The sequence below is a fragment of the Pan troglodytes genome, chromosome 5, assembly GCF_028858775.2.
Source record: "Pan troglodytes isolate AG18354 chromosome 5, NHGRI_mPanTro3-v2.0_pri, whole genome shotgun sequence".
Classification (NCBI taxonomy): domain Eukaryota; kingdom Metazoa; phylum Chordata; class Mammalia; order Primates; family Hominidae; genus Pan; species Pan troglodytes.
Window position 1 is genome coordinate 163126637 of NC_072403.2, and position 233243 is coordinate 163359879.

At 43.6% G+C, this 233243-nt stretch overlaps 2 protein-coding genes, 1 long non-coding RNA gene, 1 other non-coding gene and 2 pseudogenes across 12 annotated transcripts; 2 read left to right on the top strand and 4 right to left on the bottom strand.

Moving 5' to 3' along the window:
- Positions 1-25747: 25747 nt before the first annotated feature.
- Positions 25748-57665, bottom strand: LOC104007042 (uncharacterized). 2 transcript variants are annotated; one of them, XR_001718847.4, is made up of 4 exons: positions 57588-57665; positions 53884-54011; positions 26558-26674; positions 25748-26444 (listed from the first exon to the last, which is right to left on the bottom strand). It is a non-coding gene; the product is annotated as an uncharacterized LOC104007042 (long non-coding RNA). The 2 variants fall into 2 exon arrangements; XR_008548847.2 differs by having other exon boundaries at positions 25748-25916; positions 57588-57663.
- Positions 30364-30466, top strand: LOC112209618 (U6 spliceosomal RNA). Its single transcript, XR_002944448.1, has one exon. It is a non-coding gene; the product is annotated as a U6 spliceosomal RNA (small nuclear RNA).
- On the bottom strand, positions 54740-55219 carry LOC472161 (small ribosomal subunit protein eS12-like; annotated as a pseudogene).
- Positions 57666-70635: 12970 nt separating the features above from the next.
- On the top strand, positions 70636-187235 carry AKAP12 (A-kinase anchoring protein 12). 6 transcript variants are annotated; one of them, XM_009452237.5, is made up of 4 exons: positions 70636-71150; positions 136200-136353; positions 179143-184178; positions 186187-187235. In XM_009452237.5, the coding sequence occupies exons 1-3, from the start codon at positions 70989-70991 to the stop codon at positions 184164-184166; spliced, it is 5340 nt and encodes a 1779-aa protein (XP_009450512.4). In that variant the 5' UTR covers positions 70636-70988; the 3' UTR covers positions 184167-184178; positions 186187-187235. The 6 variants fall into 6 exon arrangements, with proteins under 6 accessions (XP_009450512.4, XP_016811984.3, XP_016811986.3 ...); XM_063812682.1 differs by lacking the exons at positions 70636-71150; positions 136200-136353 and adding exons at positions 171995-172214; positions 174667-174719; XM_063812683.1 differs by lacking the exons at positions 70636-71150; positions 136200-136353 and adding exons at positions 171995-172114; positions 174667-174719.
- Positions 177443-177528, bottom strand: LOC112209703 (small nucleolar RNA U13; annotated as a pseudogene).
- A 7343-nt stretch (positions 187236-194578) lies between the features above and the next one.
- ZBTB2 (zinc finger and BTB domain containing 2) lies at positions 194579-222090 on the bottom strand. Of its 3 annotated transcripts, none has more exons than XM_527539.8 (3): positions 221837-222010; positions 203931-204115; positions 194579-197354 (listed from the first exon to the last, which is right to left on the bottom strand). In XM_527539.8, exons 2-3 carry the CDS (start codon positions 204101-204103, stop codon positions 195983-195985), a joined length of 1545 nt encoding a protein of 514 aa, XP_527539.3. In that variant the 5' UTR covers positions 204104-204115; positions 221837-222010; the 3' UTR covers positions 194579-195982. The 3 variants fall into 3 exon arrangements, with proteins under 3 accessions (XP_527539.3, XP_016811987.3, XP_009450514.3); XM_016956498.4 differs by lacking the exon at positions 221837-222010 and adding an exon at positions 221297-221463; XM_009452239.5 differs by lacking the exon at positions 203931-204115 and having other exon boundaries at positions 221837-222090.
- Between the last annotated feature and the right edge of the window lie 11153 nt (positions 222091-233243).

The following is a 233243-nucleotide window of genomic DNA, read 5'->3' on the forward strand; positions in this document are numbered from 1 at the left end:
TTTAACAGCTAAGATTTCCTGTAAACCGCTATAGTCACAGGATAGTCTCTCCCTTAAGATATAAAATTATCTTGTGATCCAAAAATAGCTGGTGTCAGCATTGTTTCAGCAAAGTTTCCCTTAAAATATAAGTTTGCTTTCCTTTTATGATGTTATGATCTGCACGATTCTGTAGAACTTCCTTGTCTTTACAAAGACATTCCTGGAATAAAAACCAATTTCGTGGCCCATGGGGGGAAAAAAAGGTAAGTTCTTAGTGGATATTTCTGGCTCCTTTCTGGATTGCAAGAAGCCAGTGAGTTGAGTACCCCAAAATAAATCCCGTTGGTGGGTGGGGCAAGGGTCAGAATTGGGGACTTGAATTACAGAATGACAGGATATCCAGGATCATAGCCTTTTTTTTTTTTTTTAGGCAGAGTCTCACTCTGCAACCTCTGCCTCCTGGGTTCGAGCAAACCGGGATCATAGCTCTTGCACTGCCATGCGTAGATAATTGCAGCACACTTGTCTGTGATGTATGTACAAGCCATTATTTTTTGGATGGTGGGGTGCATTTTTCTTATTTTCTCTATCTTTCCTCTTTCTTTCTTTCTTTTATTTCTCTCTTTTTCTTTCACTCTCTTTTCCTTCTCCCTTCCTTCTTTTCTTTTCTTTCTCTCCCTATGCTGCCCAGGCTAGTCTTGAGCTCCTGGGCTCAAGTGATCCTCCCTCCTCAGCCTCTGCCTCCCAAGTATCTGGGATTACAGGCACAAACGACCGCTCCTGGTTGTCTTTCTTTCTTTCTTTCTTTCTCTCTCTCTCTCTCTCTCCTTCCTTCCTTCCTCCCTTCCCTCCCTCCCTCCCTCCCCTTCCTTCGTTCCTTCCTTCCTTCCTTCCTTCCTACCTTCCTTTCTTTCTTTCTTTCTCTTTCCTTTTTTTTTTTTTCAAGGTGGAGTCTTGCTCTGTCGCCCAGGCTGGAGTGCAGTGGTGTGATCTCGGCTCACTGCAACCTCTGCCTCCCAGGTTCAAGCGATTCTCCTGTCTCAGCCTCCCGAGTAGCTTTTCAATTTGGTCTTATCAACTTTAAACTGATCTCAGATGTGTCTTACTTCCCTAATACAGTTTTCATATCTGTTCCTTAGTCTTTAATACCTAAGATATTTTTCCAGCGGGGTGCGGTGGCTCACGCCTGTAATCCCAGCACTTTGGGAGGTTGAGGTGGGTGGATCACCTGAGGTCAGGAGTTTGAGACCAGCCTGGCCAATAAGGTGAAACCCCATCTCTACTAAAAATACAAAAATTAGCTGGGCATGGTGGCGGGCGCCTGTAGTCCCAGCTACTCAGGAGGCTGAGGCAGGAGAATCACTTGAACCCAGGAAGCAGAGGTTGCCAGTCTTGGAGCCAGGATTGTGCCACTGCATTCTAGCCTAGGCAACAGAGCGAGATTCTGTCTCAAAAAAAAAAAAAAAAAAAAAAAAAAAAGATATTTTTCCTAGAGCTTTTTGTTTGTTTTGTGCTTTTTGGCTTGGCTTTTGGTGACTCTTGTTTGACTCTGTCTAGATCTTTTTCCACTTCAGAGTTTTGTTGTTGTTTTAAGATTTCCCAGTTCTCTTTCTGGAGTACATTATTGCAGCTATTTGCTTTTTTTTTTTTTTTTTCCCATTCCTTTTAGATACGTATCTTCATTTTAGCTTTCAGATTATATTTTCTTGAATTTACTTGAAAAAAGTACTTCTTCAATATATAGTTAAATAAAGAATAAATCAGTGTTTGGATGACTACTGACCTATTTCCATTTTTAATTTTCAATCCTCTAGAGAATCAGTAATAAAGATTGTATCTGTAGGGATAGCATTCGGAGATATACCTAATGCTAAATGACGAGTTAATGGGTGCAGCACACCAGCATGGCACATGTATACATACGTAACTAACCTGCGCATTGTGCACATGTACCCTAAAACTTAAAGTATAATAATTAAAAAAAAAAGATTGTATTTGTGAAATTCCTTGTGCCACACACTTGTTTGGATCCTTTTATGTGAAAAGATCCTTTTTCTATTCCATTTAGATTTCTTATATGGTATAAATCAAAATTATGAAAGCTTTTAAAAATGACGTTTATTTAATAGTTAATTCTGGCCCAGTGCAGTGGCTCACACCTGTAATCCCAGCACTTTGGGAGGCCAAGGTGGGAGGATCATTTGAGGCCAGGAGTTCCAGACTAGCTTGGGCAACACAGCAAGACACTGTTTCTATTTAAAAAAAATTGTTAACTCTAAAAATATGTTCTTTCCTATTTAAGTCAGGAATAAGAAGAGAATAGTCCCTGTCACATTACTCCTGAATATCCTTCTGGAATCTTGGCCAATAAAATCAGACTAGGAAAACAAAGACACACAAGTATTAGGAAGGAAGGAACAAAAAAGCAATTTAAAGATGGTATATTTGACTACCTAGAAAATCCAAGAGAAGCATTCTATTTTAAAAAGACATGCTTAAGGGGAAAACATCAAAAACACAGAACATCAATAAGAAAATAATGCGAATCATCCATAATCCCTCTAGCCAGAGGAAACCACTGTTAAAAATGAACAATTTGGAGCCAGTCACGGTAGCATGCACTTGTAATTCTAGCTACTCAGGAGGCTGAGACAGGAGGATCTCTTTAGGCCAGGAGTTCAAGACCAGCCTGGGCAACATAGTGAGACCCCCCCCCAACCCCCATCTCTTAAAAATTTTTAAAGTAAAAAAAATGACAATTTGATCTATATCTTTCCTTATGTTTTTGCACATATGTGTGTATGTTTATGTGTTTGTACACATAATATATTTATTCCAAACATCTTACATCTAATTATATGGCCATTGACTTTTATGTAAAGTGATCCTACAGAGGGACTTCCTGTATTACTGTGGCAGAAGTTTAGTCCCTGCTGTGAGAATGGTGATAGAGCATTTCACCTGGGTCAGAGGACAGAGACTCAAGCCTGACCATAAAAAGTTCCAAAACACAAAAATGTTTTAAAACTAATTTGGTAACAAACCTTAACCTAAAATGATATAAGGCTATTCAGCCTTTATTCACCCCAATTAGGATTAACATTCATATCATATGAAAATATGTTATTGCATTACATTACAGGGATCTTCCAGAGGACCCCTGGGTTTTGTTTTTTGGTTTTTTTTTGAGATGAAGTTTCATTCACTCTTGTCACCCAGGCTGGAGTGCAGTGGCACCATCTCAGCTCACTGCAACCTCCGCCTTCCAGGTTCAAGCAATTCTCCTGCCTCAGCCTCCCAAGTAGCTGGGATTACAGGCATGTGCCACCACACCTACCTAATTTTTGTATTTTTAGTAGAGACGGGGTTTCACCATGTTGGCCAGGATGGTCTCAAACTCCTGACCTCAGCTGATCCACCCACCTTGGTCTCCCAAAGTGCTGGGATTACAGGCGTGAGCTACCGCTCCCGGCCACTCCTGGTGGTTTTATGCTCTGAGTTACCTTTCAAAAATCCAAAATATTATGAATTCTGAAACAGTCCCCAAGGCTTTGGGTAAGAGATTATGTATCTGTAATATACTGAGCAGCAGCCAGGGATGCCAAAAATATAGAAATATGTGTGCTACAGTACAGGAACTCACAACCAAAGTTGAAATGGCAAGATATGTGCACAGGAAAAGCTTTAAACCTTTCAAATACACCATTAAGCCAATATGCATATAGTCCTAGTCTATATTGACGTGAATGGCTCTACAGCACTGCCTATGAATGTTTACTTAATATGCGAGTGCCCCAAATCGTACAGAATCACGTTTGATGGATAGCGTCCTGACCTAAAATACAGAAGAGATGTGCCTGACCAGAGGGGAGGAAAAGATTCTTTTTTTTTTTTTTTTTTTTTGAGACGGATGGAGTCTCGCCCTCTGGCCCAGGCTGGAGTGCAGTGGTGCAATCTCAGCTCAGCGCAACCTCTGCCTCCCGGGTTCAAGCGATTTTCCTCCCTCAGCCTCCCGAGTAGCTGGGATTACAGGTGGGTGCCACCACACCCAGCTAATTTTTGTAGTTTTAGTAGAGATGGGGTTTTGCCATGTTGGCCAGGATGATCGGGAGGAAAATATTCTTTATCATCCCTGTGTATTTGAGTCTTCTAGTGGCAGGCGTCAGAAACCTGACTTCAAATGAATGAAGCAAAAAAGGAAACTCTTGGCTCCTGCTTGGATGAAGCCCCTGTGTTGATCACCACCACCCCCTCAGTCCCACTTTCTTCTCTGTTGTTTCTTTCTCTGTCAGGCGCTTTCCACATCGTGGGAAAGATGGCCACTGCCGGTGCTCAGTCTCCAGTCCCTGCAGACTGCAATCGCAGGAGGGAAAAAAAAGAAAAGTCTCTTGCCCTGTATCCATCTCAGTCTCTCAGAATGACCTAGCCTGGCCTTGCCGGTGTCTTGGCTCCTAGCTGGTCTGATGACTGTACCTTGAGGGGATGGGGGACGCTGACCCACACGAGTCACATCTTGGTGGGAGGGAATGCAGGACTTTGTAATTGACAGCCATGCTCTAGTCACATGGAAAGGAGATGGGCGATTTCAAAACCAAAGGGTGCTGGGACAATTAAAAAAAAAAAAAAAAGAGGGGCCTCTTTGCAGAAGTGGTCACAGGGTGAGAGCAGAGGATGATGACAGTCGAAAGGACCCCAGTCGCTCTTTGGTCACAGTGCTGACGTTCCTGCATATGCAATAGGCACGGCATTCACAGGAGAGCAGTGGCATAAGAAAGCTTTGGAAGTGCCTTGTGCTAAATTAGATGAGTCTTAAGAAGATGCTTAAAGGAAAGACGGGAAGTGCGTTGGTGGGAGGAATGGAAGAGAGTATCATAGGTAGGAGTGCAGCATTTATCTGCTTAAATGATTTTGCTCCTGGCTGAGTCTAAATAGGAATATTCTTGTGAGTAGTTTTTTTTTCCTTCTATACATGAGAAATTTCTGACTCCCTTCTGCATTGAGACAAACTTGTGAGGACAGGCTCATGTTTGATGGATGGAGCCCTGACCTAAAATACAGAAGAGATGTGCTTGACAAGGGAAAAAAAGAGATCAGTTATAATCCCTATGCGTTAGATTTTTCCAGTTGCAAGCACTGGCAACCTGACTTAATATGAATTTAACAAAATTTATGCTGGGCGCAGTGGCTCATGCCTATAATCCCAGCACTTTGGGAGGCTGAGGCTGGTGGATCACCTGAGGTCAGGAGTTCGAGACCAACCTGACCGGCATGGTGAAACCCCATCTCTATGGAAAATACAAAAATTAGCCCAGTGTGGTAGTGCAGGCCTGTAATCCCTGCTACCCAGGAGACTGATGCAGAATCATCACTGGAACCCAGGAGGCAGAGGCTGAAGTGAACCAAGATCATGCCACTGCACTCCAGCCTGGGTGACAGAGCGAGACACTTTTGCAAATAATAATAATAATAATAATAAATCTGTTGGCTCTTTTGGAGAAATGTTAAGGAGCAGCAGACAACAATTTTATGACTGGGGCTGGTCCTATTATAATTCTGATATTATATATCAGAGTCTCCTACATTCAAGCTGCAATAACTTTCTAAACAGCTTGCTGAAAGTCACCCAGGGAATTATTTGTTGATGTTCCAGAAGAGGGAGATACAAAGGCAAAGGGATTGTTCCCGGAATTTTTCTGAGTAATTAAGTTACAGTTGCTATTTGCAAGTCACTGCAAAGGAAATCTTCCAGTAGATGCTACTTATTCAGCCATGTGTGCAAAACTAGATATTTCTTACATTAACATTGTAATTATATTTGGCATCATTTTTTGTTTTGCTTTAGATGGACAAAGATTAAGTCTTAAGTGTACAAGTCAGAGAAGGAGAAGACACATTTCTGATGCCTTTGAGTAATTCTGATCTGCTAAATTAGACACACAGCCTGGCATAGACCAACCCCAGTCCATTATCAGAGACTGAAGACCAAAGAAAGGAATAAATGAAACCCGTAATGTGCTGAGCATTTTACATAAATCATCTTTGGAATTCTCACAATGCAAGGAAGATACCATTATCCCTATCTTAGCAGATAAAGAAAGCAAATCTCAGAGAGCTTTTACTCACTTTTCCAGGACCAGTCAGCTCTTAAGATGTAAAGCCAGGATTCTAGAACTGAATCATCTGATTTCAAAGCCTGAGCAAGGGGGAAGTGGTGCATGCCTGTAGTCCCAGCTACTAAAGAGGCTGAGGTGGGAGGATCCCTTAATCCTAGGAGTTTGAGTCCAGCCTGGGCAACATAGCAAGAACCAATCTCAAGAAAAAAATTAACAATGCAAGACCATGAGCGCAGCTTCATACTGGTGGTATTTTTGGGGGATAATTAAGCTGTGTAACATGTAGCTTTTGATTTCCTTTTACAACTTCTCTCCTTAACACCTATAGATTTATTATCATCAAAATACAATGTAGTCTGGGCACAGTGGTTCACGCCTATAATCCCAGCACTCTGGGAGGCCGAGGCAGGAGGATCACCTGAGGTCAAGAGTTCGAGACCAGCCTGGCCAACATGGTGAAACCCTGTCTCTACCTGAAAATACAAAAATTAGTCAGACATGGTGGCAGGTGCCTGTAATCCCAGCTACTCAGTAGGCTGAGGCATGAGAATCACTTGAACCAGGGAGGTGGAGATTGCAGTGAGCCAAGATCATGCCATTGCACTCCAGCCTGGGCGACAGAGCAAGACTCAGTCTCAAAGAAAAGGAAAAACATACAATGTAAAAAGCACAATCCAAGGAGCTGAAAACGCAAGAGAGAACTGCCTACCACCTTTGCTTGCCAGGAATTCACAGACTATTGGGAGAGAGAACACAAATATGAAACAATAAACAACCTATGGGTGGAATTGGGCTGAGCAACCAGGACCAGAAGCTTCTAGTGATGCCCCAATGCCCATTTCCCTTCTTCAGTAAGACAACCCTCCTGCCTCCTGCCACTAGATAAGACTGTAGCCATGTGGAACAGAGACTATACTTATGGAATCCTTTATGGCAGTTTCATGTAAGTAAATTCTGTCTAGTGGGATGAAAGCAGAAAGGACAAGTGCAGTTTCTGACAGGGAGTCTTAAAGGAAAAGGACAATCCATTCCTCTTCCCTGCCTGTTAGAGCCTTGGCAGCCATCTTGAATCAGGAGGTGAGTTTGGAAGTGGAAGTCGCTCGTGGCAGAACTACCCATGGGAGAAGCCCGGGGATCTGACTCTGAGGGGTGCAGCTCCTACCCTGGACTGCCCACCTCCATTCTTTTATGTGAAAGAGAAGTAAACTTCAATCTAACTTAAGCCATTGTTATTTTGGGTTTTTGTCATTGTAAGCAAGTTTAATCCTAACTATTAAAAAGGTACAGTTCTATAAGCACTCGCCACCTCCCCCAAATCCTACCAGGTGACCTTCATTCAGCAAGTGACTTAACCTTCCCCAGGGTGGCTGTGAGAACCCAGTGAGATCAAACCATGAGAGACCAGGAAAAAGCTCACGGGGTTTTGAGTTGGCCTGTGTGATGCAGTGTGACTGGGGGAAACAAAGGAAGAAAACTAATACCCAGGACTCATCAATTCACAATTTCCTGAAGTGCTTCACGGTCAGCATGTGCAGAATAATTTCTAAAACTGTGTAGCCTGTAGTCCCAGGGAGGCTGAGCTGGGAGGATCACCTGAGCCCAGGAGGTCGAGGCTGCAGTGAGCCGTGATCATGCCACTGCACTCCAGCCTGGATGACAGGGTGAGACCCTGTCTCAAAAATTTATTTATTTGTTTATTTGTTTATTTATTTAATTAAATAAAACCATGTAGCACAGACATTAAGTTCTTTGTAGATTCAGAGCTGATAAGGTTCGTGTGCTGCAGTAAATGATTAAAGGTTTGATGAAGGAGATGAACTATGAGTGGGGTGTTAAGAAATGAATCCGATTTGGTATGCAAGTCATGACTCCTAACTACAAGTTATGGAAAATCAACCCTGTTTGGAAAAACAAAAAAAAAGTGGGTGGGGAGGAGGTTGGTGGCTGAATCATGTAATTAAAAAGGCAAGAAGTAAGCTCAGGGAAGGCTGGATGGAGACCAAATGATGTCATTAGGATGCGGTCTCAGCTCTGCTTTCCTGAGTTCATTGCATTTTCATAAGGCAAGGAGTGGTGTCTGGCAGCTGTGGATGTACATCCTATCAGCTCAGCAACCCAGGTAGAAAATACCTTCTTCCTTAGGGCTGCAGAGAAACCCTCAACCTACCTGACTCCCTGTGCCTCTGATTCTGCAGACCTGGGTCATGTTCCCACCCCTGGAGTGGAAGGGGGCAGAAGAATGTAGCCTCAGCCCCATCCAAACTGCAAGAATTAAGAGTTCCAAAAGGGTGGTTTTCCAAAAGGAAAAGTGAGGCGCTATTGGCAGGAGAAGGGGAGTTGATGCTGGGAGGAATGTTATTCGAGTGTTATGGCAGAGAAGAGAAAAAGCAAAGAAAGAAAGTCTAGAATGAGTGGAATAGCATGAGCTGAATGGAAGAGAAAACTCAAGTAGGCAAGACAAGTGCTGGCAAGGGACCACCTTCCTTTGTATTATTTCTCTCTCTCTCTCGTTTTTTTTTTTTTTTTGAGATGGAGTCTCACTCTGTCACCCAAGCTGGAGTGAAGTGGCGCAATCTCGGCTCACTTTAACCTCTGCCTCCCGGGTTCAAGCGATTCTCCTGCCTCAACCTCCCGAGTAGCTAGGATTACCACATGGTGGGAGTAGCCACCATGCCCGGCTAATTTTTGTATTTTTCATAGAGACGTGGTTTAATCATGTTGACCAGGCTGGTCTCAAACTCCTGACCTCAGGTGATCCACCCGCCTCGGCCTCCCAGAGTGCTGAGATGACAGGCATGAGCCCCGCCAGGGGATCCCCTTCTTCTTTGCTGCACTAGTTTGCTTGGACTCTCATAACAAAATAAGCGGCATCAACAACGGAAATGTATCCTGGAGACAGGAATTCTGGAGTTCCAAGTTTCCTCTGAGGCCGCTCTCCTTGGCTTGCAGATGGCCTCCCTCTTGCTGCCCTGCTCTGCTCATGTGTCCCCGGTATCACTTCCTCTTTTTTATAAGGACACCAGTCACATTGGATTAGGGCCCACCCATAGGACCGTATTTAATCTTGATTACCTCTACAAAGGCCCTATCTCTAACTATAGTAACAGTCTGAGGTACTGGGGATTAGGACTTCAACATGTGAATTAGGTGGGGGGACCCAGTTCAGCCCATGCCACTCACTGTTGTCCAAAGGGCAGTAATGAAATGCATGGATTGGGGATTTCTTATACATTTATAAAAAATGCAGTAGTTACAGCTGGATGGTGTGAGCAGCCAGTTCTCAGCAAATCTTCCTTATGATCCTTGTCAAAAGACACAATTACAACAAATTTAGTTTAAAGATCTCTAGTGGCTTTATTTGCGATTCGAGAATCGTGCAACACTTCATTCCATAAAATAGAATGAGTGTTCTGATGAGCTGAGCAGAGAAGGGTGGATTTATAGGCAGAAAAAGTGCTGAAGAAAGCAGAAACAAAGAACAAAAAGCAGATTGGTCATTTCAAAGTTATTTCCCTTGTAAGGTGGGGACAGAACAATAGAAAAATTACTGACTGGGTATGATCAGTTTACTTCAGATTAAGGGTTAAAAGAGGGGCATTCATTATCATGCCGATTGAAGACAGAAACTGGTCTGGTTGGGAGGGAGACTGCCAGTTATCTCTCTCTCCTGATTTCTCAGAAGATCAGCTTGACAGTTTTAGTTTGGTGCCTGGGAACCTCAGCATTAGTGACATCATTTTGATCTTTAGTCTGGTCTGGTGGGGGCTTTTGCAGGAGCTCAGTCCAAAACAATGGCCTCCGATAATTTTTTTTTTTTTTTTGAGACGGAGTCTTGCTCTCTCGCCCAGGCTGGAGTGCAATGGCAGGATCTGGACTCACTGTAACCTCCGCCTCCTGGGTTCAAGTGATTCTCCTGCCTCAGCTTCCCAAGTAGCTGGGATTACTGGCACCTGCCACCACACACAGCTAATTTCTATATTTTTAGTAGAGACGGGCTGGTCTCATGTTGGCCAGGCTCGTCTCAAACTCCCGACCTCAGGTGATCCACCTGCCTCGGCCTCCCAAAGTGCTGGGATTACAGGAGTGAGCCACCGCGCCCGGCCTGCTAATTTTTATATAACACTCTAAGTCAGTGAAACCTGCCATCATGAAAATTAAATCCATCTTCTAGAGAAACTAGGCTTCCAGAACGCTCAGCCCACTGGAATGGCAGTGCATAGCCAAAACCAAGCAAATAAACAAAAGGAAGAATTGCAACCAAGGAACCCACAAATCAAAGGTGCAGTTACACAAAGGCTCTGCAACTTGTCAGTTATCTATGGGAAGGCCAGTGACACTCCAAGTAGCCAGCCTTATTGGGCAAAGCTAAGACATGTAGGGTCAGGATGAATGGAAGGCACATTGCCTAATGCAGTGTTCTGTTCTGTTCATAGCAGACACACAGGAAACAGTGGCTAGATGAATTTATCAAAAATGAGCAGAAGGAAGAAGAAAGAATCTCTGTGGTATTGGTGAGTTGTTTGTTCTGACAATAGACATAGAGCAAAAAACTCCTGACTTCCAGGGCAGGGAGATGAGAGTGGAGAGGCAAAGGCCACCTGAGCTTTGATTCAGAAGCACTTGAAGCCCTAAGTATGAGATAAGTTACCTCCAGAATGTGTGTGTGGAAGGGAGGGGAGGTAAGAGGAGGGGCAAGCAACGTGTTACGTTCCTGGATCACCTAACCAAAAATAGAGACACTCCCCACCCCCAGCACTAGAGACACCCCCACCCCCAGCACTACAGACACCCCCACCCCCAGCACTAGAGACACCCCCCACCCCCAGCACTTTGGGAGGCCAAGACGGGAGGATTGTTTGAACCTAGGAGTTCAAGACCAGCCTGGGCAAGATGGTGAGATCCTGTCTCTACAAAAAAATTTTTTTTATTAGCCAGGCAGGGTGGCACGTGCCTGTAGTCCCAACTACTTGGGATGCTAAAGAGGACTGCTTGAGCCTCGGAATTCGAGGCAACATCGAGCTATGATGATGCCACTGCCCTCCAGCTTGGGCAGCAAAGTGAGACCCTGTCTCTAAGAAAAAGGAGAGATTCCCTCTAGCCCCCACCAGCCTCATCCTATGTCATCTACCATCTGTCCACTCTATTTCCTAGCACTTATCAATATATGAAATCATCTTATATAATTGTTTAATTACTTTAATATTCCATCCCCACCACCTCCAGATTATAAGTGCTATGAAGGGGCCTTCAGGTGGTTCCTCACCATGTCTCAGTAGCCAGAACAGGACCTACCTAGCATATACTCGGTGCCCAGAAACATTGTTTAATGAATAAAAGAGAGCAAAGGATATCAGAGATTTCTGTAATAAAATAAAGGTAACCATGTGTTGGGAACAGGCCCCCCAAAATCTGGCCATAAACTGGCCCCAAAACTGGCCATAACCAAAATATCTGCAGCACTGTGACATGTTCATGATGGCCATGACGCCTATGCTGGAAGGTTGTGGGTTTACTGGAATGACGGCAAGGAATACCTGGCCCACCCAGGGTGGAAAACTGCTTAAAGGCGTTCTTAAACCCCAAACAATAGCATGAGTGATCTGTGTCTTAAGGACGTGCTCCTGCTGCAGATAACTAGCCAGAGCCCATCCCTTTATTTCGGCCCATCCCTTTATTTCCCATAAGGAATTCTTTTAGTTAATCTATAATCTATAGAAACAATGCTTATCACTGGCTTGCTGTCAATAAATACATGGGTAAATCTCTGTTCGAGGCTCTCAGCTCTGAAGGCTGTGAGACCCCTGATTTTCCACTCTACACCTTTATACTTCTGTGTGTGTGTCTTTAATTCCTCTAGCACCACTGGGTTAGGGTCTCCCCGACCGAGCTGGTCTCGGCAACCATGTCCAAGTAATTAATCATTCTGTGGGGAGCTTGGGGATCCTGAATGCTTCATTCCCTGAAATTGATGCATAGTCAGTGTATACATTTTGGTTAGAAAATCTGTGATGACATCATGAAAAATCAGCATTGTTTTCCTGTTCCTTTTGCAATATTAATAGTAAAAACATGATCTCCTAGGAGCGTTATTGAACTTTTATGTACGTATGTATGTATATAGAGATGGGGTTCTTGCTATGTTGCCCAGGCTGGCCTCGAGCTCCTAGGCTCAAGGGATTCTGCCGCCTCAGCCTCCCAAGTAGCTGGGACTACAGGCACACACCACTGCCTCTGGCCTAAACTTTTAGTAAATTTATCTATTAACCATGTCTTCTTTTCTGTAATCTGATGCTTTGACATCTGGGGCCTTGCTGACCCTGGAAGGGTCAATTCCTAGAGATACTAAACAACTCAGTGGTAAGCATATTTCTCAAATGTAAACCAAAAACTCCAGAGCCCAAACCTAACCACCTCCTTTATGGAGCCCTCATACTCTAGGCCACCACCCACCTGCCCTCACCACCCCAGGGCTGGGTACCAGACAGCTAGGGACAGCCCATGTGCTCCATAGCTCACAGAGTTTACTCAAACTGGGCTGGGTGCGGTGGCTCACGCCTGTAATCCCAGCACTTTGGGAGACCAAGGCGGGCGGATCACGAGGTCAGGAGATCGAGACCATCCTGGCTAACAACATGAAACCCCGTCTCTACTAAAAGTACAAAAAATTAGCCGGGTGTGTTGGCGGGTGACTGTAGTCCCAGCTACTCGGGAGGCTGAGGCAGGAGAATGGCGTGAACCTGGGAGGCAGAGCTTGCAGTGAGCTGAGATCACGCTACTGTACTCCAGCCTGGCCAACAGAGCCAGACTCCGTCTCAAAAAACAAAAAAAAAAAAGAATTTACTTAAACTGGCCAATCCTAAATTGCCTGCTCTGCCTCATCTGTTTCTTCCTTTGGAAACCACAATAAAGGCTCTTGCTACCCACAGTTTCTATCATCACTCCCCCACTCCCCCAGCCCCCTACCTCTAGCCTTCTGACCAACCCTGGCATTTCCCTGTGTGGCCCCCAATGGCACGATGTGCCCCTTTCTCTTGGGAACTGTGAGTATCAAACTGTCTTTTCAATGGCAGTCATCTCCTGATCTGTTGGCCTTAGTATACCTAAGATTTTCTATTACTACATTATATTTTAATAACAATATACCAATTAAGGCCGGGCTCAGTGGCTCACACCTATAATCCCAGCACTTTGGGAGGCCAAGGTGGGCAGATCACCTGAGGTCAGGAGTTCAAGACCAGCCTGGTCAACATGGTGAAACCCATCTCTACTAAAAATACAAAAAATGAGCCAGGTGTGGTGGCCCACGCTTGTAGTCCCAGCTACTGTGGAGGCTGAGGTGGGAGAATTGCTTAAACCGGGAGGTGGAAGTTGCAGTGAGCAATCACGCCACTGCACTCCAGCCTGGGTGATGGAGCAAGATTGCATCCCAAAAACAAACAAAAAAACAAAACACAGACAATATGCCAAAACACAGACAATATACAGTGACATGTTCAACTGTAAATAACAGAAAACCCAATTCAAACTGCCTTAAGCCATAAAGGAGACAGGATGTGGATTGAGAGTTGGGGCAGCCTCCAGGGTTCATTTATTTCAGTCTCTGGTGATGTCTTCAAGGCCCTACTGTCCATCTGTCATCTGGGTTCTGGAACAGCAGATTGATCCTTTACTCCCAGGCCCACGTGCATCTCCTTCCAAGCCTAGGGAGAGAGACCAGGGCTCCTCTGGAAGCTGTCTGAGAAGAATGGGCAGCTTCATTCCCAAGAGCTCCTGCAAGTACCTTTGCAAAATTGGAGTATGTGCTCATCCCTGGCTAAGAAAAGAATTATGTTGATGAATTTGGGCCTGAGCCAAATGACTTCCCTGGAATCACAAGGGCAGTCAGTCAACTTTCCAAGAAGCTCGCGAGCTGAGAGGAGTCGTGGACACCAAGTCAAGAAAAGGGAAAACTCATGCTCAGTGACACCACGATGTCCAGTGCAATAATATAATAGCAGAGAGGGACAAAACATAAGAAACGGCACAAGACAATAATCTGTGTTGAGGAAGGTGGTGGTACCACATAGCTGCTCTAGGTACCATATTTGCAAGTAAAATTCTCTATCTTTATTGTTTATTTATTTATTTATTTTATTTTTTGAGATGGAGTCTCTCTCTGTTGCCCGGGCTGGAGTGCAGTGGCACCATCTCTGCTCACTGCAAGCTCTGCCTCCCAGGTTCATGCCATTCTCCTGCCTCAGCCTCCCGAGTAGCTGGGACTACAGGCGCCTGCCACCATGCCCGGCTAATTTTTTGTATTTTTAGCAGAGACAGGGTTTCTCCGTGTTAGCCAGGATGGTCTCGATCTCCTGACCTCATGATCCGCCTGCCTCGGTCTCCCAAAGTGCTGGGTTTACAGGCATGAGCCACTGCACCCAGCGAAATTCTCTATCTTTAGTGGCTTTTACTAGAATTACAAGGAGACAACTTCACTTCTTCTGAGATATGGTTCTAATTTTGAGATAGCCATGGGAAAAAAAAGTCATTAAATTTATATTTTATTTCTATCTTACATTTGCCTGCCTGATCTTTGAGGGTTGTAAACCTGATGGGAAAGAGGTCATATATTTTAATAGCATGTTGGCATTTAAAATGCCAAGAAGTGAAAAAAAAAATCAGGATTCCTTTTAGCCTGAGAATTTTAATGCATGTTTGTTGCTTTTCTTCAATAATTCCTCTCATTTCACACGTACACAAAGACATGACCTCCCCCCTCCGCCCCCGCCACCATCGGACACACATATTTAGTCCTGGGAGAGATGTGGCATCAAATCAGAAGCAGTTTTTCTCTAAAGAACCAGAGTAAAGAGGCTAATTTAATTAGCGTCCAGTCTGGAAGGAATGAAAACAGCATAGCATCTGTAATGCAGAAAGGTTATTTGCTATCTGCCTCTTGAAAAGATGTCTGCTTGATTTGTGTCATTCTGCTGCCCTCAACAATAGAGATTTGCTCTCCTCTCTGCAACAGACATATTTCCAATCACCAAGCTCTTGTGGATTTATGCTCTCTTCCTGATTTAAACAGCAACTCCCAGAAGGCAGTCTACATTTCAGCATCAGAGGATGGAGGGTTCCTTAGACATTCTGCAAGCATGTATTGCATTTATCACCAAATTAGAGGTAATTGTGAGCACAGAAGAAAAATGATCAAATTCACAAATTACACTGCTAATTTACCCAACTACAATTATGTTGAATATATGCATTTTGCCTTGATTTTTGCATTTGGTGAAAGTCATATCTGCTATGAAAACAAGACTAGCAAGCAATATTTCACGTGTTACTTCTAATAAAAACAGAATGAGAAAATGGATAGGAAAGCACTTTGTAAATCCTAAAGCAGTATATAGAAGTGAGTTACTCTCAGTGATTCCATTGTTTGCTAAGCTTTACTTAAAGAAAAAAAGGTTGCCTAGAGAACTGCATAAGTGAGCTCATTTTCTTCCTTTGCTGACATTCTAAACGCATTAGAATGATCTGTTTTTTCTACATATTTTAACATGTTCAGATGGAAAGTCTCACCCAGATAAATATTTTCACAGTCTAAAAAGCTGTCTGCTCCCAACTCAGTTTTTTTTAATGGGCAAAAGACTTGAACAAGGACTTCACAAAAGAGGTCATATAAATGACAAACAACATTTAAAAGTGCTCATGATTAATCACCAAGGAAATGCAAATTCAATCCACATTTATTGACCACTACATGCTCAACTGAATGGCTAACATTGATAAAAGCTGCCAATACTGGGGATCAGGCTGGGCGCGGTCGCTCACGTCTGTAATCCCAGCACTTTGAGAGGCTGAGGCAGGCAGACCACTTGAGGCAGAAGTTTGAGACCAGCCTGGGCAACATGGCAAAACCCCATCTCTACTGAAAATACAAAACTTAGCTGGGGGTGATAGTGTGTGCCTATAATCCCAGCTACTCGGGTGGGTTAGGCACAAGAATCAGTTGAACCCGGGAGGCAGAGGCTGCAGTGAGCCAAGATGGTGCCACTGTACTCCAGCAACAGAGCAAGACTGGGCAACAGAGCAAGACTCTGTCTCCAAAAAGAAAAGAAAAACAAACAATACTGGGAATTGGCAAGGGTGTGGATAAACTGGACTCTCCCGCAGTGCCAGTGAGAGTGTAAATTGGCCCACTGTAAAAACTGTTGGCAGTATTGATTATACTGCTTGAATTCATGCACGCCGTATGACCCAACCCTCCCAGGTATACACCTGTGGCAGGCACAATGCAGTGAGCCCTCTGTATTCATGGGTTCTGCATCCTCAGATTCAACCAAACTCCATCAAAAATACAGTCACAGCATCACTTAATGATGAGGATAATCGTTAGCCAATTTCATCATCCTGTGAGCACCGTAGAGTGTACTTACATAAACCTGGTTGGTACAGCCTACTATATACCTAGGCTATGCGGTATAGCCTATTGCCCATAGGCAACAAGTCTGCACAGCGTGTGACTGCACTGAATACAGTAGGCAATTGTAACACAATGGTATTTGTGTATCTAAAACTATCTAAACATAGAAAGGTACATTAAAAATACAGTTTATAATCTTATGGGATCACCATATATATGTAGCACATTGTTAACCAAAAAGATATGTTCATCACATGACTATACTGGAAAAAAAGAAACTAACAATAACAATACAACAATAAAAGTAATGCAAAATTTAAAATACAGTATAACAACTTTTTCTTTTTGAGACAGAGTCTCACTGTCACTCAGGCTGGAATGCAGAGGCACGATCTCAGCTCACTGCAACTTCCGTCTCCTGGGTTCAAGAGATTCTTCTGCCTCAGCCTCCCCAGTAGCAGGGATTACAGGTATGCACCACCACACCTGGCTAATTTTTTTGTATTATAAGTAGAGATGGGGTTTCACCATGTTGGCCAGGCTGGTCTCGAACGCCTTACCTCAAGTGATCCACCTGCCCTGGCCTCACAAAATGCTGGGATCACAGGAGTGAGTCACCATGCCTGGCCAAAATACAAAATAACTATTTACATAGCATTTACATTATATTAAGTATTATAAGTAATCTAGGAATGATCTAAAGTATATGGGAGGGCCAGACACAGTGGCTCATGCCTGTAATCCCAGCACTTTGAGAGGCTGAGGCAGGCAGATCATTTGAGGTCAGGAGTTCGTGACCAGCCTGGCCAACATGGCAAAGCCTTGTCTCTACTAAAAGTACAAAAATTAGCAACGGGTATTGTGGCAGGTACCTGTAATCCCAGCCACCTCCACCTCCCAGGCTCAAGTGATTCTCCTGCCTCAGACTCCCAAGTGTCTGGGATAACAGGCACATGCCACCATGCCCAGCTAATTTTTTTTGTATTTTTAGTAGAGACGGGGTTTCACCCTGTTGGCCAGACTGATCTCGAACACCCGACCTCAGGTGATCCACCCACCTCAGCCTCCTAAGGTGCTGGGATTACAGGCATGAGCCACCACACCCAGCCTCTATTTTTTTAAGTATAAAAATAATTTAAATTTTTTAAAAAGAAGCTCTCTGTTTTTATTATTAAACTTAAAAAAATTTAAACTAAAGCCACTTTATATTAATAACAGTGAATTTTGTTGTTGTTGTTGTTGTTGTTGTTGGAGTCTTGCTCTGTCACCCAGGCTGGAGTGAAGTGGCCCAACTTGGCACACTGCAACCTCTGCCTCCCGGGTTCCACTGCAATCTCTGCCTCCCAGATTCAAGCAATTCTTCTGCCTCAGCCTCCCAAGTAGCTGGTATTACAGGCGCCTACCATCATGCCTGGCTAATTTTTGTATTTTTAGTAGAGACGGGGTTTCACCCTGTTGGCCAGACTGATCTCGAACACCCGACCTCAGGTGATCCACCCACCTCAGCCTCCTAAGGTGCTGGGATTACAGGCATGAGCCACCACACCCAGCCTCTATTTTTTTAAGTATAAAAATAATTTAAATTTTTTAAAAAGAAGCTCTCTGTTTTTATTATTAAACTTTAAAAAATTTAAACTAAAGCCACTTTATATTAATAACAGTGAATTTTGTTGTTGTTGTTGTTGTTGTTGTTGGAGTCTTGCTCTGTCACCCAGGCTGGAGTGAAGTGGCCCAACTTGGCACACTGCAACCTCTGCCTCCCGGGTTCCACTGCAATCTCTGCCTCCCAGATTCAAGCAATTCTTCTGCCTCAGCCTCCCAAGTAGCTGGTATTACAGGCGCCTACCATCATGCCTGGCTAATTTTTGTATTTTTAGTAGAGACGGGGTTTCACCACGTTGGCCAGGCTGGTCTCAAACTCCTGACCTCAAGTGATCCGCCCGCCTTGGCCTCCCAAAGTGCTGGGATTATAGGCATGAACCACCTCACCCGGCCTAATAATAGTGATTTTTTTTTTCCTTTTACTGTTTAGCTACCCTTTGAATTTTCTTTTTTCTTTTTTCTTTTTTTTTTTGACAGGGTCTCACTTTGTCAACCAGACTGGAGTGCAGTGGTGCAATCTCAGCTCACTGCAGCCTTGACTTCCTGAGCTCAAGCGATTTTCCTGCCTCTGCCTCCCGAGTAGCTGGGGCTACAGGCACACATGCCACCATGCCCTGCTAATTTTTGTATTTTTTGTAGAGATGAGGTTTTGCCGTGTTGCCAAGACTGGTCTCGAGCTCCTGAGCTCAAGTGATCCACCTGCCTCTGCCTCCCAAAATGCTGGGATTACAGGTGTGAGCCACTGCACCCAACCCTGATTTTTCATCACAGACTGTTCCCCTTAGGCCAGAATAGAAACATCTAGTGAAAGACCACCAAACATCATGGTACATTTTAATAAATTTAAACATATACCCTTTCACAGACTCTACTTTTAAATTTTATGTATTATTATTTATTTTGAGACAGGGTTTCACTCTGTCGCCCAGGCTAGAGTACAGTGGCATGATCTTGGCTCCCTCTAGCCTTGACCTCCTGGACTCAGGTGATCCTTCCACCTCAGCCTCCCAAGTAGCTGGGACTACAGGTGCACACCACCACATCTGGCTAATTTTTTGAATTTTTTTATAAGAGATGGAGTTTCACCATATTGCCCCAGCTGGTCTTGAACGCTTGGGCTCAAGAGTTAAATTTTATTTATTATTTACTTATTTATTTAATGACTATCAGATTCTTCTCCCCAAAAGCAATTAATTGCATTTTCTTCTGTTTCCTTTCAGAGATTTTCTATAATTATAAATTATAGAAAATAAAGAATATATATATATATATACATATATATATATTTTAAAAAGGGCTGGGCACGGTGGCCCACGTCTGTAATCCCAGCACTTTGGGAGGCCAAAGCAGGCAGATCACTTGAGGTCAGGAGTTCAAGGTCAGCCTGGCCAACATGGTGAAATCTCTACTAAAAATACAGAAATTAGCCAGACGTGGTGGACCGTACCTGTACTCCCAGCTACTTGGGAGGCTGAGGCAGGAGAATCACTTGAACCCAGGAGGCAGAGGTTGCAGTGAGCCAATATTGCGCCACTGCACTTCAGCCTGGGTGACAGACTGAGACTCCGCCTCAAAAGGGCAATTGAGCCCGGGTGCGGTAGCTCACGCCTATAATCCTAGCAGTTTGGGAGGCCAAGGCGGGCGGATCACTTAAGGTCAGGAGTTCAAAACCACCCTGGCCAACATGGTGAAATGCCGTATCTACTAAAAATACAAAAATTAGTTGGGTGTGGTGGCATGCGCCTGTAATCCCAGCCACTTGGGAGGCTGAGGCAGGAGAATTGCTTGAACTGGGGAGGCAGAGGTTGTGTGAGCTGAGATCATGTCACTGCACTCCAGCCTGGGTGATAGAATGAGACTCCATCTCAAAAAAAAAAAAAAAAAAGCAATTGAGTGGATGTAAAACCATCCCTCATTTAATTAGTTCCTCTATTGACAGACATTTGGGTTGTTGCCAGTCCTTTGCTATTATAAACAATGCTGCAATAAATATCCTTAAATATCCATTATTTTGCACAATCACAAGTTACTTTTCAGTAAATTTACTTCAATAAATATTGATTTAAAGGTCAGTGGTAGATGCTAACATTTGTTTCCATTTTTAAGACAGACCATCTACTGAGAAGAATACACTTGTTAATGAATGTATTCCTCCGATAGCTACTTCAGTGCCTGACTCTGGTTAGACAAGGCTGAACATGGGGGAAAAAAATCTTACACCTGTAAATGATTTTTGAAATGATGTTTTAGTTTTTTTAGGGCTGCCGTAACAAAGTAGCACAAATGAGGTGGCTTAAAACAACAGAAATTTATGGTCTCAAAATTCTTGAAACTAGAGAGGAGAGGACAGGTGGCCAGGACAAAGGGGTGTCGCAGATGCTGGGATGGGTGGTGGAGGGAGTTTCAAGGAGGAGAATAATCACATATAATACAAAAGGTAAGTGGGATGCAAGCTTAGTAGGAGCCACTGGATTTGGTAATGAGAAGGTTTCTGTTGACCTTAGCAGTCAGATTGCAGTGGATGGAGGAAAGAATGGGAAGTTAGTAAGTAGGGTGATATTATCCGAAAGGAAAACAACTCCATCTTCTGACTTAATAATACGTTTGAGGTTGATAAATCACGGTGCTGACCTCTTTTCCCTCCTCCTGTTGGGGGATGTCTGGGACCTCATTTAGTGCTTCCTTCTGGAGGGAACTGGCCTTCCAGGTCTGTCTGACATGCGCAGCACTGATGCTGACATCAGCCCTTGTCCTTCAGGGGTTCAAATGCTACCCATGGCTCAGATTCTAGCTCAAAGGGCATCTCTTCTCGAAAGTCTTCCCCAGTCTCCCCAGCTCTAAGTCATCTTTTTGTCCTCTGAATCTCTACAATATTCATCTCTACATCTCTTAAAGTATACTTTACTTTAAACGTTTATTCCTTTTATTATAATTTTTAGTGCTTTTCATCTTTTCTTCTTAACTAGACTAAGAGTTCTAGACAAGATTCATGGATGATTCACCTTGATATTCCCAAAGATATCATATTTCTTCACATTTGCACCAGATATTAACATCAAATGCATGCTGGCTATTCCATAAATATTTATTAAGTAAATTAATAAAGGGAGATAACTGGACCCAACAAGATAACATAAAATAGAGTCCAACAGGCCGGGCACCGTGGCTAATGCCTGTAGTTCCAGCACTTTGGGAGGCTGAGACAGGTGGATCACTTTAGGTCAGGAGTTCAAGACCAGCCTGGCCAACATGGCGAAACCTGTCTCTACTAAAAATACACCAATTAGCTGGACATGGTGGCAGGCCCCTGCAATCACAGCTACTCGGGAGGCTGAGGCAAGAGAATCGCTTGACTCTGGGAGGCGGAGGTTGCAGTGAGCCTAGATTGCACCACTGCACTCCAGCCTGAGCAACAGAATGAGGCTCTGTCTCAAAAAAAAAAAAAAAAAAAACTAGAGTCCAACAACCTCACACAGCGTGTATATCTTTAGGTTAAATGCTCTTTGCAGTTAAAAACAGCAATTTTGAAGTCAGCAGAAGCAAACAATTAGATGCCAAACGTCTAACCCAATCTGAAGTATCCAAAATCCAGGAAGTAACACAGATGTCAACCAAGGGTGAAATTGCTATAGTAAACCACGGTAATAGGGAGCCAGGTTGCATGGGAGAGATGGGTTTGGAAGAGCACAGGCCAAAACGTAGCCTATAACTTTCTGTGATTTTGAGGAAGTACGCTTGCCTCTCAAGGCCAGTCGTCACATCACTACCCTGAAGACAGTAATTCCCCTATGATTGTTATGGGGTATATATATATATATATATGCTATATACAGGGTACCCGAAACAGAAGAAGCCCTCAATAAAAAATAACTTTTAACTGTTATAGCAATAAGATGAAATATTATGCAAACATTAAAATGATTACTCTGAAGACCATGTAGCAACACGTCTTGTTATATATCAGTAAATGTATTTTACTGATTCATTATTTTTAGTATATAATTTAAGATATTTGGCTGGGCGAGGTGGCTCACGCCTGTAATTCCAACACTTTGGGAGGCCAAGGTGTGCGGGTTGCTTTGAGCTCAGGAGTTCAAGACCAGCCTGGGCAACATGGTAAAACCCTGTCTCTACAAAAAATACAAAAACTTAGTCAAGCGTGGTGGTGCATGCCTGTAGTCCCAGCTACTCAGGAGGCTGAGGCAGGAGAACCACTTGAGCCCAGGAGGTCAAGGCTGCAGTGAGCTGAGATCACGCCACTGCACTACAGCCTGGGTGACAAAGTGAGACCCCGTCCCCCCAAAAAAGAAAAAAAATTAACATACCAAATATAATAAAATTATAAATGTATTACATATTAATAATACACCATTAAATTAGAGAAAGCAGAATAAAAATTGTATAAAACTGCTAGTTATACAACAATATAAGAAATTATGCATACTTGTTAACAAGATCAAAACGCAATCTGGCTGGGCGAGGTGGCTCAAGCCTGTAATCCCAGCACTTTAGGAGACTGACGCAGGTGGATCAGTTGAGCCCAGAAGTTCAAGACCAGTCTGACCAACACGGTGAAACCCTGTCTCTATTAAAAATACAAAAATTAGCCAGGCATGGTGGCATACGCCTGTAATCATAGCTACTCAGGAGGCTGAGGCATGAGAAACACTTGAACTCGGGAGGCAGAGGTTGCAGTAAGCTGTGATTATGCCACTGCACTTCAGTCTGGGCAGCAGAGCAAGACCCTACCTAAAAAAAAAAAAAAAGATTGAAGGCATTATAAAGATAAGAATATCATTATTCATTACTACAGATGCCTCAGAAAGAAAAAGGATTGATCACAAGTTATAATGAACTGGTATGAACAATTATATGCCAACAAATTTGATAATATAGAAGAAATTGATAAATTCCTAGAAGCATGTATACAACCTATCAAAACTGAATCAGGAAAAAGTAGCCTAAACCGACAATTCACAAATAAGACTAAATCAGTAATCAAAAACCTTCCAACAGGCTGGGTGCAGTGGCTCATGCCTGTATTCCCAGGCATGTATTCCTAGCACTCTGGGAGGTTGAGGCGGGCAGATTGCTTGAGTTCAGGAGTTCAAGACCAGCCTGAACAACGTAGCAAAACCCCATCCCTATTAAAAACACAAAAAAATTAGCTGGGCATGGTGTGCATCTGTAGTCCCAGCTACTCAGGAGGCTGAGGTAGGAGAATCACCTGAGCCTGGGAGGTTGATGCTACAATGAGCTGAGATCATGCCACTGCACTCCTGGGCATGATTAGGCGACAGAGTGAGACCCTGTCTGAAAAACAAAAAACCTTCCAACAAAGAAAAGCCTAGGACCAGATGGCTTCACAGGTGAATCCTAACAAACATTCAAAAAAAGAATTACTATCAATCCTTCTTAAACTCTTCCAAAAAATAAAAGAGAGACAAGCTCCAAGACCATTTTATGAGGTTCACATCACCTTAATATCAAAGACAAAGAATAATACTAAGAAGAAAACCACAGGCCAATATACCTGGTGAACAGAGATGCAAAACTCCTCAAAAAAATACTAGCAAACTGAATTCAACAGCACATTAAAAGGATCATACACTACAATCAAGTGGGATTTATCCCTAGGATGCAAGGATGGTTCAACATCTGCAAGTCAATGTGATATACCACATTAACAGATTGAAATACAAAAACTACATGATCTACTATAAAAACTACATGTTCTACTATAAAAACAGATTGAAATATAAAAACTACATGATCTACTACAAAAACTACTGCATCATTTCAATAGGTGCAGAAATAGCATTCGACAAAATTCAACATCCATTCATGATAAAAGCTCTTAACAAAATAAGTATAGAGGGGACATACTTCAACATAATAAAGATCACATATGTATTTCCATGAACAGTTCACAAAAGTAAAAAAAAAATATATGAAAGGCCATAGCTAACATTGTAATCAATACAGAGAAACTGAAAGGTTTTTCTCTAATATCTTATCTTAGCTACAAATGCCCACTAACACCACTTCTATTCAGCATAGTACTAGAAATCCTAACCAGAACAATTAGACAAGAAAAAGAAATAAAAGCCACTGAAATCAGAAAAGAAGAGGTATAATTACCTCTGTCTGCAGACCAGCCTGGGCAACATATCTCCCCCCATCTCTACAGTAAAAAAAATTTTTAGTTAGCTAAGCGTGGTGGTGTGTGCCTAAAGTCCTAGCTATTTGGGAGGCTGAAACAGGAGGATCACTTAAGCACAGGAGTTAGACGTTGCAGTGAGCTGTGGTCATGCCACTGCACTCTAGACTGGGCAACAGAGCAAGACCCTCAAGAAATAAAAAAGAAAATGAAGGGTGTGTGTGTATGTGCATATATATATATGTAATATTCAATGGACTATTATTTAGCCTTAAAAGAAAATGAGGGCTGTGTGTGCATATGTGCATATATATATATATACACATATATATACATATATATATACACATATATATACATATATATACATATATATACACATATATATACATATATATATACACATATATATACACGTAATATTCAGTGGACTATTATTTAGCCTTAAAAAAAGAAGGAAATTCTGCCACTTGCAATGTGGGTGAACCTGAAGGACATTATGCTAAGTAAAATAAGCCAGACATAGAAAGACAAATAGTGCATGATCTCACTTATGTAGATTTTAAAATAGTTGAACTCACAGAAGCACACAGTAGAGTGGTGGTTGTCAGGGGTTGGAGGATGGGGGAGGTGGGGAAATGTTGGTCAAAGGGTACAAAGTTTCCATTATGCAGGATGAATAAATTCTGTGAATCTAATGTACGGCATGGTGACTATAGTTAACACTGTATTATATACTTGAAATTTGCTGAGAGTAGATCTTGTCTTCTCACCACACACACACACACCTACACACACAGAGGTAACTACGTGAAGTGATGGATATGTTAACTAGCTTGATGTGATGATCATTTCACAATGTACACGCATATCAAACCATCAAGTTACACCTGTTAATTATATACAGTTTCTATTTGTCAATTATACTCCACTAAGCTTTTTTTTCTTTTTCCTTTAAAGTAGAGACAGGGGTTTCATTGTTTTGCCCAGGGTGGTTTCTAACTCCTAGATTCAAGGAATTCTCCCACTTTGGCCTCCCAAAGCGCTGGGATTACAAGTGTGAGCCACCGTGCCTGGCTTTTTTACAAAGCTTTATTGGGCAGGACGAGGTGGCTCATGCCTGTGATCCCAACTGCTCAGAAGGCTGAGATGGGAGGATTGCTTGAGGCCAGGAGTTTGAGACAAGCCTGAGCAACATCCCAAAACCTTGTCTCCAAAAAAATTTGTAAAAACATTTAGCTGGTTATGGTGCGTGCCTGTAGTCCCAACTACTGGGGAAACTAAGGAAGGAGGATCCCTTGCACCTGGAAGTTCCAGCTGCAGTAAACTGTGATACTGCCACCGTACTCCAGCCTGGGTAACAGAGCAAGACCCCATCTCTAAAACAAACAAACAAACAAGCTTTTAAAAAAAGAATACAGTTTAATGTTGAATCAGTTAGGACTCTTTGTTACTGTTATGGGGGAAAAGAATCTGAACTTGAACTAACTTGGGCCAAAAATGAAATTTATTTGCTCCCAGATCCCAGGAAACGATTGAGCAATACAGCTATAGAAGGGCAGGAATCCAGCTGGCCCACAGAACAGCTGGGACCAGGGGTTTCAACATCTTCAGGAGCTTCTTCCATCTCCAGATCTTGCCGTTGGCCTCATTCCTATTCACCACAATGAGATTAGTCTACAGGAAGAAAACAGGCCTCCCCAATGCACAGTTTCCAACTTCTGCCCCCAAAGAGGGAATCCCTATGTTCCTTCTTCTCAAACAAGGGTGCTCTTCAGCCTGCGTGCACTGCTGCACCCATATCAATTGTTTTTCAGCCAATGTCTGTCTTAATTGGTGGGTACCCGGATCTCCCTGATTGTTGCAGATATTGATAATCACCCCTGGAATCAGGTTCGAATATCCCAGAGAAGAGGATCATTGGTACTGTTTTTCTCTAATCAGCCCTAGGCAGGGCCAGGCCATGTCAGAGCACAGCTGCTCCCACAGGAATCATCAGGTTAAAGGAACAGAAAGAGCGATTCCCAGAATGAGGGTTGGTACTGGGCAGATCAAAAAAAGACATGCTGGCTGGTCACAGTGGCTCACAGCTGCCTTCTCAGCATTTTGGGAGGCTGAGATGGGAGGATCACCTGAAGCCAGGAGCTCGAGACCAGCTGGCAACAAAGTGAGGCCTCCATCCCTACAAAAAAAAAAAAAAAAAAAAAAAAATATATATATATATATATATATATATATATACACACACACACACACACACACACACACATATTGTCTGGGCACAGTGGTACATACCTATAGTGCCAGCTACTTGGGAGGCTGAGATGAGAGATTGTTTGAGCCCAGGAGGTCAAGGATGTAGCGGGCCCTGATACTGCCACTGCACTCCAGCTTAGGCCACAGAGTGGGACCCTGAAAAGAGAGAAAGAGAAAAAGAAAGAAAGAAAGGAAGAAAGGAAGGAAGGAAGAGAGAAGGAAAGAAAAGAAAGAAAGAAAGAGAAAAGAAAAGGAAAGAAAGAAGAAAGAAAAGAGAAAGAAAGAGGAAAGAAAAGAAAAAAAAGAAAGGAAGAAAGGAAGAAAAAGAAAAGAAGAGAGAAAGAAAGGAAGGGAGAGAGGGGAGGAAGGGAGGGAGGGAGGGAGGGAAGGAAGGAAGGCTACTATAAGTGTACTTGTAGTTTTTATTTTCCAAAATTTTAAATTTCCAAAGTTTAAAAATTACTATAACTTTTAAAAGGAAAAAAATAATTGTAGGTACCAGAAACCCCATCTTTCTTCGTTTTACTTCTACTCTGTCTTAGAATGCCATCACCAGCTCTGTCCCATCTACGAATAAACATGGTCACACCGTATTAGAAATTCCCTAAGAAACAGGGGGCTATTGATAGCCAGCTTAGTGTTACCTACCCTGGTTAAGCAAGAAAATAAGTCACTCATTTGATGTTAGAACAGGTTCCTGTTTGATGTATCCAGTTTCCTCTAAAAGTTTTAGCATTTGGGTTAAATTTTATTCAGTGATAGCCACACTTAATCTCCCCAAGGCACTAACCAGAAAAAAATCAGGCCCTGACTTTGCTATCCAGGCCCATCTAGACATCCTAATCTTTTCCCTCAGCATATGTAGAGAATTCAAAAATTAACTTGCATACAAATGCAGAGAATCTATTTCCAGGTTCTATCTAAAGCCTTTTAGTAAGATCTTCCAAATTCTTACTTTTGAATATCCCCTAGCAGTGAAAGATAACTTGACTGCTGAGATATCATTCACAGAAGAGATGAGAAAAATGATTAATTTCTGAGCATGTTCAATTTCATACACTCTTGAGCTCATAATTGAGTGGTTGAGTTCTAGTTCTTCCAGGTACAATCACACCATACAGACATGATTTTAAAGATGAAGTTTTAGTGAGGGACTAATAAATTTTTCAGGCCAGCTCTCAAGGCTTTCTCAATTTTCTACATACTATTAAAGAGCAATACATGCCCAGTGATTAGAATGCATGCTAGTGCCCCTGGGCATAGAAACATCTGGATAACAAAATGGAATCCACCTTAAGTGTCTAAACAGCAAGCTAACAAAAATGAAAACAGCAAGCAGGTGAACAGAACAATCCCGGGGCAGCAGCCTAATCCAGAGTAATCCATTGCCATGACAGCAAACATCACAGAAACTTCCAGAGGGTGTTCAGGGCACATGTTCCATGAGAAATCCTTGATCCCTTTGTGGTTTGCTTCTTTCCTTAGTGTTTGTAGTGGGACCGTATTCCCAGGTTATGGGCCTTTTCAAAAATGCACCAGAAAAGCTCTCTGCCAGGCCACATGCATAGCATGGTAGAGAAAACACCCTATTGCAGATTGCTAGTTTAAATGAAGGCTAACCAAATAAAGAATCAAACTAAGATGCAAAAGTTAGAAGTATGCCCAATCCAACCTGCTGGAGAAGTAGGATCATAAATGTTAATAAAGAATTGTAGACTGGGATCGTTTTATAAAAATTAATTTTAAAGGCCGGGTGCGGTGGCTCATGCCTGTAATCTCAGCACTTTGGGAGGCCGAGGTGGGTGGATCCCTTGAAGTCAGGAGTTCGAGACCACCTGGCCAACATGCTGAAACCCCTGCCTCTACTGAAAACACAAAACTAGCCAGATGTGGTGGTGCATGCCTGTAATTCCAGCTACTCAGAAGCTGAGGCAGGAGAATTGCCTGAACCCGGGAGGTGGAGGTTGCAGTGAGCCGAGATCATGCCACTGCACTCCACCCTGGGTGACAGAGTGAGACTCTGTCTCAAAACACACACACACACACACACACACATACAATTAATTTAAAATTTCATGCATAGGCCCAGACATGATGGCTCATGCCTATAATCCCAGCACTTTTGAGGCCAAGGCAGGAGGATCACTTGAGGCCAGAAGTTTGAGACCAGCCTAAACAACACAGCGAGATCCTATATCTCTACAAAAACATTTACAAAAATTAGCTGGTTATGATGGCACGCATCTTTAATCTTAGCTACTTGGGAGGCTGAGGCGGGATGATTGCTTGAGCCCAAGAGTTCTTGGTTGCAGTGAGCTATGATCATGCCACTGCACTCCAGCCTGTGTGACAGAGCAAGACCCTGTCTGAAAAAAAAGTTATGCATAATCAACTAATTCTAGAGTTCGTAACTTTCTTCAATACTGTTTTTTTTTTTTTAAATATTACAATGGCATCTGTCCAGTTCTCCACAGGGAAAAGTGTCATGGTCTTTCATCAGATGAAAGGTGCAGTCTGGATTTCAGTCAACGTGATAGAACATTGTACCCCTCCAGATTCACACCCTAAGTGTTTGGGAATTAAAGTCCCCCAATCTTTTTCTTCTTATTAAATCACAAGGGCCGTACTGGCATGGTGATTAGCAATTCTGGCCTGGAAAAAAAAATTCTAGCACAGCTGCAAGAAAACAGACAAAAAGAACAGCTGGGAAGACCTGGCCTATTTTTGCTTTGCATTTAGTTGGCAAAACAAAACTCCCTTCTGGAGGAATTCCCACTTTATTCCAACACATTTATCATCTCCTTTTTTCTATTTCTTTTTATTCATTTTTTCTTTCCTTAATATTGCTGTCTTTTTCTTCACAGAGTATTTCCTTATTTTTTCATTCATTTAACAAATATCCATTGCATGCCTAGTATAGGTGAGAAACTCTGCCAGGCACTGTAGGATGTAGAAAGATAAGTTAAACATGAGCACTGACATCCAAAACCTTATCATCCTAATAGACGGTGTGACTGGTATGTAAATAAGTCAAATCAAAAGTAAAAGGTGGCCAGGTGCCGTGGTTCACCCCTGTAATCCCAGCACTTTGGGAGGCTGAGGCAGGTGGATCACTTGAGGTCAGAAGTTCGAGACCAGCCTGGCCAACATGGTGAAACCCCATCTCTACTAAAAATACAAAAATCAGCCAGGCATGGTGGCAGGTGCCTGTAATCTCAGCTACTTGGGAGGCTGAAGCACGAGAATCGCTGGAACCCAGAAGGCGGAGGTTGAAGTGAGCTGAGATCGCGCCACTGCACTCCAGCCTGGGTAACAGAGCAAGGCTCCGTCTCAATAAAAATTAAAAAAAGTAAAAGGTAGGTGATAAGAGATAAAATAAATATAAAGTGACATAGAAACTCAGGAGAGCAATTCATTCCAGTTTGAGGGCTTAGTGAAAGCCTGTAGAGGAGGTGTCTGAATAAAGGGCATTCTGGGCAGAAAACAAAACAAACAAACCAAAAAAAGCCCAGCATGAGCAAAGGCAATAATCTCTAAAAAACATGGACCGATTGAATTTGACTAGAGCATCAGTGCTCAAGGTGTGGTCCTGGACCATCAGGACCAGCATCATTTGATATCTTGTTACACATGTAAATCCTTAAACCCCACCCCAGGTCTACTCAATCAAAGACTCTGTGGTAGGACCCAGCAATTTATGATGTAACAAGCCCTCCAAGAGATTCTGGTGCATATTCAAGTTTGGAAGTCACTGAATCAAGGTATAGGATACCTGGCGTCGGAAATCTGCTTGAAAAGTAAGATTGGAATAAATAAAAGAAAATCAACTTTAAAAGGATAGTTGGGTGCTAGCTTTGACAGCATATACACTAAATTAGAATGACACAGAGATTAGCATGCCCTCTGCAAAAGGATGAGATGCAATTTTGTGAAGCATTCTAATATTTTTTTAAAAGGAAGGTGGAAAAAATAGACAAATAGGACTACATAAAACTTAAAAACCTTTGTGTGTCAAAGAACATAATCAATGAAGTAAAAAGGGAACCTATAGAATGGGTTGAAATAGTAGCAAGTCATATCTGAAAAGGGGTTAATGTGCAGAATGTATAAAGAACTCCTAAAACTCAACAAAAAAATCCCGTTTTTAAAAGGGCAAACGACTTGAACAGACATCATAGACATCTCTAAAGATGCTATACAAGGCCGGCTGTGGTGGCTCACACCTGTAATCCCAGTACTTTTGGAGGCCAAATCAGGTGGATCACTTGAGATCAGGAGTTTGAAACCAGCCTGGCCAACATGGTGAAACCCTGCCTCTACTAAAAATACAAAAATTAGCCCGGCATGGTGGCACATGCCTGTGGTCCCAGCTACCTGGGAGGCTGAGGTAGAATCGCTTGAACTCAGGAGGTGGAGGCTGCAGTGGGCTGATATCACACCATTGCACTCCAGCCTAGGTGACAGAGTGAGACCGTGTCTCAAAAAAAACACACAAAAATGATACACAAATAGCCAACAAACATATGGAAAGATGCTCAATGTCACTAGTCACCAGGGAAATGCAAATCAAAACCTCAATGAGATATCACCTCACACTCATTAGGACAAGTACAATTAAAAACAAATTAAAAACCCAGAAAATAACAAGGCCAAGATGTGGAGAAATCAGCATCCTTGCACAGTGTTGGTGGGATTATAAAATGTTGCAACCTCTATGGAAAACAGTAGGCAGCTTCTCAAAAAATTAAAAATAGCACTATTATGATTCAGCAATTCCACTTCTGGGTATACATCCAAAACAATTGAAAGAGGAGTCTCAAAAAGATATTTGCATACCCATGTTCACAGCAGCATTTATTCATGGTACCCAAGAGGTGAAAGCAATCCAAGCGTCTACCAAAGGATGACTGGAGAAACAAAATGTGGTCTATGCATACAATGGAATATTATTCAGCCTTAGAAAGGAAGACAATCCAGCTGGGCACGGTAGGTAGCTCACACTGGTAATCCCAGCACTTTGAGAGGCCAAGGTGGGCGGATCACCTGAGGTCAGGAGTTCAACACCAGCCTGACCAACATGGAAAAACCCCATCTCTACTAAAAATACAAAATTAGCTGGGCGTGGTGGCACATGCCTGTAATCCCAACTAACTCGGGAGGCTGAGGCAGGAGAATCACTTGAACCCGGGAGGTGGAGGTTGCTGTGAGCCGAGATTGCGCCATCGCAGTCCAGCCTGGGAAAACAGTAGCGAAACTCCGTCTCAAAAACAAAAACAAAAACAAAACAAAACAAAACAAAAAAAAGGAAGAAAATCCTGTTACATGCTGCAACATGATGAACTTTGAGAATATTATGCTAAGTGAAATAAGCAAGTCACAAAAAGATGAATACTGTATGATTCCACTAATATGAAGTAGTCATCAAATTTATAGAAACAAAAAATAGAATGGTGGGTACCAAAGGATGAGGAGGAGGAAAGGGGAAGTTATTATTGAATGGGTATAAAGTTTTGAATTTGCAAGATGAAAAAGACTGGGAGATCTGTTTCACAACAATGTGAATATACTTAACAATATTAAACTGCACACTTAAAAATGGCTAAGATGGTATATTTTATGCTATGTGATTTTTTAGCATCAGTGTTTTTTTTTTAACAGGAAGGTGGGATAATTGAGGGCTTGAAATTCTAACACCTTTTCCTTCCATTGGTCAATTCCTTCCATTGGTCTATTAATCCTTTCTTTTCTTACATTTGATCTTGAGCTCTTATGTGTTGGAAGTATTTTTTTTTTATTTTTGCTTTTGTTTTTACTATTACTTCAATCTCTTTGTGATAGGTCTCTTCAGATTTCCATTTCTTCTTGGATCAGTTTACATAGTTTGTGTCTCTTTAGAAATTTGTCTATTTCATATCTGCTGTCTGATTTGTTTGCATACAATTGTTCAAAATATCCCCTCATAATTTTTTTTATTTCTGTAGAGTCGGAAGTAATCAAGTCTTCTTTTTTTCTTGATTAGTTTAGCTAATATTTTGTCAATTTTGTTGGTCTTTCCAAAGATTAACATTTTGTTTTGTTGATTTTCTCTCTTGTTTTTCTATTCTGTATTTCACTTATTTCCATTAGAGTCTTTATTCTATCCTTCCTTCTACTTGTTTTTGGGTTTAGTTTTCCCTTCCTTTTCCAGTGTCTTACGGTGAAAGTTTAGATTATTGATTTTAGATCTTTCTTCTTCATTAATATTGGCATTTACAGCTATAAATTTCCCTCTAAGCAGCGGGTTAGCTGCATCCCGTAAGTTTGGGTATACTGTGTTTTTATTTTCACTCATCTCAAACTATTTTCTAATTTCTCTAATTACTGAGATTCAGCCATTTTTCTTGAATGCATACTTCCTGAATTCCTGCCAGCATTTGATTAATTTCTAGAGCCCTAAAAGAGTTGATTCTTCCCTTTTTTGCCAGTTTTCTCGTTATTTTCATAGAGGAGAAATTTTTCAGAGGTCCTTTCTCTGACATTTTTGCTGACATCTTCCTTCCTTCCTTCCTTTCTCTCTTTCTCTCTTTTTCTGAGACAGAATCTCACTCTGTCACCCAGGTTGGAGTGCAGTGGCGTGATCTCAGCTCACTGCAACCTCTGCCTCCCAGGTTCAAGCGATTCTCCTGCCTCAGCCTCCGGAGTAGCTGGGATTACAGGCACCTGCCACCACGCCCGGCTAATTTTTGTATTTTTAGTAGAGACAGGGTTTCATCATGTTGGCCAGGCTGGTCTCAAACTCCTGACCTCAAGTGAGGAGTTCATTTGGCCTCCCGCCTTGTCCTCCCAAAGTGCAGGGATTACAGGTGTGAGCCACTGCGCCCTGCCAGACATCATTTTTTCTTGCATTTCAAACCTTGGTGGGAGCTTTCCTCCCTCAGCTCAGTGGTATCCTCATGGCCTGGGACAAGGCCTCTGGCATCTTTTCTCTGAACATCACTGTCCTAGTCTGCTGGGACTGCCGTAACAAAATACTATAGACTGGGTGGCTCATACAACAGACATTTAGTTCTCACAGTTCTGGCAGCTGGGAAGTTGCCCTCACTGAGGAATTAAATAGGCGGGCACCCTGATCTTGGACTTCTTACATCATTAATTCAAATGCAAAGGGATTTACTCTGAGGGAAACTGATGAAAGTTTTTCTTGGCTTTATGCTGGGGGCGGTATAGGAGACATCACCCCATGAGGTCACTCTCAGTTCCTCTCTCCTCCTTTCTCTTACCTTTCACCCAGTCCCTGAGATAGGGCAGGTTTGCAGCCCACTGAGATGATTTGATCATTCCCTGGGCTTAGTCTGAAGCAATTCAAGACCATGGTTCCTGCTGATCGAGTGGCAAGAGCATTGGCTTTAGAGTCCAATGTAAATTGGCCTAAACTCAGCTGTGCCACCCACTGCATAGGTCCCTGGCAAGTCCGTTACCATCCTTGAGCCTCAGTTTACTTTTCCGTAAAATGGGGGTAATACTATTCACTTTAGGGAGTTCCTAAAAAGATTAAATTAAGTAATGTATGCATTTGAAGTGCCCAAGAGACTGCCAAACTTCTAGATAGGGCTTGATAATAATTATGCCTCAGTATTATGCAGTAAGGGTGACTTACATAGCCTTGTCAATAATCTTTTCCTTTATTAAATAAATAGTTCTCTCTGAAAGTTATTTCTTATATTTAATCTCAATTCCAGATTGTATTTATTTATTTTTTATTTTATTTATTTATTTTTTTCTGAGATGGAGTCTTGCTCTGTCAACCAGGCTGGAGTGCAGTAGCATGATCTTGGCTCACTGCAATCTCCGCCTCTTGGGTTCAAGTGATTCTCCTGCCTCAGCCTCCCAAGAAGCTGGGATTACAGATGCATGCCACCATGCCTGGCTAATTTTTTTTGTATTTTTAGTTGAGACGAGGTTTCGTTGGCCAGGCTGGTATCAAACGCCTGACCTCAGGTGATCCGCCCACCTTGGCCTCCCAAAGTGCTGGGATTACAGGTGTGAGCCACTGCACCCCAGATTGTATTTAACGCCTTTCCTTCAGTCTTAGCTAGAAAAACAGAAAAGAAACAGGTAAAGAAATGGCTGCTAACACTGCCTCCAGAACCCTTCCCAGCCTGCATTAAAGCTGTCCCTTGGTCGCCTTATCATTAATCTAGATGTCTTTGCTCAGCCCACTCTGCTCTCCATCTCTTTACTCCTCCTTTGATAATCCTTTACCCACTTTTGTGTTGCTCTTTCTTGCATCTCTTCCTATGTGTATTAACTGATGTATTCTGCAGGTCAGTGGACTGCAAAGGTCAAAGTCTGTGTGTCTGAGACTTGGATTCAGCTGTCAGCCCCCAGCCTCTTAGACAATTCAAGACAGGGTTAAAGTTGCAATCAGAGACAATGAGGCTGCAAAAGAAACAAAGGCTGGATTTGATGGGCAACTGGGACAGCTGGAGATGACAAAATCTCTTTAGACTGATTTTTCCTGAGGTCAAAAGACTTGGGAGGGTGGGGTAGAGCAAGGAGTGTTCAAGAATAACTGTAAACATGAGCCTTGCACACACATAAAACACGGGTCAGAAAATGCTGGGCCTATTTCATTAATTTTCACAAAAGATTCCCTCAGACTTTTCAGTCTCTTTTTTAAGTAATCGATGCCTGCCCTAAATCCCATTCATTCATTCTTCCTTTATTTGTTTATTTTTCATTATCTCCCCACCCGATTTATTATGCACTTAATTGTCATATTCCCTTTTGTTACTGGTTTCTTTGCCATTTTTCTGACTGGTCACTCTTGTCCTCATTACAGATCTTTCAAGCCCATTTATTTGATATAATGAAAAGAATGAAGTTTGGAATCTGATGGTTCAGCCACTAGGAGTTGCACAACCTTCAACAAGTGACAATAGGCCTATTTCACAATGACCTCCCAGAACTGTTAGAGCTCTAAAGCACAACCAACCTTTACTTAGCAAAGCCTGCTCTTGGAGTTGGTGTTATGGTTTGAGTTCTGCCCTCCCCAAATTTATATTCCTAAAATTTCTAACCCCCAATGTGGAATGTGATGGCATTTGGAGATGGGCGTTTGTGAGGTGTTAATAATTAGGTTTAGATGCAGACGTGAAGGTGGGGTGCTCATGATGGGATTAGTGCCCTTATAAGAAGAGACACAAGACAGCTTGGTCTCTCTCTCCCTCTCTTCCTCTCCACGTGAGGAAACAAAGGGACGGGGCCATCTGCAAGCCAAAAGAGAACCTTCACCAGGAACCATATAGGCCAGCACCTTGGTCTTAGACTTCCCAGCCCCGAGAATTATGAGAAATAAATGACTGTAGTTTAAGCCACCCAGCCTGTGGTATTTTTTCATGGCAGCGCCAGCTGACTAAGAAAATGGATTTTCAGGAATAAAGATGAGCTTGATTTTCCTCATGACCAATGGCTGGCATTTGTGAGTAAGAGAACTTACACTCTATGTCTGTGGTGAAAATAGAGGTAGGTAGCACTGGGTGTGGTGGCTTACACCTCTAATTCCAGCTATTCTGGAGGCTGAATTCGGAGGATCGCTTGAGCCCAGGAGTTTGAGTCCAGCCTGGGCAACATACGAGACCTTGTTTCAAAAGAAGAAAAACAGAAGTAGATAAGTTTCACTGTCCCAGGATCTACCATCAAACCTCTAGACAATCTAGGGTCTTACCCTGATTTTATTCACATCAGAATCATCGGGGGAGTTGTTTTTTGTTTTTTGGCTTTTTTCTTTTTTTTTTTTTTGAGACGGAGTTTCATTCTTGTGGCCCAGGCTGGAGGGCAGTGGTGCGATCTCAGCTCATTGCAACCTCTGCCTCCCAGGTTCAAGCAATTCTCCTGCCTCAGCCGCCCAAGTAGCTGGGATTACAGGTGCCTGCCATCACGCCTGGCTAATTTTTTGTATTTTTTTAGTAGAGATGGGGTTTTGCCATGTTGGGCAGGCTGGTCTTGAACTCCTGACCTCAGATGATCTGCTCGCCTTGGTCTCTCAAAGTGTTGGGATTACAGGCGTGAGCCACCACGCCCTGATTTTTGGCTTTCATCATAGTACCTCACATCCAGAGCGTCTATGATTTCGGCCTGTGGTCTCTCCATGAAGGGGTCAGGAGTGAGAAGGGGGCCCTGAAATTGATTGACTGCATGCACTCTGCCAGGCACTGTCTGTGTCAGGCATTCTTCACACACATCATTCTGTCTGTTCATTCTCACAGTAATCCCATCAAGAAGATGTTAACAGCCCCATTTTAGAAAGGAAGAACCAGGTTTCAGCAGTCCTGCCCAAGCTTCCACAGTCATAAGGTAGAGCTAGGATTAGAACAGTAACAAAATAAATTAGCATACTCTTGAAGGAAAAGAAAAAAAAATGGCAACAGCTAATGTTTCTCTCCTGGGCTTAATGCCTTGCATCTTTTATCTCATGGAATCCTTTCAACAATCTTTTGTACATTGGCTTTTTTTTTTTTTTGAGATGGAGCCTCGCTCTGTCACCCAGGCTGGAGTGCAGTGGTGTGATCTCGGCTCCCTGCAACCTCCACCTCCCAGGTTCAAGCAATCCTCCTGCCTCAGCCTTTCAAGTAGCTGGAACCACAGGCGCCTGCCACCATGCCTGGCTAATTTTTTTGTATTTTTAGTAGAGACGGGGTTTTGTCATATTGGCCAGGCTGGTCTCGAACTCCTGAACTCCTGACCCATCTGCCTCAGACTTCCAAAGTGCTGGGATTACAGGCATGAGCCACCGCGCCCGGCCTAGATTGTCTTTTATATCCCCACTTCACACATGATAAAACAGAAATGAAAGCGTAGAGACATTAAGCAATCCATCCAAGGTCACACAGCAGTAGAGTCGGATCTGTCTGGCAGTAAAGGCTGTGATCTTGGCCACAGTATGACACACTCTCATCCTTCCCTTAACAAAGTCCACACCCATTGTATATGTGCCACCCCTGCGACTCAGGTGCTCCTGTCACTTGCAATTTCTCTCTTTACGTTTCAATTAATCTTTTTTTGTTTGTTTTTTGTTTTGAGACAAAGTCTTGCTCTGTCACCCAGACTGGAGTGCAGTGGCGTGATCCCGGCTCACTGCAACCTCCGCCTCTGGGTTCAAATCATTCTCCTGCCTCAGCCTTCCCAGTAGCTGGGACTATAGACGCATGTCACCATGCCCCGCTAATTTTTGTATTTTTTGTAGAGACAGGGTTTTGCCATGTTGTCTAGGCTGGTCTCAAACTCCTGACCTCAAGTGATCCACCCGCCTGGGCCTCCCAAAGTGCTGGGATTACAGGCATGGGCCACCATGCCCAGCCCTTTCAACTAATTTTATGAGACATACCCAACCTGACAAGGAAGATCCAGGCAAGCCTCACTGATGCGCATTGCTCATCTCTAACACAACCCAGCCAAAGTCACTGATGGAGAGAGAATCTCTTCCATAAATTAGAGCACAAAGTTGTTGAATCATAGTTAATTTATCCAAGAATAAACATTTCTGTTGGTTTCTGAACATTTGATTTAGAAATTACACAGACTTAAAGGAAGCATTTATAGTCACTGCAATGACACAGTGAATGTCAGATGCAGGTCCTAGTTATTAAGCACATTTGAAAGAAAGAAAGCTTTATCCGGTTTGAATTCAAGAGGCTTTACAAAAAAATGCATAGCTAAGATAATCAGTAAAAAGAGGAGTTAGGATTTTTGAATACAAGGCAAGCCAGTTTCAACCTCATTTTATCCTCTGCCTGTCCTCCCATTCATCTTGATAATGCTTTGTCAAGTCACTGCAAGCTTTTGCTTGAATTAACTAGCCATATTTTATTATGTCCAGAACACACACTAACAGAGACTGCAGAACAAAGGGTAAAAATCAAGGATAAAGGGAGGAAGGACAGCTCTGTATTACAGGTAGAAGAGTCTCTTCACTTCTACTGCAGATTGAGTCGGGAGAAACTGTGACTAAGAATAGCTACACGGCCGGGATTGGTCATACGAGCCCACAGGCACTGGCAGCTGAGGTGGCTGCTGTCTGTTTAAATTGCTTTCCGGTGGCGAACACTTAATTGTAATCGAGACAGAGTTCAGGTTTATTTTCTGCTCGTTCCCTGCATCCTGCTCTTGTTCTCGATAAGCTTTTCCCCTGCCCTGGCGCCCACTGCACCCTCCATTTCCCAAGGAGCCCAGCTAGCCCTGACAATGTGATTAAGTGTTCTCTGTAGACGTGAGTCCTTGCTTCTGCTGGGTGCCTCTCTGTGTCAGCAGCAAATCAGCCTGCAGACCAGGGGTAGTGTTTCTGGAGGATCAGGTGAGGATGCCTGGACTCTGCACAGTTGGAAGCTGTTCATGAGATAATGGTACCTCTTGTTTTCATGTGCAGCTTTATATCAACAGTCCCTTGGTTTCTCCCATTGGAAATCAGCTACAGATATGAGCCGTGTAAGAATATAAGTACTGTAGGCTGGGTGAGGTGGCTCACACCTGTAATCCTAGCACTTTGGGAGGCCAAGGCGGGCAGATCACTTGAGGTCAGGAGTTCGAGACCAGCTTGGCCAACATGATGAAAACCCATCTCTACTAAAAATACAAAAATTAGCTGGGCATGGTGGTGTACACCTGTAGTCCCAGCTACTTGGGAGGCTGAGGTAGGAGAATCACTTGAGCCGGGGAGGCAGAGGTTGCAGTGATCCAAGATCACGCCACTGCACTGCAGCCTGGGAGACAGAGGGAGACTCTGTCTCAAAAAAAAAAAAAAAAGAATGTAAGTATTGGATGTCCTGGCCAGAGCAATAAGGCAAGAGAAATAAATAAAAGGTGTCCAAATTAGAAAAGAGAAAGTCAAATTGTCCCTCTTTACTGTTAATATGATCTTATATCTAGAAAAACGCAGACTCCACCAAAAAACTCTTAAATCTAATAAATAAATTAAGTAACATTGTAGGATACAAAATTGATGTACAAAATCGGTAGCATTTCTTTTTTTTTTTGAGACGGAGTCTCGCTCTGTCGCCCAGGCTGGAGTGCAGTGGCGCGATCTCGGCTCACTGCAAGCTCCGCCTCCCGGGTTCACGCCATTCTCCTGCCTCAGCCTCCGGAGTAGCTGGGACTACAGGCGCCCGCTACCACGCCCGGCTAATTTTTTTGTATTTTTAGTAGAGACGGGGTTTCACCGTGTTAGCCAGGATGGTCTCGATCTCCTGACCTCGTGATCCGCCTGCCTCGGCCTCCCAAAGTGCTGGGATTACAGGCGTGAGCCACCGCGCCCGGCCCAAAATCGGTAGCATTTCTATACACCAATAATGAACTAGCTGAGAAAAAAATCAAGAAAGCAATCCTATTTATAGTAGCTATAAAAAAAGAATAAAACACTCAGGAATATACATTCAACAAAGGAGGTGAAAGAGCTCTACAAAGAGAACTACAAAACACTGATGACAGAAACTGAAGTGGACACATACAAATGGACTGACATCCCATGCTCATAAGCTGGAAGAAATAATATCATTAAAATTATCATATTGGCCAGGCATGGTGGCTCACGCACGCCTGTAATCCCAGCACTTTGGGAGGCCGAGGCAGGTGGATCACTTGAGGTCAGGAGTTTAAGACCAGCCTAGACAAACACAGTGAAACCCCATCTCCACTAAAAATACAAAAATTAGCTAAGCGTAGTGGCAGGCGCCTGTAATCCCAGCTACTTGGGAGGCTGAGGCATGAGAATCACTTGAACCCAAGAGGCGGAGGCTGCAGTGAGCTGAGATAGCACCACTGTACCCTAGCCTGGGAAAAAGTGAGACTGTCAAAAAAAAAAAAAAAAAAAAAAAGACCACATTGCCCATAGCAATCTACAGATTCAATGCAATCCCTATCAAAATACCAATATCATTTTTCACAGAATTAGAAAAAAAATCATAAAATTCTTATGGAACCAAAAAAGAGCCTGAATAGCCAATGCAATTCTGAGAAAAAAGAACAAAGCTGGAGGTATCACACTACCTGACTTCAAAATATGTTACAAAGCTATAGTAAACAAAACAGCATGGTATTAGTATAAAAGACACATACACTGATGGAACAGAATACAGAATACAGAAATAAATACATGTATTTATAGCCAACTGATTTTCAATAAAAGTGCCAAGAAGATACACTGAGGGAAGGACACTCTCTTCAATAAACGGTGCTGAGGAATGAAAGTGGACCCTATCTCTCACCATATACAAAAGTCAACTCAAGATGGATTGGAGACTTAAATATAAGACCCAGAACTAATAGAAGAAAACACAGGGAAAATACTTCAGGACATTAGTCTAGGCAGATTTTATGGCTAAGATCTCAAAACAACAAAAAACTAAAACAAAAATAGACAAATAGAACTATATTAAATGAAAAAGCTTCTGCACAGCAAAGGAAACAATAGAGTGAAGAGACAACCTGTCGAATGGGAGAAATTATTTGCAAACATTCATCCTACAAGGGATTAATATCCTGAATACACAAGGAACTCAAATGAGTCAACAATAAAATGTTTAAAATGAGCACGGTGGCTCATGCCTGTAATCCCAGCATTTTGGGAGGCCAAGGCAGGCAGATCATGAGGTCACGAGTTTGAGACCAGCCTGGCCAATGTGGTGAAACCCTGTCTCTACTAAAAATACAAAAATTAGCCAGGTGTGGTGGCAGGCGCCTGTAATCCCAGCTACTTGGGAGGCTGAGGCAGGAGAATCACTAGAACCCAAGGAGGCGGAGGTTGTAGTGAGCTGAGATTGTGCGATTGCACTCCAGCCTGGGCAACAAGAGCAAGACTCCAACTAAAAAAAAAAAAAAAAAAAAGGTCCCATTAAAAAGTGGGCAAATGGCCAGGCGTGAGGGCTCATGCCTGTAATCCTAGCACTTTGGGAGGCTGAGGTGAGTGGATTGCTTGAGTCTAGAAGTTCAAGACCAGCCTGGGCAACATGGTGAAACCCTGTGTCTACTAAAAATACAAAAAATTAGCCAGGTATGGTGGCACATGCCTGTAGTCCCAGCTACTCAGAGGGCCGAGGTGGGAGGATCACCTGAGCTCAGGAGATCAAGACTGTAGTGAGCCCTGATAGTACCACTGCACTCCAGCCTGGACAACAGAGTAAGACCTTGTTTAAAAAAAAAAAAAAAGTGGGCAAATGACAACATATTTCTCAAAAGAGGACATACAAATGGCCAATAGGTACATGAAGAAACTTCTAGACTCAAGCAATCCACTCACCTCAGCCTCCCAAAGTGCTAGGATTACAGGCATGAGCCCTCATGCTTGGCCATTTGCCCACTTTTTAATAGGACCTTTTTTTTTTTTTTTTTTTGAGATGGAGTCTTGCTCTTGTTGCCCAGGCTGGAGTGCAATGGCACAATCTCAGCTCACTGCAACCTCCACCTCCTGGGTTCAAGCGATTCTCTGCCTCAGCCTCCCGAGTCACTAGGATTACAGTCACTCATTATCACTAATCATCAGAGAAATGTAAATCAAAGACACAATGAGATAATCACATTACCCCAGTTAGAATGGCTATTACTGAGACCGCTTTTGCAAAGATTCTGACAGTGAGAGAATCTAGCATGGCTGACTCGACCTTCCTTCTAGCCTCGCAAGCTGGCTGTCTTTGCTCATTCCTGGTCATAGGCCAAGCTAACCATAGGAGGAATTTAGTTTACATTTAACTTGGAAGCAAAGATGGTAATAGTCCCTCCTTAAAACTGACACCCTCTTTGCTCAGGGGCCAAAACTCACCTTTGTAAAAGGTGATTAGGATTGGCTGGGCGCGGTGGCTCACGCCTGTAATCCCAGCACTTTGGGAGGCAGAGGTGGGCGGATCATGAGGTCAGGAGATCGAGACCATCCTGGCTAACACAGTGAAACCCCGCCTCTACTAAAAATACAAAAAAAAAAAAAAATTAGCCGGATGAGGTGGCGGGCACCTGTAGTCCCAGCTACTCGGTAGGCTGAGGCAGGAGAATGGCGTGAACCCGGTAGGCGGAGCTTGCAGTGAGCTGAGATTGTGCCACTGCACTCCAGCCTGGGCAACAGAGCGAGACTCCATCTCAAAAAAAAAAAAAGGTGATTAGGATTAAAGGAGGGGCCTGAATTCCGCTAAAATGTAGACATAGTTTCTACAATTGCTTACTGTGAGAAGCCATGTGGCCAGAGGTCACAAAATTTATGAACTTCCCCAATTGCTTCTATAGGTAACATAATTATTGTAGAACCTAAGATTGGTCTTTTAAGATGTTTTTCGGACTTTGGTGTTCTGGCAACCGACTGACCCAACCTGGACCTGTGACTCATGACTCAACCAGTCCTGTGGCCCCACCCAGAAGCAGACTCAGTACAGGACAATTTTCCACACCCCTCGGACTTCATCCTTAACCAATCAGCAGCACCCATTCCCTAGGTCTTTGCCCACCAAATTATTCATTAAAACTCTAGCCTCTGAGTTCTCAGGGAGATCAATGTGAGTGGTAACTAGTTCTTTCACGTGACTGGCCTTGCGTTAATTAAACTCTTACTTTACTGTAACACCACAGTCTCAGCGAATTGGTTTTGTCTGTGCAGCACACAGGAAGAATCTGTCAGGTAATCACATTATTAAAAAGACCAAAAATAACAGATGCTGGTGAGGATGCTGAGAAAAAGAAACTGTACACAGTTGGTGGGAATGTAAAGTTGTACAACCATTATGGAAAACAGTAACAGATTTCTCCAAAAACAAAAACAAAACCACTATTCAATCCAGCAATCCCATTACTGAATATTTTACCCAAAGGAAAATAAATCGGTATATCAAAGGGATACCTGTACTTGCATGTTTATTGCAGCACTATTCACAATAGCCAAGAGATGGAATCAACCTAAGTATCCATCAGTGGATGAACAAATAAAGGAAATGTGGTACATATACACAATGAAATACTATTGGTTCATGAAGAAGAATAAAATCATATCATTTGTGGCTGGGGTCAGTGGCTCACTCCTATAATCCCAGCACTTTGGGAGGCTGAGGAGGGCAGATCTTTTGAGGTCAGGAGTTCGAGACTAGCCTGCGCAACACGGCGAAACCCCGTCTCTACTAAAAATACAAAAAAATTAGCCAGGCATGGTGGTGCGCGCCTGTAATCCCAGCTACTCGCCCAGCTACTCAGGAGGCTGAGGCAGGGGAACTGCTTGAACCTGGGAGGTGGAGGTTGCAGTGAGTGGCGATCGTGCCACTACACTCCAGACTGGGCAACAGAGCGAGACTTTGTCTCAAAAAAAAAATATATATATATATATATATGTATATAAATCATATCATTTGCAGTAACATGGATGGAACTGGATGTCATTATGCTAAGTAATATAAGCCAGGCATAGAAAGACACAAATTGCATGTTCTCACTCATATGTTGGAGCTAAAAAACTTGATCTCATGGAAGAAGAGAGTAGAACGATAGATACCAGACGCTGGGAAGGGTATGCAGGTGGAAAAGGGTAGATGAAGAGAGGCTGGTTAATGGGTACAAACATACAGTTAGATAAAAGAAGTAAGTTATAATGGTCAATAGCAGATGATGGTAACTATAGTTAGCAACAATTTATTGTATATTTCAAAGTACCTAGAAGAGAGGACTTAAAGTATTACCAACACATAGAAATAATAAATACTCTTCAGTATCTACTTCCCAAAAAAAGAAAAAATAAATAATCATCATGGGGTGATGGATACCACAAATACCCTGACTTGATCATTACACATTCTATGTGTGTAACAAATACTCACATGTACCCCATAAGTATGTAAAATACTATAAAAGAAAAAAAGAATATAATTATTGACTTCAAGATCCCATTTTGGGGCCGAGCAATGTGGCTCATGCCTGTAATCCCAGCACTTTGGAGGCCGAGGCAGGAGGATCATTTGAGCCCAGGAGTTTGAGGCCAGACTGGGCAACATAGTGAAATCTCATCTCTACAAATAATTTAAAAATTAGCCAGGTGTGGTGGCACACACCTGTGGTCCCAGCTACTCAGGAGGCTGAGGTGAGAGGATCACTTGAGCCCAGGAGGCCAAGGTTGCAGTGAGGTGGGATGGTGCCAGTGCACTCCAGCCTGGGCAACAGAGAGAGACCCTGTTTCAAAAAAAAAAAGAAAATCCTATTTGGGTCTTTCTTGCTGTTATTAACTTAAAAACTTAAAAAGTGTGAGTATAGCTTACTCACACTTCCCATTTTACCTAAGCTCCTAAGGACAGCCTCAGGTTGGAGCATATGCAGGTGAAGAATCTAGGACAAAACACTTTTCTGTAACTTACCCAAGGAAATGCCATATTAATATTAGCTTTGAGTGTTTCAGTGTAACCTGTCCCTGGCAAATATTTCTTATGGTTTCTGCTGTTACATTGGGTACCCTTCCTTCTTGTCTTTTGAGGTTAGATATGTTCCTCCTGACGAAATTGTTAGCAATTTCTTTTAACGTTCTTTCTTTTTTTTTTGAGATAGGATCTTGCTCTGTCACCCAGGCTGGAGTGCAGTGGCACGATCTCAGCTCACTGCAACCTCTGCCTCCCGTGTTCAAGTGATTCTCCTGCCTCAGCCTCCCGAGTAGCTGGGATTACAGGTGTGCACCACCACATCTGGCTAATCTTTTTATTTTTAGCAGAGATGGAGTTTCACCATGTTTTCCCTCCTGGTCTTGAACTCCTGGCCTCAGGTGATCCACCTGCTTCGGCCTCTCAAAGTGCTGGGATTACAGGCATGAGCCACTGCCTGGCCTTTTACATTATTTCTTGATGATCAATTGAGTGGACTTGAAAGTCAAATTACCTAATTTGACTTTAAGATACCAGATTGCTAAACCAGTTCTTCCAAAAGCAGAGAGCTCAGGCTGCCCCAGGTGGCCAGCCCTGGGAAAGTGGGGAGCAGCCACAGCTCCCCCCGTAGCCCACCCCCAGCAGGTCTTCCAGGGTGGCTTGGGGCTGGCCTCACCACCAGGAAAGGGATAAGTCTGCAGACCTGTATCCTGGTCAAGACTCAATTGGCTACAAAAGAGCTTCCCAACCAGCTCCCAGAACCCAAGGACGGGAGGCTCAGATGCCTCCCAGAAGGAAAGAAACCCAGGAACTGGACCGGTTTATGAACAAAGGCAGCTGCCCCCTGGGTTTCTCTCTTCCCTCTTCTGAGAAGTCATCTGTTTCTCTCTACTGTGTCTACTTCACTCTTCTTTCCGTGCAGACTGGATTCTTTCATTGCTGCTGAAAGTGTGCTGAAAAAAACGGTAAAATTCCAGGCACAGATGATATCCTTCTAGGCAAGGACTTGGCATCCCTGAATTCAGCTGTGTTCCCTGAAACCAAAGAGTGTAGGGAGACGAAGAGCTCTGTAGGCAGAACAAATGGCATGCGCAGAGGTATGGAGGTGGGAGAGGTGTGGACAGATTCAAGGGCTTCCACACTGGAGTGAAGAAGGGAGAGGAAGGTAGGTGCAGATCCTGGAGGGCAGGAGTTGGGATTTTACTCTGAATGTAATGGGAGGGAGCGGAGGGGTCTACTGAAGAATTCGGAGTGAGAAATTGACATGACCTGATTTGCATTGTAGGGGGATGACAGGAGAAATTCAGCAGCCTCTCAGGATTAGAGGCAGCCAAGAGGTCCCCAGGGTTTTAAGCAGATACAAACGTCAGGAGCAAGCAGGCACAGAAACAGTCGTACATGCTGTTGTGTGAGCAAGACCGGTGAAATCCTAGCTCTCTAGCCTGTTGGAGCAGAGATAGCTCACACAAAAGACCCAACCCATGACAAATATGACAACGCTCTGAGGACAGGTTGTCAGCAAGCCTTCTCTAACAAAAATCCTTCATTAAATGTGACTGAGTGGGGGTGGGAATGGAGGGGACACACTACCGGATTTCTAGAATTTCTATACTAAGGAATCACTCTGAAGGTGTTGGGCTACTGCGTTCATCTGTGCACACATTTGTACAGGAGGGTAAGTGCTTATGTAGCTTTCTAGCAGGCACTGTCTTTATCACTTCGTTTGCCAATTGAAAATGATCTTTGCACTCCAGCCTGGGTGACAGAACGAGACCCCATCTCTTAAAAAATGGGGTCAGTGGTGGCAGTTCATGCCTGTAATCCTAGCAATTTGAGAGGCTGAGGCAGGGGAGGATCACTTGAAGCCAGGAGTTGAAGGCTAGCCTGGCAAGAAAGTGAGGCCCTATTTCTTCAGTCAATCAAATAAAAAGAAAATGATCTTTGGCAGCTGAACCCAACCTCTCTACCCCACTGCAAGGCCCCATTGCAGTGGTCCCTATACAAAAAATATTTACATATATATATATATATATATATATATATATATATATATGAAAATGATCTTTAACACCCTTCTGCTGATCAGTGAATCCTCTAGTACAGATTTTTTTTTTGAGATAGAGTCTTGCTCTGTCCCCCAGGCTGGACTATAGTGGCATGATCTTGGCTCACTGCAACCTCCACCTCCTGGGTTCAAGCAATTCTCCTGTCTCAGCCTCCCAAGTAGCTGGGACTACAGGCGCATGCCACCACGCCCAGCTAATTTTTGTATTTTTAGTAGAGACAAGGTTTCACCATATTGGTCAGACTGGTCTCGAACTCCTGACCTCAGGTGATCCACCCGCCTCAGCCTCCCAAAGTGCTGGAATTATAGGTGCAAGCCACTGTGCCCAGCCCCTCTAGTACAGATTAAATGAGGTATCTGAAGTACCTTCTGTGGGTGGAGTTTTGATTAGGGCCTGGGCTTGTTGTTGTTGTTGTTGTTTTTGAGACAGTCTCTCTCTGTCACCCAGGCTGGAGTGCAATGGCGCCATCTCAGCTCACTGCAGCCTCTGCCTCACGGGTTCAAGTGATTCTCGTGCCTCATCTCCTGAGTAGCTGGGACTACAGGTGCACTCCACCACACCTGGCTAATTTTTGCATTTTTAGTAGAAACAAGGTTTTGCCATGTTGCCCAGTCTGGTCTTAAACTCCTGAACTCAAGTGACCCGTCCACCTCAACCTCCCAAAGTGCTGGGATTACAGGTGTGAGCCGCCGCACCTAGCCTTCACTCTTTTTTTTATTGTGGTAAATATGCTAATAAAATTTATCATTTTAATCATTTTAAGTGTGCAATTCAGCCGTATTAAGTACATGAATATTATTGTGTAATCATCATCACTACCATCCATCTTCAGAACTTTTTCATCTTTCCAAACTAAATCTCTGTACCTATAAAACACAAATGCCCCATTATCCCCTCCTCCCAAACCCTGGGAAACACCAGTCTACTTCCTGTCTCTATGAATTTGACTATTCTAAATACCTCATATAAGTAGAATCATACAATATTTGTCCTCTTGTGTCTGGCTTATTTCACTTAGCATGCTTTCAAGCTTCATCTAGGTTGTAACCTGTATCAGAATTGTATTCTTTGTAAAGGTTGAAAAATATCAGGCTCAGGGTCTTGGAAATGTTAACTAACAGCTCCTAGAATGTAGATTAAAGTTAACCTGCACAAACATACATATGTCACACTGGACATCTGTGCTGTAATGTAAATTAGGACAACATAATAAGGGGGAGATTGTAAGGGCCTAATGATAACAGTCTGCCGCGGTGACAATGGTGGGAGAGAAACAAGTACCAAAAGCTCTCAGGAGACAGAACGAATCAGGTTTCATTACTGGATGAGGGAGATGTGGAGTTGGGCATGACTTGAAGTTTTCTGGCTTGATGAACTAGCATGATATGAAATACAAGAGAAAAAATTGGTTTATAGGAAAAGGAGGTGAATGCACTTTGATGTTCTTGTTGACGTGCGCTGAGGCAACTGGATAGTGTGTTCTGGATCACAGAAAAGAGACTGGGCTAAGGTACACTTTCGGGCATTCTCAGCAAGTAAGTGGCTACTGGAAGATTCCAGATTTTGCCACTTTGGCAAATAAAGGTTATTTCGAACTGAAGGCATTTGAGTATAGATTTTTTTCCAAACTCCTTTACCTGCCTAAAAGCAAAGCCTCCCAAAAGAGGTCATAAATTCCCTGTCCTGGAGCAGAGAAGGGATGTCAGCACCACACCCAGACAGACGTTGTTGCAAAATGATCACATCTTACATCCAGTCTTCTAAGGGCCGTTTATCTTTCCTAAGAGTCATAGATTTTTCTACAAGTATCCCTAACCCTCCTCCCTCCTTCTATTAAGGGGATACACAAGCCCGCAATTCTAATAGCCTCCTTGAGTCACATTTTTCTGGGCATTCCCATACATATGTGAATAAAAATCTGTCTTTTCTCTTGCAGATCTGTCTTTTGTCTGTTTAACTCACAGACCTCAATAAAGGTAAGATAAATAAATAAAGGGCAAAAGAAAATTTTTTCCTCCCAAACACTGCTAAAGTTGTAAAAGGGGCTGAGTTCACTTAAGAAGGAGATAGATGGGCAGGCGCGGTGGCTCACGCCTGTAATCCCAACAATTTGGGAGGCCGAGGTGGGCAGATCATTTGAGGTCAGGAGTTCGAGACCAGCCTGGACAACATGGTGAAACCCTGTCTCTACAAAAATACAAAAAATTGACTGGGTGTGGTAGTACACACCTGTAATCCCAGTTACTCGGGAGGCTGTAGCAGGAGAATCGCTTGAGCCCAGGAGTCAGAGGCTGCAGTGAGCCGAGATTGCACCACTGCACTCCAACCTGGGTGACAGAGCAAGACTCTGTCTCTAAATAAATAAATAAATAAATGGAGATAGAGAATGAGAGAAAGGAGAAGGCCTAGGATGGGGCCTTGAGGAAGAGCCATATTAACAAAAAATCAAAAATAAGTCTGCAAAACAGTCCAAAGGGCAGTGGCCTAGAGATAGACAAAACTGGGAAGAAGAGATTTCCCAAGGGAAGTGGTCAACAGCGTCAAATGCTGCGGGGTATGAACAAAGATAGAGGCAGAGACGTGTTCTCCGTAGGTGGCAGCTGGGACAAACAGACAGCAGCCTGCTGGAGTGGCAGGCACAGACACCATATGGCAAGAGCATTGGGGAATGAGGCAGAGGTGAAAACCTAGTGCTATATAGACTGTTCTTTCAAGAATCTGGATTGTAAAAGAAAAGCAATCTCTTTGGTCACTGAGCAAAGTCTTGCGGTTAATTTTTTTTTTTAATGTATGGGTGTGGTAACAAAATGTATAACACAAAATTTATCATCTTAAACCATTTCTAAGCGTATAGGTCAGTTGTATCAAGTACATTCACATGGTTGTGCAACCAACTTCCAGAAGTTCTTTTTTTTAATTAAAAATAAATAAATAAGGCTGGGTGTGGTGGCTCACGCTGTAATCCCAGCACTTTGGGAGGCCAAGGCAGGCAGATCACGAAGTCAGGAGATCAAGACCATCCTGGCTAATGCAGTGAAACCCCGTCTCTACTAAAAATACACACACACACAAAATTGGCCAGGCGTGATGGCAGGCGCCTGTGGTCCCAGCTACTCGGGAGGCTGAGGCAGCAGAATCGCTAGAACCCAGGAGGCGGAGGTTGCAGTGAGCTGAGATTGGGCCACGGCACTCCAGCCTGGGCAACAGAGTAAGACTCCATCTTAAAAAAAAAAAATAAAGATGTTAGACAAAAAGCAAATTCGAGTTCAAAATAGGTCATAAAGCAGCACAGGCAACTTGCACCATCAACAATGCATTTGGCCCAGGAACTGCAAATGAACATACAGTGTAGTGATGGTTCAAGAAGTTTTGTAAAGGAGACGAGAATCTTGAAGATGAGGAGGGTAGCGGACAGCCATCAGAAGCTGACGACGACCAATTGAGAGCAATCATCAAAGGTGATCTTCTTACAACTACCCGACAAGTTGCCAAGGAACTCACTGTCGACCATTCTATGGTCGTTTCGCATTTGAAGCAAATTGGAAAGGTGAAAAAAGCTCCATAAGTGGGTGCCTCATGAGCTGAGCGAAAATATTTAAAAATCGTCATTTTGAAGTGTCATCTTCTCTTATTCTACACAACAACAACGAACCATTTCTCAATCGGATTGTGACATGAGACGAAAAGTGGATTTGATACAACCACCAGTGGTTGGACTGAGAAGAAACTCCAAAGCACTTCCCAAAGCCAAATTTTTACCAAAAAAAGGTCATGGTCACTGTTTGGTGGTCTGCTGCTGGTCTGATCCGCTACAGCTTTCTGAATCCTAACGAAACCATTACATCTGAGAAGTATGCTTAGCAAATCAGTGAGATGCACCAAAAACTGCAATACCTGCAGCTGGCATTGGTCAACAGAAAGGGCTCAGTTCTTCTTCACAATAACATAGGACTGCATGTCGCACAACCAATGCTTCAAAAGTTGAAAGAATTGGGCTACGAAGTTTTGCCTCATCCGTCATATTCACCTGACCTCTCACCAATTGACTACCAGGCGTCTTGACAACTTTTTGCAAGGAAAATGCTTCCACAACCAGCGGGGTGCAGAAAATGCTTTCCAAGAGTTCGTTGAATCCCAAAGTACAGATTTTTATGCTACAGGAATAAACAAACTTATTTCTTGTTGGCAAAAATGTGTTGATTGTAGTGGTTCCTATTTTGATTAATAAAGATGTGTCTGGGCCTAGTTATAATGATTTAAAATTCATGGGCCAAACCCACAATTACTTTTGTGCAATCCCACCAACAGTGCACTAGAGTTCAAATTTCTCCACATCCTCACCAACATTTTTTATTTTCTGTTGTTTTGAAAGTAGCCAGGCTGGGCGTGATGGCTCACACCTGTAATCCCAGCACTTTGGGAGGCCAAGATGGGCGGATCACGAGGTCAGGAGATCGAGACCATCCTGGCTAACACGGTGAAACCCCATCTCTACTAAACAAAATACAAAAAATTAGCTGGGCGTGGTGGCGGGCGCCTGTAGTTCCAGCTACTCGGGAGGCTGAGGCAGGAGAATGGCATGAACCCAGGAGGTGGAGCTTGCAGTGAGCCAAGATCGCGCCACTGCACTCCAGCCTGGGCGACAGACAGAGTGAGACTCCGTCTCAAAAAAAAAAAAAAAAAAAAAAAAAGGAGCCATCCTAGTGGTTGTGAGGTGAGTCATTTGAATATCATTTCTATTTATTGAAGAAATGTCTATTCAAGTCCTTTGCCCTTTTACATCGGGTCATTTGACTTTTTTGTTGTTGAGTTGCAGGAGTTCTTTCTGTATTCTGGATAGTAACTCCTTTTCAGGTATATGATTTGTACATATTTTCTGCCACTCCATCAGTTACCTTTTCAGTCTTTTGATTGTGTTCTTTAATGCAAAGAAATTTGTAGTTTTTTTTTGTTTTTTTGAGACAAAGTCTCGTCCTGTTGCCCAGGATGGAGTGCAGTGGTGCAGTCTCGGCTCACTGCAACCTCTACCTCCCGGGTTCAAGCAATTCTCCTGCTTCAGCCTCCTGTGTAGCTGGGACTACAGGCACGTGCCACCACACCCGGCTAATTTTTGTACTTTTAGTAGACATGGGGTTTCACCATGTTGCCTAGGCTGGTCTCGAACTCCTGACCTCAGGTGATCCACTGGCCTCTGCCTCCCAAAGTGCTGAGGTTACAGGTGTAAGCCACCATGCCCAGCCAGTTTATAGTTTTGATGCTGTCTGATTTACGCATTTTTACCATTGTTACCTATGCTTTTTGTATCATGTCTGGGAAACACTTGCCAAATCCAACGTCAGCTTTTCCCCTGTTTTCGTCTAGGAGTTTAATAGTTCTAAGTTTTATATTTAGTTCTTTGATCCATTTTAAGTTGCTTTTCATGTATGGTATAAAGTAAGGACTCAATTTCATTTGTTTGCATATGGAAATACAGTTTTTCCAACACCATTTTTTGAAAGGCTGTTCTTTCTTCCTTGAACGGTCTTGGCATCTTTGTCAAAAGCCATTTAGCTGGGTGAAGTGGCAGACATATGTAGTCCTCACTACTTAGGAGGCGGGGGTAGGAGAATTGCTTGAGGCCAGGAATTCAAGGCCAGCAAGACCCCATTTCAAAAAAATAATAAGAATTTAAACAAATCATTTGGCTGAACATGCATGGGTCTATTTCTGAGTTCTCTATTATATTCCACTGGTTTATATGCCTGTCTGTATGCATACCATATTCTTTTGATTACTGTAGTTGTATAATAAGTTTTGAAATCAAGAAGTGTAACACCTCCAACTTTGTTCTTTTTCAAGATTATTTTAGCTATTCAGGGTCCCTTGAGAGTTTATATAAATTTGGGAATAGACTTTTCTGCCATTGGGATTTTAATAGGGGTTGCATTGAATCTGTTGATCTATTTGTGTGTGTGGTTTTTTTGTTTGTTTTTTGTTTGTTTGAGATGGAGTCTTACTCTTGTTGCCCAGGCTGGAGTGCAATAGCACAGTCTCGGCTCACTGCAACCTCCTCCTCCTGGGTTCAAGTGATCTCCTGCCTCAGCCTCCCGAGTAGCTGGGATTACAGGCGCCTGCCACCACACCCAGCTAATTTTTGTATTTTTAGTAGAGACAGCGTTTCACCATGTTGGCCAGGCTGGTCTCAAACTCCTGACCTCAGGTGATCCATCTACCTCAGCCTCCCAAAGTGCTGAGATTATAGGTGTGAGCCACCACGCCCAGCCTATTTGTGTAGTATTGATATTTTAACAATATCATGTCTTTCAATCCATGAACATGAGAAGTCTTTTCATTTATTTGTGTCTTCTTTCATTTATTTCAGCCATGTTTTCAATGCACAAGTTTTTTGCCTCATTGGTTAAGTAAATTCTGAAATATTTCATTCTTTTTCATAATAATTTTTCTGTTAATTTCCTATTCAGATTGTTCATTGTTAGCATATAAAAATGCAACTAATTTTTGTATGACTTTATATCCTACAACTTTACTAAACACATTCATTCTAACTGTGTATGTGTGTTTGTATGTGTGTAATCATTAGGGCTTGCTGCATGTAAGCCCAGATGATCTGTGAACACTTCCTTTCCAATTTGGTTGCCTCTGTCTGTTTATTTTTAAACCTAAAATAGATTTCAACATTTCTATAAAAGATAAAGTCAATAGAGGAAGTGATTAAAGATGGGGGTGGGTGAAACTATCCATGGAACCCATGTACTGGCATTAGCCTAGTATTCAAATAGCAGCTTCTGTTACCTCCATCCACCAGGATGCTCCAATAAAGATACAAGAGTTGCCTGTATGGTTGAGTTTGAGAATTAATGAGATCCCAGTGGAGCAGAAAGACAGGAAATGCTCTGTTTGGGGCTAAAAAGTTGGAAAACCCAAAGTGACTCTTTTCCAGTGTGTTAACAGTTCCTACCTGCAGAGATGCTACCTGGACACACAGACAGAGGCACAAACCTCCCGGAGTGGATGAGAAATCTGCGTGATGGGCATGCAGTGCACAGAGGACAACATGACCAACGACCTCTTCATCACAGCCATCTACTATAGAGGGCACAAAAATGAAATGGTGGACAAAAATACAAGGCCCAACATTACAAACTAAACAATGGTTTCATATGAGAGATCTACTGTTTAATTACGATATGAGGGAAAAAAAAGGAGACCACCTATTATTAAAGATCAAAGTGTCAGCAGAGGTCATATTCTACAGGCATTGTGTCTTCACTAAATTGGAGCTGAATATGATTAAAATCCTGCATTTAAAAGTGGAAGTGTTTTAAAGCATTTCCTTCCTTCCTTCCTTCTTTCCTTCCTTCCTCTCTCCCTCCCTCCCTCCTTTCTCTTTTCTTTTCTTTCTTTTCTTTCTTTCTTCCTTCCTTCCTTCCTTCCTTCCTTCCTTTCTTTCCTAGACAGAGTCTTCCTGTCACCCAGGCTAGAGTGCAGTGGCACGGTCTCTGCTCACTACAGCCTCTGCCTCCTGGGTTCAAGTAATTACCCTGCCTCAGCCTCCAGAGTAGCTGAGACTACAGGTGTGCACCACCACATCTGGCTAATTTTTGTATTTTTAGTAGAGAACAGGGTTTCACCATGTTGACCAGGCTGATCTCGAACTCCCGACCTCAGGTGGTCCACCCGCCTTGGCCTCCCAAAGTGCTGGGATTACAGGTGTGAGCCATTGTGCCTGGCCAAAGCATTTACTTCAGTGAAATGATGGGGCCTCAAAAGTTCTAAAAATGTGTGGCCCCTCAAATTCTTTTTGTGTATGTGTGTGTGAGCCAAAGATTTATTTCTTCATTTCTTGCATTTGAAGTACTCTTGGATGACATCCTTGGCCTGAGACTCCTTACCATAGTCCTTAACTACTACACAACTGCAACCAACCACTTTACAGGGTTTCCCTTCTCTGTCAATTTTACAGAGGCCTATCCTTTCCCCTAGTTTCTTGTTGTCATCAACCTTAATTAGGTTGATTTGGTGTTCATGGCAAAGGGCCTCCACGACTTGACATACATAGGCTCATCACAGTTGGGTGCAAGCACACAAAGATGGACTTGGCACTTGTCTAAGGCTTTGGCAGCTTCATGAATTCCACGTGCTAGGCCATCATGGATGAGGGTGGTCTTCAGCACCTCTTGTAAAGCAGTATTAACGTCCATTACACCTCCAGCAGCAATGCCTTCCTTGGCCATGGCGGTGGGTTACAGGTGAAGCTGAATCTTGAAGGCACCCAAGCCTCTGCCTCCGCACGACTCGGCAGCGGCAGAGAAAGAGCCTCAAATTCTTAGCGTGTTAAAAATTTCTGCCTAGATCTGAGAGACCTACTCTTACCATTGTCAAGCCAACCTATTGTGTCTTTTACAAATATTGACTTTTACAATATTGACTTTAGTTACTGCATTGACTTTAGTTACTGCACTGACTTTAGTTACTGCTTCGACATTTCATCTAAGTGGAATTAACTGGAAACTTCTCTTCGGCCTCCCTTGCAAAGTCATTCTTTCCACAATGGGCTATTTACCTTTCTCTGTTTCTGATGCAAAAGCCTCTTGGGCCTCTAGGGAAATATCTTTCAGATCCGAGGACTATTCTTTTTTTTTTTTTTTTTTAATTTTGAGACAGAGTTTTGCTCTTGTCGCCCAGATTGGAATGCAATGGTGTGGTCTCGATTCACTCCAACTCCGCCTCCCAGGTTCAAGTGATCCTCCTGCCTCAGCCTCCCAAGTAGCTGGGATTACAGGGGCCCGCCACCATGCTTGGCTAATTTTTGTATTTTTAGTAGAGATGGGGTTTCACCATGTTGGCCAGGCTGGTCTCGAACTCCTGACCTCAGGTAATCCACCCATCTCAGCCTCCCACAGTGCTGAGATTACAGGCATGAACCACCGTGCCCAGCCAAAGACTGTCCTATATTGAACTCGGACATTTAAATGTACATATAATTTGCCACTCCAAAAAATAACTTGAAATTTTCATTCATAACTATTAGGTCTGAATGTAGGTAGTGTTTTAGTGTCATTGTCTAAAATTCTGGATCCTCTCAGCCCCAAGCATGAAAAAAAGGCCATTGTACCTACAGTTCAATTTCAGTTGTTTTTGGTTGAGCACCCCTTGGTTTTTTTATTTGCAGATGAGATGATCACAGCTGATTCTGCCTCTGTGGTCACAGTACAGGTTCTCCTTGTAGCACCGTCTTCGTTGTGAAGTTGTTCTGTGACTCTGCCTGCCGTTAAATGAACTCATTTCCCACTCACACACCTGCCTCTGAGAGCTTGATGCTGATCCTATTCGGAAACCAAGCAGTGCAGCAGCCTCACAGAATAGGGCTTCAGCCAAACTCGGACATGAGAAACACTGAGGCCTCAGCTCAGATAGGAACAGTAACCACTGAGAATTTGTATTTGCTAAAGTCAAGAAGAATCTACCACAGTCCTCTTTATAAAACATCTGAAAATCCTTAGACTTGCAAATTTACATGTAATTTATTCATCCTTTAAACACAAACACATAGCATTTTTTAAACACCAAAACCCCCAAATATTTATTATTTCACATTTTCTGAGGATCAGGAACCCAGAAATGGCTTAGCTGGTTGGTCCTGACTCAGGGACTCTCATGAGATTGCATTTAAGCTGTCGGCCAGGGGCTGTCATCTCAAGGATCACTTGACACTGGACTTTACTTCCAAATTCACTGTCGTAGTTGTTCATAGGTATTGGTTCTCAACTCGCTAGGGCAGGAGGCTTCAGCCCCTTACCACACAGGCCTCTCCACTGGGTGGCTTACAAGATGGCAGCCTGCTTTCCTCAGACTGAGAGATGAGAGGGAGGATCCAAGGTGGTAGCCCAAGTCTTTAACCTCAAAAGTGATACCAGGGTTGGGCACACAGTCCAACCCTGGTAAAATATGATACGTAGCATTTTACTTCATAGCACTAATGCTCAAAGTTGTGGATTAATAGGAAGAACATGCTATAAATAAATGTATATGAATATACTGGGGCCAGATACTGTGGCTCATGCCTGTAATCCCAGCCAAGGTGAGTGGATCACCTGAGGTCAGGAGTTCAAGACCAGCCTGGCCAAAATGGTGATACCCTGTCTCTACTAAAAATACAAAAACTGGCCAGGTGTGGTGGCAGTCGCCTGTAATCCCAGCTACTCCGGAGGCTGAGGCACGAGAATCACTTGAACCCAGGAAGCAGAAGTTGCAGTGAGCCAAGATCGTGCCATTGCAGAGTGAGACTCTGCCTCAAAAAAAAGTATATATATATTTTTGGTAGAGACGGGGTTTTGCCATGTTGCCCAGGCTGGTCTCGAACTCCTGAGCTCCTCAGCCTCCCAAAGTGCTAGGATTACAGGTGTGAGCTACTGCGCCCGGCCTGTACTAGACTTTTACGTGACTGGTGTGTTGACACCAGCATCACCACAGACACGTGTAATGTGTGACAATGGCTCCTACATTACCAGGCAATAGGAATTTCTCAGCTCCATTATCATCTTATGGGACCACCATCATATATGTGGCCCTTCATTGACCTAACCATCTTACCTGGTGCAGACTGTACTCAAATTAGTAATTAAAATAGAATGAGATGAAACACATATAAATGGAAGTTACCTGTTTTCATTTCCACCTCAAGAGTCCTCTGAGAGCCTGCTGGTTGGGCATGGCCCTGTGTGCAGCACCTTTGTCATTACTTAGAATTGTTGCTCATGGAAAATTCTAGAGAATCTCAGTCTCAGAATTCTTGCATTCATGGGAAATCGTGATAGGCTTAGAGTGCAACCAGAAGAGAGAATCTGAATTAAGGGGGCTTTAATGATCATACCCAATGATTATTTTCAAGATAAATAGTTTTCCTCATTTTCTAGGTCCTAAGGGCAGATTAATGGGTTGTAATTCCTGTTGTTTTCATCAATTTGTCCTCTAGAAAATAAGTTCCCCAAGTGGCTAAGTCTGTCATGTTAATTGATCTCATCTCTTGTTCATCAGCTATTGATTCACAGACAAAACTCGCACTTTGAATTGGTGGAAGCTTTTGATTCCACAATGACCAGTGAGATAGATTACATTGTTTAATGTTGGTTTTTTGTAGTTGTTGTTATTGTTTTTGTTTGTTTGTTTTTGCTGTGTTTTTTTTAGACAGAGTCTCCTTCTGTTTACCAGGCTGGAGTGCAGTGGTGCTATCATGGCTCACTGCAGCCTCAATCTCTCAGGCTCAAGGGATCCTCCCACATCAGCCTCCCCAGCAGCTGGAACTACAGGTGTGGACAACTACTTCCGGCTAATTTTTTTTTTTTTTTTTTGTAGAGATGGGGTTTCACCATCCTGTCAGAGGTGTTTGAACCAGAGCAACTCCAATTTGAATAGGAGCTGGGTAAAATAAGGCTGAGCTCTATTGGGCTGCATTCCCAGGAGGTTAGGCATTCTAAGTCACAGGATCAGACAGGAGGTTGGCACAAGGTACAAGTCACAAAGACCTTGCTAATAAAACAGGTTGTGGTAAAGAACCTGGTCAAAACCCACCAAAACCAAGATGGCGATGAAAGTGACTTCTGGTCATCCTCACTGCTCATTATATGTTAATTATAATGCATTAGCATGATAATAGACACTCCCACCAGCACCATGACAGCTTTCAAATGCCATGGCAATGTCAGGAAGTTACCCTATATGGTCTAAAAGGGGAAGAACCCTCAGTTCCTGGAACTGCCCACACCTTTCCCAGAAAAACGCGTGAATAATCCACTCCTTGTTAAGCAGATAATCAAGAAATAACATAGCCAACGAGGAGCCCGTCCTGCTGCTCTGTCTGTGGACTAGCCATTCTTTTATTCCTTTACTTTCCTAATAAACTTGTTTTCACTTTCTGATATGGACTCGCCCCAAATTCTTTCTTGTGCAAGGTCCAAGAATCCTCTCTTGGGGTCTGGATCGGGACCCCTTTCGGTAACAATGCTGCTCAGGCTGGTCTTGAACTTCAGGGCTCAAGCAATCTTCCTGCCTCAGCCCTCGAGTAGCTAGGACTACTACACGTGTGCACCACACTATCTGGTTTAAATCACATTGATTAGTTTTCCTATTTTGTAGTCAACCCCTTGCCCCACCAAAACAAACAAACAAAACAAAAAAGACAATGCACTGGTTTAAAATACGTCCAATTTATCAAGAGAGTAACTTCATTGTTCTTGGGGCCTGTCCCAGGCAGGCCCCTCTCACCCCCCCCTCCACAAAGGGATGAATAATTGTGCCAGTTTCTCCAAGGGTCTAGGGATTCCAGCACACATAACTTAGGCTGCTAGAGGCTCCGGGAAGACCGGAAGCCCTGGGGCAAGTTTCCTCGCAGCAAACTGCCTCCATTATCCTGAGATTCCCGGGGCTACACAGGAATTGAGGAGAATGCATGAGAAGGGAGCAGGAGTGGGTGTCTGGAAAGGGTGGGGCAGATAAGGGACTTCCAATCAGATCAGCAGCTCCCATGATGAATATATGACAAATAAGTAGTATATGGGCAGTGACTGAAACATTTGCAGCTTTAAGAAAGAACTCAAATGAGAGCCAAGCCCAAACATTTTTACCTGCTCCAAACAATTTCCGGAATCCCAACTATGGCTTGGGTGGGAGGGAAGAGACTCCCACTTAATTATCTACATGGTTTTAAGGTTTTGGATGACAATATATTTAAAGAAAGTTGCTCTAGGCTGAGCTCAGTGGCTCAGGCCTATAATCCCAGCACTTTGCGAGGCCAAGGCGGGCAGATCCCTTGAGCCCACGAGTTCGACACCAGCTTGGGCAACATGGCGAAACTCCGTGTCTACAAAAAATTAGCTGGGCATGCAGATCACGAGGTCAGGAGATTGAAACCATCCTGGCTAACACGGGGAAACCCCATCTCTACTAAAAATACAAAAAATTAGCCGGGCGTGGTGGCGGGCGCCTGTAGTCCCAGCTACTCGGGAGGCTGAGGCAGAAGAATGGCGTGAACCCGGGAGGCGGAGCTTGCAGTGAGCTGAGATCATGCCACTGCACTCCAGCCTGGGCGACAGCAAGGCTCTGTCTCAAAAAAAAAAAAAAAAAAATTAGCTGGGCATGGTATGGTGGCACATGCTTGTAGTCCCAGCTACTGGGGAGGCTGAGGCAGGAGGATCGATTCCAGGATGTTGAGGCTGCAGTGAGCCATAACCATGCCACTGCACTCTGGCCTGGGTGACAGAGCAAGACTCTGTCTCTAAAATAAAGAAATAAAGGAAGTTGCTCTTGCAACTTATACTGAGAAAAACAGTGTTAGAATGGGGGGAAATTATTCTTCAATTTAATTGCTAGTTTTTTCAAACCAAGCCCATCTCATAGATCTCAAAGAAACTATGAAGCCAGGAACAAACGGTGAATCAGCTCTTTCAGCCGGTTCTTATCATGAGCGGAGAAAGTCCACAGTGTCTTCCTCCCTAGACTGGAGAATGAGATATTTAAAGCTCTTAAATCTCTGAAAATCTGGAGGAGAGGTATAGAGAAACATTTTATATCCTCTTACCTCTTCTCCCTGACACCAAATTTAGGCATACCATTACATGGGAGAGGGGCCAAGATGGAATTCTCTGCATATCTCCAAAGTGTCCAGAAACCATTTTACTTGAATACAATGAAGTGTTGGAGATCGAAACTCCTCCCATGTAGACGTATTTGGGGCTAGGACTAGCTCCACTGTCAGCACCCGAGTCTCACTCTGCTCAACAATCAGCTTCTGGGCCGGGTGCGGTGGCTCACGCCTGTAATCTCAGCACTTTGGGAGGCCAAGACAGGCATGGTATGGTGGCGCAGGCCTGTAGTCCCAGCTACTGGGGAGGCTGAGGCAGGAGGGTCAGTTGAGTCCAGGAGGTTGAGTCTGCAGTGAGCCATAAATGTGCCACTGCACTCTAGCCTGGGTGACAGAGCGAGATTCTGTATCTAAAATAAAACAAAGACGTAAAAGAAGTTGCTCTTGTAACTTGTACTGAGAAAAACAGCGTTAGAATGGGGGGAAATTATTCTTCAACTTAATTGCTAGTTTTTTCAAACCAAGCCCATCTCATAGATCTCAAAGGATCTCATAGAGGTCAGCAGTTTGAGACCAGCCAGGCCAACATGGTAAAACCCCGTCGCTACTAAAAATACAAAAATTAGCTGGGGCTTGGTGGCATGCGCCTGTAATTCCAGCTGCTCAGGTGGCTGAGGCAGGAGAATTGCCTGAACCTGGGAAGCAGAGGTTGCAGTGAGCCAAGATCACACCACTGCACTCCAGCCTGGGCGACAGAGCCAAGCACCATCTCAAAAAAAAAAAAAAACAAAAAAAAAACAAAAAAAATTCAGCTTCTGGCCTGGTATGGTGGCTTATGCCTCTAATCCCTGTGCTTTGAGAGGCTGAGGTGGGAGGATTGCTTGAGGCCAGGAGTTTGAGACCGGCCTGGGCAACATAGGGAGACCCTGTCTCTACAAAAATGAAACAAATTAGCTGGGTGTGATGGTGCACACCTGCAGTCTCATCTATTCAGGAGGCTGAGGTGGGAGAATCACTTGAGCCTAGGAAGTCAAGGCTGCAATGAGATGTGATCCCACTACTGCACTCCAGCCTGGGTGAGACCCAGTGAGACCTCGCCTCTAAAAAAGAAAAAGAAAAAAAATAGCTTCTAATGTTGGTGAACACTATGTGCTGACAGCTTTAATCATTATTGAAGCTTTTTAAAAATATAATTAGAGAATGGTTATATTAGGAGGCTGAGGCAGGAGGATTGCTTGAGCCCAGGAGTTCTAGACCAGCCTGGGCAACATAGTGAGACCCCATCTCTAAAAAGAAAAACAGTTTACTTATGTGTTAATCTTGGAGAACATCTTGCTGCATTACCTTGAGTGTTGCAAATGTTTACAGGCAAGTGAATATATAATAGTTGTTATTAAATATAGGCCATAAGAATGATATGGATTTTCTAAATTCAGAAAGTATGAACCATGCTCAATTTTGTTCAAATTAAATTTAGTCTAGAAAATGAACATTTAAAACCCCAAAGTCATCCCTTTTTTTCTTTCCTTTTCTTTCTTTTTTTTGTGTGTGTGTGTGTGTGTGTGTGTGTGTGGTTTTTTTTTTGAGATAGAGTCTCGCTCTTGTTGCCCAGGCTGTAGTGCAGTGGCACGGTGCGATCTCAGCTCACTGCAACCTCTACCTCCTGGCTTCAAGTGATTCTCCTGCCCCAGTCTCCCAAGTAGCTGGGACTACAGGTGTGCGCCACCACACTCGGCTAATTTTTGTATTTTAGTAGAAATGGGGTTTCACTGTGTTGGTCAGGCTGTTCTCGAACTCCTGACCTCTGGTGATCCACCCGCCTCAGCCTCCCAAAGTGCTGGGATTACAGGCGTGAGCCACCACACCTGACCCTTTTTTTCTTTATCTGACTCTGAACACATCTTCATGATCCATTAGATTCCAACATGCATTTTACAAACTAGAGCCATGCTACACATTGGTGAGGAGAGAAACAGAGAGGTGAGAGACTCTTGCAGGAGCATTTGGAAATGATATCAGCCAGGAAGATTATAGTTGTGTCCACTACTTCTTCACTGGCAAGATGAAGCCAAGGAGTGAAAGGAGCTTTGTACAAAGCACTGCAGAGTCAGGAAATCTATTGTTTCTGTATTTTATCAAGTCTGATTGTTTCAGAGTTAACAAGCTTACAAGCAAAACAAAATACCAACCTATTAATAAGGTGTTGATCTCTATCTTGGCTTATTTTAATATTAAAAGGGTATTTCAAATATACTGGAAAGTGAAGGAGGTTGTAAGTTGAACATAAACAGGTACCTTGGAACTTTATTTTAGCCCGTCTGAAAATACATATTTTATCATTCTTTTTCAGAAATTAAAATTTTCATTTTGAGTTAATTGTGGATTACCATGCAGTTGTGAGAAATAATACAGAGAGATCCCGTATACCCTTCACCCAGTTTTCCCCAATAGTAACATCTTGCAAAAATAGAGTACAATATCACAACCAAGATATTGACATTGATACAGTCAAGGAACAGAACATTCCCATCCCATAAAAATCCCTCTTGTTGCATTCTTACAGCAACACCCAGTTCTCTCCACCCTCTACCCTTCTTTAACCCTTAGCTACCACTGACCTCTTCATTTCTGTAATTTTGCCATTTCAAGTCTGTCATATAAATGGGATCATTTGTATGTAACCTTTGGGGATTGACAGGTTTCTTTCAGCAGAATTCTCTGGAGATTCATGCAGGTTGTTGCATATATTAATAGTTTGTTTCTTTTTATTTTTGCCTAGTATTTCATGGTATGGGCAGATCAGTTTGTTTAACTAACATGTTGAAGGGCATCTAGGTTTTCCATTTTGGGGCTATTTCAAGTAAAGCTGGTATAAACATGCATGTTCAAGTTGTTACGTGAAGCTCCAGGAGTGTAACTGTAAGGTCATATGGTATGGTAGTTGTATGTTTCTTGTCTTTTTTGTTTTTTGGCTTCTTAGTTTTTTAAGAAGCTGCCGGCTAGGCACAGTGGCTCACACCTGTAATCCCAGCACTTTGGGAGGCCGAGGCAGGCAGCTCACTTGAGGTTAGGTGTTCGAGACCAGCTTGGCCAACATGGTGAAACCCTGTCTCTACTAAAAATACAAAAATTAGCTGGGCGTGATTTGCGCCTGTAATCCCAGCTGCTTGGGAGGCTGAGGCACAAGAATCGCTTGAACCTCAGAGGTGGCGGTTGCAGTGAGCCAAGATCGCACACCACACTCCAGCCTGGACGATAGAGTGAGACTCAGTTTAAAAAAAAAAAAGAAGCCGCCAAACTGTCTTCCAGAGTGACTATGCTATATTACATTCCCACCAGCAATGTATGAGTGATCCAGTTTCTCTGCAGCCTCATCAGCATTTGGCGTTGTCACTATTGTTTTCATTTTAGCCACCCTGATCATTGTGTAGTGATATCTCACTGTGGTTTTAATTTGCTTTTCCCAAATTGCACACAATTTATTTGCCACCTGTAGATCCTCTTTGATAAAATGTTGCTTCAAGTCTTTTACCTGTGTTCTTGTTGATTTTTTGTTTGTTTGCTTGTTTTTTTACTGCTGAGTTTTAGGGATTCTTTCTATATTTAGATACTAGTCCCTTGTGGGATATGTGGTTTGCAAACATTTTCTCCCAATCTGTAGCTTTTCTTTTCATCTTTTCAACTGGGTCTTATGTAGGACAAAAGTTTTAAATTTTGGTGAAGTCCAATTTATAGTTTTTCCTCTTATGGATCATGCTTTTTGTATCAAGTCTAAGAACTATCCTGCTTAGCCTTAGCTTCCTAAGATTTTCTCCTGTCTTTTCTTTTTTTTTGTTTTGAGACGGAGTCTCGCTCTGTCTCCCAGGCTGGAGTGCAGTGGGGAGATCTTGGCTCACTGCAAGCTCCGCCTCCCGGGTTCACGCCATTCTCCTGCCTCAGCCTCCTGAGTAGCTGGGACTACAGGCTTCCGCCCCCATGCCCGGCTAATTTTTTGTATTTTTAGTAGAGACTGGGTTTCACCTTGTTAGCCAGGATGGTCTCGATCTCCTGACCTTGTGATCCGCCCACCTCAGCCTCCCAAAGTGCTGGGATTACAGGCGTGAGCCACCGCGCCTGGCCTTCTCCTGTCTTTTCTAAAAGTTTTACAGTTTTGTGTTTTACGTGTAAGTCTGTGATCCATTTGTAGTTAATTATTTTATCAGATGTGTGACATAAGTCAAGGTTAACTTTTTGCCCATGAATGTCCAATTGCTTCAGCACCATTTGTTGAAAGGCTGTCATCCACCATTGAATTACTTTTGCACCTTTGTCTTTTTAAAAAATACATTTATTTATTTATTTATTTACTAGTGACATCTCCATGTGAATACTTTTGAGCCTTTGTCAAAAATCATTTGGGCATGTTTATATAGGTTTATTGCTATTGTTATGATTTTAAAAGCATTTAGCAAGCTAACTTAAAGGAATACAAAATAAACATTAGATCAGGTTATCCACCTTTCCTTTGTGTATTGCTAGTTGAGATGTTTATCAATTCACAACCTAATCTTTTTTTCTTTTTTTTTTTTTTGAGACAGAGTCTTACTCTTTCGCCCAGGCTGGAGTGCAGTGGCGCGATCTTGGCTCACTGCAACCTCCATCTCCCAGGTTCAAGCAATTCTCCTGCCTCCGCCTCCCAAGTAGCTGGGATTACAGGCGCACACCACCACGCTTGGCTAATTTTTGTATCTTTTTAAAGTAGAGACGGGGTTTCACCATGTTGGCCAGGCTGGTCTCAAACTCCTGACCTTAGGTGATTCACCCGCCTCCGCCTCCCAAAGTGCTGGGATTATAGATGTGAGCCACCGCACCAGGCCACAAAGGGATTTAAGTTGGTAGAGGAACATAAAATCTACAGTTCACATCATATAATATATTATATAATAGCTTTGTTTTGAGTGCGCAATGTTGACTTATTGAAGCAAAGTTTCCAACTTTGAAAAGTCCTCTGCATTTTGCCTGGCACTCAACTCAGTGAAAGTTTATTTAATTAATATGTGAAAAATATATATTTTAATGTTGGATACTTATAGGGTCCTTTGTAGAAGGGATTTGAAATTGTGAGGATTACAGCCACTTGATCTACCCTGGAATGTAGACACCTTCCACATACCTTCTGGTATCTTCTAACAGTGCATCCTGAGAAATTCTTTCTCCATATTGGACACATCATTTACTCTATCTTGGTTCCAGTCCCTCCTTTGTTACTTGAGAGTAATCCTGAATTTGAGTCAGGCACCAATCTTAAACCTTGGTAAATGAAACTGAGATCCAAATAGCTGGCTTTATACTTAACTCCAAAGCAATAAATTCCTTAAGAGTTACAAGGATAGCATTTGCCTATATATATATACGTGATGTATGTCTACAAGCGGCTGAGCTTTAAACTTCATCTGTAAATTGAACATTTTCTGTAGCTTCCATGTGAATTTTAGATTATTAAGTACTCATGAATTGACAACTGTTAATTCTTCTAGTTTATAATTAGCAAATTATAATTAATGCTCTAAAATAATCCATCTCAAATCCTCACATAGAAAGTAAAATTCAAATAATTTACTCACAGTTTCTTCCATAGACTTCTCAACAGGGTAATAACATTACTCTTGGTTATTTTTTTTCCAGGCCATGTATATGTTAATATTCTTATTTGTAAAAAGTAAAATCATATCTTAAGAGATGCGCACATTCTAGTACTCTCTATTCTGCCTGAAACAGCTCTGTGATAAGGGAGTATTAAGAATAACAAATTCACACGAGCACAAGATAGAGTGGGAATTAGGTTCTTAGATGACTGGATATCTATCTCTGTGGGAACAACTGGTTCAGAAAGAAGTAGGTGTTTTAACCAGGGAAAACAAAGAAGTTATAATTAAGAGAGAAGCGGTTTCAAAGGTGAAGGTGAAGAGTTGCCAGTCTCAGCGAAGGCTTTGTAACTAGAGAATGAATCTTTAGGGTAGAGTTAACGGTAGATTTTAAACTGTTTTAATAATTAAAATTATTATTGGACTTTGAAGGGGGTGTCTGAACTCAGTTGTAAAATGTTTGACATTTGTGAATTCCCTTAATGTTATATTTGAAACTGTTTTGGTGCATGCACAAGGTGCCCAACTATGACTCTACGTTTTATTGTTAAACCCCATGTGAGCCGTCTTCCTGGAGAAGTATGTGTGCGAAGTACAGGTTCAGCCTGCTACACAGGCAACATGTATTTGTTTTTGAGAAATCTCAAACTGTGTTTATGAGAGAATTAACCCTCTCAGGGAAACAGCTCTACCAACGACTGCCCCACGGGAGAGGATGTGTGGGGACACCTGCATCCTGCTATTTGGAGAAAAATTGAGCTGCTGGTGAGACATTGAACCAACAGCCTTGGACTGAGAAGTGAAAAATAGAGAACACCTGCCTCCCCTCCACCCTGATGCCAATCCAAGCAATTCCGAAGGCATCTTGGAAGCCCTAGAAAAGAAAACCTCAGTGACTCGATTTAAAACCTTGGAAAGTAGAGTGGTAACTTTGTGCTTGGCACATAATAGGCACTTGACAGAAATTTATTGAAAGAAAGAAAGAGAAGAAGGAAAGAAAGAAAAAGAAAGAAAGAACAGAGAAGAAGGAAAGAAAGAAAAAGAAAGAAAGAAAGAAAAGTAAAGAAAGTAACTAACTTTGTAGCATTCTGAAGCACAAAGTGGCATACCCAAAAGGTTGGGCTATTTCATCGCTAGAGGTCATTAATAACACAACCACTTTTCTTTTCTTCTCTTTTTTTTTTTTTGAGACAGGGTCTCACTATGTCATCCAGGCTGCAGTCTGGAACTCCTGGGCTCAAGTGATCCTCCCGCCTCAGCCTCCCAAGTAGCTAGGACTACAGGCATGCACCACCACTCCTGGCTAAATTTTTTTTTAAATTTTTTGTAGAGATGGGAGTTTCACTGTGTTGCCCAGACTGGTCTTGAACCCCTGGTGTCAAGCAATCCTTCCACTTCAACCTCCCAAAGTGCTGGGATTACAGGCGTGAGCCACTAGGCCTGACCGTAATCACTTTTGTAAACAAACAACCAAAAAAACAAAAAGTAACTCCCTATTTTCTAAGTAAGATAGAAGGGATTTTTGGTCAGTTCAGAAACCAAAGGTAGTTACGTATGTGCTTGTGTGAATTTGTTATTCTTAATTCTCCCTTATCACAGAGCTGTTACAGGCAGAATAGAGAGTACTAGAATGTGCACATTTCCTAAAATACGATTTTACTTTTTTTTTTTTTTGATATGGAGTCTCTGTCGCTAGGCCGGGGTGCAGTGGCGCGATCTTGGCTCACTGCAACCTCCGCCTCCCGGGTTCGAGCAATTCTCCTGCCTCAGCCTCCTGAGCAGCTGGGACTACAGGCATGTGCCACCATGCCTGGCTAATTTTTGTATTTTTAGTAGAGACAGGGTTTCACCATGTTGGTCAGGATGGTCTCAATCTCTTGACCTTGGGATCCGCCCGCCTCGGCCTCCCAAAGTGCTGGGATTACAGGCGTGAGCCACCGCGCCCAGTCCAATGATTTTACTTTTTACAAATAAGAGTATGAACATTTACATGGCCTGGAAAATAAACAAAAAGCAAGTAACTGCTAATCTAAGCAGATGCTGATATCTTCCTCAGCATGTAGGTTGTACACTGTTGGCTTGACCCTGCAATCCTTTCTGAAAATTTAAAGACTAGTGGATGTGAAAAGCTTTGCTAAGAATTTCCCAGGAACAAAGTAAATATAATCTCACAGAATGTGAAAATGTTGATAGTATTTGTGCTACTTACTGATACATTTTCAAATGTGCTGACGTTAATCATTCTCAAATAGTTTTTTTCTTCTTCTTTTTTTTTTTTTGAGACAGAGTCTTACTCTGTCACCCAGGCTGGCGTGCAATGGCACGATCTCAGCTCACTGCAACCTCCACCTCCCAGGTTCAAGCAGTTCTCGTGTCTTGGCCTCCTGAGTAGCTGGGATTACAGACACGCGCCACCATGCCTGGCTAATTTTTGTACTTTTAGTAGAGACGGGGTTTCACCATGTTGCCCAGGCTGGTCTTGAACTACTGTCCTCAGGATCCACCCACCTTGGCCTCCCAAAGTGCTGGGATTACAGGTGTAAGCCACCACACCTGGCCTCAAGTAGGTTTTAACAGTGCTTTTTGCTCTTAAAATCCTAAGTGAGGTCCAAATGCCACGTTTCACTAACACCTCTGAGAGGAGAGAACACAGTTGATTGAAAGGGAAGGGGAGTGCCATACGGTGGTGAAGCGTGGACCCTGAAAGCAGATGCCAGTTGGGCTTCCTGCTCTTCCAACTCCCGGCTGTGAAACCTGAAGCACACAATTTAATTTCTCTGGGCCTACTCCTCCCCCACCTGCCAATGGTAAAATGAGAATAATACTATCTATCCCATGGGGTTATTGTAAAGATTATTATGTAAAGTGCATTGAACAGTGCCTGGTACAGAGTAAGAATTCTAATGTTTCCTAAATAGTCAAAATTTAAGTCAAAATGGGGGAAATGTGTATAAATTCCTAAAACTAAGCATTTTGCAAATATGATGTTTCTTAAGAGATAAACTCCAGAGAAATTGGCCTTTGTGTAGTCCTTTAAATAAAAATAATTAATTCAGAAAACAGGCCCAGTGTGGTGGTTCACACCTATAATCCCAGCACTTTGAGAGGCCAAGGCAGGAGGATCACTTGAGCTCAGGAGTTCAACACTAGCCTGGGCAACACAGCGAGACCTTGTCTCAAAAAAAGAAAAAGAAAAAAAATTAATTCAGAAAACAAATTTGATGGTGAGTAACTAACCTATGGTTCCCAGGGTACCATTCGATTCATGCACTTCATTAGGCATGAAACATCCTAGTGCTGAACTACTGCTTACACCCTTTCTACAAAATTGTACTAAATCTGAGTATGAGATATTTATCTGGAATTTGGTGTGAATATTCCGAAAGTTTCTTCCTTCTTTCTTTCTTTCTTTTTTTTTTTTTTTGACAGAATCTTGCTCTGTCGACTAGGATGGAGTGCAGAGGCACAATCATAGCTCACTGCAGCCTCGAATTCCTGGGCTGAAGTCATCCTTCCACCCCAGCGTCCCCAGCCTCCTGAGTAGCTAGGACTACAGGTGCACCACTGCGCCTGGCTAATTTTTTTATTTTTTGTAGAGACAAGGTCTCGCTATGTTAACCAGGCTGATTTCTTCATTCTTAATGGAGATTCAAAGTATTTGTGAAAACTGGGGCACTCGGTTGCTAGTTACAACTGGAATAAATTTTGTCTTTCAGCCCCAAAGCCTTAATGCTTTGCGCCAAGCAATCCAGCTACAAATTTAATTTAGTTCAAATACTTATTGATTGGCTGCCATGTTCATGTAATACATATTATATTCAAGGGTCGGAAATGAAAGGATGCAAGCCACTTGTGCTGATATTATTTAAAGTCTTCATCTTTTGAGAAAGGCTGATGGCAAAGGAACAGATCTATGCTGTCATGTGTCGGCATCGCGTGGAGCAGAGGTGGCCTGGATGGGTAACCTCCAGCACAGGCCCTCAAAGAAGGACGGGCACATTTCCGGTAACAGCCTCATTTCCCCCCCGTTCCCCGGGGGAAGGGGGGCGGCTAGCACTGCTGATGGCATCGCCTGACATCACTTGTTCCGGAGGATAGGAGAGCGTGGGCCTCCGTGGCCCACCTCATCCGTGGCCTGACTGCGTTAACCTCTCGGTTCCCTGCTCTTGCCACGTGAGGTGCCCAAATATGGTCGGACTCAGGAGGAGCCAGGGAGCGCTTGCCTTTCTCCTGCTAATGGGGAGGAGGCTGGAACAAATGTTTGGAGTTAAACACAATCTGCAGGAAAGCAAATGGGGACTCGGACTCGCTCCTGGGCGAGCTGAAAGTCGGCTGCAGCAGAAGCTCCTGCCTTGGGTGATCCATCATTTAATAAACCCCAGAGAATCCAGTGTCCCGGCAGGCTTTTTGCTCCCCTGCTCTCTTGCCTTCTGAGGCCCTGGGTCGTCCCCGCAGCTCTAGTCCCCCTGTTAGAAACGGGAGGCGCCCGAGGGCCGGGTGGGCGGCTGCCTGGACCTGGGCTGGCGCGTCGCAGCGCCTCTGGTCCCGGCAGCCTGGGGGCAGATGCTGCTGCAGGGCGTGTCTGGGGCTGTGCTCATGTGATGAAGCGAGGGAAAAACCAGGGGGAGGGGGGCGGAGGCTAAGAGGTGGCCTTTTTTTTTTTTTTTCCTTTTCTTTTAAGGAGTTTGCCGCGAGCGCGTCTCCTTCATTCGCAGGCTGGGCGCGTTCGCAGTCTGCTGGCGGTGAAGGAAGGCGCTCTTGGGACCTCGCGGGCGCGCGTCTTTTGGCTCTTGCCCCTGTCCCTGCGGCTTGGGGAAGGCGTAACCCGGCGGCTAGGCGCGGGAGAAGTGCGGAGGAGCCATGGGCGCCGGGAGCTCCACCGAGCAGCGCAGCCCGGAGCAGCCGCCCGAGGGGAGCTCCACGCCGGCTGAGCCCGAGCCCAGCGGCGGCGGCCCCTCGGCCGAGGCGGCGCCAGACACCACCGCGGACCCCGCCATCGCTGCCTCGGACCCCGCCACCAAGGTACGGGCGTGCCGGGCCACCTGCGCCGGGAGGCGCGGGTCTTTGGGGTGGGGGTGGGGGGTCCCTCCGATTTCCGCCGAGAGAACTTCCCAGCCCATCCAGCCCCATCTGCAAACTCAGGAGTGCGAACCCCTCTTTGGAGGCTTTTCAGGGTCTTTCGCGCCGGGGCGGGGCCAGAGCAGCGGCGAGCGCGGCGGGGGGCTTGCATCTTTGTCGCGGGTCTCCAGAGGAGGCGACTGCGCCATCCGCAATAATAAAACCCGCGCCCTGCCCACGGCAGCTGAGCCTTTCCCCGCACTCTTCCGGTGGGAGCCATGCAGCCCGAGGCGGAGGAGCTGCGCGGAGGGGGATCCGTGGAGAATGGACCCCGGGCCGGGCCTCCGGAGCTCCGAGATGCGGAAAGTCAGCTGTGAGGCCAGGACGCGTGGTGGAGCCCGCCGGGGAGCCCAGCCACCCTCGGGTTCCCCGTCGCATACCGCCCTGGATGCCAGCGGTGCCTGGAGCGAGCGGGTTTGGTACCCAGTCCTCCTGCGGCAGCGGCCCGAGCAGGCACCGCCTTCCCGAGGCAGAGAAAGCCTGGGGTGTAGCTCGCTCGGAGCCAGGAAAAACCTGGGCAGGCGCTGCGTTTCCAGAAGGAATGACAGGTTTTCGCAAACCAGCCAGCGCCCTCGCGTTCTCTCAGCGCTTTGCCTGCAGACTCAGTTGGCTAAACACACGCTAGAGTGGCTAGAAGTTCTCAAAGGATGGGGTCAGAGTGTAACGAGCATTCCGGGTACTCTTCCCTGGACGCAGTGCTGAAACGACTGCATTTTATCGGCTTCAGTCTTCAAGGCTGGAATATTTCTTGTGGGCCAGGACAGCCGCCAAGACTGTGGCTTGTTCTGGTCGTGGTATTTTAGATCTATTTTCCAGCGCATGTGTTCATTAGCAAGGCTTCACTCTACTGATTTTGTGATACCCTTGTATCACAAAGGTACCCTTGTGATACCTTGTAGAAAGATGTGGATAACCATGTTTAATAGTTAAATTTGCGGTATGTCAAATTTGAGGATAGAGTACGTGAGTTATCGCAGGAGGTGTAGATGTTTACAATATGCAAAAAAAAAAAAAAAAAAAAAAAGGAACCTACAACCATGACCTAATTGCCTTGACCTCCTTAGCTGCCCTAGTCTCTTTTGGGCTGAGAGACTGCTGTTAATAATATAGTTTTTACCGCCAGTCTTTGATTCATAACTACTTGTAAAATCCATGGTCCCTAGATACTAAGTACTAACTGTGTCTCTGTGCTATGTAGGTTTTTCTAAGAGATGCTTAAGCTTCTGGCCTGAGGAATGTACTGTCCTTTTGAGATCCAAGTCGCATTTTAATACTTACTGTATGCACATAATGTTTTGATGCTAGCTACTGTCAAAGTGGCTCTGTAACCAGTGTTCAGAGTCTAGCGATGAAAATAATTTTAAGGTATAATTGCTAAAAACTTGCAGTTGGGTGACATTCCCCCCACCGCCCCGGCTTTTATACTCCTTCAGATCTTACTAACTGTTCACCCTGAAATGTGGGATTTAATCCCTCCCCAGTAAACTTGAATTTGTTTATTTAAAAATATTCCTTCCATTCTCTTTTTCCGTCTTCCATAACCTTATCCTTTTCCTCTTTCCAAGTTGCCAACCGTCTTGAAGCAACCAAACAACCTCCTTTTAAAAAATCACTTAAATGACATCCAGAATATCATTGAACTTGTTGGCATAATGCCCAGTTATCAATTTGGAGACAAATCAGTGCACTTACATGTATCCTTGGAATGTATTTAGTTTTCATTTCAACTAGCCAAATTTATCACTCAGGCTTTGAACACAAATGTCTTTTCAAAAGGACTCTCCAATTAAGAATGACTCAGCACCATGGCCCTTGCCTCCCCTCTTCTTGTTAAGCTCCAATTCCTGACCTCCAAGTAATCCCATCTCCCACTCTAGGCTCCGTGGCACCATGGACCCGTCCCAGCAGTTTTCACATGTGTGGGTTTAGTGTTCTGGCTGTTGTGAATACTTCGCAGGGGCAGGGAACACGCCTGGTTGTGCCGACCAACGGTGTTCCTTCATGCGTGCCATGCTGCCTGGCACAGAGGCAGCTCTCAGGAATACTTGTGGAAAGAGGAAGGGGTGATATTGGCTCCTTGGTTTTGATTGGAAAATATCAAGTTGGAGAATATCTTGACCTATCTGATTTTACTACAATTTAACCCTTGATCATTTCATTATCACGTGAGACTGATTATGATAGTGACTAAGGCAAGTCAGTCTGTTCGGTTATTAATAGATCAAGTGAATAGTTTGACCAAAAACTTCAGATTTGGGGGCTTTGGATACTGTTTCTCTAGATATAGAGTGACTTGTTAGCATTGCAATTTCAAATTGCGTTTTATCTTAAATAGACAAATATATGAAGTGCATATGGCTCAAATGAGACCATTTCATACCCTGAGTTACTTAGGATTACATCTTGAACTTCCTTGATGTGTCTGTGGACGGTTGGGGAGGTTTAGGCTAATACATCATTTTTCCCTCCTTGGATAGAATGTGGTCATTAATTACAGGTTGTAGGCAGATCTTTTTCTATCTAATAGCTGACATTTATATCACATGCATGCTATCTATTTAGCAATTGGATTTACTTTCCTTTTTTTCTGCTAGTTTTAGTTACCAGTTATTCACTAAGTGCCCTTATCTGAACAGACATTACGCTGGTTGAATTATCACTTGTATTAGGTCAAATGGAGAGTTAAACAAGCTTTTGATTACTCAGGCTTAACGTTTAGATGCACTAAAGCAGAAGTCTTGGTTTTATCTATGGTTCATTTCTGTAAAATGGAAGGAGTCTTTATCTTCTATTCAATCTTTTGTAATCTTTATTTTTTCCGTTAGATCCAGAGATAGACTGGAAATCTTTTACAGTCTTTATATGTAAGATCCAGGTGGGGGCAGGGGGAATGGCTTGGTCTGTTATCTGCCAGGGTTTAATTTTGAGACATGGCCGTTTCACAACTGCAGGGTGCGGGAAGATTAGATGACCTGAATGCTGGTGGTAGGTAAAGCCTCACACTTCACATTATTCCTTAATTGTCTGTTTTTAAAAATTTGTCTTAAAAAAATATTAAGGTGGCAACATATTCAGGTGGCAACAGAGGGTGGGGTGACCAGTGACAAACTGACTTCCATGTCTCTGGCTAATCTTGATTTCTGGAGCCAGGCTCCAGACTAAGTCTGGACAATCAATTAATTAGCCTTTCTATATTTATTGCCTGATGAATGATTTCAATGCTGGACATTGAACAATGGTCTGTTGCAACAGGGTGAGGCCATTGTCTCTGGCAGGTGGGGAGATGGGGGCTCTTGTTAGTTCCATTTGATTACAAGAGCCTTGAATCACCAAAACATAAAGATGTACTCGAATAGAAGAGTCCATTGTCTGACTGGTAAATTTAAGGATGTGTTTGACCCTCGTGCATTAAAACAGACAATTGGCCGGGTGCGGTGGCTCACGCCTGTCATCCCAGCACTTTGGGAGGCTGAGGCAGGCGGATCACAAAGTCAGGAGATCGAGACCATCCTGGCTAACACGGGGAAACCCCATCTCTACTAAAAATACAAAAAATTAGCCAGGCGTGGTGGCGGGCGCCTGTAGTCCCAGCCACTCGGGAGGCTGGGACAGGAGAATGGCGTGAACTCGGGAAGCGGAGTTTGCAATGAGCCGAGTTGGCGCCACTGCACTCCAGTCTGGGCAACAGAGCGAGACTCTGTCTCAAAGAAAAAAACAAACAAACAAAAAAAACCAGACAATTGAGGCGGCCAGCTGCATTTCATAATTCCTCCCATAAGCTTCCTCCTGTTTGCCACTTGTTTAGCCATGGAAATGGAGAATGAAGATGGCCTCAAAGTGACTACATCACCAGTGTTACAAAAATGGGCCAGAATTTAAGGCAAGAATTATATGTTTCTTAATAGAGGGATGTTTCTCTGTGTGTGGCTACTTGTATTCCTGTGGATTTTTACCAGATTATAAGAGCTGCTAATTTCTGATCAGAACAGAGACCAAAAATTGGAGATATGGATGTGGGGATGATTCTTTTGGGTACCGATAGACTGCAGGAATCGCAGGGCTTCCTTTCAATCCATTACAGCTTATAGGCTAGTGGATGAATAAGATAAGTGGAGATTTTCACTTGAAATATTTCCTTCTATGAAGAAAAGGCCTTGAAATGTGCATCCTCTTTGGGTTGACTAATTTCTATGCCCTTACAGCTTTAAGCTGACATTATAAGATTATTCTAGTTTGGATCTTGAAAGATAATTAACAAAATGGAAATAAAATGTTTTGTTTTTAAAAATACTAATAAATTATTTATTGTCCTTTGTCTTAGTTAGTTTTAATACATATTCAGTGCTTAAAGAACACCAGTGCAGGAAAACTCAAACTAAATGGCATCATCCCCCCATCTCTATAATTCTATATGCAGTAGCCATTCGTGAAGTTAGAAATTAGAATTTATAGCACTAAGCATTCTAAGAAAAATTAAGCCAGTACGTTTATCTCTTGAAAAAAAAAAAAAAGCAACTAAATTTCCTTGAACCGAATTCTTTTTTTTTGGCTCACTGCAACCTTTGCCTCCCAGGTTCAAGCGATTCTCCTGCCTCAGCCTTCCGAGTCGCTGGGATTACAGGCACCCACCACCACGCCCAGCTAAGTTTCTGTGTTTTTAGTTGAGATGGGGTTTCACCATGTTGGCCAGGCTGGTCTCAAACTCCTGACCTCGTGATCCGCCCGGCTAAGGCAGGAGAATGGCGTGAACCCGGGAGGTGGAGCTTGCAGGGAGCCGAGATGGCACCACTGCAGTCCAGCCTGGGCGACAGAGAGAGACTCCGTCTCAAAAAAAAAAAAAAAGATCAAAAGCATTTGTTTACCCTTATTAATGATTTTTATTTAAAGTCATTGCATAGCAATATTCATTTAATGTTTATTTTTTAAAAAAATTAATGATTGAGAACGTAAATTTATAAGTAGGGTAAATTACTCACAAATTTAAGTAAAATTTGAAGCCAATATGATGGCTTCTTACATATTCTTTCGAAAACTTCATGCACATGAAAGTAGATAAAAATGGCACAGTCTTTTCCATTTAAGAAAAAGATCATATCACATGTAGATTTAGGTTTTGGATGTCTTTTCATATCAGGACATAAATAACTGCCCCCATTCTTATTAATTTGGGTGCATAAATTTCCCTTTTGTGGGTTGAAGCCCTGTAATGATTTAACCAATTCCTTGGGTTTATATTTAGATTGTCCTCGTATCCGTAAGTGTAATTGCTGAATTGCAAGCTTTATATGCATTTAAAAATTTAACCCGGCAAGGTGCGGTGGCTCACGCCTGTAATCCCAGCACTTTGGGAGGCCGAGGCAGGTGAATCACAAGGTCAGGAGTTCGAGACCAGCCTGGCCAACATGGTGAAACCTCGTCTCTACTAAAAACACAAAAAATTAGCTGGGTGTGGTGGCAGGTGCCTGTAATCCCAGCTACTTGGGAGGCTGAGGCAGGAGAATCTCTTGAACCTGGGAGGGGAGGTTGCAGTGAGCTGAGATCTCACCACTGCATTCCAGCCCGGGTGACAGTGCAAGACTCTATCTCAAAAACAAAAACAAAAACAAAAAATTTAACCCTTCCTAAATTGACTTTCCAAAGAGGTTCTGCCACTTTGCAGTTCCACCGTGGAGATCAGCACTCGTTTTCCCATGGTTTGCCTTCATGGGTATCAGATTTTCCAATACTTGCCAATGTGCTAGGTGAAGAATGGTACCTCAGTTTCCTTGGTGCATTTTTAACTGTGAAGTTGAATGCCTCATCATGTTTCTCTGCCATGTGCTTGCCATCTGATCATGCACTGGTCTGGCTGTCAGAGCATGAAAGGCTATGGTTTGTTTCACTGTTAATTAATTTTCATTTTCATTTTCATTTAACTTTAATTTTATTTATTTATTGTTTTTGAGATAGGCTCTCATTCTGTTGCCCAGTGTGGAATGCAGTGGTGCAATCTTGGTTTACTGCAGCCTCGACCTCCTGGCCTCAAATGACCCTCCTACCTCAGCTTCCTGAGTAGCTGGGACTACAGGCACACACCACCAGGTAGCTGGGACTACAAGTGCACACCACCATGCCTGGCTAATTTTGTTGATTTTTGGTACAGACAAGGTCTCACTGTGTTGCCCAGGCTGGTCTGGACCTCCTGGACTCAAGCGATCCTCCCACCTCTGCCTCCCAAAGTGCTGAGATTACAGGTGTGAGCCCCCATGCCCAGCCCAATTAATTTTTAAAGATTTTTTTTTTCTAGCCAGGTGTGGGGGCTCACACCTGTAATCTCAGCACTTTGAGAGGCCAAGAAGGGAGGATCACTTGAGAGAAAGTTCAGGAGTGGCCTGGGCAACATAGCAAGACCCCATCTCTACAAAAAATAAAAAATTTAGCTGGGTGTGGTGACGTGTACCTGTAGTCCTAGCTACTTGGAAGGCTGAGGTGAGAGGGTTGCTTCCACCCAGGAGTATGAGGCTGCAGTGAGCTATGATCATGCTACTGCACTACAGCCTGGGTGGCAGAGCAAGACCCTATCTCTATTTAAAAAAACAAAACAAAACAAAAAAACAAAAAAACTTTTTCCCCAGAAATTAATCAAATTGGAAAAAAGCAAGTTCAAGAATAAAAACGCAGCTGAGGTAGAGCAGTCTTACTCTCCATTGCTCCTTTTCCTTTCCAAATTAATGAACCATCTTTAAATTTATTTGCTTGGAGGATGACCTACTTCTTTAGCTATCACTTTTAAAATTTCTTCTCTTGGAACAATCTGAAATCATTTAGTTGCCAGAAATTACTTTATGGTCATGATCCGTGAAATGTTGAGATCAGGGATTGGAAGCAGCAGAAATCCACCTCTTGGGAAAACAATAGGGTGAAGGCTTACCCGGGATCCTCTCCCATTCTCACGGCAAACAGCCTGGCTCTGTTAACTGGATGGTATACACGGATTTTCTGAGAAAAATGTAGGTGTTCAAAGCACAGGAAACCATCTGGGACACCGGGACACCATTAGGCACCTCTTAATACAAGTATTCATTTCAGGTTCAAAGCTTTTTGTCTTCCCTATGATTTCTCTGTGATGTTTTTTAAATGGGGGAAACCCTGTAGTATCTCTCTGCCTAATCTTAATCCCAGTTGTAGTAACATCTCAGTTTCATGTTTGATTTCAAAACGAAATAAACCAAAATTTAAGAAGGAGAGATTACTGCAGTTTATTGGCTGACCATCTATTTGTTATATGCAAACACTGCAAACTGGGAGTATTGAAGGATTAAATTTTTCCTAGTTCCCAAACCTGGTGTTGCTATTGAATCACCTAGGGAGCTTTTCAAAGACACCCCTACACCTCATCCTGGATTTATTGAATTAGAATCCCAGGCAATCTCAGGGCCTGGGATTCTGTGATTTTTTTTTTTTTTTTTTTTTGAGAGACAGGGTCTCACTGTGTTTCCCAGGCTAGTCTTGAACTCCCGGACTCAGGCCATCCTTTGGCCTCAGCCTCCTGAGTAACTGAGACTACCAGCTCCTGCCACTGTGCTGGGATTCTGTAGTCTTAAAATGCTCATCAGATATTCTAATGTGTGGGGTGTGGGCTCCATTACCTTAAGGGAGGGGAAGGAGTAGGCATAAGAGCTGAATAAGGGCCAGGGAGAGGTTCAGGTCTAGGTGACACTGGATGATAGCATGTGCAGATTTCACTGAGATTGGAACTTGTGTGGGTGAGAGGGAAGGTTTCACATGATGAAAGAGTAGCATTTTCCTTCACACATCTGGAGGATAAAATAAAGGAAAATATTTCTTCCACATAATTTCATTCCTTTGTTTGACTATATTAAAAAGTGGGTTGCTGGCCGGGCATGGTGGCTCACGCCTGTAATCCCAGCACTTTGGGAGGCCGAGGCGGGCGGATCACGAGGTCAGCAGTTCAAGACCAGCCTGGCCAACATGGTGAAACCCCATCTCTACTAAAAATACAAAAATTAGCCAGGTGTGGTGGTGTGTACCTGTAATCCCAGCTACTCGGGAGGCTGAGGCAGGAGAATCGCTTGAACCTAGGAGGTGGAGGTTGCAGTGAGCCGAGACCGTGTCATTGCACTCCAGCCTGGGCGACAGAGCAAGACTCTGTCTCAGAAAAAAAAAAAGTGGGTTGCTAACGGAGGCTTTTCTAAATAGATTGTGCCATTCAAGGTAAGTAGGTTTCAGTGAAATGCCCGTATCCCTACTGAGCCAGAAGCTGTGACTTTTCCGTGTTCCCCTTCCATCTCATTGCCTCCTAAGCCCTCTTCCCTTATTTATCAATTTAAAACTTCTCTTGTGCTGAATAAGTAGACAGTAGCTAAGGGCTTAGTTTATGGCATTTGACTGGTCCAAAAATCTGTAAAGAAATTTTAAAACCTACCAAGTTGTTGAAGAATAGAGTTCTGGTTTTCTCAGACACTTACTATTCAATCTTGATTTCATAAATATTTCTGTTTTAATTTCTTCCATTTATTTTTTAATATAATAGAGACAAGGTCTCACTGTGTTGCCAAGGCTGGTCTCGAACTCCTGAGCTCAAGTGATCCTCTTGCCTTGGCCTCCCAAAGTGCTGGGTTACGGGGTGAGCCACCTACGCCTGGCCATTTCATAAATACTTCTTTACTAGCTTCTGTACTCCAGGAACTGTGCTAGGAACTGGGGAAACAGAAGTTCAGTTCTAAAAAAGTTAAAGTTCTCTCTTTCATATATTTAGATCTTTATTCCACTAGCTACTGATGATGTCTAGAAGGAGAAATCTTAAATTCATTTTTGTATGGGTTACCTATTGCTCCAGTACCATTGATTAAAAAGTTACCTCTTGTTAAAACTCAAGTTTCCATATATGCATAAACCTGTTTATTGATTTCCTTTTACTTTTAAATTTTTTCTGCTGTGTCTATTTGTGCAATAAACTGAAAGCATTGTGGGAGTGGCTAAACATCTGATCAATTATAATAGCAAGCCCATGGTTTAAAATAGTTTTATATTCTACATCTCAAGTGTTACCATTGTCTCTTTCGTGGCTATGGTGAGTTCATACATACATAAATACCAACATGTGGCTCGTGGGCATGGTGGCTCACACCTGGTGGGCATGGTGGCTCATGCCTATAATCCCAGCACATCGGGAGGTGAGGGCGGGAGGATCACTTGAGCCTAGGAGTTCAAGATCAGCCTAGGCAGCATAGTGAGACCCCACTGCTACAAAAAATTTAAAAATTAGCCGGGTGTGGTGGCACATGCCTGTAATTCCAGCTACTTGGGAGGCTGAGGTGGGAAGATCACTAGAGCCCGGGAAGTTGAAGCTGCAGAGACCCTGTCGCAAAAAAATAAATAAATAGGCTGGGCGTTGTGGCTCACGCGTGTAATCCCAGCATTTGGGAGGCCGAGGCAGGTGGATCATTTGAGGTCAGGAGTTTGAGACCAGTCTGACCAACATGGTGAAACTCTGCTTTACTAAAAATACAAAAAAGTTAGCTGGGTGTGGTAGCGCATGCCTGTAGTCCCAGCTACTCTAGAGGCTGAGGCAGGAGAATCGCTTGAACCCGGGAGGCAGAGCTTGCAGTGAAGCCGAGATTGCACCACTGCACTCCAGCCTGGGTGACAGAGTGAGACTCCATCTTAAAATAAATAAATAAACAAATAAAATAAGAAAATGGGAATCGTGTGTTCTTTTAAGCTTAGCTTGTTTTCTTGGCATGTAATAGCATTCATTAAAAATGGTCAGATATTTTCTTTTTTTTTTTTTGAGACGGAGTCTCGCTCTGTCGCCCAGGCTGGAGTGCAGTGGCGCGATCTCGGCTCACTGCAAACTCCGCCTCCTGGGTTCACGCCATTCTCCTGTCTCAGCCTCCCAAGTAGCTGGGACTACAGGTGACCGCCACCACGCCTGGCTAATTTTTTGTATTTTTAGTGGAGACGGGGTTTCACCGTGTTAGCCAGGATGGCTTCGATCTCCTGACCTCGTGATCCACCCGCCTCGGTCTCCCAAAATGCTGGGATTACAGGCGTGAGCCACTGCGCCCGGCCAAAAATGGTCAGATATTTTCTAACCACATACTTATGTTCTAGATGCTTTGGGAGATAAAGAAATAAAAACATTACCCTTGAACACCTCATAATTGAGATGAGGTAAGGCCTTTCTAGAAGAAATATTCAACAGCAAAGATTCCAATAAGTTGGCTAGGTAATAGAAGAATTGCCATTAGTACTACTGTAAAAAAAAGAATTTTTGGGAAAGTGTTCTAGGCAGATAAGAGGCCATTAGTCAGGAGGCCTTCTGGTACAAGACGTATTGAGTTGGTAGTTCTTAAGGAAACAATGAAAGAGGATAAGTTGCAGCCCATCGATGTTAAGAGCTGCAGAGGCAATAGAGAGCCACTGCCGGCTTTTGACAATGAACAAAACAAAGTTTCAGAAATACCAGGTGAGTGCGTCGTGAACTCCTGGGAGACCCTCTTGTATAAGGCAGAGATAACATCCGCACAGTCAAGTGGTGGGAAGTGTGACTAGAAAGGGTGACTTCAGGGAGATTATGTTGGCAAGCATTTTCACAGTGTGGTAGTGACATCTCAGATATCAGTGGGGCAGTGAGATTTGGCACAGGGTAGAGGCTTGGCATGGGGGTAAGTCACAAACAATGAGATTTTAAGAGTTGGAAGATGGAGTACCTCTATTTCTCCAATAGTCTGACAAGAACATCTACTCCATGATGTTGGTTTCAGTTATCTACTGGTGTGTAACAAACCATGCCAAAAAATTTATACTAAGGGTACCTTTAGAACAGAGAACATCACTTGATAATAACAACTTGGGACTTTAAAGTAATGCAGAGGTTTGGCCGGGCACAGTGGCGCACGCCTGTAATCCCAATACTTTGGGAGGCCGAGGCGGGCAGATCCCCTGAAGTCAGGAGTTCAAGATTAGCCTGGCCAACATGGTGAAACCCTGTCTTTACTAAAAATACAAAAATTAGCCAGGCATGGTGGCACGCGCCTGTAGTCCCAGCTACTTGGGAAGCTGAGGCACGAGAAACCCTTGAACCCGGGAGGCGGAGGCTGCATTGAGTTGAGATCGCTCTGCTGCACTTCAGCCCAGGCGACAGCGTGAGTGAGACTCTGTCTCAATAAACAAATAAATAAATAAATAGAAGTAAAGCAGAGGTTTGAGGCAGACTCTCTAGATAATGACAGAGGGCTTCCGTGAACTCAAAGCATTTCTCTAATAGTGGTCTGCGTCACAGCAGAGACCACTGGCATTGGAGGCCATCGAGGCTTTTGGAGTATTGGGCAAGGGAGGCACAGCTGAAGGTCAAGTTTCTTTCTTTTTTTTTTTTTCTGAGATGGAGTCTCGCTCTGTCACTCAGGCTGGAGTGCAGCAGCGCGATCTCAGCTTACTGCACCCCCGCGTCCCGGGTTCAAGATTCTCATGCCTCAGCCTCTCGAGTAGCTGGGACTACAGGTGCAGGCCACCATGCCTGGCTAATTTTTGTATTTTTAGTAAAGACAGAGTTTCAGTATGTTGGCCAGGCTGGTCTCAAAATCCTGACCTCAGGTGATCCACCTGCTTTGGCCTCCCAAAGTGCTGGGATTACAGGCATGAGCCACCGCGCCTGGCCAGAAAGTCAAGTTTTTTAGGAAAAGAGATGATCAACACTGAAGGCCCCGATAGTGGCTATGGAGAAGTGCAGGTGGAACCAAAAGTGAGTCTTAGTAGAAGAGAGGACTAGAGGTGAGCATGGTGGCTCATGGTGGACCTGGTATTCCCAGTACTTTGGGAGGCCAAGGTGGGAAGATCATTTGACTACAGGCATTTGAGACCAGCCTGGGCAAGATACCAAGACCCCTGTCTCTGGAAAAAAAAAAAAAAAAAAAAAAGATGAGAAAACGAGATAAAAGAGATGCCGCCGGATGAGCAGTTGGCAGATCGTGATGGCATCATGCCACAGTGACTGTTCTATCCCAGCATGGCTGGGTCCACCTGAAAATGAAAGAGCCTGGTCATTGACTGCATTCCTTCCATTTGTAGGCAAAGAAGTGAGGTTGCTTGGGGAATGCGTGTCTTTCCCTCCAGAGAAGACATTTTCGCTTTGTAATTTTTCCATCCCCAGTGTCTGCCCTTTGGTTTGTTGTTCAGAAAACAATTTATGATTTATTTTTCTTTGTGTCTGAGCCTATGATTTTTTATTGAATTGAGCCATTACAGGCCCTGGGTTTTACCTGCCACAATGATGAATTTCTATTGTCACTCCCTGATATTGACCACTTTTAGTGAAGACATGCTTCATTGGCTCCTAGTTTTCTTCACTCTGTAAAGTATATTTTGTTGTGATACGTAAGACAAGATGGTTGATGCATTTCACAGTTTTTAACCTCTTTATGTTTTCAGTTCTTGGTGATAATTTTTCACAAAGTTATAGGAAATTACTCAAAGAATATGTCTTTAGAAACTTTCGTTTGAAATTGTTTTTCATTTGGATACATATGTAAAAGTCTTTTGTTCGTTTTAATTTTTTTTTTCTTTTAAAATAAAAAGAGACAGGTCTTGCTGTTATGCCCAGGCTGGTCTCGAATTCTTGGGCTGAAAGGATAGTCCCACCTGGGCCTCCTGAAATTAAAATTACAGGCATGAGCCACTGCACCCGGCCAAAACAGTCTTATTCAACATCAATAATATATTGAATTCTATAGAAACTTCAACCTTAGGTGGCCTATCTACTTTGAACTTACACTTGATATGCACTGCAGTACAAACTGGGAGGGAGAGGGGGGATAGGATTGTAGTCTACAAGAGATTGCTAAGAATTAGCCAGTTTTGCTATGATGATTTTTTTCACAAATGACTTTTTTTTTGAGGCAGAGTCCTGCTCTGTTACCCAGGCTGGAGAGTGCAGTGGTGCTCACTGTGACCTCTGCCTCCCAGGTTCAAGCAATTCTCTTGCCTCAGCCTCTTGAGTAGCTGGAATTACAGGTGTGAGCCACCACACCTGGCTAATTTTTTTTATATTTTTAGTAGAGACGGGGTTTTACCATGTTGGCCAGGCTGGTCTCCAACTCCTGACCTCAGGTAATCTGCCTCCCTGGGCCTCCCAAAGTGCTGGGACTACAGGTGTGAACCACTGTGCCCGGCCAGAAATGACATATTTATCCAATACTTAGACATGAGTTCCTGATTCCTATATTGTTAACCTAAATATTTAAATGGAAATTTTTGTTCTTGTTCTGCTCCGTTTTACATGAAATAAGCTATTGAAAAGCAGTGGAACATGTCACCACAAAAGTTTACTAAATTAGTCTTGACCATTACAATCTTTGTATTCCACTGACAAAAGCAGTGGAATAAAATTTAAACAAAAAATAGTTGACCTTAATGTGGGCAAAAACCCAGTTGATTGGTTTTATAGCTGATTTATTTTCTTTGTAAAACCTTCAGGAACTAAAGTTTAGTCTGAACTCAGTTTGATGGCAGTTTTAGATTAGTCTTTTTTTTTTGAGACGGAGTTTCACTCTGTTGCCCAGGCTGGAGTGCAGTTGTGTGATCTCGGCTTACTGCAACCTCCGCCTCCCAGGTTCAAGAGATTCTCCTGCCTCAGTCTCGCAAGTAGCTGGGATTACAGGCATGCACCACCACACTCGGCTAATTTTGTATTTTTAGTAGAGACCGGGTTTCGCCAAGTTGGTCAGACTGGTGTCGAACTCTTGATCCACCCACCTTGGCCTTCCAAAGTGCTGGGATCAAAGGTGTGAACCACTGCGCCTGGCCTTAGATCAGTCTTCATTTTGTTGATAATACAGAAAGCTCATTTAGCCTTGATTAAGACAACGATCGGTTATTCGTTTGATATTCGTTAAAGACTCACTGAGGTTTTTGAATTTTTGTCCTAAACTGAGAATCTGGTGACTGAAGAGGGCTTACAATTTTATCTTGAATCGCAACAATGACAGAGATTTCAAGTCACTTCTGGAACTGTGCCTGATAAACAATCTCTGCATGACAGGGAGGAATGCAAAGAATGCTTAAGTATTCAGGGAAGTAGGTCATGTTAAAGTATTACATTTGTCAGAGAAAGTTTCTCAAGCAGTCCCTGTGATCTTCAGAACCCAGCTTGTTCTTCTCCCAGAATGCTTTAGTTGTAGGCAAATTTGGGGGCTGAATTAACTTCCCAGCCTCTAGGAGGGCTGGACTGAAAGTCACAGATTCACCACATGTGCCTGCACCCTTGTCAACAAAAATGAAGTTACAGTTATAGGCAGGTGACTGGAAAAACGGTAGATGGGATTGATAAATGTTTTTGGTTTTTTTTGTTTTTTTTGAGACGGAGTTTCGCTCTTGTTGCCCAGGCTGGAGTGCAGTGGCACGATCTCGGCTCACGGCAACCTCTGCCTCCTGCGTTCAAGCAGTTCTCCTGCCTCAGCCTCCTGAGTAGCTGGGATTACAGGCATGCACCACCACGCCGGCTGATTTTGTATTTTTAGTAGAGACGGGGCTTCTCCATGTTGAGGGTGGTCTCGAACTCCTGACATCAGGTGATCCACCTGCCTCGGCTTCCCAAAGTGCTGGGATTACAGGCGTGAGCCACCGTGCCTGGCTGGGATTGATAAATGTTGTTTCTTTATTGTGGGATCCTGGAATAAAAATTGTTTAGAGTCAGGCGTAGTGGCTCATGCCTGTAATCCCAGTGCTTTGGGAAGCCGAGGCAGGAGGGTCACTCAAGCCCAGGAGTTAAACACCAGCCTGGCCAACATACTGGGACCCTGCCTCTACAAGAAATTAGCCAAGCATGGTGGCACGTGCCTGTAGTCCCAGCTACTCAGGAGGCTGAGGTGGGAGGATTGCTTGAGCCAGGGAGGTCTGGGCTACAGTGAGTCGTGGTTGAACCACTGCACTCCAGCCTGGATGACAGGTTATCCAAAAACAAAACAAAAAAATTATTTAAAGAGCAAAAAGCAAGCGCTAATGGACAACTGATGTGTAAATAAATTTAGGAAGAAGGGAAAACCAGAGAGAGCCTTTTAACTGAACTTGAACTTGGGGTCTTTCTTTGCTGCCAGTGTTCAGCACTGCAGGGGACCCAGCTGAGCATGTACCCAGCCATTTGTGGACTTAAACATGCTCATGTACCAGGTTTTGCCCTGAATTGCATCCAAGTGCTGGACAAGAGGCACCAATCCGACAGCACTCAGAGATACTGAGTACCAGGAAAGGTGGCATAGAGAAATTTGTGCTGAGTCTTTGCAGAATGGAGACACACGAGAGAAAGAACCGCTGAATAATGAGGCAGGAAGGAACCTCAGCCTGTTGGAAGAAATACTGATTGAAAAATAGTCTAGGAAAAGTTGAGTTAAAGCTTGGATTTTCCAGACTGCAGAACTTTCCAGAACCCTTAATATGTTAATATTATTATTAATCTTCAAAAGGGGAAATGGAATGTGCATCTTTACCCAAATACAGTTTGGAAAGGCCAGGCTAGAGAAGAGAGCACAATTAGAATAGCAATTCAGAAGGCTTTAGTAGTATTTTGTGGCTCTGCTGTGGAGAATTTTGAACAGTAGGGTGTGACTTCTGCATTTATTATGATCTGCAATATAAAGCCAATAATTACCTAACTTTATATTCTAATCTGGGACTGAGAAAATAATTTTAAGATATTAAAGAAAATTTTCTCTTCTTTAGGAAGGGGAAAGGGTGGAATTTCATTTTCTTCCTATAAAGATGATTGTATTATATATATGTGTGTGTGTGTGTGTATATACACATGTATAAATTGTATTTTATTTTATTTTTTATTTCTTTTTTAGATGAAGTCTCACTCTGTCACCCAGGCTGGAGTGCAGTGACACGATCTCGGCTCACTGCAACCTCCACCTCCCAGGTTCAAGAGATTCTCCTGCCTCATCCTTTCAAGTATCTGGAACTACAGGCATGTGCCACCATGCCTGCCTAATTTTTGTATTTTTAGTAGAGACGGGTTTTACCATATTGGCCAGGCTCGTCTCAAACTCCAGACTTCAGGTGATCTGCCTGCCTCGGCCTCCCAAAGTGTTGGGATTACAGGCGTGAGCCACTGCGCCCGGCCTATATATATATATAAACTTTAAATTAACCAAATATAGAGATACTCTTATTCTTTAATCTTTGGTTAAATGGAAAGATATGAAATATGCCACAACTTTTTGAAAAATAATTTCGCTTTTATTTTAGATTCAGGGGATGCATGTGCAGGTTTGTTAGCTAGGTATATAGTGTGGTGCTGAGGTTTGGGGTACAATTGATCCCGTCCCCCAGGTGCTGAGCGTAGTACCTAATAGGTAGTTTTTCAACTCTTGCCCCCTCCCTCTCTCCCTTGTCTAGTAGTTCCCAGTGTCTACTGTTGCCATCTTTCTGTCCATGAGCACTTAATGTTTAGCTCCTATTTATTTATTCATTTATTTGTATTTTATTTTTGAGACAGTCTTGCTCTGTCGCCCAGGCTGGAGTGCAGCGGCGTGATCTCAACTCACTGAAACCTCTGCCTCCCGGGTTCAAGCAATTCTCCTGCCTCAGCCTCCTGAGTAGCTGGGATTACAGTTGTGCACCACCACGCCTGGCTAATTTTTGTATTTTTAGTAGAGACAGGGTTTCACTATGTTGGCCAGACTGGTCTTGAACTCCTGACCTCAAGCGATCTACCCACCCCAGCTTCCCAAAATGCTGAGATTATAGGCGTGAGCCACTGCACCCAGCCTAGCTCCCACTTACAAGTGATAACATGCAGTATTTGTTTTTCTGTTACTGGCTTAATTCGCATAGGATAATGGCCTCCAGCTGCATCCATGTTGCTGCAAAGGACATGATTTTATTCTTTTTTATGGCTGCATGTCACAACTTTTAAATGTACAGTATGTGGGAAGTGCCTTAGATTATCCTGATGAAAGATTTCATATTTTTAATCTCCTTATTAAGTTACATCTGTCTAGACTTGCTGATACTTTGGGGATTGGGTGGAAGAGAAAAAGGAGTAGAAAATGAGGATAAGTAAAATTTTTTTGCATTGAGCACACTTTGGATGGATTTCATTGTTCAAATAATTCTGATAATTTGCATTAGATTTAGTTTTTATTTTTTGGTCTTCAGTAACAACTGTTTGTAGAACTAATTTCTATGGCACGTAATTGCATGTGGAGCTAACCCTCCTGGGGCAAGCCACTTATGCCTACAAACTCTCCCTTAACCATATTTTCTGGGGCCAGAGACAACTGGACTACTGTGAAGTGAAAAGCTGTAGATTATCGTGTCCTCAAACTCTCTGCCGCTCCTGCAGTGAATACTGGAGGTATTGTAACTGTATGTGAACTTGAACGAAGATCAGGGGAAGGTCACACAGAGCCTTCTTGAATGGAGTTGCAAATTCTTCCTCTGGCAAATACAAGTAAAGGGAAATGTCACGAGTTTGTTGCTTTTTATGGTCATGAAGAGGGAAAAATCCCCAAAGCTTGTGATTCCTTTGCTGTGAGCTGACCAGCTGGCTTTTTTCAGCATTGGAGAAGAACTTGAGAAGGACACTGATTTATTTTTTCCTTCAGTCTGATCACTGACAGTCTCATAGAAAAGCAAATAACTATATTCTGAGACTGTAACTAAACTAAACTTTTAAGAAGGTTGTTTCTTTGTAAAACCTAAAAATCAACATAGGGCTATTCTTGTAAGATTACTTTTGGCCACATAAAGAGGAAGAGCTCATTCTACTGATTCCTGCTTCTTAATAAATATCTACTAAACTATATGTATTTTATTTTATTAATTTATTTATTTGAGACAGGGTCTTGCTCTGTTGTCCAGGCTGGAGTGCAGTGGCACTATCTTGGCTCCTGGGTTCAAGTGATCCTCCTGCCTCAACCTCCTGAGTAGCTGGGCTTACAGGTGTGTGCTGCTACACCAGCTAATTTTTGTATTTTTAGTAGAGACAGGGTTTCACCATGTTAGTCAGGCTGGTCTTGAACTCCTGACCTCAAGTGATCTGCCCACCTCAGCCTCCCCAAGTGCTGAATTATAGGTATGAGCCACTGTGCCCAGCCTGTGTGTGTGTGTGTGTTTATATACACACTATATATATGTATATATACACATAATGTATCTATATATGTGTGTGTGTATATATATATATATATTTATACAAAATAAATATATGTGTGTATATATATATATTGGAGATGGAGTCTTGCTCTGTCACCCAGGCTGGAGTGCAGTGGCACAATCTTGGCTCACTGCAACCTCCACCTCCTGGGTTCAAGCAATTCTTGTGCCTCAGCCTCCCAAGTAGCTGGGATTACAGGCGCCTGCCACCACGCCCCGTTAATTTTTTGAATTTTTAGTAGAGATGGGGTTTCACCATGTTGGCTGGGCTGATCTCAAATTCCTGACCTCAGGTAATCCACCCACCTTGGCCTTCCAAAGTGCTGGGATTACAGGTGTGAGCCACGGCGCCCGGCCTATATTTTTTAAAATAACATATTTTCCTAGGTACTCCTTCTTTTAAAAAATAGCATATATATTTATATATGTATATATATGTGTGTGTATATATATGTGTATATATACACACACATATATACATGTATATATATATATCTATATACACGTTTAATATGCCCACTTATTGGCCCTTTTTTTCCTTTTTTTTTTTTTTGAGATTGGAGTCTCACTCTGTTGCCCAGGCTGGAGTGCAGTGGCACTGTCAAGACTCATTGCAACCTCCACCTGCCAGGTTCAAGCTATTCTTGTGCCTCATCCTCGAGTTCCTGGGACTACAGTTGCATGCCACCATGCCCAGCTAATTTTTGTTTTTTTAGGAGACATGGGGTTTCAGCATGTTGCCCAGGCTGGTCTTGAACTCCTGGCCTCAAGTGATCCACCTGCCTCAGCCTCCCAAAGCGCCGGGATTACAGGCATGAGCCACTGCACCCAGCCGACCCTTTTCTTCAATGTAACTTTCTCTTTTTTTTTTTTTTTCCTTGCACAAAGCATTAACAATGTGAATGAAGGAGATGGGATTGGATGAGCCAATTTGGGGCATTCCACCTGTGTCTGAGGGTTCCTAACACAGTTGTTTTACTGTGTATTTTTGTGTTAATTACAAGGTTGAAACTTGTAGAGAATCAACTAATAAAGAATCAGGTGCATATAGAAATATAAACATACAGTCTCTTTTCTTATTGTCAGTTCGCTAACGTTTATTGGGTTTGAGTGCTTATTAGGTACCAAGCAGTTGTTTTTGGGCACTTACACATGCTATTCCCTATGTTACCAACAGTTTATGACTTTAGTGAGGTGACTGGTATCATTCCCGTTTTTAAAATGAGCCAGTAGAGTGGAAATTTAACTAGGAATTGGAGCTTTTGATTCGATCGCTCTTGAGTTCAATGCTAGAGGTCTCACTCCTGTTTGGGCAGCTCTCAGTCTTGGAGCTCATGGGTATGATGAGATCACTGCAGTGTGACAGGGGCCTTGGCTATGCTGCCGAATAGGAGATGTCTCTCATTATTAACTTCTGGGATGTCAGACAGCTCCTAAGATCCCTGTGCACTCTGCCTTCCTAGGTATTTCAGGATGTATTACTAAGATCTGCTGTCAAGTAAATGGTGAATGATGATCTAATAAGGCCAGCCCCTTGTTTCAGACCCTGTCCTCACTTCTCCCAGCCCGTCATGGTTTAGAGGTGGCTAATGCCAGGCTGTAAGAGCTCTTTGAGTTTGGATGCAGATCGTACGTCTGAAACGAGAATTGATACTGCACATTTTTCTCTTTATTTTGGGTGCGGTGACTCATGCCTGTAATCCCAGCACTTTGGGAGGCCCCCGGTGGGCGGATCACCTGAGGTCAGGAGTTCGAGACCAACCTAGCCAATATGTGAAACCTGTCTCTACTAAAAATACAAAAATTAGCTGAGTGTGGTGGTGCGCACCTGTAGTCCCAGCTGCTCGGGAGGCTGACACAGGAGAATCACTTGAACCGGGGAGGTGGAGGTTGCAGTGAGCCGAGATAGTGCCACTGCACCCTGGAGCCCTGTGACTCGGGACCCTCTGTTTATATTCCTCCATACTTTTCCTAAACTCTTTTTCTTCCAGCATGCACCTGTGCATTCCCTTATCCTTCACTCCTCAGGTTGCATCTTGAGGGTTGGCATCTAAAAACCAATGGTTTGGCCGGCTTCAGTGGCTCATGCTTGTAATCCCAGCACTCTGGGAGACCAGCGTGGGTGGGTCACCTGAGGTCAGGAGTTTGAGACCAGCCTGGTTAACATGGCGAAACCCCATCTCTACTAAAAATACAAAAATTAGCCGGGCGTGGTGGTGGGCGCCTGCAATCTCAGGAGGCTGAGGCAGGAGAATCGTTTGAACCGGGAGGCAGAGGTTGCAGTGATCCGAGATTGTGCCACTGCACTACAGCCTGGATGACAGAATGAGACTCCATCTAAAAAAAAAACCCATAAAATAAAATAAAAACCAATGGTTTGGCTGGGCACGGTGGCTCACTCCTGTAATCCCAGCACTTTGGGAGGCAGAGGCGGGTGGATCAGCTGAGGTCGGGAGTTCGAGACCATACAAAAATACAACCCGTCTCTAAAAAATACAAACCCCGTCTTTAAAATACAAAAATTAGCCGAGCATTATGGCGGGTGCCTGTAAGCCCAGCTGCTTAGGAGGCCGAGTCAGGAGAATCACTTGAACCCGGGAGGTGGAGGTTGCAGTGAGCCGAGATCATGCCATTGCACTCCAGCCTGTTGACAGAGCCAAACTGCATCTCAAAAACAAACAAACAAGAACAACAGTGGTTTTTATTAATTAATTAATTAATTTATTTATTTATTTATTTATTTATGAGATGGAGTTTCACTCTTGTTCCCCAGGGTGGAGTGCAATGGCGTGAGCTCGGCTCACCGCAACCTCCTGTTAAGATAGCAATTTAGCCTGTTAAGATAATAATTTAAAAAAACTCACATGGGAGCAAAGTAATAGCAAATGAATGACTAGTGAATAAATTAATGCAAGTGGGTGGCTGAGTTGTTATTTTTAAAAATTTTTTTTGATACAGAGACTCACTCTGTCACCCAGGCTGGAGTGGAATGGCGAGATCTTGAACCGCCTCCCAGGTTCAAGAGATTCTCCTTCCTCAGCCTCCCGAGTAGCTGGGATTATAGGCATGTGCCACCATGCCCGGCTAATTTTTTGTATTTTTAGTAGAGATGGGGTTTCTCCATGTTGGTCACACTGGTCTCAGGTGATCCACCCGCCTCAGGTGATCCACCCGCCTCGGCCTCCCAAAGTGCTGGGATAACAGGCATGAGCCACTGCGCCCGGCCCAAAACAATGGTTTTTAGATGTTTTCTTGCTGGTCTGCTACACGTTCTTCTTCTGTTCAGTCAGTGCATGTAGTAATAAATAAAAGCTCTGCTCATTGCTTTTGTTTAAGTACTTTTTCACGTAGTGCGGTGGCATGGCCTCAGATAAATGTCTACATAATGCAGTCAACTTTCCCACACCTTGGGTGTCCTCTAAGAAATGCAGACTACAGAATCTTGATCATATTTATATATAATTGTCCTTTGGCTCTAAATTTATCCCATTATCAGGTTGGCTTTTATTTTGGGAATTCTGTCTGCATCAGAAACATGGCTAACTGACTTCAACTTCAAGTTCAAACACTTGAAGTTCAAAAACTTCAAGTTCAAACACTTCATTTGTTGGCATTTTCATTTTTAGCAAGTGAATATCTGGCATGAATTAACTAAGGTTTAGAAGATCTTTGTTTTTCTTCTTCCCTCCCCACCCCCAAAAAGAAGAAAATTCCTAAAGCCTTTTGTAATTTTTATCACAAAATAATAGACTTAGTACAGGGAGCATTTGCTGAAGCCTTCCTTCACTGTTTCACCAGTGAAGACCATCTCACAGGCCCGCTTGGTCCCTCCTGCTGTTCTTTTTTCAAAGCTAAGAGAGACATTCTCCAACTTCAAATCTAAGGTTTTCTGGGTCTCAATTCCCTTATACTCCAGAGTTCAAGCACATTTTCTTTGCCTGCATATAAAAGGTAGTTGATTAGCTGAAGTTAAGTTAACCTTTAGATTTCTTTCCCTTTGGGGGGTTATTTTGTTTTTTATAGATGGGTGTCACTCTTGCCCAGGCTGGAGTGCAGTAGTGCAATCCCAGCTTACTGCAGCCTCAATCTCCTGATCTCAAGCAATCCTCCCACCTCAGCCTCCTGAGTAGCTGGGACTATGGGCATGTACCACCATGCCTGGCTAATTTATACATTTTTTGAGAGATAGGGTCTTGCTATGTTGCCCAGGCTGGCCTCCAACTCTTGGGCTCAAGCAATCCCCCTGCCTTGGCCTCCCAAAATGCTGGGATTACAGGCATGAGTCACCACTTCTGGGCCTTAATTTTTCTCTTTGACTCTCACTATGATTTTGTGAGAGTCTAGGTAACTTAGTGGCAGGAGAATTACCACTTAACTTCCTGAAAGCTTTGCTTTTCCACTAACTCAGAACTCTTCCTCTAACTCTGTATCCATGCAAAACTGGTTGTTGAAACATCCATTCAACAGATAATAATAAATTCCTTCTTCAGTTCACATTCTTCATTTTTACTCACTATACTCTCTTGAGAGATTTTCTTTTCTTTTCTTTTTTATTTTTATTTTTTTGAGTTTCACTCTGTCGCCCAGGCTGGAGTGCAATGGCACGATCTCTGCTCACTGCAACTTCCGCCTCCTGGGTTCAAGCAATTTTCCTGTCTCAGCCTCCTGAGTAACTGTGATTACAGCCATCCGCACCCACACCTGGCTAATTTTTGTATTTTTAGTAGAGACAGGGTTTCACCATGTTGGCCAGGCTAGTCTCGAACTCCTGACCTCAGGTGATCCTCCTGCCTCAGCCTTCCAAAGTGCTGGGATTACAGGCATGAGCCAACACGCCCAGCTCTTGAGAGATCTTACCCATGTTCTTGGCTTCCATTACATCTATGTGCTGATGAATCCCAAACCTCTGCATCTCTCCACCTAGGATGCCTCTACTTCATTGTCTTGCCCCTTTAAGCTGAGCCCACCCAGCTCGAATCTACACTGTCTGTTCTCATCCCTGTCAATGCACTCTCCAGCTTGGGGCAGGTGGAGGGGACACTGTTTCATGAGGAAAGCTAATGGTATGCAGAAGGGATTGAATAAAAGAAAGGAAGAGAATGGAGAACATCTGCTTGGCTGGGGCTCAACATCCAAGCATGCCAAGATGAAAGTGGAGCGGGGTGCGGCCTTGGGAAGGAGACGTGAATGAACTGCTGACATTCCTTGAGGACAAGAGGCCAAAGCCTGCTGGCTCTAAAACTAGTATGTTTAAAGCAAATTATTAGTTTTGCTCAAAGTGCCACTAACATCATAAAAGAATAAGATATACCTGGCCAAGACCCCATCTCTTAAAAAAAAAAAAAAAAAGAAAGCTTGGGCATAGTGGCTCACACCTGTAATCCCAGCACTTTGGGAGGCCGAGGTGGGTGGATCACCTGAGGTCAGGAGTTTGAGACCAGCTTGACCAACATGGAGAAACCCCGTCTCTACTAAAAATAGAAAAATTAGCCAGGTGTGGTGGCAGGCATCTGTAATCCCAGCTACTCAGGAGGCTGAGGCAGGAGAATCGCTTGAACCCGGGAGGCAGAGGTTGCAGTGAGCCAAGATCGTATCGCTGAACTCCAGCCTGGGTGAGAGTGTGAGACTTCATCTCAAAAAAAAAAAAAAAAGAATTAAAGATAAATAGTATGATGTAAAAATTCATATTAGAGGTACATTTTTAGGTAATATATCTGTAATGTTTTTGACAAAAATAAATTAATTTAGCTTCAAACATCTCATTCATTTGCAAAGGATGATTTTGTTGAAAGCTTAAATCTGTGGGAAAATAATTTTTGTCTAAAAGTTTATGTTGGCCGGGCGCAGTGGCTCTCGCTTGTAATCCCAGCACTTTCGGAGGCTGAGGTGTGCAGATCACCTGAGGTCAGGAGTTCAAGAGCAGCCTGACCAACTGGTGAAACCCTTTCTTGACAAAAAGACAAAAAATTAGCCGGGCATGATGGTGGGTGCCTATAATCCCAGCTACTCGAGAGGCTGAGACGGGAGAATTGCTTGAACCCAGGAGGTGGAGGTTGCAGTGAGCCGAGATCACGCCATTGCACTCCAGCCTGGGCAGCAGAGCGAGACTCCGTCTCAAAAAAAAAAAAAAAAGTTTATATCTTAGGGACAAAGTTAAATTTATACATGTAAATCAAGCCTCTTTTTTTTTTTTTGCAATAGCTTTAGTGAGATACTGTAACTCACATACCATATGGTTTACCCCTTTAAAGTGTACAGGTCAGTGGGTTTTAGTAATCAGAGCATTCTTAGTTGAAAAGTGTTATTGAACAACTGGAAGCAGATATTTGTTAACTGGTCTGGCTTATGTTCATATGACGGCTTAAAACTTTTCCTTTGCAGGAATTCAGCTAGCCCATTCTAAAAATGGTCGAAAAATCAGAATGTAGGAAGGGAACTGCTATTGCTATTTGAACTTTAAATAGTCACTGTAGGGATATAGTAACCCAGGAAATCAATTAGCTAAACTGACTTCAATCCAGTAGATTTAAAACATAACAGAAGAAAACCAACTTGAAAAAAGAAAATAAACATACAGTATTATACCTTTAGGGAAAAAGGACCACTTAGTTTAAATTCAATATTTTAAAATTCAAGAATAATAATGCTTGTTAAAAATCTAACAGTACATGCAAAGGTATATAAAAGCTGCTCTTTGTCCTTTCCCATCCATCCCTCATCAGTCTGTCACCAGAGGAACCATAGTTAATGATGATTATAATATCCTTCCTGGGCTTCAGTGGATTACTCAACAACTGTGTGAGAAAAGAAATTGGTGATCGTTAGGAGTCAGTGTGGGTTCACTAAGGATGAGCCCAACAATCACATTTATGTAATATTCTTTTCGTTCTTCCTTTAGTTGGTCTTTTTGTTGTTGTTTTCAGGTTCCTGGACTCCAGGATTTGGGGGACTGGACTGATGACGGTGATTCTGCATTTCACCAAAGTGATTTGACAAAATTGAGTAATTCAGCAGCTCTGTCTAAATGTGGGCTGATCAAAATATCTGGAATAAATGTAATTGATCATCCTGGTCAGAGCTGTCTGCTGTGAAACTCTCCTTGGCCTTGCCAGGGTTAATTCTTTATCAACTTGCATGAGAAGCGAAGACGGACATCTCAAAGTGACAAATGATTTAAAAAGTTAGGATAGATAGCTGATGCTGGATCACATATTTTTCTCTTCCTCTTTCTTTTTTAAATTTTTTGATCTTTAATATTAATTATCTCCTGTCATTGCTTCTTTCACTACTTCTATTTAAATATTTTTCTAACTTAGATATGGTGCCAGCATTTTGGTATAAAGAGGAAAGACAGTGTTAGCTCTCAGTGCAGCAGAGCAGTCAGACTTGAAGATGGCATAAGGAGGAAGGCACTGGATCTGTGGAAGGACAGGGGAGGGAGGAGTCTAGGCAGAATAGAAGAAAAACACCCTGACGAAATGCATCAATTCCTGTGCATTTTAGAAGATCGAATTATAAAGCAATTTGGCAACATGTCTCACCATATAAGTGTTCATATCCTTTGCTCCAGTGCTGCTAATTCTGGAAATTCAACAAATAAATAACACAGGGGAAGGAAAACTGTATTCCATAAAATGTTTGTTACAAATGTTTGCCATAGCCTTGTCGAAGATGTTGAAAGATCAGTTCAGTGAATCATGTATGGTACATATACCTGATCATTGTCATTCAGGGGCACAGGAGAAATTTTAGCTACTAGGAGAAATGTTTATGGCTGTGAAATGGGAAAATATGCAGAACTGTGTTCCACAATAGTAATTGTATTTAAAAAACGCATGTATGTGGCTGAAGGTTGAAAGGAGATACTCAGGAGGCTGAGGCAGGAGAATGGCGTGAACCCGGGAGGCGGAGCTTGCAGTGAGCTGAGATCGCGCCACTGCACCAGCCTGGCGGACAGAGCGAGACTCCATCTCAAAAAAAAAAAAAAAAAAAAAAAAAAAAAAAGGAGAACATGAAAATCACAAAGTGTCGGAATGATCGGGTTTTAGATCGTTTCATCTTTTCAAAACTTTCATTTCTCTTTCTTGAGATTTTGTAAAAAAAAAAAAACCAGCAGATAGATCAACAGGGGAAGGAATTGAGGATGAGGGAGAATATAGCTTATAATTAGGGGAGAAGGTTAAAAATTAGCTGGGAGTTTAATTGATTTTATATTCACTGTAATCTCAACTGTGAGAGGGTGGTTAATATAGAGCATTTTGAATAGACTCTTATGCCATATTAATAGAAATAACACCATACTGTTGTTTGCACCAGTCAGCATCTATTTGGACTATTGTACTTAATTGTCATAGTCACATTTTAATGTCAGGCATTGCTGCATTAAAGTCAGACATGTAGATTTTGGACCTTAAAAGACTCATTCAGTTTTCAGCTGTTTGAGAGACAGTTGTCGAAGCATCAGTAGACACATCACAGTGTGGAAGAGTCCACAGAATGCCAAACCCTGGCCAACAGAGAGAGGGTGGGGTGTGGAGTAGGGCTATTGGGTGGTTTTCAGAGCACCAATCCATTTCCTCTGACGATTTTTGCAAAGACAGTCATAGATATGTAGAACAAACAACAAGATTTTGTGTCTATAGTTATTATTTACCATTTCTGATCCCTGTTTTCAGGACCTATTACATTTCTAGAACGTAGCCATAAAAAGACACCATCACTATGTATCACTATGGTTAATGAAGGCTTTTCATAGGCAAAAAATAGCAGGGATAATGGCAGGAAGTTACAGTGTGAAAGGTTCCATGGAAGGTGGATGTGGTTTCTTCATCGCATTTTTCCATTGCCGGGAGACAGACATCGTTCCTCAGGCACCCAAACCTGTCTCTCTCGGCGTTTGCTGATAGAGTGAGCTGAATGGTCATCGTCCTTGTGCCCTCTTCAGTTGCCCTGACTCCTATGCATGCTCCTTGAGTGTCACCTTCCTACCTGACAGATGCCATACCCCTCCATCCCCAACTGCCATTTTATCTTTTCCTTCTAAGCTGGATCTAGGAACCCTCACGGGACCCACAAGTAACCGTTATTAAAACAGTGTGACTGCTGGGTGGGGTGGCTCATGCCTGTAATCCCAGCACTTCGGGAAGCGAAGGCAGGCGGATCACCTGAGGTCGGGAGTTCGAGACCAGCCTGACCAACATGGAGATGTATTTTTGTATTTCTACTAGAAATACAAAATTAGCCAGGCGTGGTGGCATGTGCCTGTAATCCCAGCTACTTGGGAGGCTGAGGCAGAAGAATTGCTTGAACCCGGGAGGCAGAGGTTGCGGTGAGCTGAGATCACACCATTGCACTCCAGCCTGGGCAACAAGAGTGAAACTCCGTCTCAAAACAAACAAACAAAAAAATAGTGTGACTATATGTTCTCAAATATATGTATTTAAGGCAAAAATAACACTTGGCAGCTATATAAAACTAGATTTAGCATGAATCTGTTCTTTTTGCTTACAAGGGAAGATAAGACTTCTAACCAAATACCCATATTATATGGAAACTTCCAATTCTATGTAACGTTTCCATTTTGGAAAAGACTTGTGGTTTTTTGTTTGTTTGAGTTTTTTTAAATTCTTTAAGACAGATTCTCACTGTGTCACCCACACTGGAGTGCAGCAGCGTGATCTCAGTTCACTGCAACCTCTGCCTCCTGGGTTCAAGTGATTCTCCTGCCTCAGCCTCCTGAGTTAGCTGGGACTACAGGCATGTGCCACCATGCCCAGCTAATTTTTGTATATTTTGTAGAGACGGGGTTTCACCATGATGGCCAGGCTGATCTGGGACTCCTGTCCTCAAGCGATCCACCCGCCTTGGCTTCCCAAATTTCTGGGATTACAGGCATGAGCCACCGTGCTCGGCCTGTTTTTTTTTTTTTTTTTAATCAACATCTAAACCCTTACTTTAATATTACAGAGGGAAAGTTGAAAATTGGGCTTAAACCAGGTGTGAGAAACATTTAATATCTAATGATTAAATCTCATGGTCAAGATGAAAGATGTTCAGTCTTAGGTGAAATCTTTCTCACAAAAGTTTTCTGTGGACAGTTGAATATAGACTGTACAAGTGGCTTTTTTAAAATTTTGAGGCAGGTCTTTTTGAAGACAGCTGTAGCCCATTAGTAACGGTCCCATTCAAGGATGGATGATAATCCCAAAATGTCAGTGGCATTTTCAGTTTTTTTGTGTGTATTTCAATTTTATATTTTTTTCTAAAATTTTTTATTATTCAGTGCAGAATTTTTCTCAATAGCATTTTAGACTTGTTTGTCATCCTGTTTGTCTTCTCCAAATTTAGTGGAAAAGGAACTTCTTTCTTTCATAGAACTTGCCAAGACATCTGGGGAGGATTTCATAATTAAAGAATGTATTTTATTTCCTTTAGGAATCAACAGCACTTGGATCTGATTTGCCATGACACTTCACTGTTGCTCAACTCAAGAGGCATTGTAGTTCTTGTTTATGATTGATAGGAAATGAATACTCTGGAGCAGATACATTTACCCCAGGAAGATATCTCTGGATCACTTTGCCTCCGAGCACTCTTCCTCTGAGATATTTTCCTAGTCTCAATTGCTGGAAAAGTATTAATTCTTCCAGGTTTTTCAGATAACTTTGTTAAGATAATAATTCACGTACCGTACAATTCACCATTTAAAGGGTGCAACTCAGTGGTTTTTAGCATGTTTACAGAGTTGCATAACTGTCATGATCTTCGAACATTTTCACTCCCCAAAGAAACCCCATACCCAGTAGCCGTCACTCTGCATTTCCCACTCCCCTCATTCCCAGTAACCACAGAGCCACTTTCTGTCTCTCTATGGATTTGCCTATTTTGGACATTTTATATCAATGGAATCATACAATATGTGGCCTTTTGTGTCTGGCTTTCATTTATTATGGTGTTTGCAAGATTCATCCATGTTATAGCATACATCAGTACTTCCTGTTTTGTTGTTGTTGTTTGAGACAGTCTCGCTCTTGTTGCCCAGGCTGGAGTGCAATGGCGAGATCTTGGCTCACTGCAACCTCTGCCTCCCGGGTTCAAGTGATTCTCCTGCCTCAGCCTCCCGAGTAGCTGGGACTACAGGCATGCACCACCACGCTGGGCTAATTTTTTGTATTTTTAGTAGAGATGGAATTTCTCCATGTTGGTCAGGCTGGTCTTGAACTCGCAACCTCAGGTGATCTGCCCGCCTCGGCCTCCCAAAGTGCTGGGATTACAGGCGTGAGCCTCTGAGCCCAGCTGGTTTTTTAAGCTGCTGTATAATATTCCGTTGTATGGATATATCCTACGTTTTATTTATCCATGCAGCAGTTGATAGACATTGGCATTGGGGTTGCTTCCACATTTTGGCTGTCATGAATAATATTGCTATGAACACTAATGTACAATTCTTTGCCTGAACGTAAATGTTTTCATTTCTCTTGGGTATTTATCTAGAAATGAAATTGCTATATGTTAACCCTTTGTTTAACCTCTTGAGGAACTGGCAGACTTTTCCAAAGCAGCTGCACCATTTTAAATTCTAACCAGCAGTGTTTGAGGGTTCCAATTTCTCTATATCCTTGGTAACACTTGTTATCTGCCCTTTTGGTTAGAGACATCCTAGTGAGTGTGAAGTGGCATCTCACTGTGGTTTTGATGTGCATTTCCCTGATAGCTAATTGTGTGGATCCCTTTTGCTTTTAGTGAATGAAATATCTGGTAGTCTCGTATGCCAAACTAAAGCTAAAAATTAAAAATGACTTCTGAAATGAATGTGTATGTGACAGACATCATGATGAATCCAAGTGAGCATTATGCACTCTTAGCAATCGAAGCAGACTTCTCTGGCTTCTGAATAACAGTTCTTAGAGTTCTGATTTAGTATTTGGATAGAGTTACTGCTTCTAGTTTGGGGAGTTAGTTGCTAAAATAATAAAATGTCTCCATGGTAGGGAGGGGTGATGGTGAGGAGGTTTGCTGGTGGTTGGTTAAGTATGTTTCCCACCAAATATGCGGAAGCAGTTTCTTCTGTTAGAGTTACAGGTCAGAATCATTTTGCCATCTTTGCTTTCTTTCTCCTGTTTGCATCCTTTTTGTTGTTGCTGAACTTTTTTAGAGTAAGTTTTAGATATCAGACACTTCACTCCCAGATAGTTCAGCGTCATCTCCTGGGAATGCATTCTTCTGCTTACCCCCAGTGCCATTATCACAACGAAGAAACTTTTTTTTTTTTTTTTTTGAGAGGTTCTCATTCTGTCGCCCAGGCTACAGTAAAATGGAATGATCTCAGCTCACTGCAGCCTCTGCCTGCCAGTCTCATGTGATCCTCCCACCTCAGCCTCCAGAGTAGCTGGGACTACAGGCCTGTGCCACCAAGTCCAGCTAATTTTTGTATTTTTTGTAGAGATGGGGTCTCACTATATTGCCCAGACTGGTCTTGAACTCCTGAGGTCAAGCAATCCGCCCACCTCGGCCTCCCAAAGTGCTGGGATTACATGTGCGAGCCACTACACGCCCCCAGCCCACAACTGAAAAACTTTAACATTAATTGATTTTATTTATTTGTGTATTTTTGAGACAGAGTCTCAGCTCTGTCGCCCAGGCTGGAGTGCAGTGGTGCGATTTCGGCTTACTGCAACCTCTGCCTCCCGGGTTCAAGTGATTCTCATGTCTCAGCCTCCTGAGTAGCTGTGATTACAGGCGCTTGCCACCACGCTCAGCTAATTTTTGTATTTTTAGTAGAGATGGGGTTTTACCATGTTGGCCAGGTTGGTCTCGAACTCCTGACTGCAAATGATCCACCCACCTCGGCCTCCCAAAGTGCTGGGATTACAGGTGTGAGCCACCGCACCCAGCCCAACATTAATTTAATGATATCATCTAAGATAGAGTTCGTATTCAAACTTCCTCTGTTAACCTTAAATATATTTTATACCTGCTTTAAAAATTGGGTCCTGGCCAGGCATGGTGGCTCATGCTGTAATCCCTGCGCTGTGGGAGGCTGAGGTGGGATGATCACTTGAGGTGAGGAGTCCAAGACTAGCCTGGGCAACGTAATGAGACTTCATGTCTATAACAATTAAATACAAGAAATTAGCCCAGTGTGGTGGTGCAGGCCTGTAGTCCTAGCTACTTAGGAGGACCAGGTGGAAGGATCCCTTGAGCCAAGGAGTTTGAAGCTGCAGTGAGCTATGATTGCATCACTGCACTCCAGCCTGAGTGACACAGTGAGACCCTGTTTAAAAAAAAAAAAAAAAAGAGAAAACAGTGGGGTCCAGCATATAGCCAAATTGCATTTGGTCATGTTTCTTTTCTAGTGTCTTAAACTAGAATACTCCCTTTGCCTTTCTGTTTTTCATACTCCCTTTGCCTTCCTGTTTTTCATGAGATGATAGATAGATAGATAGATAGGTAGATAGATAGATAGATAGATAGATAGATAGATAGATAGATAGAGATGGAGTCTCACTCTGTCTCCCAGGCTGGAGTGCAGTTGTATGATCTCGGCTCACTGCAACCTCGGCTCATTGCAACCTCTGCCTCCTGGGTTTGAGTGATTTTCCTGCCTCAGCCTCCCCAGTAGCTGGGATTACAGGCATTTGCCACCACGCCCTGTTCATTTTTGTATTTTTAGTAGAGACAGGGTTTTACCATGCCAGGCTGGTCTCAAACTCCTGGCCTCAAGTGATCCACCCACCTTGGCCTCCCAAAGTGCTGGGATTACAGGTGTAAGGCACCGCACCCAACCCATGAGATTTATTTTTATAAAGAGCCCAGGCCAGTTGTCTTATCTAGTGGATTTGTCAGATTTATCTATGATTAGATTCAGGCTGGACATTGTTTTATTTTTGAGACAGAGTCTTGCTCTGGCTGGAGTGCAGTGGTGCAATCTCAACTCACTGCAAGCTCCGCTTCCCGGGTTCACACCATTCTGCCTCAGCCTCCCGAGTAGCTGGGACTATAGGCGCCTGCCACCACACCTGGCTAATTTTTTGTATTTTTAGTAGAGATGGGGTTTCACCGTGTTAGCCAGGATGGTCTGGATCTCCTGACCTTGTGATCCGCCTGCCTCGGCCTCCCAAAGTGCTGAGATTATAGGCGTGAGCCACCGCGCGCCGCCCAGGCTGGACATCCTTAGCAAGAATACCACTTAGGTGATGCTGTGGTGATGGTACGGTGATAGTGAGTCTTTACTGTTGTATCACACCAGCAATCACAGACAATGCCTGTCCCTCCTGTTATTGGTGATGCTGAGTTTGACTGTTAGATGCTAGTAAGGGCTGAGTTTCCCTGTGGGGTACTATGGTAGTTTCATACCGGTGATTCCATTGCCAGTATATTCGCATCCAGTGATGACTCTCGCGTAAATCATTGTGAAATGGTGACTTTCTCATCTGTTATTCTTTTCTATATTTCTCCATCTGGCATTCTTCCATATAGGTGAGCTTTTTCCTTTTACCCTCATCTCTCCCTTTGTTTTCCCCTAAAAGTTAAACATCTTTTTTCCAACAATGAAGTTATTGAACGTATTTCCAACTTTTATGTCAAACTTAAGGAAAGAGACCTCCAGCAGGCCAGTTCAAAGACTCTTTTGGTAGACATATTTAATAGAAAAAGAATGGCTAGGTGGTTACTGTTAGACTAGTTAAAAGAATGAGGCCAGCTGGGCGCGGTGGCTCACGCCTGTAATCCCAGCACTTTGGGAGGCTGAGGTGGGTGGATCATGAGGTCAGGAGTTCAAGACCAGCCTGACCAACATGGTGAAAACTCCGTCTCTACTAAAAATATGAAAATTAGCCGGGTATGGTGGCGTGCACCTGTAATCCCAGCTACTCGGGAAACTGAGGCAGGAGAATCGCATGAACCCAGGAGGTGGAGGTTGCAGTGAGCCGAGATTGCGCCACTGCACTCCAGCCTGGGCGACAGAGCAAGACTCTGTCTCAAAAAAAAAAAAAAAAAAAAAAAAGAATGAGGTCAAAATGGTTTCCCTCAGTTCTTTTTTTTTTTTTTTTTTTTTTTTGAGACAGGATCTTGCTCTTTTGCCCAGGGTGGAGGGCAGTGGTGCAATCTCAGCTCGCTGCAACCTCTGCCTCTTGGGCTTAGGCAATCCTGTCACCTCAGCCTCCCAAGTAGCTGGGACTACAGGGGCAGGGGCATGCCACTACGCCCTGCTGATTTTTGTATTTTTTTTGTAGAGATGGGTTCCACCGTATTGCCCATGCTGGTCTGGAACTCCTGGGCTCAAGCAATCCACCTGCCTTGGTCTTCCAAAGTGCTGGGGCTACAGGCGTGAGCCACTGCACCCGGCCTACCTTCAGTTCTTGAAGATCACCTGGGGGTGTGGTGATGGTGGAGGAGGTGGGGCGGTTGGGTAGTAGGGAAGTGGTTTAAAATTATAGATCATGATTTCGTTAAAGTGCATCAGAAACATTTTGTTGGGAATGTTTTCCTGAAGAAAGTCATGAATTAAATTATGCAAAAAAAGTTCTGTCCTTGAGAAGGTAGGGATCTTTAAGCATTGTAAGTACGGAAATTAGAAATTATAGAAAGATTTAAAAATATAACAAAAAATAGAAGTTCCTATTTAACACAACCATTATCACTTTTGTGTGTTCTTAGAAAAAAGGAGTGTTTGTGAGTTGGGGGCATTTCACAATTTTATAGGCAGTTTCTAACTTCAAAGGCATTTTTGAGAAAAACTCAAGGTCATAGAAACAGTAGTATAAAAATGGAGGTAAGAATTTCTAATTGTCACTGGGCTAGGTAACTCATTCCTGTAATCCCAGCACTTTGGGAGGCCAAGGCAGATGGATCACTTGAGCTGAGGAGTTGGAGACCAGCCTCGGCAACATGGGTGAAACCCCACCTCTACAAAAAATATAAAAATTAACCAGGCCTGATGGCACATTCCTGAAGTCCCAGCTACTTGGGAGGCTGAGGCGGGAGGATCGATTGAGCCTGGGAGGTCGAGGCTGCAGTGAGCCGTGATCGCGCCACTGCACTCCAGCCTGGGTGACAGAGCAAGACCCTGTCTCAAAAAAAAATTTTTTTTTAAATTGTAATTTTTCTCACAAACATGTTTGACCCATATGTGATAACGTGGTGACACTGGTTATACTCCCCAACCACTGTTTCTGTTCCCCAGCAAGGGGATCTAAACCGTTTTTCTTCCCAGCTCTTGCTTGCTTTGTCTGGAAAACACATTTGAAAGGCGAGAGGTTTGCATTCGAGAGAGGCTGGGGCTTGATGGTGTCCCTGGAGTTTAAAAGGCTGAGGTTTCCAATGCTATTTGCTTTCGGGATGTTGAGTCCTCAGAGTAACAGATGCCCTAAAATTGTACATTTTCCATCTAGAAAAGGGGAAAAAAAAATCTGTAGAAGAATGGATTATGAAAAACAAATCTACCCTCCAAGAAGGTGGTCAACAAAACAGCGTGACTGAGACCTTCACTCAGAAATTCCACGATAGCAGACGTCACCTTTCTCATGTTCGTATTTTGTTGTAGAAGACATTTGGATGAATCATTGACAGTGTTTTTTTATCAGAATACTTTAATACATTTTACATTGATTTAGGAATTTGGATGTTAAAAATGAGAAATCTTTTACGATGGCATGATCACTGGAAGGAGTAAGGTTTTTTGGGATTATTTTCCTACCATCTGTTGTCAGCAGGACCACCTGCGTATCATTTTCCTTCCATCAAATGTATGACTTAGCCGCCAAGTGGTGCCTTTGTATTTTCCACTCCAGTGTGGGATTGCAGAAAGGCTGTTTTTATGCTTATTTTTGTTGAATGGTTTTATGCTGATTAAATCAATTGAATTGTTGAATGGTTTTATGCTGATTAAATCAATTGAATACCTCGTTGATCTGGAAAGTTGTTCTTATCATCTGGACATCCAGACTGGTTCCATTTAATTGGTTAGCATTTATCTTTGCAGAAAGAAAATCGCTGGTAAATAAAAATTAGACTGAACATAATTCTTAATAGATGTCACCACTAAGCATTTGTTTGCCTTGGTCTAACAGTTGTTGGTTAACACATTGATCAGATTGGACTTTTGTGTGTAAACATACTTTTGGTGTAGTTTTGAGCCTAAGGAGACCTTGAAATGCAATTTTCAGTGTAGAACAAAAAATCTTGTACTTAAATAAAAAATCTTTCCATGTTCCTGAACACCCTTTAAAAAAACATCTTGAATAAAATTTAAATGTAGCAAAGCTAAAATTGTGCAAAAGTTCATTTTAATAGCAAGGTGTCCTGGTGGTTATAGTCACTGATTGCAAGTGCTTGCTAATAGAGCCAGGAATGAGTGGCAAATGTAGATTCCTTCCTCCAGGAATTTGCTTCATGTTTGAAAGTGATTAAGACATTTTCATAGCTGCCAGTACATTCGGTTGCATCAGACATTTGCTCTACCCATCAAAACATGTCTATAGTTTTTGCTTAGGGCTGTAATGGAATTGAGAAAGGATGGCTAATTAGAGTAACTTTGCTTAGTCAACGGTCTGGCCGTTGAAGGGATTTGGTTCCTCCAGTGCTGACCAGCCTTGCAGTCACTGCAGAGCAATCTCCCAGTGGACGGAGCCTCCCTGAGCCTCGCACAAAGAGAAGCCAGCGCAGCTGGGAGTGGCTCCAGGAGCACAAAACACCAGGGGATCCAAGACTTGAAGAAACTTATGTATTTATTATTTATTTATTTGCCTGTTCCCCCTAGCAAGTCACTGATTGTGCTTTATCACGATCGTATGCTTTTATGAATGCTTTAGATCGCCCATTGATGCCTCTGTCCCTTTTTCTTGATTTATCTGTTTAGTAGTAACAATACAAGGGGACTTGTCCTCTAAGTCTATCTTTTATGGAATGGTATGGAAGGATTGAGTTTTTCTTGGCAGTTTGAGGTGGAATTCTTTGTGTATGCATCTCCACGGGCACATAATCAATTGAAGCAATTTAAGTCAAATCTTGCTCTTGGTCATTTAGTTAACAAGAAAACAAACAAACCTAAAAACAAATACAACAACCTGTGCAATCTTGAAGATACCGAAGAAAATGAATAGGAATCCATCCTTTCCTAGGTGTCATTACTTCTGCAGCTGTTTAAAGGTGGGTTTCTACACACTGGGGCTCCAGATGTCCACCGTAGCAGATGGAGAGATTGAGCAAATGTCTGAAAATGGCTATTAATTAATGAGGTTGCAAGATACTTTTGTCAGTTATGAATGTCACGTAGACTGGGATGCTTTAGTAAGCAATATGTATGCTCTTGATTTAAAAGACAGCCTGGATTTTATCTTTTGGGGGAGAGGAGTACTCGTATGATAACCACACCTATAGACAAAAATCCTGGTTCCTGTCTCTACTCCTCTTTAAGAAGTGTTTTTTAAATGCAAAATGGATGGTAAGGCGTATTGTTTCTAAACATCTAGATGTTTCCAATAGGAGAACTTTGTAGAACTGAAATAATTTGAAACAATACATGCTAAATTCCTTTACCTCAAAATTTGGTGCTTGGTAAATGATAGATGTTTAATAGATATTTATTGAATGAGTTAACTATTAGGGCTTACAAAATGATCAGGTTTAAACCTGCAAGCAGACTCTTGCCTCCTATTTTGTATTTTCTTTGGTAATCTTTTATTTTAACAGGAATATAAATCCCATTTTTTATGTAGTTTTTTCTTTTGTTCTTCAACAAATATAAAAGACATTTTCAATGTGAATAAGAATATAATCAGGAACAAATTTTAAGAGTAATATGTGGATTTTGTGAGGATTTACTCTTCAACTGTATTGGTTCTTCTGGTGCTGATGTTTTTCCTAATGTTAAATACAGCATTAATCATTGAAATACGTAAGACATGTTACGTCTTCCCTTTTCAGATCCTTAGGCAATAGCTAATAGGTTTATGTGTGTGTGTGTGTCTGTCTGTTCATTTTTTTCTACCTTTGTCTTACTATTGTGGAAGGGAAATAATAGAATTTGTCCTCTTTTATATTTTATTTAAAATCTACAATGATGAAAATGTATCACTTAAGGTAGTAGGTAAAAAGTTTATGGATTAATTTTGTATTAACTTTCTTTGAGGTCTATAATTTATTAATGTGGATGGATTTACAATGAAGGGGAATTCAGATGTTGTGTTTTTTTTGGTTTTTTGTTTGTTTTGTTTTGTTTTTTGAGACGGAGTCTCACTCTGTCACTCAGGCTGGAGTAAAGTGGTGCGATCTCGGCTCACTGCAGGCTTCGCCTCCTGGGTTCAAGCGATTATCCTGCCTTAGCCTCCCAAGTAGCCGGGATTGCAGGCGCCCACCACCATGCCCAGCTAATTTTTGTGTCTTTAGTAGAGACAGGGTTTTGCCATGTTGGCCAGACTGGTCTCGAACTCCTTACCTCAGGTGATCCTCCCTCCTTGGCCTACCAAAGGGCTGGGATGACAGGCTTGAGCCACCGCACCTGGCTGTGTCATGTGTTTTTATCAAAGAGGAATCATAGCATCGTAAATCCAGTTGGAGGTCAGTTTCTGGGAAGTTCTGTTCTTTGACTGCTGTTGTATTGGAGATCACTTTCTCTCTGCGATGATGTTATTGGTACTGCAATTAATGAACGGTAGTGTCTAGTTTTTTTTTTTTTTTTTTTTTTTTGAGACAGAGTCTCGCTCTGTCACCCAGGCTGGAGTGCAGTGGCGCGATCTCCACTCACTGCAAGCTCTGCCTCCCGGGTTCACGCCATTCTCCTGCCTCAGCCTCCCGAGTAGCTGGGAGTACAGGCACCTGCCACCATGCCCGGCTAATTTTTTGTATTTTTAGTAGAGACAGGGTTTCACCGTGTTAGCCAAGATGGTCTCGATCTCCTGACCTTGTGATCCACCTGCCCTGGCCTCCCAAAGTGCTGGGATTACAGGCGTGAGCCACCGCGCCCGGCGGTAGTATCTAGTTCTTAACTTAGCATAGAACAATGGTTTTTAAAGTGTTCTTCATTAAAACTTACTTCATTTCTATTTTCTAAAATTCCTAAAATAAATTGTTCAATAAGCAGTTATAGTGGATTTGAAATAGAGAACACACCTGGAGTGTCATTACTGCCTACACTGCTTGAGTGGCCTGGAGGGCTCACACCCAGAACCTGAGTCGGACTTACTTAGGAAGACATTCTCTGTTGTTTTAGTGTTTTAAAAGATTGTATTCCCTGGTCTCATCAAAATGTTATCTTTTTTTAAGAAAGTAGGGATAGAGAAGGAATTTCTCTGGCATGGTTTCTAATCCTAACAAGGTCTGTGATGCTTGGCAAGTAACATTCTTTCAGGATTTGGTTCTCGTCAGTGTCATGGAAGGGACTGTTTTAGGTGATCTTGAAGAACAGTTCTTCAGGTTTTAAATTTTTGTGTGTGTGTGTGATTAACTTAAGAATGGTGAGTGTATTTATATACAACTCTCCTTGACTTAGGAAAAAATGTACAGCAGTTTTTAATATGTATGCAAGAAGAAACGAGAAATATACGATAAAGGATAAAGGTGGGAAAAATCTGACCATGGAGAAGGCATTCTATAACATTTTAAAAATGTACTTTCTCTCTCTTTCTTTTAAAATTGACCCTTAACACTGCTCAGTGAGGCATTTAAATAATAGAAACGGGATGGAGACAATAAGCAAGCAAAAGCCGGCGAGGTGGCAGGCGCCTGTAGTCCTAGCTACTGGGGGGAGGCTGAAGTGGGAGGATTGCTTGAACCCAGGAGGTTGAGGCTGCAGTGAGCTAACGATCGCACCACTGCACTCCATCCTGAGTGATGGAGTGAGACCTGGTCTCTTTAAAAAAGTAAATAAATAAGCAAGTGAAATCAAACTTGAAAAAATTTTAAATAAATATCTTTTTTTAAGCATAAAAGTGGTATATTGTCATTGTGCAAATGCCACCATATGAGAAAAAAGTTCCTTCATTCCCTCTTGTCTTCTGAGATTTTTCTTACATACACAAACAAACATATCCTTTCTGTTTTTTTTTTTTAAATATGCATATAGATAATACTGTTGTGTAACTTGCCTTTTTCACTCAATAGGAAATCATAAGCACCTTTTGGTTCAGTATACACAGACCTGGCTCACTGCTTAATGGCTACATGTTCAGTGACATGGATATACTCTACATTTTTAACCAGTCTCTTTACTGATTGACATTTAAGTTGATTCTGATGATCTCCTATTACAAGTAATGCTGAAATGAACATCCTTTCATATATAATATAATTTTGATATATAAAATGAAAATTATGTGTAATATACATATTCATTTATGCTTGTGCAAATATTTCTATAGGACTAATTCCTGGATGAAGAGGAATGCCCCACCCTTCCACCCTTTTCTACATGATAAATTTCTGACACATTTACTTGTTAACCAGGGAATGACTTAAGTTTCAAAATATGCTTAATGCATTCAGCTTTCAATAGCTCACAGCACACACTGTATATAAAAATATGGAACGCTTTACAAATTTGGGTCTCATCTTTGAGTAGGGGCCATGTATCGTTTCCATTTTAGTGTCTGTGCTGCCAAACCAAACGAGCGCTCTTTTCTTTTCTTTCTTTTTCTTTTTCATTTTCTTTTTTTTTTTTTTTTTTTGAGAAAGGATCTTCCTCTTGTTGCCCAGGCTGGAGGGACACAATCACACCTCACTGTAACCCCAAAGTCCTGGGCTCAAGCGACCCTCCCACTTCAGCCCCCCGAGTAGCTAGGACTACAGTTGTGGGCCATCACGCCCAGCTCTTTTCTTTTTGAAAATATTGTAATATTAGATACTTTACAGAATACTCACAATGCCCCATTTTGGCAATCATATTTCACAAACCTTTGACTTTTGACTGAGTTGCAGTTAGCTTGAAACACTCGCGTTTTGCTTTCACTTAGAAAATTACCATTTCTTATGTGTAATTCTAAAGATAGGTACAGTTAACAAGGCCATGTTTTAAATTTGCCAGTAAACACTTTGGCAGCTTCTTTCCATTCTGCAGGAAGTGGCTGTGTTTCTGTGCTTTCCTCCTGTTATTTCCTTAGGGTAAACATCTAGGCTTCATGCAAAGTAGAAGGGGCATGTGCGTGGTGTTCAGGATGTGGATTTGAATCCCCAACTCAGCCACTTACATTAGATAAGTGACTTAACTTGCGAGCCTCCCTCTACAAACTGGATGAAGGTTGCTAAAGAATATGTTTTTACAAGTTGTGCTAATTTTAATGCTACTGAGAACAAATGAGTGCTCAGATTTGGCCACGTCAGTGATATTGGTAGTGTTACTTTGACAGGTGAAGGATGGTGTTTTAAGTTTGCCTTGACTTTTGCATTTCTGTAATGTATGGGAAGAGGTAACTGTAATTCTGTAGGTCTATGTATTGGTTCGCTATTTTAATTTCAGGTTATGAGCAGATTTAGTGCCCACTTTATCTTTTGGGGTCTTCTTATATACTTCAGATCTCATGGTTGATACTTCACATTTGCAAGAATTTCTCCTACACATAGGGAATAGCCCCCCAAATCCTAACTCAACCCATTGTATTTTGATGATGCTATATAGAATTTTAAGTCTTGGAATTGGGGCATTCTATGTGAGGCTAGGACCCAATTTCCTGCGGCTTCATTCTTTTCTCCACACACATTTGTTTTATTTATTTGTTTATTGAGACAAGGTCTTGCTCTGTCACCCAGGCTGGAGTGCAGTGGTGCTCACTGCAGCCTTGACTTCCTGGGCTCAGGAGATCTTCCTGCCTCAGCCTTCTGAGTAGCTAGGAATACAGGCCTACACCATACCCTCCCTTCCCCAACACCCAGCTAATTTTAAATTTTGATGTAGGGATGAGGTCTCCCTGTGTTGCCCAAGCTTGTCAAACACCTGGCTTCAAGAGATCCTCCCACCTTGGCCTCCCAAAGCACTGGGTTTATAGGCGTGACCCACCAAGTGCAGTCTGGCATGACCTCCCATGCCAGAATGTGTGATGCAGGAGCGGGCTGTCCTCTTCCCCCTCCTGTTCCCGCTCTCAGCTGCCCATACATCTATTTTTATTTTTTCTGAGATGGAGTCTTGCTCTGTCGCCCAGGCTGGAATGCAGTGGTACTATCTTGGCTCACTGCAGCCTCCGCCTCCCGGGTTCGAGCGGGAGGCGGAGGTTGCAGTGAGCCGAGTAGTAGCTGCCTCAGCCTCCTGAATAGCTGGGACTACAGGCGCGTGCCACCACGCCCAGCTAATTTTTGTATTTTTAGTAGAGACAGGGTTTTGCCATGTTGGCCAGGCTGGTCTTGATTTCCTGACCTCAGGTGATCCATCCACCTCGGCCTCCCAAAGTGCTGGGATTACAGGTGTGAGCCACCGTGCCCAGCCTGCCCATACATCTTAAGGGACCTCCAGCTCACGCATGGGGGTTTTCCAGCCCACATGCCCAACCTTCACCAAAACAAATGTGCTGTAGCCCTTTGGTCTAGAGGTGCCCAGGGAAGAGGCTTGCATAGGTTCTGAGAATTCCAAATCTTGGGCCCCCAGGACAGGTGGATGTTAATTTCAGGAAGGTTTGCCCTTTTGGTTGCTGCGGGGGAAGGATGTAGCCAGAGGAGGGCCAGAATGGGGCTCTCTGCAGTGAGGGGCTCTGCCTGGGTCTGATGGTGTTACCGCTCACAGGGATTCTTTGAAGCAGCTGCTTATTCCCCGACTTCTCTTGTCTATTGGTTGAATAATGTTTTCCCTGCTGTCTACCTATCAGGTTATTCATTCCTGATTACTGTCAATGGTCAGGCTGGTCAAACTTGAAATCATTAACTATATAAAGTGTATTATGTATAAAGTGCTGGATTTGTAAGAAAGTTGCTATCTTCATCTTCATGGAGTTTAGTTTTTACCTTGGCTAAGCTCTTGCTAATTTCCCACAGTATAGCCTGCACTCATGTTATGAAAACATTTAGATGACCGTTGAAGAACATTCAGGATTTCTTTCTTTCTTCTCGGCCCAGGACTGAGCCTTTATGAAAGTGGGCAGCAGGAGATTTTAGAAAAGTGGAGGCCCTTGTATAAGGAGGCTAGGCTCCATTTAATGACGGTGAGGAGGCACACTTTAGGAACTAAAGGAGACCAGCATGACAGATTGAGCGTTAAGGTAGAACTAAACAAGAGGCACTCAAAGGCAGGGAGATCAGCTCTTAGGATATTGCATTAAATCAACTATGAAATGCTAAAGCTTGAACTAGGGCAGAAATCAAGCAATGGGTACAGACAGCATTGAACACAAAAGAAATGGTAGGATTTGAGGGAGCATGAGGATGACCAAGATGCGGAAAAGCCCAAGATGGTCTCCAGGTTTCTAGGCTTTTCCAACTAGGATGCTAATTCTTTGCCTGAAAAAGAGTATTATCAAGTAAAGACATGGTCTCACTGTTGACCCAGAAGATAGAGGGACAGGGTAACAAAAGCAGTGGTTTGTTTTCTGTAATACTAATGGCTGACACTGACTAGTGCTTACTGTGTCAGGTGCTGTCCTACGCGCTTGGTACACTTGTGATAGACACTTATAAATCCCCATTGTACCAATGAGGAAGCAGGCACCTAGAGGTGAAGGAACCTTACAGGTAGGGCCTCTTCTCAAGGCGAGGCATTCTGATCAGAGAATGCCTAAGAGAGGGAGAGACAGAGACAGAATTCAGTATAAAGACAGAAAGCCCACTGTTAAAAGCAATGTCAGGTGTTTTTCTGAGAGCTCAGAAGCTGTCACTGACATAACCAAACCTCAAATCCGGGAGTCATTCTTTTTCCATTGGCAAGTCCCGCTGGCCTCATCTCCAAAGACATTTCACATCGACCCATTCTGTCCACAGGGCCTTCCCTGGCTTCGTCTCTCCCCTGAATGGACACAGCAGCAGCCTTCCTGCCTCCAGCTTGCTCTCCTTCAGCTCCTCTCTGCAGGCAGATTGCTGGTTTGGGGGTTTTTAGGGTTTGTCTGTGGTCAATTTATATCTGATAAAGCGAGCAAGTCTTAAGCGTATAGCTTGGTGAGTTCTTACAAGGTGAACGCACGAGTAACCCTCTCCCAGGTCAGGTTGGAGAACCTCGCCAGTGCCCCAGAAGCCTCCCTTGCATCTCCTTCTGGTTGTTGCTGCCCAAGAGGTAATTACATTCTGACTTCTGTCTGCACAGATCAGTGTCGCACATCGTTCACCATGTATGCAGTGATCTTTGAAACCTGCACGTTGAGTCATGCCGTTACCAGATCTCCCGGCATCACTTCCACATTGCACTCTTTGCCATTGCCTGACATGAGATAAATAAGAATGCATGGCTGGGTGTGGTGGCTAACACCTGTAATCCCGGCACTTTGGGAAGCCGAGGTGGGAGGATCGCTTGAGCCCAGGAGTTTGAGACCAGCCTGGGCAACATGGCGAAACCCCGTCTCTACAAAAAATACAAAAAAATTAGCTGGGTGTGGCAGTGTGCGCCTGTAGTCCCAGCTACTTGGGGGGCTGAGGCTGGAGTATTGCTTGAGCCTGAGAGGTCAAAGCTGCAGTGAGCCATAACTGAGCTACTGCACTCCAGTCTGGGCAGCAGAGCAAGACCCTGTCTCAAAGAAAACCGAAACCAAAAACAAAGAATGAACACATGTCGATGTCTTATTTCTCTCTTCCCTGCCATTGGTACTTTTTGCCTATTCAGATCCAGCTCAAAACTCAACTTTTTCTCGTACACTTTCTCTTATCAACAGAACTGAAAGAGACCCCTCCCTGTTAGTACTATGTGTCTTAGTACTCTGTCTTCGATGTGTGGCACTTCCTTTTGACTTGACGCATCCAGATGACATAGGAACCCATCACAGGGATTAATCAAATGTTGACTAATGCATGGGGACCCAGGGTGGAACCAAGGCTTTTGCAAAATGATGAACATTCAGAGGCTTTGGAGAGTGAACTTGGAGGTCAACAAAGAGGATGAAATGCAAGATGCAGTATGAGCATGTGGTGGGTCTGGACTGCAAGATTCAGGCACTTTATTTTAGGAATAGTTAATGTGAAGAACATGATTTATGAACGACAGAGTGGGGAGTGTATTGAGACCAAGTAAGACTAATGCTCCATTGTGAAAACTTACATATCAAAGCAAATATATTGTCCCCTCTGTCCCCAGAAGCAGTAACTGGAAACAGTTTTAGAGGACATAACCTAATTGGTATAAAAACTTTTCACTCTCAGAACTATTTTTCCCATTGTCATAGGAGTGGATACCAAATAATGTTTTCCTGTCTTGGCAGTGATTCACATTACTGAGTTTGCTATTGAACTATTTTTTCCTTGCCAGGAAGTACACATCAGAGAGCTGCATTTCACTGTGTGTGTGTGTGTGTGTGTGTGTGTATCTATTTCAATCTACTGATTACCAAAGAGCTTATAATTCTCAATGGAGAGTTTGTGGAAAAGATGAAAAAAGGATTTTTTTAAAGAACAATAACCAGAAAGTTTGAGACAATTGAGTATTATGGCAAAGTCCTTTCTTGTGGTGACTTTTCTGGTTGTAATGTCTTGGGTTAAAAAAAAAATCAATTTCATGCAAAAAAGGGGGGAGGATTATGTAAACAAAAACAAAAAAATTTAAAGTATCACAGTCTATCATTTGGGTGAGTTGTGGAGGGGAAAAGAAATCATTTGTACACTTTGATGAAGAAATAAATGTATTTTCTAGTTTCTAAGATAATCTGTGTATGCTCTGAACTTAAAGCATATCATTTCCTGTAAGTCAGTATTTGGTTCAAAAAGTGCAAAGGCTTTATGATTGATCTTCTACATCTACCACATGATTATCTTCTGGAGGTGATAATTTTTTTTTTTTTTTTGAGACGGAGTTTTGCGCTTATCACCCAGGCTGGAGTGCAATGGCGCAATCTCTGTTCTCTGCAACCTTCGCCTCCTGAGTTCAAGCGATTCTTCTGCCTCAGCCTCCCAAGTAGCTGAGATTACAGGGGCACCACCATGCTCAGGTAATTTTTTTGTATTTTTAGTAGAGACGAGGTTTCACCATGTTGGCCAGGCTGGTCTTGAACTCCTGGCCTCAGGTGATCCACCTGCTTTGGCCTCCCAAAGTGCTGGGATTACAGCCATGGAGGTGATAATTTTTTTAAAAGATTAAGGCAACAGCAATTTTGAGAGTGAGTCATTGATGGGACACTTGTTTAGGGAAAGCCCTTTTTCCTGCAGAAGCAAACTTGCTTCAGGAATGGCATCAGGCTGAAAGCATTTTCTTTGCATTTCAAATAAAGTTGGCAAGAAGGCTGGCACCTGTCTGCTCCATTTCTGTGCTGTTACTATACACATACGTTCTACTTTGCTTGCTGTCAAGGTTCAAGATCAGTAACAGCAGGGAGGGGGCATTTCCCAGAAGCCCACACGACTTCATGAGGAAGCGCCACCCCTCGCTGGATGGGGCGTCGGCTTGCATTCTTAGGAAACAGAAAACAAACCAAAGAAACTCTCCCTTTCTAGTCACTCAGATGTGAATATTGGAGACTGTTTCTCTAGCAGTTATAGTCTATACTCCTTGAAATCATTTAGTTTGCTTACAGATCTTGAACCAAGTGGTTAAGGAATGAATCCTTTCCATTGAGGTATCCGTTATCTATTATTATTTATTTAAGCGCATATGAACTAAACAAGCCACTTTGTACTCTGTCTTTCCAGGAGTCAAAGCAGGGTAAGTTGCCCCTCTTGACTGAGTCCCGAATGTGGTCTGAGTCAGAGAAGGTTAGAGCTCAGAGCTCGAGAGAGTTCAGGTCTTTTACAAAACAAAACAAGTCAGGTGAGAACCAAAGCTACTGCTGTAGACTTGACCAAGGTCCCACAGTTGTTGGGGTGGCAGCGATGGGGTAAGTATATTTTCTTTTTCTTTTTCTTTTTCTTTCTTTTTTTTTTTTTTTGAGACGGAGTCTCGCTCTGTTGCCCAGGCTGGAGTGCAGTGGTGTGATCTCGGCTCACTGCTCACCTCCACCTCCCGGGTTCACACCATTCTCCTGCCTCAGCCTCCCGAGAAGCTGGGACTACAGGCGCTTGCCACCACGCCCGGCTAATTTTTTATATTTTTAGTAGAGATGGGGTTTCACCGTGTTATCCAGGATGGTCTCGATCTCCTGACCTTGTGATCCGCCCGCCTTGGCCTCCCAGAGTGCTGGGATTATGGGTGTGAACCACCACGCCCGGTCTATTTTCTTTTTTTTATTTTGATTTCATTTTATTTTTCTGAGACGGGGTGTTGCTCTGTTGCCCAGGCTGGAGGATGGTGGCACAATCATGGCTCACTGTGGCCCCAACCTCCTTGGTCTCAGGTGATCCTCCCACCTTAGCCTCCTGAGTAGCTGGGACCACAGACACAAGTCAGCATGCCCAGCCAATTTTTGCATTTTTTGTAGAGATGGGATTTCACCATGTTGCTCAGGCTAGTGTCTAACTTCTGGACTCCAGCAATCTGCCCGCCTCGGCCTTGGAAAGTGCTAGGATTACAGGCGTGAGCCATCAGGCCCGGCCATGTTTACTTATTAATATTTTAAAGAATTATGGGGAATGCTTTTACACCGTTGGTCGGAGTATAAATTAGTCAACCATTGTGGAAGACAGTGTGGCGATTCCTCAAGGATCTAGAACCAGAAATACCATTTGATCCAGCAATCCTGTTACTGGGTATATACCCAAAGGATTATAAATCATTCTACTATAAAGACACATGCATACGTATGTTTATTGCAGCACTGTTCACAATAGCAAAGACTTGGAACCAACCCAAATGCCCATCAATGATAGACTGGATAAAGGAAATGTGGCACATATACACCATGGAATACTATGCAGCCATAAGAAAGGACGAGTTCATGTCCTTTGCAGGGACATGGATAAAGCTGGAAACCATCATTCTCAGCAAACTAACACAGGAACAGAAAACCAAACACCACATGTTCTCACTCATACGTAGGAGTTGAACAAGGAGAACACCTGGACACAGGGAGGGGAACATCACACACCGGGGCCTGTTGGGGAGTGGGGGGCTAGGGGAGGGATGGCATTAGGAGAAATACCTAATGTAGATGACGGGTTGATGGGTGCAGCAAATCACCATGGCACGTGTATACCTCTGTAACAAACCTGCGTGTTCTGGACATGTATCCCAGAACTTAAAGTATTAAAAAAAAAAAAAAGAATTATGGCTGGGCGCAGTGGCCCATGCTGGTAATCCCAACACTTTGGAAAGCCGAGGTGGGTGGATCACTTGAGGTCAGGAGTTTGAAACCAGCCTGGACAACATGGAGAAACCCTGACTCTACGAAAAATACAAAAAAATTAGCCGGGCATGGTGGCAGGCACCTGTAATTTTAGCTACTCAGGAGGCTGAGAGGCAGGTTGAACCCCAGGAGGCGGAGGCTACAGTGAGCTGAGATCGCGCCGCTGTACTCCAGCCTGGGGGACAGAGCAAGACATCGTCTCAAAAGAAAGAAAGAAAGAAAGAAAAAGAGTCACGAGCACATTGGTTAAATGGACTTTCCAAACAATAGGTGCTAAAATAAAATTGATAGAGTTATAGTGAAGGATTACAGAGAGCCCCTGAAGTATTTAATTAATATTTTGTGGGATTTGGGGTACATCTGAACTGCCTGTCACTCTTCCCACTCCCACCCTACCCCCGTTCAGAAGTCAAAACTCATGCTTTTGGAGGACAGAGTGAATTTCTCCCAAATTACTGTCTTCTGCCTCCTAAATCAGGACCACATTTTTCAGGTGTGCTTATTTGGGGAACGAGGCCTGGTCTGTGTTCCGCTGTATTGCTGATGAAGCTAAAAATTAAGGGATTAATGGCATCGCTAGATGCGCCCTGTAGCAGCTGGCAGCTCTAAAAGCTCTTCTGACAGCTATAACTTATGATTTATAAATGAGGTTAATGGATTCCTGTTAGAATGGAAAACGCACTTGTGTAAGATCACTTATTCAAGCCGTAATCAGTACCTACTGCAAGTGCTTTCTCCTGAGGCTTGTATTTTTTGCTGGAGGATTTTTGTTTTTAGTAGATATTGCTGGACATAGGTTTTTCTTTTCTTTTTAAAATTTGCAACAAATCCCAAATCACCAGAATTGCTGAAAACATGCTGTGAGAGATGAATGTCAAGTTCACAGTCACTGCCCTTCTCCGACAGAACCAACACCAGCCAGCCCTTGAGCGCAGATGGGGAAATTCAAACTGATACTCTCCACCCCTAATGTTGAGAGAGATGGTTATGCAGCTTCAAGGTCCTCTGCAAATTCACCATACTTGGCTAGACTGTGAATGTATTTTTAATTAGGCACTGATTTTTAGAGCATTGGGTTATGTAGTAGTGAATATTCTGACCAGCCTGCATGTTTCAGAAGCAGAAGTATGAAAAAATAGATTTGGTAGCAAACACCAACCAGCCAAACAAAAAAGCAAAAAGCCAAAAACCCATCTTGTGGTTGATGTGGTTTCCATAGGGCTTTGCCTCTCGTACATTGTCACTTCTTAAGAAACACTCTCCCTTTTTTTCTCAGTAGAGTAAGGTCTTGATAAGAAGGTTGCAAGATGTGCAATATAACTGTTTTATTGAGTAATTTTGTAAAACCAGGAAAATAAGAAAGAAAAGAAACTAGAGCTGTTATTTGTCTTTCTTAGAATGTCTTGATCAATACATTCTAGGCTGGCCTGTAAGAAAAAGAAGCACAGGGATTTTGAATAGAGACACTGTCACCAGGTTAACTTTGTAAAGGGAGGGTGGTGGGCTTTCCCAGATGTACTTTCCCTTGTGAGGTTTTAGCTTGGCTCTTAGCTCATTCAAAGCAAAGGCTGAGAGATGTTTAACTTGCAAATCCTTCAGGTGTGGAACTTGGATTGTAATTCTTTCCTCCTTGGGTAACATGATGACTAGCATGGTTATGGCTGGCATTTTGCTTTTGTTGTGTTTTGATACACTTTCGTGTTTAGAAGGTAACGCATCCGATGGGAAGAGGCATCTGAACAAGATGGTTTGGAAGCTTCCTTTTGAGACTGGAGAAATGTGTGGACTAACACAAATGTGTTCTTAGAATAGTCATCATTTCTTTATGGGAAACATTATTCTGGCACCTATTAATGCTTATAGGGACTAGAATTGTTGAATTCCTTCTTCACTGAATTCAGGTAGCTTGATTGGGGCCATTTTGGAGGATAGGAAAACTGGGCAGTGTCTGGAAAGGCCAACATCTTCGCTGCACACCCTACAGGGAGGGTGGGTGGAAGTTCCCACAGTGGCATCAGTTGGACACCATGACGAGCTCAGTCCCCGGTGGCTGAGACAGACAGAATGGAGAAGCACTCACCGTTATCTCATTCTCCTAGCACATCCCTCACCCAACTACAGTCTTTCTCCACTTAGACATCCATGCCACTGGGTGTTCCCCCAAAAATCTGAAGCCAAGCAGATTGACCCCTGGCAATGAGGCTCTGAAGTTCAGCTACGACTCCTCGAAGACCTCTTACCTCTCACAGGCCAGCTTCCTCTCCCATCCCCCTCACTGATGGTTCCCAGCTTTCACCAGATTCTTTTTTTTTTTTTTGAGATGGAGTTTCACTCTTGTTGCCCAGGCTGGAGTGCAGTGGCATGATCTTGGCTCACTGCAACCTCTGCCTCCCAGGTTCAAGTGATTCTTCTGCCTCAGTCTCCCGAGTAGCTGGGATTACAGGCATGCGCCACCATGCCAGGCTAATTTTGTATTTTTAGTAGAGACGGGGTTTCTCCATGTTGGTCAGGCTGGTCTTGAACTCCTGACCTCAGATGATCCGCCCGCCTCGGCCTACCGAAGTGCTGGGATTACAGGCGTGAGCCACCTTGCCCAGCCTGGATTCTTGTTTTTACTTCTCACCCTCTCCCCTACTAAATCCCCTTCTCTTCCTCAGAAGTTAGTCCTTCTAGGTTCTCCCTGTAACCTTACCTGCATAGAAACTCCCCCTCTCTGCACATAAACGGAGCTGCTTTCTGATTTACTTTCCTTTTGAGAGCTGGTCTCCAGTTGCTGCAGATCACCTCATCCAGTGTCCCCTTCACCACCTGTCAGGTTCCCTTGGTCAGTATCATGCCTCTGAGACAGAAGCTGCCCATTGGAATCACCTGGGGGAGCCTTAGAAACTACTAATACGTGGGTCCTTTCCCAGAGATTCTGACTTAATTGGGTTAGGATATAACCACAACAACAGCCCCACAAAAGTATTATCCCTCGTTCTATAGGCTCAGAGGGTGAGAAATTTGCCCACATGTCTCACAGCTAATGAGTGGCTTAGCTGAGATTTCCTTTCATGGGTGAGCTTGCAAATTGTGCTCTTTCTGTTGACTGTCCTGGGCTATGCCGGATCCAGAGAAGCACGGCAGGATCATTACCAGCTAAGAAGGGGTCTTACCATTGCCTGCCCCTTAGGAATCAGTTGCCCTAGGCGAAGTCCCTGTTTTCCTCCAAGCATACTGATAAACACTGGCTGTGCTCAAGCAGCAGCAGGGCTGGATTCGCGTCACTTACTTTGGTATGCGGGAGGCTGCTTGTATGCTGTGGCGCACGGGGCTAAGCACACACGTCAGAGAAAGCCATTTCAATTTATCATTTTAATTTTGCTATTAAGCATCCACGGACCCTAAATGGATTCTCCACAATGGCATCTGCAAGTCCATTATCAGCTAAATGTTTAATGAGTTTATTAAGTAACCGATGGATGCCACAGTGTATAGGAAACTTTCTTGAGTTTTTTTCACATATAAGGAGGCATTTCTCGAAGTCACTTGGGATGGCTTAACATAGCTCATCCCTGCCAGCTGACTTGTGGCCTCTTTCCCTTCCTTCCATGTGCAGTGCCTTCTATCTTGAATGGTGCAGCCAGCAGAGGTTCTGGCAGTGGAACCCTCTGCCTAGTGGGCTTCAGAAAGGAGCCTGTGAGGCAGAGACATTTCCATTGAAAAGCAGTTTAGAATTCAGCCTCCATTTGCTAATTCCCATAGATGCTCGTGAGCAAACACAGGACAGTTGTTTGTGGATTTGAAATTTGCTACTTTTTCATTCTGTATCTTACATTTTGGTGATTGTGCTACAAATATTTGGAGTTGAACATAATAGGATAATAACTGTTGATTCTTGGCTAAATCACATTATCTTAGGCCATCTTTGCAAATCAAGTGCATTCTACTGAAAAGGAGACAAGCAATTTTGCTTGTTCTTTTTCTCTTTCAGTCGAATGGAGCATGGACTTAGAATTGAAGTTGCAATGGGGTGGGCAATACATTCTAACTGGGTTTTTAGTTAAAAATCAGCAATCAGTTTAAGCAATCTGGTTCAAAGGCAGTATAGCTACAAATTTGCAGACAGTGTGTAGTACAGTTGTCCTTCAGTATCTTAGAAGAATTGGTTCCAGGACCCTCCCACCCCTGTTGGTACCAAAATACAAGGATGCTTAAGTCTCACAGTTTGCCCTCTGGATCCAGGGGTTCCCAACCTCAGATTCAACCAATCAAGGATTGAAAAGATAGTTTTTGCCGGATGAGGAACTGCAGATACGGAAGGCTGACTGTATTTCATTTCAACAAGGGTCTTGATTATCCTCCTCATTGAATGGTAATATGTTACCTGTTTTGGCAAAGTTTGGAGTAAACTTCTGTCTCCACCTCCCTGTATTGCAGCTGTCAGCATGGTGAAGAGCCTGCAAGGCGTGCTGTTGTGTGCTGCCTAGGGCTGCCTAACACAAACCAAACAAACATCCCTTCTCAGGATGGGAGAAGAGCTTTTTATGAGACCTTCTTGTGTCTTCCTCTTGCCCGTTTCTGCCTTTGCCCCCATAAGCAGGTGACAGTTGTGCAGTGTTTAGCCACTACGTATTTCTCATATCTGACTGTCTTCATGGTGGAGCTTCTGATACTCCTGTCTTAGGGACACACCTTTGATTAGAAGAAGTAATATTAGCCTCTAAAATTTTTTGAACTTTAAAATCAAGACCTTACTTGGGATAACGCTGGTTTCCTCCTCTGTTGAAATTGTTTATCTCTTGGACTCAGAAACTATTTAGCCTTTCTGTGGCACACAGTGGATTTCAAAACATTTGGTATTATCAGATTTCTAAGCAAGGATGTGATGTAATTATTTTACTACCAGATGAGGATTCTTTTGAGAGAAGCAGCCACTTAACGTGAGAGTAATTGCTTGAATATGAAGTGGTGTGTAGGAATTAAGTGAGAACTGAGATCTTGACTTGCACGTATGCTGTAGATAAAACCTACTATGAATTTGCTGGTGCAGGGTCACAGAAAAAACTAGTCATGAGAATTGCCAGAATTGTCAGAAATGTGTTTTGAGATGATTTATATTCATTATTCTAACTCTTCACAATAACATTTTGCTTATTTTGCAATTGGAATTTGTGGAGGTCCAAGAAGTCAAGATGGTAATTAATTTGCCCGGGACAGCTGGTAGGTGCATCAGCTCAGAGCAGCGGGTGGTGGGGAACTTGTCTTAGACATTCACGATGCAGGCCATGACACTGGACTATAAAGCTGTAACTCTAGGGGGTCTGTATTCTGTGCTCTGTAACTTGACATGATCTGGGGCCCAAAGTTAAATAACTAATCAAGAGAAGTCAGGTGCTTTTTTGTTAAACACGGAACTCCAGTATTCCTCTGAAGCTTAAGGAGAGAGTAAGTAACATGGTATTGGGCTTGTTCCCTGTCCTTAACACAAGAATCCTTGGAATTGCCGGATTACATGTTCTTCTCCCCTGAGAGGACACCCAGTGCAACCATGGCTCACATGCCTAAGGTCTGTGTTAGATAGATCGTATCATGGATCCAGCATAATTAAGTAGAGATGCATTTTCTTGGTTTAAGTTACCTTAGGGGAAAAAAAGAATAAAATTCTTCAGGTTCAACCTTGGAGTTCTTCTTCTTTTTTTTTTTGAGACGAGGTCTTGCTCTGTTGCCGGGCTGGAGCACAGGGGCGCAATCTCGACTCACCGCAACCTCCTCCTCCCAGGTTCAAGCAATTCTCCTGCCTCAGCCTCCCGAGTAGCTGGGACTACAGGCCAGTGCCACCATGCCCAGCTAATTTTTGTATTTTTAGTAGAGACGGGGTTTCACCATGTTGGCCAGGATGGTCTCGAGCTCTTGACCTCATGATCCACCCGCCTCGGCCTCCCAAAGTGCTGGGATTACAGGCGTGAGCCACCATGTTCAGCCTGGAGTTCTTTCCTGATTCTATGAGGCTGTGAGTAGTGGTTCTTAACCAGGAATGTTATCACCACCACCTCAGGGGAGGTGCACATTTCTTGATATTGGGGGTCGGGGTTGGGGGCACCAGGGATGCCCCATGTCCTGTAATTACTGTCCACAGTGTCCACACAGGAAGATACCGGTTGTATCAGAGACTTGGTCTAGGATTCACAGGTTTTTCTTCCAGTTGGATTTAATGAGCTTCTCTCTGTCCTAAGACCCAAATGCTGTGGGGTTTGCCAACATTACAAGGTAGGCATTTCACAGAACGGAATTCTGGCAGGCCATCTTCATGCAGTGAATTGCTGTCATTGGTAGGTGGTGCTTTTTATTGCCCCCATCTCCAGCAGAGATCTTATAAATTCCCTTTGCCTGAAATCAGCATGGTTGATCTCCCACCTAACCAGATTTAGAGTGCTTTGTTTTCTTTAACATACTTTCCCAGAGAACTCGGGAGTTTTAATACTTTTAAAAACAACTATAACTTTTTATAAAGTAGGGAATACTTGACTGAAGTGTTGTGTGTTAAAACATACTGCATGCATCCGTGGTGTCTTTAGTTATGGGGAATGTTAGTAGATGTGACTCAGAGAGGGTTCCTTGAGGAACTCATTTTAGAAAATGCAGTGATTTCCTCCTTAGTGGTTCAGAATGCACATTAAAGAGTCTTTAAATTCTAAGTAAATCTGCTTAACTCTGTCTACGTCAGAGTTTCCCAAGCTAACCTGGAGCACAGAACACTTCTGAGATAATGCGTGGTATGTTGGTGTTGATACACGCAGTATACTCACGCTCTCAGAGACCGGTTTGATAAATGCCGATCTTTGAGAATTTAGAGGCCTAATTTGTAGACAACATTACTGATAAAATGAGTTCACCTGTAGTGGCCAGTCCTTTGGGGTTTCCATAAGCAATGTGAGATACATTATTTTCTAATAAGACATCCAACAATTTGAATATTAATGTTCACTGGAATTAATTTTGCATATGCTAAAAGTCAACTGATGATTTTAGTGGATCTCTCTTAACAATCATTCTTTCTCATGTCTAAAGATGAGTTTGGGTTATTTCTCCTGAAATTATGGTTAACTAATTTTCATGAATTTTACTGAAAATGATGAGAAACAGAAAAATCTGGGATTTGTAGACAGTGGCGAGAAACTCTCTATCTAGTATTTATACCCCTCACCAAGCAGCACTCCTGGGCCCGCAAGCTCTGCTGCTGTGCAGAAACCGTTCCAGCCGCCTTCCTTAAATAGCAAGCACTGCCATTTCAAACACAAGATAAAATTAATATTGGCATTCTGGAAATTAGCATTTTTGCACTAGGATTAAATTAGTGAAACGAATGTGACAGCATGACAAAGCTGGTCTAACCAAGCCAATCAGGTATTGAAAGTGGATAAATGTTGCTGTTGGGTGAGTAGCTCCTACTCGGCAGTTGGTGGGATGACGTAGCGTAGGCTGTAAACCCCATCTCGGAATAAAGACCTGCAGGATAAAGTGCGGTAGGACACGTGGGGTTCAGACAGCTGGGCCCTGTTTTCATCCTGTGGAGCTGGAGGGAAGGGGCCACAGGGACTCTGGGTGATGGTGAGGAGATGTTCACCCCCTTTTCTGAGTCCTTCAGATGAACTCAGTCGAGCTTAAAGTGATGTCACCAAGCAGTAAGGGAACTTTTTTGGCTTGTTGGTTTTGTTTGCTGAATATATGGATGGAAAGAAATATCATGAAATTTATAACGAGCAGTGGCTTTATTTAAAGATCAGAGACTTCATAGCATCTGTAGGTTAAGACCTGGGACCTGCTGCCACCCTCAAGAGGATCTGCTGCCTCTTCCCTGAGGAAAACTGGCAGCAGGAAGAGAGCTCTGGAGGCCAATTTCTCAGAGATAAGGGCTTCTTATTTTTAGAGATCACTACAATCATGCCCACCCCGGGATGCATCCTCTTCTCAATTTCATGTGGTTGGAGAGAGCTTTTGACTCTATGCTTTGATAATAGCCCTGAAACCCGATAAGCAGTTCATTTTCTCTCTTTTAAAAACCTTGCTAGTTAAAAGGCCTCCTCATATTTTTCTTTTGCAGATTGCCTTAAATCTTTTTTTAAATTCATGGAATATAAACATGTACTCCTGATTGCCTTAGCAGTGCTTACTATATATCTTGAGGTAATTAAAAATCACATCAGCCAGGTGCGGTGACTCACGCCTGAAATCCCAACACCTTAGGAGGCTGAGGTGGGCGGATCACCTGAGGTCAGGAGCTTGAGACCAGCCTGGCCAATGTGGCGAAACCGCATCTTTACTAAAAATACAAAAATTAGCCGAGTGTGGTGGCACATGCCTGTAATCCCAGCTACTCAGGAGGCTGAAACAGGAGAATCTCTTGACCCCGGGAGGCGGAGGTTGCAGTGAGCCGAGATCACGCCACTGCACTCACTCTAGCCTGCACTCTAGCCTGCAGCTGAGATGCAGCATCCTCAGGCTGAACTTCTTGGAAAGCATGACTTTCGGGGAAGGAACGGAGAGACTAAAGAATTTGATCCAGTTCCCTCACAAAAATTAGGGCTATTGTTCATCTAAACTTCTCATAAATCTGGATCACCAGTGGAATAATCCATTTCTGCATTTAGCCTCCGTCTTATTTTCAGCCTACTTCTAGAAATTTAAATATACATTGGAAAATATATTGTATGCCTAGGTTGAAATAAAAGGGTTTTTTTTTTTTTTTTTTTTTTGCCAGTCTGGATTGCTGTTTGAAGTATTCAATTTTAGAGTGAATACACCAATTGGAGCTACAGCTATTGACTTGTATGAAATAAATCATCAGTCTTAATGATAGCTCTTTGAGTTACATTGATGGGTGGGCTCACTGATACACACCACACAACTCTGAGTGTGTGTGTATGTGTGTGTATGTGTGTGTGTGTTGTGGGGGCAGGATCACTTGCCCTCGCAACCTGAGGATCTGAACCAACCAGGAACCTCAGGAAAAAAAGGGCTGCTATGGGCCGGGCGCAGTGGCTCACACCTGTAATCCCAGCACTTTGGGAGGCCGAGGCGGGTGGATCACGAGGTCAGGAGTTTGAGACCAGCCTGACCAACATGACGAAACCGTCTCTACTAAAAATACAAAAATTAGCTGGGTGTGGTGGTGCGCACCTGTAATCCCAGCTACTCAGGAGGCTGAGGCAGGAGAATCGCTTGAACCCAGGAGATGGAAGTTGCAGTGTGCCAAGATCGTGCCACTGTACTCCAGCCTGGAGGACAGAGCATGACTTCGTCTCAAAAAAAAAAAAAAGGCTACTGTGTCTTCTTTTCTCTTCCTGTGTGCAAGTCTGTGATTTCAAGGCTATGGCCATGTTACGTGTAGCCGTACCCATGTCTTGAGGTGCAGCCCCGTGTGAATGTGTGTCCTGGGATGTAGTGAGATGTGTCGCCTCTACTGAGCTGTGTCTAATTTTGTTGGATTCCCTTTTCATTTCACATCTCAGACTCAAGCCAAATGCTGCCTCCTTTGAAACCCTCCTTAACAGAAACATGAGGACCATTTATAAAAGGTGACCGTAGTGTGAGATAAGGGGTGGAAAGTACTGGGATAGCACGTGGACCTTGATTTGATCAAATGGACCAAGTCTCATAAAATGGCTGCTGAGTGCTTTTCTATTTAGAAAGAGAATTTCCCCCAATACGGTTTCATTTGAATCTCACACAATCCAAAAACAGAGATAGTATTAGTCTCAGTTTGTAACTGGGAAGATGAGCTCAGAGGTAAAGTTCCACAGCTGAGAGGAGCTTGGACTCTAACCAAGACGTTGTATGTGCTGTGCTGTCTTCTGTTTCCCCCATGCTTTCTATAGTTTAAAAAAGAAAAGAAAAGAAAAATCACAGGCGGCCCTCGTCCATTTAGATCTTTATATAAACCACCTTTACCCGCTTTGTCCTGCCCAGTCCTAGAAAATCAGAAGGATTAGATGCCTTTGCCATTTGCCAGGTGTTATTGTTGAGTGCAGAGCAGGAAGGACACAGGTAATAACTCCCAGAGCTTTCATTTTAGAGAATAATGCAGGCATGGAACAAGTAATTCCCAAGACCACAATTATTGAGAACAAATAGTATAACAAAGACAGCTAAAATTTATGTTAATAGTTGACGTATTAAGAACTTAATATGTTCCTGGTGATGTTTCAAATATTCTTTGAGGTATATAAAAATGAATTCTTGGCCAGGCGAGGTGGCTCACGCCTGTAATCCCAACACTTTGGGAAGCCAGTGCGGGTGGATCACTTAAGGTCAGGAGTTCGAGACCAACCTGACCAACATGGTGAAACCCCGTCTCTACTAAAAATACAAAAAAATTAGCCAGGCGTGGTGGCACTTGACTGTGATCCCAACTACTTGGGAGGCTGACGCAGGAGAATCACTTGAACCCAGGAGGCGGAGGTTGCAGTGAGCCGAGATGGCACCACTACGCTGCAGCCTGGGCAACAGAGTGAGACTCCATCTCAAAAAAAAAAAGAGAGAAAAATGAAAAAATTTTTTTCTTTTTAAAAGCCAGTCAAGTTTAGCAGTGTAGGGTTGTATACCGACTTTAGTAACACTGATGTTAATTTCTGATAACCCACTACCATCGGACCAGCCTAAAAATGAATTCTTAACTCCATTTTACAGAGAATGGGGAAGATATGAGGGAGGCAAGAAATGTGCTCAAGGTCGTGAAAGTAACTTCCTTAAGGCGGAAGCAAATGTATATGAAACACACTTGTGAAATGGGTACATAATGCATAGGATACATGTGTTCTCTGTCAGGAGCCAGTAGTGGCCTGCTGTAGAACTGTGATATGCTTGGCTCTGTCCCGGTCAATGTTTTTGATGAATGGCTTAGCTGAGGACATTAATATGTTATTTACATTTGGAGATGGTATAAACAGAGGAGTTAAAGCTCCAGCAGTGTGGCCTGTTGGCCTAGATGATCTTAAAAGATTTATGAACCCTGGCAAGCAAGGTTATTAACATGCTTGAAGCCTAAGAAGCCATGAGTTTTAGGGTTCAATGTGTTTTCACTTTTACAGTGATAAAGTGAGTAAAAAGGAAACCGTGTCTGTTCTCCCAGTTTCCCTCTAAGAGGATAAAACCAAACAACAACAATGCCATAGAGGTAGCCATTATTAAAGATTTGGTACATATTGTTCCAGACTTAAAAAAAAATGCTTACACAAACATTGACTCCTTTTCTCTCTCCCTTTTCCTCTTCCTCTCCCTCTTTGTCAGTGGGTTATTTTTGTTTGGTTTGGTTTTAAACACATAAAAGAATCATTCTCAGCAACTTGCTTCTTTTCCCCCTTAAGCCAGGGACATCTTCACACATGAGTGTGTCTAAATCTACCTCATAGCTTGTGATGTTGTCTATTGCATGAACATTTCATAATGTAACTACTCCCCTCTACTGATAGACATTGAAGGGTTTTTTTTTTTTTTTGCTATTATAAAGTATTTATTACTTATTTATTTTTCCTTTGTAGAGACTGGGTTTCACTTTGTTGCCCAGGCTGGTCTCAAACTCCTGGCTTAAAGCCATCCTCCTGCCTCAGCCTCCCAAAGTGCTGGAATTATAGGCATGAGGCACCACGCCCAACCCTATTATAAGTTATTATGTGTTGCACCTCATAAATATGTAATGCCATATCTATTAGAATGGCATGGTGTAGCTAATGGGTTTGCGTATTTAAAATTCTATCCCTATTTCCAAATTGCCTTCCAGGGATATTGTTTACTGATTTGTACTCTGGTTTTTATTTTTTTTGTTTGACATTTTTAAAGATTTACTTTCAAAACACTTTCTATTAGAATGAAGGAGAAAACACAATGAAGAGGTTTCTTTACAAGTTTTGTCATGGGATTTAAAATTCCTTCCAGATAATCTTTAAGTCTGATGATTTGATCATTTGTGGGTGTGTCCTGGTTATATTGGCTTCTGGTTCCTTCCCACGAAGGCCACTTACAGGTTTGCGTCTTGGTCATACTGCCCGGGGTGGGACGAATTGCCCCTTTGGAGCCTCGTCTACCGTGTGAACTGCAGGATTGCTGGGCCACTTGCACCCGGTCGTCCAATGAGGATGTAGATCCGAGAGTATCACTTCTGCAGTGAAAAGAGTTGCTTTAGTTGGCTTACCTCCTCTGCCCCCGGCATCCTGACAGCTGTCAAGGGCTCATCATTTCACAACTTCATTAAACAGCCTGGTACTCCTGTTTCTTACTCTGCAAAGGAGGTCCCTAGCACGTTGTGGACTCCTGTGGAGAAGGAAGTGGATGGAGAAGTCTCCTAGTTTTTCTGTGGTGCCTTGGCTACCACTTGGACACTCTTGGTTGTTGTTCTTACAGAAATGAGAGGAAAACACTGTTGCTGGAAACATTTGAGGTTTTTAGGGTCTTTTTTTTTTTAACAGCTTGTTTAGTTGTAATGTGGTAATACTTCATGGGAATAAACTCTGGCTGACCCACTCAAAGGATATAAGCTTGAAAACATTTAGGGTTTTGATTTGTTCAAAGGAGGCATTTGTGCTTTTTGAAGCACAAATCCAGTGGGAAAATAGGTTTTCTGGTGCTTACCATGTTTAAGTTTAAGGAGCGTGTCATTCAAGTCTAGTTCTCATCTCAAAAGAAATAACTATTTATAAAACTAAGTTCAGGGTGGAGGGGTAAAGCTATGCGAGGAAGCTTCGGAGTGGAAAAAGTGAAATATACATTTCCTCCTTCTTTCTTGTTTGGTAACAGTTAAGTCCCAGTGTTACTTTCCTCCCTGAAATGGGTGGCCCTCGAATCCCATCTGGCTCCAGTGAATCCCATCTGGTTCCACCGCCTCCTGTCCCATGTGCCACTATGTTGTGTCTGCATCTCTCAGGGTCTCTCTGGGCAGAGCTGTGTGTAAATCCTGTCTTCTGTGGCCATTTGAGTTGCAGACAGGAGAGACTGATTGAAGTTAAGCAAGGTGCGTGTTTATTAATAAAGAAATGTACCCACAATGTATGAAACCATCAGGTCATAAAATAACACGTGTTCCCCATTATTTTTTAAGTGAATGCTTGTGCCTGTATATATACACACGTAGAAAACACAGAAAAGACTTAAATGAATGTAGGTTTGATTTCCTCTATTTGAGGTGACTTTAACTTATTGATAACTCTCAGAAGTCCCTGAATTTTTAACAATGGTATGAATTATTTAGACGGTTTGGGGATGGAAGAAAAAACAAAAACACTTTTGATTTGGAGTGAAATAAAGGGAATTATCCATCTTTAACAACACGTGGGATTTGCAAAAGTGTGGACATGTCTGAATGTGACAATCTGACTAGGAATGAAGTCCCATTTTGTGCGGATGTTGGTGCCTCATAGGCTCTGAAAGCTCACCTGAGACATCACCCTTGAGGTCAAAGCTTGGGTACCCTGGCAGGACGCAAGCTATTCATATAGTAAAATAGACTCAGAACTCAGGTTCAGTAACGTCACTGTCATAAATTGTTTTCTACTGAAGTTAATAATGTATCTAGTGCCTTTCTCAAGTAGGGACAGTTACCCTGTGGTTACTGAAAATTAGTATCTCATAATGTATTCATTATCATACTTAGGATGTAAGGATGTGTAGCATTTGACCTCACTTTTTAAGGGTCCTTCTTTTTATCATCTAATGTACTTTGCTATGTGAGTGTAACATCTCTTTCTTTTTTCTTTTTTTTTTTTTAAGAGACGGAGTCTCCCTCTGTTGCCCAGGCTGGAGTGCGTGATCTCAGCTCGCTGCAACCTCTGCCTCCCAGGTTCAAGTGATTCTGCTGCCTCAGCCTCCCTAGTAGCTGGGATTATAGGCGCACACCACCACACTTGGCTAATTTTTTATATTTTTAGTAGAGACGGGGTTTCACCATGTTAGCCAGGATGGTCTCGATCTCCTGCCCTCATGATCTGCCTGCCTCGGCCTCCCAAAGTGCTGGGATTACAGGCATGAGCCACTGCGCCTGGTGTAACATCTCTTTTTTAAATGATGTTTTTATTTGGAGACGAGGGTCTCTCTATGTTGTCCAGGCTGGCCTCAAACTTTTGGGCTCAAGCAATCCTCCTGCCTCAGTCCCCTAAGTGCTGGGACTACAGCGCACGTCACAGTGCCCAGCTCAGTAACATTTCTAAAAGAGTAGATGGAAATTTGTGCCTGTGTGCTATAGTCTTCATGTTTAAAGAGACTCAGTTTGGCTCCAACTAAAGATATCTTGGATTGGACAATTCACAGAGGATTATAAGAATTTTTTCAATAATTTTAGGTACTTTGTAGAACCCTAAACTCTATAGAACTTCAGAGTTCTGGTTCCTAAATAAGAGGCACAATTGACCAAAGTTTATTGCATTGAAATTGAGGTATTAAGATGGCTTTTTTATGTTCCCTGTTTAGTTTGCCATATCATGAAACTGTGTATGTCAACAGTTTCTAGGTTTAAGATTCACTGGGTTACCAGGTAGCCCACGATAATATGTGATTCCTGCTTTCCTCCCCCAACTTTTCTTCCTGTTACTAATCAAATCTAAGTCCTGTGTACATACTCAATGATATTTAGTTAAAATACTCTGACATTTGGCTGGGCGCAGTGGCTCATGCCTGTAATCCCAGCACTTTGGGAGGCTGAGGCGGGCGGATCAGCTGAGATCAGGAGTTGGAGACCAGCCTGGCCAACACGAAATCCCGTCTCTACTAAAAATACAAAAATTAGCTGGGCGCAGTGGCAGGCACCTGTAATCCCAGCTACTCGGGAGGCTGAGGCAGAAGAATCTCTTGAACCCAAAAGGCGGTTGTTGCAGTGAGCCAAGATCATGCCATTGGACTACCTGGGGGACAAGAGCGAAAATCCATCTCAAAAAAAATAAAATAAAAAAAAGAAATACTCTGACATTTTTGCTGATGGGCTTTGTGGAGACACACTGCCCCCTTCTCCATTCCCTACCCCCTGCTTTTGTCTTTAGGTTTCATTTAAAATTCCCATCTTTCATATTTTGGTAAGAGAAGACTTTAAGTGGAAATGTAATTTGAGTATTCTGTTTAATAAATGGACTCAGCATGGGCATTTTGAAGCCAACAATCCCATCTGTAGTGTAAGTATTAAACTACAGTGGTATTATTTCAGGAGGAAGCTCATGCAGTTGAAGGACAGCCTTGCTGGGAGCTGAGAACAGCCAGGTGAAATCAATTTAGCACAACTTAAGGCTTCTGGATTGCGTGTCTTGAACCCACTGTCCCTTCAGCGTTCAGGGTCTAAGTCAGTGGTGAGGCCAGAGTCATTCATTGGCCTGGAAGCAGGATGGAATGATGTCAGATGGAGTGCAGAGTTGAGATTGCTTTGTAGCATGCAGGTCTGTACCAGACCTTTTCCAGACCAGTTCCAGACCTGGAATACCCTTTAAGTCATTTTATAATTGTGTGTAGTAACAGGACCTTCAAAGCATGGCACCTATCTTTGTAATTGTGTATAGTAACAGGACCTTCAAAACATGGCACCTATCTTTATAATTATGTGTAGTAGCAGGACCTTCAAAACATGGCACCTATCTTTATGTTGAGAGCCTCAAACAGAAAAACCCTGGAAATAGTTGGTGGCAAGAGCTGGCTTCGGGCCACGATGCCCCCATTCCTGAGCTGTGTGACCTGGGGCAAGACAACCCCACCCCACCAGAATTGCTTTGAGTCCCGGTGTCATTATTATAAAATGGAAATAATAGCAGCTGCCTATGTTGGTTTTAAGATAAATGAGATATCTGTATATATAACATTGCTGTATATTACATTGTTGAAACATTTAGGTTCCTAAAGGTTATTGTTTCTATTGGCTTAAAATTTTTTTTACCTATATTCTCAGGATTAAAAATATGACCAAGAGCAAGCCAGGCACAGTGGCTCACACCTGTAATCCTAGCACTTTGGGAGGCAGAGGTGGGTGGATCACTTGAGGTCAGGAGTCTGAGACCAGGCTGGCCAACATGGCAAACCACGTCTCTACTAAAAATACAAAAATTAGCCAGGCATGGTGGTGCACGCCTGTAATCCCTGCTATGTGGGAGGCTGAGGCAGGAGGATCACTTGAACCTGGGAAGTGGAGGTTGCAGTGAACCGAGATCACGCCACTGCACTTCAGCCTGGGTGAAAGAGTGACACTCCATCTCAAAAAAAAAAAAAAAAAAGGATTATATGACCAAGGGCATGCCTACATGCCTGCTGATTTTGTGGGGTTTTTCATTTTTGTTTTTGTTTTGTGTTTTTCTCACTCCGTCACCCAGGCTGGAGTGCTGTGGCTCAATCTCTGCTCGCTGCAACCTCCACCTCCCACATCCACCTCCAGGTTCAAATGATTCTCCTTCTGCAGCCTCCCAAGTAGCTGGGACTACAGGCATGCACCACCATGCCTGGCTAATTTTTTTGTATTATTAGTAGAGACGGGGTTTCACTATGTTGGCCAGGCTGGTCTTGAACTCCTCTTGATCTGCCCGCCTCGGCCTCCCAAAGTGCTGGGATTACAAACATGAGCCACCACACCCGGCCATGCCTGCTGATTTTGAAACTGATGCCATCAGTTGCACAGGGCATCCTATGGGGAGGATTGCAAATGACCGTTGTAGTAATATTTTTAAGGAAAAAACAATGACCCAAATGCACATGTTATATGTGTCTTGTTTGCTTGCCTGGGCTCTGGGAGCACTGGCCTTCGCACCAAGCGGCCTCCCTTCTCTGCACCCCGTTTATCCTTTTCTCACTTCTCTGCACCCCGTTTATCCTTTTCTCACACAGCCCTTGCCTGTGGAAATGAGATCTCAGCTTTACCATTGCTTCCTCAGAGAAGTCCTGGACACCCCCAGCCTCAGTTAGGGCTGGTTTTTTTTTTTTAAACCTACTTGATTCATTCTCAAGGGCTCTGTTTATTGTTATTTGTTCTATGTATGCCTCCTTCATGACAGTTTCCACAGCTGCAGTTTAGTAATTATTTGTTTAAAAGTCTGCCTTCTGACTTGTTCAGTCAATTATGCTTAACCTGCATCTAATCGCAAGGAAACATTATTTATTATTTTAAAGTAAAAAAGAGGTTTTTAAGTCTGCCTTCCATAGTAATTTGTAAGCTCAAAGCTCTGGGAAACACATCTGATTTTTTCATGGTTATATTTGAAATAGGTCTGGAAAGGTGAATGTATGTATCTGGTGTTCCAATGAATGAATGAATGAGTGGATGAATGGCTGGTGGGCACACTTACCCAGATACAAGGCCCTATCTGCTTGTAAGGTAGCTGGATCTTTCAGACAAGTATAAGACTTAACTCTTCATTGTTTTTGAACTTCCTTTTCTCTGTATTTCTTCTTTCACTGGTTTATATTCTGGAAGTTAATGCCTTGTTTCTGAGTTAGTCATGAGGACTGAAATTAAGTTTCTATGGCTTTGTCTTTCCCATAGCTCCTACAGAAGAATGGTCAGCTGTCCACCATCAATGGCGTAGCTGAGCAAGATGAGCTCAGCCTCCAGGAGGGTGACGTGAATGGCCAGAAAGGAGCCCTGAACGGTCAAGGAGCCCTAAACAGCCAGGAGGAAGAAGTCATTGTCACAGAGGGTAAGCCGCCCCTCCAGGAACTGGAAGGCACACAGCACTTGCAACAAACTTTGGACTCAGCAGAAAATACTCTGTCATACTGCCTGGTGGTGGATTGATGTTAACAGCAAAAACAATCAATTGCTTACAAAAGGAAGTATTTATCTGACCATTTGGATACCCCCTATACTTAGACCTTGAAGTTATGTTTCCTTTTTCTTATCTGGAACTTGATGCTTTTTAAATTATTGTTGCTTTGTCCCAACTACTTGTCTGGAGTTGAATGTGAATTCTTGTTGGAAACAGAAGTCATGGTTGCTTTAAAAGAGTCATTATCTCTCCCTCTAGAGAGGAGCCTGCTATACTTGTACAACTTTTTCTGATAGGCGCATTGCAAGGCACGTACCCCTCTTTGCTTAAACTATGATGTGCTGCGTGTTTTATAGCTCTTGAGCCTAGAGATCTTTGAGGAATGGTTATTGAAGAGTGACCGTTTGGACACAGTATTGGGATTTGATTTTTACCCATATAGGGGGTGAGGAACCATATCTTGATGTCAGAATTGAGAGCACGTGGACCAGTAAGTCCCTTGTGAAAAGTGAAAGGCTGCATGTTGGAGAAGGACCTTGAGCTCATTGTTCCATTTAATCATAAATAAAGGGATAACCATTAACTGCTATCAAAGATATGTAAAATGATGATTCGGCATACGGTAAATTGATTCGTGTAATATGAATAAGTGAGACAAATGAAGGGAAAAGTCCTTTCACAGGAGATTCAACATCGCCTCACTTAGATGAGATTCTTCAAACATGTGGAACCTGTTTTTCTTCTTGTTTGATGCCCCCACAGAGCTGCTTCAAGCAGGGAGCTGCTTTTGAAGTTGGTGGGAATACTTATCTGTATATAGCACCACAGGCACAATATAAAGTTAGAAATATACACAGTCTCACAGGCGGAGTATTTGCGTGACCTAGTGTGAGAGTTTCAAATAATTTTCACCCAAATGATTGGAATGGACCCAACTCAAATTCCCAAGTCCAAAGCTTTGTCTTTCCCATGTTAACTTTTGAATCAAGTCAAGCACCAGCAACATGTGAGCTTGCTATGACCAAGTCTGTAAGGTTAAGACAAGGCAACTTGGTGACTACCAAATGAATTGTGCAAGGGTTGAGAGCTGCAGGGTTCAGGTGGAGCAGTCACTTGAGGTGAGAGGGGAGATTAGGGGGAGGCTGGATTTAGATGTGTGTAAACAAGGAATGCCAGCAAAAGTGAGGAGAATAATAACAGCCAACACTTTATGTGCTTTTATTATAGGGCCCAGAGAGGTGTCTTTCGTGCATTATCACCTTTAATAGTTACAGCAACCCTATGAAGTAGGTGATATTGTTCCCAAGATGCAAATCCAGATCAGCGGATTCCAAAACCACTTAACCACTGTGCTCTCACTGTGCCGGGCAGGTTCGGAGGCTGGTGTGTTGGAACAGCCTAGCCCCTGCAAAGAGTTTTTATTGAAGGGTGTAGAATGAAAGCCCAGAAGGGAAAAGGGGCCAGATAACAGGGCCCTGAAAGCAGAGTGGAGTTTAGAAAGTATTTAGTGAACAACGTGTGATCACTGAACTATGCCACCAAAGGGGTGCCGGAGGCTTCTTGTCTGACTTAGGTGATCTGTAGGTTGTATAAGAGGAGGGAGGGATGGGGCAGGGACACAGTGTTTTTCATAGAATCCCAAATAGCCTGGAAATTCTTTTTTAATCTGTGGCATGTTTACTGGAGGTCTTATGGTTATCTTCCCTTAGTCCAGATGTGATTTCTTTTACATTTCAGCCACGTGGGTAAACACTGATTTTCACAGTGAGTGATTCAGTCCCTCCCCTGTGACTATTCCATCATCTCCCTGAGGTGTCCCAGGCTTCTGACCATGGCCTTGGAGGTCTGAGCAAATATCAAATCCCCAGTGCAGGAAGGGTGGTGATTTTTATTTTTTATTTTTTGAGATGGCGTCTCACTCTGTCGCCCAGGCTGGAGTGCAGTGGCTTGAGCTCGGCTTACTGCAACATCTGCCTCCCCCCACACATCCCCCGCCCCCGGCTCCAGTGATTCTCCTGCCTCAGCCTCCTGAGTAGCTGGGACGTGCCACCACACCTGGCTAATTTTTGTATTTTTAGTAGAAACGGGGTTTCACCATGTTGGCCAGGCTGGTTTCGAACTTCTGACCTCAAGTGATATGCCCGCCTCAGTCCCCAAAAGTGGTGGGATTACAGGCGTGAGCCGCCACGCCCAGCTGTGGAAGAGTGGTAATTAATATACATTTTTTGTTGTTGTTGTTGTTTGTTTATTTTGAGACAGGGTCTTGCTGTATCACCCAGGCTAGAGTGCAGTGGCATGATTTCGGCTCACTGCAACCTCTGCCTTCCAGGTTCAAGTGATTCTCCTGCCTCAGACTCCTGAGTAGCTGGGATTACAGGTGCCTGCCATCATGCCCAGCTAACTTTTGTATTTTTAGTAGAGACAAGGTTTCACCATGTTGGCCAGTATGGTCTTGAACTCCTGACCTCAAGTGATCTGCCTGCCTCAGCCTCCCAGAGTGCTGGAATTACAGACGTGAGCCACCGTGACCAGCCAATTATACCTTGTCCTTCCCAAGATCTTGAAAAGGCCTTGACCTCTAGGAAAAAAGAGCTAGATGTGCCTCCATACCATAGTCCAGGGCTACAGAGGCTACCCACCAGAGGTGTTTCTGGAGGCCTTACTTTTGGGGTGAGCTTTTGCTGTTTTAGGTCCAACTGCTATTCTCTTGGTTTATTAGGTTCTCTGTGGCAACTTGGCATACTCCTTTTGTTTTTTTCTTTCTCTATTTTTTTCTGCCTGGCAGATGATAATTAATAGCCTGACAATGTAAATACAGACAGAATCTTCGTGTTAACTTATTAAACAGCATTTTTCCGTGCTTTTGATATCAGTGACAGCTCATGGTTAGGTTTTTGTTTAGTTTTGTTTTGAGACGGAGTCTTGCTCTGTCACCCAAGCTGGAGTACAGTGGCGTGATCTTGGCTCACTGCAGTTTCCGCCTCCCAGGTTCAAGCAATTCTCCTGCCTTAGCCTCTCAAGTAGCTGGGATTACAGGCATGCACCACCACGCCTGGCTAATTTTTGTATTTTTAGTAGAGATGGGGTTTCACCATGCTGGCCAGGCTGGTCTCGAACTCCTGACCTAAGGTGATCCGCCTGCCTCGGCCTCCCAAAGTGCTGGGATTACAGGCTTGAGTCACCGTGCCCGGCTCGCTCATGATTAGGCTTTATGGTTGCTTCCAGAAAGAATTCTATACGACAGTTTGCTGTAGGATAGACAAAGGCATAATTTTTGAGATTATGCCTGTAGGATTTGGGACACCTTTGTTTCTACCACTGTCCACTTAAATAAGAAGAGAACTGACCCATTTTGGTCCCTGGGAGGACTGGCCCACAGTGGAATTTGGTCCTGCTGTAGATAAAATAGCAAGATCAACTGATGGGAGAAAATAATGAACAAGGGCCATTCCTACTGGCGGGTTTTTACTTTACAGTGGCAGACACAGCTAGAGGTGAAATTATTTTTCCCATTTTGATTCACTTGCTCTTTCTAAAACTGGAAATACTGGTAGTTCAGAACCAACCCTCCTCCTATAATGAAAACAGAATTCTGCTTCTTTGTAAACTTTCTTAAATGTTAGAAAGAAGGAACCGCGTATAAATATTGTCTAAACTCTACAGCAGGGTCTGATATATGTAGATTTGGGGAGGGGGCTTGATTATGTCATTTGGTGGACTTCTATAAGAGCATACACAATGAGGCATGGACACAAACATTTATTTATAATGAAAATACACACAACTAATTACCTTAGCCTTGGCGAGCAGTCCCTTTCTTCTGAGCTTTGGGATTTTCAGTTTATACAAACAGCTTATATAGAAATGCAACTGGGCTTCCTCTCCCTAACTAAAAAGTGCTGTCATGCTGTGCTGTTCCCAGCATTCACAGAGACTGCACAAGTGCCATTGGTTTGGGGCAAATCTGCTTCTACCGAAAAGATAAAGAAAAAGAAAAGCTCCCTTTCCGCAACCCAAATTATCGATCGTTTTATAGCCTATGGCTTGTACGGTCTTCTCTTTGTTAAAAACCCAAACAAGAGGCTGGGCGCAGTGGCTCACACCTGTAATCCCAGCACTTTGGGGGGCCGAGGTGGGTGGATCACCTCAGGTCAGGAGGTCGAGACCAGCCTGGCCAACATGGTGAAACCCCATCTCTACTAAAAATACAAAAAATTAGCTGGGCGTGGATGGCAGATGCCTGATATCCCAGCTACTCAGGAGGCTGAGGCAGGAGAATCGCTTGAACCCGGAGGCGGAGGGTGCAGTGAGCTAAGATCACGCCACTGCACTCCAGCCTGGGCAACAAGAGCGAAACTCCATCTCAAAAAAAAAAACAAAAACAAAACAGAAACCCAAACAGGAATGATTTTTAAAACATTGTATCTTGGGCTGAGACCAATTTTAGATTTAAAACTTTTGCAGGCTGGGTGCAGTGGCTCACGCCTGTAATCACAGCACTTTGGGAGGCCAAGGCTTGGCTCCAGGATTTTGAGATCAGCCAACGTGGCGAAACCCTGTCTCTATATTTTTTTTAACTTTTGGTAATTAGAACAACTTTGAAATTTAAACGTGAAATTCAATCTTAGTATCTGTCAGGCAGATGATTTTTTTTCCCCGAACAGTTGAGGAAAATCAGTTACTCAAAAAGCAACACCTTATTTATTTTGATAATAGCATATTTGATGTTGAAATAAAGTGTCTGCAAAACTCATTGCCATATACAAGTAATCCAGTGATTATCTCAGGTCTTCATCCATTTGAATTAATCACTTACAATGCAGTTATTTGTTTTCTTTCTGAGATTTGCGTCTCTGCAGAGTATGTACAGCAAACATTTTAAAGCATGTGAAAACCATCTTTTCTCCAACCTTCACAGGTCACATTTGTTTCTGTGAGCAAACAAACAATGGCGGTCTTTTCCTTAGCTTTAGAAAGTTTTTTTTTTAGAGGCCCTTGCTCTGTCACCCAGGTCAGAGTGCAGTAGTGCAATCATGGTTCGACATAGCCTCAAACTTCTGGGCACATGTGATCCTCCTGGCTCAGCCTTCCCAGTAGTTAAGACTAGAGGCATGTGCCACTGCGCCAGATAGTTCTTTAAAATGCTTTTGTAGAAACAGGTTCTTGCCATGTTGCCCAGGCTGGTCTCAAAATTCTTGGCTTCAAGCTTCCTTCCACATCAGCCTCCCAAAGTCTTGGGACTACAGAAGTGAGCCACCACAGCCAGCCTTAAATAATTTTTGTTCACAGAGGCTTCACACCCTTTGTGTACCCAGAGTTGAGGATATTTACACCAGCAGCAACGGAGCAGGAAGCAGCTGGGTGCTCTGACCTTGGCATTTGCCACTCTGGGGCCAGCTGCTTTAAAACTGTCAGCCAGTGACCACATGAACCAGGCCTTGTTACACTAATCAGATAATGGTATAGAGGCGGCTCCCGGTGTGTGCATGTGGACCACCACTGTGACACCAGCTGTGATCACACCCCCCACCCCCGGGGAAAAATGAAAAACAAAAACCCTCAAAATGCTGTCGCTTAAAGCAGAAGTCTTTGAGAGGATGTATTTCTTAACGTTTTACAGGATTCCACTTTTCTACATCTGAGTATTTTCCCCCAGATATAGTAACAAATACAACACTATAGAGAATTTCATTTTTCTAATGGCGCTTAATGTCATCATCTGCTTTTATTAAATTTGCCATTTGAACCCACCAGCTCCTGGTGTACAGTTCCTCTGGGAAACAGAAAGGCCGAAAGGTTACCGCCAGATAATCCCAGCCCTCCCTAAAGATCTTGTTACCTTACAGAAAATCCATTCTGAGTTAAAAGTCGTTCTTCTTTGCTTTGAACATTTAATAACTTTATCTGTATAGTAGGCACCCTAAGACCTGCTCTGAGCCTCTTCAAAGATGACTCCCCCACCCCATACCTGTTTCCTCAGCAAGAGGCTGCTTTCTCTGCCCAGAAGGAATATTTTTATGATTTGATTCCTTTTCTATTTCAGTTTTCAAATTGTGACATCATTGGTATCTTGTTAGAAGTGCCTGTCACCCACATTACAGCCCTCCACTCCTCCTTTCCTTTTCTCTACACCAGTTGTTAACATCTGGCATTTGACATCTGTCTCTCACCCTCACTTCGGCTAAAATATAAGAATCAAGCCCAGGTGCGGTGACTTACAACTGTAATCCCAGCACTTTGGGAGGCCGAGGAGGGCGGATCACTTGAGCCCAGGAGTTCGAGACCAGTCTGGGAAGCATAGTGAGACCCTTGTCTCTACAAACGTTTAAAAAAATTAGCTGGACGTGGTGGTGCACGCCTGTATTCCCAGTTGCTTGGGAGGTTAAGGTGGGAGGATCGCTTGACTTGAGCCCAGGAGTTTGAGGCTGCAGTGAGCCATGATTGCACCACTGTACCAGCCTGGGCAACAGATTGAGACTCTGTCTCAAAAAATAAAATAAAATATAAGAATCATGAGGACGGCTGGGCGCGATGGCTCACGCCTGTAATCCCCACACTTTGGGAGGCCGAGGTGGGCGGATCACGAGGTCAGGAGATCCAGACCATCCAGGCTAACACGGTGAAACTCCGTCTCTACTAAAAATACAAAAAAATTAGCCGGGCATGGTGGCAGGCGCCTGTTGTCCCAGCCACTTGGGAGGCTGAAGCAGGAGAATCGCTTGAATCCGGGAGGTGGAGGTTGTAGTAAGCCGAGATCGTGCCACTGCACTCCAGCCTAGGCTACAAGAGGGAGACTCTGTCTCAATAAAAAAAAAAAATAAAAAAAAAAAAAAGGAATCATGAGGGCAGAGATTTCTTGGGATGGGGATTCGGAGGGTGGTCCATGGCAGGAGATGGGGTGAGGGGGGCTGTTTAGTTCAGTGCTGAATCCTCTGAGCCTGGACCAGTAGCTGGAACAGAGGTAGTGCTCAACAAATATTTGAATAAATGAAGACACAGTTTTCAGTTGGAGTTCACAGTATTACATTTATAATCATCTAGGTGAGGAGGATCTGTTGACTTTAACTCTGTATCAATTCATTTCCTGCTTAAAGACTGCGGCTTTGTACGTTTTATCCAAGGCTCTCTTTCCTTTGTTGCATCAGCACTGACAAAGCCAGACCCTTTCCAGGATCGCACCATGCTGGGTTCTCACAGGTGCTTGCTGTTGGTTAGCCAGGTGTTGCCTGGAAACATGAAATCAGACCCTGACCTGCACGTGATTAAATGTGGATTCCTAGTAACGCTATCAAACACAAGTGCCCAATAGATAAAGAGAGGGGTCCCCTTGCACACACTTTGGTATTTCAAATACAATATTATTGCATGACATTTTCTCAAGCTGTATCCTGTTTTGTAATGTTTTGAAGACTGGAGGGAACACACACAAAATAGGCCTTGAACTTAGGTAAAAGTACTATGCTATGCGATTTCTGGGAACTGGTTTTAATTCATTCTCCTGCTCTGCAGCAATTGTTTTTAGTGTGGCTGCACTGAAATTACTTATGTCATTGACAAATTTCTGGTCCAAATATTTCACTGCCTTCATCCTTAAAGAAACACAGATTTATTTTTCCGTAATCAGCAGTCAAGATGTTTTTCTCTGAACTATATTCAAGTCTGACAGTGCAGTGAACTTTTCTTTTTCCTTCTGACTTAACAAAAGGAGCGAGGAAGAAGGACAGCAAGACTTCTGTTCACCCTTTCTCCCCTTTGTAAATCAACTAATTCTAGGGCGCTAGACACGGCTAAGACTGCTTTAATTACTACTTTTTGTGTGATCTTGATTTGAATACATTTCTTTATCTCATTGCAAGTCAGTTTTCATCTATGAAATGAGCATCCCCACCCATCTCCGAAATTCTGTGGCTAATATCAATATGACTAGTTATATGGGTACTAAAAATGAAATAGTGGATTAGCTAATGAAGACACCCAAGCGACCTGAAGCAGGCAGCAATCCACTTGGTAATTCCATTATGCCTTTTTATAAAAATACTTTTATGGCTTTTCTAATTTTTTTTTTTTTTCGGAGACAGAGTCTCCGAACTCTCCCAGGCTGAAGTACAGTGGTGCAGTCTCAGCTCACTGCAACCTCTGCCTCCTGGGTTCAAGCAATTCTCATGCCTCAGGCTCCTGAGTAGCTGGAATTACAGGCGTGCACCACCACGCCCGGCTAATTTTTGTATTTTAGTAGAGATGGGGTTTTGCCATGTTGACCATGGCTGGTCTCAAACTCTTAATCTCAAGTCATCCACCCACTTCAGCCTCCCAAGTGCTGGGATTACAGGCATGAGCCACCGCACCCGGCCTCTAATCTGATCTTAAAAGCCATTTTCTAGATTTGAAGTTTTAATTTAATTAAACAAAAAGTTCAAAGGGGGAATTTTATTCAAAAATATCTTGAAACATAATCCTCTTGGTGTCAAAGAATAAGATAAATCCCTTCACAAATGTGGCCACTAAACGTCATCCTCTCATCCCCCCATATGTGTTCTGCTGAATGACTGGCGGTCAGGACTATGTAATAGGGATTGGTTATAGCTAGGGATGGGGGAAAGAAGTTGGTAAATGCCATAGCTGCTTGCCCTAAAGATTTTCAGTCAGCCTTGGAGATGTTACCTATAAATCTCTATAGTTCGGAGGCCACTCAAGTCCACTTTCAAATTGGGTCCATGTTCTGGTTCATTTGAGAAGGAGCCAGGCAAGTCAGCCTGTAGGCTTGCCCAAGTAACAGTATAAGAATTAGGCCCTTTTCTGCTGGGCACAGTGGCTCACGCCTGTAATCCCAGCACTTTGGGAGGCTGAGGTGGGTGGATCACAAGGTCAGGAGTTCGAGACCAGCCTGGGCAACATAGTGAAACCCCGTCCTACTAAAAATACAAAAATTAGCCTGGCATGGTGGCACGCAGCTGTAGTCCCAGCTATTCGGGAGGCTGAGGCAGGAGAATCGCTTGAACCCGGTAGGCGAGGGTTGCAGTGAGCCGAGATCACACCATTGCACTCCACCCTGGGCAACAGAGTGAGACTCTGTCTCAACAACAACAAAAAAAAGATTTAGGCCCTTTTCCTTGAAGGGACTGAGGTGGTCCACAAGGAATGGCTCTCTGATTGTAACTAAGCCACTAATGGAGACATGCAATTATTTTAGCTGTTGTCTTAGTCCATTCAGGCTGTTGTAACAAAATACCTTAGACCAGGTAATTTATAAGCAACAGAAATTTATTTCTTACAGTTCTTGAGGCTGGGAAGTCCCAGATCAAGGCACCAGCAGAATCAGAGTCTTGTGAGGTCCCACTTTCTCTAGATGGTGCCACCTATGCGTTCTCATGTGGCAGAAGGGCAGAGGGGACAAACAAACTCCCTTAAGCCTCTTATATGAGGGCACTAATCCCATTCATGAGTGCTCCATCCCGAGGCTGATCACCTCCCAAAGGCCCCACCCTCTAATACCATCACCTTGGTGATTAGGTTTCAACATATGAAATTTTTTGTGGGGAGGGACACAAACATTCAGACCGTAGTGGCTGTTTTATTTATGGAATGAAAATCTTTTAGGCATTTTCTCAAGGACTGACTCACCTTGAGTGTAAAACAGTTTCAGTGTCACCTAATTTATAGTAACTTTTACATGATTAAGGCAATGATATAGTCTAGAGCATGATGTCCCTGTATTATAGTGTATTGGTCCATTCTCACACTGTTATAAAGAACTGCCCAAGACTGGGTAGTTTATAAAGGAAAGAGGTTTAATTGACTCACAGTTCTGCAGGGGCGGGGAGGCCTCAGGAAACTTAACAATAATGGCGGAAGGGGAAGCAAACACATCCTTCTTCACATGGCAGCAGGAAGGAGAAGTGGCGAGCAAAAGGGGGAAGAACCCCTTATAAAACCACCAGATCTCATGAGAACTCACTCACTGTCATGAGAACAGCATGAGGGTAACTGCCCCCATGATTAAATTTCCTCCCACTGAGTTCCTCCCATTAAACATGGGGATTATGGGAACTACAAGTCAAGATGAGATTTGGGTGGGGACACAGACAAACCATATCATGTAGAAAAGGATGCTTTGATAATGTCTGAAGATATATTCTCTGGGCTTAAAATTCAACAACTGTTTAGCCTGTTAATCAAGATTTATTCCTGCATATCATGCTTTGAATTGTTTTCAAATTGCTCTTTACTTCAAGTATCAGTATAGCCTGATACCAGGTAGTTTTCCTCCGACCTCTAGTGTTAACCAGTGCATGCATTAGTCATTCAGGTGAAAAGTGCTATGTGCTAGATTGAATTAATTGAGTGAACTGGTTGCTTTCATGTGTCTTAACATGGACGTGCAATATTTAGACCAACCGCAGGCATAAGGTCATTATCCCCCTGTATTAATTTGCTAAGGTTGTCATGACAAAATACTCGACTGGTGGTTCAAACAACAGAAATTTATTTTCTCACAGTTCTGGAGGCTGGAGGTCCGAGATCTTGGTGTTGCAGGTTTGGTTCCTCCTGAGGCCTCTCTCTTTTGCTCGCAGACGGCCGCCTTCTCACTGTATCGTCACATGGTCTTTCCTCTGTGCACATGCACATTCCTGGTCTCTTGGTGTGTCCAAATTTCCTGTTCTTATAATTTTTTTGAGACACGGTATCGCTCTGTCACCCAGGCTGGAGTGCAGTGGCGCGATCTCGGCTCACTGCAACCTCCACCTCCGGGTTTCAAGCAATTCTCCTGCCTCAGCCTCCTGAGTAGCTGGGATTACAGGCTTGCACCACCACACCTGGCTAATTTTTGTATTTTTAGTAGAGACGGGGTTCTACTCTTCACCATGTTGGCCAGGATGGTCTCGAACTCCTGACCTCAAGTGATCAGCCCGCCTTGGCCTCTCAAAGTGCTGGGATTACAGGCGTGAGCCACCACACCCGGCCAGGACTCCTGTTCTTATTAGGGCCCAGGCTAACGGCCTCATTTTAACTTAGTCACTTCGTTAAAGGCCCTGTCTCCAAATGGAGTAACTTTCTCAAGTACTGGGAGTTAGGACTTAAAATGTGAATTTTGAGGGGGACACAGTTCAGCTCATAACACTGCCTCCATGAGTGATCCACTGGAAATTCACATTTGGGAGCAGAGAAATGTTAGTAGAAGGGAGCTTTGAGGCTCTGAGCCAGGAGCCTACCCCTGTGCAGGAGGCTCTTCTGCTTAACCACTTGAAGGTTTGCGGAGTTTTCTCCATAAAAGGAAGCCATTTATTCCCCTGGAGCTAAAATATGCCTCCCTCCAACTGCTCTTCTCTGTTCCCAGGGCTGCCTTGTGGAACTACAGAGAATAAACTCACCTCCTTATTCCACATGGCAGCCCTCTAAGTATTTGAAAACATTTATCATGTCTTTCCTTTAATCGTTTCTTCTCTAGGCAAAACATCTCCCAAGAAAATAACCTGTCTCACATTAAAAGAAAAACTCCAGGGCTTATATATATTTCAGATAGGAATGTGCTTGATGGAAGCTTGCCAAACATCACTGGGTTTCAATTTCAGTATCCCCAGTTTTAAGAACCATTTCTTTCTCAGACTCTTTAAAACATGAGAACAACTTAGTTTGCTTTAAGCCAAATATTATATACTGAAAGAATTGACTGGAGGACATGAGTCATTGATACTGAAGTATGTGACTGCTGGTATAAGGGAATCCCTTACCTCAAGGATGTTGCAAAATGAGCTGAAGTCAAATAAAGTGAAGAAAACATCAATATATGTTGACATGGATTCCTAACCCTGGAATGATCAGTCACCCTTCTGGTACTTCACTCAACAAGATGATTAGCATACAGCCTTACACAAAGCAGTAGCTAGAGATTAGAGCAAGAGAATTCCTGCTTTCCAGATAACTGTTAGCTGTAAATAAAGTGGCAGATTGATAGTGTCCAACCAAATAGTCAGGGAGCAGAGCCAGGGTCTGCTCTCAAGCAGCCTCCTGCCGAGCTCTGAGCCGCAAGCCCTGTGACCTCACTGTGTAAGCTTAGCATTATGGACTGAAGGTTTGTGTCCCCCTAAATGTACATGTCGAAATCCTAACTCTAAGGTGATGTGGTATTTGGAGGGAAAGCCTTTGCGAGGTACTTAGGTCATGAGGGTGGAGCCCTCATGAATGGGATTAGTGTCCTTATAAAAGGGGCCACTTCCCTTTCACCATGTGAGGTTACAGGGAGCAGTCTGCAGTCCAGAAGAATCCGGGATTACCAGATCCCAACCACACTGGCCTCCTGATCTCTGACTTTCAGCCTGCAGGATTGTGGAAAATAAAAGTGTTCCTTGTTTATAAGCCACCTGGTTTATATGGTGCTTTTATAGCAGCCCAAATGGACTAGGACAATGAACAAAAAGTATGATGTCTTCTCATGCTTGTCAAAATCTTGGTCCTAAGTATTCCCCTAATCAAGTCCATTTCCGTTGAGTATGTTCAAATACCTTAGGATTCTTTGTCAGTGTTATCTTGATAGATGTCTGGCCATTGGAATCTGATGCTGTTTCGAGTCTTCATCCCTTATGTAGCTCATGGACTCCTTTTGGTCTTCAGTCTTCTGAATATCTTGTAATGAGGACTCTCCACGTGAATCCGTTTCCATTCAATGTGCTGGGTTCTTTGAGCTCTTTCAGTCTAGAAACTCATGCACTTGGCTGGACGCAGTGGCTCATGCCTGTAATTCCAGTGCTCTGGGAGGCCAAGGTGGGAGGATCACTTGAGCCCAGGAGTTTGAGACTAGCCTGGGCAACACAGCAAGACCCCGTCTCTACAAAAAAATAAAAATAAAAAAATTATCTAGGTGTGGTGTTGCATGCCTGTAGTTCCAGCTACTCCAGAGGCTCAGGCAGGAGAATCGCTTGAGCCCAGGAGGTTGAGGTTGCAATGAATCTCACCATTTACACTCTAGCCTGGGTGACAGAGTGAGACCCTGTCTCTAAGAAAAGAAAAGAAAAATTCATGTACCTCATTTCTGGGAAATTTTTTTACATATATCTATACCTTTTCATTTGGTCTATTTCATAGAATTGCCTAGGTAAAGAAATAAATATATGTGGACTCAAGGAGAGAAATAATATTTATTCTACATCACTTTTATTATTTGAGTTTTTAATGTTTATTTTCCCGTTGCTTTTTAAAGTGATTTTAAAATTCTCTTTTAGTGTTTCTGTTGTATCATAACAATTCCTTTGAGGAACTATTCTTCAGAGTATTTATCTTGGATTTTGAATAGCAATAACCATGTCTATACAAACATGTCCAGTTCAACTGGACCATAAAACTCAATTAGTTGATATTTATCTATGTGCATAGCATGCAGCAGAGAGCCTGCCCATCCTGTAGATAACCTGACAGTGTCATTTAGATTCAGGGTGTGTATAGATAGATAGATACAGACAGATATCTATCTATACACACCCTGAATCTAAATGACAGGTATCTATCTATCTATCTATCTATCTATCTATCTATCTACTATCTATACCTATCTAGATATAGATAGATATCTAGATAGATAGATATATCTCCTCTTTTACAGATATCCAATTTGGAGCTGTATTTCACTCAACTTTAAATTATCTTGGAGCATTTCAAAGGAATAACAGGAGGTGAGGTCACCCCACTGATTGCCAGGGTTGACTTGGCTGATCGGGCTGGCTAGGCGGGTGTCCCCTTCCTCCCTCACCACTCCATGGGCGTCCCTCCCGAAGCTGCACACTTGGTCGAAGAGGATGACCATCCCTGATAGAGGAGGACTGGTCTTCGGTCAAGGGTGTACAGGTAGCTGCGCCCCTGCTAGAACCTCCAAACACGCGCTCAAGGTCCATTGAAAGGAATAACAGTGGCATCGATTCTCCCTTCTATTTCATCTGTCCTTTTCCAGCAAGAAGAAAAGAGACCCTACTGGTTTTCGGTTTCTTTTCCTCCAAGGGTGATGCCAGGTTAAAGAGAAAATGAGAGGAGAGGAGGCCAGGGAGGGTTGAATTTAGTGTGCAAGTCCATTCTTCCATTCCGTGACACTCATATTTGGGTTAAATACCTAAGCATCCTTGGAGGACGTTGGAGAGCCTAATATTGGTTTTAATTCTGAGTGTAGTGGTCCCTGTCCCCTCCCTTTCAGGAAAAATAGAGGAAAGTAGCCTGCTTTATTGCAGCCATCTGTCCGCCGGTCCCGCCTCCAGACTGCCCACTCCGAGGCCTCTCCCGTTCTCTTCCTGTGTCACTGCTTGGTTTTTTGTTTTTGTTTTTTATAGAGATGGGATCTTGCTGTGTTGCTCAGGCTGGTCTCGAACTCCTGGCCTCAAGCAATCCTCCCATCTCGGCCTCCCCAAGTGCTGGGATTACAGGCATGAGCCACCTCGCCCGGCCTGTGTCACTACTTTGTGCTGTCACACTGTGGACCACTGTTTCCATGTTTTAATCCTCTCCACATGTGGCTTTGCTGCCACTTTCTCCCTCATTGCCCCTAATCCCTGTCCATTCCCAGGGTCCTTTTTCAGATTCCTCTTCCTCAGGGTTCCAGGCCATTCTTATTTCATGGACATCATTCTGTTCGGGTGATCCCACAGATTCGCACTGCATCTTTCATCTTGTGGGCACCGTGACTTTGGACTCCTCCCTCACCTTCGTCACTACCGCGTCCATCTGTTTTGTTGCTTCAGTCTCTTCCTCCCGTCATCACAGCCTGGTTGCCTTTTCTAAATCACAGTCAAATTCGATGCCACCATCCCCTGCCTGAAGCCTCCAATGGCTCCCTATAGTCTTCAGAACCAGCAGCACAAAGTTCTTTTTTAAAGAAACAAACCAGCTTTTGTGAGCTATAATTCACATACTATGCAGTTGACCCATTTAAAGTACACAGTTCAGTGGTTTTTGCTATATTCACAGAGTTGTATAACCACCCCCACAATCAACTGTGGGACATTTTCTTTTCTTTCTTTTTTTTTTTTTTTTTTGAGAGGGAGTCTTGCTCTGTTGCCCAGGCTGGAGTGCAATGACGCGATTTCAGCTCACTGCAACCTCCACCTCCTGGGTTCAAGTGATTCTCATGCCTCAGCCTCCCGAGTAGCTGGGATTACAGGCGTGCGCCACAATGTCTGGCTAAATTTTGTATTTTTAATAGAGATGGGATTTCACCATGTTGGCCAGGCTGATCTTGAACTCCTGACCTCAAGTGATCTGCCCGCCTCGGCCTCCCAAAGTGTTGGGATTATAGGTGTGAGCCACCACGCCTGGCCAGGACATTTTCATTACCTCATAAAGAAACTCCATCCTGGTTAGCTGTCACTCCCTCTCCCGCCAAAACCCCCAGTCTTAGGTAACCACTAACTACTTTATGTCTATGGATTTGCCTCTTGTAGACATTTCAAATAAATGGAATTAAACGGTGTATGCTCTTTGGTGACTAGCTTCTTTCACTTAAAGTTTTTTCAATATTCATCTATGTTATAGCATGTTTCAGTACTTTATTTCTTATTACTTTTTATTACTAACCCATTTCCATTAAATAAGCTCAATTTTATTTATCTCTGCATGAGCTGATAGATATTTAGGTTGCTTCCACTTTTGGCTACTAGGAATATTATGCTGTAATGAACATTGATGGACAAGTTTTTGTGTGGGTGTGTATTTCTATTGCTCTTGGTTATATGTCTAGGAGAATTGCTGGGTCATATAATAAATTTATGTTTAACATTCTGAGGAACTACCAGCCTATTTTCCAAAGTGGCTGTACCATTTTACCTTCCCAATAGCAATGTATGAGGGTTCAAGTTTCTCCATTCCTTGTTATTGTGGTCTTCCTTGTCCCCCGCCACCTGCCCCTGTTTTTTAAACCAGGCACATCAGCTTTATGTTGTTGTCTTTTTTTTTTGACACAGTCTCACTTTGTCACCCAGGCTGGAGTGCAGTGGTGCGATACCATCTTACTGCAACCTCCACCCCTCTGGGTTCAAGCAATTCTTGTGCTTCAGCCTCCTGAGTAGCTGGGATTACAGGCGCCTGCCACCACGCCCGGCTAATTTCTGTATTTTTAGTAGAGACGGGGTTTCATCATGTTGGCCAGGCTGGTCTCGAACTCCTGATCTCGTGATCTGCCCACCTCAGCCTCCCAAAGTGCTGGGATTACAGGTGTGAGCCACCGCGCCCAACCTGTTGTCTTTTTTCTTTTTTATTATAGTCATCCTAGTGGGTGTGAGGTGGTTTTGATTTGCATTTTTCTAAGGGCTAATAACGTTGGACGTATTTTCATGTGCTCATTGGTCATTTGTATATTTTCTTTAGAGAAATGGCTACTCAGATTCTTTGCTCACTTTTAATGGATAATTTGTTACAAAGTCTTTAACATGTCATTCAAAACCCTTTATAAATATTTTTAGTTTCATCTCCAGTGTTGTCTTCCCCCCAAGCCCCCAACTCCTGGACCTCCCTAAGTAAACTCCGAACCTCATAGCTGTGAGGAACCCACTCATGATTGCCCAAATGTCCTGCTCTTGGCATCTCTGCACGTGCTCGTCTGTCCCTATGGACCGCCTTCCTTTGTGCCCCAGGTAGGGAGTGTCCCCTCATCCCTTCAGAGACCAGCTCCAAAGCTACCTCAGAGGTGAGCCAAACTAGAGCTGCCCACTCCTGCCACTGGGCATGTCCACCACCCACTCCCGCCACTGGGCATGTCCACCACCCACTCCTGCCACTGGGTGTGTGCACCATCCACGACTGAGCTGCCGAGGCCAGGGACAGTATCTCATTTAGATCCCTGGGTGTTTTGCATAATAAATATGGAGCAACAACTTGGTAAATATTTGTTGAGTGAACCATTCAGATTTGGGAAAACACGTTTTCTATCATCCATCTATGTATTATACAGCAAAATGTTTCCTATAATTCTTGCTTTGGGTGGTGATGTCTTCCTCTAAAAATCCTAATTTAACAAAAACAGAGAATGGAAATGATAAAAGAAAGTCTCCTGCATTGGACAGTGACCTTAGGTCTCATCTTTACTCCTGCTTTTATCCTAATTGATGACTTTTCTTTGTAAATGCAGACACACAGATGCTCGCTGGGCAGCTGGGCCGTGCACCCTGTCCTTGATCATTCTTAGAGGTAGAGATCAAAGGAGACCCATTGGCTGAGAGAGTCTACAACTTGCCACATGATCTATTGCTCTGCCTTGTGATTTTACTTGCCTCTTTAAGAATATCAAATCAGGCCGGACGCAGTGGCTCATGCCTGTAGTCCCAGCGCTTTGGGAGGCCGAGGCGGGTGGATCACCTGAGGTCAGGAGTTCAAGACCAGCCTGGCCAACACGGTGAAACCCCGTCTCCACTAAAAATACAAAAATTAGCCGAGTATGGTGGCGGGTGCCTGTAATCCCAGCTACTTTTGGGAGGCTGAGGCAGGAGAATCACTTGAACCCGGGGGTCAGAGGTTGCAATGAGCCGAGATCGCGTCATTGCACCCCAGCCTGGGTGACAAGAGAGAGACTCCATCTCAAAAAAAAAAAAAAAAAAATCAAATCAGATGTGTTAGCGTCTTCATGAATGTCATAAAAAGAAATGTTTCAGTGCCAAAACTGAACAGCAGTACAGTGACGTTTGAAAATGTTGTTTAGGGTATTAAATGTGTAACTAGTGACATTTTGTGTGTTTTTCTTTTTCTTCCTATCCAGCTCAGTGGAATAGCTGTTGCTTGTCCCAGTGTTAGAATTTGGACTGATAGAAAGGAGAGGAGCTGGAGATTCATTCTGCTCTGCAAGGGCAGACTCGATTTCAGAAGTGGCACCAGATGATAGCCTTGTGTTGTCCCCAACCACTGGTGCTGAGAAATGATGCAGAACCAAGCCCTCAGATCCCAGATCACCCACGGCTCCTGGGACATCTCTGGGGAAGGGACTTATTAATGTAGACCCTGATGCAACATCCCAAGTCGTCTTTATCCATGATTTGCACAGCCAGGACACTCTGGGGCTGGGATTGGGAGGAGAGGAATGGCCAAGTTGCCCTGCCCCCTTGGCTCTGTGGACTCCAGAACGATGGTCAGTACCAGCAGCATTTCACACACACCAGCCTCATTATTAAAATTGGAGCAATTTGTGAACTAGAGTTGAGACTTCTCTAGAGAAGATAAAAGGTTGGGAAGCAGCTCAGTGGCTGGGTCTGGGAATCAGCTTCCAGGCAATATCTCACTGAGTCAGGACAAGGCCCATCATTCCCTGTTCCCGCCAGGCCGGGTATTTGCCGGGATGTGAAACGGAAGCCAGGTTTTTGGAGAGGCTGAAGCTGATTTTTGTAACAAGGTCTGGTTACCAGCAAGGAAGCGGCCTTCACGCTGCTCACTCTGGGCCCGAGTGTGGTGCATCGCGCCCCCTGGTGCCCAAAAAGCGCAACTACGTGCCATGCCAGCCAGCTCTCCTGGACTTCCATTTTTCCCTGATTGTCCTGTTCCTCGCCCACCCTTCTCTTTGCTGTGCCCACTGTGGTCCACGCCGAGGCTCCCCTCCCTCCTCCCTGCCCCAAGCAATAATGAACAAGATCTTCATTCTCTGAAGAGAAGTGCAATAGTGAAACTTTCCTTTTTGTTTGTGTAGGGGAAGAGCTGGTGTTAATGGGTCAGGCAGGCAAGGCATGAAGTGATAAATAGGGAAAGGATGAAAGAAGGGAACAAACCCAGGGGACCTAACGGACCTACCCTAACAAAAAATTGGAGTACAAAAAAAGTGTACTAAAATTGCGAGACCACACCAACTCACTCATCACTCGTGTCTTTACAAAGAACAAACCTGAAGCTTCAATGAGAAAGAATTGAAGTATTCTAGGGCTGCCTGAAATCTTCTGAACTTTTAACATAGGCTTTGATTTCCGAGTTGTGTGCTTGCATGTTAGAGATATGAGAGTGTCTAAAAATTGGAACATGGCATAGTTTGATCTAAAAAGTTAGCTAACTTCTGCCATTTAGAAAAAGACCTCATGCTCAAGTCTGCTTTTGAAAAGTTGCCTTGGTCAAGTGTTGAAGACAGCACTTGTTAGAAGGAACAAGTTCACTTCTAAGAGCCCTTCTCAAAGACTTTAGGAAACAGCACTACTGAGAGTTGCCAGTCCTCAGAGCAGTGCAACGTGTGTGTATGCGTAAGACACAGATGGTGAAAATATCAAATGCTACAGATGCCAAGAAGGGAGGTGTTTTGCACCACACCAACCTTTAAACAAACATAAGGATGCAGAATGCAGTCTTTAAAATGGAGGGAGAATTTACTGTCTGTGTGGCTATTTCCTTGAAATGACTTAAAAAGCTGAGATACAGAAGTATTAGTAAATCGGTGCCAGGAATGAAGTAACCGTTTAGATCCAATGCGCCGGCTCCAGCATCGAACTCATGCCCAGCACCCTTTAAACCCTCCCGGGACTCTGCAGAACCCGCTGACCACTCACAGAGCCCAGCTCGGGGGAGGGCTTTAAGGTGAAGCACGTGACCCCCTGCTTGTGCAGCCCGGGCGGGGAAGTTTGCGCTCCCAAAGTCCTGGAGCTCAGCAAGGGAGGGGCCAGCGCCAGCCCGCGTGTGGGTGGCTGGGTGGGGGCGTGGGTGGGGGTCCGCCTATAATTATCTGGGGAAATGCATCCGCGCTCCGCTTTTCGCTGCGGCAGCTCCGAGGGCACCTCCGGTTCTCCCGGATCCTCCGGGAGTGTCTGGGCGCTCAGTCCGCTCTGATCCCGCCGAAACCACCTGCGGTTGGCAGGCAGGAGACGAGGCGTCTGCCGGGGAGGGCAGGGACCCGCTAAGCTGATCTCCTGTACAGTAGTGCTACTTAAAATATGCTGGGGACCATCACCATCACAGGTAAGGCACAAACCAGGTCGCTTCTGTCCTCCCTGGACGGCAGGCACGGGGCACCAAAAGGGGCTTTCTTCCGTTGAATGAGCGTTTGGTGGGGAGCCCGGGAGGTCAGTGGCGGGACCGTTATTGGCATTTTTCTCTCCGTGTACTGAGTTTTTCTTCAGAAGAACATTCTCCCTTGGGCTCAGCAAGAATCAGACAACCTCAGTGTTTCATTTTTGGCTGAGCTGGAATCTTCTTGACTGTGCCTGTGGGAGACTTTTAGTATATTTTGTTCGGGGTTGTACCCTTCCCCTTAGGGAGAGAGGGATGTGGAGAGGAACAACAGCAGCCGACTGAATAGAAATATGTCAGATTTGTGTGAATTTGAAAATAAGTTGTGAAAGCTTAATCTCTTGCCGTAGTCATAGACCGAATACATTCCTCTTCTGGGCAAATTACAAGTGTTTACATTTTGACTTGTTTACTAGGAACTTTGAATAAAGGTACACTTGGTGGTTTAGGGGACTAACATTTAAGCTCTGCTTTAAGTGGTGGTTTTAATAAAGCCATAGTTATTATAAAATCGGTGGCTAGGAAGCAACACTATTTAGGCAACAAATAGTAAAAAGAAAAAAGGAAAAAGTATGTTTCTTTAGCTTACTTTCTAGGAATCTGGCCATGAGTATGAATTATAATATTTAATGCCTACTTCTAGCAAATAACTTACACGCATCAAACTTTTAGAATGCTCTTACAGCTCCTCTGACTTGACGTTTGATAGTCTTATGCCATTGTACTGTGGCCTAACCTGCGTATTTTCTCTTCCTGTCATCAAGAAAATTAAACTCCGTTTGTGAATTTAACTTTATAGGAACAGGACTTCTTTATTCTTTAAATATTTGAGATCATTGCTGCCAAATCTTTTGTTTTTTTTGGTTTTTTTTTTGAGATGGAGTCTTGCTCTTTCGCCAGACTGGAGTGCAATGGTGTGATCTTGGCTCACTGCAACCTCCACCTCCCGGGTTCAAGCGATTCTCCTGCCTCAGCCTCCCGAGTAGCTGGGGTTACAGGCACGCGCCACCACGCCCAGATAATTTTTGTATTTTTATTGTATTTTTAGTAGAGCCGGGGTTTCACCAAGTTGGCCAGGATGGTCTCGATCTCTTGACCTTGTGATCTGCCCGCCTTGGTCTCCCAAAGTGCTGGGATTATAGGCGTGAGCCACCGCACCTGGCCTACATGTTTTTTTTTTTTTAATCAACTGTAGAATTTCTAGGACTTAAAATTTTCTCAATGCAACTGCTCCTGCAAAGCCATGCGCTCCTGTGGAATTTACAAGAATGTGAAAGTTCAGCAATACTAAAATTATCTCTCACTTCCTATAGATTAGCTTGTTTACTTTGAGATTTCCTTAAAATTCGACCCCCAAGTTGACTTGGCTAACCTTTCTACCATTTACTCAGCTTGAAAGTTTATGCCATATCTCGAAACTATTAATAAATAGACTGTACAAAATGAAAAAAATTTAAAACACAAAAATCTCCATTTTTTCCCCCAGATCATTAATTTTTCTATGAATGAAGTATGCAAATGTGTATTGTAGGGAGTCACAGCTCGGGGTGGTGCTTCTGAGATCATGACTTTTTTCTGAGTACTTTTTGGGTACAATATGATTTTTATTATATTCACTATTCAATTAGTCACATACTGAGATTCCTATGGTAAAAGGAGGTGGTCTAAAGTTTTAGCAGTAATTAAAGGTTAATAAACTTGGAGCACTCGAGGGGGCTTGTAATAGTTGGCTCAGATAATCCCAGTGGAATGATAAATGAATGGAAATAGTGGGAAGGACTAACTTTTAAGGCAAAACCAGGTAATTGGCTCTATTGCTTTCTGAATTTACTTTTCTTACAATGTGGGTGTGGAGGATATGACAAAATTTTGCACTTTTTCCTGGTAAGAAGAAAGTGCACAGAAAATCTTAACTCCAAAAATTTACCAGCAAGAAATCTTATGTAGTGGAAAAAGTAAAAATGAAAGGGAGTTTCAGCTGTCATTTGGTTTTTGCTCCGCAAGTTATTCTGATGGGGAAGATTCATAATCATCGTCTTTAAATAGTTGCTCAGAATCTTGAAAAGCCATGAGAGCTTTAAAAATTGACAGTAATGGCCGGGCGCGGTGGCTCACGCCTGTAATCCCAGGACTTTGGGAGGCCGAGGTGGGCGGATCACGAGGTCAGGAGATCGAGACCATCCTGGCTAACACGGTGAAACCCTGTCTCTAGTAAAAATACAAAAAAATCAGCCGGGTGTGGTGGCGGGTGGCTGTAGTCCCAGCTACTTGGGAGGCTGAGGCAGGAGAATGGCGTGAACTTGGGAGGCAGAGCTTGCAGTGAGCCGAGATCGCGCCTCTGCACTCCAGCCTGGGCGACAGAGCGAGACTCCATCTCAAAAAAAAAAAAAAAAAAAGAAAAAATTGACAGTAAGGTGGCCGGGTGCGGCGGCTCACGCCTGTGATTCCAGCACTTTGGGAGGCGGAGGCGGGCGGATCACGAGGTCAGGAGTACAAGACTAGCCTGACCAACATGGTGAAACCCCGTCTCTACTAAAAATACAAAAATTAGCTGGACGTGGTAGTGTGCACCTGTGATCCCAGCTACTCGGGAGGCTGAGGCAGGAGAATTGCTTGAACCTGGGGAGGCAGAGGTTGCAGTGAGCCAAGATTGTGCCACTGCACTCCAGCCTGGGTGACAGAGCAAGACTCCGTCTCAAAAAAAAAAAATTAAATTGACAGTAAGGTTTAATGAAATCTTAAAGGTCTCTTGCATCTTTGGGATTATTCACTTAAATACTATAGAAGGTTATTGTAGTTATCTTTAGTACTATGTTATTTTAGGAGGCGTGTGTTTAAATTTTACAATTCATTAACAGGTCTGATGGCATTTTGTAGGAACTACTTAGGAACAAGTTTGCATTTCTGAAAGTAAGGAAAAGCTGTCACTTAATACTATTATCCCTCTCCCCTCCACCACACACACAACCCAGTTTACACAAACCACTAAAATGAATGCAGTGGAAATTGAATTATGAAATGATTGCTTATTCACATTACATACTGTTGCCATTCTTGGGGTCTCTTTCTCTCACATCTCATTTGCAATAAGTTAGCTTTGAGACAAGAAATAAGTGATGTGACACGATGATCATCCCCTTCCCCACTCAACTGTAAACGGCATGCCAGCATAAAAACGCCTTTTTTTTTTTGAGATGAAGTCTCACTCTGTCACCCAGGCTGGAGTGCAGTGGCGTGATCTCAGCTCACTGCAACCTCCACCTCCCGGGTTCAAGCAATTCTCCCTGCCTCAGCCTCCCAAGCAGCTGGGATTACAGGCACCCGCCACCACGCCCGGCTAATGTTTGTATTTTTAGTAGAGACGAGGTTTCGCCATGTTGGCCAGGCTGGTCTTGAACTCCTGACCTCAGGTGATCCACCCGCCTCAGCCTCCCAAAGTGGTGTGAGCCACCACGCCCTGCCAAAAAAATGCTTTTTGAATTAAGCAAGTACCTTTTGGCTTTTCTCTAAGTCACCCACATTACTGAAACTGATAATATTGATACATTGCAAACTGTGAAGTATCATGAGAAACAGGGACATTATTCTTTAAAGTAGAAACTGGGGAAGAATCAATCCTCCAACGTTCATGTTAGTTCTAGATTATTTATAATGCACTTTCCAATGCAAATAATTTTTACAAGAGAAAAAAATACCTCGCACATGGGTGTTTCATATCTGCTATGGAGACAGATTCCTTGTCAAGAGACTTTGGAGACACGAAATTGATACTTTCACAACTGCTGGATTAATAACTACCACTTCCTGAGTGCCTAGTCTGGCAGGTGTTGTTCAGCACTTTGTGGACATTATCATGTATTCCTCACAATAATCCTGCAAAAAGTGGTTCTGTAACCCCATTTCTATCATAAAAGTAAGTTTCTCATGATTTGATAATTACCCAAGGTTTCACAGCTAGAAAGAGCATAACTGTAGAGTACCTTGCAAAAGACCTCTTTCTCGTTGTGAAGATGCTAATACTTGTTTAGTGACCCACATTCTTACATGCCTGCCCAGATGTTTAAGGGATCGTGAAACATCAATATCAAGACCAGGGATTGGGACTGGGCACGGTGGCTTATGCCTGTAATCCCAGCACTTTGGGAGGCCAAGGCAGGCGGATCGCTTGAGTCCAGGAGTTTGAGAATAGCATGGTCAACGTAGGGGAGACCTCCTCTCTACAACAAATTAAAGATTTAGCTGTGCTTGGTGGCACATGCCTGTAGTCCCAGTCACTTGGGAAGCTGAGGTAGGAGAATCACTTGCACCACTGAATTCCAGCCTGAGCAACAGAGCAAGACCCTGTCCCCACCCCACCCCCCAAAAAACACACCAGGTCCAATGATGATGTCACCTATATGCTCCAGTATGGGATCCTTGCTTTTATGAATTTGCATATATCTCCGCTTGGAGGTTTTCTGGTTAATGAGCTTTAGAACAAGGGAGGTTGGGTGTGTAGCCTATAAGGGATGGACTTAGAATGCAGAGAATTCCTGGAAAAATTCCAGGACAATGCTACGAATCTTGGGGGAAAGATAACTAGTTCCAGATGTCACTGTAAGCCGTCCTGATGTGCCTGGGGATGGGGAGCACTGGTGATTCTCAGCCTGAAAAATGAACATGTCGTTTCTGCAGTATCGTACTTCTTTTTCTCAACCAAAAATGATGGTGCTGGTGTCACTGAAACCTGATAGCTAAGTTTTGGATAAAAACATTAATATTTTGTAGTATATAATCAACATATTCCTTTAAAGTTTTTTTTTCTTTTAAGCCTCTAAAGTAAAAGAAAACGATTTATAATTTATCTCTTAATCGCTAAGTATTTGGAAAAGTGAGAAAAAAAAGATGATGCTCCAGGTTTTGAACACATGGGCTGTCTCTACATTATATGGAGCTTGCAGATGGGGAACACATAGCCAGCAGGGACCACTGTAGCTTAGCCCTTCTTGGGATCATGGAGCGTTTGCAGCTTTGGGGACGGGGAGATTATGGAGATTTTCGAAAGGAAAATGTGTATTTGCACATACACGTTATAGACCTGGAGACTGATTTTATAAATCGGGATTCACAGAACATTTATCTGGAGATAAACCTAGGTTAATAGCAGGTAACAACACCTCAGTGTGAAACACTTCAGTAATTCTTGGCCCAAGTGAGGTTTTTGTACATGAAATGATTTCAAGTTTTGATTTCTTACTACATCACTAAAGATGTAACTTTTCATATATTTTCACATTTATTTGACTCCGTTAATATTCCATAGGACTTTTTTTTTAACCTCGAAGGGGCTTGTTATGACAAAGCTGTTTAAAATATTAAAAAGCACCTAGTTTGTTATTATTGAAGAAGTGTTATAATTTTTTTATAATGTTGTAATTGAGAATAGTTTATACTCTTAAAAATAGGGTGAGAGGTGTTCAGTCCAGGAAGTATCTCCTCTATTTCACTTTCCACACTTATTATTAAGGATAACTTTCATTTATCTTAGAAAAACATAAAGCAAAAGCCTACCCAAGGTCTCGCTTGGCAGTGATAACTTCAAGTTATTTTTCCTTCCGGAATGTTGTAGCATGAAGTAACTTCATCCATATCCAGCCTTTATTTTTACTGCATCTTTTTAAAAGTTTTGGCCGGGCGCGGTGGCTCACGCCTGTAATCCCAGCACTTTGGGAGGCCGAGGTGGGTAGATCACGAGGTAAGGAGATCTCTGAGACCATCCTGGCTAACATGGTGAAACCCCATCTCTACTAAAAATACAAAAAATTAGCCAGGCGTGGTGGCAGGCACCTGTAGTCCCAGCTACTCGGGAGGCTGAGGCAGGAGAATGGCATGAACCTGGGAGGTGGAGCTGGCAGTGAGCCAAGATTGCACCAACACACTCCAGCCTGGACGACAGAGCGAGACTCCGTCTCAAAAAAAAAAAAAAAAAGTTTTGTTTTGGAGTACTAGTAGCACGATCATAGCTCACTGCAGCCTGGAACTCCTGGGCTCAACGATCCTCCTGTCTCAGCCTCCCAAGTAGCTGGGACCCTACTGAGTAGCATGTCCAGTCCTGCGTCTTTTTTTTTTTGAGACAGTCTCGCTCTGTTGCCAGGCTGCTGGAGTGCAGTGGCATGATCTCAGCTCACTGCAGCCTCCGCCTCCCAGGTTCAAATGATTCTCCTGCCTCAGCCTCCTGAGTAGCTGGGATTACAGGCGCCCGCCACCACATCTGGCTAAATTTTTGTATTTTTAGTAGAGATGGGGTTTCACCGTGTTAGCCAGGATGGTCTCGATCTCCTGACCTCGTGATCCGCCCGCCTCGGCCTCCCAAAGTGCTAGGATTACAGGCGTGAGCCACTGCGCCCGGCCCAGCCCTGCATCTTATATGCACTATATCCATGCAGAGATCCCTCCTTCTTGGGTATATTCAGAAAATTAAGTGAATGAAAGCTTTCTCTACATCTTCTTTAAAATTATCATATCTTTTCCAAGTAATGTTTTCAGCATATTGACCCTGTCTCACACAAGCATGTGATTAGGTGTCTCCACCCAGAAGAAGGGTATAGAAATATTTGGTTTCTGTAGTAATATTCTCTTGAGAAACAAGGCATGGATGATGTTGTTTCACTAATGGTTGATGTCGAAAGACCTGTCAGTACAAGACTGTATCACACATGGGTATGTGGCCTGTTGGAAGGATTAGTCTTTTTCCTGCGCTTTGAAGTGTCTACAGGGTGGGAAAAGACCAGTGACTAGCAGGACAGTACGAAGACGGAGGTGCCTGTGAATTCGGGCTCCAGAGGCTTCTACGGGGGACACACCGACCACTCCCTTTAACATTTTGGCCATCTTTGTGACCTAGTGGGATGCTGGAATTGTTTCTAGCCGAACCTCAGCACCAGTGAGTACGTGAGCACCACGACTGGGCTTTCTGGGCATGGGAGAGACTTGGGCGGATAGCAGCGTGTTTAAAAATGGCGGGGTCATTCAATCACACATGAGTTAAAAAACTATACATTGTGTGGAAAAGACCACTCCAAAATCAGAGGAGGTTTTAGGGGCATCAAAAAGTACATCCACATATCAGTGATCCCAAATCAAAGATGGAGCTTTTTGGTTTTCCTCTTTGTAGCCAGTCGGACAAATCTAAGGCAGATGAAAATTCCATAGGAGTTTTGAATTAAAAGAAGCGCCCTAAGGGAAGGCTGTGATGAAGTGTGGTCGTGAATGGATTCCACTGTGCCAGGCCTGCACGGGTTAGCACTGGCTGCCTGTCCTGGAAGCCCCTCCATTATTTTTAGAGGCCTCTTATCAATCACTGCCTTCACTCCCAGCAGTGGGAGTGGGTTGAGCCTCTGGTCTGAGCCTCTCCTGCCTGCCGCCCCCACATCTTTTAGGCTATTTTATAATGCATTTAACAGCCTCCCGCTGTGTTCACTAAGCTACAATCTTTAACTCATTCACAACCAGCATGCAGGGAGCATGTAAAAATACTTTCTCAGGCCGGGCGCAGTGGCTCACGCCTGTAATCCCATCACTTTGGGAGGCCGACATGAGCGGATCACCTGAGGTCAGGAGTTTGAGACCAATCTGGCCAACATGGCGAAACTCTGTCTCTAATAAAAATTAGCTGGGCATGGTGGCGGGCGCCTGTGGTCCCGGCCACTCGGGAGGCTGAGGCAGGAAAATCGCTTGAACCCGGGAGGTGGAGGCTGCAGTCATTCGATATCACACCACTGCACTCTAGCCTGGGCAACAGAGCAAGACTGTGACTCCAAAAAAAAAAAAAAAAAATGAAAGGTTTCTGCTCACCACAAACTAGAAGGGAATGATGGTGGTCTTGTTTGGGACTCTTTACCTGCAGCAAGAACCTGGGGAATGTGGGGGTGATTTTGGTGTGTCATGTACAGTTGGGCTGGGGAAAGCGAAAAAAGTGAAGAAGAGGAGGTGAGGAGGGGGAGGTCAGCACAGGAAGAAGGGTCCCGGCCACCTTTGACCCATACTTGGGGTAAAGGACCTGCGTCTGGCCAGGCTCTGTGGCTTATGTCTGTAATCCCAGCACTTTGGGAGGCTGAGGTGGGAGGATCTTTTGAGGCCAGGAGTTCAAGACTAGCCTGGGCAACATAGCAAGATCCTCCATCTCTACAAAAACACAAAACAAAAACAGAAAAGGGATCTTCATCTTTACATGGTGCAAATAAAGAAAATTAGAAGATAGGGAGTTAACTTGAGACATACTATTATGTGCTCCTTTTCTCCCCTTGAAATGTTGATGCTGGAAGTCAAGGTGGTAAAAAATAGGCACAATGTCACATTCAGCTTCACAAGATTTGAAAGTGCATCTCAGCTGGGAGCGGTGGCTCACGCCTGTAATCCCAACACTTTCAGCGGCCGAGGCAGGTGGATCACCTGAGGTCAGGAGTTCGAGACCAGCCTGGCCAACATGGCTAAACCCCATCTCTACTAAAGATAGAAATATTTAGTGGGGTGTGGTGGTGAGTGCCTGTAGTCCCAGCTACTCAGGAGGCTGAGGCAGGAGAATCGCTGGAACCCTGGAGGCAGAGGCTGCAGCGAGCTGACATCATGCCACTGTACTCCAGCCTGGGCGACAGAGCAAGACTCCGTCTCAAAAAAATAAAAAAGAGTGAATCTCAACTTTTTTTTTTTTTTTTTTGAGACGGAGTCTCGCTCTGTCGCCCAGGCTGGAGTGCAGTGGCGCGATCTCGGCTCACTGCAAGCTCCGCCTCCCGGGTTCACGCCATTCTCCTGCCTCAGCCTCCCGAGTAGCTGGGGCTACAGGCGCCCGCCACCATGTTTGGCTAATTTTTTGTATTTTTTTAGTAGAGACGGGGTTTCTCCGTGGTAGCCAGGATGGTCTCGATCTCCTGACCTCGTGATCCGCCCGCCTCGGCCTCCTAGAGTGCTGGGATTACAAGCGTGAACCGCCGCGCCCGGCCTTCAACATTTTGTATTGGCGATTTTCAGTGACATCTGGTCCTGCAAATCAAGAGCTTTCTGGTTCAGCAGAGCTGAAAGCTGTTCAATACTGCCCTCTTCTGTCCAAAACTCATTCAGGCATTTGGACAATGATTTTATACTCGGGAATGTTTTTGACAAAGCGTGATGGTGAAAATTGGACATTATCTAACCATGGGGACAGAAAAACAAATTGTGCAGCCATTAGGTCTTAGTTTTGAAGACTTTATTCAGAAAACAACACAAATAGTGATTATCTGGATGTTGTACTTATGAAAAATTTTCCCTATTCTCTGTATTTTAAAGTCTTCTACAATTTATACTGATTATGTTTGGAATTGGCAAAAAGTAAAATAAGTCGTTCTATTTTGAAGAAAACAAGCAAAAATATTAAAGTTTTTGTTATTTTTATAGAAAGCCAACTGATACTTCATCCTTATAACCAGCCTTAGTGTCCTCACCTATAATGTAAGTGACTTATGTTATAGGTGAGGACACTAAGAACAGAGATTTTCATTTTATTTTTATTTTTACTGTTTTGTTTGTTTGTTTGTTTGTTTTTGAGATGGAGACTCACTCTGTCACCTGTGCAGTGGCACGATCTCCACTCATTGCCACCTCCACCTCGAAAGTTCAAGCAATCCTCCTGCCTCAGCCTCCCAAGTAGCTGGGATTATAAGATGCACCACCACGCCCAGCTAACTTTTGTATTTTTAGTAGAGACGGGGTTTGACTGTGTTGCCCAAAGCTGGTCTCAGACTCCTGACCCCAAAGCGATCCTCCTGCCTCAGCCTCCCAAAGTGCTGGGATTACAGCCCCGTGAGCCACTGCACCTGGCCTTATTTTTCGTTTAGATTCAGGGGATACATATATAGGTTTGTTACCTGGATATATTGCATAATGGTGAGGTTTGGGCTCTAGTGTACCCGTCACCAGAGTGGTGAACATTGTACTCAATACTATTTTTCAACTCTCACTTCCCTTCCACCCTCCCTCCCTTTTAGAGTCCCCAGTGTCTATTATTTCCATCTTTATGTCCCTGTGTACTCATTGGTTAGCTACCATTTATGAGAATATGCAGCATTTTACTTTCTGTTTCTGAGTTATTTTACTTAGGATAATGGCCTCCAGATCCTTCCATGTTGCTGCAAAGGACATGATTTCATTCTTTTTCATGGCTGCATAGTATTCCATGGTGTATATGGACCACATTTTCTTTATCCAGTCAAACTTTGATGGACACTTGGGTTGGTTCCATGACTTTGCTAGTGTGAATAGTGCTGCAAGAAACATACAAGTGCAGGCATCTTTTTGATAAACTGATTTTATCTCTCTTGGGTAGATGCCAAATAATGGGATTGCTGTGTGGAATGGTAGTTGTTTTTTGTTCCTTGAGAAATCTCCATATTGTTTTCTATAGCTCTCTTACTAATTTACATTCCCACTGGCAATGTATAAATATTCCCTTTTCTCCACATCTGTGCCAACATCTGTTGTTTTTTGACTTTTTAATAATAGCTATTCTGGCTAGGCACAGTGGCTCACATCTATAATCCCAGAACTTTGGGAGGCTGAGGCAGGTGGATCACCTGAAGTCAGCAGTTCAAGACCAACATGGCCAACATGGTGAAACCCCGTCTCTACTAAAAATATAAAAATTAACCAGGCGCGGTGGCATGTGGCTGTAATCCTAGCTACTCGGGAGGCTGAGACAGAATTGCTTGAACCCAGGAGGTGGAGGTTGCAGTAGAACTGAGATCACACCACTGCACTCCAGCCTGGGCGACAGAGCGAGACTCTGTCTCAAAATACATAAATAATAAAAAATAGCCATTCTGACTGGTGCAAGATTGTGGTTTTAATTTGCATTTCTCTGATAATTAGTGATGCTGAGAATGTTTTCGTATGTTTCTTTGCCATTTGTATGTCTTCTTTTGAGAAATGTCTAAGAACAGAGATTTTGCCCAAGGGCCCGGTGCTAGTAAGTGGTACAGCTAAAATTTAAACGCCAGTCTGTCCCCAGAACTTCTGCTCTTTAATTTTCTTCCCCTCTGCCTGAATTTTTTTTCTCTCTTTGGTGGGGGAAAGTTAAGTCGTTTTCCTGTTGTTTAATACATAGATAAAATTTATATTATGGTGTGTAATGTGAAGCAAATATCGGATAGCCTTCTCTAAAATCAGGTTGGGTAAATCATCACTCTATATTTTGTTGTTTTCTATAATTTTTAGTAGTTATCTGCAATTCCAAGTGCATTCTTCCAAGTGATTTAAAAAAAAATAATAACTTCAGGCCAGGTCCGGTGGCTCACATCTGTAATCCCAGCACTTTGAGAGGCCAAGGTGGGTAGATCACCTGAGGTCAGGAGTTCGAGACCAGTCTCTACAGTTTAGTAGAGACGTGGAAACCCCGTCTCTACTAAAAATACAAAAAATTAGCCGGGCGTCGCGGCGGGCGCCTGTAATCCCAGCTACTTGGGAGGCTAGGACAGAAGAATCGCTTGAACCCAGGAGGCGGAGGTTGCAGTGAGCCGAGATCGCGCCATTGCACTCCAGGCTGGGCAATAAGAGTTTCTGTCTCGAAAAAAAAAAAAAAAGAAAGAAAGAAAGAAAGAAAGAAAGATAACTGTAAACATACAGAAAGTTGGAAAACTAAAATGAATACAGAGAACACCCATACCCTTTACTCAGATTCACCTATCCCAAATAGTGGGATATTGTCAACATTTTCCCTCGCTTGCTATATTTACTTTCTTTTTGTTGGGAAAACAAAACAAACATCAGTCCACGGGTTTCTGTTATAAGTCATGTAGGTATGAGATATATTAATAAATTCACTGGAGAAGGCCGGGCACAGTGGCTCACACCTGTAATCCCAGCACTTTGGGAGACTGAGGCGGATTGCTTTGAGCTCAGGAGTTCAAGGCCAGCCATGGCAAAACCCCTGTGTCCACTAAAAATACAAAAACTAGCCAGGAGTTGGTGGCTCACACCTGTAGTCCCAGCTACTCGGGAGGCTGAGGCTGGAGAATCGCTTGAGCCCTGGAAGCGGAGGCTGCAGTGAGCCAAGATGACACCATGGTACTCCTGCTTGGGCGATAGAGGGACACCTTGTCTCAAAAAAAAAAAAAAAAAAAAAAAAATTAGGGAAGCATTTGAAAGTAAGTTATATACATCATGGTCCTTTACTCCTAAATATTTCAGTGTGTATTTTCCAAGAATAGGGATATTCCCTTTCATAACCACAGTACAGTTATTGACAGTTATCAATATCATACATTTACGTTATTACAGAACTTTTCTATAATCTGCTTCTAATTTTGTCAGCTAATCTAATTATGTCCATTTTAAAGCATTCCTCTGTGCATTACAATATCCACCCTAGGGTCAGAGATTTTGTGTTGTCGTGTCTTTTTAGCTTCTTTTAATCTGGAAGACTTCTATAGCTTTTGTCTTTTAGACTTTGATATGTTCAAAGCATAAGTTCTCTCCCCGTTTCTACTCATTCCTTACTTGATGTTTCTTTTGCCTACATCAATTCAGGTTAGGTTACTCTTTTTTTTTTTTTTCCCCCCGAGATGGAGTCTTGCTCTGTTGCCCAGGATGGAGTGTAGTGGCGTGATCTGGGTTTACTGCAGCCTCCGCCTCCCGGGTTTAAGCGATTCTCCCACCTCAGCTTCCTGAGTAGCTGGGACTACAGGCACCCACCACCACGCCCGGCTAATTTTTGTGTTTAGAGACTGGGTTTCACCATATTGGCCAGGCTGGTCTCGAACTCCTGACTCCAGGTGATCCGTCTACCTCGCACTCCCAAAGTGCTGGGATTACAGGCATGAGCCGCTGCACCCGGCCATAGGTTACTCATTCTAAGCCAGAATCCTGCAGAGGTGATGTTGTGTCCTTCTCAGGGTATTGCACGCGGTGTCCATCTGTCCCTTGTAGGCTGATGTTAAGGTGTTTTCCAATTTCTCCACTGTAGAATTGGGCTTTTCTCCCTCCCTTTCAACAATAAGCATGTAAATATCCTCTCCTCTCCTCCATTTAGCACTTTAGCACCCATTGATTCTTGCTTTATCCAGCTTTCACTTTGATGGTTGTAAAATGATGCTCGGGCGATCTTTTGAATCACTATCTGTGAGTGCGTGGGTAGGATTTATGCACTCTTTTCAAAACGATGCATGACTGTAACTGTGAATAAACTCTGCCTTTCACACTGAAATAGAATTCAAATTGCTGTCCACATTAGACATAAAGCAGTTTTTCCATCTAAGTGTAGGAGTTGACATATCGAAATACTTGTTCTTGCCATAAGTGGCGCTTATGAACTATAAAAAGTTGTAATGATTTATGGAAAATAAGAATGTTTATGCTTTAAAAGTGTATGAAATTGACTTTTCTTTCAAAAAGACAAACTGTGTATTTTGCTCCTTTAGTGCCTTCACTCTAAGCACTCCCCAGCCAGCCTTTGGCCCTCCTGAGATACGACATGCCTATATGACGTTGGTCAAGTCATATGACCGTTTTTAAAAAGACTATTTTTAAGAGCAGTTTCAGGTTCACAGCAAAATTGAGTGGAGAGTTCGGAGAATTCCCATGTGTCCCTTGCCCCAACGTCTGCATAGCCTCCCCCAACCCTTATCAACATTCCCCACCAGAATGGGTCATTTGTTACAATCAATGAACCTGCATTGATGCATAGTTATCACCCAAAGTCCATAGTTTACATTAGGGCTCACTCTTAGTGGTGTACATTCTGTGGATTTGGGCCAATACATAATGATGTGTACCCACCATTACAGTGTCATACAAAATGGCTTCACTGCCATAAAAATCATCTGTGCTTCACGTATTCATCCCTTCCTCCCCCCAACCCCTGGCAGCCACTGCTCTTTTTACTGTCTCCATAGTTTTGCCTTTTTCAGAATGTCATATAGTCGGAATCATACACTGTGTATCTTCCTCAGAGTGTCTTCTTTTGCTTAGCTATATACATTTAAGTTCCCTCCATGTATTTTCATGGCCTGATAACTAATTTTTCTTTTTTTTTTTTTCTTTTTTGAGACAGAGTCTCGCTCTGTTGCCCAGGCTGGAGTGCAGTGGCGCAATCTCAGCTCACTGCAAGCCCCGTCTCCCCGGTTCAAGCAATTCTCTGCCTCAGCCTCCCGAGTAGCTGGAATTACAGGCGCCCACCACCATGCCCGGCTAATTTTTGTTTGTTTGTTTTTTTTAGTAGAGACGGGGTTTCACCATCTTGGCCAGGCTGGTCTTGAACTCATGATCTCATGATCCACCCACCTCGGCCTCCCAAAGTGCTGGATTACAGTCATGAGCCACCACGCCCAGCGGTGGTTTTTTTTTTTTAGTGCTGAATAGTATTATGTTGTCTGGATATACCATACTTTATCCACTCACTTATTGAAGGACATCTGATTGCTTCCAAGTTTTGGCAGTTATGCATAAAGTTGCTATAAACATCTGTGTGCAGATGTTTTGTGTGGACATACATTTTCAGCTCATTTGGGTGAATACCAAGGAGCATGATTGCCAGATCATATGGTAAGAGTATGTTCAGTATGAAAACAAACCGCAGACTGTCCTCCCAAGTGGCTGGCCATTTGCGTTCTCACAGATGACTATTTTTGAAGTCCCAGTTGGAGGGAGCAGGTGAGCTCCACCTTCTAGCCCGTAAGGCTCTATAAGTGATGGCTTTGTGATGGGAACTTGACTGATACCCCCATGGGCGAATACTCAAGAACTTAAAGCTCTTTACAACCAAGCCAAACCCACGAGCAGGTTCTACCATGCCTTGGCCATTGCCAGACAAAACCCCATTGTGTTTTTGCTTGATTTTCGTCCTTCTGTGACACTGACATTTCAGGCCAGGCTAGTTGTTTTGCAGGACGTCCTTCATTGTGGATTCATCTGATTGTTTCCTCGTGGTTAGATGCCGTTAAACATTTTGATCAGCAGAGCTGCAAAGATGAATTCTTGTCCTTCTGAGTGCCTCACATCAGGAAGCGCGATGACATCTGTTCCATTATCGAGGATAAGTCTGATCACTTGGTTAAAGTGGTGCCTGCCAGATTTCTCCATTGTCGAGGTCCTTTTTGTTTGTTTTTGTTTCTTGTTTTTCGACACAGTCTTGCCCTGTCTCCCAGGCTGGAATGCAGTGGCACGATCTCGGCTCACTGCAACCCCCGCCTCCCTGGTTCAACCGATTCTCCTGCCTCAGCCTCCCGAGTAGCTGGGATTACAGACATGTGCCACCACGCCCGGCTAATTTGTTTGTATTTTTAGTAGAGATGAGGTTTCACCATGTTGGCCAGGCTGGTCTCTAACTCCTGATCTCAGGTGATCCGCCCGCTTTGGCCTCGCAAAGTGCTGGGATTATAGGCGTGAGCCACCGCGCCAGGCCTCGAGGCCCTTTTTTTTTTTTTTTTTTTTTTAAATTAACTGTCAGGGAAGTTCAGCGGCGGCTTGGCAGTTGGTTAGCAGGATGGTTTTCGGCCTCAGCAGGCTTGGGTTTGAAGAGACCCCACTGGGGCGGTCCGCAGGACCCCCGGGGGTTTCCTGGGAGGTCGAGGGCTGGCGCCGGGCGCGGGGAGGCTGCGTCCTTTGTGATGTTCGCGGCCGGCTTCCCGGGCCCAGGCTTTCGCGAGCTATGGCAGCCGGCAGGGGCGCGCTGGGCCTCGCGGGCGGCTGTTGGGCTGCCCCTGCCGGCGGGCTGCGCGCGCCATGCCCTGGTGGAGTAAACTCTGCAGTGAGTAGCACGTGCACCCAAGCGGCAGTTCGCCCCGCGGCGATGGCGGACACGGAATCCCGAGGGCCACCAACTGTCCCTTAGGACCGGCCCGAGATGGGTGTGTGGGTTTTCCAGCCTCCTTCCTTCCCGTCCCAGGCTTGGGAAAGCCTCTCTACTGGCCAAGGCGCGCAGGGACAGGTCGGGAAGGGCCTGCGCCCGTGGCATCCCAGCCCAGGCTGTAGAGCCGCCCGCTGCCCTTGATCTTGCCCCAGCCCCCAGCCCCAGAAAGGAAAGGCCTCTTTCTGGGTCCCGTGACATAGGTGCCAAAACGCTCTGCGCTAGCAGCCTACCTCCCGGAAGACTCTGGCTTGAAAGGGGAGTCGGGGGGTTGGAATGGACATGGCTGTGGCTGCGGTCAGCTGGGGAGGTGGGCGGCAGGGCAGGTCGAGGATGACCCAGGCCTCAAAAAGTCACCAGGATTTAGCAAAGTTGCCCTCACTGTGAGGCCTGGAGGCCGGCAAAGTGTGGGACGCAGAACAGAATGGAACAGGCCTCAACACTTGGGCTGCGCCATGGGGAGTGTGAAGCCCAGTGATGGGGCAGGCTGGAAAGTACGGTCTAGGCTTCAATGCGGGTTCCAAGCCCAGTGGGTGGCCACACGATCGCTTGTGTTTTGGGGTCAGGATCTCAACAGCGCGGGTACAGATATAGGTACCTGCCAGACTAGGTAGGTTAGACTATTCTCTAGGCTCTGAAGCCATTAGGAGTCCACAGCCTGTTGATGTGATAGAAGCGGTATTTTAGGAGGCTTTGCTTAGCAGGTACCTTGTATGGAGTGAGTAGATTGCCCCAGCACAGAGGGTACGTGGAGGCCGAAATCAGGCTGAAGCACAAAGCATGGAGGCGCCAGAAGATTGTTCTGACAATTGTAGCTCTTAGGATTACTTAGGTTAAAAGAGACTGCAGACTAGTTGAACAATTACAACTTAAAATTTTTCTATATACATTTTATTATGTGTTCAACTCATAACTCACTCTACATAAAGAGAGCATTTGATTATTGTTAAGCTGTACTGAACTATCAATAGCTGTTCAGTAACAGCTACCTTAGATACCGATGGCAGTCGCCCAGGCTGGAGTGCAGTAGTGTGATCTTGGCTCACTGCAACCTCCACCTCCCGGGTTCAAGTGATTCTCCTGCCTCAGCCTCCCAAGTAGCTGAGACTACAGGCATGCGCCACCATGCAGGACTGATTTTTGTATTTTTAGTAGAAATGGGGTTTCACCACTTTGGCCAGCGTGGTCTTGAACTCCCGACCTCAAGTGAGCCGCCTGCCTCAGCCTCCCAAAGTGCTGGGATTACAGGTGTGAGCCATAGCGCCCGGCCCAACAGCTGTTTTGCTGCCTGCTGGCAGCTGGTTCACGAACCTTTATCTCCCTAGTTTTGACTATAAACATGTCGGCCCTTTCAGAATGAAGCAGAAGTGTTTCCAATGGAAACACAGATTTAAGAGTGGAGGGAAAATAGTGAGGGGGAAATGGTTGTGTGACACCAGCTTTCTACTCCTATATTAGCAACGTCTCTGCATTTTCTGATTCCAGGGAGGTTGATGAGTGTTTGTTTTTAATCACATGCTTGCTGGCAGGATATGTAATTTATGTTTGTATTCTGTACTAGTGAAATCATACTAGAATAGAGTTTGTTATTGGAATTTTTCTTTTTTCTCTAGTATATTTCCAATTATTTTATCCAGCGTTTTCAAAAGGAAAGTCACATCTCTTAAATGGCATTAGAAGTGTTTGCAAAAAGTTCTTTTGTGACCGCCAGGCACGGTGGCTCACGCCTGTAATCACAGCACTTTGGGAGGCTGAGGCAGGCGGATCACCTGAGGTCAGGAGTTTGAAACCAGCCTGGCCAACATGGTGAAACCTTATCTGTACAAAAAATACAAAAATTAGCCGAGCGTGGTGGCAGCCGCCTGTAATCCCAGCTACTTGGGAAGCTGAGGCAGGAGAATCGCTCGAACCCAGGAGGCTGAGGTTGCAGTGAGCTGAGATCGAGCCACTGCACTCCAGCGTGGGCGACAGAGCGAAGACTGGCTCAAAAAAAGAAAAAAAGAAAAAAGAAATAGTTCATGGAAATACACTTAAGGAAGCCTTTGGATTTAACTGTAAACAAATTCATCACGATGTCAGTTTATAATAGGAACAAATAGAAACTTAAAGCATTTTCTTATTTCAGAATGCTATACATGCTTTAAAAAATAATGGGAAGAGTGTATATATCTAAAATGTAGAAGTAGTTTAAATCGTCGATGTCTGGACTTTTCTTTCTCTTTGAATATTTGCTTCAAAGTTTAATATGAGTGTTTAATTTTTCCTTATTGTTTGTTAAGTCTAATGTTGGTCACAAATGTGTATTTTATAAAGAGAAAAGGGAATTCCTTTAGGAATGTGCCTCAGATCAAAATAATGAGATTCTTGGGTTTTTCGTGAAACCTTCTTCGCTATCTGAAATGTTTAGTTCTCAGAGGTAAAACTAAAATGTTTTGTTTTAAATGCTACCTTAGATACTGATGGCAGAAAAAATGAGCCTTGCTGATTATCGAAGCTGTTACAGATGGTGAGTCTATGGCATCACCACTGAAGCAAAGGCCCTTATTGAGTCTCTGAAGAATAAGAGGCCCAGATAACCTATTCATCTATGAATATCCAAAAATCTAGCAATATTTGAAAAGAAAAAAAGAACTTTAGCGTAACTTAGAGAATAACAAGGTACAAGGACAAAAAAAACCTCTAGGTTACACTCTTGCCCTGACTTGGTTGGGTACCTTAGGCAGTTTTGTTGTTGTTGTTGTTGTCTGTTCATTTGTTTTTTTGAGTCAGTCTCGCTCGGTCACCCAGGCTGGAGTGCAATGGCATGATCTTGGCTCACTGCAACCTCTGCCTCCCACGTTCAAGAGATTCTCCTGCCTCAGCCTCCCGAGTAGCTAGGGCTACAGGCACCCACCACTACGCCTGGCTGGTTTTTGTATTTTTAGTAGAGACGGGGTTTCACCATGTTGGCCGGCCTGCTCTCAAACTCCTGACCTCAAATGATCCACCTGCCTGGACCTCCCAAAGTGCTGGCATTACAGGGATGAGCCACCACGCCCAGCCTAGTTTTTTACTTAACTTTCTGGGGTTCAGTTTCAAAATAAAACCAAATAAGTAGTATGATGGCAATTTGTAGACATAGATTTATAATATTTCATAAATAAGAAAATTAAATTGTTTTCAGCGTAATAAGATTATATAATTGGAAGGAATGTATGGATTTGGGGAAGCATTCTATATTTCTAAATATTTCTGCATTTCAAGTATTTATTGCTGTATTCTAAGTCTTGTGGTAGGTACTAGTTATAATTTTTTTTTTTTTTTTTTTTTTTGGAACAGAGTCTTGCTGTGTCGCCCAGGCTGGAGTGCAGTGGCACGATCTCAGCTCACTGCAACCTCCACCTCCTGGGTTCACACCGTTCTCCTTCCTCAGCCTCCCCAGTAGCTGGGATTACAGGCGCCTGCCACCACGCCTGGCTAATTTTTTTGTATTTTTAGTAGAGACGGGGTTTCACCGTGTTAGCCAGGATGGTCTCGATCTCCTGACCTTGTGATCCGCCCGCCTCGGCCTCCCAAAGTGCTGGGATTACAGGCGTGAGCCACCGCGCCCGGCTAGTTATAATTATTAACCTTCAATTTGTGCTTAAAACATTAAGTATATTTTTGCAGGTTTTGTTAAGATCTTTTTGGTGTCCATTTTAATTGACCTTTTTGTTTAGTACAAAAATCGATATATGTCCTATATAGAAAATTAGAGGCTGGGGGCAGTGGCTCATGCATGTAATCCCAGCACTTTGGGAGGCTGAGGCGGGCGGATCACCTGAGGCCAGGAGTTCTCGAGACCAGCCTGGCCAACATAGTGAAACCCCATCTTTACTAAAAATACAAACATCAGCCAGGTGTGGTGGCACATGCCACTAGTCCCAGCTACTTGGGAGGCTGAGGCAGGGGAATCGCTTGAACCCGGGAGGTGGAGGTTGCAGTGAGCCCAGATCACATCACTGCAGCCTGGGCGACAGAGTGAGACTGTGTCTTAAAAAAAAAAAAGAAAAGAAAAAAGAAAATTCAGACAAGCAAAACTAAAATAAATGACATTCGCATCCCCCAGAGATCATATGTAAAGGATGTGTGTGTATATGTGTGTATGTGTGTGTGTGTATGTGTGTGAGAGAGAGAGAGAGAGAGAGAAAGGAGAGACAGTTGTTTTTAAGCCAGAATGAGGTCATTGTATATACTGTTTGGTAACCTGCTTTCTGCAGTCAAATCTGTACCCTTTTATTTCAATTAAAATTCATCTCATCTAATCCCAAATCTCATACTCAGTATTTTCCAAGAAGACCCAAAAATGTCCTTTTGCTGTTTTTCCCTAACAAATATCCAATTCAGGATCATGCCAGGTACCTCTGGTTGTTGTGTTCCTTAAATCTCTTAATTTCACAAAATACATCTCCCTCCTACTTCCCCCCATTAAATCACATTGACTTGACTTTTCCCCTCAGTGATTTTAAAATTACAAACCCGGAAAAATATAGTAAACACTTATATACACTTGACCTATTCGCCATTTATGGAAAGCCACATCATCCGCCCCACCACCCACTAAGCTATTTGGAAGTTACTTGCAGCCAATCCTTTTGTGTTTCTGCTGGATTTTTGTCCTTCTGTGACATTGACATTTCAGGCCAGGCTAGTTGTTTTGCAGAATGCCCTTCACTGTGGATTTGTCTGGTTGTGTCGTTGTGATTAGATGCCATTAAACCTTTTGGTCAGGAAGGCCACGTAGATGAATTCTTGTCCTTCTCAGTGCTTCACACCAGGAAGCACGATGGCATCTGTCCCATTATTGAGGATGTTAAATGTGATCACTTGGTTAAGGTGGTGCCTGTCAGATTTCTCCATTGCCAAGGTCATTTTTTTGAAATTAAGTAATCTGTATGTTGGTATTCTGAATGTATGTTTCCTGACAGCCTTTTACCCGATGGTTTTAGCAGTTTATGATCCTTGACTGAATGAGTTATTACAATGGTGTCTGTAAATTGTGATTTTCTAAATCTAAAATTCTAACAATAATGACTTTGAGGATCAAAGTGGAAGTTATATCTATATTTATTGACATTTCTTTTTTCCTTAAAGAAGCGCTCCCTTCTCCTCATTTACCTTTTTTAGTATCACTCTCGATTCATGGATTCTTTTTTTATTCAATGTGTTGTAACCCATCAATGTCATTGTTCTCTTTCTTTTTCTTTTTCACGTCAGACAAGTAATGTGCCATCGTGGTAACAATGCACACATTGCACATGAACACCCAATCGTCACTCTCGTAAAATATAAAGGATCCATTATTCTTTTCTATGCTTCAAAGTTTGGGCATTGGGAGCCCCTTCAAGCCAGTTCTTGTGTCCTTTTGACACCTCCATCAGCTTTTGAGCATCTCCTTTCTGTTACAACAAAATATTCTTCATACGTCCTCTGACCCAGCCTGGAATTTCTCCAAAGAGCTCTGGTCCCTTTTGGGGACCTGTTGAGGTCGGACTTAGTTACCACATAGAATGTCCCCTTCTTTAGATTTGTGTAGATACTTGTTTGTTCTTTAGCTTGTTCCTCAAACCCTATATTTCCTGTTAAGTGGGAAGTTACATCTAAAACTTGATGGATTCTTGTTTAAAATATGGGTGTGATGTGGGATTCCATCTTACATTGCCACAGAAGATACACTACCTGGTTGACTCACTCTTAGAGGTGCCGTGACTACTTATGTGGAACTAATTTTTTGATAGTTAAGTTTGTCAACTTTCCCTTTAACAAGCAACAGAAAGAGCACATAATTCTCTTTGAACCTGAATTTTTGAAGGTCATTGGAAAGAAGTAGCCATTAATCTATTAAGATTTGCAAATCTCTGTAAGATCTCACTTTATCCTTGAATTGCCTCGCATTAAAGTATTAATTGGTCATATTTTTAAAATATTTAATTTTCACTGGGTGCAGTGGCTCATGCCTGTAATCCCAGCACTTTGGGAGGCCGAGGTGGGTGGATCACTAGAGGTCAGGAGCTCAAGACCAGCCTGGCCAGCATGGTGAAACCCCTCCCCTACTAAAAATACAAAAATTGACTGGGCGTGTTGGCTCACGCCTGTAATCCCAGCACTTTGGGAGGCAGAGGCGGGTGGATCACGAGGTCAGAAGATCGAGACCATTCTGGCTAACACGGTGAAACACCCCGTCTCTACTAAAAATACAAAAAAAAAAATTAGCCGGGCGTGGTGGTAGGCGCCTGTAGTCCCAGCTACTCGGGAGGCTGAGGCAGGAGAATGGCGTGAACCCAGGAGGCGGAGCTTGCAGTGAGCCGAGATCGTGCCTCTGCACTCCAGCCTGGGTGACAGAATGAGACTCCATCTCAAAAAAAACAACAACAAAAAAACAAATTAGCTGGGCATGGTGACAGACGCCTGTAATCCCAGCTAATCGGAGGCTGAGGTGGGAGAATCACTTGCACCTAGGGCAGAGGTTGCAGTGAGCCGAGATCGTGCCACTGTGCTCCAGCCTGGGCAACAGAGTGAGACTCTGTCTCAAAAAAAAAAAAAAGTTAATTTTCTTGGGCTAGGCACTGTAGCTCACACTTGTAATCCCACTGCTTTGAGAAGCTGAGACAGGAGGGTCACTTGAGCCCAGCAGTTGGAGACCAGCCTGGACAACATAGTGAGATCTCATCTCTACAGAAAATAAAAAACTTAGCTGGACACGGTGGCATGTGCCTGTAGTCCCAGCTACTCGGGATGCTGAGGTGGGAGGATTCCTTGAGCCTGGGAGATTGAGGCTGCAGTGAGCTGAGACCACACCACTGCCCTCCAGCCAGGGCAAGAGAGTGAGGCCCTGTCCAAGAAAAACAATTTTCTTGTATTGTAATCACCTTTTCTCTTCTCCCCACCCCCCCGCCCCTTTTTGTTAATAGTTGGACAGAGAGACTCTGAAGATGTGAGCGAAAGAGACTCCGATAAAGAGATGGCTGCTAAGTCAGCGGTTGTTCACGACGTCACAGATGATGGGCAGGAGGAGACACCCGAAATAATCGAACAGATTCCTTCTTCAGAAAGCAATTTAGAAGAGCTAACACAACCCACTGAGTCCCAGGCTAATGATATTGGATTTAAGAAGGTGTTTAAGTTTGTTGGCTTTAAATTCACTGTGAAAAAGGATAAGACAGAGAAGCCTGACACTGTCCAGCTACTCACTGTGAAGAAAGATGAAGGGGAAGAAGCAGCAGGGGCTGGCGACCACCAGGACTCCAGCCTTGGGGCTGGAGAAGCAGCATCCAAAGAAAGCGAACCCAAACAATCTACAGAGAAACCGGAAGAGACCCTGAAGCGTGAGCAAAGCCACGCGGAAATTTCTCCCCCAGCCGAATCTGGCCAAGCAGTGGAGGAATGCAAAGAGGAAGGAGAAGAGAAACAAGAAAAAGAACCCAGCAAGTCTGCAGAATCTCCGACTAGTCCCGTGACCAGTGAAACAGGATCGACCTTCAAAAAATTCTTCACTCAAGGTTGGGCCGGCTGGCGCAAAAAGACCAGTTTCAGGAAGCCGAAGGAGGATGAAATGGAAGCTTCAGAGAAGAAAAAGGAACAAGAGCCAGAAAAAGTAGACACAGAAGAAGACGGAAAGGCAGAAGTTGCCTCCGAGAAACTGACCGCCTCCGAGCAAGCCCACCCACAGGAGCCGGCAGAAAGTGCCCACGAGCCCCGGTTATCAGCTGAATATGAGAAAGTTGAGCTGCCCTCAGAGGAGCAAGTCAGTGGCTCGCAGGGACCTTCTGAAGAGAAACCTGCTCCGTTGGCGACAGAAGTGTTTGATGAGAAAATAGAAGTCCACCAAGAAGAGGTTGTGGCCGAAGTCCACGTCAGCACCGTGGAGGAGAGAACCGAAGAGCAGAAAACGGAGGTGGAAGAAACAGCAGGGTCTGTGCCAGCTGAAGAATTGGTTGAAATGGATGCAGAACCTCAGGAAGCCGAACCTGCCAAGGAGCTGGTGAAGCTCAAAGAAACGTGTGTTTCCGGAGAGGACCCTACACAGGGAGCTGACCTCAGTCCTGATGAGAAGGTGCTGTCCAAACCCCCCGAAGGCGTTGTGAGTGAGGTGGAAATGCTGTCATCACAGGAGAGAATGAAGGTGCAGGGAAGTCCACTAAAGAAGCTTTTTACCAGCACTGGCTTAAAAAAGCTTTCTGGAAAGAAACAGAAAGGGAAAAGAGGAGGAGGAGACGAGGAATCAGGGGAGCACACTCAGGTTCCAGCCGATTCTCCGGACAGCCACGAGGAGCAAAAGGGCGAGAGCTCTGCCTCATCCCCTGAGGAGCCCGAGGAGATCACGTGTCTGGAAAAGGGCTTAGCCGAGGTGCAGCAGGATGGGGAAGCTGAAGAAGGAGCTACTTCCGATGGAGAGAAAAAAAGAGAAGGTGTCACTCCCTGGGCATCATTCAAAAAGATGGTGACACCCAAGAAGCGCGTTAGACGGCCTTCGGAAAGTGATAAAGAAGATGAGCTGGACAAGGTCAAGAGCGCTACCTTGTCTTCCACCGAGAGCGCAGCCTCTGAAATGCAAGAAGAAATGAAAGGGAGCGTGGAAGAGCCAAAGCCAGAAGAACCAAAGCGCAAGGTGGATACCTCAGTATCTTGGGAAGCTTTAATTTGTGTGGGATCATCCAAGAAAAGAGCAAGGAAAGGGTCCTCTTCTGATGAGGAAGGGGGACCAAAAGCAATGGGAGGAGACCACCACAAAGCCGATGAGGCCGGAAAAGACAAAGAGACGGGGACAGACGGGATCCTTGCTGGTTCCCAAGAACATGATCCAGGGCAGGGAAGTTCCTCCCCCGAGCAAGCTGGAAGCCCTACCGAAGGGGAGGGCGTTTCCACCTGGGAGTCATTTAAAAGGTTAGTCACGCCAAGAAAAAAATCAAAGTCCAAGCTGGAAGAGAAAAGCGAAGACTCCATAGCTGGGTCTGGTGTAGAACATTCCACTCCAGACACTGAACCCGGGAAAGAAGAATCCTGGGTCTCAATCAAGAAGTTTATTCCTGGACGAAGGAAGAAAAGGCCAGATGGGAAACAAGAACAAGCCCCTGTTGAAGACGCAGGGCCAACAGGGGCTAACGAAGATGACTCTGATGTCCCGGCCGTGGTCCCTCTGTCTGAGTATGATGCTGTAGAAAGGGAGAAAATGGAGGCACAGCAAGCCCAAAAAAGCGCAGAGCAGCCCGAGCAGAAGGCAGCCGCTGAGGTGTCCAAGGAGCTCAGCGAGAGTCAGGTTCATATGATGGCAGCAGCTGTCGTTGACGGGACGAGGGCAGCTACCATTATTGAAGAAAGGTCTCCTTCTTGGATATCTGCTTCAGTGACAGAACCTCTTGAACAAGTAGAAGCTGAAGCCGCACTGTTAACTGAGGAGGTATTGGAAAGAGAAGTAATTGCAGAAGAAGAACCCCCCACGGTTACTGAACCTCTGCCAGAGAACAGAGAGGCCCGGGGCGACACGGTCGTTAGCGAGGCGGAATTGACCCCCGAAGCTGTGACAGCTGCAGGGCCATTGGGTGCCGAAGAAGGAACCGAAGCATCTGCTGCTGAAGAGACCACAGAAATGGTGTCAGCAGTCTCCCAGTTAACCGACTCCCCAGACACCACAGAGGAGGCCACTCCGGTGCAGGAGGTGGAAGGTGGCATACCTGACATAGAAGAGCAAGAGAGGCGGACTCAAGAGGTCCTCCAGGCAGTGGCAGAAAAAGTGAAAGAGGAATCCCAGCTGCCTGGCACCGGTGGGCCAGAAGATGCGCTTCAGCCTGTGCAGAGAGCAGAGGCAGAAAGACCAGAAGAGCAGGCTGAAGCACCGGGTCTGAAGAAAGAGACGGATGTAGTGTTGAAAGTAGATGCTCAGGAGGCAAAAACTGAGCCTTTTACACAAGGGAAGGTGGTGGGGCAGACCACCCCAGAAAGCTTTGAAAAAGCACCTCAAGTCACAGAGAGCATAGAGTCCAGTGAGCTTGTAACCACTTGTCAAGCCGAAACCTTAGCTGGGGTAAAATCACAGGAGATGGTGATGGAACAGGCTATCCCCCCTGACTCGGTGGAAACCCCTACAGACAGTGAGACTGATGGAAGCACCCCCGTAGCAGACTTTGACGCGCCAGGCACAACCCAGAAAGACGAGATTGTGGAAATCCATGAGGAGAATGAGGTCGCATCTGGTACCCAGTCAGGGGGCACAGAAGCAGAGGCAGTTCCTGCACAGAAAGAGAGGCCTCCAGCACCTTCCAGTTTTGTGTTCCAGGAAGAAACTAAAGAACAATCAAAGATGGAAGACACTCTAGAGCATACAGATAAAGAGGTGTCAGTGGAAACTGTATCCATTCTGTCAAAGACTGAGGGGACTCAAGAGGCTGACCAGTATGCTGATGAGAAAACCAAAGACATACCATTTGTCGAAGGACTTGAGAGGTCTATAGACACAGGCATAACAGTCAGTCGGGAAAAGGTCACTGAAGTTGCCCTTAAAGGTGAAGGGACAGAAGAAGCTGAATGTAAAAAGGATGATGCTCTTGAACTGCAGAGTCACGCTAAGTCTCCTCCATCCCCCGTGGAGAGAGAGATGGTAGTTCAAGTCGAAAGGGAGAAAACAGAAGCAGAGCCAACCCATGTGAATGAAGAGAAGCTTGAGCACGAAACAGCTGTTACCGTATCTGAAGAGGTCAGTAAGCAGCTCCTCCAGACAGTGAATGTGCCCATCATAGATGGGGCAAAGGAAGTCAGCAGTTTGGAAGGAAGCCCTCCTCCCTGCCTAGGTCAAGAGGAGGCAGTATGCACCAAAATTCAAGTTCAGAGCTCTGAGGCATCATTCACTCTAACAGCGGCTGCAGAGGAGGAAAAGGTCTTAGGAGAAACTGCCAACATTTTAGAAACAGGTGAAACGTTGGAGCCTGCAGGTGCACATTTAGTTCTGGAAGAGAAATCCTCTGAAAAAAATGAAGACTTTGCCGCTCATCCAGGGGAAGATGCTGTGCCCACAGGGCCCGACTGTCAGGCAAAATCGACACCAGTGATAGTATCTGCTACTACCAAAAAAGTCTTAAGTTCCGACCTGGAAGGAGAGAAAACCACATCACTGAAGTGGAAGTCAGATGAAGTCGATGAGCAGGTTGCTTGCCAGGAGGTCAAAGTGAGTGTAGCAATTGAGGAGGATTTAGAGCCTGAAAATGGGATTTTGGAACTTGAGACCAAAAGCAGTAAACTTGTCCAAAACATCATTCAGACAGCCGTTGACCAGTTTGTACGTACAGAAGAAACAGCCTCCGAAATGTTGACGTCTGAGTTACAGACACAAGCTCACGTGATAAAAGCTGACAGCCAGGACGCTGGACAGGAAACGGAGAAAGAAGGAGAGGAACCTCAGGCCTCTGCACAGGATGAAACACCAATTACTTCAGCCAAAGAGGAGTCAGAGTCAACCGCAGTGGGACAAGCACATTCTGATATTTCCAAAGACATGAGTGAAGCCTCAGAAAAGACCGTGACTGTTGAGGTCGAAGGTTCCACTGTAAATGATCAGCAGCTGGAAGAGGTCGTCCTCCCATCTGAGGAAGAGGGAGGTGGAGCTGGAACAAAGTCTGTGCCAGAAGATGATGGTCATGCCTTGTTAGCAGAAAGAATAGAGAAGTCACTAGTTGAACCGAAAGGAGATGAAAAAGGTGATGATGTTGATGACCCTGAAAACCAGAACTCAGCCCTGGCTGATACTGATGCCTCAGGAGGCTTAACCAAAGAGTCCCCAGATACAAATGGACCAAAACAAAAAGAGAAGGAGGATGCCCAGGAAGTAGAATTGCAGGAAGGAAAAGTGCACAGTGAATCAGATAAAGCGATCACACCCCAAGCACAGGAGGAGTTACAGAAACAAGAGAGAGAATCTGCAAAGTCAAAACTTACAGAATCTTAAAACATCATGCAGGTAAGCTTCCTTGTCTTCTAAGATAATTTTTCTCTTTTATGCCAATAGATGGCAAATTTGTTACATAAGGAATCGGGAGCAAATAATTAATGCCTTCGTGTAGAACCTTCAGTTGAGGAAAATAACTATCAACTAGATTCAAAGATCTAGGATAGTTTCATGGTTTTTGGTGATTGAAATGCCATTTAGTCTTATCGATGTTATGAAAAGAACGACTTCGTTTTACCCCCTAATGTGACTGCTTTAGAATAAAATAAAACGGCATGTGTGTGTGCACATGTGCGTGTTTGACCCAAAGGCATAAGAAATACATTGTGTTCACTCAACTATCTTGTTGAGTTTTTAAAAAAATAACTAGTGCTCCAATGGCTGGGCGTGGTGCCTCACGACTCCGTCTCAAAAAAAAAAAAAAAAAAACAAAAACTAGTGCCCCCAAATGGGCTAATATTAAACTGCCTGAAATATGGCTGATGATAGCTCTTTCAGAAAAAATGGATTTTTTTCCCCTAGCAGTAGTAACAAGTATTTTTAAAAATTTTCCAGCGCATATAATGACCGACCCTCACTGTGTTAAGTTACTTGCAGTTGCTAGTTTTGTGGTAGTGTAACATAATACAAGACCCTCCCCATCTTTGTGGTTTTTGTTTTGTTTTGTTTTGTTTTCTTGAGACGGAGTCTCGCTCTGTCATCCAGGCTGGAATGCAGTGGCGCGATCTCGGCTCACTGCAAGCTTCACCTCCCGGGTTCACGCCATTCTCCTGCCTCAGCCTCCCGAGTAGCTGGGACTACAGGTGCCCGCCACCATGCCCAGCTAATTTTGTTTTTGTATTTTTAGTAGAGATGGGTTTTCACCGTGTTAGCCAGGAGGTCTCGATCTCCTGACCTCGTGATCCGCCCGCCTCGGCCTCCCAAAGTGCTGAGATTACAGGCGTGAGCCACCACGCCCAGCCCTATCTTTGTTTTGTTTTTTGAGAGAGCCTTGCTGTGTCACCCAGGCTGGAATGCCGTGGTGGAATCATGGATTGCTGCAACCTTGACTTCCTGGGCTAAAGCAAATCGCCTGCCTCTGCCTCTGTCTCCTGAATAGCTGCTGGGACCACAGGCACATGTCATTACTCCGAGCTAATTGTTAAATTTTTTTGCAGAGACAGGGGTCTTGCTATGTTGCCCAGGCTGGTCTCAAACTCCTGGCCTCAAGAAATCCTCCTGCCTCACCCTCCCAAAGTGCTAGGATTACAGTTGTGAGCCACTGTGCTCAACCCATCTTCGTTTTGTTTTCTTTTGTTTTGTTTTGTTTTTGAGACCGAGTCTCACTCTGTCACCCCGACTGGAGTGCAGTGGCGCAATCTCGGCTCACTGCAACCTCATTCTCCCAGGTTCAAGTGATCCTCCTGCCTCAGCCTCCTGAGTAGCTGGGATTACAGATAACACGCCACCATGCCCAGCTTAGTTTTGTATTTTTAGTAGAGACGGAGTTTCCCCCAGGATGGTCTGGAACTCCTGACCTCAAGTGATCTGCCCGCCTCGGCCTCCTAAAGTGCTGGGATTACAGGCATGAGCCACCGCACCCAGCCCTATCTTTGTTTTTTGTTTGTTTGTTTTTGAGACAGAATCTTGCTCTATCGCCAGGCTGGAGTGCAGTGGCACAATCTCAGCTTACTGCAACCTCCACCTCCTGGGTTCAAGCGATTCTCCTGCCTCAGCCTCCCGAATAGCTGGGACTATAGGTGCATGCCACCATGCCCAGCTTATTTTTGTATTTTTAGTGGAGACAGGGTTTCACCATGTTCGCCAGGATGGTCTTGATCTCTTTACCTCATGATCCGCCCTCCTCGGCTTCACAAAGTGCTGGGATTACAGGCATGAGGCACTGCGCCTGGCCCCATCTTTGTTTTTTTAATGGAGTTAAACTACGGTATTATTAGGTCACTTTGACAACTATCCTGTCGTTAATAAATGAGAGAGAAAAAGGAGATTTTATTTACGCTGATTCTTCCTCCTCCTACAGTTAAACTCATTGTCTGTTTGGAAGACCAGAATGTGAAGACAAGTAGTAGAAGAAAATGAATGCTGCTGCTGAGACTGAAGACCAGTATTTCAGAACTTTGAGAATCGGAGAGCAGGCACATCAACTGATCTCATTTCTAGAGAGCCCCTGACAATCCTGAGGCTTCCTCAGGAGCTAGAGCCATTTAACATTTCCTCTTTCCAAGACCAACCTACTATTTTCCCTTGATAACCATATAAATTCTGATTTAAGGTCCTAAATTCTTAACCTGGAACTGGAGTTGGCAATACCTAGTTCTGCTTCTCAAACTGGAGTATCATTCTTTACGTATTTATATGTATGTTTTAAGTAATCCTCCTTCTGTATCTATTGTATATTTTTTTCTTAATGTTTAAGGAAATGTGCAGGATACTACATGCTTTTTGTATCACACAGTATATGATGGGGCATGTGCCATAGTGCAGGCTTGGGGAGCTTTAAGCCTCAGTTATATAACCCACGAAAAACAGAGCCTCCTAGATGTAACATTCCTGATCAAGGTACAATTCTTTAAAATTCACTAATGATTGAGGTCCATATTTAGTGGTACTCTGAAATTGGTCACTTTCCTATTACGCGGAGTGTGCTAAAACTAAAAAGCATTTTGAAACATACAGAATGTTCTATTGTCATTGGGAAATTTTTCTAACCCAGTGGAGGTTAGAAAGAAGTTATATTCTGGTAGCAAAATAACTTTACATCTTTTTTCCTACTTGTTATGGTTGATTGGACCGATAAGTATGCTTAATCCTGAGGCAAAGTAGTGAATATGTTTTATATGTTATGAAGCAAAGAATTGTTGTAAGTTTTTGATTCTACTCTTATATGCTGGACTGCATTCACACACGGCATGAAATAAGTGTCAGGTTCTTTACAAATGGTATTTTGATAGATACTGGATTGTGTTTGTGCCATATTTGTGCCATTCTTTTAAGAACAATGTTGCAACACATTCATTTGGATAAGTTGTGATTTGACGACTGATTTAAATAAAATATTTGCTTCACTTAGATTTGCTGGTTTTATTAGATACCAGGAAGCCTGGGACATATGTATAGCACATTAGAATTCTAAAGATAATGATTGATAAGCTAGAACTTTCTGATGTAGTCATTACATGAAACCCCTTGTCACTGGTTTGTGTGTTCAGAAGAAGCCATGGCCGAGATACTTTTCCTGAAATAAATAAACCAGTAGCTTTTCAGATTGACATTCTTGCTACAATTCTACCATCTGGTAATTCCTGAAAATGTCAATTTTTTTGTGTTAATATTTTTGGTTTCAAACAATAACAAATGTCTCTAGAAAGAAATTTTAAGAAAGCTTAATAGTAAAAATGCCTTTCCTGAAATAATCTTGGAAAATTTTTTAAATGTCAAAATGATGAGTCATGCTAATACATAGGGTTTGTTTTTTTGTTTGTTTGTTTGTTTTTGAGACAGAGTTTTGCTCTTGTTGCTCAGGCTGCAGTGCAATGGCACGATCTCAGCTCACCGCAACCTCCACCTCCCGGATTCCAGCGATTCTCCAGCGATTAAGGGTTTTGTCAGACAATTGTCACACGAAGAATAGTGTCACTTATCTACTCTTGACATACAGAACTGGCCTGGCATATAGCTTTCCAGATTTTACTCAAACTTGGTACTCCAGTTTGAAAATTTAAATTTTGACTGCTGATTAGCTGGAAAGCTTAGTTTTAATGAAAAGAAAGTTTGCTTTTAAAACTGAAAGTAGTTTCTTTTTGCTAACAAATCTAACTTCATACATAATTGGCCATATTAGTAAAACACCTCATGATAGCAGTATATAATATAGTCTTGTTTGTAGTTGGAAGTCATCTTTTAGGAGTTATTCTCAAATATATATAATAGCTACCCATGCATCATTATTAAAATCCCCAAATTCAAAAAACCTCTGATATATATATAAATTTTTTTTTTTTTTTTTTTTGTGGCCAACTGAGATTGAAATCCAAGTGCTGGTGTCTAGTTCTGAACATCAACTAAAGAGTTTTGGAAATGACAGCAATTTATAACAAGTTCATATTGACTTCCTCTCTGTGGCAGGAAGACATTCTGTGCTGTTTTGAACAGATTAAAGATTTGTGTAGTTTGTGGGAAATTGACGTTTTTGTTTAAATTCCACCCGCGTTTGTCTTTTCCTACCACCTGTGGCCAGGTGCTCGCTGGCCATCACAGTTGAGATTCCATGAGTAGCTGCTTCATGACTGCTTTTTGTACTATCTGGATGTGCCCAGAGTTACTTCTGTACAAGCTCTGTATCTATGTCCGTTGAGAACATTATTTTAACAAGAAGAACACCAACAGTAGCATGAAATATAATACTGTTTTATAATTCTAAAGCTGCTGTTAATTTATGAAGTACATAATAATCTAATGTAAACTGCAGAAGTCAGAGCAAGTGCCTACATTTTGTTATTTTTGGCATTACTACAGAGCCATGTACAATAGAAAGCAATGCAAGACTTGTAAACTCTCACCACTTCTTGTAATATCAGATGTTCCCCCTCAGGTTATTTTGCTTATGGTACCCATGAGTTGCCTCTCTCTGTACATAGATAAATTGTTCCAATATTTTCCTTTGATGTTTGGAACTACAGATAGTCAAGGGCTGGAAATTTTAGTTTTCAATATAAGCTACCAGCTTAGCAATTACCTCTAGTCCAAGACAATATTTGATTCCTAGTTCTGTTTGGGGCAAATTTTCATTTATCTAAATAAAATGCAATCTAATTAAATGCCATGGATTTTCTTTCTGTAATTTCACTGTGATTCAGTTTCCATTGCTTTTCTCTTGTCGTGATATTCGTCATACATTTAAACTCTGCTTTTAACTACTTAGCACCCTTTGTTCATAGAGCATCATGAGAGTTTGGAATGAATGTATCTAGGATAGGCGTGAGTCCACAAAGATCTCTATTCATGATCATAACCTTTTTGGGTCCTGGGCTCCTTTAATTAGAATCTCATTAAGCTTCTAACTGACCTCGGACTCCCCAATATAAAGTTTTATGTACAGTTTTTGGATAGTCACACAAACCTTCTCTGAAATGCCAACCAATAACCAGAACCAGAGTTAGAACCTCTTTCTCCAACCCTGTAAGAAAGGAAATGGACGCAGTCCAAGGATTCCCAGATAGTAGCAGAGCTCGGAACCTGAACACAAAATCAGTGTCACATAAATTCAAATCTACATGACTATTTCTTTTAAACATTTATTTGTATTTTGATTTCATATTTTGTAGAGATGGGGTCTGGCTCTGTCACACAGGCCGGAAGGCAGTGATGCCATCAGAGCTCAGTGTAACCTTGAACCCCTGGACTCAAGGGATCCTCCCATCTCCTGAGTAGCTGGGACTACAGGCATGTGCCACCATGAGATGGGGTCTTGCCATGTTGCCCAGGCTGGTCTCAAACTCCTGGCCTAAAACAATTCTGTCTCGGCCCCCCAAAGTGTATTCTATTTTTTTTTGTTTTGAAATCCTAGTCAAGAATAGAGAATTATATACATCCATGTTTAATAGAGATGGGGTTTTGGTATGTTGCTTGGGCTGGTCTCAAAATCCTGGACTCAAGCAATCCACCCACCTCAGCCTCCCAGAGTGCTCAGATAACAGGCATGCGCCACCACACCTGGCCTTATTCTTTTTTAAATAAAGGTCATACAAATTTTATTAATGTGTACCTGGGAGCCTTCAGAATGAAGACCCAAAAATGCAGGGGAAATTGTCCATTTTAATGTAGGTTCAACAAAGTATGGACGTGGAGAAATATGACTGGACAAAAGGGATATGATCTAATGCTAACAGACTGAGTGGGGAAACACAGCAAGGCCTGTCTGTCTAGATTCTTCTTGGTCTCTCTGAGCACGCATTCCTTCCTTCCGGGCATGGGGCATGGGGCAGGACGCTCTCTGGAATCAGAGACTTGTGACTTCAGTTAAACAACATGACCATTTTTTTCTTTTTCTTTTTTTTTTTTTTTTTTGAGACAGAGTCTCACTCCATCACCCAGGCTAGAGTGCAGTAGTGCAATTGAGGCTCACTGCAACCTCCGCCTCCCAGGTTCAAGCAATTCTCATGCCTCAGCCTCCTGAGTAGCTGGGACTGTAGGTGCCCACCACTATGCCCAGCTAATTTTTGCATTTTTAGTAGAGACGGAGTTTTTCCATGTTAGCCAAGCTAGTCTTGAACTGGCATCAACTGATCACCCGCCACAGCCTCCCAAAGTGCTGGAATTAGAGGCATGAGCCACTGTGCCCGGCCATGACTATTCATTTCTTTTTTTTTTTTTCTCTTCTCAAGACGGAGTCTTACTCTGTCACCCAGGCTGGAGTGCAGTGGCGCGATCTCGGCTCACTGCAACCTCCGCCTACCGGGTTCACGCCATTCTCCTGCCTCAGCCTCCCGAGTAGCTGGGACTACAGGCACCTGCCACCATGCCTGGCTAATTTTTTTATTTTTAGTAGAGACGGGGTTTCACCGTGTTAGCCAGGATGGTCTTGATCTCCCGACCTTGTGATCCACCCGCCTTGGCCTCCCAGAGTGCTGGGATTACAGGCGTGAGCCACCGTGCCTGGCCGACTATTCATTTCTAATGAGATTCTGGAAATGGATCTGCTGGTCACAGACGACCTGGTATAACTTTGATACAAATGCGAGCTTCTCCTAACAGATTGCTTATTGTCTCCAACCTATATAATTGGAATTAGGAAAACAAGCTGAGCCCTTCTTTTAATATGAGAAAGCTGAGACTTTGAAGTGATAACACAGGTTGGGCTAAGCTAACCAGGATTTGAAGATAGCATGGTGGTGAAAATCATCATGATTTATTTATTTGAGAAAGGGTCTCACTCTATCACCCAGGCTGGAGTGCAGTGATGCAATCATGGCTCACTGCAGCCTCAACCTCCTTGGCTCAAGCAATCCTCCCACCTCAGCCTCTACAACACCCACAGGTGTGCCCCACCATGCCCAGATAATTTTTTATATTTTGTAAAGATGGGGTCTCCCTATGTTGCTTAGGCTAGTGGTCTCCAACTCCTGGACTCTAGCCATCCTCCTGCCTTAGCCTCCCAAAGTGTTGGGATTACAGGTGTGAGACATCTTTACTGTAGTATTCTACAGTTATGAGTGAGGTCTTCTTGCAACTGTGCATATTCTTCTTCTATCACTTGTCGACGTTAAAAGTTTTAACAGGAGAAGGGTAGTTTAACATGTAACCTTCAAGAGAGGCTTCACTGAGTATAACACCTATGTTTAGAGACCAGAGGTAGAATAACAATACCTAAATGATGAAATGAGGACCTAAGTCTAATGTGCCCACAAAAGAATATTGAGTACTAAAGCCCAGTGCTAATTCTTAACCCTGTGTTTTTTTTATTTGTTTTAATAATCTCAAATAACTAGGTATAATTAATGAACAAAGAGGCAATACTCTAAATAAGGCTAATTTTAAAACCACATTGTGCTTGATTCTACTTATCCCTGTGACCCTCGGGGGCTTACCTAATTCCTGGAAAAGTAGATGGAATTGCCTCTAGAATCTGAAATCTAAACATAACTAGGGTCCTTCTTAAAGACTATAGAGATGATACTGCAGAGATGGCCAGGGGGCCATTTCAAGATGTGAGATTTTTCCTACAAAGTCATTGAACTAGTTTGGCAGGGAAAAGTTGCAGTCCTCTTACCGTAGTGATCCGCAGTGTTGGGCTAGTGAAAGGTCCCACTCTCCACCCTGGTTTGTGCTGCCACGTGTCTGGTTACCACAACGGCTAGGATGTTACGGTATGTAATGAGTTACGGCCACAGATGTTTGACATCCTGCATGGCACAGAACCCTGCATAAGACAGATGTTTCTACCTAAAATGTCAGTGGCATCTATCTTGCAGAGAATTGAGGCCTGGAGGTTGAGAGGAGGTCAGTTTACATGCTGTTAGAATAATCCAGGCAAGCTGGGTGTGGTGGGATGCAGCTGTAGTCCCAGGTAGGAGGCTGAGGTGGGAGGATCGCTTGAGCCTAGGAGTTCAAGATCAGCCTAACCAACATAGGGAGACTCCTGTCTCTTAAAAAAAATAAAAAATACAATTAATAAAAGTTTAAAAAAAGAGAATAATCCAGACAAGAACTGATAATGGCCTATATTAAAGTAGGTGCAGTTTGGCTGGAGATCCGTGGGTGAGATTAAGAGCTGTTAGGAGGCAGATCGACAGGGCACGGTACCTGATTATCTTCTGTGGGAACTGTGGGGTGAAGAATGAAGTTTCCAGATTGCCAACCTGGATGTGGAGGCACATACTGACATGAGCGTGGGGGCAATTTGAGAAACCTAAGAGATATCCAAGAGTCAGTGGAGTTGGCAGCTCAGTATATGGGTCTCACAAACAATTTGGGACGGAGAGACAACTCTTTTGCCTTCTCTGTGTCGTTAGAAACACATAGAAGACAATCTACAAGATGCTTGCATCGTTTCTTAATATCTCATGTGCAAACTTCAGCTTGGTGACTGAGAAGGAGTTCACCTGCCCTGTCTCAGCCATTCCTCATTTCAGAATGTGTAACTAAAGACTGTTCTTCACAAGATTTTCCCATTATGAAAGTGCTTTACAAACGAGGAAGCAAATGTACCGTAAAGCATTAATATCGGTAACTGCAAGAGAAAGACAGATTTTGATAAAACTTTCCTCCAGAAGCAACTTAGTGACTGCTGATGACTGCTACTGTCTCCCTGAATATTTTGGTAGATTCAGAATAATGGGACTGATCTTCCTTAAAATGGCGCAAGATGGCCGGGCGCGGTGGCTCACGTCTGTAATCCCAGCACTTTGGGAGGCCAAGGTGGGTGGATCACCTGAGGTCAGGAGTTTGAGACCAGCTTGACCAACATGGAGAAACCCCATCTCTACTAAAAATACAAAATTAGCCGGGCGTGATGACGCACGCCTGTAATCCCAGCTCCTCGGGAAGCTGAGGCAGGAGAATCGCTTGAACCCGGGAGTCAGAGGTTGCAGTGAGCCGAGATCGCAGTGAGCTGAGATCGGACCTTTGCACTCCAGCCTGGGCAACAAGAGCGAAACTCTGTCTCAAAAAAAAAAACAACAAAAAACAAAAACTGCACAAGTCTACATTGTATTCAGACATGCTCTTATTTAGAAGCTAAAGTCTACTTTGTGTGTGATACACATTCCTTTCCTCTCCCTGTTGCTTTTTGGGCATTGTTGCCTGCTAGCACATCTCCAGAGGGAGGGACGGAGGGACAAGTAGGGGAGGAGGGACTGGAGTTGCGAGAGGGTCAAACCTGCAGTCTCTTCCCGGTCACTCCTGTCTCCCCAGGTTGTGTATGTTTCAGTATCTTGGCTCTCTCTGGCTGGCTGCCTTCAGACCTTTCCTTGTGGGTATCTCTTATCTAACTGGAAAGAGAAAAAAATTCTTTAGTCCATTTTCATTTGTTAAAAAAAAAAGACAGAAAAAAAATAGAAACGGCAAAACACTAGGAAGAGTTTCTTACACAGTGTGATGGTATTTTTGAGACAGAGTCTTGCTCTGTCACCCAGGCTGGAGTGCAGTGGCACAATCTCGGCTCATTGCAACATCTGCCTCCCAGATTCAAGCGATTCTTGTGCTTCAGCCTCCTGAGTAGCTGGGATTACCGGCGTGCGCCACCATGCCCAGCTAATTTTTGTATTTTTAGTAGAGATAGGGTTTCACCATGTTAGCCAGGCTGGTCTCAAAAATAAAATAAAATAAAATAAAATAAAAAGTTGGGGCAAGATGATCACAGCATCTTCACAGAGTTCACTCATTTGATTCTCACAATCTTATGACCCAAAGCGGTTTTCAACATCTTCATTTTACAAGCATGGAAAATGCCACGCAGGTTAGAGCAATTGCCCAAAGTTCTGCAGACGAGAAGACACAGCAAGAAAACGACTCCTTGCCAGGCGCGGTGGCTCACGCCTATAATCCCAGCACTTTGGGAGGCTGAGGCAGGTGGATACCTGAGGTCAGAAGTTCGAGACCAGCCTGACCAACATGGTGAAACCCTGTCTCTACTAAAAAATACAAAAATTAGCCGGACATGGTGGCAGGCGCCTGTAATCCCAGCTACTCGGGAGGCTGAGGCAGGAGAATCTCTTGAATACGGGAGGTGGAGGTTGCAGTGAGCCGAGATCACGCCATTGCACTCCAGCCTGGGCAACAGAGCAAGACTCCATCTCAAAAAAAAAAAAAAAAAAAAAAAGAGAAAACGACTCCTCAAGCACTGCTCCACTACACATCCCCTTCCTGTATCTCTTTGGGTAGACAAAGACGCAGAGATGACATGACATCATATACCCATTTAATTAAACGTTTATTCAATGAAAGGATGTATAAAAACTTACAAATTTGAGAACTCAACTATACATGAAATAGGATGATGGGATATTCAGTTTTTAACATATACATATAGTATAGCTATTAGCTATTCTCCCCTTCTCCTTAAGTCCTTACTTCTGGCTCCTGTTTTGTCCTGTGAGGCCCTTCTTTTATTGGCCTAACGGAAGATTAATGAACAATTTTTACTGCTTTCGGGCCAATGGAGAAAATTTCAGGCATTAAAAAAGAAAAAAGAAAAAAAAAAAACCAAAAACCTGGAGAATAAACATCAAAATCAAGTTTTTTCCCAAACAGCAATTAGATTTTTTGTCCTGATTTCTCTTTGCCATTTATTTTTGATGCTTCAATTAATGTTGCCAGTAAACTATCAGCATTGACTTTTTCAGTCATTGAAGTTACTATATCTTCTGGTCACAAATTCCCCTGTAAGATGAGTATTCCTATATCCTTTTCCCTGCAGTACACACACTGATTTAAAAGTTAGTGTAAAACAAATTATCACTGGCAGCTGCTAGAAAATGGCATGTCATGTTCTATTCAGAAAGGCAATTTATAGAATAGTACATTCAAATTTGATTTTTAAAACAAATTTGTCAGAAACTCAAATACAGCATTTTGTTGTTGCTCAACTTGGAAAGAAGCCAGCAATGAGATAAGGATGTGCATTAATTCACCTGTTTATAGCAAGTACCCACACATTTTTCTCTTACAAACACACAAACTCACAGCTTGTCATGTTGTACCCAAAAATTAAGATTGCCATCACATTATTACTTTTTCTCCTTTTTGTTTTGTTAAAGTAGATTTCTTAACTGATGATTTCTCTTAAGTGGACATAATCTCAAAGGATGCATTCTGAAGTAAGACACCTGGAGGATGAATACTAAGAACGTTTTCTTGGGTTTAAAGTTTCCCCACACTTTCTAGATTTTGCATAGTACAGAGCCCAGCCGTATCTCTAAGAAGCACGCTGTATTTTCTGACATTGTTTTTCTGAGAAGACTTTTTACCCAGGGAAAGTCATAATTTTAGCTTACCAAATTGGATTCCAGTTGTTTTATTATATACCCTTCATTAGTTCCAAGTATGCTTTTGAATAATCTAAAACCTCTCAAAATTTGAGTTTATAAGTATAATGACCATTATCTTTCCAATATCCCCTGAAAGAAAGTCGATACATTCCAGGTTTATAATGCACAAAGCCTTCACAGAGGTGGGGCTGGGATGTGGAAAAGGGGAAGAGGAGAAGAGAACAAGGACCTGTTTGTATCATGCCATGGAGAACTACAGTTCTGAATTCAGGGAAGGGAGGGAAGATAGTCTTTGTAAAAATGAGAGTTTTTTAAAAAGATAAGTGACATTCAGTCTAGTAAGACGGTTTCTTGTTCCTTTTTGATGGAAGCTAACACTGGGTGGTCAGGCTCCGTTACTTCTGAGTCCCCACTGCCTAGAAGAATGGCTCGCCCTTCATCTAGGGCAAAAACGTCCGAGTTCTGGTTTTGGCATGAATGTTTAACAACCTCATTGGGAGTGGAGAATGTTTTGTCACACAAGTTGCATTTGTAGGGTTTGTTTGTTTGCACCAGCATGTTGTCCATCTGACTCCCTTCCTCAAATGTGCAGAGTTCCAGAGTCTGTTTGTCCACCATGGTGTAAGTGTCGATGCTCTGGTTGAGGCACACGTGGCGGGCAGCCTGGTTGGCCCTGCAAAAGCTTTTGTCACAAGTGCTGCACTTGAAAGGCTTCCCGGTGTGTATGTACATGTGTTCCCTCCAGTGGCTTTTCTGGATAAATTTGCGTCCACATATTGTGCACTCGTACTTCCGCCTCTTCACCTCCCTCTCCTGGTCGGCCTGCTCCAGGTTGTCAATGTCAGCAATGTCTGAGGGGGGTGGGGTTTCCGACTGCTGCTGCCCATCGATGATGGGAGAATCGGAGATGTGCTGCAGCTCACTGTCACTTATCATCCCGGCTTCAGGCACTTCCATGGCATCTTTCCCGAGGTCAGCTGCATTGCTACAGAGAGTCAGGGGGACGCGACTTTCTCCCTGTTGGCTAGATGTGAAAGGTACTCCTGTGTGGATCTGGAGGTGTTCACGTAAGCTGCTCCGGAGAGTGAAGCGCCGTCCACACAGGTGGCAGGCATAGTACTTTGGAAAGCTCCCATTCCTCTTCATGATGCTCGGCTTGACGTGGGCTATTGTGAGGGACGCAGGCTGCTCATCGGAGGAAGATGCTTCCAGATTGGTCTCCTCCCCGGGAGGAGGGGGAGGAACAGGAGTGGAAACAAGTTCTGGAGACAGCGAGGTCTGCAGGGGGTCTGAGGGAGTCATATTTGTCCGATTCACCTGGGCCAGATTTGAAGTCAGCTGGGAGAGCTGTGAGGCCTCAGGGATCTGCTCCTGGCTTATCCTGGAGGTCTGTGGCCGTGGATCTCGCCCGAGTTTTTCAGGTGCTGAAGCAATCTTGGTGGCTTGTCTCAACTGATGATCTGCAATCTGAATGCCATACAATGAAGAAGCCAGTGGGAAAACTTGGTCAGGGTGAGAAAAGGCTCCCTGGCTGGCGAGGCTGGCTTCCTGGATGAGCGGGTAGGCGTGCAGAAACTTGATGCCCTGTTCTAATCGAACCGGGTCGATGAGCTGAGGCGCCATCTTCCCAGTGTACATCAAGTGTAAGAGATAGCTGAAGATGTCGGGCTGTATGTCAGTTGGTTTCAAGCGGACACACTCACTGAAAGAAACAAGTAAAAAAATACGTGAGTAAATGCCAGTCTAGGTGTTAACATAAAGCCTGAAGAAAAAAATGAACGCTTAAAAACAAAGGAAACAAGAACATTTCCTATCCTTGATTTTTAGTAAGTTTCATGAAAATGGGATGAAATAATCAAGAGACGAAGTTCACGTTAAAGAAATGTGATATCTTAATCCACAGATTCTTAAAGCAGTTTTTCTCCTAGTAAGCTAATTTTTTTTTTTTTTTTTTGAGGCGGAGTCTCACTCTGTCACCCAGGCTGGAATGCAATGGCACAATCTCGGCTCACTGCAAGCTCCGCCTCCCAGGTTCAAGTGATTCTCCTGCCTCAGCCTCCCGAGTAGCTGGGATTACAGGCGCTCACTACCACGCCCAGTTAATTTTTGTATTTTTAATAGAGACGGGGATTCACCATGTTGGCCAGGGTGGTCTCCAATTCCTGACCTCAAGTGATCAGCCCTCCTTGGCCTCCCAAAGTGCTGGGATTACAGGCGTGAGCCACCGCGCCTGGCCAAGTTAAATTAAATATTATGTATTCTATTTTTATACAGAACTCCAGGAGTTCCTTATCAAATGCCACCATCAACATCAGCACTGCTCCTGGGCTTTACAGGGATTCCTTCTCACTTGATTGTCATTCATTCTCATTTTACAGGAAAGGATTGAGGATTAGAGGGTTAATAACCTGCTCAATATCATGTAGTTGGTAAGAGGTGGAGCTGGTATTTGAAACAATGTTTGTCTAAGTCCAAAGCCACCACAGCAAGATCTTTTAGAGAATCAAAACAATCCTGTATGGTAGATAAAGTGGATTTATTTAGTCCCATTTGACAGATATGGAAACTGAGGTCCCAAAAAGTTAAGTGATTTATCTAAGGCACCTAAAGCAGTTGAAGATGCTATTAATTTTATAACTTTAGATTCTACTCCTTTTATCATTTCAGAAACATCATCCCTGATCAAGCAGTAATAATGAAGAAGTTCCCAAGAACTCTTCCCAGACCATCAGTAGTAACAAATTCTAAAGCATCATTAGAAATCAGTGAGATCTATATCCACATATCACAAGGTATATATTATATTCCACTGAGTGGATATTCTATAGACAATGCATTTCAAATTCAAAGACAGCTTCCTTGAATGCTTTTAGAATTTATAATTTTCTTTTATTATACTACTTTTTGTATTGTAACTTTCTTTGGCCCTTTTAGCAATCATGTTCATTTGATTAACAAATATTTTCTTTTCTTTTCTTTTTTTGAGACGGAGTCTTGCTCTGTCACCCAGGCTGGACTGCAGTGCTGCGATCTTGGCTCACTGCAAGCTCCGCCTCCCAGGTTCACACCATTCTCCTGCCTCAGCCTCCAGAGTAGCTGGGACTACAGGTGCCCGCCACCACACCTGGCTAATTTCTTTTTGTATTTTTAGTAGAGACGGGGTTTCACCATGTTAGCCAGGATGGTCTCGATCTGCTGAACTCATGATCTGCCCGCCTCGGCCTCCCAAAGTGCTGGGATTACAGGTGTGAGCCACCGCGCCCGGCAACTTTGGTGTTTTTTATTTTGTTTTGTTTTGAGACAGAGTCTCACTCTGTCGCCAGGCTGGAGTGCAGTGGCACAATCTCAGCTCACTGCACGCTCCATCCCCGGGTCCAAGCGATTCTCCTTCCTCAGCCTCCCGAGTAGCTGGGATTACAGCCGCGTGCCACCAGTTCCGGCTAGTTTTTGTGTATTTAGTAGGGATGGGGTTTTGCCATGTTGGCCAGGCTGGTCTCGAACTCCTGACCTCAGGTGATCCGCCCACCTCAGCCTCCCAAAGTGATGGGATTACAGGCGTGAGCTACTGCGCCTGGTCATTTTTCTTTTTTTCTTTTTAATTTTGAGACGAAATCTTGCTCTGCTGCCCAGGCTGGAGTGCAGTGGCATGATTTTGGCTCACTGCAATCTCCGCCTCCCAGGTTCAAGTGATTCTTCTGCTTAGCCTCCCAAGTAGTTGGGATTACAGGTGCCCGCCACCAGGCCCAGCTAATTTTTGTATTTTTTTAGTAGAGACAGGGTTTCACTGTGTTGGCCAGGCTGGTCTTGAACTCCTGACCTCAAGTGATCTGCCCGTCTCGGCCTCCCAAAGTGCTAGGATTACAGGCATGAACCACCGCGCCTGGCTGACTTTGGTGTAAATTTTGTAATTCTTTTCTCATTCATTGTTGGATAGGCTGTCTTGTCCATCACTTATGAATGGTGACTCAACAGTAAGCCTCTCAAATTTGAAAAAACTGTGTACAGTCTCAGACGGCAAAAAAAGGACACAGCTGGGGACACCTTGGCCCACACTTTAGGCAGGCCTGGAGGGAGGACTCCAAGGGGCCAGGGAAAAGAAAGCGGCGAGTCCCTGGGGTTTACAGCCAGGGATGCAAGGGCCCAAGAAGGTCTCCAAACACCAATTTATTTTGATTAAAAACAATTTTTTTTAAGAGAGGGGGTCTTGCTCTGTAGGCCCAGGTTGGAGTGCAGTGGCATGATCATAGCTGACTGCAGCCTCAGCCTCCTGAGTAGCTCAGACTATAGGCACATGCCACTACACCCAGCTAATTTTTAAACTTTTATAGAGACAAGGCCTCATCATCTTGCCCAGGTTGGTCTTGAACTCCTGGGCTCAAGAAATCCTCCTGCCTCAGCCTTGGGATTACAGCATTGGGATTACAGGCGTGAACCACTGCACGCAGCCTTAAAAAAAAATTTTTTTTTTAAAGCAGAAGCACATGTGCACACATACACTTAAAAACCAGGTGGAGGCCGGGCGCAGTGGCTAATGCCTATAATCCCAGCACTTCGGGAGGCCGAGGTGGGTGGATCACCTGGGGTCAGGTGTTCAAGACCAGCCTGGCCAACATGGCAAAACCCTGTCTCTACTACAAATACAAAAATTAGCCGGGCGTGGTGGCGTGCAGCTGTAACCCCAGCTACTAGGATTGCACTCCAGCCTGGGCGACAAGCGCGAGACTCTGTCTCAAAACAAACAAACAAACAAACAAACAAAAAACAGGTAGAATTTTTCAAAGTTCCTTAATGTACATTTCAGCCATCTCCATCCCTGACTGCTTTTATTTCCAGGCAGCTTGACCTCTGTCAATCACTCAGCTCACTATGCGCCAGACTTTGGTCTTTTCCCAGTCCTTTGGAAAGGACATAGTTCTCTACAATATACTTACATCTAAGTAGTTTCCAGATATGTTTGACATAACATTTTTTTTTGTTTTGAAATGGAGTTTCACTCTTGTTGCCCAGGCTGGAGTGCAGTGACACGATCTCGGCTTACTGCAACCTCCGCCTCCCGGGTTCAAGCAATTCTCCTGCCTCAGTCTCCTGAGTAGCTGGGATTACAGGTGCACGCCACGATGCCCAGCTAATTTTTCTACTTTTAGTAGAGATGGGGTTTCACCATGTTGGCCAGGCTGGTTGACATACTTTTATGTAGGAAAAAGATGAATATAGTTTTACTACAGCTATAAGCCTTTTGGTATAAACTTCCATAGTAATTTCCATTTTCAATTATTCCTTCACTAGAATTTTAAAAGAAATGATAGGCTTAAACAACTTTAAAAGTAAGGATTTTTGAATAACATTAGCATTGTCAGAAGGTTGTACTTAGAAAGGCCTCTCCCTCAGTGGTTTTATTTTTGATAGCTGAAAGTCTGTAGTCGTCTGTGATTTAAACATACCACTCGGAGTAGCAGACATAAGACAGGGACATCTAGTGGTAACTACAGCCAGAAATCTCCCTTGGAGCCAAACTTGAAAAAATTGACGGTATTCTCAGTCTATGTCTGAGTAGACGGGCAGCAGTGTGTCATGCCCCACAGAGGAGGTGCTGGTTGAAAAGTACGCCCCTGGCCTTCACCCTGAGTTTGCCTTGCCTCAAGGAGCTTGAATTCTGCACTAGGAGGGGGCAAAGCTGGCCACTAGGCATGTGTCACCTCTGGTGCAGTAATACACACTGTTGCTTTACACTGTTGTATTACACAAATATCACACCTCCTTGTTAGAAAGGCATTTATTTACTGCCCTATACTTAAAGGTGGGTTTCTTGCATCGAATTAAAACTCATAACGTAGTATTTTTGTACTCCTCAAGATTAAAACTGCCTCCTTTTCAATACCATTGAATTCACTGTGTTGAGACTGCCCAGTACAAAACCCCTACTAGGCCTTAAGTCTCTGACACACTGGAGTTAAAGGGAGCATCCTTAGTATTGCCAGATGAGCCGACCCTCCTGGGTTATTCTGCAGTTGTCCCATCTGCTCCTCCAGACATTGATCAGGTGGCTATTCTATTGTGTGCAAATACTTCAGTCATACTGGGTGGTGTTGGCAAAGATTTGTAAAACCCAGTCCCTGCCCTCAAGAAACTTACAAGTGAAGAAGGGGGTAAGTACACACATAACAACATAGGGGAAAGGTGCACATTTGCACTCTTGTACACATATGCACTCTTATAAAGGAGCACAATTAAAGTGTGATGAGCCATGAGCGAGGACGTGGTCACTGTCGTTTGTTTTGTTTCACTTGACTGGGAGGAGTCCTGCATGAGCTGGGACTCAGGGAGTGGGCAGGATACCAGCAAAATACGGTCCAGGTGAGCCGAAGCCATGAAATTAGATCTGGTTAAGGTGAAGATGAGGGGTGGGGTGTCCCAGAGGGCCCAGTCGCAGATGAGACTAGGAGGTTGGGCTCCAAGCCTGTGGGGCCTTGGATGACAGAATAAGGAGCCTGTGTGTTATTTTAATATGCACTGGGCATCCCCCAGGTTTCTGATCCAACGAATAACCCAGTATAGCAGGTTTCTCATCAAACACTACAGTCAAAGCAGTGTTTGGAAATACGAATCCAATAGTAATGTGGAGAATGGGTGATGAGGTAATGGAAGTGAGAAAGGAAAAGAAGTGACAAATGTGAAAGGTGATTTGAAGAAAACATGATTTGGGGACTGAGTTAAGCTTGGGATACTTGAAGATACGAAAATAGGCAGGAGGAACTTCGGAGAAGGCCTAATTCAGTACATCCTCAAAGACACAAAAGGAGATACTCAACTCTAAATGCCCAGCACACAGCCTGAGGCCTTGGGAATAGAGTTCTGGAGACAGAACAGTCAAGGCCAGAGTTATAAACTGAAGTTTCCAGCAGAGGCGAGATCTAGGAAAAAGACACACACCCATAGGAAGAGTGCGAAAGACAAAATTTGCCAAAGGCCCAGGTTTAGAGGGCAGAAAAACAAGAGATATTCAGCTATAAAAATGCAGATGACAACCACTTAAGAAGGAAGCAAACAACAGCAGATGCTGGAGGACAGGATGCTAGAAGGCTGAGAGAAGGGCAGTGGTTTTGATGAGGGGTGACCTTTGAGAAAAGACTGCAGCAGAGTGAAGGAGGGGAGGAAACCACAGCGCACACTGATAGGAAGAGTGTGGGATGAGGAAAGTGCAGGCGAGGACCTCGATTACCCTTTTAAGGGCTTTCATAGTAAAGTGAAGGAGAAGCAGCACTGTAACTCAGGCAGACAGCAGCGTCCAGGATGTGCTGATCCCACATGGGCTGAGGGCAGGGTGGGGGGTGTATGAAAACAGATAAAAAGAACGGAATAAAAATAGAGGAGTGGGAGCTCACAGCATGAGGGAAGGAGGGAGATCATTTTCCAGACACTGAGACGCCCTTTTCTCAAGACAGGAGAGATGAGAAGAAAGAAACTGAGCAAAGATAGAGCTGTTTTAAGATAGAAAAGAGGGAAACTGGAGAAATTCATGCCCTCGAGCTTCTTGTTAGAGGAGGAGACAAGAATAAATGCTGAAAGTCAGGGGGATACTCAGGGGACTGGGGCTGGAGGAATGAGAGATAGGGCTTAGATAATGAGTCCAGGAAAGATTACTGCTGGAAGGGTTCGCTGAGGTTGGGTGGCTGGCTTTATAATGGACCTGATCTTGCCGGGTGTGGTGTCTCACGCCTGTAATCCCGGCACTTTGGGAGGCCGAGGCGGGCGGATCACAAGGTCAGGAGATCGAGACCGTCCTGGGTAACACAGTGAAACCCCGTCTCTACTAAAAATACAAAAATATTAGCCGGGCGTGGTGGCGGGTGCCTGTAGTCCCAGCTACTCGGGAGGCTGAAGCAGGAGAATGGCGTGAACCCGGGAAGCGGAGCTTACAGTGAGCCGAGATTGCACCACTGCACTCCAGCCTGGGCGACAGAGCGAGATTCCGTCTCAAAAAAAAAAAAAAAAAAAAAAAAAAAAATGGACCTGATCTTGCAGATCCTGACCATGCAGGTGACACCCAGCAAGGGCATCTGGAGGTGGAAGGGCTGCATAGAGCTGGCAGGTCCAGTGATTCTCAAGTGCTACTGAAAGCACCTGTAACAAGAAGGGTAGTCGGGGCGAGTGAGGCCACAAGGGAGCAGGTCACCTAGGAGCTAGGAGAGGTAGAGAGACCCATGGTCTTGATGAGGGCCAGGGACATGGAGGTTATGAAGTCTACAGTCATTAGGTTATTAGCAACCACTTTAGTTACCTGGTCTGATGGACAAACAACATCTTAAAGTAATTGGAGAATGAAGCAAGAACTGATTTGTGTGCCTTGAAGTATACATCGCCGATTGCAACCGTGCAGTCACACAGGAAACCAAACTCTCGCTGAGCGTTTAACTGTTGCAGTAGAATAAGTCCATGGTTGGCCAAATCCATTTTTTAAAAAATCTGCAAAGCAAACAATTTTATTTTTAAGAATGTGATTCACAAATAAGAATGTGTCCTTTATAGTCACCAACAGTCATGATCATAGCTAACATGTCATCATAGCTAACGTGTCAGGCACTGCTAAAAACGTTACACAGATTAACTCATTTAGTCTTCCTAACAGTCCTCTGAAGTAGTTATGTCATTATGCCTTTAAAAAAAAAAAAAACAACAAAAAAAAAACCAAATGATGCCATTTAAAGTAAATTAGGGAGTTACGTGATTTGCCCAAGCTCACACAGATGGTAATGGAGAAGCCAGGAAATGAACTCAGGTGGTCTGCCTTTAAGCATCAAGTCCTGGAGACAGACAGCAAATATCTTGGACCATCGAGTCTTTTAGTTTAAAATTCCAAATGCAAATGGAGTCTTTTAGTTTAAGATTCCAAATGGAAATTCTAATGATGCATCAGAGTTTGTCAATTCTTCCACAGAGATAGATAAATTAAGGTGTTGGGGCGGGGTCCCAGCAGGGCAGGGTGAGAATCAATAAGTCTGAGGGCCAATAGTCCAGCTCCTGCTGTGTGCTCCTGCTGGTGATGTAACAGCCCCATCACCCCTGACCCTTAACACTTACGGAGGAAGTGGGGTTGGAGCTCTGCTTTCTTCCTTGTGGAGGGAGGAAACGGGTCTTGAGAAGTATAAGTAATTTGCCCCAGGCCTTCTAGCCAAAAGGTGGGAGGATCAAAATTTAAATGTGAATGTACTGATTCCAAATTCTATGATTTTCATTATTCACACTTGACCCTGGCAAACGCCGCTGGCCTGAGTCTATTTATAATAGAGAGGCTGCCTGACATTGCCTGGTTCATCAAATCACTAGTCTGCTCCTTTTCCACAAAGAGCATTTATAAAAGCCCATTACACACAGACCAACATTATATTTAACATTATACTTAATGGTAAGAAAGGGTGAATGCCTTCTCCATAAGATTGGGAACAAGGCAAAGATGTCCCCTCTTGATATTCAACATAGCCCTGGAAGTTCTAGCTCACGCAACAAAGCAAGACAGGAAATAAAAAACATATAGAAGAAAAAGAAAAAAATAAAATTGTCACTATTTGCAGATGACACGATTGTAACACAGAAAGTCCCAAGGCATGTATTAAAAAAAAAAAAAAAAAAGGCCAGACATGGTGGCTCACACCTGTAATCCCAGCACTTTGGGAGGCGGGCGGATCACGAGGTCAGGAGATCGAGACCATCCTGGCCAACATGGTGAAAAACCCCGTCTCTACTTAAAAAAAAAAAAAAAAAAAAAAAAAAAAATTAGCTGGGCATGGTGGCAGGCGCCTGTAGTCCCAGCTACTCCGGAGGCTGAGGCAGGAGAATGGCATGAACCCAGGAGGCGGAGCTTGTGGTGAGCCGAGCTCACACCACTGCACTCCAGCCTGGGTGACAGAGCGAGACTCCATCTCAAAAAAACAAAACAAAACAAAACAAAAAAGACCTTGTAGAACTAATAAATGAGTTTGGCAAGTCATAAACATACAAAAAAAATCAGCTGTAATTCTATATGCTAGCAATGAACATGTGGACTGAATTAAAAAGATAATACCATTTAAAATCACTCAAAAAATGAAATACATGGGTGTAAATCTAACAAAACGTGCAGGACTTGCATGTTGAAAACTATAAAACACTGGTGAAAGAAATAAAGGATCTAAATAAACAAACAGATATACTGTGATTATGGTCAGGAAGACTCAACATGGTAAAGATACCAATTTTCCCAAACTGACATATAGGTTTGATGCAATTCCTATAAAAATCCCAGCAACATTTTTTTGTAGATATAGACAAAATTATTCTAAAATGTACATGTAAAGGCAAAGGAACTAGAATAGCTAAAATTATATATGCATATATTTTGACAAAGTTCTCGCTCTTGTTGCAGGCAGCAGTGCAGTGGCACAATCTCAGCTCACTGCAACCTCCACCTCCTGGGTTCAAGCAATTCTCCTGCCTCAGCCTCCCTGGGGTAGCTGAGATTACAGGCACAGGCACGCACCACCAAACCTGGCTAAGTTTTTTTGTATTTTTAGTAGAGATGGGGTTTCACCATTTGGCTAGGCTGGCCTCGAACTCCTGACCTCAGGTGATCCACCTGCCTCGGCCTCCCAAAGTGCTGGGATTACAGGTGTGAGCCAACACGCCTGGCCTAAAATAATTTTTAAAAAAGAACCATAAAGTGAGAGAAACCAGTCTACCCAATTTCAAGATGTAGTATATTGCTATAGTATTCAAGACTGTGTGGTATTGGCAGAGGGACAGACAAGTGAATCAATAGAACAAAACTGTGAACCCAGAAGTAGACACACATAAATATGCACAACTGATTACTGACAAAGGCACAAAAGCAATTCAGTGGAGGAAGAATAAGCTTTTCAACAAATGGTGCACGATCTACTGGACTTCCACAGGCAAAAAAGAAAAAAGACAAAGAACTTTGACACTTAAGTCTCATACTTTATATAAAAATAAACTCAAAATGGATAACAAACTTAAATGTAAAACACAAAACTATAAAACTTTTGAAAAAAAAGTAAGAAAATCTAAAATCTAGGGCTAGTCAAAGAGTTTTTACACTTGACATCAAAAGCAGAATCCATAATGAGAACTTGATAAACTGGACTTCATCAAAATTAAAAACTTTTGCTCTCCGAAAGACCTTATTGAGAGGATGAAAACACAAGCTCAAAGACTAGGAGTCAATATTTGAACACTTTTGCAAACTAGTCCTTTGACAAAGGATTAGTAACTGGAATATATAAAGAACTTTCAAAACTCAACAGTAAAAAAAAAATCAAATCAGAAAATATGTAATAGACTTGAAGAGACATTTCACCAAAGAGGATATACAGATGGCAAGGCAAATAAAACACATGAAAAGATGTTCGAAACCACTAGCCACTAGGGAAAAGCAAATTAAAACCACAGTATCACTGTGCACCTATTAGAATGGCTAAAATAAGAAACAGTCACAACACATGGTGGCAAGAGTGTGGAGAAGCTGGATCATTCATATACTGCTGGTAGGAATGTAAAATGGTACAGCCACTCTGGAAACGAGTTAGCAGTTTCTTAAAAAACTAAAAATGCAACTACCACATGACCCAGCAACTGCACTCCTGGACGTTTATCCCAGACGAATGAAAACTTATGTTCACACAAAAACCTGTACAGGAATGTCCATAGCAGCTTAATTCCTAATAATCAAAAACTAGAAACAACTCAGATGTCCTTCAATGACTAAATAAACACACTATGGTATGCCCACACAGAGGAAAACTACTCAGCCATAAGAAGAAACGACCTACTGATAACGTACAACAATTTGGGTGAATTACACTCAGTGAAAAAAGCCAATCCCCAAATATTATATACTGTATGATTACACTGATATAATATGTGTGAAAATTATGGAAAGGCAGAACAGATTAGTGGTGGGGGGGTGTGGGGTAGTGGGTGGGCATGGCTATGGAAGGGCAACATGAGGGATCCTTGTGGTGATGGGAATGTTCTGCATGTCAAAATCCCAGCTGTGATACTATACTATAGTTTGCAAGATGTTTCCATTAGGGGAAACTGGGTAAAGGGTATATGGGATCTCTATTATTTCTTGCAGCCGCATGACTCTGTAATGCTCTCAAAATAAAGTTCAATTTTTTTTTTTTTTGAGACAGAGTTTCGCTCTTGTTGCCCAGGCTGGAGTGCAATGGCACCATCTTAACTCACTGCAACCTCTGCCTCCCGGGTTCAAGCTATTCTCCTGCCTCAGCCTCCTGAGTAGCTGGGATTACAGCTGCCCGCGACCATGTCTGGCTAATATTTTTTGAGATCGAGTCTCGCTCTGTTGCCCAGGCTGGAGTGCAGTGGCGTGATCTCGGCACACTGACACCTCCGCTTGCTGGGTTCAAGCGATTCTCCTGCCTCAGCCTCCCGAGTAGTTGGGACTACAAGCGCCCACCACCATGCCCAGCTTATTTTTTAGTAGAGATGGGGTTTCACCATGTTGTTAGCCAGGACAGTCTTGATCTCCTGACCTTGTGATCCACCCACCTTGGCCTCCCAAAGTGCTGGGATTACAGACGTGAGCCACCGTGCCCGGGCAAGTTAAATTTTTAAAAGCCTACTACACATTAATTGACTAAATTTTTAAAAAGTGAGTATGCTTAACTTCAGAGTTAAGAATGCACTGTAGATAATGCACTATCAATAAGCTTTAAAAAAAATCAAAGTAGACTCAGCAATTTTTAAAATTATTTATTTCTTTATTTTTAGACTAGTCAAGTGCAGTAGTGAGAAGGGGAAATAAAGTAGAACAAGGCATTTGATCTGTAACCAAACAATCGCGATAACTCACTATCTTCGCACCAGCCATCCACAGCAATTCTTAATCAGCAGGTGCTGGATTCCCTACTCTCCCTTCCTGCTCTAGGGATGTTCAGGCAGATTCAGAAATTAACAAATATACCCTAAAATAGACAAATGTAATGGAATAATACTTTAAGAGACTGATGAGGTCACAAATCAAGAATCCAGAATGTCAAATTTCATATTTTCTGCCACGAGTCATATCTAAGCATGAGACAGGAGAGTCATCCAATTTTGCACATCATTTGGGTATAAAGACCTAGACTGTTGTCTTATGCAACAGATGGTATGGATCAGTTTCCCCACTACTTTCTGTGTATGCCAGAGAAGGTGAAAGCACTCAGGTTAGGAAGGAGAGGCACAGAAAAGGCATGGGGTTCATGATGAAAGCCAGAGAACTGCTGGGTTGCAAAAGTAACCTGGATTACAGAGAAACATCACTCTAACCTGACCTCCACCAAGGCATAACTTAGAAGCTTGTCTTCAAGGTTATTCTCCGTAAAGTGCCAGAATACTTTCTTTTCCATCTTACTAACCTGCTTTTCTCATTAAAAAAGTATCCTCTGAGACCCAACTGTGATATGCTCCCTGCCATGTCCTCTGACTCTGATCATGCTGATCATATTTAGGCAGCTTGAGGTCCCACAGCTTCAGGTGTCACGCTCATCAACAGTAGCTTCAAGTACAGGAAAACATTACTATTTATCCCTTGATGATAATGATAAGAATTGTTTCCTATGGAGTGCTACTATTGGCCATCATTTACATATGCTATTAATTTAATTTCACATCAACTTGAGATATTTGAAGTATTGCTGCCCACATTTATAAACGAGGAAATAGGGTTAGAGAGGGTAGGTGGCTTGCCCAAGCTTATAGAACCAGTACATTCAATAAGTAGGCTTTAAACTGGGATTCACTTGGTTAGTTGGAATGTGCTACATGAAAGTGTGTTTGTTTTAAATTAATATTATTATTTGCTGCTGCTTTTAAGTACATATACTTATTATAAAAGATTCAAATATTATGGACACACAAAATGTGAGATTTTTCTATCCACCTCTACCATAACTCTTTTCTCCGTACTCTAGTTAATACTTGGTATTCTTTGCCAATATGGCTTTTTTACTTTGTATGCCTTTAATGATGAAGTAAAGCTTATTTTTACATTTATTGACCATTTGTATTTCCTTTAGTATCTTTTCATGAGCTCTGCCCATTTTCCTATTTGATTGTCTTTTTCTTACCAATTTAATAAAACCAGGCCAGGTGTGGTGGCTTATGCCTCTAATCCTAGCACTTGGGGAGGCCAAGGTGGGAGAATTGCTTAAGCTCAGGAGTTCAAGACCAGCCTGGGCAACATGGAGAGACCCCTCATCTCTATAAAAAATTTAAAAAATAGCCAGGGATGGTGGCACACACCTGTGGTCCCAGCTACTCTGGAAGCTGAAGTGGGAGGATCACTTGAGCCCAGAGGGTTGAGGCTGCAGTGAGCTGTGTTAGCGTGCACTCTAGCCTGGGAAACAGAGTGAGACCCTGTCTGAAAAAAAAAAAAAAAAAAAGAAATCTATAAAACTCTTTGTATATAAGGAAAATAGGCCCTGTGACACATATGTTCTAATAATTTTCTCACTTTCTTTGCATTTGTTTATAGAGATTTTGACAAACACAATTTTATGTTTTAATGCCATCAAATTTGTCAATATTTTATAGGAGGATTTTGAGGTTTTGGTTTTTACATGAATGGGTGTATATTATTTCCTTCAATATAGCAAACTATTGGCTCCCTCTCTTTCCATAAACAGACTAACATAAGCATTCTATTCAGACCATAAGAATGAAGTCATGATAGAAACGCTCAATATTTTTTAAGGCAGTCTACCAGTTATTTTAGAATCTCAATTTAGGAATTTAAGAGAGTCTACTAGTTATTTCAGAATGTCAATTTAGGAACATCCCCTAGATCAGGAAACACACTGAACATAAGCATTCAAATACAGAGGAAAGAATACATGCGCATGACCAGAGAAATGAAAAAAAAAATGAAAAAGCAGAAAAACAGAACAAGTCGCCTGTTCAAAATTCACGAGGGGGAAAATTCACACAGATCAACTTGAAAAAAATCTTTTGGAGACCAAAAAACCTTTCTCAAAAAGAAAACCAAAACCAAAACCCCTAGACTGTTCCATATGTGAACTGCCTGAGGAAATGGGGCAAAAGGGTGGAGAAGGTACTATGGGCTCCACCCTGCCCAGTGACAGTACTGACTTCTCTTCAATCTTTCTTTCCTCTTTTCTCATCACGGCTTCCCTTCATACTCATTTCCATGAGGCTTAACTGGCCCAAAATACGCCAGCTAGGGCCCTGGCATCCTCGTGGATGGCTTGGCTGAGGCCGCCCCTCTTTTGTGGGAATGGCTGTCTGCTCTTCCCACCTCCAGGCCAGCTCCCGCCCGGCTCTGCTCACCAAGGTCACCAAGGACCTTGTTCCCCAGCCTCAGGGACTCAGTGGCTTACTCAGCCTCTTGGCGGCATTTTGTACTCTTCCTCCCGCTCTGATACATCTTTGGTCTCTGGTTTTCAGGCTGCTGCTCTCTGGTTTTCGACTCACCACAGGCTGTTCTATTTTAATCCCCATCCAGGGGTTCCACTTGCTGGTCTCCTCTGCGCCTGGTCCCCAGCCTACTCCTCATTCTGTAGCCTCTTTGGTGATCTCTTTCACTTCTCCTTGGCTGTCCCCCAGGAACCTTAAACTTGATTTAGGTAAAACTCAACTCAATACCTCCCTGTCCTCTCACTGCCATTTACCCCAAAGGACAATAAAAACCAGGTACACAAATCTGCTCCCTCTTTATTTCCTGGCTCAGTGCAGGGCCCTGCTTCCACCCTCTGGCCAAACCAGAAATCTCAATTCATCCTCAGGCCTCCATTCTCTTACTCCTCACATCAGCCCCCAATTGCCATTAATTGAAACTTTACCCTCCTGCCACACCTTTAGCCTCACCTCCCAACTCATCTCTCCATCTCCAGTTTTGGCCTCTTTCATGCATCCACCACACAACAGCCAGAATGACCCTGCGAAAGGGCAAACCTGATGTCACCTGCTTAAAATCCTCCTGTGGGCCGGGCACAGTCGCTCACGCCTGTAATCCCAGCACTTTGGGAGGCTGAGGCGGGCAGATCACCTGAGGTCAGGAGTTTGAGGCCAGCCTGGCCAACATGGTGAAACCCCGTCTCTACTAAAAATACAAAAATTAGCCTGGCATGGTGGCCAGTGCCTGTAATCCCAGCTGCTCAAGAGGCTGAGGCAGAAGAATCACTTAAACTTGGGAAGTGGAGGTTGCAGTGAGCCGAGATCATGCCACTGCACTCTAGCCTGGGTGACACAGAGAGACTCCATCTAAAAAAAATAAAAAATAAAAATAAAAATAAAAATAAAATAAATAAATAAAATCCTTCTGTGGTTCCTTACTGCCACTAGGATAAAATCCCAATGCCGCTGCACCTCTTCCAGGGTCCTGCACCATCTAATAGTTGCTTACTCTGCATCCCATACTCTGGTGCTAACCTAAACTAATGCTTTCCAGGCTTTCTGATTTCACAGACGTACTAAAAACAACAAACCTCTAAACTAGGGTCCAACAGAGTGTTGCTCCCTCTTTATTTTGCCAGCAAAGACACAAAACATTCACAAACCTGGTAGGCTCTTACACATAAATACACAGAAATGACACAGTATCAGTATTATCCTCCCAGAGGAAGGGCAGGTGGCACTATATTCAATGCAGTCATACCTTGCTTAACAACAGAGATACGTTCTGAGAAATGCATCGTCAGGCAATTTTGTCATTGTGCGAACATCCTAAAGGTACTTCCACAAATCTAGTTGGTATAGCCTACTACACAGGCCTAGGCTATATGGTAATCTACTGCTCCTAGGCTACAAACCTGGACAGCATGTTACTGTACTGTAGGCAATTATAACCCAATGGTAAGTATTTGTGTATCTAAACAGCTAAACACAAAAAACTTACGTAAAAATATGGTATTATAATCTTATGGGACCATTGTTGTACATGTGGTCTTTCATTCACTGAAATCTTATTATGGGTACATGACTATGTATGAAAAAATACTTTTCTTTTTCCTTTTTTTTTTTTTAGATGGAGTTTCGCTCTTGTTGCCCAGGCTGGAATGCAATGGTGCAATCTCAGCTCACCACAACCTCCGCCTCCCGGGTTCAAGCAATTCTCCTGCCTCAGCCTCTAGAGTAGCTGGGATTACAGGAATGTGCCACCACCCCTGGCTAATTTTGTATTTTTAGTAGAGAGGGGGTTTCTCCATGTTGGTCAGGCTGGTTTCGAACTCCCAACCTCAGATGATCCACCCGCCTCGGCCTCCCAAAGTGCTGGGATTACAGGCGTGAGCCACTGCGCCTGGTCTTTTTTTTTTTTTTTTGAGACAGAGTTTCGCTCTTGTTGCCCAGGCTGGAGTGAAATGGCGCGCAATCTTGGCTCACTGCAACCTCCACCTACCCACTTCCCCCAGCGGTTCTCCTGCCTCAGCTTTCCGGGTAGCTGGGATTACAGGCGCCTGCCACCATGCCCAGCTAATTTTTGTACTTTTAGTAGAGACGGGATTTTACCATGTTGGCCAGGTTGGTCTCGAATTCCTGACCTCAGGTGATCCACCCGCTCGGCCTCCCAAAGTGCTGGGACTATGGGCGTGAGCCACTGGACCTTGCCCTGAAAAAATATTTTTCTAATGCAAACAAATTGCAACATAAAATGTTACTTTAATACATTAAGTTGTATCTAATTTTTTTTTTTTTTAGATTGAGTCTCACTCTGTTGCCCAGGCTGGAGTGCAGTGGTGTGATCTCAGCTCACTTCAACCTCTGCCTCCTGGGTTCAAGCAATTCTCTGCCTCAGTCTCTCAAGTAGTTGGGATTATAGGCACCCACCACACCTGGCTAATTTTTGTATTTTTAGTAGAGACGGGGTTTCGCCATGTTGGCCAGGCTGGTCTTGAACTCCTGACTTCGTGATCCACCTGCCTCGGCCTCCCAAAGTGCTGGGATTACATGCGTGAGCCACCGCACCAGGCCTGTATCTAATTTTTTATATGGGGTCTTGCTATGTTGCCCAGGCTGGTCTTGAACTCCTGGGTTCAAGTGATCCTCCTGCCTCAGCCTCCTGAGTAGCTGGGACTAGAAGTGCATGCCACCTTGCCCAGCTAATTATATGCAATTGTCAGTTTGGTGAGCTCTACGAATGGATCATCAAGGGTCCAGCTTGTTTTGAAATACAAGGATTATTAAAAATTCAGTTTTATTTGAATATATTGATAATGGAGACAAAATGATGTTATTTCACTCACTTTGGGACTTCTGGATAAGCTAAGATAAGCTAAGGAATGGCAGTTCCGTCTCCCAGAAGGTCCTGAACACCCTGGTGATGATTTGGCTCCTGACAGCGTACAATACTTACTGCTCAAAGGCTTCACTCTCGAGGCTGGGCAGCTTGGCAGCCTGAACTCTAAAGGGTTAGGGGAGAGGGGTCCCATCTGCACACAGGCTTAGAACCTCTGCTCCAGGATTTTGAATATGCTGCTTTCAGAGGAACTGACCATGAGACAGACAGACAGACAGGCAGACACACACACACACATACCCCTGCCCCTGCCCCTGCCCCTCATGCTCTCCTTGCCCTGGTGCATCTGTGAACGAGCCAGTTTATACACCTTGCCTGATGCTTCTGGAAAGCTGGCAACAAATCTTCCTCATCATTTACTATTTTATCCCAGTGCCTTGCATATGGCCTAGGGTTTAGTATTTGTTAAGTAAATTAATAAGCAGATGCTCCGGGAGGAGAAGAGTGCTGAGTTCCAGTCAAGGCTCAGCCTCTTACCAGCTGGGTGACTGAGGGTAGAAGTTGAGTTTCTAGTTATCCTAGATTGACCTAAAAAATTCTCATCAATTTAACACCTGCTGTTTTGGAATAATTTTTCCATTTAAAAATACTACCTTGTGTTTCTTCATGCTAATAATTAATTTCTGAATAGTGCTTTATAATTCACAATAACGAGCCAGAGAATAACGAGGATGGAGACAGACGTCATGTTAAGGATTTTGGTCCATATCTTAAAAGCAATGGGAAGCCACCCAAGGGGATTTTAAGCAGGATGACTTGATAAGATTTCTACAATGTAGAGATTGGGGAACTAATCAAGCTGGGGAGGAGGGGGTAACAAGCGGGCAAGTGAAGACCTGCTGGAAAGTGGTCTAGAGGAGACAACTGCTAGTGGTCTACAAAAGAGATGATGGACCCAGGTGGTACTGAGAAAGATGGAGGAAATTGACAGGATTCAAAAGATATTTAGAAGGTAAAAAATCAACAGACCTGGTTGAGTCAGATGAAGGAGAAGCAGATCAAAGTGTCCAAGATGACTTCCTAGACTTCTTATTTGTATAACTGCATAGATCTTGGTGCCCTCCAACAGGAGGGAACACAGGGCAAATAATAATTTGGCGGGAAGAGCAAGAGGTTAGGTTCACACATGTTGGGTTTGAGATACTTTTGAGATAACCAAGTGGAGATGCAGAGTATATGTTGGTTACACTGGTCTGGAGCTTGGAAGTCCTGACTGTGATTTGTCTGCGTCTTCAGAAAAACCATGTCCTTAAATCACTACACTGTAGTTGAGAGAGGTTAAAATTATCAACAAATAAGAGTCAGGATTGAACTCTGGTCTTCTGGGCATACAGTTCATGTTGTCTCCACTCTACTACCTTGCTCTACAGAGCATTCCTAAAAGTTCTTACTGATCGCAGTCACAAAGGGCCGACAATCAAGACATGAAACTGAAGACCTATGTAAAATCCCTAACCATTTAGCACTGTAAATGAACTTAAAAAAAAACCCAACTAAATAAAAAACAAGTCATTTGTCTTTTCTAAATTAGAATAGTGAGCTGAGAGGAACTGAAGAAAAGTAGCACAGGAGAGAGGAGGCAGTGCCTATAAATGGGTTTTCATGGAATGCCTTCTTTCTGTATATGTATGTGTACAAAGCTTTTACTTTTCTTAAGTAAATTCAGAGACTATAAGACATACTCATGTTGAAAAAATAAAAAACACTTCCTAGAGCCAAATACAAATGACCTTTCAGATTATTTAATGCTTTGGTTTTCATTGCCACCGTTTCCTACTTGATAACAGGACATTGCCCACCTAGCTGTCACTTGCTTTCAGTTTCCATCACAGAGCACATGTGGGCTGATCCGTAAGCAACTCACTCATCCTTTTGGAAGTGCAGAAGAATGGGGCACATACAATTATGTTGTATTTTGACAACCTAAGTTCCTCCTTCATTTTCAGTGTAAGAATAGGAGATCAAAACAGCTTGTGGAAATTGTTGATTCAGTTTTTAAAGATAATAGCTGTTCTAAGACACTAAACACCACTTACATTTCAAGGGCACTAAAAGGGTCCTCTGAAGTCCTTGATTTTATTTAAGTGAAGCATAAATGAATACTGTAATTCAAAGGACAATCAGTAACAGCAGAGGCATTACCCACAAGTAAGATTGATTCTTTCAAGTAGTTTAGACCACTTACCAGGATGAAAAGCTGATTTTTCAATTACTATTATTAATAATTAATATTGGAGGGCCCATGAAGTAAACCTGAAGGCTGGTCATTTGAATTTTAATACATTTTAAAACTGTATTTTGAAGGTAGAAAATGCATCTTATTTAGTTGTGATAATGGAGTGGCATTTTTTTCTTAACATTTCCTTAGTCAACCTTCTTCCATAGTAATTAGAAAAGAGAGAGGCATAAACTAACAGCACTTATTTTCATATTAAAAAGCACTGCATTTGTAAAATACTCCTGTTTTCAATTATATTTTCCCTATGTTTACACTTAAATTAGTTTTTAGTTTCCAAATGTAAGTTGGGGTCATAAGGAGGCAATTCAGGGACATCTTAGGTGTCAAACAGAAGTAGATCAGAGATTTATGGCTAATAACGAGTTCATATTAAAGTAATAATTCTAAAGGCATTATGCTACAATCAACCTGAAGGAAACTTACAGATGATTACACACGGCAAAATTAAAAAATTAATCTGGGCTTGGGACAGTGGCTCACCCCTGTAATCTCAGCACTTTGGGAGGCCAAGGCGGGCAGATCACTTCAGCCCCGGAGACCAGCCTGCGCAACATGACGAGACCCTGTCTCTATAAAAAGAAAATTAGCTGAATGTGGTGGCATGTGCCCATGGTCCCAGCTACCAGAAGGCTGAGGTGGGAGGATTGCTTGAGCCAGGGAGGTTGAGGCTGCTGTGAGCCATGGTCATGCCACTGCACTCTAGCCTGCATGAAAGAGTGAGACCCTGTTTCAAAACAACAACAACAAAAAACTGATCTGCTTCTAATAATCCACCAGAGTGGAGATTGCCTTTGTTTTTTATATACCATAAAATGATTAGTAAAATTAATCTGAAGAAAATATAATCACCTAAATGTGTAGTTCAGGGTATATAACACAGGTGAGTTTCAAATGTGTTTAACTCAAAGTCTTAATAATATATTTCAATATTTTAGAGCAGAGCTTCTCAAACTTTTTGGTGTTGGGATCCCTTAATGGTCTTAAAAATTATTAAGAACATCAATTATATGTTTATATGGATTTTAACTACTGATAATTACCATATTAGAAATTAAAATGGAGAAATTTTAGAAATATTTAATTCAATTAAAAACAACAATAAGGCCATTACATGTTAAAGTACAGAACATTTTTATGAAAAAATAATTGTATTTTCTAAAATAACAAAGTGGTGTCTTTTTATATTTTTGCAATTCTCTTTAACAGAAGACAACTGGATTTTGCATTTACTCCTCAATTAACTCTGTTTTGGTTGAGTAGTGAAGAAAATCCAGCCTCACCCACCTATGTAGTTGGAAAAAGGAGATATATTTGAATAGCCTTTTCAGGTAATTGTGGACAGTCCTCTTTTATATTATACCAACACTTGACAAGTCTACTTTCTTAAAAGTTGGTTGTGTAATATAAAACTACATAACTGAATTAACTTTTCCTACTCTATTATAGTAATATTCATTGGTCTATCCACTTTCAACGGATCATTTACCCACTCATGATTTTTAACATCATCTGTTGGTCATTTGGAAAATATCGGCTCACTGAATTAAGCAGATCTTCTCAGTGTCAACACTGAGAAGACATTTTGTCAACACAGCGGAAAAGGCCATAACAACTTAGTATTACTGTGACAACAGTTTTGACTTCATTGAATCCTGAAAGGATCCTGGGGCTTCAAAAGGATCTGCAGACCACACTTAGACAAGCGCCGTTCAGAATCACTTTGGGGACTCAGAGAACCTAAATGACTCTCCCGGTGCAGGAGAACATGCACACTTCATTCCAGAGGATTCTGACGCTTACCCTGCTTGGTGCAGAACTTAGCGAGTGCCCCCTGTTTAAGAGAACAGTACACTAAAATCTCTAACAAAAGTAAAAAAGTAGTTTCCCTAAGTACTTAGCCAGATACATAAAAGTATTTTTCAAATTCCTATCTTTGAATACTGAACTTTCTTAAAGTGACACTCAAAGGCATGTGATGCATACCTCAAGCATGTGAACTGGGGGTTATGAGTTTGAGCATAAATATGAGCCTCCAAGTTGGCTTCTAAAATGGATCTACATATGTTGAGCTGCCAACTCCTTGTAAGGGTTCTGTGGCTACTGATTCCATATCTTAATGGCTCTATCGGCATTGTAAAAATACTGAATCTTATTTACTATCAATTCGAAGTAATATTTTAATTATTTAATAGTTTAATTTGCTAGCACAAATTATAATCTACTTGAGCATAAAGAACGTTTTAGAAATATTCTTAGTCTAATGCTTAGAATGTTTACATTTTTTTTTTTTCTTCAGGGAAATAAAAATGTTCAGTTCCCTTTTAGATTTTCAGAGTCATGTTTGGAGAGCCAAAGAGCATAAGAAAATAGGAAAAGTGATGATAAATGACCTTTCCCAGGTGCATTTGGTATTTTATGGTAAAAAAATTACCAGCAAACCAGTTCTTTCAATCTTCCTCTCCTGTGCAGGCTGGTGCCACGGGACTTGCCCAGCTTTTCCAAGTTCCTACAGGGAAAGGTGAGTGGGGCTAGGAATGAAGCACCAAGAAACAGTAAGAGCTGGAAGGGCAGTTCCCACCTCTAAAGCTGCTGATCCCAGGCCGATGCTACAGATGAGCTTTAGATATTTCCTTCTCTATTTTGTAAGTCTCAAATTGGGGAAAGCACATCCACTTACTCATGGGCATGCTGTGGGTACTTGAAATCACAGGATTGCAAAGTATATCTATGGGGTTGGGGTGAATACATTTTCTTTTCTTTTTTAATAGAGATGTGGGATCTATGTTACCCAGGTTGGTTTTGAACTCTTGGCTTCAAGCAATCCTCCAGCCTTGGCCTCCCAAAGTGCTGGGATTATAGGCGTGAGCCACTTTCCCTGGCCATGAACACATTTTTCTATTATTTTATATTATCTTATAAAAGTGCAGATTTTGGAGGTTACTGAAAAGTTGATATTAAAGTTTAAGATATAAAAGCAGATGTCACCGTGGCAGCTTTTATTCTATAACTTAAAACATGATTAGTGTTTATTCTCTGCTGCTAGTGGTAGAGATTGCTCAGCATCAACGTATTTACATCCCCTTTGAAGAGAAGCTTTAAAACTGGCAAGTATGCACTGGGACTGTAGGACAAAGTTTTAGGGGCGTAGACTACACTCCACTGTAGTGTAGACTGCTCCTCCACTGTTGACCATCAGTGGCACCGGCATATCACTTCTTGTACTTACGATGGCTTCAATAACTGGACAATTCTTTGTCTAGCAAACAAACCACAAGTTTATTAAATGAGAAATGCCCAGTTTAAAAGGATGTCCTATTAGTGGTAAATTACTATGCCTTTAAAAACTGCCTTCTTGTCCAGGAGCGGTGGCTCACCCCTGTAATCCCAGCACTTTGGGAGGCCAAGGCGGGAGGATCACTTGAGCCCAGAAGTTCAAGACCGTCTTGGGCAACATAGCGAGATCCCTGTCTCTTACTAAAAGGAAAAAAGAAAAAAGAAAAAAATGACCTTTTAACAGTTTGAAAACATCCTGGATACACAACAAGATCATTCAAAATGCAGTGGAATTTACCTTACCAATTTATAATTTTGGTTTGTGATAAATCAGTCAAATGAGAATTAAAACGGCACAGTCCCAATTCTCTATTAAACGTTCAGGGTACTCCCACACTAAAACGTTAGTGGTGTGTACAACTCGCCCTGGCGCTCCAACGGGGTTGGCATAGATGGATGATTTACATTAGCAAGGACAGGGCAGCGCGTTTAAGCAAACCCAGAGACCCCCTGGAGTTGTGATAATTCTGACCTTCTTTATGCTTTATTTTACTAAAACAATACCCTGATAAAATGAATAGAATCAAGGCTCACAAACTCAGTGGACCCATTGTATGATGAAAGAGCTAATGAACAATGCAGCTGGGGGAGGCGGGGAGCGAGAGCCGGGTTATATCCCCAAGGCATAATTAGGAGTTCACGTATTCGGGTGGAAGTTCCTGCAGTAAAAGGCGTAGCTGCAGCTTCTCCCGGCCCAGGCACTCGCCTGCTCTGCTACCCTCGCTTCTTTATTGCCTCTTTTACTACCAGCTAAAAGCGGCAAAACCCAGCTTCCTTTGCAGCTTCTGGCTAAAGAGTTCTCTCTTGCGGCTTTGTTTAAACAAGAAGGGTTTAGAGGTTTCGCTACACCGAGAAAACGACGCCGGCCCCGGGAAGCAACCTCCCCGCCTTGGAGTCCGGTTGGGGAGTGAGGGCCGCGCGGGTCCCACGCCCCAAGGCTAAGCAGCCGAAACCACAGCGCCCTCGGGGCCAAACCGGGCTGTATCGCAGGCGCAGATGGCGCGTCGGGCGGAAGCTGGAGGCCGCCGGCTCAACACGCTCCGCACCCGGGACTGGGGCCCGGCCTGCAGCCTCAGCGAGCAGGCGACAAGGGCGGCGCCACAGAGGCCGACGCATCCCCCGCCCGCCTGAGCGCGCCGCAACAGCCACCTCGTCCCACCCGTCCCGGGGCGGGGCCGGGGGCGCGGCGCCGGGGCCCTCTGGCCCCCTCCGGTCTCGCCGGCCCCGCCCCCGTCCCTGTCCCCGTCCCCGAGGGGCTGAGGGGGAGGGAGGGGCGACGCACTCCGGCCGCGTTGCACGCTCGCCGCTTCCCTCAGTCCCGCGTGCGCGCGCGCGCTCGCCCCAAGTCCCGCGGAGTTTAACACAATGCCGACGCCTACGCCGTGCGCAACGCCCCGGCCGGCGCAACAGCCCCGGCGCCGGGGGCGGGGGTGGCCCAGACAGGGAGAGAGGGAGAGGGATGAGCGCGCGCGAGAGCCGGAGACAGCGCGAGACCCGAGGAGGCCGGAAGCGCGCGTGCGCGCCCCCGCCCGCGAGCGGGAGGCGGAGCCGCAGCAGTAGCGGCAGCAGCTGTAGGAGCCGCTGCAGCTGGGAGAAGCGCCAGAGAGGCCGGGCCTGCTCCGGTCGGACCGGATCCCTCCCCTCCCCCTCCCTCCTCCCTCCCCTCCCCCAAACCCACTTCCGCAGCTCGCGGCCTTGCCGCCGAAGCAGCAGCGGCGGCAGCAGCAGGAGGCGGCGGCGAGGCGTCGGAAGGATTACGCACCTGACGGGCCCGCCTCTGAGGGCTCCAGCGCGGGACGCTCACCGGCCGCCGCCGCCCAGGGCGCACTTCGCGGTGGCGGCGGGAAGGGAGGGATCGGCCACGGGGAACCGAACGCGAATCGCCCCCCTCCCCTTCCTCCCTCCCACTCTCCCTCCGATCCGCCGCCCGCCCTCTCGGCTTCCGTCCCCTCCCCCTCCCGCAAAACCCCGGATGGAGGCGCCGCCGACTCGCCGCCGCCTGGCTCCGGGGGATGGTTTTGTCAAGCGGCCAGAGCCCCGGCGCCAGGCGCAGCCGCCGCCGCCCCCGCGAGGCGCCCCTGCCCTCGCTTCCCAGAACCGGGTCCCCGAGTGGCCCGGGTCTTCCGCCTGCCTGCACCCGGAGCCCTGGGACGAGGGTCATTCGTCGTCTTTGTTGCCACCGTCTCTGCTGGAACCGTTTGCGAGCTCCGGTGGCCCCCGCCCCCCCACCGCCTTCCCGGACCCTGGGCTGGGGGTGGCACGTGGGCACCGGCCCCGGGAGGCGGAGGCGGTGCGCGCTTACCTGTCGCCGGTGCTGCTGCGGCGGGGGGTGTGGAGGAGGCGCCGCTGGGCAGCCTCGGCCGTGCTGTCCTCCCCGCCGCCGCCGCCTCTGCCTCTCGCTGCTGCTGCTGCTGCTGCCGCCGCGGTCGGTGTCTCCGGCGCGGCGGCGGCGGCGGCGGCGGGGCTTTTCCTGTCCGGTTACGTTAAGGTCACATGACCGAGAGAGCGGAGAGACTAGTGCAAAGAGGCTGCGAGCGGCTCCCGCCGGGGGGGAGAGGCGGCGAGAGAGCAGTGGCGGCAAGAGCCCCCTCCGCCCCCCCCCCCAGCCGCTCCCCTCCCCCCGCCCGCCTCCGCCTCCTGCTGCTCTGCCGCCGCCGCCGCCGCCTGCAGCACTCCACTGCCGCTCCCACCCAGGCTCCGCGCTCTGCTCCAGCCAAACTTCTGCAGACCATGTGCAGCCGAGGCGAGGAAACTTCTCTCCACCTATTGGGGCTGGAGGCCTGAGTCACAAGCCCCTTGTTTACATAAAGTGTTTAGGTAGCACAAGTCCTTGAGATGCTCGGGGTTAGAGATGGAGAGCCACTGCTCGTATCCTTCTGCCGGCTTCTGCTTGAGATCTCTTGGCCTTTACCCTTGTCCCTTGACTTTTCGTGTTTGTTTTAATCTTTAAGACTTGAAATGGAGTGGCCTTTAGAACCGGGGAGATACTGTAAACCAGCAGTATCTTTGTGTCACCAATGGTAACTGAAAGTCATGCTGAAGTACAGATGCCTGTAGCGTGCACAGAGGCAGAGGTGCTTCCTTTTCCTTGCAGATGAGTTGAGCGACGTAAGATGTTTCTGTTAGGGTTGAATTTCATGGTTATTTCAGCAACTGGATTTTCGTTTTTGAAGTTTTGGCCCCCCAAAAATGAAAGTCTGCAACGCATGTTTGTTAAGAGAACAGTTTATTCTCCTGTTAGGTTTTGGTCTTTGAGGTATGGATTCCAGAGTTGGCTATTCTGTTAGATTTAGAGCTGTGGAAAATCTTTTAACGGGGAGATCCTGAAACACGGAAACATGGCAGGGAAGTTAGAATTTCCTGATGGTCATTTTTAACATTTTAAAGTTTACTTTTTGGTTGTTGCCATTTTTCTAGAATCCGTGTCTTTTTTGGGGAAATACAGTCCTTTGAGGACTAGAATTTAATGATTTCTTTACACATCTAGGATTTTTTGAGATTTAGAAAGGATATGGCTTTATTCCTAAGGAAGTGGAGGCAGCAGTTTCTAGGATACTCTGGTTTCAAGGCATGCTAACCTGGTTGTGATGTCTAACCCATTTTGGTTTACACAGTCTGACCACTAGCACAATGCCTGGCACATAGTTTACAAATCATTTAAGGCAAGCTTACCATCTTAAGACAGTTTAATACATAGAAGTGTCCCTCCTAAAAATCTGAGTTTGATTTAGAAATCCAGTTATACCTGCAGGTACCGATGACTAATTCCTTCTTTGAAGACAAAATAAGCAGCTGTGTAGCTTCAGTGGCTCTCAAATGGATAATAGATTCAGTGTATACTCGCTTTGAACTTTCCTGTTTTTTGATCAGCTAGATAAATGACTTTAGTGGGTAAATGTCTGCCTCCAAAACCAAATTCTGACCCTGATCTAAGTATTCTACTGCACCGCTGTCACTGGAATATCAAAGTTGGCCTTCAGACTGGCGTGCCTGGTTCCTTGGATTGGCTTGAGTATTGAGGTCTGTCTCATCTTACTAGGGAACTAAAATGATGTTGATTGTTTTGTAGAGAATTGTAATTAGAGATCTGTAGGTTCTTAATTCTTTTGGAATTCCATTCTGAAAATTTTCAACCTTATGGTGTTGGTGGAGTGCTCATGTGAAGAGTGAAACTGACTTAAGAATAAAAGAAAAAGTGGGCAAAACTAATGCTAAACTTGAGACCATTGGGCAGAAATTTGCCTGTGTGTGTAGAGTAATTGGTCTTGAGTCAAAGTAACTATGCTTATTTTTAACATCACTGAATATTTTGTAGCGTTACACTCTATATAGGCTTGTAGAAATAAACACAGGGGTAAGCCCAGAAATTGAATATCAGTCCTAAAGAAAGCCTATCAAGAGCATCCTATTCTCTTTAAGAGCTGCTATTCGAATTTAGGACTGGGCTGGTTTGCTGCTCATTCTCTCGAGGCATAGGCAGCCACACTTGAATTTTGCCAAGTATGCAGATAATTCCAACTTGTAGTCAGGATCATCAGGTAATAGCATTATAAGGGGAGCTGTACAGTCTGTATATTTTCTACAGTTTGTTGAAATAGAAACATTTATATGGATACATACATCTGCAAAGGTTAGGGAGAAAACGGTAGCCTTGGCAGAGAAGAGCTAGTTAGTGTATTTCAGGATAGGGCCAAGGGAAGCTGTCATTTCTGTACTAAGTCTCATTGTGGGAGAGCCACAAATGTCCCTAGTACAGTAATAAGGAAAAAAAGGCTGAGCGTGGTGGCTCACACCTGTAGTCCCAGGACTTTCGGAAGTATTGCTTGAGCCCAGGAGTTGCAGATCGGCCAGGACAATATAAGAAAACCCCATGTATTAGAAAAAAAGAATTAGCCAGGCGTGATGGTGTGGGTCTATGGTCTCAGCTTGGGAGGCTGAGGTGGCAGGATCGCATATAGCCCAGGAGTTCGAGGCTGCAGTGAGCCATGATCGCATCACTGCACCCTAGTCTGGGCAACAGAGTCTCTAAAAAGGAAAAAAAAAAAAAAGTTAAATCGCTGTTTAATTATGTGCCAATTTATTTTGGTATTTTGAGAATCTGGTAAATTAGGAATTCAAAAATAGTTTTAACACTTTTTACTTCAAAGAAAATCACAGTGCAAGCAATCTGAGTGGATTCATCAAAAGTTATACATGAATATTCTGCAGAGTCTGGTGTTGCTGAAAGTTTTGATTTGTGTTCTGAGACACAACCATGAAAATATGCACTTGCTTGTATTCTGAAGAGGATAGTTCCAGTGAGACTTGGACAATGAGCAGAAAAATTTTTTTTTTGAGACGAGGTGTCGCTGTGTCGCCCAGGCTGGAGTGCAGTGGCGCGATATCTGCTCACTGCAACCTCTACCTCCTGGGTTCAAGCGATTCTCATGCCTCAGCCTCCCAAGTAGCTGGGACTACAGGTGCCCGCCACCACACCCGGCTAATTTTTTGTATTTTTTTTTTTTTTTTAGTAGAGACGGGGTTTCGCAGTGTTAGCCAGGATGGTCTCGATCTCCTGACCTCGTGATCCACCCGCCTCGGCCTTCCAAAGTGCTGGGATTACAGGTGTGAGCCATTGTGCCCAGCCCAGAAAATTTAATAGTACTAGATCTCGTGTGTGTGTGTGCGCGCGCGCGCGCGCGCGCGCGCTTAGGTTGAAGGTGGAATTTAACATTGATTAAAAAAAATAATGCTAGGAAAAAATAAATGCGGTTTGAGTCCAAAGCAGCATTTTTCACTAATTTTATGAAGGAAGTCCTTTTGAGTAATGTCTTAAATTAGGAAAATGGCGTACTTTTACATGTTAGACATTAAACTCTAGGGCAGATAACCATGCCCTGTGTGTTGTGTATCAAGCTTAGCATATACATAGGAAAAGATGTATTGTGAGAGTGTCTTACATTTCGTTGGTTTGGTCATAAAGTTTATAGAAAATGCTTGTTTTATCGTTGGTTGTTATTGAGATGAGAGTCCCTCAAGGAACTCCCTATGCTTTAGGGAGCTTTTTGTTTTAAACCTACTGGTTAGACTTGTGGGTTTTAATGTTTTCAGCTGTGGTTGTAAGAAACACATTTTAAATTGCACCTAGTATAGACATACATGTAAAACAAACAAAATTTTTACGAAGTAGTACTTGTATTAAGAGTGATGTACTCTGCTATCTTCTATTTCATTTTTTTTAAGTTGATATTGCTGCCTTAAATTGATTTTTTCAACCACTAATGAGTCAGGACCCACTATTTAAAAAATACTGGTGTGTTCTCTTGCTGTTACAAATTAACCCAAAACTTAGTGGTTTAAAGCAATAAACTTGTGTTTATCTCATGTAGGTTCTGTGGGTCAGGAATCTGGGAGTAGCTTACTTAGGTGGTTCTGGGTCAGGGTTTTTCATGAGGTTCCAAGGTGGCTCTCATTTGGCAAGTCAGCTATGGCTGATGGTGGAAGTTCTTCATTGGACTGCTTGAGTGTCCTCACATCGTGGCGAAGGCTAGCTACCCGCAGAGTAGGTGATTCAAGCAAGAGCAGAGAGGAGGCCACACACCATCACTTCTGCCATATTCTATTAAAAAGAAGTCACTTAAGTCCAGCCCAAACTCAGGGGATGAGTATCAAAGAATTATGGACATAGTTTAATAGCTGCCACATTTATATGTTTTTCCACTTTATATTTTTTTTATTTATTTATTTAGAGATGGAGTCTTGCTCTGTCGCCCAGGCTGGAGTGCAGTGGCGTCATCTCAGCTCACTGCAGCCTCTGCCTTCCGGGTTCAAGTGATTGTCCTGCCTCAGCCTCCCTAGTAGCTGGAATTACAGGTGCCCCCTACCACGTCCGGCTAATTTTGTATTTTTAGTAGAGATGGGGTTTCACTATATTGGCCAGGCTGGTCTCGAACTCTTGAACTCAGGTGATCCACCTGCCTCGGCCTCCCAAAGTGCTGGGATTTCAGGCATGAGCCACCACCCTGGCCTGTTTTTCCATTTTAAAGACGAGTTAGGATTGCACCAAAAGCCATGCTGAAGTCAACCTATAAGTAATTATCTTAGTTAATTAAGTCAGTTTTTTTCTCTGAGGGCATCTAGTCACACTTCCTTCTCAGTCTTCAATTTGAAAAAGCAGGCTCAAAGAATTTAAGTAATTAAGCAGCCCAAGGTCATTCAGTCTAGGAAAACCTCACAAATTTTCTCTGACCTTTGTCATGAATAACATGTGAGCTGATAAAGATGAGAAAATTAAGAAGTTACACTGTAGAACTGTTCGCCAGTCTTCCAGTTTGCAGACCTCCATATTATAATACACTTTAAAATTCAGATAATGCTTGGTGTCTAGATTCCTCATACTAGCACCCCTCCTGTTCACTTTTAGAGGAAACAGAAAATGTACTTATTAAATGAATTCAAACTACTTTGAATAGACCATTCCAGATGCTGCCTGTATACTCACCATGAGATGTACTGTGCAAACTAATTCCAATTAGCACATTTTGAGAACCCAAAAGGATGTTGTGACTTAAAGATGATGAGAATTTAAGTGTAAAGAAGATTACACTTCTTTATGCTGTGAAATTTTCATAGAAATTTTGGATCTGGAAGGATTTTGTTCTAAGACTAGTTTTAGCTTAGTGATAAAAGGAATAGGATGACATTGGTAGTGAGCAAAGGCAGGATAAATTTCTAAAGACTTCCTTAAAAATTTTTTTAATCCATTAGGCTTTTCTAAATTATAGGTTGGGATACAATAAGTTATCTTACACCTTTGCTTCACGGAATGGGCTAATGGCTACTTTTTTTTTTTTTTTTTTTTTTTTTGAGATGGAGTCTTACTCCCATCTCGCAGGCTGGAGTGTAGTGGCACAATCTTGGCTCACTGCAACCTCCACCTCCCGGGTTCAAGTGATTCTCCTTCCTCAGCCTCCCGAGTAGCTGGGATTATAGGCGTGCACCACCACACCCGGCTAATTTTTGTATTTTTAGTAGAGATGGGGTTTCACCATGTTGGCCAGGCTGGTCTCGAACTCGTGACCTCAGGTGTGCCACCTGCCTTGGCCTCCCAAAGTGCTAGGATTACAGGCATGAGCCACTGCGCCTGGCCGGATAATGGCTACTTAAATCATTTTTCAGTTTTCACTTACCACTATGATTCCTGACTGTTTCTATTCTGACCTAAAGTACTGTTTGTACACAATTAATTTTGATTACCCTTTTTGCTTGTTACTTGTCTACCTATATCTTGTATCCCTCACTCTCACTGTAAGCTCCCTGAGGGCAGGTACTTCTTTTTATGTACACTCCTGGTACTCAATTGCTTGCAGAATTGAGTTGAATTTGTAGTTAAAGGATCTAAGATGATCATTTTCCCACTCGAACTGAGTGAAAAAGGTGTTTATTGTTGCAGAAAGCATCTGTGTATAGGTATTGGATGCTAGTGGTGCATATATGAATACCTATCTCTGCTCTTCAGGTGGTCACAGTCCACTGGGGGAGAAAAACACAGATACTTAGTACAATTTATTCTATACTGCAGATGTGCAGAGTGCTGTGGGTATGTAGATAACTTTAAGCTGAATCTTGGTCGGTGAGCAGGTGTTCAGAAGATAGACTTAGTGGCCAAGTGCGGTGGCTCACGCTTGTAACCCCAGCACTTTGGGAGGCCGAGGCGGGTGGATCACTTGAGGTAAGGAGATCGAGACCATCCTGGCCAACATGGTGAAACCCCGTCTCTACTAAAAATACAAAAATTAGCTGGGCATGGTGGTGCATGCCTGTAATCCCAGCTACTCGGGAGGCTGAGGCAGGAGAAGCGTTTGAACCAGGGAGTCGGAGGGTTGCAGTGAGCCGAGATGTTGCCACTGCACTCTAGCCTGGTGACAGAGCGAGGCTCTGTATCAAAAAAAAAAAAAAAAAAAAGGATAGACTTAGTTTTGTGATGTGCTTTGGGGGTGGTGCATTTCTTAGCTTCATTCCTTTACTATACATCTCCCTTGAATTATTTTCCTTTTATCGTTGGTGAGTTACCATCATAATTTAATAAATTGTTTCCTTCCGTGACATGTACATTCTTGTCACATTATTTCTCTAGAACTGTGCTGTCCAGTTCAACTCAGTGTCACACTAGCCAAGTGTGCTGAGTAGCCACCTGTGGCTAGAGGCTACCATATTTGGGCAGCACAGATAATATAAAACATTTCTATTATTGGAGAAAGTTCAGTTGGACATCACTGCTCTAGAATCATGTTTTGCTTCTCCCTATTTTCACGTTATCAATAATGTATTGAGTTCAGAATAGAATTAGGAAACAATAGCCTCCTGATATTGTCATTGGGAGGGATAGAGTGGTTGATATTTATGAACAGAGGGGGGAGAGTGTAGTGTTTGGTAGTGGTTGAGAATATAGCCTTTGGAATCAGATCTGGGTTGGAATTATGGTCCGTCCCTTACACACTGTATGGCTTCGGGCATGTTACTGAACCTCTGAGCCTCAAGTTTTCCTTCTCAAATAGGGTTAATAGTAATTACCTCATAACATTGGGTGAATATAAAAACAGGAGGGGGGCGTAGCACAGTACCTCAGTAAATGATAAAATCGGTATATTTTTGAAATCATCACTGATTTAAAAAAAAAACCTTAGAATTATGTAGTAAAAGTGACTTTTTTTTTCAGTATACCGTTCTGTGATTTTTAACATAGTATTTATTTGTTGTAATCACCAACACGAGAATATAGGCCAGGTCTATCACTTTATTTTGCTGTCTTTATAGACCTGTGCTGTTTCCACCCCTAACCCCTGGCTGTCACCGATCTGTTGTCCATCACTATAGTTTTACCTTTTCTAGGATGTTACGTAAATGGAATTACACAGTATGTCGCCTTTGCACACTGGTTTCCTTTACCCAGCCAGATTGGGTTGAGAGCGATTTGTCCAAGTTGTTACATCTATCAGTCGTTGAAAACTGATCTTTAAAGACATTTTAATTTTGAATCATTATTTCCTAAACGTGAATCTGAATTCCTTAACAGTTCTTCAAGTAGTGTTTGGCTCAGGATTTTTGTGTTTAAAAGTTAAATAAATGGTAAAATATATAGGGAAAAATTACTGCTTCCACCTGATTGGTAAAAACCATGTGTGACATTAACATGCTTTTCTTTAGGGAAGGTTCTTGTTTTTAGTAGTTGATCCATATTAAAGCTCTGTAGAGTTGCCACAAAGTCCAGAGTTGAAAAAGGTGGCTGTTAAAATATCAGTTTCTAAAATGTGGCCGAAGATAGCGTGACCAGTCCTGGTTTGCCCAGGACTTTGCCAGTATTAGCAGTGAAAGTCTGGCTGCTCTCAGGAAACCCCTTGGTCCCAGTCAAACCCAGAATGGGACCAAGCGCCGTGGCTCATGCCTGTAATCCCAGCACTTTGGAAGGCTGAAGTGGGCAGATCACGAGGTCAGGAGTTTGAGAACAGCCTGGCCAAAATGGTGAAACCCCGTCTCTAATAATAGCCTGACATGGTGGTGCACGCCTGTAATCCCAGCTGCTTGGGAGGCTGAGGCAGGAGAATCGCTTGAACCCAGGAGGTAGAGCTTGCAGTGAGCCAAGATTGTGCCAATGCACTGCAGCCTGGGTGACAGTGAGACTGTGTCTGAAAAACAAACAAACAAACCCCAGAATGGTTGGTCACCCTATCTGAAAAGAGACACACAAAATCAGAGGATTCCAGTTCATCAGGTTTCAGTAGTGAACCATCGGCCAAGTATTTCATCTAATCTTAATTGCCTTTGGGTGCTTAGAGTCAAATCTCTAAGGTAACCAGAACCCAAACCACATGAGGTTTTTTAGATTAAGATCAGCACCTTGAATTTAAGGTTTTGTGGCTAGAGGTTTAGATTTGATTGGAATGACATCGTTAATTTTTGTTAAATTGTTGAATAAGCAACTTCCCAAGCCTTGTGTGTAGAAGCTAGATTAAAAGTCAAGTTTCTACTTAACCAGAATCTCTGTTTTGAGTTTTTAAATTCAACTGGTGATGTCTAAATCTTAAGGATATTGTAAGTTCCTTAACTAGTCTGTTCCGTTTTCCTGAGTTTTCACATCACCTCTCTACCTCTTGTGTAGATTTTTTTTATTTTTTATTTTGAAACGGATTTTCGCTCTTGTTGCCCAGGCTGGAGTGCAGTGGCACCATCTCGGCTCCGCAACCTCTGCCTCCTGGGTTCAAGCGATTCTCCTCCCTCAGCCTCCTGAGTAGCTGGGTTTACAGGCACATGCCAGCGCACCTGGCTAATTTAGTATTTTTAGTAGAGATGGGGTTTCTCCATGTTGGTCAGGCTGGTCTCGATTTCCCGACCTCAGGTGATTTACCCGCCTCTGCCTCCCAAAGTGCTGGAATTACAGGCATAAGCCACCGCATCCAGCCCTAGATTTCTTTATAGAGCATCTGTCTATAAGCAGATTACTTAGTTTTCCTGATGTCTTCATTGGAATGTAAGCTTTGTGAAAGCCAGGGGCCCTATGTGTCATCTTTCCCACTATGTCTTAGATCTTAGAGCAGCCCATCGTAATTTCTAATAAGTAATTGTGGAATTGGATGAGAACATGAATATGAGTCAGTTTTACAATGCTGCATGCTTCCCAGATTATTTTAACAGTCTAGGGGATGTGGAAAGATTTTAAAAACGTTTAAAAGTCCACGTTTTGTTTGATATTATTCAGAGGAAGTGAAAATGTGGTCTTTAAAAAATTTTGTTGCCCGGGTGTGGTGACTCACGCCTGTAATCCCAGCACTTTGGGAGGCTGAGGCGGGTGGATCACCTGAGGTCAGGAGTTCAAGACCAGCCTGGCCAACATAGTGAAACCCCGCCTCTACTAAAAATATCAAAAATTAGCTGGGCATAGGGGCGGGCACCTGTATTCCCAGCTGCTCGGGAGGCTGAGGCAGGAGAATGGCGTGAACCTGGGAGGCAGGCGGAGCTTGCAGTGAGCCGAGATCGTGCCACTGCACTCCAGCCTGGGCGAAAGTGTGAGACTCTCAAAAAAAAAAATTGTTTCATTAACCCTCTATGAGGGAAGGGAATTTAGAATGGTGACATTAAACCTTCCTTTAAAATGGCAATTCAGAACCAGTGGAGAGAGCTGAAAGTGAGAGTAGATTTGGATTTGGAAAAATTCCCTCTACTTCTCATACACATCACCTTCTCCCAACACAGGCACTTTGTAAAGGCATAGAGCAGGGTCTGAGGAGATTGGGTTGGTGAAAGAGAGAACTGAGTCACTTGAGATTAGTACTTGGTAAGCAAGAGAGTGCTAATGAATTATTTAAAATCTGTGTAACCTGAGTGTAAACCAATACATAGACTAAGTTAGTGCTTCTTAGAGCTTAGGGAGCATAGGAGTCTCCTGGAGAATTAGAAGAAACAGATTTTCCTAGCTCCGGCCCCAGACGTTCTGATTTAGTGTGGTGTAGAACTCAGGAGTCAGTAATATTAATGGACAGTCTTGAGTATTTGCTGATGCAATTGGTCTGAGGACCATACTTTGGAAGACCTGCTTTAGATAGTAGACAGGACAGTAATTTAAAATAGGCAAATATGGTTTATTTTTAAAATGGTAAAACTAGAAAGATACTGATTTTATGTGTTTAAAAAAAAAAGTCTGCATCTGACTGCTATGGTTATCCAAGAAGGCACCCCAGAATACCTGTTGGCCACCGCTGTTTGGTATATGCAAAAATGTGTAGTTTAAAAGAGTCTTTTTGGGCTTGCACTGAGGAGCCAACCTGTTTTATACAGTGAAAATATTGGTATATTTAAGTTAACCATTCTGTTCCAGTGCAGGATTCAGTAACATCTATTCTGTAAGTTTCAGTTGTGATATTTCTTAAAGATTCAAAGATGGATCCTGGGAATTTGATTTAGCCTCCATTTCATCTGGGAGTTAATCCTCACAGCAACCCTGTGAGATAGGTTAATAATTAAACCCTCCTGTTCACACATATTTCATTAATCCTTACAGCAACCTGAGAGATAGTTTAATAATTAAACCTACTCCACAGATGAGGAAACTGAGGCCCAAGAGGTTCAGTGATTCGCCCAAGGTTATAACAGCAAGAATTGGTGGTGAAACAAGAATTCAAATCCAGATTGGTCTTAATAGTGAGCTCTCATGTGTGATAGAAATTAGATACCACTTTGAGGACTTTGGGAGCCAGTGGTGAATGTACTTACTTTAGGCTCTAAATACTCTGTGTAATTTCTTGGTCATTTTGTTCTTAGAGAGGTGGTGATCTTAATAAAGTTTTTACTTTATTAAGTAAATAAAAGTTTTTACTTATGTTACAACTAAAACAATTCTTTAAACTTTCATAACTTGAAGTTTTAAATCATAAAATTAGTTGAAAAAGATGTAATTGCCAGTGTATCATAAATACTGGTATTTTAAAATAAAGCTGCTTTATCACTTTTAAGGAAAGCCCTTGTAATTTAGTGCATTGTAATAGTGTATTGAGCTGATGTCCACCATGATCCCTGTAAACATAGGTGAACTATGCAAATACAAGTTTTTCTTCTTGAAAATGTGTTACATTTCCTCTACAACACTTTATGCTAATAAATGTTTATGAACCTCTTTTGATGATCCTTTCATTTCTTGTAAATTTTTGTATATAACTTGAAATGTTTAATTTGCTGTA

Bases quoted from the DNA above. Each gene is read 5' to 3' on its own strand.
- ZBTB2 (XM_527539.8), bottom strand. From the start codon at position 204,103: ATGGATTTGGCCAACCATGGACTTATTCTACTGCAACAGTTAAACGCT. The intron at 197,355-203,930 runs GTAACTAAAGTG...TGTTTCTTTCAG, and splicing joins TTGTTTGTCCATCAGACCAG to TGAGTGTGTCCGCTTGAAAC.
- AKAP12 (XM_009452237.5), top strand. From the start codon at position 70,989: ATGGGCGCCGGGAGCTCCACCGAGCAGCGCAGCCCGGAGCAGCCGCCC. The intron at 71,151-136,199 runs GTACGGGCGTGC...TCTTTCCCATAG, and splicing joins CCTCGGACCCCGCCACCAAG to CTCCTACAGAAGAATGGTCA. The intron at 136,354-179,142 runs GTAAGCCGCCCC...TTTTGTTAATAG, and splicing joins AGAAGTCATTGTCACAGAGG to TTGGACAGAGAGACTCTGAA.